This window comes from Neopsephotus bourkii, unplaced genomic scaffold (assembly GCF_033783945.1).
Source record: "Neopsephotus bourkii isolate Nb327-2 ecotype Australia unplaced genomic scaffold, CSIRO-AGI_Nbou_v1 NB_359, whole genome shotgun sequence".
In the NCBI taxonomy this organism is placed as follows: Eukaryota; Metazoa; Chordata; class Aves; order Psittaciformes; family Psittacidae; genus Neopsephotus; species Neopsephotus bourkii.
In genome coordinates, this window is record NW_026900865.1 from 1,417,442 (window position 1) to 1,646,143 (window position 228,702).

General features: G+C 43.2%; 1 protein-coding gene and 1 long non-coding RNA gene across 2 annotated transcripts; both read left to right on the plus strand.

Moving 5' to 3' along the window:
- Positions 1-476: 476 nt before the first annotated feature.
- On the plus strand, positions 477-46,924 carry LOC133209758 (uncharacterized). The gene is made up of 2 exons (XR_009724753.1): positions 477-581; positions 46,854-46,924. It is a non-coding gene; the product is annotated as an uncharacterized LOC133209758 (long non-coding RNA).
- A 7,513-nt stretch (positions 46,925-54,437) lies between these two features.
- On the plus strand, positions 54,438-191,089 carry PPM1H (protein phosphatase, Mg2+/Mn2+ dependent 1H). The gene is made up of 10 exons (XM_061348531.1): positions 54,438-54,740; positions 118,709-118,874; positions 129,009-129,353; positions 136,243-136,355; positions 152,161-152,245; positions 160,131-160,249; positions 173,342-173,405; positions 175,103-175,210; positions 182,521-182,672; positions 188,842-191,089. The coding sequence occupies exons 1-10, from the start codon at positions 54,505-54,507 to the stop codon at positions 188,987-188,989; spliced, it is 1,536 nt and encodes a 511-aa protein (XP_061204515.1). The 5' UTR covers positions 54,438-54,504; the 3' UTR covers positions 188,990-191,089.
- The last annotated feature ends 37,613 nt before the right edge of the window (positions 191,090-228,702 follow it).

Sequence of the window (228,702 nt, forward strand, 5' to 3'; positions counted from 1 at the left end):
ATTTGTGTTGAAATATGTGGTCCTTGGACAAAGTGGGGGGAAAAAAGATGTCTTCTCTAGACTCCAAAAGCAGATAGGCACAGAGCAAGGTTTCTGCTGAGCCTGCACTCAGAAAAGAAGGGAAAAACATTGAGGGTATGTTCCAGTGAGGCACTGGAATAGGCTGCCCAGGAAGGTTGTGAATGCTCCATCCCTGGCAGTGTTCAAGGTCAGGTTGGACGAGGCCTTGGGTGATATAGTTTAGTGTGAGGTGTCCCTGCCCCTGGCAGAGGGGTTGGAACTTGATGATCTTAAGGTCCTTTCCAACCCTAACTATTCTATGATCCTATGATCATGGGTTCAGAAGCTTCTTCATTTATTCTGAAGAAATAAAACAAACGCAGTAAAGTAAAAGGAACTGAATCCTGTGGTTAGGGATTTGAACTTGGGCTGGTGAGTCAGCCCTCTGACATCCAGAAATAGTCTTCTGCTTCAAAACAAGATGTCCTTCTGAGGAGAGGCTGAGCCACCGTAATGCACTGATGACTACAGCGTTGGTGGGACAAGGGAAGACTCTGCCATCACCCTCTTGGAAGCCAAAGGTAAGGTAGGGGCTTCCATAGCCCTGCAATGGGAGGTTGTGCAAAAGCTAGAGATTGGGGCTGTTGATCTTACAGGATCACTGCAGAGCCCCTGTCCCGCTAACAGATTTTCTGCTTCAAAAGTAGAAGCTGAACTTCATGTTCTTGGGTCCACGTTCATGAACAGTCTGATTTATGCAAGTCTTGAGCATTCAGTAACTTACTTTAATTTCAGTGGGTTGTTTTGTGGGTTTTTTTGTAAACAGTGCATCATTCTGTTTAAATAGAGAAGAAAGCTGCAAGACTGTCAAAATAACAAACAGCTTGGTGTACGTGATATTTTAATAATTCTCCTCCTTAAGCATCACGGCCCTTATCATCATCCTAGCTCAATGACAAATGATTTGATCTTTCATTTTCTCTAATCAAGAGCTCTGGAACTAAATCATTTTACTTAATGGGAACAGCAAAGTCACTTGAATAATGCAGATTCAGAGCTCTACTCAGATGTGACTTCTGAGCAATGTGCTATCTGGGTCAAACTGTGGATAAAAAAAAGGAAGAGGAGAGACTAGGATGAAAAAGACAGAAAAGTAACCAGAGACAGAAGCAAAAAAATTCATCTGTTTTGGTAGAGGAAGATAGCACATCACATTAACAGGCTAGAAGATAAATCTATCATCAGCTCTGTTTTCATCATGTAGAGTGGATATTTTAAGAAACTTCATCAACTAAGTAGGAAGTTGCTATGTGGCTAATAAGGAAGATTGGGTGAGATAACAACACAAACAGCCTCGGGGAAAAACCCATGATAGAAACTGATGGCAACAGCTAAAAGCTGCTATTTAAACAACTTTTTAAATTATTATTGATGTAAGAGCTATCATGTGTTCTTCATGCTGCAGTATCCACCATGAAGGTCACATTTGAAACAATGCACATTGATCTGAGCCTATGTAAGAGAGACATTGTAGATGCAGAATAATGATTTGGTCCCTGCATCATGCTCTCACACACTTTCTGTATGGGCACAATGCAACCCACTTCTGACATTTATTTCTCTGCAGACTGCCCAGCCCTTCTCCCAGTGAGGCAGGCTGGAGGCCCTGCAGGAAGAAACTTTTGCTGAAGCTGTACAGTAGCGATTCCCCAGGCATTGCTTGTGTCCAGCTCCCACTGTTCTGGGGCATCATAAGTCCCACAATACAGTGTGAAGCGATGTGAGCATACCTTAGCAACAAGAGCTGAAAGCTACTATTCATACCAGCCTCCCTATTGATTTAAAAGCAATTATTCGCCTGAGTATCACAGTATCACAGTATCACAGTAGGTTAGAGATTGGAAGGGACCTCAAAAGATCATCTAGTCCAATCCCCCTGCCGGAGCAGGAACACCTAGATAAGGTTACACAGGAACGTGTCCAGGCGGGTCTTGAATGTCTCCAAAGAAGGAGATTCCACAACCTCCCTGGGCAGCCTGTTCCAGTGTTCCGTCACCCTCACTGAGAAGAAGTTTCTTCTCAGGTTTAAGTGGAACCTCTTGTGCTCCAATTTGTATCCATTACCCCTTGTCCTTTCATTGTTTGCCACTGAGAAGAGCCTGGCTCCATCCTCGTGACACTCCCCCTTTATATATTTATATACACTAATAAGGTCACCCCTCAATCTCCTCTTCTCCAAACTGTAGAGACCCAGCTCCCTCAGTCTTTCCTCATAAGGGAGATGCTCCACTCCCTTAATCATCTTAGTTGCCCTGCGCTGGACTCTCTCCAGCAGGTCCCGTCTTTCACCATCCGCCCCAGCGAGTAAGCCCCGCTCACGTGAGAAAGGGTTTACAAAATCATGGCCAAAGGCTTCTGAGCACTCCTGTCATTCCCAGATATGTGTGTTGCGAGACACAGTTTACTTTCATGAGGTGTTTACATTCATGAGTCTTTAACCAAGTTTTCTATGCCTTCCTGTTTTGGAGTTATTCTACACAGTCATAACATTCCTTGGTGTCTTTTAGAAAGATTTGGTATATGACTAAGTTTGGCAAGGCTTCTAGGTGATCCTGAAGTACTTAACTCTGCCAAGGATCTTTGCTACTAGCTAAACCTTGACATGGTCTCCCAAATCCAGCTTGGACTTGTGAAGGGCTGAGGAGAGGACAGCCCTGTGTCCAGATTGGCTGCAGTTCTTCAAAGATAGACCAACCCTTTCCCAGAGTGTTAGAGAGACAATCCTCCATTTCTGGACTCTCTGGCCTGCACCATGTATCATGCCTGAAGACAGAGGTGGAGGAGAAAGCAACAGCCTGGATACGCTAAGGGAGGGATGGCTAAAGAGGCAGCCCAAGAACTGGCTGTACTTACAGCAGCCTTCACAATCAGACGTGTCCAAGTTGCATCCAGCTTAGCCCTGGGCACATTTCAACCTATCTGCACTACCTCTGAACTGCAACGAGCCATCAATTTGTCCATCTCTTACTGCCTACAGAATGGAAAGGGCAACACTAAACGTTTTGCTTCAAGAGAGAAAGTCTTGAGGAGTAATTTCCAGCATATGATTCCTAAAACTCTGCAAATGTGGAGACGCTGAGTGACTCAGTGGACTAAGGTTGGCCAGGCAATAAAAATTAATTCTATTTGGCTTCTGGTGTAGTACACAGCTTTTGGTCAGCTATTTAATCTTTCACACTCTCCCTTATTCTGAAGAGTTAGGACCCAGCTCAGGGCATGCTCTGATATTCTCTGGAGCTGCAAAAGTAGAACTGCCAAGCACCACTTGTATCATGTTGGTTATACACCTTAGAGGCTTAAATGGTAGTGCTGACAGACCCTTAGTAATAGTGTTATAGGCATTAGCACATCTATAATAAGTACAGGTAAATAATGGAGCTACAGAACTGATGGACAGGGGTAGAGCAATTGATGTCATCTACCTGGACTTGTGCAAAACGTTTGACACTGTGCCACACAACATCCTTGTCTCTAAATTGGAGAGACATCAATTTGATGGATGGACCACTCGGTGGATAAAGAACTGGCTGGTGGGCCACACACAAAGAGCTGTGGTCAATGGCTCAATGTCCGGCTGGAGACCAGTAATGAGTGGTGTTCCTCAGGGATCAGTGTTGGGACCGGTCTTGTTTAACATCTTTGTCGCTGACATGGACAGTGGGATTGAGTGCACCCTCAGCAAGTTTGCTGATGACACCAAGCTGTGTGGTTTGGTTGATACGCTGGAGGGAAGGAATGCCACCCAGAGGGACCTTAACATGCTTGTGAGGTGGGCTGATGCCAACCTCATGAAGTTTAACCATGCCAAGTGCAAGGTCCTACACCTGGGTTGGAGCAATCCCAGGCACAGCTACAGGTTGGGCAGAGAAGAGATTCAGAGCAGCCCTGCGGAGGACTTGAAGGTGTTGGTTGGTGAGAAATGAACATAAGCCAGCTTCAGTGTGAACTTGCAGCCCAGAAAGCCAACCGTATCCTGGGCTGCACCAAAAGGAGCATGACCAGCAGGTCAAAGGAGGTGATCCTGCCCCTCTACTCTGCTCTTGTGAGACCTCACTTGGAGTATTGTGTGCAGTTCTGGTGTCCTCAACATAAAAAGGATGTGGAACTGTTGGAACAAGTCCAGAGGAGGGCCACGAGGATGATCAGGGGACTGGAGCACCTCCCATATGAAGATAGGCTGAGAAAGCTGGGGCTGTTCAGCCTGAAGAAGAGAAGGCTGCATGGAGACCTCATAGCAGCCTTCCAGTATCTGAAGGGGGCCTATAGGGATGTTGGGGAGGGACTCTTCATTAGGGAATGTAGTGATAGAACAAGAGGTAATGGGTTAAAACTTAAATGGGAAGTTTAGTTTAGATATAAGGAGGAAATTCTTTCCTGTTGGGTGGTGAGGCACTGGAATGGGTTGCCCAGTGAGGTTGTGAATGCTCCATCCCTGGCAGTGTTCAAGGCCAGGTTGGACGAAGCCTTGGGTAATATGGTTTAGAGCGAGGTGTCCCTGCCCATGGCAGAGGGGTTGGAACTTGATGATCTTAAGGTCCTTTCCAACCCTAACTATTCTATGATTCTATGGTTCTAAATGTCATCTTTGTGTTTATTTTGTGCTCAAGTGGATCGCCAAAATCAGTCTATTGCTTCACACATATTAAGTAACCTGTCTTTTCATTCTGTGAAATGTCCTGAATCGTAAGGATTTGTGGCTTTCTGTACCACAAATCCTCTGCCAGAGCTTGCACATGGCATGAGTTAAATAAGATCTGATTTGCTTTCTTTCCATTTCTTTTCAGGTTTACAAGTTTGTATGCTTATATCATGAAGCCACATTCTTATATTGCCTAGCTTTTCTTTCATAATCTTGGTGTGTTGAGTGACATTAGCAATTAAAGTACTGTGAGTATGTTCCATCAGTAATGAAAGTCTTCACAGCTTTCTCAGCTACTGTTCATAGTACATATTTCATAGTACTGAAATATGAAGAATGCATGCTGCTTGAGCTTGCCATTTGTCTTTAAGAAACAGTGGTTCTTGAACAGCCTGATGCAGTATCCATGTCTTGGTGATACACAGAAACACAACAGTCTTGTGCTCCACCAGCATCATTTTTCCAGCTGTTGAAACTGAGATTTTTATCTCTGTAACACATGAAAGAAGACAGAAGAAGTGGCCTGGATGCTAGCAGAATAGCAGAGAAATAATGACAATATCACACTATCACAATATCTGCACTCTGGATGCATTTAAGAAACCCAAAATGAAAACTTTTCATTTGAATGCTTAGGGTTTTGTTAAGCATAAATTGAATGGAAATAAGGAGTTTGTGGCTGATGCAAAGAAAACACTAGCTATTCTCACAGATTAATTGCAGTCCTACTACTGCAGTTCATAAAAAAGCAATCTGTAACCATACTCTATTTGAAATGTCGGGGAGAAAATGCAGTTCTTGATATAAAGTGAAAATGAAGCGTGCAATATAATCAGGTACTCCTTCAATAGCTCAGAAACTCTTCTGCCTATGCAGATCTTGGAGGGGTAGCAGGTAAATATGTCCCTCCGGACAGTCCCCATGAGCACTGCTAATCCAACAGTTACCTGAAAAAACCGCTTGTTTGTAAGTTCTGTCAACGCAGTGCAATTTTTCCTGTCGTGGCAGAGATTTTGTAGTCACTGTCATATGCCACTGGCCCCCCAAGTCCCCTGAGAGGCAAACGATAGACCAACCTCACTATACCTTTGTGGAAGTGGCAGTCTCTGCCCAGGCTTTGTGAGGAGGAGCTGCTGCAATGGATCTGATCCTCACAGGCAGAGAGGAGCCAACACATGTGGGACTGCAGAGAGCCTCGCTCACAGACTATGCTTTTGCTTTCTGAAGGAACAGTTGTCAATAGCCATTTTCTTACATTTTTTGGTTGTAGAATGTTGAAAAACCCACCCAGGAGGCCTAAACCAGACCATCTAATGCAGAACACTGGTGTGGCTGACTGAGAAAGGCAAAGTTTCTGAGCTCTGATGTCCATCATACTTATTTATGAAGTGTCCCACATAACGACCTTGTATGTAGTATCCGGCCCACATATTGCATGTTCTCATCGTTCATTAACCCTTTGTTTTTTTTCCTAGACATCAAGGCATAAAATATTTCCTCCTCCCTTGTTCTTTCCTTAAGCTTCATACTGGGATGGAAAAAGTGATGCAATTTCTCCTTAAGTGTAAGCGTTTCAGCAGACTCACAAGTGTTTCTGCTTCTCCAGGTCTGCAGCTGCCCTGTCCCATTCTGCCTTGGAAATACTGCAAGGCTTAGGAATAACTTTTCTTCATATATTTAAGCAACATAACATGCTAATTTAAAATACTCACCATTGTGTCTTGTCCCCCCCTTCCCTTTTTCAGTCCTGCAATTTTTGTGCTATGGAACACTTGCAAACACAAATCTCCCAGGCAGCTCCCAAAATAATCAGCCTTCATCAAGGCTGTTAATTCTGTTAATACACCTTTTCTCCTCCCGTTCTGTTTTTCCTTTCCTCCCTTCTCTAGTCCAATTCTGTGTGAAGGAAGAGGAATACATTTTCTTCCCCTGCCCCCCTTTCAAGACTTTACAGACAGCCCTGGACGCACTACACTGAAAAACATCTTTACAGGGAAAGGCCAGAGATGGCTTTGCTCAGGGCTCTCTGCACTTCCCTTCTATTCCCCATTAATCCCTTTGTCCAAGGCCTTCACAGTCCTTTCAGTCGCCTTTACAGTGTTTTACCTCTGCTCTCTTGCTCCGTTGATATGCCTCTGCTTTGATCTGCCTCAGACCCCACACACCTCTCCCCTCCCTGCTCTCTCCATTAACACTTTCTTTCCCCCACAAGCACCCAGACAAATTCTGCAGCTGCTGGCATTTCTAATCCCTTCGGCTGCCCCTGCATTGGTGAATTTACTGAAGGCCCAGGAAGACAGTGACTGCAGTTACATCCCTGATGAAGCGCCTGCAAAAAGAACCAGTGTCCCAGGTCTGCTCAGTGGGGACCCTGCCTGCTTGTGTTTATTATCCTTGGCCTTCATCCAGGCCAGCCCGGGCAGTGGGCTCACTGGCAGTGCTTGTTCTGGTTGTTCTGGCTGGATGAAGGACCCCCCTGAGAAACTCCTGGGGACTGGAGGAGCAGTGTGCCTGCATGTCTGTGTGCACACTCTTGTCCACCGCCACCCAGCAGCAGTCCTGGATCTTTATGCAGGCTCCCGCATCCTTTTTATTGCTAGATTTCCATTTTCCTGCTACCCCAAAGGGGCCCCTGGCTCCTGCATATCCAGCCAGAGCTCACTGGAGTCTCCTCCAGCATTCCTCCATGTTTCCTCACCAGCTCAGGGGGAAGAATAGCAGTTACTGAATGGCCCATTCACCCCTGGTAGACTTATAAACCACACAGAAAACACGGAGGGCTCCTTTGTAGAGCAGCTCAGGCAGGAGCACCTGAGTCAGCAAGAGAGGCACCGTTGCTCGGTACTGAGCATGAGGTTGGCACAGCAGACTGTGCTGTGGCTGTCCTGTGCCATGATGAGGCCGTTGTCCCCATTGCTCACTGCAGACTTGCAGCAAATTCACAGGCTGCAATGGCCTCCGGAAGAAGGCTTGTGCTCCTCCTTCAGCTCCAAGTGAGGAGCTGGATCATCTCCAAACGCAGTTGTGTGTACTCACCTGGAGGTCGTGTAAATAAATCAGTTCAAGGAATTAACTGGGCTTTTGGAGTAGCTGTGGCTTCTTCCTGCTGAACCCTCCGCAAGGCAACAATCAACTGCCCTTACTGAGGCACTGACTGCTGCACTCGCTGGTCCTGGGAAAGCTCTGGTCCAGGCAGAGCTCTCTGCTGCCCAGAAAAAACCATCTGCAGGACCAGGGGTTTCAATCATTCCTAGATATAAACTGGGGAGCACCTGTACCTTCTTTCATATGGGATCTTATTGTGAATGTTTGCATGTAAGGAGTTAGAAGCTTTAAAAAAGGTTGGGAGTAATTTTCAGTTTCTCTAGGCTGGAGTTTATATGAAAGGCCTTTAATTTAGTTCTCTGTTGGCACTGCTCTTTGATTTTTTACCATATTACTGGTCTCCAGGATCAATATTACATTACATTTTAAAGCGTGCTTTGGGATGTCCCCAACATGGGAAAACAGTTGAACATAGCAGGCGTGCCAGTATACTGGGGTCAGTATCCCCGGCTGTACAAACAGCTGCCTTGTGTGCCTATTTTGACAATGGAAAACATTGAGGGAACATAATCCTGAGTCAGTTTGCTTGGTGCAGTATTCACCCTGGAGTTCTACACATTATACTTTCGCATCACACACTTTTCCTTCATTTAGCTGAACTTCAAGGTCTGGTGAAGGAAAATAGTAGTTTAGATATGATCCATCACAAGAGTGGAATGAGGAATCTTGCTCTGCAAACCTGGCTGGACTTCTGCAAACTTTACTAAAAATCCCTTTTCACATTTTCATTTTTAATACTGAAACAAACTTTTTTGGATGCCCACATCAGAAGGGACTAGGAGGTGCCTCAAAGAGCTTTTGAGACTGAAAATACCTTCCTACTCTTCAGTCCTCTTGCCCTCTTACTTATCGCTTGGAGGTTCAGACCATCAGAGATACTGAGGTGACTCATTATTGATAGGGATTAAGTTGGATGGGAGCAACCCAGGGGATCAGAGGGTGCTAGGTTCATAATACTCCCAAGGCTATCAGCAGTAACATATTCTCGACTGTAACTGTTGCCTGTGTATGCAGTTCAGTAAGGGTGTGGGTACATCCAATACACAGATTCACAGGCTGTGTGTATGACTAGCTGCATAGATCTGAAAGTAAAAGGGGTTTGAGAACTGCAGACCAGGTTTGGGACTTAATCTCTTCTGAGAAAATCCCAATTTAACAGAAGTAAAATGATCCTAGTGTCAGGTTATGAGGGTTGGTGTTTTGAGCATGTGGAAGAAGTCGTAATTAATTTTCAGTTTGGAGGGATGTTTCCATGGTTAGGTAATTCTCTCATACGTGTGAAGCAATTTTGCATTTGATTAGGCAGCTGTAAAATAATGACAGTTTTTATCAGAAAATTGAAATCATCTGAACACAAGACTTCCAGGACAGCACAGTAATTTTGAAGCATGAAAGGAAGAACATGGTTGTTTGCAGAAAACACAGTGACAGGGAGGGGAGGCAGTGTGCTTTTTCAGGAGTCACATTCGAAGGTTAAGATTAGAAGTGCATTATCTTGATGTGGGATTACAGAAAGCCCCCTTGCACAGCTGGTGCAACTGGCACCTACAGAAAGACAATCTGCCTGCTCTTCAGCTTCTAAGCAGTGATAATATCACAGTGTTTTCACCATACTGTAGGATAACAGTGGGGAAGGGTCCCATTGAATTTTAGAGTCGTTGCTATATCTCTACATAGAATCATAGAATCATAGAACAGTTAGGGTTGGAAAGGACCTTAAGAACATCAAGTTCCAACCCCCCTGCCGTGGGCAGGGACACCTCACACTAAACCATCTCACCCAAGGCTTTGTCCAACCTGGCCTTGAACACTGGCAGGGATGGAGCATTCACAACCTGCCTGGGCAGCCCATTCCAGTGCCTCACCACCCTAACAGGAAAGAATTTCCTCCTTATATCCAATCTAAACTTCCCCTGTTTAAGTTTTAACCCGTTACTCCTTGTCCTATCACTACAGTCCCTAATGAAGAGTCCCTGCCCAGCATCCCTATAGGCCCCCTTCAGATATGTGTAGCTAACCATTGTGTTTTGCCATTTCCAGTTCCTTAAGTATCACACAGAGCTGATTAATTCAGTTCAACTTCTCTAAAGTTTCCTTCAGCTCTCATTTTTGAATGTCCTTCTTTCACTGTGCTTTCCGGGAAGGGAAGGAAGAGGGAGCAGAATAAACATCCACAGCTAGGTCTTGTTTTCAGAGCAGCTCAGTACATTCCTGCAGGCTGTGTATAAGAGGAAGGGTGTTTGCTGCGTTTTCTCAAAGTTGCAGGCAGTCCAGACATTTCACAAGTTATTCATCTGGGGGAGGGCAGCACATTTTGCATATCCACAGTGTAATGAGTGGGCCCAGAAACAGACAAAGGTGCAGACAGACGCGGTCAGTACACCTTTCAGATGGATCAGGGTGATCTGTGAACTGAGCCATTAGAGAGCACAGTTTTGTGGGAGCACCTTGTGCTCCCTACAAGGTAGAGACGGAGAGACACCTTACCAAGTTATTCCTGCAGATAGCCTGAAACTTGTAATCAGTTTATAATCTATGTCTCTACAGTTATTGTGTTTGCAGGTACCTGAGCTGCTCAAATAGAAGTTGCGTCTGCGATTCACCATTTGAAGGCTCTGAGCTTCAAAGGCCAAAGGGTAACTGAGCTAAATCCTTACCATGGTGAAGATTTACTGTCCCTAAACATACACATAAACCACAAAATTCAGGAGCCTGGTTTTGTTGAAATGCACGAAGTGTTGAAGCCTTTCTCTTTTGAAAGGGTGGATTTGGAGTATTGGAGATTTTCTAGAGCGCTGCTGTGCCTTTGTACCAGAGCAGCTCCTCTATGATGTTGCAGTATCATCATCAAGCCCAAGCTTGCTGCTGAGGGAGAAAGACTCTTGGCCTGGTGTGGAAGGTAACTAATAAACCGGCACTGGCAAAATAAGAGCTGACCACACAGTTCAGATGGACAACTATTCCTACTTTTGTCATGTAAAACGTTTTCCCTTTTGTAGCCCCTCAGTATGTGTATTACATTGATGAGGTGAGTGTTGCTCTCTTTGCCCAAGCAGCAAGTGATCAGATGAGAGGAAGATGCCTGAAGCTGCACCAAAGGAGGTGTAGATTGGATATTAGGAAAAAATTCTTTGCTGAAAGAGGTGTCAAGCATTGGACCAGGCTGCCCAGGGAAGTTTTGGAGCCACCATCCCTGGAGGCGTTTAAACGATGTGTAAATGCAGTGCTGAGGGGCATGGTTTAGTGCTGGAATTGGCAGTGCTAGATTTATGGTTGGGCTTGATGATGTTAAAAGTCTTTTCAAACCTAAATGATTCTATGATTCTATAATTATTTTTATTATGTGCAACCAAATAATAACCTGAAAATGCCATTAGCAATGAGAGCATGTTCATGCTGGCAGCCTGTCACTGCTCAACTTCTTAACTGTCAGTTTGGGTTGCCCACAGACAGGCTCACAGCATGCTTATAACCAATAAAGGGAGTCTGAAGAGATCAGAAGGCATATGCATAATCTCTTATTACTTGGTGCCAACTGGGAGCATAATAAAAAGAGAAGGAGGCCACTGATTTCTTATTGCATTCAAGTGAGTTACTGGGAAATCAAACCAAAAGTCATACTCCAATACCAGCTAATGTCTCTGCTGAGCTCCAAGATTCTTCCATGCTCACAATTTTGCTGAAGCTGACTGGCTCAAACAATTATCTAATGAGTCAGGCCTCCAAGGAGTGGCATTTGAGATCCTGGAGGGGAAAATATAGCTTTAATTGCCAACATTTCATAGTCCGAAATTTCAGATGCTAACTGATCACTTTGAAGCTGCTGATCTATCTTGGTAAGATACATGTTTTCCTTATCAGTGGTATTTCTTGTGATCTTTAGGTTTTCCCCGATGCACCTGTGGCTGCAGTTACCAGGGTTTATCACCCGCTTGCTCTATTTTCCTGATTTACCTTTTACCGTCTCCTTTTCTCTTGAAAATGCAACTCGTGTTTGTTTAATTGTTGGCCCATGATAAGCTTCCTCATTATCCATCAAGCATGATCATCAGGCAATGCAGAAAAGAAAATAACCCAACAAAGGGAATATATTGTTAGTGACATCGGATGTGTCTGAGTTTAGTTATAAATAAAGATATAAGAGGGAAATGTTTTCTGTAAAGAACCTGCAAATTACAGTGTTGCAAGATCCTATTATATATATCTGTCACAAATCCCTTTGCTAACTCCAGGGCCTTGTCATGATGGAGAGGGAGTGAATTTGCTTTTCTGTACTTTGCCTTTTTTTCCCCCTAAACTGGATATTTTTGGTTGCTTTTTCTTCCCTGAGTATTACCGGCTGGCCCAAACCTTCTGGATTTTTTTCCACTCAACTTGACATGCAGGATCATTAGCATTTCTCCTTCGGCTGTTAAGCAAAATGCATCACTTACCGCAAGCAGTTTTTGCTAGTTTGGGCAGAAGAAATGCCCTATTCCTTTCACCTCAGTTTTTAGAGGACTACCATAGAAAACATTGCTCACTTCAGTGTATAGTATGAAAGATGAAGTTTGACCTTTTCAGCACATCCAAGGCAGAGTGAGGACCCAGTTGCACTGTCCAGGAACAGGCCAGGTCAGGGAACAAAACTCACTGTAATATTCAGGGCAGCTTTGAAAGCAAGGTTATGTGCATCAGAGCCTATGTGAGACTGTTGCAGTATCCAAGTGCTAGAGCTGAGGGCTGAAGTCAAAACCTCATGTCCGTGCTCCAGAAGAGCTGGGTTCAGATTGTCTGCTGGATGTGGAAGTGTCTGTTCCCAGCTTCAACAGCACCAGAAGGACTGGGGTCTGTGCAGAGGTACCAAGCCCTCATCTGTTCTCCCCAGCTCAGCTGCGGCATGCTCTTGAGCACACAAATGATGGGAGTGACAAGTGGGTCAAGCTCATCCCTTGGACTGCCCTTGCCATAGGGCATTAGGGGCTCTGTAGCCAGCCCATAATTGGTGCTCTCACTAATCTTGAACCATGTAGAGGCATTATGGCCAACGAGATCTATTTGAAAGGTATCTAGTGAAAGAATCGCTGGTTCCAGGGAGAAAACTGGCTGTCACACAGCTCACAGCAACAGTAAGCAGGGCCGCACACACTCTACCTCCAAAAGTGCATGAGTCCACAGCCTGAAGAAAGGGATGTTTCCTCCCTGCATGGTACCACTCACCTGTGACACCTGTCAGCAGGTGCCCCTGACAAAATGACTCCCTTAAATACTAGGGTAATCAATTGGGAGCTACTAAATGGCTAGAAAAGTCATTTTGTCCTAAATGTAAATTGAAGGCATCCTTACACTGGAGCAGGAGCTTTGATTTAACATGCCATCAGAATGCAGGGCACCATTCGAGGGGTGATTGAGCACTGACTATTTCTTGTTTTCACAATCAGAAGGAAGAACTGTATTAGTCTGCTTTCTTAAATGAATAAGATGGCACAAGTATTATTTCAACAAAATAAGTTGCATAAGAACATAAACTCTTCCAGTTTAATCTATCCATCAGGATACAAGAGAGCAAATGGAAGCTGCTCATAAATGATTCTTCTTTCAGTGGCACCCGAGTGCTGCTGGTGACAACAGCTGCTCATGGAAAAGGCAAGTTTGGCCTCCTAGCTCACTACATGGGCTCATCATGGGCAGCCTGAGGAGTGGTTAACCTCCATAGGCATTTTACTCACTGCAATTACTTTTCAAGTGGTTTATCCAGGCTGCTAATTAAATGTTTGCCAGACCTGCCTTGCTTGAAACAGATTTTCATTCTCTGTGGGTACATCACAAACTTGAACCTGATGTGATACTTGTGAGCTCTAGTCACTCACTCCTTGCCTTGTGAAAAAGCTGACATGGGATGGCTTGACAGAAGCAGCATCTATAGCTGAAATCACATTTTGGCAATAATTACTTGAGCAGCTAAAAATTACCTCCCAGTAAGTGTGAATGGTGAGGATGTGGCCCAGAGTATAGTGCTGTAAAAAAGGCATCTAGAAATGCAGCAGAATACAGTTTAATTCCTTAACCGTTCGTCACCATCTGTTACGAGCTACATCTCAATAAGAAAAAAAGGCCCCACAGTATAAATCCTTTTTGTTTAGAAGCACTATATTTAGCATCCAGAAAGGATTTGTGTTTTCCACACAGATTTTTGTGCCTCTTTGTGTCTGGATGCAGCAGCTTTCCCTCTCTGCCCCTGCAGGTGTTGCTGGGGGAAATAAGGCGAGGAGGTCAGTAGTGCTGGATTACAGCATCCATGTCATGCTCATCTGCATCAGCTGTGCCTGCAGGTCCCTCCCATGGTCACTCCAATATCCCTGCTGTCACCGTGAGGATGGAAAAAGGTGTTCCTCTTTTAGCTTTAACTTCAACTGGACCAAAGAAGCCACTTAATTCTTGTAGCCTTAGGAATTTAAGTTCAACTGCAGCATGTTGAGGCAACAGCAATCCCATAGTAAGGATCCCATTTTCTCATTAAAATACAGAAGCAGCGTCTTATCCTGTGAAAGAAAATCTCTCCAGCTGATTTTCTGTACTTTGTGAAACTAATTTAGAAGATCAGATACCGAACCCAAACCCAGCAGGAATTTGCTAAGCCCTGCATTAAATGACCCAGTGTTTCTGAATGTTGTATGCTAACAGTCTTTTGAAACAAGAACCCAAATCTGAGTTGATTTTACCTATTTCTCAGTGTTGTTCAGCTGTTTATAGAGGTTCGAGCTCAGTCTGCCAGGTGGTAACAGTTTTGACTTCCAGCATTTTGTCTGTATCTTTGCAGAAATGAAGCTAGCACAGTTCTCTCCTACATGTATATATTTGGCAACCTGAACATCAGTTTGTGGTACTCACACTGATCCCAGCTGCTCAGCATGGATACAAGTGGCTGTCAGCTCAGCGCCTTAAACACACCTTCAATATGCCTGGCCCATATAAATAATTATAGCAGAAAGCATGACAGATGAGGAAGAGGCAGTCTAAAAGGCAAATCTCATTTTTTTCATGAATACTCTGAGTTGTCGTGGCCTGTTCTTTGGTCCCAGTTTGCTTTGGCCCAAACAAGAGCCACCCAGTAGCAAGAGGCAGTTTTGTAACCTTCATACTCACACCAGTGGTGGTGAGATTTGGCTGCTGCCAAAGTAGGTGCTGTATCCAAAGCTGGATGTTAGCATCAAAAGCTGTAGGAAACAACCCTGCTGTCAGTGGGGTTTGACCAGTGTAAAGCCAGTGAAAAGTAAGAATTAGAACCCTTGCTCATATGAAGAATCCCAGGCCATGAGAAGTTTGGGCTATTACTCCAAATACTATTTTTACAATACAGAGCAGTTGCTCTTGGAAGAGCTGGTTATCACACTGAGCTGGTGCTTCTCCTCGCATTGAACAGTAAAAGCAACAGTTTCATTGAGGGTACTTTCTATTACTATTAACCCATGTAAAAAACTGCTGCAGCTGCTGCAGAGATTTATGTGATTTTATATGATAGCCATGCCCAGCTCTGAGCTGCAGAGCCGTGTGCTGGGACACCTGAGGGAGCTGTTGACTCCATCCACTTGGAAGAAGCCATTTCTCCCAGGGCTGCACTTTGTGATCTGCTCTGCTCTGTTCATTTTGAGGGACCAGGCTGCTCCTCGTTCTATGTGGTCTTCTTCTAGCCAAGCAGGGTGGAGATGGAAAAGACTCACCAGTTCCTCTTTCTTTGTTGAGCTGTTTTCACTGGGAACAAGAGGCAACCCATGAAAACATGAACAAGTAGAGCTCCCGTCTCTATTCACAGCCCTCCTCTGCAATTACGTAGTAGTAGTGTTGATGTTGCAGGCACCCAGGCCTTAGAGCTCCAGATCTAGTTCATGGGTTGCCCATTTGCCTGTAAGGTTCATGTCTATTATCATTGAAATAAAGGGAAGCCCCTCCTGGGTTCCTCTTCTCAGAAATGAAACCTAACTTAAAGTACTGTACACCTCCACATTGCCCAAAAGCTTTATTCAAGCAGAGGGAAAAGCATATTAACATCTCCAGTAGTTATTATAGTGAAGCAAAGAACAAAACAAAATAAGAGTAATTTTAAGAGTAATCATCATTAAACAGTAATCCTCATTTTTAAATACTGGAGTAATATTTTGGTGTAATAGCCCTTTGGAGATTTCTAAGATTTGGGGAAATTCAGGAATATAATAGGGCCATTTTCCTTCATTTCAATATAATGAATTTCCCCTGAGCATGGCCTTTGGTTTGATTAAAGTATGAGAAGACTGATACTGGCTCATAAAATAACAGTGGCCAAGGCAGCAATAAAGATGCCTCTTTTTCATTGGGCTAACAATCTAGATAACTTAATACAGTAGCTTAATATTTTCCAAGTGAGGTTGAGGATGAAGATGGATAATGATGAGAAATGCTTTTCTGCAATATATACAGTTTAATGGTGGCCCCGATTCAGCACCATGACTAATCTGAATTATTTCTGCTCATAACATTACATTAAACTCCTGCTGAGGGATTCTGCTTTCACAGCCAGCTATCCAGTAAGTGGCCACCAAGACAAATTTGGCTTCACAGCGCTGATATTTGGCTAGGCTTTTCATTGCTTGGTTTTTGTATTTCTCTATTTGTCTCAAGCAGGCAGGCAAGAATATATGACAGAATGGACCACTTCAGCTAACAGGCTTAAACCTGAAAACATTTGCCTCACTGAATTGTCACTGTGGCAAGTCCCCAGACTTCAGAATCATCAGTCACAGAATTCACTGTCAAATAATAGTATTTTAAAAAATGAAACGAAACCAAATCACAGCTCTTTCAATTTGCAGCTTTGGTGCTCAACTATGAGGCTGCATGTTTCCAAGTTTCTCTCTGCAATCACAAGGAATTACTCAGTTTATAATAAAATTTTGAACTCTCACATTATCTGAGATTTTTCAGAAACAGGATAAAGAGAAAAACTTTCCAACGCTTTGCAATTTGAAATGTAATTCAGACTTGGGAATAAGGTCAGTTTTGTTCTCTCCCATGACTTTCAGGGTATTTAGTAGCACAGATTATTATTTCATACAAGTAGTTCTGCACATTGCCATTTGTCTATACTCAGAGGAACAGCAGGTGTAATTTCATCATTTAAGTATTAAGCTTTTTCTTTGGTAGCTCAGTTGGGATGATTTGTGTTTAGACTTAGACATCCTGCCAAATGAGGGACATAGAAGTGTCTCCTGCTATGAAAGCACTGAAGTGACAGGACCATTGGAAAAAAAACACTTTTGTGATGAAAAGCTGGGTGGGTACAGTGTGGTTATGGTGTTATTGTGTTGTATTTTAAGTGAGAATGTTATCAGGCACAGACTGAGCAAACTGGTAAAGAGGTGGATAATGCACGTCCTGAAAGCAGAGAACTAAACCCCCGCAGGAATGAAAAGAGACAAGAAAGAAAATAGTGGAAAATAGTAGACCTTGGAGGTCTGTATGCAATCATGAGCAACATGAATAACAAACTGGAAGATTTTCATTCACCATCAGAATTCTAACTGCTTTGATAGGACATGATACATGTATGATCTATTTTGGACAGAGAGAGATGAAGAGGCATGTTTCCAAGATGTGCAATGTGGTTGCATCTGCCTCTTGTGAAGGCCAGCAGTTGGAGGCAACAGAGCTGCTGAAAGTCTTTGAACATGAAAGAGGAGGGGAAGGAGCCCTCCTGCAACAAAGATTATTATTTGGTTCTTGGAGAGGGAAAGGCTCCTTTGGATCTAATTCCTGCCAGCCAAAGGGGAGCTGTTACAGAGGGTGAAGGGAGAAAGCAAACTCTGTGACAGGGATCATAAAGAATGGTATTTCTGACATCTAGCACGGGAAGGAAGAAAGAAAGCAGTAAAAGAAAATTAAGGATCTGAAGAAAAGAAGCATCATGCAAGCTGAAGAATTGAGAGAGAAGCAAGGCAGGGGGAAAAAGGGAGTTTAAAGAAAGTTCTCAGAAAGGCAGCCTTGAAAAGACAAGCACAGATTATTTCACATGAAGGAGATACAGGAAGTGTAGTAAGAAAGCACTTTTGCTAACTCAGGTGCTTTTCAGTGACCTGAAAATTATTCAGTGTGGAAAGTAGGTCAAGTTGCTAAGAAGATATATGTAAGATGAGCACAAACCTACAAGGACAGAATCAGAAAGGCCAAGGCATGGAATATAATAGTATTAACAGAGGAGGTAGCTTGAAAAAAGAACAGAAACAATATCTTGAAAGAATATTTGCTAGAACGTGAAGGCAAGGAAAAAAGTGGTTCATGGCTAAGGGCAAAAAAGGTATCATATATAGATAGGAAATGAGGGAGAAAGCAGCAGGTTTCTGCATATTGGCTGTATCACTGCTTTCGACTTTGTTTCCTAAAGGAGTCTCATAAGCGAGTTAAGGAAAGAGTTTTATTCAAACCACTGTGAAATTGTTGTACTGGAAAGCCATACTTTTATAGAAAAGGACAAGTAAATCTCTGCTAGGATTTCTCCTGGGTCTGGTATTATTCAGTAGTTAATGGTTTGGACACTAGACAACATAGCACTCTTGTACAGGTTACAAGCTGGAGAACGTGAGTGGAATTCAGAATTATTTTGAAAAACTGAAGTGTTCTGAAATAAATAGGTAGCAAAATTCACTGTATGAATACAGGATGGGCCATGTGGATTAAACAATGCTTTTTAGTACAGGCTCTGCGGGGCGAAAGAGCATGTAGCTGCATATGGCCTGAATCAGCGATGCTGCACTGCTACGGAAATACAACTTCACAACAAGGAAGGAGCTGTCTGGAAGATATGTTCTGCCTTGTTTGCCATGGGTAACATCTCAGCTGTACATCAAGAGACAGGGTCAGTTTGAGAGAAACCAGGGCAGGAGCAGCAAGAGTTAAGGCACAGTCGACGATCTCAGAGGCGAGACTGCACTGAGGCTGCTTTAGATAAGGGAAAGTTGAGAAGAAATATGACAACTGCTTTGACATTTGTAAAATTGTTCTGTAGACCATGGATCACAGGATGGAATGAAAGGATTGAGGTTAAACAGCACAGGCTTTGAATAACTTAGCACCAGTGCTGGCTGTCTACCAAGGGAGCTGTGGGCATAGGCCAGGAGGATCCCAGGGGCAGGTTAGATCAACCTCTGCCAGGGATGACCTGACAGAGCTGAACCTGCCTTGGGACAGGGACTGACAGGACTACTTGACCACTCAAATACCCTTCCAGGGCTGGTTTCCATACTTCTGTGGCAACTTAAACATTCTCTGCAACGAGAATGGTTGTCACAGAGAGCTTTCACAAAACTGACATTTTCCCTGTGAAATTCATATCTGCATCTGTAAGAGGAGTGACCAGAATACCTAATGACTCATCCAGTTAAAAATATCTTAAGGAGCAGAATGATGAGAGTACTTAACATCATCTAATGCAGCCTTGAGGGGGCATAGAAGCAGATTTATTTTCCTAATGTGACATGTGTAAAAATGGCCTATTTCAGACACAAACAATACATCTGCTACACCAATATTTCAAAGACGAGGAAACATTCATCAGAACACCATTTAAAATGATATTTTTTTATTGGCTCATCAGAGTTCATTCTAGTTAAATATAGGCAATAATTAGAAAATACAATAATCAAAGCATCTGTTTGACAAAGCTTTTTACTTCCATAATGATCTGAAACTGGGGATCTTGATTATGCTGCTTCAAACCCACCTCAAAACAGTGTGGCCCCTGAACACTGAGCCAGGCCTGTCTCCCATTTAGGACCAGGCAGGATGGTGGTGGAATGACTTAGTTGATTTTGTGCTTGGATTTTGACCAACATTGTATATGACACTCACATTGAAAATTGACTGGAGCAAGAAATTATTTCTGATGTCCTGTGTACTTTCTGTGTGAAAAAAATTAATAGTCTCCTCTGCCTCTTTGCAGTCATGCAGTACATATGCACATACTAGCACTTGAATGCTAGCACAAAATATTTTGATAACTCTGTAATAAAGATCCATGCAAATACAGGGAAGGCAAGCGACTGATCAAAATCAGCAGACGAAAGCTAAAAACGTGTCTTGGACTTCAGTCGTGTGAGCAGCTCCTATCTGAAAGGAAGGATTTTGTTAAAAAAAAAACACAACAAAAAACAGCAAAAACCAGCCCAAGCTGAGAAAGACAGATGGAAGTCATGTTCCTGCTTTACTACAGCATTTTGCTACAGGCAAGTATTATCATGATTATCTACACCAAAGCAAAATGCAATAGCTTATGTAGTTTCAAAAGTTCAGACAGAATTCCTCGTTAGGAAATTATCTGGAGAGTTGGTTTAGGAGATGAAAGCCATCATAGTCACAATTTTTTCTCCTCTCTTTTCCTCTTGTCAGCTGTGTAGATGGATAACTTCAAAGACAACCTCTTGATCTATATCTGCCACAAGTTCAGATCTGATAAAAGCACGGTGCACTTGTAAGTTCAGGCACAGCAAGAATTCCCATTGATTTAAGTGAACTATCTGGTATATAAGGATAAGTGTAACACAACTCCTGGTACAATTACAGCCTTATAATGGTCCTCATGTTTCCTGTAAAGGAGAACAAGGCCTTTTCTTCTCGAAAGTTTTATCACTGGTCATAAACAAGCTAGTCTTTTATTGCCTTGTACCTTCCCTGGCAAAAGATGATCAAAGAAGAGCAAAGGAAGCCCTAGCTATAGCTATGCACGTTATCGTAACACACAAGCTGGTGACCTAACAAGAGTCCCTGACTAAAAGGAGACTCACTGGAGGTTTCTTTTTCTGTAGCTCTGGTTGAGATACTATTCAACCAAATAGCTTTTAAACTCAAAAAAACCAAAAACCAAAAACCCAACCAAGGCAAATTTCCTTATAAAACACAAACTTGCACCTTGGTGCCTGACTAGGGGCAACCTCACAGAATGATCCACATTTCTTACATGTGGAGGAGATGTTGGTGGCCTCTTGGGAAGGCAGCAGAGATGAGAGGACACAGGCCCAGAAGTGTAACATAGGGCCAGCTGCTCAGGGGCTGAGACCCTCCATCCCAGGAGGCCCTTCGCAGAGCCACTGCTGACCTGATCACCTTGCTGTAGGAGTCCCACCTCAAGTGTGGGGATTGTGGAATGACACCCGTGGCACTTTCAGCCTACATTTCTGTCATACCCTGATGAATACTGGAGCAAGAAAGGTAGTTTGAACCAGAGCCAAGAAGGACATTACCTTTGTGTAGTAAGAAAGCACTTGTAAAGTGTCGTGCATTTGTGCTCTTAAGAAAGGTTGTCCGCATCCCAGGATGGCTCTGCTCGTAAATGCACTTTGAATAAGTGCAATGGGACTATTACTCTGTGCCCTTAAATATGAGGAAACATTCCCTGATTGTCATGCAGATTCTAAGGGCTTCAGATAGCAGGACATATTTTGATGACTGCTTCTGGATCACTGTGATGCTGCCAGCATCACTCACTGCTTGGTTGGGTAGGCTGTATTGCCAGGTAGTCAGTAGGAGAGAATAAAGATTCGCCAACGTTATCTTGCCCTCTTGCACTGTTTGCAAGGAAAAGAAGTAATACTAAGCCAAGAAAATTTGAATATCTATTAAGGCTTATAATATCCCAATGAAACACATGTATTAATTATTAATACAAATTGCATCAGATAGCAAAAATTCATGCATATAAAATTGACTTATATTTACATCTGAAACATTTTAGTTTTCTCCAGCATGAAAGTTTGTCTTTAATGGCCTATTAGTATCTACTTAATGCTACATTAGCTGATTTTTAATGTACTGAACTAGCAACAAAGAAGTCACAATCCAGACATTACCTCAAGAAGAAAACACAGAAGGAATCATGCATGGGAAAGAGGTGCTTAATTTTTTTCTTTTGTCTCTCATCAGACCAAATTCATTAGAAATACAGTCTATAAAATAACGCTTAGCATATTACAGAAGATTGTACCAAGGGTAATTTTGTAGTGTGGTAACAAGGGAATTAAAACCAGCCATTCACATTAATAATAACAAATATTCAATATCTAATCACCTATGTACCATCTCAAAAGCTTCCTCTGCATGAGCTTGTCAAAATTCTACCCCATTTTTGTAATGAGTTTACCCACTCAGGAGAGAAAACGCATTTTAATGAAATGCTAATGCAGTACTTGTAGCTTTATCTGCAATTTTACAGAAATTAAAAAAATAATAATTATTTGAAAGCTACACGTAGGTGAGCAAACATTTGTTTAATCTGTGGGTAGCTGATAGCCTCTAGATTGCATTGTACTAATATAGGTCTCTATAGAGATGGTTACATTAAGGTTACATGGTATAACAACCTATACTGATAGAAGTCACAGGGACTTGAGTAAAGAAAACTACAAGTGACAAATAATGTCAGAAACAATAGGTATGAAGAGACTTTCTGCTACAAAGCCTGGCTAGAAGTAGCCTGATCACGAATTAACAATCCAGGTAAACTGGTAATGGTGTGAAGGCTGATGCAATGGCAGAGCTGATGTAAGAACCTGGCTGAGACATTCCCCATTGAGATGCGAATGTGGGAGCAGGGAGAGCTGCTGCATGGCAGGAACACCATGGCCTCCTCCTCCACAATGATGCTCTGGATGGGTGGATTCCAGCCAGTGACTGACCAACTAAGAAAGAAGAATCCGTTGGAAGTAAGATGTTTTTCTATCATACTAAAAAAGTGTGAAAATGAAAAGCATACATATATGTACTTTTATGCCTTATTTGCATGCTTTGCTCCTTATTTACTTAATGAGCTGTATGCTCAAGATTTTCGTTAATAGACTTTTAAGTACATCACTACTTAATACTTGTTTGTCAGGTGAAAGATCCTTGATTTCTCCTCACTTATATTTTATATTTATTTTTTCCTGTTTGTCTATGATATGTCTTAAATTATTTCTACTAAAGCACAATCTTTGTTCATAGAAGGTAGGAATTCTGTCACTTTATTTTAGCCTCATAGAGTTTAGCAGCTTGTCTGTGCTTGTTGCCTGGGCTCCCTCTGTTATCAGTGGAGAGACAGAGGCCTCTCCAGAAGGTAACTCATTTGATTTGTCTTGGATGTCTTGATTTGTCTTTAGACCGAGATGAATCACTCAATCGTGGGAGGGCTTATATCTCTCTGCTCTCATTTTAGAGAATGCCTGTCTAACTCCTTTATACCCAGTGCCTAGCTTTTAGATGACCAAAGTCAGGAGACCTGGATTGCATCTCTTCCTGCTATAATGATGTTCCTCTATGGCTCCTTTAGAGGGTCATCCCATGCAATTGCTGAAATAAACCATGGTACATATTTGCTCAGAAGAAGCCATTCAGCTAATTTGGTCTCCTTGATTTTCCCTGGCTGGCTTGTGTTGATGAAATCTGTGTAGTAGCCAAAACCCTAGAGTGGCAGAGCTTCAGATCCTATTTAAAGGACTTCACAGCCCTGAGTGCTCTCACAAAAGGGTCTGTGATGGGCTGGGTGGGATCTCCCTCAATCCAGAACCCTTCCAAATGTGCTTCAGTTTCACTGTCGTGCCACATGCACAGGAAGACACTTCACAGCCTTTTCTGGAGGCAGAGATGTTATAACCTAAAACACATAATGAATGGGCTTCTCTGGACACTTAACTAGCATAAGTGAGTTGCAATTATATGATGATCCTTCTTACAGTGATTTCTGCCTGGCAATAGAAAAGTATGTCATGGACTTCAGGGCAAAACTCATTCTGTGCAAGGGTGTAATGTAAGGTCTACGTGCTGTTTAATTTTCACTCATGCTTTCTAAATAATTTTTTACTGGCAAGGAGCAATTCAGACACTCTGGCCTGGCCTTTTGACTTTCACTGACTAATTTAGGGTCATGCTATTAAATGGGAGTTTTTAAAGTCATTGCAAAGTACAGGGAAGATCTGAGAATAGAAGCCAGCTCTTGTCAGTTCCTAAGCCCCAAGACCTTAGGTACTCTTATACAGACTCACTTCCTGTGTCAAAATACCTTCTAAAAAGTTTTTCAGACCTCTTTTCTTCAAAAACACTTCTACAGATTTCAGGAGGTTCTTAATACCTTGTTAGCATCTTTGCAAATCAATCTCTGACGACTTTCCCCCTGGTTATATATTTGACAGCTGCTGCCTAGGGAAGGCAAACAGCAGGAATCTGCTCATCTTTGTGCTCCCTTTACTCTTGCAAGGTGCACTTCATTCATACTGAGAATGTAATTAACAGCCCTCTGGTTCCTCCATGCAAGCACACCTTCTAACTGGTCCTCACCAGAAACAACAGGGCGCTCTCCCTAACAAAAAATTCACTTGCATTTAATTGTGCTGTATTAGGTGTTATTGAAGGTGACACTGGAAAGGGTAAAATAGTTCTGTATTGGTTCAGGCAGATCGTGGCAGTTCAGTTGGGTTTAATGGAGTAGATTGTACTACCTGGGTGTTTCCAAATGCGTAGGGTGCCCTCGTAAGAGGAAAGTTGGCTGGTTTTCAGGTTCAGTGTAACCAGGATGTTCTAAGCTTTCACATTTGCAGGGACTTGCTCCATTTACCTTACTCTAATTCCAGGTGGGTAATTTTTCCAGCCTGTCTCTTTTCCTAAGCAAACATTACTGTGTAACTCTATTGGAAATGGTCTTCATGTTAACTTACAGCTGATCTTCAGTAGCAATGTAAGCTACAAGGTAAGGTTTTCTTTAAAGCAGTTTCCCTCTTACCTTCCCTTAATGATCAGTGATCCTCTTTTGGAGCCTTATCCCAAGGCTGCTAAATCAATGAGTCTTCCTGTTGATGTCAGTGGTCTTTTTCCCCCTTGGCTAATGACTCAAGCCTTTTAGTGTTTAAAACCCTATGAAATCAATGTGTTTGTATCTGCCATTTATCCCTATTATCTGCTTATTTCAGCATCAAAGACCTAGAGAGCCCAAGTCATCCAGAAGCAGCATCCATTGGGCTTCTGGAGTCTGTCTGCCCCATGACAGATGAGCAGTCCCTCGCCACCATTCCCTCTCCAGAGACTCATCAGAAGCTGAGCTTCTATATAGCCACAGGTTCAGTTATTGACCTTTGATGCCATTCACACACCGTACGGTGCGTGTGTGGAACAAGGAGAAGCAGGACTGCACCCAAGGGTGTGTGAGCACTGAATGCAGCCATAGACATAGGGCAAATTTGCAGGACCTACTATTTTCTGCTATTTCTCAAACAGTACTTGTTATGTATTATTCCCCCTTCCCAACAATAAATAAAATAGCAAAAAAACTCAGTAGTTCCACTGAGTATTGTTGTTGCAAGAATAATTTAAAACATTTATCAGAAGGGTTGGGATACAAAAAAAAGTCCGTATTTTTAATAATGTGAATATGAATGAGAGCTTGGGAACAGAGCAGACTTGTATTAGGTGTATTCATGCAGGAAAGCTCAGTATAATAAGTGAAACAGAAAATATTTTCCAGTGTGAAACAAAAAAGAATTCTTTAACTTTTTCTTTTTACTGAAGCCCACGATCAAGTGTACGACTAAGTATTACTCTGTACATGAGCTTTTAAGTCTCTTTGTACCACTTGCAGGGTAACCAGGAGTGCATCAGTCAGAAATGTGTTACCCTTTTGCTTCTTTATGAGCTGTGGTGGCTCAACAAAGGAGTCAGGATCAAATTCTACAGCTTCTTTCACACAATGTAAGGAGAAGCTTTCTTCCAGCTAGTTCTGGCCTGACATTTACTTCAAGAAAGTGCTTATCTCTGGGAGCACGCCAGGAAGGAAACTGTAGAAATATGTTTGAGGATCTTGTCAAGTTAAAAGTCAGTGACAAAGAATAAGCTTTTGCTGATCCTTCAATGCATTCCAGAAACTCACCCTGTTGCCCAGATGTGTCTTGCCTATGCCAGAAAGAGAGAGAGGATATTCCTGACTTTTATCTTTGAATTTATGGGTCAATTTTCCCTGCAACTTTCCTGCCCCAGCTTTCCTGCCCCCTTACTTTCTGTAAGGTTCAGAGGGACAACTTGGACATGTATTTCAAGAGAAGAAAAGAAAATCCATCTAGTTCTTTCTTAAGAAATACCTATTGACCTCCAGTTGTCCCAGACATATGTGCACAGAAGCAGGGCTTTATAGTGTAGGACGTCAAATCAATAGAGAGCCTGTTTCAGAATTAGCAAACAAAGATTTAACTCATAGAAACTTCAGTTCTTGAGGAATTTATAGAAAGTAAATGGAAATGATTAGCTTTAATGACAACAGAAACTACTGTTTTCCTTACAGCCTTTGCATGCCATAGTCCCCTGTACATGCTTACATCTGTATACTTCACATTCTTGTTCACTTACCTTATTCTTTGTGTGGAAGGATAACGACACACGTAATAACAGTGTGTCGAGGTAGCAATGTGTGAAAGATTAAAATCTGCAGTCTACTAACCACTCTGTGGCATGTACCTAGAAAACTGTGAGTCAGACAGCAGTGAGTCTGAATACAGCAGACCCGGGGGAGCCGGGAGATGTGAACTGTACGTGATGGACTGACTCCTTACCCTCTGGTAATCACCTTACCTCGAAGAGCAGCCCAGATCTAACACCAGAGGGAGAGGTTCTGGACAGCTTGTAAAGAGGCTGATGGTGAGATGAGAAAAAAATTACCCAAGCTATTTATGTGTCCACTTTAGGGTGACTGAATTGCTCTCTAGGCCTTCTCTGCTCTGCACTGACTTCAGTGAGAATTTACATACCTACTGGTTGAGTCAGCTACTTAAACATAGCATCAAACACAATTCATGCAAGATGCTCTAGGTCATCCCACCCAGCTTCCCCCTGGCACTCCAGAGGGACATAGGCCTCCCATGGGTCATAGTTGCCCAGCCTGGATGGGTGGGTGGCTCAGAAAACACACAGCTCAGCAGATGAGCAGCTCTGGTTGCTCTAGAAGCGTGTAATCAAGCCACTGCCCCAAGCTTTTGCTCATATGCAGAAGTTGTAAATTTGGTTGTCCTAAGTTTGAAAAGATTTAGATGAATTCTCTTCATGCGCCATCCCTGACAGTGCTCAAGGCCAAGGTGGACGGGGCTTTGAGCAACCTGGTTTAGTGGAAGGTGTCCCTGACCATGGCAGGGGGCTTGGAACTGGATGATCTTTAAGGTCCCTTCCAACCCGAACCATTCTGTGGTTCTGTGATTCTATGAATTCCGTATTTTGTTGCAATAAACCATATCCAGCTCAGCCTGCTTTTGTAGTTTTATAGCTAGGGAAGTGCCAGAGCACTGTTAACTAATGATGAGTTTTCATTTCAGTGCCTACTGTGTACTACTCTACCCTACTAGATTGGGTTTATGAGGTTTCAATACAAAACCAAATTCAGGTGCCACACAGATTTCTGCTGTGACTGCTGAGCTTTGTTGGTAATGGGTTTTACTCATTTTATAGAGTAGAATGGATGTGACATGGTATTTTACAGAGACTTAGAGACAAATCCCTGCCCCAAGAAGCTTAAATGACGTAAGGAGTTTAAAATGGATTAATTTCTATTGCTTGTGGGAATCTTAAGCTATATAGCTTTTGCTCCTCTATTCATTTTCTACCCAACTAACCCTTATCTTTCTGGGAGAGCTGACACATAATGCACGACAAGTTCCTGGAGAGCAGAAGCTAGTTGCAGCCTGCATTGCTGAAATCTGGTAAGCTGTCTTATAAACACAAGCCAGGTGGTAGAAGGTTGTGGGAAAAGAAGTAAAGCAAAAACTGAGCCTTTAGTGGAAAACAATCCTGAAAGTGACTGGAAAAGAATGGCGGATGAGATCCCTCACATGCTCGTGCAGGCTACAGTGCAATCTTCTGCAGTGTCTGCAACCTCCATTTCTTACAACTTAACCTGTGCAGAGCCATAGGAGGAAAGTGCTCTTTATTGACCTGAACAGCTAGAGAAGGCTTCAGCATGCAACATGTTACTCTGGTACTTCTGGGCAGCAGTCAGCTATACTCCACAAATGGACCTGCTCATCAAAGCCATGAGAAGGTGCGTTGTGGAAGTATCGATCCTGCAGGGTATCGATCAAGCCAGGTACAAGGGGCAAAGCTTTGGCCAGCAGCAGCCAGTCATTCAACCATTGCTCAGATTTGCCAAAGTGGCAAAACATAATTAAAATGTGAATTTTCAACTTTGTCATAGCCATCACTCAGATCTATATTTAAATAAGTGACACAAGCAATATGTACCTGTACCTTAGAGCAACTGCCTTTCCTCTCTCCTCTCCCTCTTAAAGCAAAAGTAGCCAAGAGCAGATCAAAGGAAGCATTACAAAATGTTTCCTAATCAAGTATTCAACTGTCTTTAAAAGCTAACTTTATTAATACCTATTTTAAGCACTTGCTGTTCAGGACCTCAGGATTTAATCCCACAGAATTCTTATTTAAGGTGAATTGAAACTTTTCCTGCTTCAGTAGAAATAGAAGGCAAGTGTTGGAAGACCAGCAAACCTCACAAGCATCTGGAAGCACTCTCCAGGGCTGGAAACTTCCCAGAGTCATCCTCACCTTCACAATAACCTTGAGAGGAGTTTGCAAGCTGATGATAACTGTACTTTCAGAATAGCTTGTATGGAGAAACATACATGTCACCAAAGCCCCAGACAACCATGACCTAAGCTGTCGGACACCCGCACTGGGACTACAAGCACACAACCAATTACCTTGTGTGTAAGTTATCATAAGAAAATAATACAAAAATAAAAGCAATCTCATAATAAGCTTCTTTATTTCAGAAATTATTCTGAAAAAAATCTTTCATCTAGCCCGGATTTTAGGGAAAATGTCTTTTTTTTTGTCTCTCCCTAAACTCTCACCATCTAAACAAAATTGTCATGACATTTTTCAGCATCTTCAGTCAACAACATAGAGAAAACATGATGCACCTTCATCTACCTACACAACAAAGTAATGGCCCTAGAAGTGGAGTGCTGCATACCAAATACCCACATAAAATTGCTCATAATCAATCCCCTGAAGTCATTAACATTTTGAATAATTAATAAATTCAAGAAAATTACAACCTGTTCAAAGATAATCCATGAAAAAAGCCTAAGCCTGCCAGACAAGTTATTCATTGTAAATTATTGCTCTGCTGATGTAGTTACGTCACATAAAATGAGGCACTCAACCCTTCAAGAACCAAATGTTTCTCTAGCCTTTCTAATGGGTGGCAAACAGAAGAAACAAAGCACACAGAGGGAAATAACAGAGAAGAAAACTTGCAGTGACAGGAGTTTATCCTCAACATCTCTGGCATTTCATACATGGGGAGTGCTGAGATTCCTTCTCAGTAGAATAATGAAAAAATGATAAGGTAACATGAGAGCAAGGGGGATGCTGAGGCCAGAATGAGTGTCAGTATGAAATTTCATTAGGCACAGCTGGAAGGTCTGAGAATGTGTTGTGTAACTAAGTCTATTAAAATTAAACAGTGTGATAACTGCTGACAGAGCAATGGAGCTGCTTGTGCCAAAAGCAGCTGGTGTACAACAGCGTACATCCCCACATGGACCAGTGAACATCAGTTGATGCAGAGGTAATCAGAAGTATTTCTTTAAAGGATCTTCAGAGACTGAAAAACTGGGCAATGTTGAGAATTACCACTAGGTTTATAAACTGCAGCCAAATCCTTTGTGGTATACGAATGATAGACTTTAATGAAATGTGGCATTTTCTTCTGCAATATACTATCAAAAATATCTGGTACAATAAAGGTAATAGCAGAGAAGCTTTCATCCTCCCAGTCTTCTGTTAATAAAACACAGACACTAATCAGATGTTGCCTTTTAAGTGCAAATCAGAGCTGAGATTCACATTCTTAAGGGTATTTTTACAGCATTTTGTCCCACTGTCAGATATGAAATGTGTGCAGGATGTAAATGAGTAACTCAAGATACTTCTCCCTGGGATAATTTCAGTGTGTTTTTATTATTCAGACCAGAATCCAGACATCCCTAGCTGTCCTCCCTGTGCTGGCTTTATGTATCAGAAATGTAGGTATTTGCAGAGGGGATTAATGTGTTAAGGGTGGCCAAAGAGTTTTGTCCTCTCTTCACTGCCAGGTGAAGCTACAGCTCTGGAAAGGTCATCTGGCTTCTACTGCTGAGACAGGGGTGGATGGGGTTGAGAGGTGTTGGGTTTTAGCTGCTGTCCCTACTGCTTCCGTCTCTTCAGTGGCAGCAAACCCATCTCTCAAAGGCTTTTCCACCTATTCCAGCTCACCTCCCATGTGAGGTTTATCCCTAGGCTTATCCATCCTTCTCCTGGCCCATGCTCAGATCACCATTCCTGCTTTGTGTCTGAGCTGCTGAGGAGCCTTCAGTGCCCTGTGCTGTTTGACTGGCCCGCAAAGCAGAGTTGGAAGAGGTCCTTGGGCCTCCACTTCTGCTTCCAAATCTTTGAAAACTATACATTAACATCTACTTTTTATTCTCAAAGCATAAGACATCATTTTTGCAGGGGACTTTACCCTGGCTAATAAGATTTTACCTGGAGTAATTTCTCCAGAAGAGCATCAAATGCACTAAAACCAAGAAAGATCGATCCCTGGCTTCTTTCCCATCGAATATCAGTAGTAAATCCTGTTATAAAAATGTGCATGATTGTAAGACAAAGGGTTGATTCTTCCAAAGGAAAAAGCTCTGTGAGGGCTATGCCTCCAAGCGAAGGGAAACTGAAGTCACAACTCAGCGATCTTCATTCCCAATAGCCCTGTCTGCACAGAGTGGACCAGAGGATTTCCTGCCACCCATCATGGCTCCCTCCTTGCTTGTGTAACCAGATTTCGTTCCAAAAGTAACTGTTGGGCACAGAGGGGATGGTGCACAGGATGCCACCATACAGGACACAGGTTGCCCCTGCCTGCACCTCAGCACCTCACTGCAGAAGGAATACAGCCAGTGTACCAGTCCTATATTTGTAAGCACCAGCCATATAAGACAGTGCACAGAGATAAAGTTGTACTTCAGAAGTTACCAAATAAGAGGCTTTAAAGAGCTCTGGTGACCCACATATGCAGTGAGAAGCAGGCAGCATCCAAATATACCACAAACCCAGTGGCACTTTAATGGGGGTACTGGTTAGTAAGTTAATTATCTTGCTATCTACAAGCAGGAAACCTCTTTACCTCACAGTATTCTTTATGTGAGCAGCTTCCCTCAAGCTCCTGTCACCATCAGGTAGTAGCTGCCTCCATGATCCAGACACAGCCCATTGCTGTTGCTAGAGGAAAACAAACCTAAGCCCTTCCTGTCTGTACTCACAGAAAGGGATTTTCCACTCTCCACTCACCCAACCATTTAACACTGATATGATAAACTGATATACAAGTAACCTCGAGGTGTCATATGTTCAAGTGTTTTCTCACATAGACATTTCTGAGGATGCTAAATTATGAGGAAGCCATTTACCAGGCTGTGATAAGGGAGGCACTGGTCTGCTGAAATGAAGCAAACAATCAGGGTAAGAAACGTTTTGTTCTGCTGTACTTCTCTTTCCATACATTGCCAGGAGACTGTAATGAGCAATGAGTCATAATTAGAGTTCCACTGGAATGAAAAGGGGCAGAAATAGACCAAAAAGTACACTCTATGCTTTCAAGATCCCCATGTGCAGTGAATATACAGATCTTCATTAATTAGAGCTTGAAGGTAAATTATTGTGATTATTGCAAATTAATGCTGGGAACCAATCCAACAGAGCTGTCCAATAGATGTCACTGAAAAGCCGAGGCACCGTATGCTTTCCCCAACAATGCCGCAGGGAGTCTCATCTCCTTCCATGCCTCCCCAGTGTGTACATGCTCCTGGTGAGGCATTTAACATAACGCCTCCAACAGCTTTAGGGCATTAAGACATAGAAAGAATGAGGTGAAGCAATTCTTAGGTTTACTCCAAATGTGTCAGAACTTCAGAGCCTTAGAAATAGTCATTTGATGCACGGATACAGAGGACTCAGGAAAAATGCTAGGAAAAGAGTTGTCTAATAATTATGGAAAGAATAACAGACAGAAGGGTTTCTGCTGCAGTAAAATGTCCTCTCTTTGGAGATACACCCATGTGGTTCCTGAATGGACAAAATCCTGTCTCCAGGGGATAACAACAACTACAAAGGCCCACCAGAGGCTTTTCTAATTTCCTTTTATCATTAACACTGATACAATCCAGATGGGAATGCTGTAGCTGCCTGAGTAACACTAAATGGCGTATTACTCGCTACTTCTCATAGTGCTTGGAGGTAAGCCTCAAGCTTGGTATCGAGAACTCCAGGTTAACTGAAAGCATGAGCACCTGGTGCTTTTATTTGTGTTATTATAGCACCGAAAGGCCAGTGAACCAGAATGCCAGAGACTGTAGGAATAAACAGACTGTCCCTTCTCCATATCTTTTCTTTCTGCAAGAAATAAAAGGTCCTGGGGTCATTGCATGAAGGCCATGTCCTGTCCACAAGGCCAGGATTACAGAGGATGGGAAGCCCTGCTGGACAGCTGCTGGCTTCTCAAGACTAGGATGTTAGAGCAGATCATCCTGGTTTGGAAAGAGGCATCCTTACTTCCACAGTTCATGTGAAAGTGTCACAGTGATGCCTGAGAGCTGGTCACATCTATGAGTTCTTTGGACCAGTGTGAGAGGAGACAGAAGGCTGATTCTTTTTTCTTCCCCTCTGATCCACATTCTTTATGTGAGCTCTTTTAGTAGCAAGTTTCAATCTGCTCATGACAATTTCCCTGTTGCAGAGAAATTTGGCCTCTGGTTATCACCTGATCTAAAAGAGATGTACAAGACTTTCAGCCTACCTTATGATGCCATATGCATGTATTTTTGTTCAGATACATCACTGACAGGACAGTTAAGTAGCTTGAGTTTTCTGCAACATGTCTTTCAAATATGCTTATCACCCTGCAAGTCATCCTTCTGTTCCAAGTGCCTGCAAAAGCTTCCCAGACCAAATTTGTCAATGTCAGATTCCCTGGCTGCTTATATGGCAATCTATTTTGTTACAACAGGACCCAGGCCCACTTACCTATCTTCACCCACTCTTACCCATCTTTTGTACCCCAAGTGCCCTCATCTTAACTCTGTATTCTTTCATATCTCCCCCTTTACCTATGTTTCTATCAATCAGGACCCTGCCCCTTCTCATCCATGCTAGGCAAGCTGCAAGTCCTCAGTCCATCCTCCCTTCCTCATCCTGCCTGGCATCCTGAACCAGCAGTACAAACATAGGCATTCAATGAGTGTGTGTGAAGCAGCAGCAGCCACAATGGCAGCTCAGAGCTCTGGCTGCACCCTTCTACCAGCAGATGGAGGTGCCTGTTTCACCTTATCCCAAAAAGCCCCTCCACAGAAAGCTGGAAGAGGTTGTGGCTGCCACTTCCCATTCAAACATCTCATACAACAGTTGAGCAAGGTCTGGTCAAGTGTGACAGCTGGAAGAGCCACCAGCATGTGGTCTGTATTTCCTTGCCTGCAAGGAACATCTGGATGTGATCTGAGAAGAACCTCTGATTTAACCTTGTGCAGTGATTGCTCCCACCTATGAAGGGGCAGACAGAGAAATCCCATTCCACAGCTGATCTGCTGATCACCAGCACAAGCAACCTATGTCTTCGTAACAGATGGACACTGCGAAAACACAGCATATTTCATGGAGCTTTGCAGATCTCCAGGGAATTAACAAAACGACGTCGAAAGCCATGCCAGCTCTGACCCATGTGCTGGGTTTGGCAGGCTGCTGGCTGTGAGCAACTGGTGGGATCACTTCCACATCTGGGGGTCGGTCCTCTGAGCAGGATGAAGCCTGACATCAGTCCCATGTGACTGGTACAGCAGCAGAGCTGTGTAACCTGCAGCTCACATCTCATTGGGCTGCTGACACCCTCGCTGTGAGAGCAGAGCTTTATCCAGATGCCACACTATGTCTAGGAATGCTCTTCAGACATCCTAAATAGGGATCTTTGGCATCTGAATTCCCAGCTGAGACACTGTTTGGAGACACAACTGAGTAAAACTGGTAACAGGTAGCAGAGAAAAGCCAATTCTCACAAAGTCAGACAAGAAATAACACTTTTGTCTGTTCTCCTCTGTACCATTGCCTGAGATCTGGCCCTCACCTCCCCATGCCAGTTGGTTGGCCCAAGAGGCCTTCTCTTCCTCATAGGTTTCTCAGCAGCACATCCTGACTGCAGGTATGAGGAATCTGCAGGATGAAAAGCTTCAAAACCTCTCTTGAAGACAAAGAGGGAGGAGATCAAGTGCTTGTTTCTCTCCCTAGTCCTGCATTGTAAGCTCAGATAGGTCACTTACAGAAGCTGACAGTGTATTTCTTCAGTGTTCCCACTTTTTCAAATGCTGTACCTTTTCTTTTTAATCTGTCTTTGCTTTCTGGTCTGAATTTTATCTTCTTTTTGGTCTTTTCATACACCTCACCTATCAGACTGATGATTTTGGAGAAGGTTCAATCACAAACTTTCACAGAACTATTTAGAAACTGATTAAAACCTGGAAAGAGCTGTTTAACAAGCTGGTTAAACAGCACACTCCAAAAGTCAGCCATTCAATGTTACATAGGAAATGAAGGTTCTTTCAAACTGTTCTTGCTTCATCATTTCAAGCTGTTTGATCCTACGTTTATCATTATTTTAGTGTCATTAGGGAAAGAAAATTATGACTATAACACGTTGTGCTGTCAGCGTGATCCAGACACCCACTTGTAGCTCAGTTGTACTAATTCTTGGTGTTTCTAATAGTTTGGTTACAGTTGTGGATTATGATAGCATGTACACACTGCATAGCAATCAGAATTATAACAAATTTGAGTTAAGTCTTCAACCGCACTATTCCAAGTGTTCATTAATCAATATTACCACCAAGTTATTTATTTAATGTGCTCTTATTCTTCTGGCAGCAAGTGCAGCTTACTTTTATATGGAGGGAAAGATATATCACTTTCATCTAATAGAAAAGCAGGCAAATTACCTCCATCACCGTAACAGCCAAATAGCCATTTGGCTTGCATCCTTGCGTAGGACCGTGATGGAGGAATACTTACTATAGCTATTAAGTACATACCTCAACACATCATGCAGAACAGGGAGCGATGGGAATATCACACGGCGTCATTCTGGGGCCTCCAACACAAGAGGGATGTGGACCTGCTTGAGCAAGTCCAGAGGAGGCCATGAAGATGATCAGGGAGCTGAGGCATCTCTCATATGAAGGCAGGCTGAAAGAGTTGGAGTTGTTCAGCCTGGAGGAGAGAAAGCTTCGGGGAGACCTTAGAGCAGCTTCCCATGCATAAAGGGGGGGCTACAAAAACCCTGGTAAGAGACTTTTTATAAGGCCATGTAGTGACAGACAAGGGGGAAAGGCTTTAAACTGACAGAGGAGAGGTTTAGATTAGACATCAGGAAGAAATTATTTACTATGAGGGTGGTGAGGCACTGGCACAGGTTGTTCAGAGTTGTGGCTGCCCCATCCCTGGCAGTGTTCAGCGCCAGGTTGGCACTTTCTTGCTTGCTGATGTCTGCAAGCAGATCCAGGCACTCAGCGTAAATGGAAAGTAAGTTTAAGGCTGCTGTAGTTTTCATCTGCATTGAAAAAGTGCAGGAGAATCTGTAAAGCTTAAGATTTCCTGGGATTTAATGCAAACAGGTTTTCCCAGAAGAAATAACAGAAGATTATTGAATCTAGGACTTAATCTCTTGCCAACTCTCATATTCTTTTTCTGAACTGGAGGGATGCTATAAGTACTTTATAGTGGAAAATATATTAGGTATTAAGAAATCTGCCTCCTGTTCCCAGCATTCCATTCATTTACATCTGAACTTTCGGAAATCACATCTGACATTAAAATTCAGTGTGAAGTAGAGATCAGACAGAAAGTACAACTGAATCTGTTTAAACTTCTCAGAGAAAATCAAGCGAAAAAGGAGGTAATATAAAAGACTTAGACAGCCCTAATAAAGGCATCTGAAAAGCACAGTTTAAATAAACAAATAAACACAGGAAGTTTTCAGTATACAATTCGGTCCCACTCATCCCATTATAAACAGCTGTCAATTTAATGCATCAAAATGCTTGTAACAGCCCCAACATTGCCTTTAATTCCCATGTACAGAAGATAAATTACACTCTTTTCAGGCAGCTGCTGTTTTACTTCATATTTTGCTTCCGAAGAAATTGTTAATATCTTTCATATAGGCATACACCCAGTACTGTTATAATGTTATTATTTGAAACAGATTACAGGAGCAGGTTCATCAGATACAAAATCTTGGCCTCCTAATATCTTTATTGGTCTAGGAGAAAATGGTCTGGTTTATCAATGGCAGCTGTTTATCCAGAGTTTTTCTGCAGAAAAGAAATAAGGCAGCTATATTGCTACCTCTGTGGCAATAAACAGTATTATTTTCATGGAGATATTAAAGAAAAAGTGCTGTTCTTTTCTTTATCATTTACTGTATCTCCATTATCAAGTCAAGCCCCAGCTATATTAAGGACCTTGGTGTACTGTATCACAACCATGTAATACTATCTGTCTCTCATGTATTAAATCCACCTGTCCTGTATTTTTCCCTTTTAGAATAAGTATTGGAAGAACAGAAAATGAGGATGCATTCAGTATCTCTGCTCAAAAGGGGGATGTATAAAAAAGCAGCTGTCCCATTCAGCACATTTTGTTTTGAAGGGATAAAGAGGAGTTTGAATCAAAGGTATTTCTAGATTTATCATAGAAATACAGAATCATAGAATAGTTAGGGTTGGAAAGGACCTTAAGATTATCAAGTTCCAGCCCCCCTGCCATGGGCAGGGACACCTCACACTAAACCATGTCACCCAAGGCCTTGTCCAGCCTGGCCTTGAGCACTGCCAGAGAAGGTGCATTCACAACCTCCCATTCCAGTGCCTCACCACCCTAGCAGGAAAGAATTTCCTCCTTATATCTAATCTAAACTTCCCCTGTTTAAGTTTTAACCCGTTACCCCTTGTCCTATCACTACAGTCCCTAATGAAGAGTCCCTCCCCAGCATCCCTATAGGCTCCCTTCAGATACTGGAAGGCTGCTATGAGGTCTCCACGCAGCCTTCTCTTCTCCAGGCTGAACAGCCCCAACTTTCTCAGCCTATCTTTGTTACCACTCTATTTAGGCAGAGGCAATAGCTTCTAGTAGTTTTCAGTTAACATTGCAAAAGCTTCTGGTTTGTAGTGATAGGACAGGATGGACGAGGCCTTGGGTGATATGGTTTAGTGTGAGGTGTCTCTGCCCATGGCAGGGGGCTTGGAACTTGATGATCTTAAGGTCCTTTCCAACCCTAACTATTCTATGAGTCTATGAATTATTCACTTGACAGTAGAGTTTACTCCCATACACTGATGACCAAAAGGAATACATTTCAAGCACTTCAAGAAAATGTATTTTATTTCCTAATAATCACTGAAAGGTGATGGCCAGCTTTTAGCAGGCTGCATTTATTTCGAAGTCAAGTCTGTAGGGAAAAGACTACTTCAGGCCACTTTTATAGTCCTTTTGTATGAATATAGCAGTCCCCAACAGAAATTACAACAGATTTAGGAAAAATAATGAAAAACATTGTATATAGATACTGATGTTCCCTTCAGTCTGCTAAATCATGCTTGTCCTGCCGCAGGTTAAGTGCACACTCGCCCAGGCAATAAACAGTAATTGTGATGGCAATGTCAGCTACTCTCAGCAGAGTGTGAGGAGTTGATGTTTCATCCTGAAAACTCTTCTCATTCACTCTATGAGATCAGGTAATTTGCAGAATAAAACAATTCAAGAGATTTCACCAAGCAAATCAGAGGAAATAATGATATGCTCATAAACATTTGGGGCAAAAAAAAAGAAAGGCTAAATTATTATATATATATATGCAATATATAGCTGATATTCTTTCTATTGCCTGGGATATAAAGTAGTTTGAATTACAAAATATTGAGGATATCATTAAACTTCCTTCCACAACAGATGTTGCTCTACCTCAGCTCATTCATCTGTTGTTGTATTATCATTTAGGAATTCCAATGCAAATATTTACCCATAAGGAAACGCTGGAAGCAAAATATGAATTGTGCACAAAATGCTTCAATTTAAAATAGAAACAGTCCTAGTATGCTTCCATTAAAAATAGAAACGGAAATAAAAACAAGGTTAAATGCAACTTTTAACGCTCTAAGGATGCCAGCAGATAAAACAAAGAAATACAAAGCAGGGAGACAAAAATACATATGGAGCTAACAGTGCTCTGTAAAACCTCAGCAGAGTGCTGAGACACACGTTTTTAAAACAGTTAAGCCTGAGTATGGATATCAGTGTCAGCGTCATGTGAAATTTGGGCTGAAGTTCTCACACATGGGAGGACCTTCAGCGAGCCCTGCAGGGGATGGATGGGGACACAGCTCAGGTGTGTGGGATGGGAAACAGCAGCTCCTTCACATTGTCTTTGCCATGGGCTAGTCCCAGGCAGACTATGGGCATCAGGATTCATCCTCGGGGCTGGTGGCATGGGTGCTCCTGGGTCCAGCCAGCTATGTGAGTGATGGTTGCAGAGCCTTGTGCAACTGTAATTACAGCTGAGTTGTCTGCTTTCCACACTGGGGGATGCTATCATACCTGTAACTTTGAATTGGAAGAGAAGAAGAAGCACAGGGGCTACAGGGAGCTGGGAGTGGACTCAATGTTTTCTGCAGTGCAACAGCTCTGGCTCTCATCAGAGCCCACACTTGTGGTAACGTGCCCTGAATATTGTACTGCTTTGCTGGCAATGACACCAGGGAAAATCAAAACATCATGCACCACCTATCAGTCCACTTGCACTGCTGAATGTAAACCACATCCAATTGGAGGTGAATCGGGCTGCTTATTCAAGAGCAAGCTCTCCCCAAGACACCAGAGCAGCAGCTGAACTGGTCCAGTTACTTACCCACTGAACGGGCACCTCCATGCTGCCTGGCAAGAGGCAGCACTGGGGTGCAGCCCTGTCCCCCTGCACCATAGCAAGGGGCCACAGGAAGCCTGGGAAGCAGCTGGTTCAGTGCAGGGTCAGGATGTGTGTGTGCAGACATCACTCATTCTGACTGGGACAGATTCAGTCGTATTGCCCAGACTGGAAACCTCCTGACACTTGAATCTATGCATGCTACAGTGTCACACACCACCTATAAAAGCTTAAGGTGTTTTAAATGAACTATGCATGCACACACATGAATGCATGTGCATAATACAGCTAGTTTAACTTTCCTGCAGAGAGAATTCTTCCTTTGTACTGGATAAGAAGGAGCTGCCAGCCTTGGGTAGCTTAAAAAAAGCTTCCTTATACCACATTAAAACATTGCTATGCAGATCGAATTTTAGTGTGAATCATATGATTACATTGATGCTTCAGAATTCCTTTTGGCATTAATGGCATTTATGAAAGCAACCAGAAGAATATGTTCATATTTAAAATGCAGTAATACTTTACCTTCTGGCTATCTTTAATTTTTTGTTTTATTTCTGCTAAAGGAAAAGAGTCTGAAGAGATTTACATGAAAAAGTATCACAGATCCACCACCCTGAAGGAGATTCACATAAAGGATCTCTCTGTCACAAATGCACAGTTTTGCATATAAGTTTTGTTGTTGTTGTTATGGAATTAATCTCTATTTTACTAAGAGCATTCTGAGCTCATACACAGCTACTCCGTTAGTGGCTGGCTAGAAGCAATATACAGAGACACTAAGCACTTGTTTGGAAGAGGCTGGACAGGAAGAACACACATGATTCACACAAAAATGCATGGGGCATTGCGTTTCTACAAAAGGTAACTGTCTACAAGCCTGAGGAGGGCAAGCTGCAGGGATCTCATGTTCTCTGTCACAGAGAGCCTGTGCCAGCTCAGCATCTGTGGCATGACTTCATTGCAGTTGCCCTACCCAAGAGCGCTTCAGTTTAACTGGGAAGATGCAACAGCCTGGGCTTCAGCACAGGTAGTGCGGAGATCCTCAAGGATAATGCTGGATATTTCCTCTGGCACCTCTGTCGTGGCAGGAAAAGGTGAGTGTTGGAGGCAGCAATAGCAACCCCTGGTTTTGGTGAATTACAATCACCAGGACCTTTCATAGAAACAGCTGTTTAGTCAGACCAAAGCAAAGTGCTTAACTCCAGATCCTTAGCTCAGCTGTGGACAATGCAGGGTTTCTCAGAGCTGCTCAGCACACACAGATTCTGCTGAAGCTAGAAAGTGGCTGTGACAGGAGCCAAATGGAAGAACCCGCTTTCAAAAAACCAGGTTTGCTTTCCTTGGCAGCTTCAGGAGCAGCTGGAAACGAGTTCTAAACCCTTAGCTGCTCTGAAGCTCTCATGGCTGTGTTGCGCAGAACAACATCAAGCTTAACAACGACAACAACATAGCTTAAATGGGTATGAATTCCCTGCAGCAAAGCATCCATAACAATGCTTAATATATGGCTATAAAATTACAGACCACGTGTTTTACATCAATAGCATTTACTACCAAATTACTCTTTATTCATTAAATCAATAGTTTTCAAACTTCATTTTCACCAAGGACCAGAGTCTTTGCTGAAGTGTTATTATGGAACTAATAATGGTATTATTATGATAATAGTCCAAAAATATCATAATCTGTATTACATTATTAATATCTTTGTGATTACTGGATGCCTTTTCCCACCTCACCCAGACACCCCTTTTATTCCTGTGTTCCTTCAACCGTCTGCTGCCCCATCTTAAAACTTTAGAAACTCTTCCCTCTGGGGTAGCTGGTACCACCTACAAAACATTTCTTATCATGTCCTGAGCATCTCACTCCTTTCCCAGGAAGGGTTTGGACTTGTGACCCCATAGGGACACTGTTGCCTCTTTCCAACCTTAGAAGGATTTCTTGGTACCACATGAAATTCCTAGGGCATGGTCACTGATGTCTTTGGCTGAGCCCCTGCGTGCTCTCAGTAAAGGGCAGCAAGCTCAGCCAAAGACCAGTTTCGATCCCTTGTTAAAAGAAGCCTGGATGTGGACTCTCACCAAATGGCTTTAGGGCATCTAGAATAAACCAGTAATTGTACACGTGAGCCACGCCACAACCCCTCCCATGAGGAGCACATGAAAACAACCCAGGGAACAGAGCAGCACAGTGCTTGCACTGTTTTCCTTAAGCATGTTTGCTTAAACTTCAGGGAGCGGCTGGTTGTGACTGGAAGCATTGACAGATCAAACCTTCCCGAGGAACTTCTCTCTCAAACAACTTCATCCTGGAAACCCCACTACACCCATGTAGCTGCCAACAGGGGCAGAGACATACTTGCTTATCAGCATTTTTAAATGCCTCCAATGCAGTTTACACAGGCCTTTCCTATCAGCTTCGAGCTTCAGGCTTCATCAGATTTAAGGGAGCGCCGCAGCCGTCTTTGTGCTGTCAATGCTTTTCCATGGGCTGCTCTTGAGCAGCACGCTCTCTCCTTGCTATCATGCCAGGAAACTTTCTGACCCTGGCTTGCAGTCCTGCATCTCTCACTAATTTCTTGCTGAAATGAGGGTCTTCCCAGAGTGGGGCTGCTTCGAGCAAACCGTCAAGGGGGGTGTCTTACAGTGCCCCCCACCCACATAAATCCTTTATTGTTAATGCATAGATACAGACAGTACGTTTCCAGGTTTTCCTTAAACACAGGTCTTTGTATGGATCTACAGATTCCTATAGCTTCGTAGGTCCCATTATAAAAGTGCAAATGGAGATACACTGAAATCCATGGAGGAAACCACTTTTCGGTTTGGGATAGCAAAGCACAAGCACAAAGGACAAAGAACAAGCAAATGTAGCTGTCACCACAGCTCCTGTTTTCTGGCACAGGAAGGTGGCTCTCTGAGGGCTGGAGCTGCTGACACTGGGCTGAGCAGTCCCCAGAACTGCCCTACCACCTTCACTGTCAGCCCATGCTGTGCTTAGTGGGGAGAAGGCACCAGGCAGCAGTAGAGTTGCTTTACTCTTGTCTTCAGGGAGACCAAGTCTGTTTTACAAGTGACAAGTTCTGCAGGTGACAAGTTTTGGACCAGCAATGGGGTGTTCCAACTGCACTGCAGGCTCAAAGGCCATGAGGTTTGAAAAGGGCTGTTGTGTTGGCCATGGACAGCAAGCCCTTGGCTTCAGGTAGGGCTCCAGGCAAGGGTGCAATACAGGGAAAAGCAGGCTGAAAACATAAAGCAAAGAGAATTCCCTTGCACCACGGTGAGAACTGTTTTCAGTGGCTAAGCTGAGAAATTATTAGCAATAACCAGCATTGAGTTGTGGCACTCTATTTACTCTCATTACTGAAATGTGTGTGAGGTGCAAGTATCATTCTCAAAAGGAGCTGCACCTCCATAGGAAGCATTAATTTATATTAAAAAAATATAATTGTAAACACAGATGTTCAATCACAAATAATTATATTTCCAGAAAGCCAGCATATTTATTACCTGTCAGTTACTTGGTGGAAAATTATGATGCTTGCTTTGTCTCTTTAAATCCGTTAAAAAGTCTCTTTTCCATCCAGTTTCTCAGGTTGTTGCACACAATAGTTGAAAGGCCATGACCCAGAAAAGTCAAAGGTTAATCTGATTTTCAGATCCATCAGCTGGAGCAAGCAGAAGCTCGTGCAGATTGCCTATTGTTGTGGCAATTTCCCGCAGCTGCCTCTGCCACGGAAGCAGAGATGTTCAGGCAGTCCTGATTGCACTTTTCCCCACCAGCCTGCTCCAGAGCTGAACCAACTGCTCCCTGGTGCACCCTGCTCAGGCTCATTTCGGGGCTCCAGCTTATTCTTTTTTAGGACTTCTGAAGAATCCACAGTTTCTGCTATCTCAGAAGACCTTTACATCAGCCCAATGGGTGTGCTGCAACACAACTGAAACAGGCTCCATCCCCAACCACTGAAGCTCCCCAGTGTCACCATACATAGGATAGCTGTAACTAGCATAATGCTAAAGCTCTCTTATGTGTCTGCCCCTTGGCTGGCAGCACTGTAGTACTGAATGAAGTCCTGGATTTAAGTGCTAATTCAGTACAAATTGGGAGAAATGAAGCAGATGTAACTGTCACATTTCTGTGCTTTGGACTATCTATTTTAGAAAGAAGCATGAAAAAAATCATTTTAGTACATTAGTAGTAGTAGTAGTAATGATAGTATCATTATTATCATTATAAGGAAGAAGTTCTTTCCTGTTAGGGTGGTGAGGCACTGGAATGGGTTGCCCAGGGAAGTTGTGAATGCTCCATCCCTGGCAGTGTTCAAGACCAGGTTGGACAGAGCCTTGGGTGAGATGGTTTAGTGTGAGGTGTCCCTGCCCATGGTAGGGGGGTTGGAACTGGATGATCTTAAGGTCCTTTCCAGCCCTAACTATTCTATGATTCTAAGGTTATCATTGTTATCATCATTATTATTCTTACATTCAGCCTGAAGAAGACTGTTAAGAGCTACAGCTACTAGTCCATAAAATAGAAACTAAAAACCAAAGACAAATCAAGCCAAAACCCCTTCATTAACTAAAGGTGAGGAAGAATCCATTTAAATAAAGCTGTCATGAGCATTTATAAAAGAGAAAGATCAAGTTATAAAACAAGTGGCTGGGGGGGTGAACTATGTGCTTATCTAAGCCAAAAATTGTTTAGGTCCCACAATCCTGACAGGTCTTTGCAGAAAATGCAGCAGAACTGTAACAAGAGACCTTTGAAGGGTTCTGTAGAAGAAAGGACAAAAATCACAGGATCTTATTACACAACTAAACCAGGGGATCTCTTTCTTTGACTCTAACACGACTTAGCAAATATTTACATACACACTTTTACCTCTTCTGAAGACTTTTGGAAGTGCCAACAAATTCTAAATACTTGCTTTTGTCTTACTTGTTTTTCTTTCTTTGGCTATTGACAAGAGTCTGCCTACTAGTTGTAGCAATCTGAATGACAGCATATTAATACCAGAATGTCATGTGTTTGGGAAAGCAAACAGCCAGGCTAACTACGAAGGGCGCAGGCACCACATGAGCAATGATGAAAAGAAAAAGAATGAAGGGGGAAACAGTTTTCCTGCTTACAGAAGATGCTGGGATTATGATTTCTGAGAGTATAAATATATACTATATATAATATATATACTATAATATATGGTATTATATATATATATTTTTATATATATATATATATATGATTTCTGAGGTAAACTCAGCCTGAACTCTAGGAGTGCTGGTGTTTTGACAACTTGCTCAAAAACCCCACTTCCTTCCTCAGAACGGCTGACTGAGAACGAGTGCTATGTAGGATGGCTGGGATTTTGTACGCACATTCTAAACTTGAAGTTCTGCCAGAACTGCTCATTTAATTAATAGTTAAATAAGTAAATAAATAAACAAAGCATTAAAAATAAATGAAAAAATCAGAATAAAGGCAGCACTGCCTCAGTTTGAGCAGGTTTGATGGTTCAGGCTCACCCGTGATGCAGGAAAGACCCTGGCCAATACACAGCTGAAAGCCAGTTCCTGGCTCGCCTGAGCTGCAGGACAGCTTGTGCAGCAGAAGCCACAGCCCAGATGTAGGGGAAGGATCCTCCTTCATGTCTGCCATGTGCTCCTGAGCTGCTGTCAGCAGATGAAGCCCTTTGCCCACCCATCCTGCTTACCCTTGAAACAGCCCCATTTAAGGAGTGCCTGCAGAGAAAGCAGCTAGCAGGTTACTCAGACATTCCCCACTGCTTGGCGTATACAAATCACTTCCCTGCGTGTTTAACCCATGCTTAACTCAGGCACAAGACAAGCCCATCTTACATTCTGAAATATGAATTCCAAAATGCTGAGGCAGTTAAAACATATGTGCCTGTGCTCAGTGAAGCTGTTATTGCTGTCCCATAACTCCAAGCACCTACAAATACCCACACATCCTTTTACCTGCTCATTTTCCCAAGGTCTCTGCATTGCAACCTATTTGATTACTTTCAGGGGGTTTTGCTGAGACTGCCAGAAAAACTGTCGCCATCACTGAGGTTTTGAAGCATCTCACATTGTCATCAGGGCAAGATGTTCTTTCACAGGAGCCAGGGCAAAGGAACCCCAGAGAGGATATAATCATTCTGCTCCACCTCCCCTATGAAAAGCTGCCAATGGGAGCACATAAACAAGCTAATCCCTATTCCATCCCATTATTAGCAGATTTAGCTACAGGCATTAAAAAGGAACAGATAACAGAAAGTAAGTAGAGGCTGCAGAAGCAGAATTGTGATGATGATGATGATGATGCTTATAGTGAAATTAGAAGTTTATTTTCAGGGTACTTTCAGATAGGTTCTTGTAGAGAAAGTAATTCTGTATATTTTATCAAGCATGAAATTCCTACAGGCTTATGGGCATCTTATATTCAAGTATCTATTTATTTGTATTTATATAGATTGCAAGCAGTTACAAGATTATGTGACATCTTTTATTGTGATTGCCAGTCAATTAAGATCCCTCCTTAGGGCCTTTCTCCTGCCTAGGTACCTAATTCAAGGCTGCTGTCACGCAGCTCAGGATGTTGCAGTTACTAGTCCTCCACTGTGAGCAGGAATATGAACCCACTTTTCTGCCATGAATGCTTTCCCCACTCAGCTATGCAGCATGTTTTTGAGTAAGGACAGGGCTGTGGCAGTGCTCCATTTTGTGTTGCCTCCTAAGTAGTTACGGGAAAGGGCAGAAAGGGTGAGTCTGCACAAGCAGGAGGAAGAGACTCTGCTGGAGAATGGGACACCTGGGTTCCAGCCCCTGCTTTGTTAAAGCCCATCCTGCTTCAGTACAATAGTTGTGTATTAAAATACCTTCCAAATTAAGTCCTGCTGGTGAGAGGAATCTGTAGCTTTCAGATCCATAAAAGCATAGGGTTTTAGCCACTCAGCATGACCAAGAACGAAGGTAGTTTTGAATGTGCACTGAATTTGGGAGAGGTAGACAACTTCTGGCTGCAATTCCTACCTGCCACCCCAGACCCATGTCCATGTGTCGTATCAGCATGAAACCCATGCATGCAACAGTTTTATCCCTAGTTTCACCATAGTCTAAAAGAAACCTTGGATGTCTGCTTGCTCCTCCCATGCCCTCAGCCCCACAGGTCTCTGACATAGGCAATGCTCAGAGGAGGCCCTGCAGATGAAAGGCACTGTGCCAGGAAAGGTGAATCCAGCTGTAAGCCCCTACAGCCTGTCAAAGCAAAAATACTTTCAGGTTTTTGTCACCTTGTGGTTAGGACAGCAACAGAAAAAGAACAATTTGCCCTAAATTTTGTCCTTGATAATGAAATATATGGAAATTTGTCACTGATACCATTTTGTGGATTTGGCTTTTGGGGCCTGCAGCCTTCAGTGAAACTACCTGGCTCCACGGGGGACTGGATTGGACCATCACACTAACCATGTCCTACTGGAGATACTCTCTCTGACCTTCAGTCCCAGAAATGTCCCAAAAGGAAATCCATGTGTGAAATTAACATTGACTAGAGGATGGGGCAGTAGAAATCAGGTACAGTAGAAACAAATCCCTCCAAGTATTGCTGGTATTTATTTATTTTTAAATGTACTTGGTGCTCCTGCTTGCAAACTGGTGCAAAGAGCACCCATGGCTCTGCTTTTGTCAGCTCTGATAAGCCTAGAAATGCTGGGGGCTGCTGCAGGAGCAGATGGGAGATGCAGGAAGTAGGCTTGATGTTTTCATAAGTGGCATTTTGTCCTCCACATCACTATGATGCCTTAGGCACTGTGCTTCTGAAGGGCCTTCCTCCAGAGATAAAGAGCTTCTTCATGCTTATTAAACATTGCACAGTACTTCTGAAAAGATAAGACTATCTCCATTGATCACCACATGACACAGTGATCTTCCTAAGCAGAATCATGTGAAAAAAGTAAGACTCCAACTGGTTTTTGTTTGGGGGATTACCAAGGAAAATCAACCAATTCTTCCTTCAAAACCGTTCTTTCCCCTGCAGACACAGCCTCATCCCCATAATGTCAGACACCTATTCCGACACGCTTCCCAAACTCATTTGGTAGCTGAATTCACACCTGTGGATATTCAGCACATCTGCGATAATACAACAGAGAAGTTCAGGCCTGCAGAAATAGTGCATTCATCTCACATTAGACCTACTTCTTCTCTCACAAAAGTTTTTTGGGAATTCTCCCATTGCTTTTATTTAGAGCATGGGAAGAACAGGAAACAAACCTTCAAGCAAGCAAGCAAGGTAAGGTATATACAAGCTACAAGCAAGTAAGAGTCCTGCTGTAGAAATAAATTCCATATCCCTATGAGGCAGAGCTCCAAGTATTTCCATGTTCTGCAAAAGAAGCAAAAAAAAGGGCATGCAACAGAAATAATTTTTATGGTCAGAAAATGTGTACACATATTGAGCAATGTACTCTCACAGGATACGGTTCCAGCTGCTCTGTACAATATCCTTCTGCTCAAGTACTCCAGAGCCAGAACCAGTCTTCACAGCAGACTTTTTCTTTATTTCAAAGGGAATTTTGTTACAGTTCTGTAAAAAGTGGCTATAAAGGCAAAAACAGGACACGAGGAAGTGGAACGAATCTGCATCAGGGAAAGTTCAGGTTGGACATTAGGGAAAGTTCTTCACAGAGAGGATGGTCAGTCACTGAAGAGGATCCCCATGGAAGTGGTCATGACACCAAGCCTGTCAAAGTTCAAGGATCATCTGGACAATGTTCTTAGTCATATGTTTTAGCTTTAGGTACTCCTGCCAGGAGCAGAGAGTTGGACTTCCTGGTCTTTATGGGTCCCTTCCAACTTCAGATATTATATAATTACATATATATACAGAACCTACAGAGAGGTTATGATAGGCATAAGCTTTTGGTGACTTTAAAGATTTGTTTCTTTTTGCCCAGGTTGTTGGGTGTAAGTTGACGGCTGGATGGCAGGGCTGCCACTTGGGGGGATCTCAGCAAGCTGGAGAAATGGGCTTACAGGAACCTCCTGATGTTCGCCAAGAACATATACTGAGTCCTGCAATTGGAATGGAGTAAACCCACACTGAAGGCTTGCCAGTGAGACAGAGACTTTGCAGGAAAGGGCCTGAGGGTCCTGAGAGACAACAAAGTGAATATGCACCACCACTGTGCCTCTGCAGCAATGAAGGGTAACTACATATCAGGATGTATTAGCAATAGTCAAGGAAGGTGACCATACCTCTCTAAATGGCACTTGTGATTGATAGTACTGTGTTCAGTCTGGGGCTTCCCAGCTAACCTACTGGAGTGAGTCCGGCACTAGGCCACAGGGTTGTCATAGAATCATAGAATGGTTAGGGTTGGAAAGGACCTTAAGATCATCAAGTTCCAATCCCCCTGCCATGGGCAGGGACACCTCACTCTAAACCATGTCACAAGAACATTCTAAAAGAAATGAATTTGTTCAGCTCTTAGAACGCAAGGTAAAGGGGGAGAAACTCTATTGCTGCTTTCAGCTACCTATGAAGAGGGTATAGAGAGGAAAGAGTAATTCTTCTTGGAGGTAAATGGTGATGAGAGGCAACAGACACAAACTGCAACAACAGAAATCCCAAATAGATAACCATGAAAAAACCCACAACTCACGGGTGGGTGTTTGAAGACTGGAATTGGTGCTCAGGGAGGCTGCAGTATCTTCATCCTTGGAAATATTGAAAACTTGACTGAACAAGATTCAATGCAATATAACTTCAGTTTGCCCCTGCTTTGACAAAGAAGATGGAGCATATGCTTCAGAAGTCATCTCCAATCAGAATTATTTTATCATTGTATAAAAGTTTAGAGTATTCTCCATGTAAATCTGTTTTAAACGTGAATAAAATGCTCTTGAATTTACTGAATGCTCAATATGATGCATAGCAAGGTGGCATAACATAATTCAGATGCTTCCAAGAGCTCATGTGAATGTGTTTCAGGCCCACACACAGCTTCCTTAGCTCCACAGCATGGTTAGCAATTCAGAGAGGAAAGTATATTTATCTCATATAAGTTTACATTTTACAGAAATCCAACCTGTCATCTTTCCTTTGCGTTAGTCATGAGGTTGCAGAAGTCAACAGAGACAATTTTCAAACACGCACGGAGAATTCAGCCTCAACATTTTATTTGAAGGCAACATCTAAACATTCAGAGGTCTGCCCTCCACTGAGGAAAAGTCTGGCCTAGACCAGATGGATTGCAGGCTAGGAGATATGAGGAACTTGCCTGACCGTTACTTCCTTTGGGAAGTGAGTCTTCACCTTTGACTCAAAAGTGAATAACACGATCCTCTTTCCCAGAGAGAACTGAAATCAAAGCATATATACTATTCACAGAACCCCAGAATGGTGTGAACTGGAAGGGACTTTACAGATCATTTCATTCCAAACCCCCTGCCATAGGCAGGGACACCTTCCACTAGACCAGGTTGCTCCAAGCTCCATCCAGCCTGGACTTGAACACTGCCAGAGATGGGGCAGCCACAGCTTCTCTGGGCAACTTGTGCCAGGGCCTCACCACACTCACAGTAAAGAATTGCTTCCTCATACCTAATCTAAGAATAACCTATCCTCTGTCAGTTTAAAGCCACTACCCCTTGTCCTGTCACTACATGGTCCTCTCCAGATTTCTTCTAGACCCCCTTCAGGCACTGAAAGGCTGCTATAAGGTCTCCCCAGCCTTCTCCAGGCTGAACAAGCCCAACTCTCTCAGCCTGTCTGCATAGGAGAGGTGCTCCAGCCCCCTGATCATCTTTGTGGCCCTTATCTGGACCTACTCAAGCAGATCCATGTCTCTCTTGAACACACAACTGCAGGTGGGCTCTCAGGAGAGCAGAATAGAGGGGCAGGATCACCTCCTTCGACCTGCTGGTCATGCTCCTTTTGATGCAGCCCAGGATATGGTTGGCTTTCTGGGCTGCGAGTGGACACTGCTGGCTCATGTTGAACTTCTCGTTAACCAGCACCCCCAAGTCCTTCTCCTTAGGGCTGCTCTCAACCAGTTCTCTGCCCAACCTGTAGCTGTGTCTGGGATTGCCCCGAGCCAGGTGTAGGACCTTACACTTGGCCTTGTTGAACTTCATTAGGTATGCAAGGGCCCACCTCTCAAGCCTGTCAAGGTCCCTCTGGGTGGCATCCCTTTCCTGCTGTGTGTCAACTGCACCACACAGCTTGGTGTCATCGGCAAACTCAGTCCTGCTGTCCATGTCACTGACAAAGATATTACACAGCACTGGTCCCAACAGTGACCCCTGAGAAACACCACTTGTCACCGGTCTACACTTTGGACATCAACCCATTGACCTCAACTCTTTGAGTGTGACCATCCAGCCAATTCTTTACCCAATGAGTGGTCCATACATCAAATTCAAGTCTCTCCAGTTTAGAGACTAGGATGTTGTGTGATGCTGCCAAATGCCTTGCACAAGTCCATGTAGATGATCTCAGTCGCTCTTCTTTTATCCACCAATGCTGTAACCCTGTCACAGAAGGCCTCCAAGTCTGCCAGGCATGATCTGCCCTTAGTGATGCCATGCTGGCTGTCACCAATCACTTCCTCATTTTCTAAGAGCATATGCTAAGGCATAGTTTCCAGGAGGATCTGCTCCACGATATTGCCAGGCACAGTGGTGAAATCGACTGGCACCTACTTCTCTGGGTCTTCCCTTTTTCCAGTAGGTGGGAACATCACAGTCTGCCATGACTTGTGAAATATGATATATAATGGCTTGGTAACTTCATCCACCTCAGGACCCGCAGATGCATCTCATCAGGTCCCATGGACTTGTGCAACATCAGGCTCCTTAATATGGTTTTGAAGCTGATCTTCTCCTACAGTGGGCAGTTCTTTATTCTCCCAGTCCCTGCCTTTGCCTTCTGAAACTCCGGCAATGTGGCTGGAGCTCTTGCTGGTGACAGCCAGGGCAAAAAAGTCATTGAGTACCTCAGCTTTCTCCATATCACAGGTAATCAGGACTCCAGTTTCCTTCCAGAGAAGGACTACATTTTCCCTAGTCTTCCTTTTACCATAAGCATAACTATAGAAGCTTTTCTTGTTGTCCTTGATGTCACTGGCCAGGTTTAATTCTATTAGGGCTTTAGCTTTCCTAACCTTATCCCTGGCTGCTTGGACAATTCCTCTCTGTTCTTCTCAGGCTACCTTGTCCTTGTTTCCACCCTCTGCAGCCTTCCTTTTTGTGTTGGAGTTTGTCCAAGAGCTCCTTGTTCATCCATGCAGGCCTCCTGGTGTTTTTGTCTGACTTCCTCTTTGTCAGGAAGCATCACTCCTGAGCTTAGAGGAGGTGATCCTTGAATAATATCCAGCTTTCTCGGACCCCTCTTCCTGACAGGGCTTTATCCCCTACAAAGCAGATCCCTGAAGATGCCAAAGTCTGCTCCTCTGAAGCCCAGGGCAGTGTGCCTGCTGTGCACTCTCCCCACTGCCCTGATGATCTTGAATGCCATCATTTCATTGTCACTGCAGCCAAGGACGCTCTTGAGTTTTGCATTTTCCACCAGCCCCTCTCTGTTGGTGAGAACAAGGTCCAGGATAGCACCTATCCTCAGCTAATCTATCACTTGGAGAAGGAAGTCATCATCAACACATTCCAGGAAACTTCTGGATTGCTTATGCCCTGCTGTGCTGTTCCTCCAACAGACACTGGAATGGCCGAAGTCCTGTATGAGGACCAGGGCTTGTGAACATGAGACTGCTCCTATCCATCTATAGAGGGCCTCATCTGCATGGTCTTCCTGGTCAGGTGGCCTGTAGCAGACCCCTATTATAAGATCCCCTGTCCCTGCCCTCCCTTTAATCCTGTATGAGTGGTGCCCACATGCAACAACAGCAGTGGATAATAGCCAGTGGACTGTTTGAAGCTTGGTAGTTTCTGGGTGATATCCCTGACAAAACTCTCCAGAGAAGGTGTCAGGTTGGCAAGTGGGTACCTCTGTGCCTCTCAGAAGAGTTGCCTACTAAGAAAGACACTTTTCCTTGTGAAGAGGCCGCATCATACCTGTTGTATTCTTACTGCATCCTTGTACCAGAGGCAGCCACCCACAGAATTTCAAACAGCACACCGTTTTGAGTGGTGAGCTGTTAAGCTGTCTCCCCATATGTCTGATCTGAGCTTCTCCTTATCACCTCACACAGATAATCATTTCAATTCTAACAAGCCTACATATATTCCCTTACATTTCTCCCTCACATTTTGTGCAAAATAGTGACCGCAGGTGGACTGGGAGGACAAACACTGCACCCTCTCTGTTTGAGTTTGTCATTGGCATTTTTCAAAGTCTTTGGGTCAAAAACTCTGCAAAGTTTAGTCTGCTGCCTTAGCATCTCCAGTACATCTGATAACCTGTGATGGGCTCTACTCTTACACAGGAAAAAAAACGAGCCTTTCCAGGATACATGGCAAGTTCTGCTCATGTCCCCCTTCTCCAGCATTTTCCAGATGGCAAGTCCATTAAAGCATTAGGGAGGCAAATAGGCACTGGAGTGCCAGTCTGATGAAAACCACTGGCCACCTAGCAGATAAAAGAAAGTATGAAGAGAGTGTCCTCAGGTGGAATGGGCTGGGAATAAACTGGAACCAGACAAATCAAATATGATTCAGACCACCACATCAAGTAGCCATGGGGCATTGGGAATCCCACAACCGCAGGCTTGCCTTCCCCTGTAAGTCTGAAATACGGGTGAATGGCTGCTTGTTATGGCATCCAGGTGAAACTCTGAATTTTAATAAGTCTTTTGTTTCTTTTTATTTAGTGGGTTGTGTTTTTTTTTTTCCTTGAAAGTAATGGCCTCTGTAACATAATCAGGAAGCAAAGCAAAGCAAATCAAATGCATGAAAGGAAGAACTACAAGGTTTCCATTACACTGTAACCAAATGGTGAGTTATTAATGTCAAGTATTTCTTTGACCTAGGAGAGGTTTACTGCTCCTCAAAATATCTATAACATCAGCCCTGGCAACATCTAAACATGAGATAAGAAAAATAAGCCCTTCCTCCCAAGAGAGCTTTATCTGTAATATTTAATTTGGGGTGGATATTGTCCCAACTCTACTTCAGGTACCACTTAACACACTCTCAGCATCCCTCTTCATTAATCTACTTTTGGCTCTGAAGACTTTATTAATAGACCGCTTATCACAAAAGCTGGTGTCACGACAACTTTACATTTCTCATGTCTGTACACAAAGAACCTGGAGCAAACACAGGCACTATTGGAACTCAGCTCTCAGGATGTTGTTTAATAATCTGAACTTGAGCGAGCTCACAGGGCTTAGTCTTCAACACCGTGCAGTGTGCATTCACTGGAACACCAGCTGGTTTTCAGTATGAGCCAACTCGATGACAGCCGATCATCCCCACTTGCCATGTAGGATGAGTAACCAGCTTTTCCCTGCTACTCTCCTGGCGTGCCATACCTACCTGCTCTGTTTTCCAGGTCACTCTGACTTTCAGCTAGACTTGCAGCTCTCACGAGCACTGTAACATCACAGGGCACTGCCAGAGCCCTGCAACAGAGAATAGCTTCCTACATATGCCTGTTATGCTCCCTCCACCCCTGTTTTCCTGAAACTTGGCAGACCCAAACCTGCAATCTTGCCACACATTTGGGTGATCACCACTTGTAGCAGACCTCTCTTGTTTGTGGGGTGTTTTTTTTTGGTAAACGAGTGTGACATGGTCAATATGATACAGCCTGAGGAAGGGATAAAACATCTATGCACACAGATTTGAAGATACTCTCCTTTCGCTTTTGCTCCACGGCAGCATCCCGAAGCCCTGGCTTGGTGCAGATCACCCTGGCGCTGCTTGCCCCACCTCGGCCAGGCATGGGCAGGCAGGGGGAACCCACGGCCGGCTATGGGGCTCGTTTCAGGCTACTGCCGCTGGCCCGCCCTCTCGGCGAGGGGGACTTGTAATTCTGCTGTCTAGCACATGATTTTGCAGAGAAAACATCCCCGACGCGTCTCAGGAGGGGAAGGACGGCAAACCCTTCACGCGGAGCCCTGCCCCACAGCCCGTACCTCACAGGGCTCTACCGGGGGGGTGGCTCAGCCGCGGGGCAGCAGGGACGGGCGCGCTGCGGGCGGCCGCCTCCCTCCAGCCAGCAGCGAAGCCCCAGCGCTCCCGGGACGCTCACGGAACGGCGGCCGTGGGAAGGGGCAGCGCCGCTCCCGGCCCCGCCGCAGGCAGCCAGGGGCGGCCCGGCCCGGCCCTGCCAGGCCCCGCCCGCCGCGCACCTGCCGCCGGCCGCCCCCCTTCCCGGCGTGGGAGCTGCCCGTGCCCGGCGTGTGCCCGGAGCCCGCTGGTGCCGCAGGAGGAGCAGGAAGCGCCCCGGCAAATCCAGCCGCGCTATCACATGACTCAGCAGCCGCCGCCGCCGGGCTGAGTTCACCCAGCGCCGCGCCGGGAGGGGGAAACCTGCTGCTGCCGCCGCCGCTGCTGCAATGAGGCCGCGGACCCGCGGCTGCCCCTGAGCCCGCCGTTCCCCCGCCCGGCTCCAAGCGGCGCCCCCATTGCGGAAGCGCGGCGGGGGCTGCCGGAGCCGCCGCAGCAGCGCTGCCCGCCGGCGCGCCCCTCTTCCCGCCCTGCGCGGCGGCTCCGCCGGCGGGGGTACTATGCTCACGCGGGTGAAGTCCGCCGTGGCCAATTTCATGGGCGGCATCATGGCTGGCAGCGCGGGCGCCGACCACGGCAGCGGCGCGGACTTGCCGCTGCGCTTCCCCTACGGGAGACCCGAGTTCCTGGGACTGTCGCCGGACGAGGTGGAGTGCTCCGCCGATCATATCGCCCGCCCCATCCTCATCCTTAGCAAGGAGACCCGGCGCCTGCCCTGGACCACGGGCTACGCGGAGTGAGTACGGTCCCCGGCTGCGGCGGGCAGGTGGAGCGCGGCCGGGCCCGTCGGGATGAGCCCGCTCCCGGGTGCACCGGCAGCGGGAGGCTGCGGTAGCGGGTGACCCCCCTGCAGCGGGTGCCGGAGGCGGCGGGAGCACCGGACCGGGCCTGCGCGGCGCCGCGGGCAGCGGGAGCCGGGAAGGGGAGGGTGGGACGGGGCAAACGGCATCCGCGGATCCGTGTGCCCAGCCCCGGCCATAGCTCTACACCTGGGTATCTCGTTTCTGGAAGGCCCGAGGATGCGAACGGTCAGCTGCCCCTGCGAGTCTCCGCGGGTACTGGACCGGTACGCGACCGGCAAAGGATAACAAATGGGCAGCACCGGGGCTCCTCCACCCGCAGGGACGGCGCTGGGGCCAAGGGTGGTGTGAACCCGGCCGGTGAACAACTGCCTCTGTTCTTGACTCGGGAATGAAAAAGGCCATTGATAGGAAACCCGGCTTGGTTTGTGCGTGTGTAACGGCTTCCTGCTGCCCAGAAGCGGTGGAACGTGTGGGGTTTGGGGCACTTTCCTTGTGACCCGCTGGCAGCCGTCGTCGTGCTCGCTCATGGTGGCTGGGTGCTTGTGCCTCAAGTGCGCTCCAGTCTGGGGAAAAACTTGAGAACTGCGAGCCCCAGACTGAAAGAACAGTCCTTAGGCTAACCCCAAACCTGGGCTTTCCCAGCAGTTTGTTGCCCTGACTCACTCATGTCATAGGATTTACTTTAGAGGGTGTCTGGTCAGAACCTAGTGCAGTTAAACTAAACGATTGCGTGCAGTGCCTTAAATACCTGCCAGGCAAAGGGCAGTGTTTGTTTGGATGCAGATCCTCTTCCTGCTGACAGTGGGAGTAGCTGTGGAGGCAAGGCATGTCCTTGTACTTGGTTCCTGTATTGGTAGACACTTTGTTTTCTTTGATACTGGGAGCAGGAATCAGTATTTGGTTTCTCTCTGCCAGTGTCTCTAAGCCTTGTGCAGATCTGGCCATCCATATTGCTTTACCAACTCATAGGTTACAAGTTGCACTAAGCTAGCTCTTCCAAAGGTACAGACTGTTTTGCTGTGGAATGCTATGTCTTCAGGCATACATGAATTCTCAACAAAACTACTGCAAAAACTACAGTGAAGGCTTTGCATTGTTAATGAGCAATCACTGACTTTATTTAAGAGGTTGTTGCATCATTTGGGATGCTGGAATGGGAAGAGATTTGGATTGTTCTCATCAGATTATTAAAGAACAGACTACTGAGCATATTCCCTAGGAGCTATAAGTATAAATGTTTAAAAGTAAGCTCTAATTGTTCTGCTACTATAATGGTCCCTTAAAAAGCAATTCTTTACCAAAGCAAGTAAGTGCTGCTATTTTTATCTTGCGTGAGGTGCTGTGGCTTTCAGCAAGTAACTGTAATTGCAAGTTGGTGACAAAGTGGAAGGGAGGTTCTTTGGCTCCCAGGTATGCGCATCCTGCCTGCAAGCCTTGCCTGAGACTGTCGGGGAACAGAAACGAGTGTGCCAGAAAGGAAACTCCCGGGTCTGCCCCATGGATGAAACCTTCTGTGAGGGAGTGTTTGGAGATGAATGGCCCTGGTGATCATGAAGGGACAACACGCCAGGGTTGTTTCCATATACCTGTTACTCTTCCAAGCTTTGGGAGGTTCGGTTAATTGGGAGGCATGAAAAAGTCACTGGCTTTCTCAGTTCCTGTTGTTATCTATGCGAGAAAAGGTTGGCTTTTTGTTTTATCTCTGGGTTTGGTTTTGAAGGGGTTGGTTTTGTTTTCATTTGTTTCATCCCCTCCCAGTGCAGTTACACTGGTTCTAGCGCTGATGAAGCAGAGCTTGGTACTCCTGAGAGAGAACTAGTGAACATGTTACCAGTCTCTTCCCAGAAGCATCTGTGTGGTTTTCCAAAATGGGGTCTGGTTGTAACCGGAAGATACCAAAATGCTTGCTGTGCAGAAGCAAAGAGGAAAGTAGTGCTGCCAAAATTGCACTGTCCTCCAAAGGCAAAGCAGCGTGACAGCCATTAATAAATAAAGAAGGACAAACCCAGGGTTTGCCAAATATTACTTATTTTACCTTTTTTTTTTCTTTTTTTTTCTTACTCCTACTGAGCTATTACCAGGCTTTCTGAAAATAATTGTGAGACTTGCTTGGAGGTGTATGTTCAAAGTATCTATTTTGCTTTTGGAACACATTTGATTATAGAGAGGAAAGAAATGGAAAAATACCAGGAAGGTCAAATTACTGTTGCATATATTCTGAAGTTTGTTTTCTTTGGGGGGGGAGCAGGGACTGAAGTATTTTTATGCTATTATTAATTAGCATTGTGTTAGCTATAGTTAGTCTAGAAAGGAAACTGTCAGAGCAATGTTGGCCTTTTGTTACAGTACAAGTGAGCACTTGCAAGAATGTTAGGAGGAAGTTTGGTGTCCTCACAAGGAGCATGTGACCTAATACAAAAGTCAGCCATTTAGCACACATTTTACAAGTCTGCTTTGGCATGAAGGAATCAGAAAATCCATGCTATACCCGCAGCGCTGTGAGGTCCAGCTTCTCTGAGCTATTGCCTCTCCTGTGGCTTCATGTTTGAGCAAATCAACAAAAGTGTTTTGTTGGCAGGGATGCCTTTGGGCACTGAGGTTTTTACTCCTTAAAGGTAAGGAGGGTTGTTTATTGCAGGCTTAGAAGGCAGGGATTTTGCTCAGGAGGTGTAAGGAGAGAGTACATACCACCTTTATTGAGTCTGTCCTGATGTCACGGGCCATTCACACAGAGGGGTTTGAGTTGGTGCATTTGCCCTCTATACCTAGCACCAGCATCTGTCTTACTGTGTCTAAGGAGAAATTTTGGCTCTGAGAACAGATCACCCGGAGGCTTTGGCCCAGGAAAGTGTTTGCAATGTTCATTTTCTTTAGTTGTAAAACATACCAGTTTATGGATGATACCCGAGCTCCTTGATAGCTGGAGAAGGCAGCATGGGGTTAGACCTGGTTCCCATGCAGGACTAAAGCAGTCTTGAGTCCACAAAATGTGTAGGTTTTTCTCAGGACATCCTCTCGTTCCTTTGATTCCTGAGAATAGGAATTTCTTACTAATTTAGAGGGTGATAAAGAAGCCCATCCCGCTGTTACTTCTCCTTAGCATCTGTGGCATGGGCCTGTTCGTCTGACTTGTTGCCCTGGAACAAGTACTTCTCCCCTTTTTCTTGCTTCTTTTGTACTGAACTTCTTTGTAATGGATATTTTTGCAATATTACTCATCTGTGTTATATATTTTAACTTATTTTTAAAGTTACCTGCTTATCTCTGTGGTATTATGCAGTGAAATGTAAATTAGCCTTTATTTTTTACTATTAGCTTCCCCTCTTTTAATAGCATGATCATTATGAGAAGCATGTAGGCAGGCAAATGAAATCTTCAGAAACATACTTGGTGCTAGGATAAAACATCATTGCTTCCTGAAATTTCAGTGGGAATCCCATAGGCACTCAGCTTTTCTTAGTTTGTGAGCAGCCTGAAAGCTGTCTTCTGAAACGTCCTGCCGTCTTCTCCTTTGCATGGTAAACCTGAGACCTTGAATTTCAGTTCACCTCATGCTACAGGATGGCAAAAGGCCAGTAGGTGTTTCAGAGAGATACTCTTACACCACAGACACTTGTCTCATGGTCATCAAACCTTCCGGGGCAGCAAAATGAGAATTGTATCCCACATCCAGCAAGCTTTTTAATTGTCTTTAAAGGTATCATTTCATTTAGAAATAAACTTCTGCTCTTTAATCAAGGGCATCATCAAAAGTAGTTTTACTGCATGTGGTTAGCTGATGTGCATCAGGAATGACCCAGGGTGAGGGCAGTCTGTTAACAAACATCCCTGTAAGTCTGCTTTTAATGCGGAGGGGTAAGGAGATTTGCTGCTCTCTGAAAAGTTAAATGATGTATTTGATTAAGGGAGCTGGGAGGAGGCTCCTGCCTGACACTTTATTTACTCCCCTCCACAGGCAGCTGTGCTCCCAAGGCCTCATGGCTCTTCCAGACCTTTCCCTGTCTGAGCCGCGAGCTGTCTTCTGAACTTCTGCTTGGTTGCCCTCTCTCTTACTGGGAGGGGAATTTCTTCTCCGTGCTGTTTTCAGTGTGTAATGATGTCTTCCCTGCAGAGCTTCTGCTAAGCTGCCCTCAGCCCCTGCATTAAACTCTGAAAGTAATCAGCAACTAGAGGCGATAGCATATGTGGAGTATATAACATGGAATGACTCAGATGATATTCACCTGCATCTGGAGTCTACCCAGAACACTGTTTTTCACCTTTAGCTCTTTTGCTTTGTTTCGTTACTCCTCTGTGAAGGCAGAGGGTGAGCAGGGTGGAGCAGAGCCTTCGTGTCCTGGTTGAATTCCCTACATATGGCATGAAAAAATAGATGCTAAATTTGCAAATGACAAGGACTAGCCTGCTGCTTGTGCTGGTGGAATTGCAGGGAAACTGCAACCAAATAGCATCTTGTGGTGGAAAAACAAGACTAGTGATTTTCCATCTATTTTGGATGTGTATACCTGGTAGTCCAGGATCCAGTACTATAACTGCTTTTCTAAACTGTATGAATCCAGGGGATGGGACTGTACCTGCCTGCTTCTGTATCATAGGCTTTCCTCTCTTTACTCTAACCTTTCTGCCATCTCTTTGGACAATATCAAAAGGTACTATTAAATACACTTAAGGGAAATGGGGATAGTCTCAGTTGTACATTATCTGTGACCTTATGCAAAGGACAATTTTGCCTGCCTTTTTTAATTGATTTTTGAAAGATTTCTAAATGATGCTTCACTTATGTTTGCTGTTGCAAGTTATGGTAGGTAGCCAGAAACTCAACTTTTGTGTTGTGTACGTTTCTTGGCTTACGAAGTCAATTTATTATCCCAGCGGTGCTTTTCATTTGATGAGAGGCAAAGTCCGGGCTCTTTTTCCATAATGTTACATTTCAGAGATACTGTGGTTTATCTGCTCGGCAGGCCTGCAGTAGCAATTACATTTTCTCTGTGGTGTGGTGACTACTGACCCGTAATGAATGCGGAGTTGTAGGTGAAGTGTGATAACTATGTCCTTCTGCAGCATCATTACAGTAGCGTGTTGTTATAGCAATAACTTAAGTTCCAAATGAAAATGGGGAAGAAGCTTATGGAGGTTTTTTTCTGCTCTAAGTACTGGCTGTTTTGTAAGGCTGATGATGTTGCATCATATTTTCTCCTGCTGTGTTACTTAGCTTGTAGGGAATGCATATATGTGAGAATACACTGGAGGTTTTATTAAAATAATTTCCAGCTTTTCTCAGTGATCATAAATCTTACGTTGGCACAATCAACATAGAATCTGTTGATTTTGGGAGTTAAGATAACACACAGGTATTTTTCTACCTGCAATACCTTTCATGTTCTGTCTAGACCAGACTGTTTATACAAATATTAAGTATTGTAATAACAACCTGAAGCACGTGAAAGCTTACAGTGAGATGAGGCAAACCAAGTGCAGAAACTGCTTGTATTGGATTGGGCAATATGTTGATGTCAGAGGATACTGTAGGGTTTGCAACTACTCGTGGCTTGTTCTAGTCCCCGTTGCCTTCCATTAACAGGAGGCAGCAGCGCAGTCATGCTCCTGTGAATTGAAAGTTACATTCTCATTTCTGGGAGCCAGTCTTTCTAGCTGTCAGCTGGGAGAATGACTCATAACCCATCGGTAAACACATTTCTTGCATGCATTGTGTTTGGGACAGGTTTCAGGAGGAAGGTATGCCTGGGCAAAGGAATGCTATTTTAGTTTGTTTTAACCTGGTTCTGTTCGGCTGTTTTGTCAGATTAAGTACACAGAAATAATTCATGACTTTCCTTTTAAAGCTTAAAAAAAGCCCTCTGTTTACACTTCTCTTTGTCTGGATAGAATTATGCTTCTTTATTCTTCCTGTAGTTCAGAACATGGACTAGAGTAGGACTTGATGAATGAGCTAAATCCCATACGTGTACCCAAAGACAACTAAACGTTCTTCCTGTGTGTGAATTATTCTTTGATGCATAACGTTAACTTTAATACGCATTGCCAGACTCTTGTTTAAGCCTGGGCTCGTATAAAACTGCCTGTAGAAACCTCATGATAATTTTAAGAGCTTCAGAAATCCCTTTCCTTGTGTAAGAGCTTATACTATAGCATGTAATATGTATATAATACCTCTAATCTGCCAGCTGTCTTGCAAATAATACTCTTGGAATAACCTTGGAGAAAAGTGTACATGTGTAAATGTTCTGGTTCTTCAGGTGAAGAAGCCGGGGCAGTGAGGATAAGCTTTGGCAAGAGGTTTGAAACAAATACAGGGACCGAATCCTAAGTTTTAAGGTTCTGTGCTTGGACAACACAGTTGTTTTTCCTGCTATTGTGTGCTTGGCTTTTCCTGTGTGGTCTCTGATTTCTTAGAACTAATGGGGGTAAGAGGAGAAAAGGGGGACGGAGGGCAGGTAAATCATGTATTCTGGTATTTTTATTGTACTCGGAGTTGCACACACGATCCCTACCGAGGCAAGTATGAAATTCATCCCTCTAAGCTGCCATGTGTTGCTAGTTCCTCAGAGGCTTGAGGCTAGTGCTGTCTCATGTGTTTCTGGAAATCTTGCTTGAGCGTGATCCTGGCTTCTGAAACCGGAGGGTGACTGTGTCCTCCCAGGCAGCCTTCCTTTGCCCCTTCTGCCTTGGCGCTGGTGGCAGTTGGCAGATGTTATCCTCAAGCTCTCCAGCTTTGTTCATTTGTCTTAGGTGCAGCTGCATCACTGGGAAAGGGCGTAAATGGGAATGGCTTAGCAGTTATCATGTAATCTGACAGGGCTGTGCCCCTCAGGGTAAACTGGTTTGAGCCTGTGAATGTGATCAAATGAAACGCTCAGCTCGACCTTGAAAGGAAGCAGCGCTGCAAAGCACAGGTCATTCCTGCGATGGGGTCCATGTGTCATGTAAGGAAGAAATACGGGTTGTGCGTTTTAGGGTGTGTTAAGTCATCTCTGTGTTGAGCTGCATCCTCGGTAAGACTTGAAGTAGGAGAGCACTGTTAGTGAATGGAGAGAGACATCTTTGGGTGGATTTGGGCAGAGGAGACACAGTAAATTGACTGTGGCATGGGGCTGGAGTAGAAATAGGTGCTGTGTGTGCTGGCACAGTGTTTGTGCAGGGAGACTGAGGCTCCTGGATCACATCTACCTGGATTTATCCTGTCCCTTTTGTATTTCTGTTCTGATTGAACTTTTTGCTCTAAAATGCCAGAGGTCCTACTGGGCCTTAGCAGCTGGGTATTAACCATGCCTTTTGTTGTTTAACTGTCTGAAGACTTTTTTCTTCCTCCTTCTCAAACAGAAGGGTGACTTGTAAGACTTGGTTCCCATTTGGCCAGTTACATTTACCTGGTAGGTATATGTTCAGGGTGGTCAGGTACAATACACAGTGGTATAGAGTGGTTAGGTAGAGTAGAAGAGGTCATAGTTTCAAGTGTTCGGAGTGCAAAATACTGAGCACAGTTGATGAGAGAATTAACAGCTTGTGCCAAGCCCCTGTATCCCCCAGATCCAACAGACATGGGCTGGGAGCTTAATTATGTGGTAATTACAGAGGTTCAAGCACATAGGAGGTGGCCAGCAGGTCCATTGCAGCCATTTGGCCAGCTTCACTGCTAGAACCTCCTGCCCAGCTCACCTATCCAGCAGCACACTTACTGTTTAGTAGATGCTGCCAATGGTACTTGTGGTTGTAAGTGGTAGAGTGCTAAATGATTGATGCTGTATGAGCTCTTCAGCAGATGAGTGTGGTTTCGCCTCCCAGTATTGTAGGTAAGGCAGGTGTTTGTCCACAGAGATTAGTGTTCTCTAAGTAAATGCTACACCCAGTACTTCTTCAGGGGCAGGCTGTGCTGGGGAAAAACCAGTCTAAGGGACATCTTTGGTTCATGCTCACAGCATGTCTTAAATGCTGGCATCTGAGAGGGGGAAGGAGAAAAATAACTCCAAGTTGAGGGAGCCAACGTTGGCAAGTGCAGTGATTGGAGCAGGAGGGGGTGTGGGCAATACATAGTTGGGCATCGCCAAAATACGGACCCTTTATGTGACTTGGCACTCATGCTGCTTAAAAAACCCTGAAACTTCAATAAAAAGAGATTGTCGGTGTACTGTGGCAGGTAGACCTTTATGGCATGAAGCAGGGTGGCAAACCTGGAGCTTCGCTCATCGTTTGGGATCTGTATTCAACACAATGAGGCTTAAAGGGAAGAGAGTCTTCAGGGGGAGTCCAGGGCGGCTGAGGTAGAGGGGTATAGGTATTGCTGTGTCCTCGGAGACCTTCTGACTTGACAGAACTGAAAATGTGTATATTTTTAAAAGAGAGAAAAATTATAATGGTAACCTGTCAGTGCTGTTCACTTCAGTGATAATCATCTGTGTTTAGCTCAAATTCCTTTCCTTCTCTTTCTTTTCTTTAGTACAAAAGGTTGCGTGATCAGGCCCTGGTCTTGATGGCCATGGCAATGCTTCTCAATGGTCCCCATCCCCAAGAGGAGCAGGAGGAGAACGGTCTGGTCCCTAAGAGGAAAAAGAGGAACGTTATTCTGGCCCCTCTCCCTCTTGGTATGGGGAGGTCTGTCTGTGCATCAGTTTCACTTGTCATAATGCCAGGTTGTTTTTAACTCTGCTGAGCATCTCCTCTGCTGGAGGAGGACCGATGTCACATCCTGTAGGCTCTGCACCTTCCTTTCTCATGAAACAGGTCCTGAGTCCTGGTGTTGGCTGTGTCTCAAAGGTGAATAACAATTTCCAATCTCTTATTTTTCCTCCTCTCTTCTTGAAGTGCTACCACAATGTGTAGTCAACCTCGAATGATTGTTTTGATGCTGTTCAGGCTCCTTTGCAGGCAGTGATGATGACACTGATACCATGATTTGGAGTGGTCAGCTTTATCTGACTTCAGGGAGGGAGGGGTAGGGAAAAGGCTGGAAAACCGTACACCATTGCTTGTATGCTTTCCATGGTGTTTTTTGCTACAATAAGGAAAAAAACCAGATTGAGCTTTGATTGTACCTTTCTCTACTTTTATTTTGCACCATAAGCAGTTGAGACTTCTTTTGGTGGTAAGGGGGAATGACACAACAACATATGTTTTGAGTTGGAGTAGAAAAGGAGTATGTGCTGTATGGATGTTAGCTTGAGGTGGTTTTGAGGATCATGCTGTGATGTCCTGTGTACAACTGCTTCAGAAATCCTGCAGCAAAGTGTCCTTGGACTGGTAATAAAGGTCTGTGAGATTGTCTAGGGATCCTTTCATAGGCATAGCTCTCTTTCCAAAATCTTCCTAGTTAAATTCCTCTTTTATTGAATCCCCTGGTCCCATAGCTAAGCACCCTTTGAGCTGTGCTGTCTGCATATCTGCTCCGTTGCTTAAAGGCACTGACAGAGGTGAGATTTTTTTCCTCCGCTCTGCCCCCTCCTTCTGAATTTCCCTGATTTGTTCCTGTGTCCTTTATGGCCTGTTATGATAATTTCTACTCTCCCTGCAGAGAGGCAAAATTGATCCAGCTCCAGCAGATCTTTCCATTTTTTGTTTTGTTTTGGTGTTTTTTTTTGGCTAAAACAGATTCATTCAGACCAAGTATGATTTGTTTGTCTTTAGGTATGTGTTAGAGACCTCCTCAGAAACAGAGGATGCATGGTGCATGTTTGTAATGCCGTAAAATAGCTGTCAGTCAGAGCTAAGAGTTGGGGCCTTGATGGAATCTCATGTTGGAGGTGAGAATGAGGATGGGTCTCCAGCTCTTGCAGTTTGAACTGTGATCCTTTTTGCAGAGAAGTCTTGCAAAGAAAGCAAACAAACAAAAAAGTCACCTGCTGTTCTTTACTGATCTCTTTAGTTTTCAGATGTAGCAGGTCACTGTGTGGATGGATGTGCTGCCAGCTCTCATCCTGCAGTTTCTTCTGAAACAGCAGTTTCAGCCTTTTACCGGGCTATGAAACACTTGATACATTCCCTGGGGTAAAATAGGATCCTTTCCATGGCAAACTACCTGAGCAAGGGTTTTGACCTTTTGTTCAGGCATGATGCTTAAAGGCAGAGCTCTTTGAAGGCTAAGAAAATATCATAGGTATTGCTGCTTTGATTTCAGATAGGTTTTGTTAGGTTTTGAAACAGTTTGGATTAAATGGAGTTTAGTGCTGGAAAAAGAAGTTGCCCAAAGTTGGCACTGGTGATGATGATTATTATCATATGATAATAATCTCTGCTGAATGCTCTGCTCATACCCAGGAATGCAAAGTGTTGTACCTCTGTTGGTTTCAGTGGCCCTCTGGGGAGCTCAGTGCCTCTTCCTGTATCCCTTTCCCCTGCCATTAATTCCATGGCTCCACATCCGTGCAAGTGCCTTGGCACTTGGCTGAGCACAGGTCTTGGGTTTATTCTGTGTTCAGCAGTATGTGATGTGCAGGAAAGCTGGGTTCCTTAAGTTGCTGGGTTTTGAAAGCATTTGAGAAAGTGCTTTTTCTTCCAGATCTGTCTTTGTTTCTTGAGTAGAAATTAGATTTGTTTGAAGTACTTCTTGGTTCTCTTTGCTGAACTTATTTTTAGGTGTCTTGGCTGAAAAAGGAAATTAAAAGTTGCTTGTTTTTTTTTCCCCCATTGCTTTCCAAGGACTTGATCTAAGTTCAAGCTTGCAATGTTTATCCTTAAGAAATTTTTAGAGTCATACAGTGATTTGTATTGTACGTGTGGTGCTGCTGGGGATGGAGCATGCCTTTTGATTCAGGTACTTGGTCAGGCATTTAGAAATGGAAAATACTGATCATAAAGCTAACCTTATGTCATTGATCTGAAATGAGTGATTTCCATTCTGCAGAATGTAAACAGAATTTTTTCCTTCCTGTCTTCCTCCCGTTCTCTGCACAAAAAGCAGTTGTGTTCCAGCCATTTCCATGTGTCATTTGAAGGTGAGAACTTAAATCAGTCACATATGTTCTCAACCAGAATGGAGGAATTGGTAAGACATTAAAACTTACTGATCTCTTTAATTTTAAAGAAAGCTATGTCATCATCAGCGTTGGAGGGTGATTCCCTCTCCCTTACCTTGTCACCTCTCTTGTTAATCACATCTACACTCCTGTGCTTTCAGTTCATTTCTTTATTCTTCTCAATAAACTAAATGAAGATCAGTGTCTCCATAGCCCTTGCAAAACACAGATGACAACTTCTTCAGCCTGGGACTCCCTCTGGTGTACTTCTCAATGTCATTTTAAGGTCGCTCCGTCCCTCTCCCGTAGTGCAAAGCTGGGAATTACAGCCCAGTGAGTTCCTTAAGCAACCTCTCCAGAGTAATCCCTGAAAATCCTAGGTCTGTGGATGATAATTCTATTAGCCATTCAGCAAGCCTAGTCTGGAAGAATGCAGCTGGTGTGTGGGAATGTGGGAAGTTCCCCATCTCTGCCTTTAATCCTGCTTTTAGAGGGGGGACAAAAAGTTATAGGCTAATGTGATTAGCTGTAATCCCATTCTTGCTTGGTTTTAGACGTGTCTGATTCTTAAATCACAAGCTAGTTTTGCGTAGTGCTTTCATGGTGGGGATGGGGAATTATTTTGGTACTCAGCTCATTTGTATGAAAAAGACATTGGAAACCAGAGAACAGGAAACCCTCATAGCTGGCAGTGGGTTTCTAGTTTTTGTTGCACAGTGTAATTCAGACATCTGAAACCAAGAGGAGCATGGAAATGGAAACGCAAAATGCCCATAATTCTTTCAGGTATCTATGTATACGTATGAACAAAGACAAGGAACAACTTATGCGTACTCTGCAAGTTGCTCTTTAGGTCTTTCTGGCCCAAAAGTTTGCTTTGGCATCTTATTATTTGCTGATATGTTGCTGCTACTCTTGAAACTGGTGGTGTGGTTGGTTTAATGTGGACTGGGGACAGAGCTGTCTCTAAATCCACAGCTTCTACCTGAAGTGAATGATCTGGGGACTTCTTTCCCCATTGAGGCACTTGTTTTTCCTTTTAGTTCTAAGGGGACAAAAACACTTAACTTGTGTGGAAGTGCTGATGTGAAGTGTTAGAAATGCTGCTGGAGTGGGGCCAAGGCAGGACCCTCTGTGACAGGAATGAAACACACTGTGGCGTGCTCCTGTGTATGAACAGCACAGCACACCACTTTGGGGGCAGAGGGTGTCAACTTCTATGAAAGGTAGAGTGCAGCCTGAGATCGAGGTCCCTCCATCACTTGCCCATAGATGATTAGTTTTGTTCCAAGGTTTGGTGCACCCTGTGGCCCTTGTCTGGGGGGGAGGAAACATTGGCCTCAAAGGCTCAGCTTGTTTTCTGTTCCCAGGAGAAAGGGGGAAGAAGGCAGGAAATACCTTGTTTGTATCTTGTTTGTTTTCTGGAGAAACTGCAAATAAACGTGCATGGACTTGGAGTCAAATGCTGCCTGAGCCCTGTGGAGTGAATGGCTCGAGGTCTGAGGGCTGAACTTGTTGCTTCTTTGTTTGAGCAGTGAACGTGAGATACTGCAATTTAGAGAAACCGTGTGAATGGAGGTTTCCCCTTCTCTTCCCATCAGGTTCCCTTCCTCTAGTGGCCTTTCTTGCCAGTGTGGCAGTGGTGCCATCAGCACCCGGCAGAGAGGTCCCTATGGAAGTTGCCTGAGTTCTGGGGAAGGGAACACACAGCCGCTGCTGGAAGGGATGCACGGCCTAGGCTGTAACACAGATGTTGGGTTCAGCATCCCCCAGGGGTGCAAGGTGGGGGAAAATTCACCATTATTCCCTTTTGTCTCTGGTGTTGAGATGGCCTCACGTTATCTGTCCTGTCATGCTAGTCCAGATGCTTGGGAGGGGCGGGAGAAGCGATGCTGTAATGATAAAAGGCTGTGATACCAGTCCTGTAAATGTGCAGGCTTAGTCAAGCTGCTGTTTGAGAGGTTGTGTGGGACTGCCGTGTGTACAAATAAAAACTATCACTTAGTTTAATTACAGGGTAAGGTGCACTGCCTCTTTTGCACTTGTTTACAATCCTGAGGTTTTGGTATGGGGTGTAACTGCTGTGGGCCCTCACAACTTTATCAAAGACCAGAAGCCTTCTTCAGGCTATCGAGCAAATGACCTAGTGTCTTTAAAACAACAACAGAAACCACCCTCAAACCTTCCCCCAATATCAGATAATGAAAGGGGAAATTGTTGTTGTTGTTCTTTCCCCTTTGAAGTGCATCATACTCCCTGGAGAGCTCTAAATAAGTAGCTAGATGCATTTATTCTTGGAGAAATGTAGTGGTGTTTGGCAAGGATAATTTGAACTCGTGTTACACAGGTAGGTGGTCTGAACTTACTGGAACCCCTCTCGTATCCTTTTGGAGAGCACACCAAACCAGTTGCTTGGTGTGTAGTCAAACAGACAAAGTGGTAGCATGAAAGGGAAGTGGGATGCAATAGTGGAAAACGGATCACCTCTGTGTAAGTCTATATTTATAACACTGTTGAGAAGACTGTGTTCACCTTTAATTATGGGCAAAGCTGAAGAGGAGGAGTAATGACCATGGGGGTTGGAGGGGAAGGGCAAGCAGGAAGCAGGAGCTGGAAGAGAGGGTACAACAACGAAGCCTACAAACCCAGGAAAGCGCACTATGGAGGCAGGTTAAACATTTCAGTATTGGGGGGGGGGGGGAGGTTTAGCAGTAATAGAAACCCCTGTGAGAGAAAATGAAAGGCTATGAGCAGTGACAAAAGCAAATGCTTCCCAATGTAAGCATGAGGACATGCCAAAGAAGCCTTTCACAACTGTAGGTCAGGGTCTGTGTTTCAGGACACCCCAAGGCCTTGGATCTATAGATAGAGATAGATACCTTGAAAACCCAGAATCTTCCGGGTTTTTTTCTTCTTTGAAATATAGAAGAGAGAACCTCTCATGCTTTGCTGTATGACAGAGGTCTCTACCGGGCATTAAGGGGACTGCTGTGCTGTATTGGGTTCATTCCTGAGTTAAGCTGGCATTTCTCACACTTTCACCTGGAATACCTGGACTCACCTGTGCAGCAGAAAGCAGTGCAGTTAGTGTAATGGGGCACAAGCTGTGCCGCTGAGAAAATTCTTCCAAAGGTGTGTTTGATGGGGTTGTGTGGTGGTGGGGTTGTTTTCGGATAACAATCAATCCAGAGTGTTGTGGTTTAACCCCAGTGGGCAATGAAGCACCACCCAGATGCTTGCTCACTTCCCCCCTGTTCCCAGCCCTGGTGGGATAGGGGAGAGAATCAGAAGGGTAAAAGTGAGAAATCTCATGGGATGAGGTAAAGAGATAAAGTTTAACAGGTAAAGGAGAAGCTGTGCATGTAGGCAGACAAGGAATTCATTCACCACTTTCTGCTGGCAGGCAAGTTGTTCAGCCACTTTCAGGGCCCCATCACATGTAATGGCTACTTGGGAAGATGAACACCCTAAATCCAAACATCCCTCCTTCCTCCTTTTTCCCTCAGCTCTTATTGCTGACATAATGTCATACGGCATGGAATGTCCCTGTGATCAGTTGGGCTCAGCTGTCCCGGCTATGTCCACTCCCAACTTCTTATGCACCCCAGCCTGCTCGCTGGTGGGGTGACCAGCAGAAAAGGCCTTGACTCTGTGAGCACTGCTCAGCAGTAACTGGTAACACATCCCTGTGTTACCAACAGTGTTTCCAGCACAAATCCAAAACGTAGCCCCATGCTAGCTACTGTGAAGAAATATAACTCTATCCAAGCCAGAATCAGTGTGCGGAGGAAATACCAAAATGTGGGAGAAGATCCTTCCATGAAGACTGCAATAGAAATTGAAAGTAGCAGCACAAACTATGTCAAGAAGTGGTGTCTTCATAGGGAGAAGACTCCTTTTAAAACAAAAGGGTTTTTTAAGTGTGGGGAATCCTTTCAGTTTAGGAGTCCATATTTAAGTAGTGCAGAAAGTAACTTTCATTGTTTAAGGGTGGATGTCCTTATTTTATGGTATTCCAAAGCATGAGCTTTTCCACAGGTAAGAAATGAGAAGAGAAAAATATTATGGGTGGCTGTTGGCATCATGTAACAACTTATTCTTCATCTTTCAGTTCTTGTGTAATATTTTAGTCCACATTCCTGAAACTCAAAGGCAGAAAAAAGACGTGCAGATACCTGTCTTTTTTGTCTTCTCATTCTGGATCTCCTGTTGAGAGTCCCAGCACTCCAGAAGCATTATGGAGCTGTGAGGCTCTATACTGCCTTCCCCAAGGCTGCAGGAGTACTACTGGGAGAAGACTTGACAAAAATCAGGTGGACATTCTGCTGCAGTAAACAGTCAAGCATTGTTATGGGCAGGTTATAAGGCAGAAAAGATCTGTGCGTAGCGAATGAATTAGTCATAAAGAATCATGGGGCAAATAGCTCAGTGTGGAGGACCAGCAAGGTGGTCTTGACTTTGAAAATAGGACTGGAGTTTGGAAATTGTTTCCCATGTGAGGGTTTAACAAGACCTGAAGGGAACTAAAATATCTGCAGTGAAAGTTGTGCTCGCAAGCAGTGTGAAACAGGCAGGATTTGTTCTCAACGCTCAGAAAGGCACATGCAGTACAAAAGCACCTGGTGCTTGCAATGGTATATCACGCAGTGTATTGAGGGGCATAAATATATACAGAGCTAATATAGCACTTTGCAGGATAACTGATCTTAACCAAAATTAAAGGGATGAGTGTGAATGTGTAGAGATGGGGGTTTTCATATAGGAGGTACAAAGTAAGCTTGTTTGGGAACGCTGCTGCTAGAACATCTTCATGAGGTATTACTCTGCGTCTGAAACAGGCATTATGCAGATAAGAGCTTATGCAATATTCTTCAGCAAACTTGGATGTAAGTCAAATAGAAAGTAAAGCCTGATAAACTGTGTGAGTTTAGCTATGGTAAATCTGTGGGGGTATGAGAGGAAGCATAACTGAAGACTCAAGTGACAGTGAAGGAGTTCCATCTTGTTTAGGAAACAGTGCAAAATCTGAACAAATACCTGAGGTGTAGGAAATAACACACTTCCCATGTATCTGTGTAAGCTGTGTGTACCCTTTGCATAGGACTTGATTGGCTTTGTGTGGGTTGAAAGAAATAGGGCAGACTTTTCCTGTGGCTGTTCACCTGGTCTCTGCTGCCCTATACAGCATGGGATGCCGAGCTACAATGCCTTTCATTTTGCAGCAGCAGTTTTAACTTTTGTGGACAAGGGAGCCAGTGGTAGCATGGCCATGGAGTGCAGGAGTAGACCTGTCTGTGGTAGTCAGCAGTTGATGGGAAGAAGGGTTCGCTATGGAAAGCATTGACTTCTCACAGTCCTTCCATGCTGTCCGATGGATGTCTTCTGATCTCCTTCCAATGTGATGGGACTAAAAGCTGACTTCTGCATCTTGTCCTCCGTGTTTCATGGGTGCAGTTCCTATTACAGAAGAGTGAAATGTGGCAGAGTAGTCTGACAAGGTACAATTCCACTGAGTCAGCTTTGAATGGGAATTTGATCTAGAAATCTGAAAATAGGAATTTGACAATGTATTGAAATCCTGGACCATTGCTAGTGTTGACCTGTTAAAACAGAGGCTTTATGTATGAGCAGCTGCCTTACTTGGTGTTAACAGCTGGGGAACATGTACCACAGCTGAGAATATAGGTTTCATCTGTATGTGCTGGCCAGGAAAGCCATTTAGGACAGTTTATTAAAGAAAATAAACCTATGACTTCTGCCTGAGACAAAGCCTTTCCTTATTCACAGTGTTGTGACAAACTGGGAGGCAGTTGTGTTCTTCAAAGTGCTTTGTTTTCTTTTGCCTATTACTTTCCTTTGGCCCTTCCCATCATATTGCTCACTTGAAATCCCCTGCTGTTTGCAACAGTTGAATGAAATGGAAAACTTCTAATTATATCCTTATCTAAGAGTGCTGCCACTCTTAAGTACTGCTTGAGACTGAAAAGCCACCTTGCTCTACTTTTCAGCTGGACTAATCTTGCAGCATGACAGTTACCTTTTGTGAAATATGTTTGTGAATGTTGATCCTTTTAATTAATTGTGAGGCAAATCAGCATGGAGCATAAGAGTTCTGTTATAAAGAGAACTGATATGGCTGTTTTTCTCTGCCAGCTTGCAGCCTGTGACATCCAGCCTGGCTGTGTTGTTCATTTGACCTGTGGGGTGTTAGGGGACAAGAAAGTTGTCAGCACACTTTGATTCCCCAGACCTTGCTGAACTTCTGAGGTCAGCCTGCACACCAGAAAACCTTCATCCCCCAAACCAGCGGGCATCTGAAGCACACCAGCTCAAGTGCCAATGTAGCGCTCCAGGGAGAGCCCTGTTTCATCTGAAGCAGGCTGTGTTGTTTCTCTGGACAAGCTGTGCCCATGTTTCCTAAAAGACTTGGAGCAAAAATTCTCATTGATTTTTCATCCCTTTATTTACCATCCTCTTTGTGACCATGGTAGATCACTGTGTATTTTACAGACAGAACTGGAACACAAAACCTCAAAAGATTTTTTTTTTCCCCATTATCCTCAACCCACGTTCCTTTTCTGCCATCATTTCTTGAGCCTTCAGAAGAGTTGTCAGCCTTACCACAGTCTTCACAAAGACCAAACTTCCAAGGCACTGAAAGAAACCTAAACCAAATGAAGCCAAGCCGTGTCAGAATAGCATGTGTTTATAACTAATACTTTGGAGGACAGAGCTGTAGGAATTTCTGAACTCCATGCTCTAATTGCAGAAGACTCCATCCAGGGCAGTAGTGCCTTCATGTGAATTGTGTGGGTGATTCTACACACTGATGCTTTCCTGCAGACAGTTGGTGAAGGGCTGGAACACTCTGTTTTCAGCAGGAATCATCTTTCCTATCATTTTCCTGGTCGAGACCCTTCTGAGTTAAACCAAAAAAATGCAGAAAAAAGCAATGAAAAGCTTTACAAAGATGTACCTGAGAGGTCAAGCCTGTTGCAACTCTTCTGGATATGCATAATGGATAATGGTAGAGATACACATGCATAACAGAAGAGCTATCCCTAGATATGCTGAATGGCTTTATGACCTATCCTGCAATTATACCCTGCTTTCCTGCTTCACCCTTCTCATTCCTAAGATGCCCTTTCTCCCATCATCTCACTAGCTAGTGCCCTTCTTTTCTTATGATGTGCCCGATGTTCTACCAGCAACTTGTTTCTTTATGATTTATCTCTGTTTAGTTTGAAGTTTTCTGCATTTCTTAATTTCTGAAGATGTTTGTGCATACCTGGGTGAAAACACTGAGCAAAGTTTCAGCTTTGTCAGCTAGTCCAGTGAAAGATGCTATTGCTCTCTGGAGACCTGATCCCCCTCACGTTGTTTAGATAATGGGCTATTTTACACCACAATCAAAAACAAAGTAGCCCCCTCATTTGATTGTTAAAAGAAAGGCATACCACAGACTTACTGTAAGTCTCTTGGAAACAAGCCAGTAGGATTAAGTGCTGTCTGTGCACTCCCAGATGGTGAAGTTAGCAAAAGATTGCACTTTGGGTCTCTGTGAAACTCTCCTAGTCACCCAGAAATAGTTAGAATATCTGGGATGCTTGAGTAATATTAAACAATTATTTGCATAATACTCTAAATTCTGTTGTCAAATGTAATGGTTGCATCTCCAAATTTTAATGATCCTTATTTATGCTGCATCTTTAAAATCCTGTTAAAACCATCAGAACTTCCTAATTTCAGAATATGGTGGTATTTCTGGGGTGTGTTTGCTGCAGGTTCTGCTGCTGCTACAAAAAGAAAATGGGCATTTTCCTCTTATATTCCGACTTCAGAGTCTGTTTCCAACCATTGCTACTGTGCCTTCTGTTTTTCTTGGGACCTGGCAGAGAGATGGGAAGTGTAGGAGGACAGGCAATTGATGTTTAATCCTTCATATGTTTTCTTATGTATACTGGGCCTGATTATACATGCATCTAGAGCAAATAGGCTTCCATGCATATTCTAAATAGGGATACATTATGATTTTCCTGCGGCAGCAAACACCATATCTTCTTCCATGGCCTCCATCCATGGTTTGGGCCTGGTAAAACTCCCTATTATGTATTTTCACTTCTTGTAGGTAAGAAGCCTTTGAAGAATCAGTGCTTGAGAAGCCTTGTTTCTTAGATTTTGTCAAACTGTCACTTCTTAGATCAAATTTGGGCCTTTCTTATACCAAATAGTTAAAAATGCTATGTAAACTACAGAATCCCCGTAAATGCTTGTGATAATTGAGTGGCTGAGTGATCATTTTCTATGAAGTTTGTAATGTACCAAATGCTCTGTTTACAAAAATAAAAATAAAACCCTGTGGTGTTGTGAGAGCATCATTGTTGCTTATACATGAGCATTGCTGCTGCTTTGTTATGGGGCTGAGTTTGGGCCTTTTATCTCTTTGGTCCCTACAGGCAAGGTATCTGCTTTGCAGAATTCCCCTTTATTCCAGGAATGAATGCCTGGACAAGCCTGATAGCTGTTCCCAAAGGGTGCTTTGGAGGTTCCCTCTCTCCCTGGTGGTATGTGCCAGCAGTGGGGAGTACTGTGCAGAGAATTTCACGCAGTGCTTTCATTTGGGGTGATAGTTCCTTGTTTTCTGTTAAGGAAAAGGTGAAAGAAACATCTGTCTTCACGTGAAAAAGACATATCTGTAATGACAGTGAATTATTGACAGTGAATTATTTCTGTGCTATTGAGCGTTTCCTGCTTTGGTAATTACTGTTGTGTAGCAATGCTGTCGCTGGGGTTGCTGCCAAATTGGTTTATAAATCTGCAGAGACTGCAGCTAGGAAGGGAAGTCTGTTAAAATGGCACAGACTTGGTGTACAGGGTTTCTTTCACATTTTGAAATTTCCAGCTTACAGAGTACAGTGTGTACTACTTAATACTGGATTTTGCAGTCACAGACCACTCCTTATCACCTTGACAGAATTCAAGGTGGCCATCATGCTTCCTGAGATGAAAAGGGAAAACTACAGGGGCATACTGAATAGGAGTTGGGTGCAGGACAGAGCAGATCACTTCCAGTGGATTCTTTTTGGCTGTCCAAAAGCATGAGGTTATTACGCTGGTGTGCTCTGCGTTGTCTCCTCTTTTGTTCTCTTCTCTTTCAGATAGAGAGGGACCTTTTACAAGGGCATGTAGTGACAGGACAAGGGGGGATGGCTTTAAACTGACAGAGGGGAGGTACAGATTAGAGGTTAGGAAGAAGTTCTTTACTATGAGGGTGGTGAGGCACTGGCACAGTGTACCCAGAGAAGTTGTGGCTGCCCCATCCCTGGCAATGTTCAAGGCCAGGTTGGACAGGGCTTGGAGCAACCTGCTCTAGTGGAAGGTGTCCCTGCCCGTTGCAGGGGGGTTGGAACTGGATGAGCTTTAAGGTCCCTTCTGACCAAAACCATTCTGTGATTCTATGAATCACTGCTCGGTGTAAGTGGGCAGAGCTGAAGGCTTTGGGGTTTTGGTAGATTGGGCCCTGCTTTTACATTGAGGCGTCTATGAAAAGACACCCTGTGCTTCCCAAACAGCCTGGCTGTATCGCTTTGTTGCATCCATAGCGTGCCCCAGAACTGTAGGTGGATAAAGTTTTGTGTTTGCGTATCACATTGTGGGGGCACTAGGCGCTGTTCTGGTGGCAGCACTCCTTAAAGGATGTTGGAAGAGCTGCAGGGTGAAGAAGAGGGCTGTGGAAGGTCTTCCAAAGATGAAGAAAGTGCCTTGCAGCAGAAGGCTTGGATGTAATCTATCTTGTTGACCAAAAAAGAAAAAAGGGTTGAGAAATGAACTGATTAGAGTCATGAAAATATTTATGGGGAAAACGTGTTATGAAGTAACAGTGAAGAAAGGCAGAAAAAGGCCTGGAAGCTAAAACTGTTAATTCAGATGAGAAATGACATACAAATATTCCGAGGTGCTGGTAATTCAAGGCTCTGTAAGGGAAATGGGTGAAACTCCTATCTTGCGGTCCTAACTTGACAAGTGAATACTCTAGGGACACCAGATGTTTCTACAAACACAAATGGCTGATGTTGGTCCTGAGATATTTCAACCACATGAAAGGATGGGTGGTAGATTAGAGGTCTGTCTAGATAATTCGCTTGTCTTCTGGCTTCAGAACTTCTTGTAAATGTACTTTTTAGAATACCCATATTAATAAATCTATTTGCATAGCGGTTGGCTGTATTGGTTATAGCACTTGGCTGGAGTCTTCCATGTATAACTACTTGGCGTTGCTTACACTGCTCTGATTAGAGATTGTGACAGCCTTATTAGTAGCTATGGAGATGCTCTGCACTTTCACCCATTTAGAAAAGATTATCTCAGATGGGGTTGTAATTAAGCAGGCAGCCAATTAGCTAAGCAGTGGCTGATCCCCCCAAAAGCCATGCACTTGCATACAGAATAGGTGTGCTAGGTAGTCCTTGTGGACGGTGACAGAGTTATAAAGCCTGAGCTATAGAATAGCCCTGAAGAAGCAGCTGGGGAGCAGTTTGGTGGCAGTGACACTTGGAGCATGGCCACTTGCAAAGGGGCAGCCTTCCCACTTCAGAGGAGCAGCAGCTTGCAGTTTCAGACTAGCAAGGCTGAGATTTAAGTGTGGTTCCTGAAGATGGTTTCTCACAACCGGTCTGCAAAATACCAGAAAGGATTCTGCAAAATATCAGAAAGGATTCTGCAAAAACACATCTCTGTCAGTGTACACTCTTGAAAAAAAGCCAACATTTTAATCAGGGGGTGCCGGCAAATGAAGCATTTATATTTTTGCTGAGATATTCACTATATCTTTGCATTTACCCTGGTGCTCCTTTGACTGCTAGAAGAACACTGTTTTGTATTTTGATTAATTCTAATTAATTAAAGGCGAGTGTTTGCGTCACTACATTTCCTTCTCCCTTTGATTTAATGTTATTCAGCCCCCAAGGAGTGGGCATAACACACACTGGCTCTTCCCCTGCAAGGAAGGATGTGCAGAAGGAGCTGGAAATAATCTTGGAAGATTAAGTGCTGTTTCATAAGGGAAGAGGGGAACACAGGGCCGTGGTGGTAGCTGGGACAGACTGGTGTGGCATCACTGTGATTCAAGAGGCATAAGAATGTGAGAAACCAAGTTTCACTAGCTCTGCTGCTGTCATTCCAGTGTTCTGAATTGCAGAGGAGACAATGAAGCCTTTTATTGACCTTCACAGGAGCATCAATGCTGTGGTTCCTCATTATCGATGTGTTAAAGCAAGGAAGTTGATATCACAGAGCAGAAATAAAACATATCGGAAATAAGTTTTGGGTTTTTTTTTAGAGTTATGTTGAGTGTTGTCTATTCTTAATGGAGTTCTTTTTATAACTTGCTAGGCTCTGCATTTAAAAATATTGATTATAGGACTTTAGTGGTTCTGAGTGAAAAGATGCTTTGTTTGCTACAAGGAGGAAAGAGTACCCATTTTGTGTTCCAGCTTGTTTTATGGTGTTAAGAAAATGCAGAGATTGTTGTCTCTCTTCCTAATAAAAAACTTAGAAGTGAAGTTATAAAAGGGGGGGGGGGGAAGAAATTAAAAAACCACCAAACCTCCCCCCTCCAAACAAAGCCACCAAAACCCCCCAGAAGCAAAAAGTTAATGATAACTGATGATAATTACTTCTGTTCAAATACTTGATGTTCCAAAATGCTGTTTGGAGCATTCATTTCTGCACTCAGACATCAGGTAACCAGAAGCCTAAACAGTTTTGGTGTTTTCTCTTTTAATTTTTCTCATGGAGCGTGTAGGTGATTTTGAACACTGATGTTTCGGTTGGTTTCAAAAGCAAATGTCCCATGCAGCACCCATCACCTTTAGGTGTTAAAAACAAGCTAACAGAATATGCAATAGAATCCTTACTGTTGGTGCTATTCTTTTAATCAGAATTTACAAAAGGTGATGACATCTGTCATCTAATACAATATAGTAGTAAGGATCTGAAAGTCTGATGCTGCCAGTCTTCCTTAGAAGTCTGGACGTTGGGAATGTTAGGAAATCCGATCCCCTCCAGTGGGATTTGACATTCATGGCATCTCTAAATTTCAGAGAAGCTGCAAGTCTAATGTTGCTTCTTAAAAATTCACTTACCCAAGTGGAATTGAGTTGGTGTACAAAACAAAGATGTTGCTGTGCTTTTCTACATTGTCTTACTATTCTTTGCATCCACACAAAAGAGCTGCGATATGACTTTCTGGGGGTTGAGGAACTAGCCTTTTTCTCTAATCAACAACTGAGGTATCTCAGCTTGCAATTCAGGTGAAATATTAATTGTTTATGAGTTGTTACCTTAGATTTTAATAATACTTATGTTGAAGTCAGTTAAGTGGCCTCCCTTTGGATTAAGCTGTTTGAGAAAGTGAGTCTTTAGGAATATATAAGAATTGGAGGGGGAGGTTCTGAAGTAATACATCTCTCTTATGTGTGTATCATTAGTGTGGGGTTTGACTTTCAAATAGGATAAAATAATTCTCTAGCTATGTATTTATCACTTTGATCCATGCAAGTAAAAAATTTATTACAACTGGGAAATGGGATTAAATATTTTATACCTGCATTACCTGAAAAATCAGCACAGGAAGAAGTGATTTGCACATGGCAGTATCTGTTCTAGTCACTGTACACTAATCCTACATGTTTCTTTTGGTTAATGTTTTTTTTTTCCTAATGGATTACTATTATAAAGTGAATATTTAATTGTGAGTTTGGAAAAGAATGTATATGGCCTAATATTAAAGTCTCAAAGCTCTACAGGAGCATAATGTGAATTGTTGCGTAAGTGATGCTCTGTCTGGTGTCACCCTGTGACGTGTGAAGCTGCCCCTCTTTATAGGGACCTTCGCTGTTGTCAGGGAGGTATATCTTTCAGTGTGGGCTTGAAACCAGTCTGCTGTGCAGGCTAAATGACAGCCTGGTAGCTCAGCATGCCATTTGGTGTGTGAACATCAGCATGTTACGTTGCTGGAGGGGTGATTGCAGTCGTCTTTAGAAAATCAGATGCCTGCTTTTTTCTGAGAAGTCCTTGGACTTCTTTCGTTTTAGTAGAAGTGGTGGAAAAAGCGTCTTGAGTTGTGACCAGAAGAGCCACAAGTGACTTGGAAAGGATGGTGTAAGGAAAGTGGTGTGGGAGGTGTTTGGAGCAGGATTTAGGTATGAAGGTAGGCTGAGAAAGTTGGGTCTGTTCAGCCTGGAGAAGAGAAGGCTGCGTGGAGACCTCATAGCAGCCTTCCAGTATTTGAAGGGGGCCTATAGGAATGCTGGGGAGGGACTCTTCATTAGGGACTGTAGTGATAGGACAAGGGGTAATGGGTTAAAACTTAAACAGGGGAAGTTTAGATTGGATATAAGGAAGAAATTCTTTACTGTAAGGGTGGTGAGGCACTGGAATGGGTTGCCCAGGGAAGTTGTGAATGCTCCGTCCTGGGCAGTGTGCAAGGCCAGGTTGGATGAAGCCTTGGGTGACATGATTTAGTGTGAGGTGTCACTGTCCATGGCAGGGGGGTTGGAACTAGATGATCTTATGGTCATTTCCAACCCTCACTATTCTATGATTCTGTGATTCTATGACACCCTCCTAGCTAATGTGACTGAAGAGTGACTTGTGGCCATCAGGGCCTGAAAACCTTTCAGGCAAGGTAATGCTGTTGTGTATGAGTGTTTTTCCCTCTCAGTGCTTTGTCCTTACTGCTGAAGTAGAGGCTACCCTGATGTGAAAGTGTGGGTTCTCCTGGTGGTTGGAGAAGGTGGAATGCCCTGGCCAGCCCAGGTGGTGTGCCCTAGCTGTTCTCCGTCAGAGAGCAGGAGATAGGAGAAGCTTCACATTGGAGACAAAACAATAAAACATGCCTGAAATCATAATAGTTGGTGCCAGAGACTAGGAAAGGTTCACATGTTAGACTAGTGCTGTGGTTGGGGTAGGGAACCTAGCAGGCCTGATGGGAGCAAGAGAAGATGATGAAAAGTGTGGCCTGAAGGGCCAGGTCCCACCTTGGGGCTCTCTGGGTTGTGTAGCTGCGATGGCTGGGTGCCTGTGTGGTCCCACGTGTGCATGGAGGCTGCAGTAGTCCTTGGGATCCGGCACCAAATAGACTGTAAAACCAAAGTCACGCTGGGAAGTGTTCTCCTTTCCTTCAGCTAACCTGGTATTTTGTGTTGGAGCAGAGACACATTTTGAAATGATGCTTCATAATCCAGAGGTGAGCCGTAGCCAGCCCAAGACGTGGTTCATGCCACTTGCTCAGCTGGAGTAAGGGCTCTGATCAGGGCTGTGAGATGCTATACAGAACTGAATGGGGCTGGGGAGAAGGTTTCCTAGAAGAAATGGGCCATGTTTCTCTTAATATAGAATTAAGACAAATAGTTAATAATAACTAGTAATATATGTAGATGTAAGTAATAAAAAGAAAACTGGTCGGCTGCAGATGGAGGAGGTAAATGGAGTGGTGCATGGAAGCCTTGTTTTGATCGGTAGTGTCTGAGGCTTGGGTGGTAGCCTTGGGAAGGAGTGTGATGGCCATGAGCGGTGGTGGTGGCTGACAGAGAGGTGCTGTCAAGTGTAGCAGTAGCTGTAACATGGTGTGTCCTGATTTCAGCTGGGATGGAATTAATTTTCTTCCTAGTAGTTGGTGCAGTGCTGTATTTTGGCTTTAGTCTGAGAACAATGCTGATAACACACCGGTGTTTTAGTTGTTGCTAAGTAATGCTTATCCTAAATGAAGGACTTTGCAGTTTCCCATGCTCTGCCAGTGAGGAGGGGCACAAGAAGCTGGGAGGGAGCAGACAGGCCACCTGATTCAAATTAGCAAAGGGGTATTCCATACCACAGCACGTTATGCCCAGTATTTTATATATACTGGGGGAAGTTGGTTGGAAGGGATCGATCACTGCTCAAGGGTGGGCTGGGCATCAGTCAGCAGAGGGTGAGCAACTGTGTTTTTCATCACTTGGGGGCTTTTGAGGGGAGGCAGGGTTTTATCCTCTTCTGCCCCTTATTATGATTCTTCATCAGGGGCTGTAGTGATAGGACAAGAGGTACTGGCTTAAAACTTACACAGGGGAAGTTCTTTACTGTGAGGGTGGTGAGGCACTGGAACAGGTTGCCCAAAGAAGTGGTCAATGTTCTATCCCTAGCAGTGCTCAGAGCCAGGTTGGACAGAGCCTTGGGCAGCATGGTTTAGTGTGAGGTGCCCCTGCCCATGGCAGGGAGGTTGGAACTTGATGATCTTAGTCCCTTTCAACCAAAACCATTGTATGAGTCTATATTTTATTTCAGTTATTAAACTGTGCTTACCTCAACCCATGCATTCTTTTCCTTTTTCTGATTTTCCTCCTTGTCCAACTGCGAAGGGTGAGTGAACAAGTGGCTGTATGGTACTTAGCTGCTGGCTGGGCTTAAACCACAACAGGGGGTGATCTACAAGCTCAGCTGATTTGCTAATCACTGTTTTTGTTCAGTTTGTACTGGAAAAATATGTTTCAGAGCTGTTGCAAGCTGTTACTCTTAATGGCAAAAGAACTGGTTTATCCTTTAAGGCTTCCTCTGTAGTACCTTGCAGGAGGTGTTGCTGCAAAGAAGTTGCATCTCTTTATCCCACCTTGCATTTAAGGGTGAAGGGATTGTCCTTCAAACTGTAGTGCACAAGTTAAGCAGTTTGCCTGGCAACAGACATGTGACGAAATAGCAGAGGCAGTCAGACAGAGGAGCAGTGCGATGCAGAGCTATAGGAACAAAATTAGAAGTGATCTGACTGAGGTGAGGTGCTAAAAAATGAAGTCTGTTAATGCTATTGCAAGCCTGCAAGGCAGGCTGATAGAGGAGGAGGAGACTGGATTTGCTGTCAGTAAGGAGCTGGGAAGAGAAGGGAAGAGGAGAAGAGGAGGGAAGTTAGCGGATGCAGATTGGGGAAAGAATGAGAAGCCATGTGGTATGCATTAAAATAACTTGAAGGTGATGCACACAAATGGAGAGGCCGCCTGGTGACTGGCACAACCCAGTCAGCAGTGATGCCTTGCAGCACAAGGCTGTTGCTGTGGGTGATTTGTGCTGCTGAGCAGGGTGGTGCCATGGCATGGCCTCCAAGCCGAATGCCATGGTTTTTTGGCCTGAGTGAGGCAGTGGCTGTCCTTCTGGTGGCCTCAGGCAATGCCTTGGTGCAGTTCTCAGTCGGTTGTGAGGAAATGCCTGCACACCACTGCAAGAGCTGCTGAGCCTGCCATGCTCTGAGATTTGACCTTTTGTGGATTTAGTTTAGAAAGGCCGTATCTTCCTCATGCCTTGCTCTTATCTTGAGATCTTGATAATCTCTGAGAGCTTTGGGATCAGAACAACTGCTGTGATACCATGCCTAGGTGACCAGGGTAGTGGTGGCAAATTAGTTGACAAATGGAGTGAAGGTGCTCAAAAGTCTGTGCTGGTCTCTCATGAAGAGAATAGGGGAAGACGTATCTTTCATACCCAAATTCCAGAACCCAGAAGGACTTACACCTTTGATATTGCAGAGACCTGGGACAGGAATTTCAGATATATGTTGTACTTACAGTTACTTGATGTCAGTCTGGTTTTGGAAAGTGGTTAAGAGCTTTACTCATGCAAGGTATTGAGAATAACCTCTTCAAACTCTTGTTACAAGCATACAGGCCAAAAGAAACATTCATCAAGCTCTGAATGAATTGTTTCTTGTGTAAGTCTAATAAATGCTTCAGTGAAGTCACCTGAGTGCTTTGTGGATGTAACTAGAACTGAGTTCAGTTAGTCCTTGAAAGCAGGAATAGACTTACAGTATGCCACAGGAAGTAAATCCTTGAATAGGGACTGTTTACTGTGGGGAGGTTCCTATTAGATGACTTGATTTCCAAATATCATAGAATCATAGAATAGCTAGGGTTGGAAAGGACCTTGAGATCATCTAGGTCCAACCCCCCTGTCATGGGCAGGGACACCTCGCACTAAACCATATCACCCAAGGCCTCGTCCAACCTGGCCTTGAACACCCTCCCTGGGCAACCCATTCCAGTGCCTCACCACCCTAACAGGAAAGAATTTCCTCCTTATATCCAATCTAAACTTCCCCTGTTTCAGTTTTAACCCATTACCCCTTGTCCTATCACTACAGTCCCTAATGAAGAGTCCCTCCCCAGCATCCCTGTAGGCCCCCTTCAGATACTGGAAAGCTGCTATGAGGTCTCCACGCAGCCTTCTCTTCTCCAGGCTGATCAGCTCCAACTTTCTCAGCCGATCTTCATATGGGATGTGCTCCAGTCCCCTGATCATCCTTGTGGCCCTCCTCTGGACTTGTTCCAACAGATCCATGTCCTTTTTATGTTGAGGACACCAGAACTGCACACAATACTCCAAGTGAGGTCTCAAGAGAGAAATATCTGGAATAACTAGTTAAAAGAAAAAAAAAATAATGTTTAAACTTGAACAGTCTCATAATTGACACTAAATCTGTATCTGAGAGTTAAGTACCTCCAAAAGAGTCACTTCTGTTTTCTCCAACTGAAGAATTTGAAAGGCATCATTATGTTCTTTACTATGAGGGTGGTGAGGCACTGGAATAGGTTGCCCAAGGAAGTTGTGAATGCTCCGTCCCTGGCGGTGTTCAAGGCCGGGTTGGACAGAGCCTTCGGAGGCATGGTCTAGTGTGAGGCATCCCTGCCAATGGCAGGGGGGTTGGAACTGGATGATCTTAAGGTCCTTTCCAACCGTAGCCATCCTGTGTCTCTATGTCTTTGAATGCTGCTAATTTCACATAGCAGGAAGTCTGAGACAAAGAATTAAAACAACCTTTTATTCTCATGAACCAAACTGATTATGAAAATGGATAGTAAGCACTAAGAAGGACATCAAAACCTTAGGTGAACCCTGTACTTGGGTCTATCTGCTGACTTGCAAGGCTCATAACTCCTCTTTGCATTAACCTCACACATTTCTCAGCAGTAGTCAGCCACTTGTCCCAGAGTCATTGCTTGCCATTCACCAGCAGTTTTCACTGAATTTGCTTCTATTTAAATGTATTTAACTAGTATTGTTAGATTGTTTTTCTTTAACTAAAATATCTGTGTTTTCTTCTATAAGGATTGCTTTTCTTTGTTGAGTAAAAGGAAGCTTTGCCTTTTGTTTTAATGGAAAGAGGATACAGCCAAGAGTAGCTGTGCGTGTCCAGAATGTCAGTCTGCACATGCAGTAGTTGCATCTGAAGGTCAATTTATTGTAGTCAGCTAAAAATGTAACCTAATTATATGGTTCAGTGAGAAATTGTGTAGTACAGCTGTAGCTAGTGAAATCCTGTGTGAGAGGAACATGCAATTTGAAAACAAGCATCATCTGTACACGCAAAGGGAAAAAGAGGTAAGTGAGGATTTTGTTTTCCCTGAAAACCGCAAATACGATGCTACAGCACTTTGAACATGCAGTCTGCGTGCATGTCATACATGTTGTGGTTTGGTTTGTTGGTTTGCGTGTTTGTTGGGGTTGTTTGGGTTTGTTTTTTTTTTGCTAGAGAGCAGTAGCTAGCTTATGGGTACTGTAATTTGCTGGAAAATCTTTGGTGCAGTATTTCCATTTCCAAGTGTAGCATTGCTTGGAGTCACAATCCAGGACACTGTGCTTTGGGGAGAGCCTGGGTATGAGGCCTTATATGAACACTTTTTTCCACATGTTTAGGCAGTATTGCAGAGGAGAGAAATGAATGTTCTCTCTTTCTGATGAGTTCTGGGTGTCATCTTTGCCTGTGCGTGAGTCCTGGGAAAAATCTTTGTAGGATCGGTGTTTCTATGCAGAAACTGTGGGTAAATTGATATGCCTCTAGAAAAGAGGCAGTTTCTTAGATACACTTTCATCTCAGTATGCAATGTCTTTTGGTATCTCTTGAGCAAATGACGTTTTGTAAAGCTTCCTCTACTAAACCGGTGCTCTCCAAAGTGGGGTGTGCAAGATGATCCCTTGGAGTGCAGGAAGGAAAATAGCACTGTGTTAGTAATGCATGCACATAATTTACAAACAAATACACATATATTGTAGGTGCATGGTCAAAATTCTTTTTTACTGATGGGATGTATGGTCAGGGTGGAGACCACTGTTCTGGGCAATAACGTATTGCCTCAAATAATACACAGAAATGAAAAACAATGAAGACCTATCAAAGACTGTTTCCTCCTTGTAGAGTTTGCATATTGTCCATCAGGTGGTAGTCAGCTGACAAAGTAGGTGCTGTAGTTACAGTAGTAGCTCCTGTCTTGTTCTTCCTATGATAAACAAGCTCTGAATTAGAGCTTTATCATTAGCAACAAAAACTGAAATTAGGGGAAGACTTTAGTAGACGTTGGTCGGGTTTGTTTTCAGTTTGATTTCCCTTACTCGGGGCTGATCACATAGAATGCTTGGGCTCAGCATCAATTCTAGCATGTAGAGAAAGTTACCTTGGTCAAAAGCAATTCAGTGTTGGTTGTGATAATTGGAAGGCCCTGGTGGGGAGGGGAATGGGTGCACTGCTGGGGGAGTGTGTGCTGCTGAGCACTGGGGAATGAGGGAAACACCTTTCCCTAAATTACGTAGACCTTTATAAATAAAACCCCAAAGAAACCCAGAGGCCATGTAAAGGTCAGTAGAGATGATTTTTAAAAATATTTTTACTTTTAATTATTATTTAATGTTAAAATCTTTATTTATTTACTGGATCTGACAGGGCCTCTTCTCTGAGGGTACAGCCATAATTCTCAGTCTTCCTTGTGCGTATGGTGTCTTGACTGCTTCAGATGGCTGTCACCTGTACATGTATTTATGTTCCAGCTCAAGAACTTAGCAAAGCCTTATGTTTTGGCATGTCATTGCATTAACAAAAGGTGCTGCTTTCTCTGTCAAGGATGAATCATCCTGACTCCCTTTCTTTTGTGTCAGCTAAGGCTGTCATCGCATCAGGGCTACTCTTCCTGTGTGTTTGCTCCAGCCCAGACCTTTCTGTGGTCAAGAATGGCAGCATGGAGAGGAGCCCGGGATTAATTGCATTGTTCCACTTGCTTGTCGTCTTTTGGAAAAGCAGGTGAATGAGTCAAGCCCTTTCTCTTTTAAAGCTCCTGTTGTGATTTAAGGCACTGTTGAGTGTCCTGATCACAGGTGGCAATCCCACTATAACTGGAACTTTCCTTGTTTTCCAGAGTGCTTGTATTTAATGGCAAGTCCTAGTTCCTGCTTTTTATTTCGTTAGGGTTATTTCCTTTACAAACTTGGCACCTTCAGAGTAAAGAGTTTCTGATCCAGCTCTTGTGCAGAGAATTTGATTGCAGCACAGAAAGAGACATTACTTATAATCAGGTATGTCTTTGTACTTCTGAACGGGTTTTATTTTAAAGGTGTGGAAAACATCCATTTTCATAGCCCTTTCTGTGGATAGGCACTTACTTTATCTAAAGCACAGTACTCCTTTTATGCTGCTCCATCCCTCCTACCCTGCAGCCACAGGCACTCAGTGGTTGCAGCCAGCCTCCATCCTCATGTGCTTCAGGCTGATGCAGGAGGTCAGAGCCAGTGAGCTGGCCTGCACTATCCCGGGCTGTGTTTGTGATATGCAAGACACTCAGATTGTAGCCTTCTTGGTAGTGTGATGGTTTTGATCTCTTTTGCCTAGGACTTGGTAATAAAGGCCAATTAGCCTGCTTCTTCAGATCTCTGCACTATGTATTACTTTTTCCCTTATGCTACAGAGCAAGTTTAATAGTGGTATTTGAGACTGTTGACCTCTCTCTTCAATTAGTGTTTTATGCTGATTATAGAAATCTTCATCTGGGGTTTCTGAAATGAGTAGAAAGATAGTTCTTTTTTTTAAATCTGGAATTGTTGTGCTAGCAAACATTAGTATTGCCAGTAAGACTGTGACTCTAGATACTTCCATGCTTTTAAGGGAATGCTGCACCATATATGGTTATTTCAGGAATCACATTTCCCAGGGAGAAACCCGTTACCTTAACTGAGATCATTTGGTTTATTTAAGAAATGAAAAAGGAAGCGGTACAAGCTAATGTATGCCAGTACTTTTTACACACCTATTTTAAAGGTCATTTCTTAGATAAAGAGAAGATGAAAGGGAGTTTTGTGTATTTATCTGATGAACTTCATTTCATAGCTGCCTGACTGAGCACAACTTTTGTATTGTATGTGTGACCTGATTGTTGAATATTTTGTTTTCTGTAATTCTACACAGTTACATCCCTACCAGCTGATTGTTGGCTTCACTGACAACATTGCCCTGCTCTCATTTGTTGTGAAGTCTGGATAACTAATCTCTGGGGAAAAAATGGGTATAAATTCCAGTTGTGACTGTCACTGACCACCTCACCAGAGTTATTCTGTAGGATTTACCCTGAACATGGGTGTCTTGTACTACTGCAGCTCACTGGTGTTAACAGGCAGGTACCAGCCCCCAAAAATGTGGCAAAGGTAGAGATTTATTTTAACCTGCATAACTACCAATGGTAGCATGTTTATGGGTTGGCACTGGACTTCAGTATTGTTTTTAATACAGACTTCTTCCCTTGTATCTTTAACTGGCTTGAACCTGTTTAACTGTATGGTGAAGATCACATCAGAGGAACTGGAATTGCTTGTTCACAGTCTTTGGCTGATGGAACATGCTGAGCCAGGACAGTTGGGCTGAAACATGGGCCCCTTGTACCTGGGTTCGCTGGCTTGCATTTCTGCAGGAATCCGAATGTTGCTGCTGCTAGTTTGATTGTTAGTGCTTTACTTAGTGAAGTGGCATGTAGTAGTCTCCACTGTTAGAATCATAGAATAGTTAGGGTTGGAAAGGATCTTAAGATCAAGTTCCAACTCCCCTGCCATGAGCAGGGACAATATCAACCAAAAGTCTTGGGCCCCCCTGCCCTCTAGGACTATATCCCATGGAACTATACTAAGCAGGTTCCTGAAGAGGCCAAAGTCTGCTCTCTTGAAGTCCAGGGCAGTGAGCTTGCTGCACGCTCTTCTCACTGTCCTGAGGATCTCAAATTAGACCATCTCGTGATCCCTGCATCCAAGGCTGCCCTGCAGTGCCACATTTCCAACAGGCCCTTCCTTGTTTGTGAATGTGAGGTCAAGCATGGCACCTCTCCTTGTCAGTTCCTCTATTACTTGCAGAAGGAAGTTGTCTTCCAGACAATCGAGGAACCTCCTGGATTGCTTGTGCCGGGCCGTACCATCCCTCCAACAGATTTCAGGGTGGTTGAAGTCCCCCATGAGAACAAGGGCCTGCAAGTGTGAGGCTGTTCCTATCTGTTTTTCCACTGTTGTTGTCTGCTTTATGTTGATCACTAGCTATGATACTTACTTAACTTTGAAGCAGAGCACTTCTTTTTCCAGTCTAACGCCACTGGTTTTGGAACAGAGACAGAATGTAAAAAAGAGAGAAAACAAAAACATTATTTCCCCACTATTCATTTTCAATGGGAAATTCATGCATGTCCTCCAGGATAGCACTTCCCCAGCGTAGAAGCCATCCTATGCAAAGCATGAGGGTTGCCTCCTCTGTTAGGCATGATCCTCCTGCGGATTGCCAGCTTCAGGCTTCCTGAGCTAGAGTGAAATTCAAAGGGAATTAGGAGGCTTAATGGCAGATCCAGATCATGTCAGTCCTTGAGATGTGTCTTCCAAAGTCTGTATTTAAGAGCCCAGTTGGTAGAAATAACATCTTGTGACTGGGCATATCCAGGCAGTGACTAAAAGAAGAGGGCAGACGGATAAACTCTGTGTGGCCCAAGCTTGGAAAGGTAAGTTCCATGTATCCATTTTTATATGGCTGATGCTGTCAGCTGTCTCACTGGTCATGCTCGCCTGCAGCTGAGAATATGTAGGATTTGGTTTTTTCACACTAGGATTCAGTTCTTGTTGTGTGCCTCTTTGCAGGAATGCTGACAGTGACAGGTGATGTACTTGAGCATCAGTTGCTGGCTGCTCCAGCATTCTCCTGTGTCCCAAGCAAGAATTGTCATATTAGGTTGGTATATTTGCAAAGGGCATTTTTCAACCGGTTTTATAGGTTCAGCGTGGGAATGTGTTCCAGCAGGAAGAAGGAATCAAGTGAAGGAAGTTTCTGTCAGTTCTGTACTTGCATTGTGCCCAGGAATGGAGGGGCAGTGCCATGATGGTGGCATATACTCCCAGTCACAGCTTGTGGACTGGCCCTGGGAGCTCACAGCTACATTCTTCATCTTCCCCAGCAGACATAGAAGGGGTCCTAAAACCCAGCACTGACATTCATAGCATGGAAGGAAAGAAGGAATGCTGCTATAAATGAATTTGGTTTATCTATTTATTGCTTTATTTTTCCCTCTGTTTTTCCCTGCTGTCCTTGCAGGTGGAAACAGTCCTGAAGTTATTTTGCTTTGCTATATGTAGCTACTGTGTGGGTGATGCTGTGAGGGACAGAAACATGGAAGGGGAGAAATGATTGACAAATGTTGTTTTGATTAAGATAGTTGTGTGTATTGTCTGTCTGGTTTGGAGAACAGATATGGGGGAGCATGTACATTGACTTTTGAGTTTTCTTCTTCCACTCCTGCTCGTACAATATCTCTACACTGTTCTGCTTTTAGCCTGTGTATGCATCTCTTACGTATTTATGTTTATCATACATAATTTGTTTCTTGAAACATCTTGCCTAACTTCATTATGTAACAAGATAAAATTCCCTGTTGAAGTGTTTATTCGTCACTTATCACTGAAGCATTTACGTGTAAGCATGCAGAGTGTATATGTGTTGGTGGTTAGGGGGAAAAAAATCTCTTCAATAAGAAAGATAGATCTGCGAGCAGGTACAGAGACCTGCGTGCTTCTCTGAGTCCAGACAGTCAGGGATGAAAGCATTACTTCTGTATCATGTGGAAGGAAGCGGGTGTTCGTACAATTACTAGGATACACTGGAAAGGAGAGCTGTGTGGGCAGCTTCCATCAGTTCTGCTCAAACTGCTAAAATCCTCCACAGAGGACCTGTTGATATGAGTGTAAAGTAAGGGCTAAAAGGCCTCTGTTCATTAATTTTTAACAGCCTAAATGCCTTCCAGGCTTTTGATTTTTAAGGCAAATCATAAAGCAATAATTCACATGGGAAAAATTTGTCAGGTTTAAGCAGCAGAATCTTGTGGCAGTTTGCAGAGGAACATTTCCTGATGTTTGATGACTTTTAGAAATTGGTGTCAGGAGGTTTGGTTTTCACCCTCACACTGCTTAAGCCTGGGATATCTTCATTATCAGGTGTGTATATACAGACTGGAAAATGCTATGTCATATTAGGTGCAATGCACAGTGGTGAAATGAGGAGATTGCATTTTAAAACTTTGTAAAGCTATGATTTTTCAGGAAAAAATGCTTTTAGGTTTTGACTGTGTTGTTTAGCCTGATGGCTTTGTGAGATAGCTGTTCTACTAGGCGAGGCCTTGGTCGTATAACCTCGTGTTGGTTTCTAGTCCTCTGGTGTCTGTCCAGAAACAACCCCTGGGTTATGAAACCCAAATTCCCCATAGTACAGGACAGCGAGACGGAGGAGAGCCAGTTGCAAGGATAATGATGCCCTATGTCTTGGGTATGAACACTGGAGATGAACTGGCAGGATATGTCATTCTCCATTGAATGTTTTATATTCAGTGATATCCTTAAGCTATTAATCAAGCACTAACATTTGCTGCATAATCCAATATTCAGTCCTACTGTAATTATGTTCCTTCCTAATTTCTTACATGGTTACTTAGTACCACAAGGAATGGTTTGAATTTTGTGCTTGTCTGTAGCTCTAGCTGAAGCCTCTCACCTTCTCTGTGAAATTTCTGTAATTGTTAGGATTTTTCTCATTCTGATTTTAACAAATCTAGATTTAAAGTCATAAGGCTTTGTCTTTTATTTTCTTCACTCCTTGAAAGTAAAGAGAGGAGAAGAATTCAAATTATGACAGTATATAGTTGAGTGACAAAAAGCAGCATAGATCGATAGCCTCTTAAAAGCTTGCTTCAATAACTTTGAATCTATTAAATGAAGCTTATGTGGTGGAATCATAGAATAGTTAGGGTTGGAAAGGACCTTAAGATCATCAAGTTCCAGCCCCCCTGCCATGGGCAGGGACACCTCACACTAAACCATATCACCCAAGGCTCTGTCCAGCCTAGCCTTGAACACCGCCAAGGATGGAGCATTCACAACCTCCCTGGGCAACCCATTCCAGTGCCTCAGCACCCTTACAGTAAAGAACTTATTCCTTATATCCAACCTGAACTTCCCCTGTTTAAGTTTTAACCTGTTACCCCTTGTCCTATCACTACAATCCCTACTGAAGAGTCCCTCCTCAGCATCCCTACAGGCCCCCTTCAGATACTGGAAGGCTGCTTTGAGGTTTTCACGCAGCCTTCTCTTCCCCAGGCTGAACAGCCCCAACTTTCTCAGCCTGTCTTCGTACGGGAGGTGCTCCAGTCCCCTGATCATCCTCGTGCCCCTCCTCTGGACTTGTTCCAACAGTTCCAACCAGACAACTCTCTTCAGTTAAGATACTGTATTCCTAAGTATGCTTATAATTCATAACTTTTCAAAAGCCACCAGAGGTGACTGAAAATCTGAAGTTTAGATGACTCTTTCTTTCTTAGGACTGTAATCCTACAGGGTTCTAAGGTCCGCTTTAATTTTCTTCATGTGCAGTCTGAATGGGCTTATGTCTTTTTCTTCCCTGGCCTTATGAATCATAGAATCATTTAGATTGGAAAAGATCTTTAAGATCATGGAGTTGATCTGTTAACCTGCCAGGTCCACTGCTAAACTGTGTCCCTAAGTGCTACATCTATACATCCTTTAATTACCTCCAGGGATGCTGACTCCACTGCTTCCCTGGGCAGCCTGGTCCAATGCTTGACAGCCCTTTCGGTGAAGAAACTTTTCCTAATAACTAATTTAAACCTCTGTTGGTGCCACTTGAGGCTGTTTCCTCTTAGTCTGTTGCTTGTTACTTGGGAGACCGATGTGGGCCTCGCTACAACCTTCTTTTTGGGGACCTTGAATATTGATAAAATTTGCTTACTGTTTTTAAGTGGAAGTATGCTACTTACAACAGTGTGGACTGATAGTAACACATCTTTAAATTCACAATTGTTTGGCTTATTCTGTTTTACCCATCTTGCACATTTTGGAGCTACACTGTACATTTTGAAATGCCAAAGCTATGTTGTGACTCAGGTGTGTCTCATTCATGCCCTCTGTAAACAGCTGTTTTCTCACCCAGGAAGTGGAGATGGCTTTTCTGGGTCCCTTCAGGAAGGGGGTCATCTCACTATGAACAGGATTATCCCTCTACTGACCTGACTCTGCCTCACAACACTGAAGTTTCTTAAGTTTAATATGTTTATTTTAAAACTGTCTCTAGTGGAGAACAGAGCCAAAAGGTGATGCGATCAAAAATCCTAGAATTGCAACTTAAAAAATTAGGAATTCCGGAGACCATATTCATCCATGCTGTTTTTCATGGTCCTGCACATGCTTCTGGTGCTGGTCCCATCAGGCCAGGTCTGAGGTGCAACATGGTGAAAGATGGATGCAGTTAAGCTATGCTGTCAGTCAGGTGGTTTTGTGCTAGTTGGTGGCTCTGTTTCACTCCAGCCCCTGCTGTGTTCACTTTATTTGATTTGACTATTTGGTTTGACATCTTTACAATGAGGGTGGTAAAACACTGGCACAGGTTGCCCTGGGAGGTGGTGGATGCACCATCCCTGGAGACATTCAAGACCAGGCTGGATGTGGTTCTGAGCAACCTGATCTAGTTGAAGATGTCCCTGCTCATTGCAGGGGGGTTGAACTGGATGATCTTTAAAGGTCCCTTCCAACCCAAACTATTCTATGATTCTAACAAGGGGGTGGCGAAGGAGGAAGGTGGAGGAACAGCTGAAAAATAAACTAGTACCCTTCTGGATCTGAGCATAGTTTCCATGAGCTCCCAGGAGCTCATCGTAGGAATGGGTTGCGTTTAAAGTAAGCCTTTCCCATGTTCAGATCACGATGAGGGTTTTGGCTCTTGTTTTCCTCACTGTAGATGAGGCAAAAACATAGAATCATAGAATAGTTAGGGTTGGAAAGGACCTTAAGATCATCTAGTTCCAAACCCCTGCCATGGGCAGGGACATCTCACACTAAACCATCCAGGATAACTGCATGCTTCAGCACTGTCAGTTCGATGCTGTGAATTCTTGCCTGGGAGGATGCTGTTCTGAATGTTTGGCAGGTGGATGATTATGTAGTGCCTTCAGAAGTCCTGGGGTTTTTAGCTTCTCATTGAATGAATCCTTTATGACTTGATCTAACTGTGCTAATAGTTTCCGTTATCTGTCTGGCAGGCGGTTGTTTTAATGTGATCTCACCAGGATTAGTAGATGAGTTGGAATGCTGAAAGTCTTTTTTTCCCTTTTATTCCAGTACCAAATATATTTATATTTTTAAGATGGAGAGTATGTATCAGAATTACAACACAGTATAAATAGCAAACATTTCTTAGCTGGTGAGTGATAATAATTCTGGTTTATATTCTGCAATATGCAGTCTCTTAATGATGTGAAGCATCCTACTTTTTATAGGCCAGATTTCAGACATAGGTGGCTGAACCATTATGGCAAGTTCTGTTACTGTCTGAATAAACCTTTGGTATAAAAGAAACGTCTACTGCTTTATGATTGCTCCCCAGTTTTAAATGCTACTCCTGCCAAGAGATGCTATACATAATTTCTGTATTAGTAATTCTGTTGAATGCAGCAATGATGTCAAAAATAGGGAAGACTGAAAGCAAGATTGTACGCTTAACTTGGATGAAAGGTTTTCTTTAATCAGAACTTAAGATAATCACCAGTGTAGAGGTATTAGAATGGGTTTTATCTGGTTTTCTTCCTTGGGTTTCTTGTGCCTTTTCTGCTGATTATTTTCCTTCTTTGTGTCTAATTAATGGGACACAAACAGCTCTTTCTCAGGTTCCTTGGTATTGCTCATGGAGCTTTGTAGAACAGGCCTCTGATAAAAATTAAATCACATCTTTATGATGGTGTTTCCATGGGAATTTGTGACACTTGGGAACTTTGATTGTCTTGATTTATTTTTTTCGGCTCTGAAGATTCACCTGGGTTTTTCCCACATCACTGCATACTGCATGAATCCTGAAAAACTGCTTTTATCTTCATCCTGAGGCTTGCTTTATTGGTGACCCTATTGCTTTTTTTTGTTGGTTTTGTTGTGGTTTGGGTTTTTTTTTAAGGAATGGCAAATGGCCAAGTCTCACCCTCCTATTTTGATGACCAATGGATTCCTCCTTTTTTGATCTTTGCCCTTTATCCCGCATGTATTGCTCTAACTCCAGGTTTTGTAATTCCAGATGAAGGTAGCTTTCATTTCATATTTCATATTGGGAGAAGCCTTCCACCACATGAAGGTACAAACATCAAAGGAGGGTTTTGGCTAGCAGTGAGGGAGTCTTCCTGGGCAGAAGAGGTATCTCCTCACCAGCTGAGATGTGAATCTGCTGTCACTAATGAACCACTGCTCATCTGCAGTGTGTTAAGCAAGTGTTAATGTGCTTTTTGCCAGGCATGTGGTATGGACCCCAAGAACATAAGAATTTGGGTATTTCCCTTTTCTGGCAGATACACAGTTCAACCAGTCTGCACGAAGTATTTGAACATTTGATGCCAGCACTTGTTAAGTTCCTCTAGGAAACGTTTTAGCTGACATGGGGAGGAAACGTGTACATACTTGTTCTCTGTAACCCAGAAAGGGACTCGGTGCTGAACACAAACATTGATCCAAATCATCAGTAAAGAAACTTCATGGAGGGTGGGTGGGAAATCCTCCCTCAAGTTTCCCTGCTGTGATTTCTGTGCCATTGCCCTCAGCAAACAGTTTTAAACAAGATTAAATTTGACTAAAAAGAGGCACATCTGCATGTGTCTCATCAGTGTATGTGATGTCTCTGAGAAGGCCCTGCGATGGTGGCTTTTTTTTTTTGCTACAATCCAAATGTTATCTCAAACCAAAAAATTTCCCTTTTCCCTTTTAATTTTTCTAAACAAACCGTCATTTCTGCACTGTGCCAGCAACTCATTGAAAACATAAAGCTATTAATGGTGAAACTGGTGTAGATCTTGGTCAAAAATACAGCATAACTTGCTACAGTCACCAAAGTGAAATGGCATCTGTCAGTTCAAATCAGGCTGTAGCTGAATTTAAAAGCTTGCTCCTGCCCTGTGCTTTGATGACTCATATGCCAGTTTCATGTTCATTGCAGAATTCCTTGAGGTATCTTGAGGTTTTGACATGCTCAGAGTAAACTGCTGAATACTGAGGAGGTGACCTGCCCAAGGCTTGTCACACAGACCCTTCTCCACCCAGATCCCTTCCATGACCCATGCAATCCCTGCATGACCCAGATGGTTTACTAAAGGAGCATGCTTGTTATCCTCTGAGAACACTTGAACTCAGCTGGGATTTGAGCATCATAAGAATCGTTCATGTCCTTGGCAGTGCAGTGCCTTGTCGTGTACCGATGTTTCTGAGGTCAGACTGGTTCTTAAGTAAAGGTTTAGGGTTAAAAGTATGTTTATCTGATCCACTACAGGAAAAATTAGTTTTCAAAGTTGTAAAAAGGTGACACATCAAAATGTATTTTCAGAGTTATGGTTAGACAGAAGGGGTAGTGGCTTTGTTTTTGGTTTTGTTTGTTTTTTACTGTAAGATTCTTTTTTAGCTACTTCAGCATCACAAGATGCTGGATAGTGAGCCCTGCAGCTGGGCTGGTGTGTCCCAGAGAGTTGCTTAAGTTACATGTTCCTTCTGTATCCTTCTTCCAGGCATTGCTGGAACCGATCAGAATGGCTGCTCTGGGTTATTTTCCTCTCCCTTCCTGAGGAGTATCTTGACTTTCTCATCCTTGTTTTTTTTCCACTAGGCACTGGCCTGTTAGCCTCATGTTGGGAGGTGAAGTCATTTCTCTCTGTGTACTTAGGCTCTTTTGAATAAAGTTTCTATTGAGTATCTCACATAGCGCATCCTCCTATTCTGGATCTTGCATGCCTAGTAGGTATAGAGAAAGACTGAATATATTAAATTCAGCTTAATATGTCTGTAGCTGTTTTCTTTGAGAGCATCATATAAAAACTAAAAGTGTTACCGCAGAGCTGAAATTCAGTGTTTATGTTAAGTAACCCTGTCCTACTGCCATGTACAGTGTTAGTTCTGAACAGAGGAGGATCTTCTAGGATACCATTAAGAGTATCTTCTTTTAAGGTGACAGTGTGAAAAAGTACAGCTCTCAGGCGGCTCTTTTTTAATAAGTTATACAAATTCATGTTTGGTTGGGCAATATTTCTACTTTATTTCACTGAGGTACAACAGAGAGTCTGTAGGAGTATGTCTTCAACAAGGACATGTGCAAATGAGTACCAGGAATTTAGACAGATTGCATCGTGCTGAATCTGTTGCAGTACTGGTTGTTTCTAGATGTGTGTGGACATCAGATTTCTGATTAAAATCTCCTTAAGCTTCAAAGGAAGCTGAAAGCAAAGCAATGAAACTTTGGTGTTTTGGCCATTATCTCTGTTATGCTGCACTGGAGTTACAGTGCAGCTTTATATGCTTAATTCTGTAGTTATCTACTGGGTAAAACCACATTGTTTCACCTAGCTCTTAAAAACAAACAAACCAACCCCAAACGCCACCACAAAGAAACCACCTTGCCATTCCTGTTGAACTCTGTAGTCCGGTCTGCACTAACTACTCTCTTATTTAATTGTTGTCATTGTTCTGATCAGTTATTTACTGAGTTTTCTATGGAAACAAGGTCTTTGTGAATGCTGTGTGTACATCTTGCTACTTGGTTGAAAATGGCCATTGGGTTTCTAACTCAGTTGGACAGTTGCTACATGTTTTGTAAAACTATTGGCAGCGTCGGGAGTTGTTATTGGTGTAACAGTTGATGGCATCGGATGCTGGAGATGTCACGTCTTTCAACTCTGAGCTTTCCGTGGCACTTGCATTTGTTTTTTTCTGTAAGCATCAGTACAGCCTTTTGGGGATAGGCTATAGCTTGGGCTCTGCTGATAAAAGACTCTAGAAAACAGATGCAGTTTTACTGGGGAATTGCTTGAATTCCTTAGCTTGCAAAATGGCAAAGCCACTCACCACGTCGCCTCTCCTCACAACTGGAGAGTACCCTCTGAAAGAAGCTGCTGCTTACAGGGAGGGCCAGGAAGCTAAAAAGGAGTTCTAACCACTTCAGTATCTTATCTCTCAAACTTGTGTTCTCCTATAGGTATTGAAGGGTTTTCTCTTGAAGTATCTCGAGAGTGGATTATATCAAAGTTGCACACAAGAAATCTTGTATGGTACAAGACAGCTCTTACAGCTATGTCTGGGGTCTGCCCTGTGGCTGCTGCAGAGTTCAGACCTTCAACCTGTGTTCTGCTGAGTGGAGAAACCACATCAAGGTGCATGGAGATGACATGCAGAGTGTGGCTGGCAGAAAACTAACCAGCTGAATGCTCTGTGGTCAGGCAGCCTGCAGCTTAGTGCAAGCTGTAAGACCTGCCTGCAAAGCTGGGACAAGGCTGTTGGCTTGAACAGACCTCCAAAGCACTGCTGGCAAACTGGAAAGAGCTCCTGGGCCTTCACCCATTTGATTTACACTTAAACATCTTAGTATAAATTTACCATCGTGATCCATCTGCACTGAACTGGATGAGAACCAGAGCAGCTCAGGTGCTAGCAGATGCTGCACTTTCTGTGCACTGTAGAATGGGAGATGGGATAGCGTTTGGGACAAGGGTGCAACAAACCTGAGCCTTAAGTGTCTCTGCTCTTGGAGTCTTTGATCAGACACTGAATTAACATTATTAATAGTCTCATTCACCTTCTCATGTCCCGAGGTCTCACCAGAACAACTCAGTAGGTTTCTGCTACTGGGTGCAAGCGTAGAGAAATTACTTTTGAGACAAAACATGGGAGCTGTAGTTTCACCTCCTGAAACCATGTTATGGCAGAACTTCAAGGAGAAACAACAGTTTTAAACCCCTTAATTCCTTAATCCCCATTTCCTGTTGTACCTACAAACTGCCAAAAAGGCAACGTCAACAAAATGGCAAGCTGATGTTATCCTAGTGTGAATTTCTAGGCAATGGAAAGGAGACTTCTGTATTTGGTCTGCTGACACTTTTCCTTAAGGGTCTTAAAAGTCCTCACTGGGAGTCAGACTCTTCTCATGGCTGGCTTATGTAGGGCCTACTGATACAGTTTTGCCCATTTTTGCTATGATTATAACTTGGAAATTTGTCCTGAATGGAAGCAACTTTCTCAGAACCTTATGGCCAATGTATAAGGGAGTTGGGGATGGGAGATGGTTTTTGAACCTGACCTAGCATTGTGCTGCTTCCTGCCTTGGTGAGGGAAAAGCTTTCAAGCATCTCCCCCAGACAAACTGGCATATATAGCTAGCATAGCTTTAAGATAGCCTGTTTGGAACTGCCCGATAGTCCTGTCTACCTGATCAGCTCTTCTGTAGCAGTCACCAGGATAGTGCAGTTCTTGTGGCTCAGCCATTTGGCATTGGTCACTGGAGGAGGCTGTTTTGGCTGCAAAGGAGGAGGCAGAGCTGCAGGCAGGTTGGGGAGAGTCAGCAGGAGCACTAAACCCTGCAGAGAAGATGGCAGAGAAGATGACACCCATAGGGCAGTCAAGGCTCAGCTGCCTGTTTGCTCAGCTCATGAGACTGGCTCTGTGAGGGTTTATTGCTTGAGCTGAACCCTGCGCCTTGGTTCAACATAGTTATTTCTTGATTTGATGGGAGGATAATAGCCTGAGATACGGTCTTTTATTGACCAAAAATTGCATTTATCTGATACAATACCTGGGTTATCTCTCTGCTGAGGCAAAAAGGGCAGTTGCCTAAGGCAGCCAATATGTTCAGTGTGATTGCAGGTTGTGATTGGCAAACCTCTGTGGGCTTGACTGATACGACATAAAAAGTTGTGTTGCCTTTTTCAGTTCCCTGGTGGTTGCAAATGCGAATGTGTTTTGCTGATACTATCCTGCTTCCCCAGTGTATGTTAAGAACATCTGTGATCTCCTAACAAATGAGACGCTGAGTTGGGATCCAGCTTTTCCTTTTGCAAAAATAGTGCTAACATTGGTTTCTGCTGCATTGGAATTTGTCCTGGATATGCAGATAGAGCTGGATATTGTAAGAGCTGTAATCCTTTCTTCCTTTAACTACTCCAGCTGAAGGTCAGAGGTGATGAGAGTGAGAAGCGCTGTGCAAACCAATTGTGTGTCCTTCCTGGGGAGCAGAACTCCCCATTCGGAGGGATAGGGGGAAGCAGTTAATTCATGTCTCAGGGATGTGGAATTGCATCCAGGCAAAGCACTCGGTTTTCCAGGTTTACTCTAAGTTGATCTTCCAGTTTCTTGTAAAAATAAGGCCAGCTTGGGTACTAGGGGCACTTTGGATGTTGGGATTTATTCCATCAGTTCTTTGCCTGGAGGTGGTCATGCCTGAGGTGATGAACTGTGCCTGTAAAATGGGGTGATCTGAACCTGCCATATATATTTAATGCTGTACTTGTAATTACTTTTAGTGATAGTTGGGGAAAAGGGAACTTTCTGTAAATACCTAAGCAGCTGATACAAAGAGACACACAAGATGGTTCTTGGGTACTATGTAGGAAAAAGGCCTGAATTTCAAATACAAGTATCCTGTGTCTCCCTTCTGTTTTTCATTGCTGGTTGAGGCTGAAGGTTTACCCACAGCCCGTAGAAGCCTCATGGCAACCTGTGGAACTGGTTTCCCCAGTCTTGAAAGCAGTAAACGCAGTGTTTGGTATTTGGGAAATGGGCCTGGGCTGAGCATCAGCAACCTGTCGCTGGCCCCGTGTGTCCTCACTCAGTCTGGAGGCACTGGAGCCTAAGCCGTCGGGGAGCAAGGTCTCAAGCTGTTTTCCCAATTTGGCTTAGCCAAAAAGCCCCAGTGAATAGGGGCAGACAGTGGTGATCTGCAGCCTCTGAAGTTATGTTCCTGAAAGAGTGCATTTGGTTAAGCTGCCTGCCTAGAAGTCTTACTGCAGACAAGGGAAACTTAAGTACTGCAAAGCAGCCTTGCTAGCTTTGTATGGGGTGAGAGGGGAGAGGAGGTGGGTGGTGGGATCTAGAATAGGGACATATTTTTCGGTCTCTTCTCTTAGGCTGGGTGACCTTGGTGTAGGTGAAGGCTCTTTATCAGTCTGAAAGACTTTTAGAGTTGTACCTCATCCGAGAGATCTGAGGAAAGGCATTATTTTCTGAATAGTACTGTGTATTCCAAAAGTAACAGATACATGTCGTTAAATGCAAAATTGCAGATTCAGAGATGTACTCTGAATCAAAAGCTGTGATTAAGCACTGGAAGTACTGTACTTGGTTGCTGGGGATGCTGATAGAGGAAACCAGTATATAAAACTTACTTTGCACTTCAAGAGACCTACAAAATGGGGGGAAGAGGAGTGGGTCTTCCTAACTTTCACTTAATGCATTATCAGATGCACTCATCTGTCACTTTCCCTAAGCTAGTGTTCCTCATGCTGTTTGTCCTTCCTCCTATACTAGCTTTATGTCAGAAAGCTCTATTTACAGGCTGATTTTAGTGTAGCAAAATGGACTTGTGTTATGTTCTGCTGCATTTTACCTGACTGGGAAGGTTTTGTTACGATGCATGTTACCACTGAACCGTTGCTTCTCAGTGGAAACCCCTCCAGAAGTGTGTCCTATCACTAAAGCTCATCTATGGTGCACAAGCAAAGCTGATGAGGAACTGGCCCTGAACCATGATGGGAGCTCCCACAGGGGCCTCACACTATAGCAGTCATGTTGGCTGTGCTTTCGAGCTGTATCCTTTGGTGTTCACCACCTTCTCTTAGCAGTAAATATAAATGGAGCTGTGCTCTGACTTTATATGGGGAAGGTAGTTGGAATATAGTCTGAAACTGGGAATAAACTGGCATATTCTAATGAGTCACTGTAACCTGCGCTGGTCTCAGCAGAGTGAATGTAGGCTATAGACTTGCATCCCTGGGAGTTAGATACAAAAATGATGCGATAAGAGAAGGAAAACATTTTACTTCTGGTTTATTAGTATTTTGTACATCTGTTCAGTTATATAACTGCCCATGCCAATGCCAGTTTGCAGGGTTTTATTATTTTTATTTAGCTCTCAAAGGCTTGGAAACTTCATTACTGTTAATCTGTCAGGACTAGAAGGAAAAACATTTTGTGCCATTAGGCTGTTTCAGCTTCTGTGCAGATTTTAACTTGCTTTTAAAGATACGAAGATCTGTGAGTATCGAACTGCCTGAAAGGTGAGAAATAAGCACAACGCAGAGATGACTCAAGCTCTGTACATATCTTGGAGCTGTTGCTTGTTTCCATTAACTTCTGACTGAAGTGATAGTGCTTGAAAGCATCCCCACCCCTTCACTTGACAAGACGGATGGTCTCTTTCCTCACTTGATGACAGAAATATTCCTTTCTTTGACTAAACAGGCATCATAAAATATACTGAAAGCAAAGGTGGTCTCCTTATTTTTCAAGGACCGATTTTCAGGTAAATAAGCTTAGTAGGGTGTCAGATGGTTTTTGGAGACCCAAAATAGATTGAATTGAGGAGTGTTAAGCTTGTGGCATGTACCTAAATGTTTTGGAAAATAGCCTCACAAACTGAGTGTTAATTTGACTGTACTATAATCCAGTGCGTCTTATAAATGCCTACAGAGAGAGGGTGATGCAGGGAATATTCTTAAAGCAAATGAGCTGAGTGTGATCCTCATCTCTGTGCTCTCTCATGCTGTTAATCAAGTGATGCTGTCCTTGTTACAGAAGATAATCCTGTTCGTGTTTGAAGACAGTTTGTAAAGGACAAAGCCTGAGATGCTTGAACAATTTGGAGCATTGTGTCTATGGCCAAACAATGGATTTCGGTGTTAATACAGAGCAAAAATCACCAGTCTTACCTTAATCAAGGATATTTTTGAAAGTCTGTGTACTACTGAGAATTAACTGTGATAGTGTTCTTGTTTAATTTTTTTATTGTGATATTTAAAGCCAGTTGAAGGCCACTGTGGAGTCATAGACAGATAAAGATGCTCAAAGCGCAGAAGTTTAACGGATACAATTATCATTGTAGTGTTCTTTGCAGTAGTTATTGAGGCTATTCAAAATGTTAATTGGACACTAAGTTTCAGCTGTAGAGAAATGTCTACTGAATGTTTGGGTCATGTTCAAAATATGCCAGATCCTAAGAGGATATTGGTTGCTACGCTGCACAGCACATGGTAGCGAAGATCTGTTATCTGGTGAAGGAAATGCAAAAAATCATGATACACAGTGATGCCAACTACCAACTGGAATGCTTGATTGTTTTAATTAGGCATTTAGAATAACATTTCTTTTTCCTTTCGTGTAGTTCAGTTTGTGCTGGTAGGCAGCAGATGAATCAGGGATTGGGGAAGTAGAGCTGTTGTCATAGAGGTAAGAAACAGAGTGCAGAGAAGTTTTTGTATGTGTATGTAAATGGGAAAGATGGGATATTTGTTGCTTAACCCTCTTGCCTCCCATTGAGTCTTTGGGCAGAAATTAGATTTATATTCAATACATAGTTACGGTCTAAAAAATACAGTAAATCCAGAAGACTGTTCAAAGTTTCCTGCATGTGGAAATAAGAGGATTAAACAAATTCAGTACTATATTTTTTTGCTGTAATTGAAAAAGCATACCTTCTTAAGCAGAAATACTGCTTGAAAAAACAAAAAAAAAGCAATTTTCTGTCAGCATCCAACCTCCTGGAAAAGCATTTTGCTTCATAAAAGACAAGAAGTGCTAGGCAAAATAATGAGAAGGGAAGGAGTCACATATGTGGGAGCTGTATTTGTCTAAGCTCAAGTGATAAAATCTGATTAACTTAGACTGGAGCAACTGTCATGTACTGTAGAAGACCAGTGAGTAGGAAGCAAGGAATTCTTTTGGCATTTACTTGGAGGTCTCTGATCCCAGGACTATGAGAGATATGTTCATTTGTAAGATGTACTACTATTAGTAAAGTGTGTAATTGCTCTCCCTGCTCTCTTGTATATTTCAAACCACTGTCTCAGAGTCCTGAGGCATCGTGGACAGTAGAGCTGTGCTGAGGGGATTCTGAAGACGCTCTAGAAAGTGACTTGTTTGTTCGTTTGTTTCATTTTATATATGGAAGCAGATTATAAGAACCATGGTGCTGTCAGATTGAAGGTCAGCATCATAGAATCATAGAATAACATAGAAAAATCATGGCAGTCAGGTGAAGTTCCTGACGACTGGAAAAAGGGAAATATAACCCCCATTTTCAAGAAGGGGAAAATGGATGACCCAGGGAATTACAGACCAGTCAGTCTCACCTCTGTGCCTGGCAAAATCTTGGAGCAGATTCTCCTGGAAGGCATGCTAAGGCACATGAAAAGCAGCAAGGTGCTTGTTGACAGCCAGCATGGCTTCACCAAGGGGAAATCCTGCCTGACCAATTTGGTGGCCTTCTATGATGGGGCTAAAGAACTAATGGACAGCGGTAGAGCAGTTGATGTCATCTAGCTGGATTTGTGTAAAGCGTTCGACACTGTCCCACACGACATTCTCGTCTCTAAATTGGAGAGACATCAGTTTGATGGATGGACCACTTGGTGGATAAAGAACTGGCTGGATGGTCGCACACAAAGAGTTGTGGTCAATGGCTCAATGTCCAGCTGGAGACCAGTAACGAGTGGTGTCCCTCAGGGATCAGTGTTGGGACCGGTCTTGTTTAACATCTTCGTCGCTGACATGGACAGTGGGATTGAGTGCACCCTCAGCAAGTTCACCAATGACACCAAGCTGAGTGGTTCGGTTGATACGCTGGAGGGAAGGAATGCCATCCAGAGGGACCTTGACACGCTTGTGAGGTGGGCTGATGCCAACCTCATGAAGTTTAACCATGCCAAGTGCAAGGTCCTACACCTGGGTCGGAGCAATCCCAGGCACAGCTACAGGCTGGGCAGAGAAGAGATTCAGAGCAGCCCTAAGGAGAAGGACTTGGGGGTGCTTGTCGATGAGAACATGAACATGAGCCGGCTTCAGTGTGCACTTGCAGCCCAGAAAGCCAACTGTATCCTGGGCTGCATCAAAAGGAGTGTGACCAGCAGGTCGAAGGAGGTGATCCTGCCCCTTTATTCTGCTCTCGTGAGACCTCACTTGGAGTATTGTGTACAGTTCTGGTGTCCTCAATATAAAAAGGACATGGAACTGTTGGAACAAGTCCAGAGGAGGCCACGAGGATGATCAGGGGACTGGAGCACCTCCCATATGAAGATCGGCTGAGAAAGCTGGGGCAGTTCAGCCTGGAGAAGAGAAGGCTGCATGGAGACCTCATAGCAGCCTTCCAGTACCTGAAGGGGACCTATAGGGATGCTGGGGAGGGACTCTTCATTAGGGACTGTAGTGATAGGACAAGGGGTAATGGGTTAAAACTCAAACAGGGGAAGCTTAGATTGGATATAAGGAGGAAATTCTTTCCTGTTATGGTGGTGAGGCACTGGAATAGGTTGCGCAGGGAGGTTGTGAATGCTCCATCCCTGGCAGTGTTCAAGGCCAGGTTGGACGAGGCCTTGGGTGTTACGGTTTAGAGCGAGGTGTCCCTCCCCATGGCAGGGGGTTGGAACTTCACGATCTTAAGGTCCTTTCCAACTCTAACTATTCTATGATTCTATGGTTCTATGATAATAGTTAGAGTTGGAAAGGAACTTAAGATCATGAAGTTCTAATGGCCCTGCCATGGGCAGGGACACCTCACCCTAGACCATGTTGCCCAAGGCTCTGTCCAACCTGGCCTTGAGCACCACCAGGGATGGAACAGTTACTCCTTGGCACCACCATTCCCCAGTGGGTAGGGAAGCAGAAAGGTATAGTAACTGCTGTGGTCTGCTGCCGGCTTGTTTATGTATAGACCCAAATGGGCAGCCTGCTCACCCCTGAGTACATAATGCTGCTCTGGGGGAAGTCAGTTAATGCACCTCTTCTCAGGTGAGCTTCTTCCTCTTGGTTGAGGCCACACAATTTTTGATATGTGTATTAAAGCAGGGAGGTTTGTAACAGCAGGTAATGCAGCAGGAGATGCCCTTGCCCCTGCTGCAGCCATCATCAGCCATGGAGGGACCTATTTCTCCTTTTCAGAAATACATTACTGAAAATCTTTATTTGTAAAATTGAATTTTGTACTTACTGATATAATCAGTATTTCAGAGGAATAGGAACTTTCTTGCTTGTTGGGTTTTTTTTTTTCCCTTTCCTATAGAGGAGGACTCCTCTGTGGTTTAAATCTTCCTTTCCTAGTTGCTGTGCTGATTACTGTTGTATTCTGTGGGCCATTTTATTTCAACAGTCTGAGAACTGCAGAGATTGGATTTGTTAATCTTTGCATGGTAAATAAAATATGTCCTAACCAGATAAGTTTATCTCTGTTTAAAGTACACATGTGGGGTATGTGTGTATATATATATATGTCTCCAAAGAAGACAAAGATGAAGGAAGTATGGTGATTAAACTGATTCCAGAAACGCTATTTAAACTTGTACAGTAGGTGGTATGATCATATTTTGTGGCTGTTTGAGTCTGTGGAGTAAGGGATCTCCTTTTTCTCAAATGAAATACTACCCCTACTGCCAACACTCACACTCTAATGGGAAAAGGTGGGTATTATAGGGTGATTGATGGGTAAAGGGAAGGAAAATTGTATTAGTGTCATGATCTTGTCAGTTAGAAGAAACCCAATGTAAAGACAGAAGGTTCTAGGCACTTCACTAGTTATTTATTTGTGGGTGTTTGTATATAAGGTACAATAAAACCTATTGGTTATACATAGATGTAGTATTATATAAAGTTACTGTTTTTTAGTTAAGCTGTTGTGTCTTGTACTTGAAATACTATTTTCTTTCTTTCTGTTCTCGCACTCTGTTGTGCTTCCAAGTTTTCTTTGCCATGTGCGTGAAAGCAATTGGGTGTTATCATTCTACTGTACTGTACAACGCATTAAGAAATTTGAAAGTGAGAACACATTTTAAGGGGCTGTATTATATTTTAGGAGACAGTCTTGCGGAGCTGGAGGGTAATTTTGAGACTCAGTTGAAGGATAATGTGTCTATTTGTTATGAAGTTTCTGTTCACTGCTCATTATTAAGATAGATGACTGGGAGGATGTTTTTCTTTCAGTGGTAGTATCTTTGGGCAGTGTTGGCTGAAGGTGGGAAATACCTCCTTCAGCATACCTTCAGGTGTAGGAATAGAAAGTTCCTAGTAATCAGGAAAGAAAAGCAAGATTTTTGGTCGTGGGACAAGAACCAGCTAGAGGAGGGCTGAAGAATTGGATCGGAGCCCTGAGGAATTTGCCAGGGGACTGGAGAATGCGAGGTAGGGTTAGGCTTTATCAGGTTTTGTTTAGCTAATAGGTTTGGGGAATCCTGCAGGCTAAAACGCTTATTATGTGGACACCTTAGTGCTGCATGTACCTGAGGAGGGAGCTTGGGTGCACCCCTGGGAGCATGCTCCTGCAGAGCCAAACAGCAGCCAGGGGAACGCCTGCTGGCTCTGGGGTGGCAACAGTCAGGGCTTGGAGCAGCCCAGGACCTAAAGGTACTTCAGGTATCTCTGCCAGTGTCTTTGAGAACCAAGAGGGTGGTGCTCAGAATGGAAAGGGCCTCACCCTGCCATCTCCTTGACACTGCAATGCTGATGCTGTGCGGTTGTGTCTGCACAGAGCTGGGAATTGCCAGCTCGCTGTCCTTGTGAAGTCACTGGCACTCATTAATAACGCCCCGGTTAGCTAGCTCAAAAACTGCATGGGCTTTACTGCACCACAAAATAGTCTTTGTGTATTAGTAAATACCCTCGCTGTGGATGAATGGTTAATTTTATTTCTCCCTGAGTACAGGAGAAGCCTCTTTAACGAATAATGCAACATGTTTGAAGGTTGGGAGAAAGATCTTTTGAATATGAATGACATTTAATTATGGTGTTTGTCGTGCATAACAGCAGCTATCTGTGCTCATCTTTTGTTGCAGAATTATATTTCAGGTGGATCACATGGTGAAATAAGAGTGGGGTTTGGTTTTCTTATCAAGAGGAAGTGTGTAGAAAAATGAATTCAGTTTTGTTTCTGTGAGATTCCCGAGAACCCCTCCACTAGAAAGGCGCAGTTGAATATCCTATCTGACAGTGTCCAGCAGTGGAGACCTTACAGGAGTGGGCAGGAACTCCCAAGTCTGTAGACTGGAATAAACTGCCCTTTATTGCAGGTCTTGTACTGGCTGCCAGATCACCATTTGCTCTAGAAATACTATTGAAGCAAATGTTGGCAATGGTGCTTGTCCTGCACTCGTGCATGTTGTTTCTTAGCATGTCCTGATGCTGCTGTGGAGGTATTTTATCCTTGGCAAATGATTTGCAAATCCTTTGCTGCCACTTGTTGATCATTTTGAATTGAGTGCAGATTAATGATTGTTTCTCTAGTGGCAGCATTGGCCTCTTAATAACCGCTACCCAGCTTTCGTATGCCTGTCTAAATATCATGTGCTCATATGACTCCAAAGGAACAATCTGGGTAGTGTGCAAAAGTCTAAATATAGCAATAATAATCCCTAGCTTTCTTCATTTCAGTCAGCAGAAGAAATTGCTGAATACACTTCCGTTTGTTCAGAGCACACACTGAGATAAGTCGATGTTGACATCTGTTTCAGTGTTGATTTCTGATGTCTCTCTGGTACTTCTGGAAGGGGAGAAATTCTTTTTCTGCAAAAAGCTCTGAACTTGTCTTTGGTCTCTGGTTGTGGGTTGGGTTTCTTCCCATTATGCTAGACAATTACACAGTTTTCAGCCCATTTCCAAACTGCCAACTTTCTGCTCCATTGAGGTTACTTCTGGCTCCAATCCCAGTATTTGGGGGGAACAATAGATTCTATTTTAGCCTATACAGATTTAATTGCTGTGAATAAGGTTGACAATTATCTTGCTTTGTGTCTGAGAATGCCACCAGCTGTTTTGGATGCATTTAAATTGCCACACCATGCTAAACTCACTTGCCACATCAGGAGCTATAATGCCAAGTATCAGGCACCTGGTAATCTGTCCTTGGCATTTATTTCAAAATATAATTTTTGCTGCATTTGATTGTTTCTTCTACTACCCCTTCAGCCTTGGTTCTCTGCACTGGGTGGTATTATGAGTCATACCAAGGGACTTCTATACCAAAGATGCTATTTGAAATGCGTTTTCCTCAAAACGCAAGAAAAGCTATTGAAAGAGAAGCTGGTGGGCTTTTTTGTGTGTTGTTTTTTGGTTGGTTGGTTGGGGTTTTTTCTCCCTCCACCAGCGTAAGCTCAGGTCACCTAAGGTGGAAATCATCTGACCATTTGCTGACAACCTGCTGTGTAAGTGTCTAGGCTCGGCTTTATTGTCCACAAAGAGGAACAGACATCTCATGCTAATGTAAACAACCAAAACAGGTCAGATGAATCATGCCCCCAAATGTCCTCTTTCTCTTTGCTTTTATAAAGTCTGGGTGATTAGCTCAGACTTAGCTGTCTACACCATAGACGTCTGACTAGGTCTCACCTCTAGGACCATACTCATAGCAGCAATCACATGTGACTATAGATGCACGTGGACACCCCAGAAGATTAAACGTACTTGGTTTTTTGATGCACAGCCACTGCGGGTGGCAAGGTGGAGGTGCTCTGGGCTTGGCTTCTTGAAGCGAAAGGCAGACCCAAGTGGATTTCCCCAAGGAAGAGACAGATCAGTGTTAGATGTCCACAGTCATGTAGAACTAAACTGTGGCGTACCATCTTTTTCATTATTAGCTTCTTAACCTGTAAGAGAAAACTTTAGAAGTTCTTTTTTCTTTTCTCTAGAAATGTTAATTTAAGCAGGGCCTCTCCTCCCTATCCTCTTTCTCCATATTGTCTCTTCAGTCTTGCCGTGGCAGTATGTTGATATGAATTTAAAATAGTGATAGTTTTTGCTGCACAGGTGCCCCTGTAGCGGAGCACACTGGCATGTAAAGGTGGAGGTTGCTTACTCCAGTACAGCCAAGAGAGGGGGTACTTGTGAAAGTTGACTTTTCATTCTTCGCTTGAGAAGCTTGCTCTCGTCAATTTTCGAAATTGTTAACCTCTTGAATTCTGCCCGTTTTTCTCTCCAGTCCATGTACAGCTTTGCTTAATGTTTATTTACAGTCCTACCAAGGGGTTCATGAATGCAAACTCCAGTTTCAGTCACTGCCTTAGTGCGTATTTCACATTTGTGCAACTGTCAGTATAGGTCCTGAAAACAAGTTCTTAGTGTAGCAGGACACAGGGACACACTAATACTTCATTACTTCCTGATACATATTTTTACAGATCATGACACAATTTAAGTCTTCCAGTGGTCTGTGAGGAATGCGATGGCTTATGTACAAGTTAGAGCAATCAGTTGGTTCTTGTATTGACTTTGATCTTGTTGAGAGCTGTCGGGCATTGCAAGTGCCTTTGATCATGCCATGCAGGATCCATTCCATCAATGCTACTTAGGTGTGTTTGTGCTGGGCTACCCTATCTTCTGTGGACCTCTGCGGGCACAACTGACTCTCCTTGGAACTCTTCTTACACTACTTGACGTTGGAAAGGCCAGTCTGTAGGTATTGTAATATGCCTGGATGTGTTTGCGAGTGAGGACCTGAACACCTGGGCAAAGATAATTAAGTACTTTGACCTATGCTACATGAAAAATAGATATTTTCAATGGCATAATATTTAACTGAACTTTGAATAGTTTGCTTGAGAAATACCATAGGTTTTTTAACAGTTGTGTGCATGTATGTGCATATAGAGTATATGTAAACGTACTGTGATATCTTCTTAATCTTGTTTTGCATTAAATACTATGACTTCTTTTTATACCTTAAATTTGGGAAAGCTAATTTTGGCGTTGGCTGTTTCTCTCAAGCAGGATTAATGAACACCATACAAATGTTTTGATGGATAAATTTAAGGTAGCTGCCATTTTTCTGCAGCCTTTTCTTTTCCAGGCTCAAGATTGCTGAAACTTCATTGGCTTGCATTTAGCTTATATTTTAACATCTTCAAAGATAAGGTCTAGGAAAGTAATTTTGATAATAGAAGTAAAAGGTTGGGTTTGGAGGCATGTTTCTATAGCAAAGAGTCATTATAGTATTTCTTGCATGTAGGCCCTTCCTGCAGATCTGCCATTTAATGTTCTCCCAGAGGAAAAGTAATGGATATAAAACTCCAGCAGCAGGGTGTAATTTTTCTTTAAGCTATTCTTCAAAATTACCAATATATGAGTGACTTTGAATTAATTTTCTAGTTGTGGATTCGTGGTAATAAAGCTGTATATAATGTTTTTCCCCTTGCCTTGCATATGTGTGTTTTCATACATCTACAGTTTGCTATAATGACTTTTTAAGAATAAATTTGCAGGTTGACTTCTCTCAGGTTATAGGGGCTTCACAATACCTGCTGCAGCAGAGGAGTATTGTGAAGGAGGCATTAGCTCTTATCTGTGGAAGTGTGTACACTCTCTGTCACACTTGCAAAGATTAGCATGGGGCTAATTTAAGTTGACAGCTGTACAAAAGGGATTAGTACTGTCACTGATGAACTCTTGCTGTTAACTTTCACACATGCTAAATATGAGAGATAATTTCTTTTTAAGCTTGGACCAGTTTTGCATAAGCCATTTATCTTGATTTCTCTTAACCCTGAGAGAGCCGAGGCTGCAGTCTACAGCATCACAGGCTAATGGCATGGGTTTCATTGAAGTATTTTAAACATAGAACTTGCTTCATTGTAAGCATAAAGACAGCTTTTATTTGGGTATAATTGGCATTGTTCTAAGGAAGAAAGAGTTTATTTGGATGTGTTTTCAAAAGTAGAACTTTAGGAAGGAAATTGGAGAGGGGGAAAGTGGCATTTTGTTTTTGTCGTGCATCCTTGCTGCGTGTGAACATTCAGTTATGCATTCTACAATAAAACTAAAACATTTTAATTCAAATTAAGGATTTGGTAGAGTGGTTTTGAGTGTTGAGTAGTAGTTGATGTAGTAATAATAGCAATATTGAGCCTGTAGGCAAAGTGAGTATTTCAGAGACCTGGATGCCCCTTGCTGTAGAGATTAGGGGCAGGTTGCTGTCCCTAACCTTTCCTCATTTTAACTAGTGTGACTTGTGTATTTCTGTCACACAGCTGTGTGGGGACAACTGGACCTCATATACAACCATTCTTTCTTCTGTCAGACCTGTGTATCTTCTGTGTCCTATTTATGAGGGATGCTTGTGATCACGACTGTCTTCAGCCTCACATGCGCAAGGAATTGTGCAGCTCATGGGAACAGGCATGAAGTGGCTAATTTCCCTTGTACTAGAGGGAAAGGAATAGCAGAACTTGGGTTCTTGTCTTGAATATCAGTCCTACTGTGTAAATGAAGTCAAAGAAATATTCACAGTCTAATAAACCATACTGAAGTATATTCCTGTAGAACGGTTCTTTTTCACACCTATTTTGTTTTTTGATACTTTCCACTTCAACTTGAAGCTCTAACCTTCTCATACCACCTAAAGCTGATAAGATTTCTTCGTCTTATCAACAAAATCTAGAAAAATCTAGTGGTGCATGAAAATATTAATGTTTTTGTGCAGATATACTCATCTGAAGGCTGACGTCACCAGACTGAATATGATCCATTCATGTAAGAAGCATAATTTGAAGAACTTCCAAGGCCACTTTTCCTGTATACCATGGAAATAAGTTCAGACCCAGAGTAGCAGGATTTGAAAATGTAGCTATTAAGGAGGAGAAGAAAAAGGTGTAAGACTCTGATTGTGGTAGTTGGATTAGAAGGAACCGGTCAACAGAGTGATCTGTCTGCATTATCATCTTCCCTAGTTTATTCAGCAAGTTTTGAACAGCCAGCCAGCCAAAGTTGCTTTAAATGGGATGACGAGCGGTCTGACCTGGCTGTCTGTAATTTCACTGTGTTTTGTGGGAAATAAGTGGTGGTTCTCTTACAGTGTCAAGTCCATCTTTACAAACTCTTCTTACCCCCTCCTGATAGCTAGTACAGAAGGAGTGAGGAAGGAGAATTTGGCAACTAGTATTGTCAGCTGTGGCTGAGATTGCTCAGCCTTAAGTAAGATTATGCTTAACCACGTTTGTGTCCCACCAGTCTGGTTTAGCATCTGCTCTGGTTCATTGTCCATTGTTTCTCTGCTGTAATATCTGCGTGCTAATTATCTAAAAGCTGCTCATCCCCGTGTAGTGATCACAGAGCTTGCTCCATTACTGTGACCCACAGCTGTCTTGTTCCCTGTAGTCGCTTAGCACTTCATCTCTTTTGGGAAGTGTAGCTGGGTGCTATGCCACATAATAGCATTTTAGGAAGTCCATAGAAATAACATCAGAGTGGACTTCCCTTCCAAGATGTCATAGATTTCAGTCCAAAGACAAGCTGTGTTAGCAGTTTATGTTCATTTATAGTGAACTTGTGGCAGACTTTTTTAGAACTTGTGTTGGTTTTGAGTTCTTTAACATATTTTAGATTTTGAGCATAAATGATATTTTACTCTGGGCCTTGCCTATTTTAATCCCAAAATTAGTCCTTATCAACTAGGCAGGCATAAGTAGCTTCTGTCTTGGCCCTGTATACCAGTGTGATTGCTGGTAGGAGAAACCGTATTTGCACGCTCAGTCCTCGCAAGACTATCTTTATGGCTAAACATTCATTTCCTCCTTGGTTAATAAAGTGAGGGTTTTATTCAGCCCCAGGGATTTAGACAACTGATTCAGGGATGGCTTCGGTTTCTGCCCTCAGTGGACGATAGTAGTGGGTGGTTTTGTTTTGATGTGAGCAGTATGACAGAGTAATAAATGAATGAAACTGTTTAGACTGCTTGAAAAGCTGCCTTTCATCTGCGGGAGGAGATGAACAGCTAGGAGGAAATCTCTTTCAAGTCGATTCCCAGGGCAGAAATAAATCTTGTGTGAGTGAAGGGGAGAAAAAGCCACCTACCTGGAAATCTAAGGCTAAATCTAAATGAGATGTCACAGAAAAAGTCAGTGGCATCCACTCACATGCTAATCCATTAAGGGGGGGAAGGTAGATGGGAGGAGAAAGAAAAGCCAGCAATATATAATTTTAAGAGTGCTGAAATTATGTTCCTACAGTTTTGCATTATATTGTCTATAGTCCATAGGTATGGTATTCATTTGTCTGGGTTTCTTCTGTGTTATTAGTTGGGTTGGATGCAAGCTGGTGTCATACTCATGGTTGCAGGCTAGCACATGTGTACCACAGCTGGAATGAGGAGAGGGGCCGGTGGTACTTTTGAGGCTGGAGCCTGCCAGGCCTGATGAATTGATTTATTTAGTGTCAAGACAATTGCAGGTACCCACTGCTACTCTGAACCCCCAGCCTTATACCAGTACCTCTTGTGCATACTGCTGTTGTGTGAAATACACCATTTCTGTCTGGCTGTCTCTTCAAACATGCTGGAAAAACTAAGCAAGAAAATAATGCAGACAAACCATTCTCTGTTGAACAGTGTCCTTCTAGTCCGGCCTCCATTATCACAGTCTTACACCTTCTTCTCCTCCTCCTTAATAATTAAATTTTCAAATCCTGCTTGTAAGATTTGCAATAAACAACAAACTGCCCATGGATATATCAGGGTTTTTTCTACCTTCTTTTTCCTAACCCTTAGAAACCTAACCTTTTAGCAACATTTGCAGTTACTACCATGTTCCAGTGTCACACCTGGTGGGCTGCACAGATAACACACACAGCCTCAGCCTTAATCTACATGGTTCAAAAGCAGGCTTCGGAGACATTTGCTCTGGAAGTGTTTGCATCAGGATGTCTTGACCCTCATAACAGGTCTTAGAGAGGAAGTGGAACTGGGAATGCTTTCTACTACTGTGGAGAATAACTTTGCCTTGGTAGGGGAGAAGCAGATAGATTTTGGGATGTCCTGTGGTTGCAGGTGTTTGTCAATTACCCTACAGCTCAACTAAACTGAGGGGGGTAGGTCAGGCTCTCTGCTTTTACAGGTTTTATTTCTTAGCTTGGGTAGGTCTAGAGTGTGTGCGGCCGGCTCCTGATGTAACGCAGCTCCTCAAGCTCTTGTAGCTCTCCTAGCCCTTACATTTCAGAAAGTACTTCTTGTGCACACTGAGGTTGTGCATGCTTTCTGCTGGGCACTTTGCCTTTGCCTGTTATTTTAGGTATGTTAGGTAAAAAATATTGTAGACTTGTGAGTTGTTTTAAAGAACACAAGTACTTGGATGGCTACTTCAAATTTGTTCAGAGTTGGAGACCTAGACCTAGCACAGCTTTGAAGTTTTGCTGAAGCAAACACAGCTTCATCTAGTCACAAAGAGTACCATATAGGGAGGAGTAGAACAGCCAACAAGTGTATGTCCTGATACCTACTGATACCTATGTGAAAAAAAGAGGGCTGAATATAAATGCTTCAAAAGACTTGAGCTGACTTTGGAGGCTTTTTGGTTTGTTTGTTTTTGGGTTTTTTTGTCAGGAAACTGTTATCAGAACCTGGTTTGGATTTGTTCAACTGGCCTGTTCTGGTTCTTGTAAGATAAACTTGATATTTTGTAATCAGTGACCTTGGCAGAGGAGTTTCAGAGCTCTGCGTGATGAATGAAGAACAGAAGCACAGTGTGACCTACATTTCTGTTCAGTCTAATGGGATGTGGGGTCTCATGAGATACCAGCAGAATGCTAACTGTGAGCCAAACAAACTAGCTGGCTTCCATCTGGAAGATTTGCTTTAAGCTGAGGACATGTTTGAGATTAGTCTCATAAAGTATTGAAGTGTCCATCAAGGCTGATGCAAGTAACTCTTGAGGTGTGACCAAGCCCCCCCACTTCACTGTGCAGGCTTCAGGAAGCTCCTGTTTGTGAAGTAGGGTTTATATTTTTTTTCTAGCGTTACTATACCATGAACTAAACCTTAGGATTATATATTTATTACTGAGCAATGTGTTTGACACAGTAGAGACAGCTAATTCTGTAAAAAGAAGAGCTTCTGATCCAAATTGGATACGTTGTTTGGGTTGAACTTTGTGAAAGATTGGGTATGACATGAATGGATAGTGGGAGAAAGGGGAGAAGGGATGGAAAGGAGTTGATCATGAATAGGTCTAATCAAACAGTTCCTTGAGGAATCACGGGGAGAGAAAACAAAAGCAAATATTCCCTTGAAAACATGTCTCTGAATAAAAGCTAGGAAATTATATAGGCCTCAATCTTTTTTTAATTCCTTTTCCCCTGCATATTATTATATTTATATGATGTAATGATCTATTTCAATTATTATTATTACTACTATTATTAGCATCCATGGTCAACTGGAAGTGAGGACAACTGTATGATTAGAAGGGTTTTTGGTGGGGGAGACACTGTTTTTAACTGTGTGTGAGAAGGTGCTGCTTTGTCTCCTGTTGGTTACTGTGCTGGAGGATAACATTTTGAGGCAGACGGAAAAGGAGATCTGAAGGGAAACTGTAAATCTTAGGAAACTGGGGCACTTCCTCTGCGAAGGAGCAGGGTGGTAGATTTTCCATCAAAATGTTCATAGGTCTAATTAAGAGTAACCTTTTGGAGATATGAATATCTCGTTAGTTCTGCTTTGTTATTTGTATAAGCAGCTTAGATGTGGCTTTTGTCCTGGTAAGTTAAAGTCTGGGAGAGCAAGGAGGAAAGACAACAGTGAAATCAGCATTGGAAAGCTGTTTGAAAGAATTGCCTCGAGGAGGTACTTAAAAAGCTGCAGAGAGAAAAGGATTTCAAAAGGCACCAAAGACAGATTTTAAAGCTGAGTAGAAGGTGTTAGCAGCTTCTGTGCTTGGCATCAAGCACCAACACATAGCTCCAACTTTGAGATTAAAAATCACAGGGCTTCACTGCAGCCCTTTTCCAAAGTTTGGCTATGAGATGAGATGTGAGAGTAGAAGAGTGGAGGGTCTAGATGACAACGGCTGTCTGATGTAGGCACTCTTCTACTCACTTCCCATCTCACAGCACTCGTAAGCACTGTTTTGACATTGATTAATTCAGGTCTTAACAAGGATTTCCAAAATAAACTTAATTCTCTGATGGAGAGAGAAAAACTGGAACCTTGGGAGATGATTCTGGGAGGGAACATGAACACAGCCCCAGTACTGCCACCTCAATACACTGACATTCCAACTCCCACAGCTTCTCAGTATTCAGTCTTGCCAGGCTCCTCTCGATCATATTCTTTTCTATCAAGGTGCTCGGTATGCAGGTTCAACTTCGGGTCTTTCATTGTAGCTGACTGCCAACCTGGTCTGCTAGGTCACCTTGTTCTCATAGCTTTTCTAATGTATTCAGTGCCTTGACAAATTTTCATGGCAAGTGCTTTGTAAAATGATACCATATCATGCATAACTTAACACGCTGTTAAACATCAGAACATCTCCTGCCATACAAGTCCTGAAGTCCATTACTAAGCTCAGAAACCAGAGCAGCTCCAACAGTTGAGTGATTTTCATTAGGAACAATAAGTAGTAGGAAGGCAGCAATTTTTGTAAGGAATCACTTTTGTCTCTATGTGTCTTCCACATTTTTTTAAATAGGATTGAAAACAGCAGCATCAGTGAGGAGTCTGATCAGCTAAACTGAGTATTGATTAGATCCTGATGTGATAAAACTACACTTTCTGTGCTGCTGCTGCAGTGTTTAAATGCTTTGGTATTTGTGATTTTCTCCTCCCTTCCCCCCTACCTCCTTTCTGAATACATGCTTCTATTTTTCCTAATGTCAGGAAAATGTTGAGTTTTCAGACTGGAAGCTTATAGCATCTCAGTGTTTGATCTCTCCAGTTGCTCAAAGGTTAGGCACAACAGGGGGTGAAGTGGATAAACTGCTCCCAAGTGCCTTGCAACTGGATGCTCCTTCATCCCTGCTCTCTGTGTTTCACAAAATAATTTATTCACAGTTGGTGTTTATTTACAAGAAATACTTATAAACAAGTGGTGGTATTGTGCATGCAGGTACAGGCTGCAGTGAGTGATATCGGGCATTGTATTTGAAAACAGTTAATTACAGTGGATGCATATTTTCTCAGAAGACTGATTTTTCTAATCAGAGGTAGGAATAGTCATTTGTCACAGTATCATATTGCTTCTTGGGAATCAAAAGAATCTATTGCCTTTAAGCAAGGCTGACAAAGAATTGACATTTCATCAAGAGCAGGCAAGCTGGGGCAGAGCGCCCTGCAAGCCTTCCTTTGGTTTTTGTTTTCCTTTCAACAGTCTTCAGCAAGTGTTTTCTTGTTACGTAAAATCTTACTGTAATGAAAGCGTTAGAGATCAAGAAGTCAGGTATGTCTTGGACTTTCTACCAGGATTATGATGTCCCTTCAAGCTGGTTTACTATCTGGAGAGGCAGCATTTGTTTTTAAAGACACTGTGTGCCTGATGTGAAACTTGGTGTCTGTCCAGCAGTGGATGGAAATGCTGTCTCTGACTAGCAGTCAACTTGTTGGCTCAAAACTGATAGTAAAGAGGATTGGTTAGATGGTATTTGTGAAAGAAGACATGCTTGCATCAAAGTGGCAACGTTTTTACTTATTTAGAATAAGTTACGGTCCCGGTTTACACAGATTTTCCCTGTGTGAGGCCAGGACTATCAAAGCACGTGTCTTACTCAACATGGTGTTAATCAATGCAAAATTAGTCAGTTTGTGATGAGGTTCTCTTGTAGAAAGAGTGTTTGAACTTGGCTGGTCTGAGGTAGATGATAATAACCACAGTATCTTCAATAATGCAAACTTCTGATTATGTTTTTAAAGCGGTGGTGGTGGAGTAGCTGTTATTTTAGCTTCGTCACTGATGGAACAGAGATGAGCACTTGTGGTGCAAGTCTCTGGATACCTTTGGCTGTCCAGAGCTAGTATTGAGCTCTTAGCGCTCAGAGTTTCATGCCTGCAACTCTTGGTGCAGATCTGCTGCTCTCTATGCTGCAGGTGGGACAGAGGCGTAAGGGTTTGAGTTTTGTTATTTTGGGGTTTGTTTTGGGGATTGAAGGAGGGTGGGTTATGTTGTTCTGCAGTACCAGAGGGGTGCATTTAGTATGCATCTCTCTGTTACTGTGGTACAAGCGTGCTCGATTTGCATGTTGGTATACAAGGCAAAGACTTGCCTTTCTATTTCTGTCACAGTGTTTCTAATACCTGCTTCTTAAACATAATAATAGCAGTGAATATTTTTCTGTGCCTTAAGCAGTAACAACTTTTTAGATTTATAGCAGGTCTTTTGTTTGTGCAAGACTTGGAACTTGACAGAATGCACACCCTTAGCCAACAGATTCATTATTTACTTTAGCAGAGAGGCTGACAGGTAGAAAAGCAAGTGGGGCTCTCATGTTACAGCTGGGAGGCACAAGTTTATCAGCTTTGACCATCAAGTAGTTCCTTTAAAGAAAAGTGTGGTATGCCTTCAGGTAAAATATGTTCATGCTGCCATTGTTTCTTGTTGACATAGTTCCACGAAAAATTATTGTTATGCCATGTATAGGTGTATAGAAACAAAGCATGCATGTGTGTATGTATGTGTATGTACGTGTGTAAGAAAGTTGGAGTTTTTAATTCAGTTTGTATTTGTAATACTTCTGTGCTATAGTTCCATACATCTGGAGTCACGTGAGATACAGATGGATGCTTCTGTGCTTTGCTAACTTGGACATGTCCTCTGTTGGTTTTTGTTGCTCTCTCTTAGGGTAATAAATGCAGGGAAGAGCACGCACAATGAAGATCAAGCCAGTTGTGAAGTCCTCTTTGTCAAGAAGAAAGCTGGAGGAGCTAATTCTACACCAAACAAGAACTCTTCAAAACGGAGGTCATCGCTGCCCAATGGAGAAGGTCTCCAGCTGAAAGACAGTTCGGTAAGCAGACTTCTGCATCTGGTCAATGCAGAAGTACAAAATAAATATAAGAGGATGTGGCACTGTCACACTAAAAGATGCTCACTGAATGGTTTATATATTTTCAGTTACCTCTTCTGAGTTATCTCTGCTAAATAAAGAGCACTTAACTGTGTTTTTCTTAGTTCTGCTCTTTGACTTTTGATTTCTTGCATCTAAGACATTTTAGTTTAAAGATGGTGAGGGGAATGTTCTTTAGAGTTTCCTTTTTGTTTCATTTCTGAAAATACAATCCTGAGAAATTTACTGCTGCAGGGTACTGTGAGTTTAGTGTTGCAGTTGACTTGTCCAGTGACAGTCATTGCAAGCAAAACAGTATCACTGTTTGTACAGACATGCAATTTAATTAAAGGTCAGACAGTCATTTGGGTTCTTTTCACTGAAGCAGTGTTGCGTATAGCAAGTTTGGTTTATGCAGATAGGGTAAGGTCATCCAGCACACTGAATTCAGTGAATTTAGTGGACTATGGCTCCTCTTTGTTGTGGAGAGTGATGTACGTCATGCACTTGTCTACTGGCAGTCATCTGCTATTCTTCATGTGTCTTGTTTCCTGACTGGGTAATTACTTCATCTGCTCTTTAAGCATGAGCTCAGGCTTCAGAGATTGGCAGTGCGTGTTCAATTCTGACATTTAGCCATGTAACACTAAATGCCCTATGTGAATGTTGGAGTTGGACACTGTGGATATACAGTCTTTCTGCTGCTGGGAGAGCACAAGTTCTCCCTAAGTGATAATTAGCCTTTCAGTGAATGGCAATACCCTTTCTTTTGTTTGGTTTTTTTTTTTCTTTGTTTTGTGCTGTGTTTTTTGTTTTAAACCAGGTTGTGATTAGCATTCTGCTTCAGTGTCTCCCTGAACCCGATGGCCTGGTAAACCTGATGGCTACATTGGGTCGCTGGGGTCCTGAGCAACAAGTGTTGCACTGTGTCTCTCCCCACCTTTCACTCTCCCTTTTCTGTTCCGTATTTCATTACTGCGTCAGCATTTTCAGACTCTTGATAGATTTTCCAGGTTGGCAAGTAGCCCTGGTTTTTATTTCTTTCAGTCTTTCCTTAAATCACCTGTATCCATTTCCATGTGTTGATGGAGGGAAGGAATGCCATCCAGAGGGACCTTGACATGCTTGTGAGGTGGGCTGATGCCAACCTCATGAAGTTTAACCATGCCAAGTGCAAGGTCCTGCACCTGGGTCGGAGCAATCCCAGGCACAGCTACAGGTTGGGCAGAGAAGAGATTCAGAGCAGCCCTGAGGAGAAGGACTTGGGGGTGCTGGCCAATGAGAAAATGAACATGAGCTGGCTGCAGTGTGCGCTTGCAGCCCAGAAAGCCAACCGTATCCTGGGCTGCATCAAAAGGAGTGTGACCAGCAGGTCGAAGGAGGTGATCCTGCCCCTTTACTCTGCTCTTGTGAGACCTCACTTGGAGTATTGTGTGCAGTTCTGGTGTCCTCAACATAAAAAGGACATGGAACTGTTGGAACAAGTCCAGAGGAGGGCCACGAGATTGATCAGGGGACTGGAGCACCTCCTGTATGAAGAGAGGCTGAGAAAGTTGGGGCTGTTCACCCTGGAGAAGAGAAGGCTGCGTGGAGACCTCATAGCAGCCTTCCAGTATCTGAAGGGGGCCTATAGGGATGCTGGGGAGGGGCTATTCATGAGGGTCTGTAGTGATAGGACAAGTGGTAATGGGTTAAAACTTAAACAGGGGAAGTTTAGATTGGATATAAGGAGGAAATTCTTTCCTGTTAGGGTGATGAGGCACTGGAATAGGTTGCCCAGGGAGGTTGTGAATGCTCCATCCCTGGCAGTGTTCAAGATCAGGTTGGACGAGGCCTTGGATGATATGGTTTAGTGTGAGGTGTCCCTGCCCATGGCAGGGGGGTTGGAACTTGATGGTCTTAAGGTCCTTCCCAACCCTCACTATTCTATGATTCTGTATTCCTCACTGTATTCAGTTATGGGTTGTTTTTTTTTCAAGTACATATTTGCACACTCCTGAATAAAGAATTGTGCCCCTGTACTTGCTGGGACTATGAGTTCTGTGTACAGTCATGCAAGGCAAAACAGGATTTCTTTTAATAGGCTGTGTTTTAAGAAGTCTTTCCTAAAAAGTCCATTAATTTTTGTATGCATCAGTTATGTTTAATGAAGCAAACATTTGGCCGCAGTACTTGTTTCTGTGTGTGAAACACACTGAGATAAACAACAACGTGCTTGGTCCAAGCCATGGGTTTGTTTGACACAAAGGGCATTGCTGTGTCATTCACACAGCACACTGCAAAGACCCCTGTGCAGACACCAGGCTGGGTAGACACATCTTGTTGCTGTGCAGAGGTACTAGCTTTGGTGTAACACCAAATTTGCCTATGCTGAATTTGCCTATGTTTTTGTATTGTGGGGGTATGCATGAAACATAAAAAGCCTTGTAGTACTTTTTCACGAAGTCCACTCCAAAACTGCCATCTTTGAGTAGTATCAAATGCTTCTCAAGAGCAAGAGGCATGCTATGTTGTATTCTGCATGGTTAATCTGCTTTCTCAGAAGGAACTGTTTTCAAACATTACATTGCTAATATTCTTAGATTGCTTTAAAAATACAGGGATATAAAACCATTTCATTATTGGAAATCTGTCTTCACTAGCCTTGATGGTTTCCATCATTATGGTCATCATACTATTATGGTATCACAATGGTAGAGTCTATAAAGTGCATATTTTTGAAAGCTGTTCTTTTTGTGTTTAAAACTTCATGATTGTCAGCCTTTTTAAATGTCCAGTTGCCCTGTGTTATGAGAAGTATCTCACAGAGTTTTCTGATTTCTTCTCCTCCTCTCACTGGTGTATTCCCGACTTTGATTCTGTATCTTTCATCTTGATTTTTGAATAAACAGCCACTCCCTTTCAGCTTCTTGAAAGAAACATTTTTATTTCAAATCTTCTGGTTTTTTTCTTCTATTTCTGACTGTAGTAGTTTAATCCCAGACAGCAACTAAGTAGCTCGCAGCCACTTGCTAACCCTCCTGCCCCCCGGTGGGATGGGGAGGAGAATTAGGGCAAGAAAAAATGTAAAACCTGGGTGTTGAGATAAGAATAGTTTAATAATGGAAATAAAATATTGTAATAATTGTAATGAAAAGGGAGACAGAAAGAGTAAGAAATAAAACCCAGGACTGACAAGTGATACAGATGCTCACCACCCGCTGACAGATACTGAGACTGTTTCCAGGCAGTGATCAGCCACCTTCCCCCAGTTTATATGCTGAACTTGCTGTTCTATGGTATGGAATATCCCTTTTCCTAGTTTAGGTTAGCTGTCTTGGTTGTGCTTGCTCCCACCCTCCTGTGTACCTCCTCGCTGGCAGAGCATGGGAATCATAGAATCACAGAATGGTTTGGGTTGGAAGGGACCTTTACAGATCGTCTAGTTCTGACCCCCCCTGCCACGGACAGGAACACCTTCCACTAGACCAAGTTGCTCAAAGCCCCCTCCAACTGGCCTTGAACACTGCCAGGGATGGGGCAGCCACAACTTCTCTGGGCACCCTGTTCCAGCGCCTCACCACCCTCACAGTAAGGAATTTCTTCCTAATATCTAGGTCCCACACTTTCGAATACACCATCACCTTTCCTTTTGTCTTTTCCTATGTACACGCAGATACAACTCCCTTAAGCTATGGACCTTCCCTGTAAAATACCTGTTGAGATTTAGTCCATGACTTCAGGCTTCACCTGTCACTACAGTCTTATCAGGGCAGGAAAGATGGTGTGTGGTATTTTGACCTGAAATGAATGTAATGCTGAAGTGAGGGGTCATCTGATCTGTTTAACATAGTATACTGTTTTCATGCTACTTGTTACTGTGTTCTTTGTACATTCTCTTCTTATCTACAGGTTTGTTTTCTACATGACACTTGAATGAGTGCTATAGCACTCATTGTTTAGCTGTGTAAAACCTGTTTTGCCGTGTTATTAGACCACAGTTCATGAATTTAAATTTGTAATATATTTTCCCAAAACAAGCAGCATAGTTTTCTACTAGAGGGCACTCTTACACTAGCAATTAGTAGGATTTTTTTACTTGGTACATTTTTCGCTAGTTGAATATACCTATATATATTTTTATATATATATTTTTATATATATATATATGCACATGTTTTCTATAATGTGTCATATTTTTATGTTTTCATCTTTTTATACTGTTAAGTGTAATATTGTGGTTTCCCCTCACATAGGATTGTTAGCAAATATTTTTTAAGGAGTGTATGAGTTTGGTATTAAATGTGCAACTTACTCTGTATCAATAGGATGTAGAAATACAGACTTGAGACATTCCAGTGAACGGTATGATATCGTCCCAGCAAGTATTTAATAAGAAAGCCAGAGGCTGAATAGTGTAAATGCCTCATAGGAAATCCCACTGTAACACACAATCTGAAATAGTTTCCGAGTGGTGAAGCACTTTGTTAGAAATACTGAAGGAAAAAGGGGTGAAGGAAGCAGTTTACTGAGTATTTGTCCTATAAAAAGGAAGTTTTCTTCTGTTCTTATTTAGCTTTTGAAGTGTGGTGCACAAGGGAAAAAAGGATTGGAACTTAAACTGTCTCTTGATTTAACAACCTATTTCATCATCCTTGGATTTCTCATTTCTTCAGCATAATCTTTTAGAAGACCACATACCATCTTTGTTTTTCCCAGGTTTCTGGGAATTGTGCAAAACTTAAATATCAGCTGCATCCGGGGTTGTGTGTTTAGAGGTAACCCCATCAGTGCAGCCTTGCGCTTTGGGAAGTCAGCAAAAAGGAGTCAGAGATCAACAGCTTGGGTGCTGTTGTCATGGCGTTGACTCTGCAGGTGGGCTCTGCAGAGCTTCTGGGAATGGGAGGAAGGAAGCGGTGGGCCAGAAATGAGATGGAGAAGTGAACATTTATTTAGCCCCGACACACACACATATCAAAGGAAACCTGTTAAATAGTATAAATATGGTTTTCTTCTTGTAAGGGCAGGTGATAAACTGAGCAGAGCAGCGAATGAAAAGATTCTGCAAACTCAGTCCTAAATTAATTCTTCCCCTTTCCCCCCACCCCATTCCACTACTGCTTGATTAGTCACATTTGCCCTCTGTCCCCATTCAGGAGCATTCACTTTAAATTGCGCAGCATTTTCTCTGCTGCTATTTTTAGGTATCTTTAACTACAGGGTACCTTGATGATGAACGCTGAAGACCATCAGTGAGTGAAATGGGAATCTGCCAGGATATTGTCATAGTGAGTCAGATTGCAGGGCTTCGTGTGATGCATTATTAATTGTCACTGTAATGTGAGGATACATATTGATTAATTCTGCAGTACTCTTTGCCACAAAGATGGGGCAGAATATTTGTTTTATGTGACACAAGGCTGGTTGACTACCATGGGTAGCGGAGCGTATCATTGGTAACATAAGAAAGCTTTTCTCTGGGGGGGGTGGCAATTGCCCACCCAGTTCAGACTTTGTGAGAACCAAAGATGTGCTCTAATGCATTTTGTGAGTCTGGGTCCTATTTGGAACAATAATAGTCAGGATGGGTTGTAGTTTTCAGAATAAACCTTTAGTGGCAACATGATTTATTTCCCTGTTTGGATTTAGCTTCATTAAAATATTCTGAAGCCTATTGTTTTTCCCCTATAACTGAGCAGACTAGGTAATTGCTTGGTGGCTGTGGAGATCATCTCAGTGGTGGGAGGAAAAGCGAGCACCTTTTTGTGCTTTTTGTCTCATCTGTGTTCCCTGATTGCTGCCCCTTGCTCGTTCTCTGAGTCACTGCACCATATGTTTAATTCTCATTGAATTGCTATGGTTTTGGAGAATTCATCGCTCTTCAAACAGAGAAACCATTTTTATCCTCAGGATGGGAGAAAGGCATTTGTTGCTTCTTCTGGTTTTTTAGATGGCTGAAAATTTATTTGTGGTTATACTCTCTTCGCTAGCTCAAAAGTAAATGAAGCTTCATAGGGATACACAGTAGTTTCTGGATACTAATATTTAGGTTACAGTAATGCCTGCAGTTTCCAGATGCCAGCAGGTTGAAGGAGGTGATCCTGCCCCTTTATTCTGCTCTCGTGAGACCTCACCTGGAGTACTGTGTGCAGTTCTGGTGTCCTCAGCATAAAAAGGACATGGAACTGTTGGAACAAGTCCAGAGGAGGCCACGAGAATGATCAGGGGACTGGAGCACCTCCTGTATGAAGATAGGCTGAGAAAGTTGGGGCTGTTCAGCCCCAAGGCTGTTCAGCCTTGCAGTTAAGGCCCTAGAGCATCTCCCACAAAAAGTGTGCATGAGAGTGGCACTGTGGTAGTCATCTTCCCTGACTGTATACACTTATTGTACAGCCCTCTTGGTTAATCTAGGGTACTTCTGCAGTTGATAGGGAGAAATAAATCTACTTTAGAGTGAGATGGGCATAATCTGAGAGTGGAGGGTTTTCTCTCTGAATATGAGAGCAATTTAGAAGCATATGTTGGAGGTGTGCAAAGTAGATGTCTGAAGTTAGCTGAGCTGGTAGCAACAGTTTAAGAATTTCTAGTCCAAGTTAGAAAGGGCAAGAACAGTGAACTTCAGAGGACCCACCGTAGTTGACGTGGCCATACTGTGTTCATATCAGCAATAACCCAAGAATACAGCTCAGGCCCATATGAGCTTCTCTGTCATAATTTGTGCTGCCCATTAGCTTAGAAGGAAGTATACAGGAACATTTCCGTTTCACTGTTCATCATGGGCCATTGTCCTGATCTGTTTTAAAGCTTCCCTGTCTCTGATGGCACCTTATTTGACTACCAAGTTCACAGGAGGCTTGTTCAGTGTAGGGCATATCCACTGTTGTGCTCATAATAATGAGAGTGAATTGTGTTCATAACTGTTCTCCTTTATCTTCTGAAAAGCTCTAATACAGACTTTGGTGAGGGCTGGCTTTGGAAAATTTAAGGAAATTGGGGGGGGGAGGGGTAATCTTAATTGTAAGTTTCTGTTATAGTTTGGGGGCAGAGGGAGGGTGGTGACAAAATACCTTCTTCCTCCATGTGGAAGGTAAATATTTCCATTTCAATCAGAGTTGTAATGCTTTCATGCTTTTTCCCCCAAGGGCAGCACATCTCCAAAGGGAGTAGCACCTTTCAAAGGACATAAGCTGTGGAATAATTTATCTGTGGTGCATCATAAAGTGGATTTTGGCCAGGAAGCCGAACTCCAAGAGAAGAATGGGAGCAGAAGTAGTTTGATGTAGAACTCTAGGAATAACACTGTTGCCATTTGGAATAAATGGTTTCAGTTTTCAGTTTAAATACTTTCACTTTGGGATACTTCTTTTTTGGCAAAACACTTTAACTTTTGCACAAATCTCTTTTTGCGAGCAGGATTTTTAGTCAGTAATCCCATTATCCATTAAAAATGGCTTAAGCAGAATTTTATAGAGCAAGCTAGCACAACTGCCAGGCGTGCCTTCAGGGGTGACATTTCACAACAGGTTTTTGGTGAGTTTACCAGGCTGGGTAAGTGGGTGGGTCTGGCTAAAGGAGATCCTTTTGGAAATGCGTGCATTTGTTGGGGTTTTCACCATTATATGATCCTTACTGGGGTAAGTAATCCAGCACTGAATTATAATGCTCCCTTTTCTCAGCATGTCAGTAATGAAGTAAAGAGTGCACAATAGACTCTGATTTCGTTCTCATGAAGGAACTCTCACAGTGTAGATAACTGTTGTTAATGCACTGGTTAAGAATGTCTTTGAACTTTACTACTGCAGTAGTGCTATAAGCTAAACACAGAGTAGATTTATATAATTTTTATAATCAAGGCTTTTAAATGTGCTTTTCAACAAACATAGTTAAAAGCAATAAAGCTCATTCAGCAATGAATTTGCCCTTTGAACAGCATGAACTTGCAGTGATGGTCTATATACTTGTTGCTAAAAGAGACATTTTGCATTGTTTTGGATGTTGTAGCTTGGGGTGACAATGAATGATGTCTTTTGGATCAGCAAATGACAATTCATGGTGTTCTTACTCCAACCTGTTTGCCATGTCCTACAGCTAGTGGTTGGCACCTTCACGGCGCACCTGGAACAGCAGAAAGTTCACAGCCCTGTCCATAAATCTGAAATAAGCAGTGCTTTGGGCATGAGGTGCTGGGATGCAGGTGATGTGTAGACTACATGCTGCTCTGTTGTATAAGGGAGCAGTGTTCGGGTGAATGAAACAAATCATGTCTGTCATCCTAAATTAGACCACAGTCAGTGTGACGTGCAGACAGAATGTTGAAGTTCCTTTGACTGCAGTGAGATAGGTTATGCTTTCTTAGCATGAGGTGTTTTGGAGCAGTGTTGCCTGATTCCTGTCCCTTTCAAAATGATTTATTTCTAAATCAGTATTAGTCCAGCCACATCTGACATGCAGGGCAGCCCCACAAAGTTATTTCAGCATAGATGAGGGAAAGGAGAGGCTGGACAGACTCTTCCTGCATGCTGCTGCCTAATGTGCTATCATGCAAAGACAGGTTATTGTTATGACTTAAAAACTTCGTTGAGGTGACTTTCTCAGAAGAAGTTGAGGTTATCTAGGGTATGGCTCCTTGATGTCTTTCAGACAGACCAGAGCTTCTGCTGTCCAGAGCTTAATCTGCCTTCAGCCTTAGGTTAAATGGATCTTCTCTGGGTGATAAGGCACCCCACCACAAAAGCAAGGTTTCTGCTCTTACCAGAGCAATAGCAGAGCTGATCTGTTCCTTTCAGATGAAACTGTGTAGAGAGAAAGGGAGAAATATTTGAGAATCACAGTATTAATCAGTAACTGCTGAACAAATATATAGCATTACCATATATACCTGAATGTTAATAATGAGGTCTACAAAATTTGCTTTTTCCAGGTACTCTGCCTGTATGAGAGCAGTTGTGCTGACTGGCATGCTAGGGCTTGAGATAAAATATAAGATCTAAGAGCACAATGTTATGCAAAGAGCTATACCAAACCACTTGTATAGCTTTTTGGGTCCAGAGAAGGGCAACAAAGCTGGTGAAGGACCTGGAGCACATATCTTATGAGCAACGGCTGAGGGAACTGTTTAGATTAGATATTAGGAAGAATTTTTTCACCAAAAGGGTGATCACATATTGGAAGAGGCTGCCCAGGAAAGTGGTGGAATCATCGTCCCTGGAAGTGCTTGAAGAACGTGTAGCTGTGATCCTTAGTGGCATGGTTTAGTGGTGGACTTGGCAGTCTTGGAGTAAAGGTTGGACTTGCTGATCTTAAAGGTCTTTTGAAACCTAAATGATTCTCTGATTCTGATCAGAGAATATGTAAGTTCAGTACTGTACAGGAAACTTTTCAGAGGACTGTGAAGGATGATGCTGTGAACATCTAGGCTAGCATGTGGAGTGCTGATGATCCCACTTGTGTCTACCATCCTCCAGGATCTGTGTGCTGTGCTGGTTCCCGGGCTGGCACAGGCAGGGAAAGCCTCAGCTGTCCCATGTGCCTGCATGGATGGACCATATCTACCAGTCACGGAAGTGGGGATCGTGTCTTTTTACTAATTGTCAAACTGAGGCCCTTTGTCTCATGCCTACTGAAAAAAAAGGTCTGTCACACAAATATCAGGAGCTTTCTTGTGTAGAATTTTGGTCTCCATGGTGGAAAATCCATCATTTATCAATGATGTGATTTTCAGATGCTTTTCTTCTGATGTACGCAGTCATTAGGAAGTTAACTTAGTCTCGCAGTCATAGCTGTTCTTGGTCAGTGCAAGATGTGATGGCTGTAAGGTAAGAAAGATTACAAGTTCAGAGGGGGATTTTTTGGTTGTTTTGTTGGGGTCTTTTAGGACATTAAGGAAAAGAGAAAAAAAAAGTGGTGGGTGGGTGTGTGTGGCAAAAATAAGCATCTCTCCTTCCTGCCAGAACTGTACTGACACAGTGGGCATTTCTCCGTTTCAGAAAGGTTACCTCTGAGAAGGTTACCCATGTGCCACCTGCTGCGCATGTGCCACCAGGCACCTCACTCATGTAACTCTGTAATGCTGACCATCTCCTTTTCCTTCCCTTTCTTCCCTTCCTGCTTCTCCAGGACACGGATGGGATCAACCTGTACTACTGGTCCCTGTTTGATGGACACGCTGGATCAGGGGCAGCTGTGGTGGCTTCCAAACTGCTGCAGCACCACATCCTGGAGCAGCTGCAGGAGATTGTGGACATCCTGAGGAACACGGCTGTCCTTCCACCCACCTGCCTGGGAGAGGAGCCTGACAATCCAGCCACCAACAGCAGGACGCTGACACGAGCAGCCTCCCTGCGTGGTGGTGTGGGGGCCCCTGGCTCACCCAGCACCCCTCCAACACGCTTCTTCACTGAGAAGAAGATCCCACATGAGTGCCTGGTTATTGGGGCCATAGAAAGTGCATTCAAGGAGATGGTATGTACATCTCAGGGCTCTGAAGACCTTGTTGACTGTGTTAATGAGTCGCATGGCCTGGGGAAAATGAACATTTAGGGGTTTTGTTTGCACTTCCCCTCCCCCCCCTTAAACACCATCTGGGTGCAGACAGGATTGTTTAAGAGCACCAGCAGTTTACCTGGTACACCCCTGTGAGGCATAAACTGCATCTGAAGTCCTAGGCAGCACCACAGCCATATTTGTGGATTACTTGATTCTTAAAGGTTTGGTGCTCTCTTTCTTCACACACACACCACACACACTCTTCCCCCCTCCCCATTTTTTTCCCATATTTTTTAAGATAAAAACTAGTATTGCCTGAGATCTGATCTTGTTCTTTTTCTTCTTTTTTTTTTTTTTAATTTTTGTTGTTTTTAGAAAATGCTCTTATTTGACCAGAAGGTTTTTGAACTAAAGAGTGTCTCCCAAAGGTTTTATTTCTTGTATGACATGAAGTATTCAGTTGTTGGTTTTGTTAATATATATGAATCATTTTCTGTACATGCATCTAATTAGAACCTACAGTTCTTACAATGAGGCGGTGCTTCACTTTGTATTCTGAATAGCAGTTATCTCGCTGCTTGTCCTTTCTCCCCAAGGAAGTGCAGGCAAACAGACCCACCAGCTGGGTTTGGACTTTTAGGTGGGTAGGTCCAGAAGCAGGATCCACGGTGTGGAGCACATGAGCAGGTTTACGCACTGAGGCTGATGGGCAGTTTCTCCCAGCTGAAAACAAAGAGGAGGATGCAGTCAGTTTAGCATGCCATTTTCAGAAAGGGAGGACAAGCTTGCTCCCATCTTTGTTGATGGACACTGCCCATCTCAGAGCATACTTAAGAAGGGGACACGAATTTCATGCTTCAGTTGGGGTGGTTTTCAGGCCAGAAGAGCGCCAGGCTCTGGATATGTGATGTGACTCTCTCTCCCCTGTTGAAACTGGCTTCCAGCTGCAGGAGAGATGAGAAATGGGACTGGAAAACAACTGTAAAGGAGCTAAAGAAGGGCCTTTTCAAGTGCTATGCCTTTCTTAAGAGCAGTTGTGTGCATTGCCTATCTCTAACTTCCTGAGCAGGGCTTGTTATTGCCCTGCTTTATTTTGACTTCACACTGCTAGGTGTTTGCACAGATCATCTCAGCTCATGTCCAGGCACCTGACTGCTTGAGTGGGCTTTTATAGGTAGAGTATGACAAATGCAGAAGCCCTGGGTAACTCACTACAGTTACAGTGTCTGGGTCTCCCATCTACAGGTCATAGTAATCTGTTCTACTTTTTTCTGAACTAAAGGCCAGAGAATATTTTATTTTTCTCCCTGTGTCTTTGTCATATGCTACAGACCATATACCTTAATTCCCACTGATGGTCTTCATCAGAGGGCTGAAGGTCAGTCTGTGTTTGCTGTATCTTAAGGTCCTTTCCAACCCTAACTATTCTGTGATTCTATATAAATGTCTCTGTGCCTGCCACAATGCAATATAATTTCAGCATTAAGTTTTACATTAAAAGGAAGCCTTATTAAAAAATGATCAGATTAAGAAAAGCAATACATAATTATACTACTTTAAGCTCTTGGGGGTGTCTTGGTTTAGCCAAAAGAGTATTTTCTTTGGTTTTTTAAGGGAGCAGTTCATAAGATCAGCATTCCTGAGTCTCATCTATGTTTGCAATGATTGATCTTCCTCCTGCCTCTAACTTCCCTCTACTCGTTTGGGTGTAGTCTTCAGGTGAAGATTTTGGTAAATGGATGTTGTTGCGTTAGGTCCATGCATTTGAGCTGTGCATAACTTACGAAGGGTTTGTGCCAGCAGAGTGTATCATTTGACCTGGCACTTGGTGAAAGCTCTTGTTTCCTGGACACATACACAGACTTCTTGCTGGTTTCCTGAAACACCCATCACTGCAAAGGAGCCCTTTGAACCTGGTGAAAATGCTAAGTCAATACAGATTTGCTTTTCTTTCTAAGCAGTCCAACCTGACAGGTTTATCTAAGGACGGTTTTGTCCCCTTTCCCTGGGAGCATTTAGCATTGCCATTACTTTTTTCCTCAACTGCCTTTTGAGTTCTGGTTAAGTTCTCCCTGGTTCTGCTTCAAATCTCAAATACAATGCAATTCATCCCTTTCAAAAGGCATTTTAAAATGAATTTTCCTTCATTGGGTGTGGTTTCCTTTAGACACTGCTTGTCTGACAGCTCTACATGCAGTAAAACGCTGTGGAAACACTGCTGACACAGACCAAGTCACTGCCGAACTTAGAAATTTAACACTGAAGCTGTCCCCTTTTTGAAGTTCTTTAGGTGTTCCCTGATTGTGTTGGAACTGGGATTAGGAAGTCTGTGTTGTGTTCTCAGATAACTTCTGTCCTGTTTGAAAAGTAAAAAATGCTCCGTGTCAGTAATCATCAGTGGTCACAGTTGTTCCAGTTCAAAGGAAATAAATAAGCTCAAGTTCTGAAGGTATCACAAGCCAAATCCTTTCATTTTACTCTCTTGAGTTTTAAGATGTACATTTATACATTCAGTTCTAGGGAGCTGGGGGGGATGTTTTCACGTGCTGTTCTATACTGGATAGAAGCAGTAAACTATAAGAAGCCCTTCCGTGTATTTAGCCTTGCATGCATGTGTGTGATGTAGTATGTATTTTAAAGAAAGATTAAGGGGAGATAGCACTTATTCCACGCAGAACCCAGGTGAACTTTGGATGGGTAAAAATGGCACAGAACTAATCTGTATGATTTATTGGAAGGTGTACGCCCATATATGTTGCATCATGATTTTCTTTATTGAGTTTGAGTCAGATGAAATGTATCCAGGCACAACTTTAACTTGGACAATCTTGGGAAAGCAACATATGTTTTATGGTTTTCCTTTTGTAAAGCTTCCTCTGATTAAATAACCAGTAGAAGTGAGGAGGGTTGAAAGGGTGTTACAGGAAGTTTGGTGCCTTTTAGGCAGAGGTAAAGCAGATTAAGGAGTTAATTTTATGGTCATGCCTTCTGAAACATGATTTACAAATATACGTACTTTTTTAAGCAGATACCTGATGCTGTGTGTGTGTAGGGAGTAAAGCTGCTTTCTGTCATAGCAAGATTGAGATCCTGGAGGAAAGGGTCGTACTCTGGAGATGCATACGGATGAAAAAGAGTTATTTTAGTTGTCCTTGCAGTGTGCTAACTTGCTGAATGATGATACTGCAATTTGAATGTACGCAGTTTGCTTTTCAAGGTTCTAAATTCCTCAAATCTAGCACCATCTGTACCTGGCATTCACTTTCAGTGCCACCACGCTTGCTTTTGGGCTGCCTCCCCTCGCCCCTGCAGCACCTGCATCAGCTGTGCTCCGGCTACCAGCGCGCAGGAGCCCGCCCTGATGAGGCTGCCAGTGGCGAGTATCCCGGTGTCCTTCAAGTGTCCAACGCCCGTGGGTCGAGACAGGGGAAGGAGAAGTTGGGGTTCCTCGGGAGCCTGAGGGCTGCTGGCCCACACCGCAGCTCGGAGCCCCTCCGCCGGCCCTCCACGAGGTGGCACGAGCAGGCCGCCATCGAGGGTCTGGCAACCTCCAACAGAGCAGATGGTAATGGCTTCCTGGCGTAACCTTCGTCTCTGTCAGAGGAGGTGGTGTGATTACCCCGTGCTTTCACTCTAAGCCTTAGCGAGGCAGGCACCGGGGAGACCGAAGCGGTCCAGACAGCAGGGATGGTTTGTGCCGTCCCTGGGACCGCCTCCTCAGGCTGCTTCCGTAACCCATGGAGAAAGCAATCCCAGCTCTGGAAACGTACCACATGGCACTTCATGGTGTCCTCTGCAGGCTTTGCCCCATCCTTCCTAAGCTCCCTCACCCAGGGAAGGGAGAACAGGGGGACCATAATGAGCCCCCTGCTCCTACCTGCCGCTATAAGAGGCATACTCAAAAGGGGGGCAGAGCACAGGCTATATTATCTGCTTCCTTGGTGTGAAATGATAGCCTTTTTTTTCCTTCCCCTTTTTTCTTTCCTGTCTGAGTGGTACATCCTGCCCTTTGGGTGAAAGGTGCATTGATTCTGACCAGCATTGCTCAGCTCTTCCCCTGCGCACTGACTGCTGTGTCAGGATGAGCTGCACGCTGCAAAAAAAAAAGAGGAGGAAAAAAGGAAAAGAGGGGGAAAAAAAAACAAAAAAAAAGCTCACTCCAGATTCTTTCTCCAGGTGAAAAATGAGGAAAGCTTTAAATGCATTCTGCCTTTGTCTAAAATGAGCCCCTTTACACTCGTAAAGACTTCAGAGGTGTTCTGGGGTTTCTGCCCCTCTTTGTGCTGCACTGCTTTCCTAGCAGCACTGTTATAAAGTGTTTCCTTAAAAGCCAATGTCTCTACATCAGGATGAGTTAGTGGTGTTGGGGGGCTTTCTGTTAGCTTGGTTTATTTTTCTCCTGAAATCTTGTTGAGCTGTCAGAAAGCCTTCCCTTCTTCCCCTCCTCCCAAGAAAGGGAATGTCCAAGTCTGTAATAATCAAATTAGAAGTGGCAGTGAATATACCCTGGCAAGCCATGGCAGTAAATTCAAGTTCTGAGCAGCAACGGGATGAAAGATCCCATGAACAGCAATGATTCAAGAAAAATCCTGTACACAGTTCTAGTTTAAGTCAAAGAAACTGAGAATGAGGCCCTATGGGTTATCCATCTCCTCTCCTATAATTGATGCTTCTGAATTCTGCTTTTTGAAAGAAATAAATTTTGATTTAGGCATTCCAGCACTTGCAGAGTTGTACACGTGACAGGTCTGAAACCAGGTGAGGAACTGTACGTTGTTGGAAGGTCTCAGAGGATGCTCTGACCTGCGGAGAGGAAGGTTGGTTAAAATTCCTGGCAGTGCCTGGAAAATCCACTGTAGCATTTGTAAGTTTAACTTATTTTGATGGTTAGAAATGTCTGCTTCCTTTGAACTGCTCTTTTCAGCTTAAATTAAAAATACATAGAAACCATGGGGAGGAAAATCAGCTTCTCTATGGTGAGATTAGATAAAGAGGCATTTATAACAGGCCCATGTCTGTGACCAAAGGTTCTGCGAGGTTTGGTTTTTAGCTTGGAGGAGTTCTCCTCCTGGTCCTCACTGTCCCCGCCGCTCCCTCAAAAAGAAGAAGGGAAAAAAAAGGCAAAACTGGAAGTGAATGAGAGCATGGGTTAAGAGCCTTCAGTAAACCCCCAAGTCTCTGCAGCAGAGTGCAGTTCTCCTGTGCAGCAGAGGATGGCCTTGTTGGGCCAGCGCTGAGCATTTCTTGCTGTCCCTGCCACATCGTCCTCCTCAGTCCTGTGTTCATGGCACAGATGGGATCAGTCCCAGCCACCGAGGAGTTACGTTATTGTGAGAGTCCCCTCTGTCCAGCCTGCTCAGGGCAGCGACCCAACGATACCCACTGCTGTCCCAGCTCACCTCCCTCCCCTGATATCTGTAGGAAACAAAGCGTGGTCCCTGCCCTCCTCCGACTCTGCAGATTTTCAATCAAATTGCAGCTGCCATGGTTTGCATTTGTTGTGGTGCTTTTCCTCAGATAAATTTAGCTCTGAAATAAAGCTCTAAATCCCATACCCCAAGGCATGGACAATTTGAGCTGTTTGTTGCTCAGTGTGAATATGAACACGGCTGAAGTATAGCTCGCACACTTACTGCATACACACACAGAGGCAAACAAATACATTCATAATAAAAACCACATACAAATAAACAGGGTTTAGCTGGAAGAGATCTGCCAGTACTTTGCAATAGTAATATTAAACGATGCTCCCTGTTTGTATCTGGTATTACAAATATTACAAATTTCAGTCTGGTTTGAAATTGGATTTGATTCTGGACACAGGAGAGGAGGGTAATTTGTACCATGTTGTGTTATTACCCCAAACTAAACTAAGAGACAGCATAATTAGTTCACTGGAATACTCTTCAGTTTTTGTTTAAAATGTATGCAGTACTGGAAGGCAGCTCATTTACATGTCCTTTGTGTTCTCCAAGCTTTCCTAGCATTTTATATATATATTTGTATACATGTATTAATGTATTTTTTTTCACTCCTGGGCTTGATTGTTGATGACAGATGTGACTTGTGTTTTCCACTTTATTAAGCAGGAGGACTTTTTTGTGTGTAATATTTCTTATACTCAGTTGGAAACTAAACACAGGAAGAGCTATCTGAGTAGGTATATATCTCCTTAAATTTGGGCCTGTGACATGCATAAAGAAGTCTTTTCAGGACCTCACAAAAGCAATGAGATGAGGCATACAGTTAAATACTGTGGTTCATCCTGGAAAGGTTGTGAATGCCTAGTATTTTTCGGTAAATACTGCTCTACTGACGTTCTCCCACTCCCTTAACAAGTTTAGCATCCACCAATTCCCTTTGTTTCTGAAGGGTACCCTTGTGGCACGAGTCTTGCTGTTGTTTGTAAAGGTATATGCTCTGCAGTCTTAGCATGCCTTTTGGAGAGTAGGTAGTTATTCATGTCATAGCCAGGTCTCATTAATTATTTGCTGTTTATGCAAATCACTCTCCAATTATACCACCAGGTACCTGTTGTTAAGGTACATTTATCTTTGCCTTCATTGTGCTTTTTCTGTAGCAAATTCCCTTGCATCCCTCAGAGTTGCCATTTGTTCCTTGGTGCCTGATGTTTTACAATCTCCTGTCCTAATTTTCTCAAACATCTTTATATCACAAGTAATAGGTACTCCTTGGCTTTCTGTTCTTCTCCCTGACCATTTGGCCAAATCTGCAAGAGTAAAGAAAACCAGTGGGATGTGTAGTTTAAAACAGACTCTTTTTTTCTTTTTTTTAGGGGGCTCTTCATTTCCTAAAACATGAATTGCAATGCTGTCTTTATAAATACTATTCTCTTTTCCCATAGGATTTGCAAATAGAGCGAGAGAGGACCGTGTATAATATTTCTGGCGGCTGCACAGCCCTTGTGGTGGTGTATTTATTGGGGAAGCTTTATGTGGCAAACGCTGGTGATAGCAGGTAAGTGTGGTGTCTCCCAAACTATTCCATCACCTTAAATTCCCCAGATCTGGTGTTACCAAGTCCCTTAGTTGCAAACAGTATCACAAGAGGATTCTGTTTCTTGTCTGGACACTTAATGGTTCTCACAGAGGTTAATGCAGTGATAAAATTCTAGTATCTTGTTGAATGGTGGTTGCAGTCAGGGAGTTTGACAGCACTTGTGGCCTTGTTGCAGTTTTTGAATGGCTTGATTGTTGCAGGGAAGTGGAAAGAAAAGGACATGGAACTGTTGGAACAAGTCCAGAGAAGAGCCACAAGAATGATCAGGGGACTGGAGCACCTCCCATATGAAGATAGGCTGAGAAAGTTGAGGCTGTTCAGCCTGGAGAAGAGAAGGCTGCGTGGAGACCTCATAGCAGCCTTCCAGTATCGGAAGGGGGCCTATAGGGATGCTGGGGAGGGACTCGTCATTAGGGACTGTAGTGATAAGACAAGGGGGAATGGGTTAAAACTTAAACAGGGGAAGTTTAGATTGGATATAAGGAGGAAATTTTTTTCCTGTTAGGATGATGAGGCACTGGAATGGGTTGCCCAGGGAGGTTGTGAATACTCCATCCCTGGCAGTGTTCAAGACCAGCTTGGGCAAGGCCTTGGGTGATATGGTTTAGAGTGTGGTGCCCCTGCCCATGGCATGGGGGTTGGAACTTGATGGATCTTAAGGTCCTTTCCAACCCTAACTATTCTATGATTCTAAGACTAAAGAGGTGTTGAAACAGAAGAGATGTTGGGTGTGTAGTAGAATTGTCTGTTGAACACCAACAAGGTGACCGCGCCTGGAACAGCTGGTAGGGCTGCACTGGTTCATTCGGAAGACGGAAGACGTGGTTCCTGTCAGTGGCCTGGTCTCAATAGGCCACATTGTTCTTAGGTTTTTTATAGTTGAAGGTAGTTATCTGTAAGCAAATGGCTGCTACTCTTTCAGTGGGTGAGGAGAGGAGGGAGACAGATTATCACAGGTTAGGATTTTTACTTTGGCCTGTGCTGGTTTGTGTACTTGTCAGTTTGCCAGAACTGAATGCTGTTGTTCAGTTATTGCTTTGTCATATTTTGAAGCTGGAAACCTGAGGACTTGTGATGAGAGCTTTTTCTGCGTCTTCAGAGTTATCTAAAGCTAGGAGCATACTGGAAATCTCCCATTTGCATTCTTTCCCCCTTCTCTCACTCTCTATCAATACCATCATCAGAGAGGAATAATGACGCTATTCTTGCAAGACTTCAGACCTTCATGTGTCTCTTGGCAGTGTTCTGCATAGACAGGCTAGGGAGGGTAGTTCCCCATATGATAAGGACTGCTGTTGTATTCTGTTGGTTAACAGCCGAGTAATTACAGTCTGCAAAGGTATCGAACCAGATTGTGTTCAGGTGAAAACTGCTATGATTATGCATTTGAGTTTAAGGTTTGTGCATATACAGTTCATGTTTGTAGTATGTATACTTACAGAGGCTGCACTTGAGCAAAGAGTGTTGTAGTTTAAACCTTTTGCTGCTTTAAACTGTGTAGGAAGTCAGATATATCGTTTGTGCATAAAGTTCCTGTTCTTTTCATGTTGGTGAATAGCTGTTCTTAAGGTGCTGAATTTGCTTTATGTATCGTATGTTTTTCACTGAATTCTTCTTGACAAGTGACATATTTGAGCCTCCTTTTCACATAAAATGTCAAGTGAGTCCTCACAGAGGGTAGCTGCAAACATGTTCGAGCAGACCACCTATCCAGTCATCAGAACTACTAGCTGCACTGCATTCTATCTTTCTTGCCGTTAAATTAGAAATAGTCGTGGTTTTGGGGATATCACACTTGAAGTACGGTTGAGTCTCTTGCATTGTGTTGGCTAAATTGCTTTCTGTGTCTTAAAAGTGTTCTGTGTGAAACTGGCCATGCAGGACCTACTTCAGAGTACTTCAATCTTTGCTCTGAAAAGTCTGGGACAGGCTGCTTTCAGCTCCCCAAGAGCAGCCTCTGCTCCATGCAGTCTCCGATACTCAGCGGGAAGACACTCTTGCTGGTAGTGATCCTGAATTGGTGCCAGTGCCCACTGTAGTCAAAGACATTTAAGTCTTCAAGAGGCCTTCAGTGTTCATTAAGCCCATCCCAAACAGCTCTTCAGAAAATGAGAAAGAGCAGAAATTATAATGGGAGCGATTTGCAAGGCTGGGTCTTGTTTGAACCAGGACTCAAATTTTTCTACTCACTTTTCGCATATTGTAGGAATGAGTCGAATCTTGTGGGAGTGTCTGGATCTGGAGTTCCTCCAGATCCAAATTGTTTGGTTTTGCACTTCCCAAATGGACCTCACAGAAACCTTCTTCACGCTGAGGAAAGTCCTCTGGATTCCCAAAATCTTTCAAATAAGCCCACTTCTAGATTTTCCTAGCTCAAGAAAATAAAAGCTTTAAAGCATAGATGGTCAGTTGATCTGGGTCTCTTCCATGAAATCCCCACTTCCCTTGTTCAGGGGGAGAAAATAAAACATCTACTGCAAAACATCTAAGTTGCTTCTCATCACTGAAAGGACATTTTAGGACTAGAAAAGCAGCTCTGAAGTTGTCTGCCTAATGCCACGGTGCACAGTGCATTCCTGTATTTTTAAGAGCCCAGTCATGTAGCCAAGAAGTTTTATTCGTGTTAGTTGGAAAAATATGTTCCTTTTTGCTGTGTCATGCCTCATGCAGTCAACTTCATAGTTTGTATAGATACAGATGAGGGCGGTGAGAAATACAATAAGGAAACTACTTTAAAAACAGTCTGCTCTTGAGAAGAAGAGTGGGTTTGTTTTTTCATCCAACCAGGGGGCTTCTGCTTGTTGCTGTTAGATGCCAAAATCCTGAGTTCCTCAGTCAAGCTTTAGTTTCTTTGAGTTCAGCTACTCGTTTGTGCTTCTTTTCTGTCCTCATTCCTCTTCTCCCCTCTCTACTCCCTCACTGGAAAAAAGCCTCCAAATAAATCAAGTTACATTTCCCACAGACGGGAGTCTGTGAGAGAATGTTTTACGATGCAGGGATGGGAAATAAACATTCTGGGTTCATGCAGACTTCATGTGTACTGCTTCTTCCCGGAAGAAGGTTAGGTCTTTTAATTCCAGGCCACTTCAAAACAGCTTTTAAAGGTGGGGTTTGAACAGCTTCTGCTGTCATAGGACCAAGGTATGTGTAACAAACTGTTACTATCATAATGCGACTAAGGAAACACCAAGTATGAGACTTGAATAATAATGTGCTATGCGGTGCCAGATATACCTCAGACTGATGCCTGTGGTATTCAGTTTAACCACCAAAGCTTCTCAAATCTAATCATTTCATGCCACGTACCCTGACAGTGTTGTATAGCAGCTGTCCTTTTGTAGTTGATGTGTAATTACATCATGAAAAGACTTTAATTACCATATTACTAAATTACCAGCCAGCGATCCTTTCAGGTTCAGCCCTAGCTCACTTCTGTATGGACTATTAGGTTTCTCCAAGCTGAACACTTTTGGTTGGTGTAAAAGGGAGGAAAAATTGTGCTAATTGTAGGTTTTGTTATGAACTATTATTGAGCTTGATGTTATGGCATCACTAATGTCAATGATATAATTAAACTTCTGCTAATGATGCAATCACAGTCCTGTAATAATTACACGATAACTGCACATGATACCAGAACCCTTCTAAAAATGAGGTGATGTATTCAAAGTCTGATAAAAACAATGCAGAGGGAGCCACTTTCATCCTCTAATGGCTTGTCTGATCATTCTTGAGCTCTGCCATAAATATACCTACTTGTACCGTCAAAATTCATGTCTGAATATTGGACAGAACATCTTCTGGTGTTTCTCTCTCTCTTCTTCCTTCCTTTGGGTGGCTAGCATTGTCCATGCAGGGTTGTCTAATTAGGGGCCAACAGTGCTATAGTCAATCCAGGATATAGTGTTTTTCTGGTAAGCATTGTGGCGCTGTGGTTTGCTTACCAGTTTGACACACACACTATGGTAACTAGGGCAGGCTCTTGGAATAGCTGCTTTTTTTTCTTTAATAAGGAAGAGTAAATCTTCTCTGCTCATTCTTTTAAACAATATTGTTCTGCTTTACATTGTTAAAATGACTTTTACTTCTAAACTGCCATAACACGCCTTGTTAATCTCAGTTCTTTTTAGTTTTATGCTCTTTATTAAGATGTCATTTTATAGCTAGTGATGAAGCAGTAGTAAAATAGGGACTTAATGTTTTCACTGATTACTGTCCAATTATTGTAAAGCCTCATGCAACATAACATTTGCCCAATATCACTACAGTGACGGTAATACAATATGATCATATTAATTATCTTTGGCACAAGTGTTCTTCTGGCTTTTGTGTTGTCTGGGTAAGGAGCTGCTCAGAGACTGCAGGCACTGCTATTTTGTTCTGTGCTGAGAGCCGTGTAAGGTAGCAGTGCTTTTATCATTATACAAGAGCAGAACATCACAAGTTGATTTGACTTTTCCATAGGCCCTGAAACACTCGCTAAATCTGGAATGGGTTCTTGGGCTTTTTGATTTATTGGCAGAACATGGGATCAAAGCAAAGAGCCTGATATTTCGGAGGCTTCACAGACTTGCAAGGTTACTGGATTTTTTGCATTGCTTCATCGGCTTTTTCATCATCTTTCTGCCTCCTTGCTTTTACTCCCCTGTGCTTAAGTTTTCAGGGCATATTCATTGTCTGCTTGAACAACGTGTTCAGAAGCAAGCATAGAATGAATGCTAGGGCATTTGGGATTGTTAAATGATACGAGCTCATTGAGTGATTGGTTTCTGTGGCACTTTTGCATGGGTGCAGGTTACGCAGCTTCACTGGTGCTTCAGGTACCCAGATGTGGGAGAGTGTGTTTATAGCACCAACTTCTCCCAGTGTAATAAAATAGTGAACTGAACATTGGGTTCTACTTTGTTTACTGTTTCAGTTCTTTCTGGATTTGCTGCTTGTGTTGAATCTCACTACATTCATACTTCCTTCTTGTCTTTGTCGTGGTGGTTGTCAGCTGCTTCCCTCATGCACAGTTCTCATTGTAGGAAGTCAAATTTGGAGTATTAATCTGCTTTTATGAAGTAAATGGGAGGGGCATGGAAAGAGCCTTGTACCTGCTGACTGGAACTGTAGCTTGAGTAGAATTTCTGAGACGTCAGAATTGATGATTCTGACCCATTTTTGTGGTTCATGGTATCTTCATCAAGGCCATCCGGGTGATTTTTGCCAGAAGCACTAATACCATGTGAGGATGGAAACCATAAAGTGTTCTAGTATATTACTATTGTAGGGCTAATTTGCTTTATCCTTTGGTTTTTAGTGTATTTTTAAGGAAGCTTAATTTTCTGACTTTAGGAACTGCTATCTTCTAATCTGAATTTCCCCTGTTTTCCTTAAGTGGTCTGCCCTCTCCGTCTCCTTACATCTGTGTCTGCATAAACAACAGTAACTGTGCTTTATACTAGAGACTTAGAGGTCTCTAGAGGAAAGACTAACTCAGTTACTAAGCTTCTCCAAGTCTGCAGTATTTGGAAAAGCATTCTTTTTCCTCTCTCCTCCTAAAGATGGGACAGAAATTGCTGCAAATCCCTGAACCACACACAGAGCCTTTCCACCATGGGACCATGCAATCTGTGGCAATTCCTGTTTATCCTCTGAAGTTCTTATTCCTCCAAATACTCAAAAGATGCCTCTGAAGTGGCGAGAGCAACACTTATGGATTGTATTTTGGCCAGTGAATGTGCACATCCCTTTTTTTAATTATTATTAATTCTTTATCAGAATCACTTGAAAATAATAAATGTCTGATCATTTCAGGGCACATGATAACCTAAGGCTGGTCTGCTCAGGAGCCTGTGGAGTGAGGAGAGACTGAATTCAAGAGGAAGCAAGTCTCTCACACACACATTAACTCTCCTTCACTGACTGTAGTTTGGTAGGTAGAGAAGTCTGATCCTGCCTAACCAAAACAGTTGGAAAAGAACACAGCATCTTAGTCACACTAAGATGGGCCAAGTCCTGTATCTCTGTTTCCTCAGCTTCTTTTCCTTGAAAGCCTGACTTGCAGGCCTGCAGAAAGCACTTCTGCTCCTTTTCTCATGCTTGGGCTCCTTCCAGGGAGAAGCAAGAGCAAAGGATTCATAGGAATAGCAGCAACCTCAAATATTGCTGCTTTGTGCTGGGTAAAGCTTTTGGAGACACTTCAGGAAACAGTTCAAGTGAGGTGTGGAGGAAAGGTGTTGGATCAGAAATAAGTTGTTGCGCTCAAAGTGCAGTGATGAGGAAGGGTGTTTCATAGCAATCCAGTGAACGACAAGTTCCAGGGTGCTGGCACATCCTACGCAGCACTGACTTGGCAGAAATTATTAATTTGGCAGGAAATGTTCATAGGCTTTTGAAAACAAAGCAAATGTCCTGCCTCATCTTCAAACTCTTTTGTTTTCCTTGGGAGAGGGTATGTCTTAGCAATGTCTATGGCAATCTAACAGGTGTTGAAGCCATTGTAAACATTCTCAGTGAGTGGCAGGTTCAGTTAAGTCTTTGGTCCTAACCACATAGACATCATCTACCCAGGAAGTCCTTATGCTCCAGATTATGAGGAAGGAGAGGAATTTTGGCTGCTGAAGTAATACCAGTAAACTGGAAAGCTGCAGTTCTTTTGTATTAGTTTCCAGGAGTGATGAATTCTGTTAACTTTAGTTCTCATGAGTTGTCAGCCTTTAGAGAAAGGAAGAAAAAACTGAAACCAGCAAAACTGAGACAAAAAAAAAAGCTGGTTGCTGCCACTGTAAGTAAAAATTCCCCTGCTGCCTTTTTTTATTGGTGAATTTAAGCACTAATCAAGGCAAAACTCCCACTGTAATAGCATCTTTGTGTATAGCCTGTAGAGTTTATAGTGTCTGAAGCAAGAAGGGCAAAGGGTGCAAAGGTGTAATTTAATCACTTTTTTACCAGCACTTTACTTATACATAAAAAGCCTGTGACCTGTAATAGAGGCAGCTCATGGTATAAGCAAATATACCAGAATCCAGATCTTCCAGTGCAGTGCTTAAAGCTCAAAACATCTTTTTCTTCATCTGTGCCTTTGTAGCTGACCCCAGAGACACCTGCAGGTTCTTTATTCCAGTGTTATACTGCCAGGGCCCAGGCATGCTAAGCAGGCTTGGGTGCCTGGTCCACTAGCTTGCCATGCATACTGTGAGAGGACTGGGGTAGCACCCCAGGCTTGCTTGGTGAGTGTTTCAAATCTGCTGCTGTCCTTACTGTGTTGGAAAGCTTTTCTCATCCCCTGAATACTGTGAGCTTACCAGGCAGCCCAGGCCATTCAGTCTTAGCAGCGGCTATGCAGTGTAGTCTGAGCCCTCCTGGGGGGCTTTTAGGAAGGGCTTCAAGCCTTGTCACTTGTGTGGGTGAATGAAACAGGACTTAGGTAAAAAAATCGCTCCTGAAGAGTGAGCAGAGAGTGCTGCTTTCAGCCTGCTTTTACTTCTCAGTCCAGCTTGTTCCAATATCCTGCAGCTGCCACTGAATTAGGCAGAAAAGCTGAGATTGAAGTAGATGTGATACGTTAGACGCTGAAAGTCATTCTGGCTTCATCAATGGTAAGACAGTGGAGACAGAGAAGGGAGGGAAATGCGTGCTTCTCCCATCTTACGTGGTCAGCCATATCCCAGCCATATTACTGGCAAAATAAACACTGACTTGCACAGCAATGCCTTCATCCACTAAGCCCAGGTTTAGTTGCCATAGTAACTCGTCCTGGAGATGAATGTGATATCCTGGACAGCAGGGAAAAGACTTTTGATTCCACAGATACCAGTCCTGAGGCTCAAAGCTGGCCGCAGAGACGTGACTGCACTTCTTTGTTCATTTCCCTGGCACGGCCTGAGTAATTGGCAGCATGTTGTTCAGCCCTGATACAGAAATGTGGTGGTGCATCATCATCGCAACCCTGGACCTAGCAGTGTTCAAATGAAGAATACAGTGAAATCATCATGGGCAAAATGAATCCTGTGAGGGCAGGAAATCTTCAACCTACGGATGCTGAGCAGTTTTTGTGTGATAGCACTATCACTGTAAACTCACTGTAATCTGGCTTGTAATAGCTTCCTAGCTACCAGCTGAACTCCTCTCTGGAAGATCAGTGGGTTCAAATGTAAACCAACAGAAAAATACAAATTAATTACAAAGCATTTTAGTTTAGTTCATTTGCTTTGGTTTAGTGCTACTTGGACCAGTGTAGATAATGTTAGAATTGTATAGGTAAAAATAGAAAGTCAGCACTGATTCAGTAGGAAAAGTTACTTTCCTGATCAAAGAAGCAAACAACAGAGATCATATGCAATACAGATAGCCAGTGCCATCTGTGGCAGTATGAAAAAATGTGTAATTAGCCCTAAAATGAAACACTTAATAAAGCCAACTGCTAATAATAAGCCAACTGCTAATAATAACTCCATACTTAGATTGCATCAGACCAGCAATACACTTGAGGAACTAAACTAGAGCAGGGAATTCACAGGAGAGTCCCATTGGAATGAAGCCGCAGCTTGCCAAAGAAGCACTGAGAACTGGAAGCGTGAAGCTCACGGGGTCAGAAATGACCAGGCACTGTGTCTTTAGCAGGCTGTCTTGCCCAGGCTATCTCCTCTGTAGATAACCTGCAAGCTCAGTGTTATACTTAGTTTAAAACCGTACAGTGAGTAGTGATGAAGAAACAACTGAAGTAATTTGGTTAGTGTTGGTCGTGTTCAAGTGCTTCTCACTGTTGGATGCAATACACAGGGCAGAGGGGGCTCCCAGGTGTAGCAAATCCCTTTAACTTCTGCTTGCTAAGTTGTTAGTTGAATACATAGGGTAGAATATGAGATCAGTTCCAAAAATTCAGGTTTTCATTGGTGGCAGTAAGGAAGAAGCTGACTGGCTCAGGTGCTAGTGTAGATGAGAAGTAAGCCATTCCATAGAAATCTATGAATATTATTTTGCTTTGAGAATCAGCTTTTATTTGCCCATTTGTGATCCTTTATTAAAAATAATACAATTCATTTAGAAAAAACAGAGCACTGCAATAGTGGCTTTAGAGTGTATCAGCAGCCTCATTTTGCCCAGAGGCTTTCTCCACAAGAATTACTAAATAAGCATTAGAAATATAAATATGAGTGAATTGGGTAACTGGAAACAGTGTAAAGCTCTACACATGTGTGCACAGGACCAGCTCACATGCTTGTAGGTGCCTCTGAAAGATGATTTTTAGGGTTTCTCGTAGGGACTGGATTTCATCATTTCTTTCCCTGGTTCTTTTCAAAGGCAGGAACAGGTTCTCATGTTGCCCCAGGAGAGGTGTAGTGTGCTTGGATCCGTGCTGGTGCAAGGACATGAAAAAAGGCCCTTGAATGAAATACCTGGGAACACCTGGCAGGTGTCTTGTTGAAGCAGGGATGTACTTGGCAGTTGTGCTGCAGAGTTTTTAGCCCTCAGAGCAGCCAGGGTGGCAGGCAGTCTGCAAAAGGCCTTAGCAGCAAGTTTAGGAGGGTTCTTCATTGATCCTGCAGGAAACGCTGAAGCATGCTCCTGTAGGAAGTTACTTTTGCAGGACTTCACCAAGGCAAGTTCTTGCACCTTTTATTGGCTTCAGGGAGTTGAAGATGCCCCAGGTGATGAATGAATGGATCCAAGGAGCCTGCTCTAAGCAGGGTGTACACAAGTAGACTACATTGTGACAGGAGGAGCTACAAGCAGGAAGAGTGTGTTCCCTCTTAAGGCTGGCTTGCTTTGGCTGGGAAAAAAACAATGATCCAGTGTTTTTATTCTGTCCCAATATTTCTGTGGTCAGCCTGATGTGTGTGCTGAAAAAACTTGAAGAAACCAGGGTGGCAGCACTGTTGAGTGGCAGTAGATGGAAAACGAGGACTGAGGCAATTTTCATTCCCTCTCCCCCCCTCCCTCGGTTGTTGCTTGTTTTATTCTTGGTAGCTGTGCCGAGTAGGAGTTGAGCCATTTGTGAAACATCTCTTGGGTATTGCAGGTGGGAGGTGGCCGGGGTGTTTTTCCATTGGTGTTGCTGAGGGTTGCTACTTTCACCTCTTGAGTTTTATGGGGATGGATATGTCATCACTGGGACCTGTTTTAATGCCAGCTAAACATTATATAATGGTTTGTTTCACTATCCCCAGCCTGCCTTAATTCATAAAATTAAGGAAATCATTTAAAGGCTTTGCACTGTAGTTCCATGATTACTGCCAGTGCAGCGAGGTGTTTGTTCACCTGGTTTCTAAAGAAACATTGAGAAATGAGTCTGCATGGGACTAAGGGAGAGTGATTCAGTCCAGAATAAGTGAAACCAAGGTGCCAGGGCTGAATGTATTAAAAGTCATCAGTAATCACGATGGCTGTAAGTTCCAGTACTTCATTTAAAGAGGACAGAAACACTTTTTGGTTTTTTTAATCTTTGTATAATAATCTTCTGTAATTTCTTAGCAGTTAGGAAAATGTAAACATAAACCTGTTTTGTAGCTCAGCAGACATTAGCATTACTCTTCCTTGGCTTCTTTAAATACATGCATTTAGTTACCATAGTAAATAAGTACCCATGTAGACCGATTTTATAGTTCTAGGATTTTTTTTTCCTCTATTTTGTGACACACCTAATTAAAATCTACTGCTTGGTTCCCCTTTCAATGTAATAAAACCCTGCCTTATTCTTTCTGTCAGTTTAATCCCTCTTTCTTTTACATTGACACATTTCTAATACCCCTTCAGACAGGCCAGACAGTTCTGCTTCATCTGTACTGAATCCACAATGCTTAACACCTTTTGACAAAATAGATACATCCTCCCTGTGGCTTGGAATTGATATACACTGTCAAGAAGGGTTTTCCAAACGGTCTCTCTTTGTCACCTTTACCAGACTTTTGTCCTCTGTTGTAGAAATGTGCAGTTTAATGTTGTGTTTCGCATAATTTTTGGCTGAAAAAGCATGTAATGGAATCAGGGTGTCCCCTGAATGCTCCTAACAGTAGGAGATGCCTCTTTGTTCTGAGCACCAGAATCCCCATAGACCTGTGACAGCAGTGAAATTACACTTTTGACCTTGTTCACTAAAGTGTTTCTTTCTCTGTATGATTAAATGAGAGTAACTAACAATAGCTTCCTCTAAAATGTATGAGTTTCCCTCTGTTTGTTTCTTGTAAGAAACTCAGAGAGGATGCTGTGTAATTCTGAACTGATTGTGTTCTTCACAAAAGAAGAAAAAAGAAAACAAACCCAAACCCTGCTTCATTCAAGGAGAAGTGGCTGTTTTATTCATATTAAAAATGCAAAGCAATTGATATGTTAGTATTTAAGCCAGTGTTGTTGATACATCCTGAGGGTGACAGCAGCAGTAAAACACAGCATTGCCCTTTTGTTGCTTCCTTCATCACATTTTTAAAAGGGGATATATCCTAAAGCACCAAATGCATCTTTAAAGTATTGAATCTGAATATAGAAAATAACCATGTGCTTAAGGTTCTCTGTGAATTTGGACTGTGATGATGGACTGTGCAGTATATGTCAATTCAGAAGATTAATGTATTTTCTGGAGTTTTACATGCAGCCTTTTAAGTTCCTGGTGTTTCTTTGCATTTGCTTGTGACCAAGCAAACATAAGGCCACTGCAGGATGTGCTGTGACTGCCAGTCCCACCTTATGCACTGAATGCTGGCACATCTCTTGCTCCACGCTTAGTTACTCAAGGCACGGCTTCTCTGGATCAGAAAAACTCAGTGAAGTAGCTTGAGGAGAGATACAAAATCAGATTCTTACTACTTCCATTTTAGGTTGCTTCAGCTGTGTTTTGGGGACTTATTTTTCCCCGATATATTCCTGTTTTCTGTTAATATTTATCAGGTTTGGATTAGTGAACATACTTTTTTAGACATGCAGAGCATGTATCTGTGAAATGCAGGGGCAAGCACAACCCTGTAGTTCATGTGAGTGGAGAATTAGATAGGTTGGTTCAAGGGGAAGGGAAACCTGTAGTTTTTTTAGAAGGGATCAAAATAAGTGACTTAATGGCCTCCATGGCCTCAAGACTAAGAGCAGTTTCTCCTGTTTGCTCACTGTGGATGATGCTGTGCAGGGAGAGTACCAGAGCCACAGAGTTTGGAAGGCGATACACTGAAGGAGCTGCAGATCTGCGACTCCCAGTTTCCTATGCTGCCACAAAAAACTTTTGTTTTTCAATTACTGCTTCATTGGTGATATAAATTAATGACTGGTATGGGTCTGAAGCAACCTTGTCAGCAGAGAATATTTGGTTAGTGTTGACATACTTGTTCCCTGCAAACATGAATCATCTGTCTGCCTTTGGCAGGCTCACCCTGTGGCTCTGCTATAATGTGTTTCACCAGTGTGGCTGAAATTAAAATGTCACTATTAAACATGGCAGAATCGGATGCTCCCTGGGCATTGCATCTCTTCGAGTTCGTCTTGCTTCCTATGTAGCTATTTCTGACAGTTTAATAGGACAGCTGTACTCTGGTATAAAATAATACATTCATATTTCCACAATGCACGGGGAGCTAAATGCTTTCAGAGCACTATTTCATGGTGTATGTGCATCTTTCATGCACGGCAGAAGCAGTAATGTTCACATAGCACCATGTTGCTGCTTAGTCCATTAGGAAGCATAAAGTCAAAATTAATTGTCCTGCACGACCGTGTAGAGTGGGTCTCTAAAAGCAGTTGCTGGGCTGTTTGTGGCTGCTGCGTCAGCCAGGCTCCCTCCCTGTGAGCAGTTATTGACTTTGGGCTATTGAATTCAGGGCTCTGGAGGTTGCTTGGTGGGAAAAGCCTTCAGTCAGTGCTTGGCAGCTCTGTCACTGCGAGGTCATGGAAAGGGCAGTTCAGTCTCCAAACCCAATTAGGGCCTGATTCGGCATCTCTTCAATCACAGGGGAAAAGCCCACTGAGTAGGGTGGCTCCTGGACCAGGCTTTCACACCCAGCCTCTCCAGTGAGACAGCTGATGAACGTCTCTGTTTTTGTCAGTTGAGCTGTCAGAAATAAGCTTTGCTGTCATGAGATGGCTGACCAGCTAGTGCAGAAAGGTAAAGAGCCTGGTAAGAAGGTAATGAGCCCACCACAGCTGAATTCAGACCAGTAACCTGTACATGCATGTCTGCATCCCTCCCGTTACTCATATCTAGAGCTGTCTAATTCCTCGGATCAAATCATCTGACTCTTACGAGCAGCTGTAACTTTCAACTTGAATAAAGTCCAAGTGCTGAAAACATTAATGAAAAACATAAAACCAAGGCTGTGTTTTATCAGGTATCAACAGCATTGCTTTAATTCCCCCCCTCCAAAGATTATTTTTTCTTGTGCTGGGTTGTGCTTTTCATCCCAGGTGGCTGCAATTTCTAGTGAAAATAAGTTGAGCCATGAAAGGTTGACCCACTCGCCTCTGAATTGCTTTTTATATGATGTGAGTCCCTCAGGGCCCAATTCTACCCATAGAAGTGAGAAGGATAGCTATCAACGTATATAGGAAGTATGTCAGTGTGCACAAAGAAAAAGGTGAACCCAGACTGGTCTGACTGGTCTTTAAAATATGGATTTCCTGTGGAAATAGTGATTAAAAGGGAAGCAAAGGATAATCAGAAAATCAGCCTGACACACTAGCAGTTATATCAATGTGTGGTTTTATATTGGCTCTTTCAGACAAGCACGCAATCAGCAGATCCCTTGTGACTCTCTTAAACTAGAGTGTAAAATTTGGTTAGTGTCTGATCAGCTCCTTTGATCACCCTGCTCTAGACTGTTGCCAGAGTACTTAGGCTGTACTAAACTCACAGTCCCCTTAAATGGAGGCTTACTCAAGTGAGTCAGATTACATATGGAAAGGCTATAAAAACTGTTCACTGTCTTTGAGTAAATGAGCCTGGTTCAAAGCTGAATACCTTAGGTATTGCAAAACTAAAAGCAAAGGTGTTGTTGCAGAAAAGAGGTTTAAGTGGTTTAATTTTTAAATGACTGTCTCAGAAATCCAAAGAAACTTTTAAGCAAACCATTATTATTTTTTATTGGACCAGCATTTCTGTAAGCCCATAATGTACTCGGAAGGGAAAATTCTCACAAATTTCTCTTCAGAAATTAATGAGTTACCACCACCGCGTCTGTGTCATTTCCAGCACACAATATTGTTTTTAATTGTAGCAGCGGAGGGCCAGTGGGAGCTGTCAGTATGCAGGTTGCACTCCTGCCACCTGTAATTTCTACACAAGATTATTTGCAAGGGAATGCTGGAAGTCCTGGAGCAGTAAATTTGTTATCTGTCAAAGCAGAGCTGTTTTTCCCTCATCAGTAGAGCCTTTTCCCACCTCTCCCATTGTATCTCCATCCTGTACCTGTCTGTTCTTTGCCACGTGAATCTCAGACATGTGAACAGTTCCTTTCCTCTCTGATAATGCTCTTTCCTTTTGCATACCCGCTATGCAGAAGATCATTTGGAGACAGTGTTAGTTCAGTATCATATCTGGGAGGTTTGGAAAGATATCCTGTACCACTAATTTTACAAAGCTGGTCTGTACCTAGGCTGGTTTTCTCAAGATGCCTGTGTTTTGAATTTAGAGATTAGGTTTTCAGTTGTTGCGTGTCTGCCATATTTGTTGGATGCACTGCAGTGCCATCAGAATACCTGGCATAGAAACAATGTCATTGAATTGATCAAATCATCAAGAGAAGTAAGTGAGCATGTAAATATCACATCAAGGGGATGAAAAGATCACAGAAAGGAGGGCATTTAAAATATATAGAAACTGGAATGCAAGTTACAGTTGCTCTTTTTATCTACACCAAAGCCTGGTACACTACTGCTATCCAAACACTGAATTAATCTACTGATGGTTGAGAAACAGCTCCAAAACAGGCAGTAAAATCTTTGGGATGATGCATAGTTCATCCAGCTCTTCAGAAGCACCAAGCATTACTATACTTACAGAGCTGTGTATATAATGGAAAGATAAAAAAAAACCACTTCTGTGAGTGAATAAATGACTGCAGAATGTGGTAGGAATACTAGGTAAATTCTTCTTGTGACTGTGTTTCAGCCAGTGGCGTTACACCAGGGAAGAATTTGACTGTATTTTTCATGCATGATAGCATATTGTTAAGAGGCAACAGGCAGGTGTTTGAGAGCACTTCCTCTGCCGTTTGCAGTAGTGTATGTAAAATTTGGTTGATCCATAGTCATTCCATTAGCTATCATCTTGCGGCACGTAACTAGTTAAATTTGTGTTAAACAGGATTTGCTTTGCCTTTTCCATTTGCTGCTGGAGTAGAAATGTTCTGACATGACATATGACCAATCAATAATTGGAAAGTGCTTGCATGAGTCATTTGAAGCCAGTAGTTTAGACAGTGTCAGCCACAACTGGGAGTAAAACCTGCAAAGAGTTGTTCTACAATCAGTGATTCTGCAGCATCTCCTCTGGGTGTCCGCATTTCACTTAATAAGGATACCCTGTAGACATCAACTGAAATAACTCTTGCCTTTGTTGCTTGGATGTTTTTGTAAGCTCTGAAATGAACTTGGCATATACAAATATACTTTATTATCCACCCTAAAGGATGCAGAGCAAGAATTACTATCCTGTTCCGCTGGCAGCTTCAGTAGAAAAGAAATGGATTTATTTTGCTATGACTGAAGAGAATAAGAGTGTGACCATATCCTGCGGTTTTCTGGGTAGTTTTTTATTTTATTTTATTTTTTCTGTATTGACAATGTTTTATTACTGTTACAGGGCTATAATAATCCGAAACGGTGAAGTTATTCCAATGTCTTCAGAATTCACTCCAGAGACTGAACGCCAGCGACTCCAGTATCTGGTAAGAGACATGAGGACCATATCAGGTGCTGCTGATGACAAGCATTGCCCAGTAATATCTGTGGTTCATACAATTGCTGCTGAGTTACTATGGCTTACTGAGGGAACATATACCCACTGACCACCAGTGACCCACCATGTATGTCTTCTAGCCATCAGTAAATGTGGAGAAAAGCCTGGTGGTGCAAATCCTGATGAAAGGAGCCTTACCTCTTCTATGAAGGCCATCAATTAGTATGGCTGTGCTTGTGTACCTTTTTTAGCTGCAGACCTTCAGCAGGTCATTGATGTTGGATAATGACAGCTCAAACGTAGAGCTAATAAGCCACAGAGGTATTTCAGTCCATCCCAGTGTTTAGCGTGTGACAGTATAAAATATCACAGACTGCTTTTTGTTTGTGGATGATATTGCAGGGTTTTATTCATTTGCTCTTTATAGTATGCCAATAGTATCTCAATCAGGGAAAATATATCCAACTTTGAGATGATGTCAGTGAGCATTAGTAGCTGCAAGATAAAATGGGTGAAGAAAGACTAGTTGTATTTAGTGTAGCAGCACCCATAAAGGGACAAGATGACTAGTTGAGGACATGTGGGATGCCTTATACACCAAGTTGGCTGATAAGCTGCCCAAGAAAGAGAAGTCAGAATGTATGGTGGTGTTTATCATGCAATAATCTTTTTTCTCTTTGAGCTTTTCATTGATGGTTGAATAAGTCAGTTGAAGCTGGGTGTTTGTCAAGGCATCATTCCTGATGTGATTAAGAGATTTCTTTTGTGCTTCATCTGGGTCTCTGCTTTTTCCTTTTAGAAAGCTTTAGAAAGTTTAAGCCAAGGCAGGCTCACTGTCACCTTTGCCTGACAAGAGGTGGACAGGCAAGTGCAGTGGCGTTGCCTGGTCTTAGAGTGTCTTTTATCTTAAGACTGGCCCAAGCACTGTGATTTGAGAGTAGGCAAAATGCCAGTGGTGGAAGACAGAGGTGGAAGGTTTTAAAGAAAAATTTCAGATGTTTCCATAATTGTCATGTTTGATTTTTAGTCAGGTTCACTGGCTTAAAGCTGAAAATTTCAGAGGAAATAGTGCTTTGGGAGTATTTGTATTCAGCGAACCAAATGGAAGAGAGGCCTAATAAATATTTACAATTCAGTTACATTTAAAATAATTTGTTTGCCTTTAAAATAAAAGGTATCTTTAATATCTGGGGAGTCTGCTACTTCTGTAGGAAATACAGATAAAGCATTGCCTACAAGGGATTTTTTTTCTCTTTTGATGTCCTTTCTGGCTTATGTTTGAAAACAGCAGCTGATATGAAAAGCCTTTCTGCTGTTTTATTTGGAAATTTCCTTTACCTTTGTTTGGTTATTTTAATTCTGTATGTAACAAGTCTGCCAGATCTATGGGTATCATATTCAAAGAAAATAGGTGCAGGACAGCAAGAGTGTGAAACAAAATTAGAGGGAATTTCAAATGTAACGTTTCTTAAGTAACATTTTTTACTCTAGTAAAAAAAAAAAAGAGACACCAAATTTCTTACAAAGTTGGCATAAACATTACACCCCAAGGTGGCATCTGTCTTACTGATTAGATCCCAAATAATTCTCCTTGCTCACCTTGGCTGTGCACAGGTTCTGCTATCAGTTTGTTGCACCACCAACGTCTCTCTTCTGCTGTTCCTGTCTGAAAGTTAGTTACTTTGGATTTATTTTCTTATTTGCAGTTAAAGCTCTTTTTTTTTTTTTGGTTTGTTTCAGATGTGTTGCACTGCTCTTCCTGCACAATAGGAAGAAAATCACTTAATCATTTCAGCGTTAATGTTTCACTTGGCAAATGCAGAGATACTGTTCACTGTGGGGAAGTTACTGCACAGGCAAAGGGAGGGTATGGATTTACAGTCTACAGGCTTCTGAACGTTGGTTCCCTGTGCAGTAGACACTGTTAGCACAGTCAGGGCAAATAAGCTTTCCTCTGCCTTTAGTGCCTATTATTTGCTTTGGCCACAGAGGATGTTAGCTTAGGTCCTCTTTCCTGGGCTTTTATTTCCATGTGCAAAGAAGTCTGCAGGATAACAGGTTGTTCAGATCATGTGAGCATCTCTATATGAAGTTCTCCAGCCTAGTCTTAGACAAAACTGTGCTTCAGCTAGTACTGGTTGAGTAACTGGGGGGATGGGAGATGGACACACAAATGTTTTCCCTGTCCAGCTCCCTTTTAAATGCAATTTTATTAGCATGAATCTGAGACTGGCCTTGGGCATAGGCATCTGGCATGGTGAACTCAAAAGAACAAGTTGTCTACCCAATCATTATGACTTTTGAACAGCCTTGGGCATGGTCATCCCTTTATCTCCACCTGCACCCCTTCTTTTTTGCAGTGAGGATAGCATTCAGCTGCAGATTTCAGGTAGGCCATATGGCAGAGGCAGTCTTCTGTGTCAGGGGACTTGCAAGAATATTGCTGAAGGCAATTGATCCTTTAGTCGGAGAGCAGTTAAGATGTAAGGTGTGAAAGTGTTGCACCAGTATTCCCTCGGTCCTTTGGCTTCTGCACCATACTGCTTCTGTTCCATGGGCGGGCATTCATGAACCCCTTTTCTTTCGAATTTTTGTGTCTGGCTTTTCTTTTTAGCACTGTGTCAGCAGAGCTCCACACAACGCCTACTCCAGGACAGCCCTGGCTTCCGTATCAGTGTATCTTGAGCAAAACCAAAATCCAGCGTTGACTGGGAACTGCTGTGTTACATTCAGCAGTTGTGCAGGCAGTGACTGCCAGAAGCAATTTTCCTTTCATCTTCTGAGGAGAGTATTAATTTCAGTCATGATAGTCTAAATTGGAACAGTAAATGGCATAGATTTTGTTACTTCTTTCTTTGGAAAACATGTTCAAAATGAGTGATGTATGAATGTATTGCAGATGGGTGTATTTTTACTAGTTATCAAAGTTGCACTTTCTAGATGTCATGTGAGGTCAGCATGGTGTTACTGCATACCGTGTCCATGTGTGTAGCCAGGCAGTGCCCCAAAAAGTTCATAGCTCAGACCAAAGTTGGTGCATTAGTGGTACCAGGCCAGGCTTTATCACTAGTAGAGACTGAGTGGCCATTAGTGGCTGTGGGTTGTAGATGCTCTTTGTGTTTGGCACTATTCAGACAAAGGTTCATGAGCCCGGACAAGCGTGGGTTCAAAGAAGACCTCTTCTTAGTTCATCGTTCAGGCAAGGGTTAAGTGATGCTAACTTACCTGCTGAAGGATGTCTGGGGAGCCCAGCCTGAAGAGGAAATGAACCTAGATCTCCCAAATGTCGGTTCAGTGCTTCAATTACAAGTCAGATGCATGTTAATTCTTTGGGGCTCCCTGCATCACCCAGCACAGGATTGCTTTGGCCATCTGACACACTGCATGATGCTGTGGCAAAAGAGATGTGTGGATTTATGGAAAGGGTCCTGCCATGTCATAAGAGGAGAGACCAGTCCAGGGACTGATTTGGTTCTCACTTTCCTGTTTTTATTCTACCACCACCTCTTTTAGTTTTAACTTCTGTTTGTCTTAAACATCCATATGATAATGGCTGAGTAATTCACTAAACTTCTGGGTGCATTGTGCTGTGCATGCTGTTGTGAGCATCAGACCCATATAGTAGAATATCCTGTTGGAGAAAATGGCACAATATGATAAGAGGGTAAAGTTGTAAAATATAGTGGGCACAGGGGAAAACAGCATTTCTGAAAATAGCACAAAATACAGTGAAACTGCTGGTGCTGGTGATTTCCCAGAGCGGTGCATACTGGAGGAGCTGGAAAAGGCATCAGCAGACCTTATCGAGATACGATAAGATACATGCAGTGTTCCCTGCCACCTAATTAACTGACACACTACTGTGTTAGTCTGGGTTTATCTTAATTTCATGTTTGCTTTGCTGATCACCAGGAAACAGCAGGAAGTAAATGGCCTTTTCAAAGAAATGTGACTAATATTTCCTTGAGCAGGCTCCATTTTAAACAGCTAATACTGAACATAATACATCCAGGCACAACACACCATAAAATGGCAGAGTACCACAAACACATGGTGCAGACTATGCCAGATTTATGCCAAAAAACTGTGATAACTTCTGAAAGAAAAATGATGGCAAATACTCCAGTTCCATGACACAGATTAACAATATTATCTGAACATAGAATCATAGAATCATAGAATAGTTAGGGTTGGAAAGGACCCTAAGATCATCAAGTTCCAACCCCCCTGCCATGGGCAGGGATACCTCACACTAAACCATATCACCCAAGGCCTCGTCCAACCCGGCCTTGAACACGGCCAGGGATGGAGCATTCACAACCTCCCTGGGCAACCCATTCCAGTGCCTCACCACCCTAACAGGAAAGAATTTCCTCCTTATATCCAACCTGAACTTCCCCTGTTTAAGTTTTAATGCATCACCCCTTGTCCTATCACTACAGTCCCTAATGAAGAGTCCCTCCCCAGCATCCCTATAGGCCCCCTTCAGATACTCTAAGGCTGCTATGAGGTCTCCATGCAGCCTTCTCTTCTCCAGGCTGAACAGCCCCAACTTTCTCAGCCTGTCTTCATATAGGAGGTTCTCCAGTCCCCTGATCATCCTCATGGCCCTCCTCTGGACTTGTTCCAACAGTTCCATGTCCTTTTTATGCTGAGGAGATCAGAACTGCACACAATACTCCAGGTGAGGTCTCGCAAGAGCAGAGTAGAGGGGCAGGATCACCTCCTTCGACCTGATGGTCACACTCCTTTTGATGCAGCCCAGGATACAGTTGGCTTTTTGGGCTGCGAGCGCACACTGAAGCCAGCTCATGTTCATTTTCTCATCGACCAGCACCCCCAAGTCCTTCTCCACAGGGCTGCTCTGAATCTCTTCTCTGCCCAGCCTGTACCTGTGCCTGGGATATACAAAGCGTTTGACAGTCACTGTTCTTTAAATTTTAAATTCTCTGAATGGTGTTTCTGATCTGATTTTCTTGCAAATCGAGGTTAAACAAAAGATAAAATATATCCTGCCTCATCAGTGATGAAATTCTGGTAGTCAGTTCACTTACTATTTTGTTTCTCCTTTGATCACTTGAGGGGATTTCGTGGTGTCTGCTTCTATATCTGCTTGAAAGATCTGTGGATCTTTAAAGCCTTGCTTTTTATTCGTTCTCTGGTTCTGCTGCCACTCCAATCAATAGGTTGATTGGAGTGAAGAAGAGTTCTGCCTTATAGTAACTGGAGAACAGTTCTCAACAAGCCTGACTGGAAGTTGCAGCTGAGTTTTATAGCAGAACCTTGTTCTCTCTGCAGAATCACCAGTGAAGTATCAAAAATAACTGTTAAAAGGGTAAAAAATACAGAAAATTAGGGGGGAGTGGGGAGAAGCTCAACACAAATCCCTGTTTCTCCGCATAAGAATTCAGCTCACAGGCACCAGAAGCTTCCAAATTGCTCTTTTCCCTCTGTTCCACTGACGCCAAAAAATATTAGAATCAAGTTAAGATCCCTGGATTGTAAATCAAGCATTGAGGCTTGGCTGCAGAAGAGAAATCGTACTTGAACATTAGCAGTCCAGTGGCAACTCTGCCAGCTTTATTAATCTTATTTCACTTGTGACCTCAGACTTTCCATTTGAGTAAATCTTTATGAAATGCAGTCTCTCCCAATTGCTTTACCTTTTCAATAAAGAAAATTCTTGTTTTCAAGGGGAAAAATTATGAAAGCCTGTAACTTTTTCTCTTCTGGACCTGTGATCCAGCCTAATAAGTAATCTCGTAATTCAAAGGTTAAATAGCTTAATTTTGATGTCAGGTATGACTCTTTTTTGCTTTAAAGAAGGCATCCTATTTTGTAATCTGGTGGGTGACAGTAGTCTTTAGCTAGAAGTGGTTTGTAATGATTTAATCAAGATAGGCTGTGCATTTTTAATAGTGAACTGAATTGCACTTTCAAAGCAGACTGACTTTGTTGTTTACAATGCCCTAGACTAGAAAGAATTGAAAAAATACCCCCCCAAAAGCCCAGCTTTCTGCAGTCAGTGTGTAGCAATACATCAAATAAATCATTAGGGTTGGGCCATCTTTTTTGCAACTGGAATGAAAATAAATAAGAATTAGAAGTTTGTGTGTACTTTTAAATCAAGAATTCAGAGTTCTGGAAGTAAACCTCATCTGGACTAATACCGCTAGACCTCTCAGAAATCACTAGTGCTTTTCAGCCATTTCTGTAATGAGGAACAGTGATCCAATTTGGAGGGTCCTTGAAAACAATATTTGCTTTGGGGAGGGGACCTTGGCTGACTGTAGAGTGCAGGAAGAAAATTTAATTCCCTTAACTGTACGTGGAGAGAGAATTTGATGGAGTTCCAGTTCCAGGAAGGGATCACAGAGTCAAGATCACACTCGTGTGCTTGAGAGCCACCTCTTGAAAGCAATCTTTTTGGCTACACACAGCAATCTCACTCACCCTGTTTCAGCTGAGCTCAAGGTGTTTTCTGGAAGGATGTCTGGCGATGAGAACAGGAACAAGCTGATGGAAGGTTAGTGCTGTGATGTGCTGAGCCTGATCCAACTCCTATTAAATTGAGTGGGAGCAGGCTCGCCCCTTAAATGCAGGAAATATTTTATTGTGAACTATCTGCATGATAGCTGCCAGGTAGATCAATAAGGGCTTCCGCTGCTTCCTGTCGCTCACCTTTGATGAGCGCTTGATTTATGACAAACCCACAAAGTAAACCCAGCTCATTTGGTCTGCCCTGACAGCAGCTGCTGCTGGAGATAAGACAGACTTTATTGCCTTAACCGGTTGGATAAGGAAAAAGAGTTAGCTGCAGAAAGATTAAGAAACACAACTTTCTTCAGTTCCCTCGCCAGTTTGACTGTGGCTTCAGAAGAGCTTGCTCACGATGTGGCACTGCGGAGGGAGGAAGAAAGGCTTATTTATGCAAATACTAAAGAAAAATATGTGAAGTTTATTTTGGAAATAAGTAATATGGTATGTTTAGGATTACACTATCGTATCAGGTGATCTGGGTATAAATCCAAACCAGAAATTTGTGCAGTGGACAAAGAGCCTTGCACTGCTCTCAAGTACAGTGAGCTCTGCAGAACATGAGCCTTGGGCACGGCTCTGGCAAAGAGGCCTCCCAACATCTGCAAAGCAGCACTCCAGAAAGGACAGCAGCAGCATTTGAACACTAACACCATCAAAAAACATTAGTTGCAGTTGTGACACACAAAACTGCTGCTGTTTTTCTTAAAGTCAATTCTGCATGAAGGAAGTGGTTTTTAGAAAATAAGAAAAGACATTGCTCTGCAACTCGTGTTTATTTGCAGTGTCTCATGCGATGGGATGCAGCACAGTGAGCAGGTAAAAGGGAGCATATTTCTCAAGGCAGTGACCATTAAAATGTGGTAGTAATATTAGGTTTTGTGTGTTGTTGGTGTAGCTGAACTGGGAGTCAAAAAGCTTGAGCTTCACTCCACATGCACCCCTCCAAATCTCTGCTTGCTCTGTGGATATGTCCTTTGATCATTCCCTTCTCTCATGTAGCTTGACTTAGAAAAGGAGATGTGTTCTGTTTTATGAAGCCCTGCAGTCTCCTTCAGGGTCAGTGAATGGCATGTAGTGTAGAGATCCCAAATGTTAAGGAGCAGGGAGAAGTGAAGGATTTTGAGGGCAAGAGGACTGCCCCCTGTAAGGCTGCTGCTGGACACCCACAGTATCAGAACTGGTGTATGTGCACATTGTTGGCTGAAGCAGAGCTTACAATCTTTCTTGTTTAGGAAGGATGGGGGGAAATGTGAATGGGAAGGGAGCGGGAAGGGGTGGTAAACATAGACAAGGCCTTTTTGTTGTGATATCTGTAGCTTGGTTTCTGCCCACAGGCTTACATGCAGCCCCACTTGCTGGGAAATGAGTTCACACATTTAGAGTTTCCACGGAGGGTGCAGCGCAAGGAAGTTGGGAAGAGGATGCTCTACCGTGACTTCAACATGACTGGCTGGTAAGAATGTGTCCTTCTCAGCATGGGGTCTGCCTTCTTCCCAACCAATGCCTGCTTTGTACCTGTCCTTGATTAGTGTAAACTCCATCAAACATGGAGGTGTACCCCTGCGTACTGAAGGGAAAGGATACGTCTTTCAGATGTATTTTTCTTTTGGAAATTTACATTTTAAATAACTTGACCTGCCTTCAGAGTTAGGACCTTGTTTCATTTTAACGTGGGAGCACTCAAAGCAGAGCAAACACATAAAAGGGAGGACATGCCAAGGGATCTTCCTGAAAGCTAAACAACTTTTCTTTCTTGGAAGTAGCTTTTTATAATATCTGGATCCTTTGCATGCCAAGGAATGCCTGGAGAAGAGCTGCCTCCCATACTCCAGTGCAGCTGACCCCTGATTTGGGTAACCCTTGAGGAATTCTCTTAAAGATGGGCCTGTCTGAATAAAAGTCATAGCCATCTTCAAAAGAAAAGACTTGAATGAACAGCATTGACTTAATGAAGCGAAGACAGGAAGAATGATGATTTTTTTTGTCTCTTGCTAATTGTCTTCATTGTTCTGTGTCTGTTCAAGAGACTCCTTCTCAAGTGACTCCCACTCACTTAGAGAAGCCCTAATCCTTGCTGTTGTGGGCTCTGTGTGTAAGCTATAAAGGCAAAAGCCCTATAAATGCATAGTCTTCACTTCCATGCTGTTTGTGTTTTACCATCCTTAGCAAATGTCTTTTCAAGAAGGAAAAGAATGGAGAGGGTTAAAAAGCCTCCAAACTTTTTTTGGTTTGGAGACCATACCCCACATGCTTCTGATTTGTCCCATACTTTATAGACCATAAATAATAATGATGTGTTAATGGCAGAATGATGATCTAAGTTTAATGTTACCTGGAGTGTTTGTGCAGAACATCTTAGTCTGGAAATAACCATCGTTGTCCATCATCTTGAACAGCTGCTGCTAGAATGCGCAGTCTCACCCTGAGAATGATGAATTCACATTTTAGAAAGGCTACAGGCATGAGCAAAAGAATAGGAAACAGAATAAGAACATTGGATCAACTGAGGTCTTCAACAACAAAACATTTGGAACATCATGAGACATTCTCCCAATTTCTGCAAAGGGAGTTTTCTTATTAAACTCCCGGATGTCTCTGAAGGCATCAGTAAAGCATGTCTTCATGTAGACTTCCAAATGTTCTTTCTCAAGATTTGAGATGCTATTGAAGGGGAAAGGGGGTGGGGGGGTGGGAAGGGAAGCCTTCTAATTTAGGGGAGAGCTACAGGAGTATCATGGCCCAAGATCTTCCTTAGGGGAGGGTAAGAGCAGATTACTTTCATTATGGTTGGAAGGCAGAGAGGGTTTCTCTAGCTCTGTGGGAGTTTTGCATTTCCCTGGTTGGTTAGTGGTCTGGAAAGAAAATGAGGTTAAAATGGTTGATGTTGCAACATTGGCAGGTGCCACCACAGCTCTTTTCCTAATAATCAAGAAAGGCCGTGAGGAACTGTAAAGCATTAAGTTATTTACATGAATGGGCATCAGAATGATCAAATTTGGTGTTGATAAATACCAAGTAAAGCACGAAGATGGAAAAATAACTGTTAGTGCACACTGGAGGTTGCAGTTGAACTTGAGAGCCCGGTCAAAAAGCTCAGTGGAAGTTCTGCTTACTGTGATTTATTTTTTTCCCCCAGTCAAAATCACTAGTGGAATGTTGGGATGCGTACAGGGCTGGAATAGTTAAAAATTAAACTAATAGGTAATTCTGTGTGTCAATTTGTACCTCATTTATGGTCCTGTGCATAGCACTTCACCTTACTCAGAATGGTTATTGCATAGCTAATAGTGTTTGGCATTAGAGGAAAGATAAATAAGAAGGAATGCAAATTTTAAATGTAGAATAATTAGTAAGAGCTTGGGTAAGCCAAACTGGATTGCAGATTGGGTTCAGTGTTATTGTTTTTCCGTACTGGTGCATGAACTCTTAGCTCTAGCATACGGCAGGGGGGAGAAGAGAGTTGATTTTCCTGTTGATTTGTCTGCATTTTCTGAAGTGTAGGATACGTGTTGATCCAGTTCCTGATTCTGATATAGTCAGTGCAGCAATTGCACCAGTATAATACAAATATGCCTCGCTCTAAGCAGTTATTGCAGAATAAATACTTAAACTGTGACTTGAAAATTCAAGTCTGAATTCACCTCAGTGTTGTCCCAGAAAGAGGTGGCCTGTGCCAAGCAAAAGCATGTGGAGACTGTGATGAGGCTACCTCTCCCTGCTGTTCCATTTGACTTCTGTTTGGAAGTAGAAAATGGGAGCTACGTTTTAGTTCTTAATAAAAGAATTGAAATCTTTTAGCTGTTCCATATCCCACAGCTAGCGCATCAGTTACCTCTTTGTTTGCTTGCCTCAGGACAATGAAATGGTGAGGGAATTTTGCTCTATCACCATGAATTTATCTAAATCAGAGGCCTTCTAAATAAGGATCCATTTCTTTTTGCAGGGTGTTTGCCCAAGGGTGTCTTGTTTTCCATCAAATTGTGTGCAGTGATCTCCTAAGCAGAGGAGAGGCAATCTGCTTCAATTTATCCAAAAGTCTAGGTCAATTTTTATGTTTGAGACTGTGGACAAGACGTTTGATTTCCAGTTTGGTGGGCCTTCAGAGGTGATGGTTTGAGGTGACTGGTGTTTCACGGTGGTTGTTTTACACTTCAAGGGTTTTGCTTCTGCTTTCTTCCCTTTCTAATTCCTAGATTTAAGTGATGCATGAGGACACAGCGGCCAAGGACATGTCTGTTCTGCATTTGTTGTTAAGGACAATATCTATCATGGAGAATAAATTAGCATATATATTCCTTGTCTAGAAAACATCAGATGGAGCTTTGGCCAGCCAGAGCTTGGTACGCCAAAACACGGCCAAACTTTTATCACTTACAATTCAGAAGACCAATTGTCTGAACCTTTTTTTGGCCAGTGACTTCACCATGTGTTGACATTTGCATGTACATGTAGAGAGGTGCGGGCGATGTTAGGAAGAAACGGCCACTCTGACACTTAATTACTGAATCCTTTAGTGAGAGGGTGTAAACTCTCTGCTGTGATGTTTCGTCAGGAAAATGAACTGGTTTCGTTTAAAATTCAGGACACTTTCTGTGTTTTCTGTTAGAAGCTGTGTGGCTAATTTTTTTTCCTTCATTTTTCCCTTCTCCTGTGCTCTGGAGCTTTTCAGAGACTCAACAATGGCTTGGCTTGCCCAGATTGTTTGGATTACAAAAGGTTATTGTCTTTGGGTTTGTCATAATGCATTTGGCCTTTTTTTTTTTTTCCCTTCTTTTTTTTTTTTTCCCCTTTTCTTTCTTCCTTTTTTTTTTTTTTTCCCCCTCATGTGAAGTTTCCACACTGGCTTTGTCTCAACAGCCCACAGTGGTAGCAGGGCTGCCAAGTTTCCCCACAGCATTAGGACAACCACTGATCCAGCAATGTGTACCACATCACTGGTCCAGGCTGCCTGTAACTGCTCTGAGAGCAGCCGTTCCCTTCTCCCTCTGGCTCTCCTACCCTTTCAGGTTTCTCTGCAGTGGCAGTTGGGATGAGAAATCCACTGTATTAAACATATCTAAAATAAACCCCATTTAGGTGGGAGCTCACTGCGAGCTGCCCCTCACGTCCCCTCGCCCCACATGCATTGTGGTTGAGCAACCATTGCAGAATGCACACTGTAGCTGGCAAGGCATCTTAAGAGCTGTGTCTCCTGCTGAACAAGCCTCCGAGCTGTCTCGAGCCGTAATTTGCTGGCAGACATCCGTGTTACTGACAGCCTTTCACAGCTGGGTCTCTGGTCTGGGGTTTTCAGGCCCATGGCTTGCAGAGGTTAAACTTGTACCAGGAAGAGGGTATTTCTGGTGGCTTTGACAGGTCCTGGCAACAGAAGCATCAGGGAAGACTCAGTGGCCATGTAAACAAAGTGCTGCCAGTGCTAAAAAGGGGTGAAGGTCACCTGCAAGTAGAAATATATGGAGGAGAAATGCAGGCCTGATGGTTACTGCTCCTTTAAAGTACTGCACAGAATTAGTACTCTTTGTCTCTGCCTTTTATTTGAAAGTTAAGGCATGGTTGGTCAGGTTTTCTTTACTCAGGGGTATATCCAGCATGAACAATTGTGGAGTTCTTTGCTCTGACTGTATCATAGACATCTTCCCAAAACCCAGTTTGCTGTGGCTCTCACTGGCACAAAGGCTCCTTCCCAGGTTTCTCCTGTCAGCCTCCCGTGGGGCTGCAGGAGCCACACGGTGCTGCACTTAACCAAAGTCATCCAGAAGAGACTGCCAACTGGTATCAGCTTTGATGGTTTCAGAGTTAATTTCTTTGCTCCTCTTTGGAATGTGAACAGCGGCCTTCCTGCTGCTTGTGTTGAAGTAGAGTTCTTTGAAGGCTTGTTTCCAGATCACAGCTTTAGCTTTTTTACTTAGTTTTAGGGTAGCAAAAGAGTCCTAGATAACAAGCCCATTTTTTTACCTGATTGCTAGTGCCTTCCTTTGCTTTCCAGGAGTACACAGAGTTGAGCTGCATCCTGTAAAGACATACCTGAGCTGGTGTAATACCCACTGCATATCATGGGTTAGCCAGTGGGGGCATTCGGTGCTGCCTCTGATCACACTGCATGCACAGCAGCAGTGGAGCCCTCACCAGCCCTATGTCCATGGGGCAAGGGGGTACTGTGGCACACGGTCAGCACCCGAGGGTCAGCCAGTGCCAGGGAATCGCCTGCCTGCATGATTTATTCCAAAGCAGGGAGGCTGGTGTCCTGGGGCGAGCGCTAAGCAAAACCCATTTTATTCTAGAGTCAATATTGTCCACTGCCTGGAAAGCTGCCAGCCTGCTCTATGCTCACCCTTTTCTTTCCAAGAGGGAATGTCTTTCAGCCCCTAAGCATCTGATTAAAAAAGCAACTTCACTTTTCAAGCCGTTTTATTTTGTTTGGGATGGATGCCTTTTGCTTTCATTGTGCAGCCCGCCTTGCCGTCTGCGGTTCAGACTCCAGCTCACAAAACCCAGGCTCTCATTAATCACTTACTGGGGATCCAGAATGCCCCGGTGAGAGCCAACGTACATGTTTTGCTTGGTAATGCACGAGCTGATTTGAGCAAATATTGCTAACGCAGCCACTATCTTATTCTTTATTGCTGGGCTCGATGTCCTTTGACAGCGTGTTCAGGTAGCCTGCCCGAGGAGTGCCTGAGCAGATTGAGAAATGCCACAGAAATGCTTTATGGACCAGGCGCCCGCACTGTGCCCCCCTTTAATATAAATTGATTTATTGAATCAAGCACAGGAGCCCTGCTACAGAAACCTCGGGCTATATTCTCTGGAGAACCACCTAATAAAACAGCCCCAACTGACACTCCTCATTAGCTTTTCCACTGATCCCAAGGCAGTATTTAAAGTGACAGTGTCCCTCTTTTCGGCCTGAATTTATCTGCTGGCAAATGCCTGTGGGTCTAATTAGCTTAGCATTATTAGTCTTATTCAGATAAGCTGCATTTCCTAACAGCTTGATTCCAACTTGTAAAAAGTAATTGGAAGTCTGCAAACCCTGTGCCGTAACCTGCTTGATTGCGCCTTTTAGCCAAATTCATGTAATTTACAAAAAGTCATCCTTTCTCCCCCCTCCCCTTTTAATTGAGCGTTTTTGTCTAGTGCAACCTTCTGTGCTTCCTCTGTTGAAATCCTGGCTGTATTGTTGTGTTCGAGACCTCAGCCGTACCCTTTGTACGATCGCCAGGGAGAGATCAAATTTTAATTTCATAATTACTTCACAAGAAAGCAGCCTTTTCCCCAGTCATGCCTGATATTAATTTCCTCCCAGCAACTTACATTTTCATAATTTAATGATTATGGGCCACCTTTGCAGCACTGGGCCTTTCTGGAGAAGAGAGAGATAGGGTATCGTTTTTGCAGCAGAAACTGTAATCTATGGCCTCTTGCTTTGTGTCTTTGCTCCTGTCTCTCATCGCAAGGGAGCCAGGAGCAGGACGGGACGTGCCTCTTCAGTGCAAGCAAGCAAGCAGAGCAGCTTGCTGGGTTGTGCCTGGGTGTCTGGGGCACAGCTCAGCAATGATGAATGGCTGTTTGCAATGTGCATGTTATGCATCTTCTCAAGATTTGCAGCCCTCGCTGCAGGAGCAGCAGGAGGTGAGAGCTGACCTGCTGTGTACAGCACGTCTCCTGACAGTGACAAATGGCTCTTTTCCCCAAGTGCACACATGCTGCAAGAGCTGAGCCAGTGTCTTCAGGGCAGGAGAAAGCAGAAACAAGAAAAGTAATAGTGCTGCAACAGAAGAGAGAGCTGGTCTAGGATAAAGCTCTTCAGGGCCAAGCAAGCGTGACAAGAATGAGGTTGGTCTGAGTCACATCCTACAGCAGCATCTCCTTCTGGTGGCAGTGCATCTAAGGCGTGTCCCTGCACAGCTGTGCATTTCTGCTTGGTCTTTGCCTTGCCACTAGATCAGGTGCTGCATATCAGGGACAAACAAAAGGCTCCCAGTCTGTTTTATTAGAAAGAAACTGAACTGAAATGAAGTTATCTTCAATCTGAAAACCCAAGTAAAACCACCTCTTCCTCCTGGTAAGGTCAAGTCTCTTCCCCTGCTCCTGTTTTCTCAGGCTTCCCCAGCTGCACAAATTTGACATAACCTCATCTGGGTCACTAGGAAATCATCTTTCTTTCATCTTTCTTTCTGTTGCCACCCAGAACTGACCTACACCTCTGCTCCTTGCTGAGAGGAGTCCCCTTGCTTCGCAGAGGAGCTTTCAGCACTGCTGTGGTATAGCAAGGTCTCTGCTTGCTCTGTCTCACTGCCTGCCCCATCCTGTGCTACAGTGATCTTTCCCAGAAGAATTTGCTTCCTGATTCCTTCTTAACAGCAATCTCCTTTCCTTTCGGAAGGTCCCAGCTAGCAAGTGTGGAGGAGGCTCTACGAGGTTAACACTCTCCCATCTGCCTCACCACATCCTTCCAACAAGCAGCACATCAAAATGTGAATTTACAAACGGTTTTTCTGTCCATTGCAGTGCATTAAGCCCATAGGGTTATAACAGCCTACTTCCCTTATCCCTCTGTCTCCAGAGAAAACACTGACAAACTTTCCTGTTTGTCTTTTAGAAGACATGAAGTAAATTTTAAGAAGCACTCAGGACAACAAATTCACTGACCCACTTGATGTGTAGCTGCAGTATCTGTACATGCTTTCTGTCACTCAGTAGTGGAAGCTCAAGTGGTCACCAGCAGTGAATGAAAGTGCTCACGGTACACTTGCTCTGTCCCTCCAACCTTCCTGAGCAAAAAAACCAGCAGGAGAGAGTGCTTGTAAATAGCCCCAGTTATGTTTTTTGTCCTTTTTGGGGGCAAGGACCTATCTAGATCCTTAGCCACCCCCTCCACCGACTTTTCCTCCCCCACTTTCTTTTAATGCTCTATCGGAGGTGAATGAAATAAAAGATCAGCCACCGTCCAGAAAGTGCCTGAGAAAAGATGCTGGTGCTTGAATCTCTTAAGTGGGCTGGCCAAGATGAATAGAGTTTGTTTTGCTTAGGAATTACTTCCACAGGAGTACTTGGTGGTGGTGGGGGGATACAGCCTCTCCAAAGTCCAGACTCCATGTTAGGGCTATATATGACAGTGGAGGCTCCCTGGAGATCCAGAGCTCACGTAACAGTCTGATTTGACCAAGCCAGAGATGGTATGTGTGTACAGGTCATGCTGAGATACTTTATTTTTTGTCATCCATAGACAAGTAGGCAGAACTGGGATTTGCAGAGTGACACATTGTACAGTTTCAGGTTCACAAGAAGGAGTTTCTGAATTTTCTGTGAAAAACATGTATTTTAAAACTTGTATGTTTTCTTCTTTACCTGGACCTGTGACAGTATTTTGGTTTAGAGTAGATCTTTCCCTAAAAACTGGTTTGTGCATATGTGCACATCTATAAGTGATTTGCATTTGCCACCATGTTTTCTCTTAACAAACATTGCTATATCTTATGTACTTTTATTATCTTTGTTTATCATAGTTTTCCTCATTAAACTGTATGTCAGATGAGAAGCAAGGGAAAGCTACTGAGGCACTGGAACATTAAAGCTAACCTGCCTAGAGGGTGCTTGGTATCAGGTAGCACTGCCTGGATTTAGAGATCCTGATTCTGCAGAAGCACATATGTGTAAGGACATTTTTAAAAGGTTATGGCTTATCGAGAGGTAAATCGCACCATTTTCAGTGGCTCTGTGCCTAACTTGCACTACCCATCTCTTCTTGGTACTAAGCACACATGTATACTGGTTTGCTGCCTGTAGTTCAATAGACAGTACACATAAACAATTCCTTTTGGATTGGTGATTTAAGCTCTGTTTTCCAAAGGGTGAGCTCCAATCCACTGATTCCTCGTGTGGGAGGGGAAAAAGGAACCCCAAACCGTTTCAAGTTTTGTGTTGCTCAAAGATTAAAATCTGATTTCCTATTGGAATGGCCGAGGAAAGTTGAGGCTGGGGGAAGGGAGGTTGGTTGGCTAGCTGGGTAAGTTTTGTTGTGAGGTTTTAGTGGAGGGGGAGAGAGGAGGGACAGATGGGGGGATGGTTCTGACTGAGTTTGGGTTTTTTTACAGATTACCAAAGCAGTGCTAGAAATAAGACAAATCCACAACCCTTTCTCAAAGGAGAGCCTTCATCCTTATCCTCAGTACAAACTAGTGCATTTCTGAAGCTTTTGCTTGCTTGCTTGCTTGCCACAAGTGGGTTTATTGTATGCTTAAAGTTAAAGCCCTTTGACCATTTTTTTTTTTCCTTCCTTAGGTTTAATTCTCAGGTGTCTCTAGCAGAGATGTGAAATATGGACAAACTTTCTAAAGCCAAGTGCTATGGAAAAGCAGAGCACAGAGGCTGGATTCCCCTGTCATGCACAGAACTGAGCCTTCCAGGTCAGGGTAGATTGTGGTTTTGCCACCATCTGTTGTGCCTGGGGATGCCAACACAGTACTTGTCAGGGCCAGTAACCTTACACAGTTTGCTGTAAAAGAAAACACTATGTGGATTTTGGTTTTGGTCACGAGCAACTTCTACTCTTACGTGAATTTGTACGTGCTTTCATAAGGCCAATTTTAAGAACAAATTATATGGCAGGAGAATGCATAACACATGTAAGAAATTATCTAGGCTTTTGGCTCTGAAATCTGTATTTGGGAGCTGACCAGTTTTTCAAGTTCTGACCCAGCAATATGCAGGTAACTTTGATAGTCTTTTCTTTCAAGAGTGCCTAAAGCACTCCTAATAACCTCAGCGCTGTAGGAAACTTATTCCATAGATTGTCTTGTGTGTTTAGCAGCTGCTGGTGATTTTATTCACCGTGTATTTAGAGCAGATTCCAGTTAGCATATGAGTAACATCATGTCAGTCCTAGTTCTTTCATTCTGACATCTCTTTTGGCTCCCGGTGCGATTTGGCCCTGTTTTCCAAAATGTTGATCCTGAGTCCAAATGTAACGTTGTGGGTGGTACATATGTCAAGCCCTAGTTCAGTGTTTTTGGACAGCAGTAGCATTTCATAATTCTTTTGAAATGAAAAGAAGAAATGAAGTTAACTGAAAAAAAAAGAAAATGCGGCTAGATCTAGCTGGGCACAAGCTTGCCTTTACTACTCCTCCCTCAGCCCCCCTTGATTTTCCATTTGGAAAAATAGAAGTTTACGTGGCAGAAGCACTTGACAGCATTTAGGCTCATTCAGACGAGCAAGCAATAGCATAGCCTTTTCTTTATAACCTGTCTTGTCACGGCATGGTGGCCACTGAGACCTCCTGAGATGAAGATGGGGAGGGTGGAGGGTTGCAACCCTGTGTTTGTGTGTTTTATAACAGCGAGCTAGGCTGAATTATGTAGATGGCTGACTAAGGCCATGCTGGCACTAGAAAAGCCAAACAACCCCCTCAGGTTTTCTGTATGTCTGCGTTTGATATACCTACTGCTGTACTATATCTTTATATACAGCGCACTCTAAACAGCACACGAAGATATAAATGTGATTTTATTACAGAAAATCAAGTGAAACAGTCCAGAAGGTTGTAGCCTGTGTGAAATAAACACACGTATGAAGTACAGGAGGTTTCACAGGGCGTAAATCAAAACGAACTTCATAGCTTCCTTCCTTCCTTCTCCCCAGTGCAGTTGCAGAGCTGCTAGCTGAAAAGCTGTCCTTCATCCTTCTCTTGCAGCAAACCACATGCTCATATATTATTAATTCTGTTTTGCTAGTACTGCAGGACATAGGTACCTTTCTAGAGAGTCTCAGGTTGCTTTTCAGAGTGCTTGTGCCAGCTCCACTGCTGTGGTTGCAGTTCAGTGCATTGTTTTTGAAGTGCTGGTAGTTTTTCAGGCAATAGCAACATCAACAAGAATAAGCGTGCTTGAGATGAGTCTTGACACCCAGGTTCTGAGCCCAAGAGATGATTTGCTGTGAGTAAACATAAACAAATCACAGTAGCCCTCTGGGCCTCCCTCACTCAGTTGGATAGCTTCAGGAGGTCATGGGCTAGCCAGCTGCCCTTCCTAATCTGCTGATGAAACAAGTTAGCTTCAGCCCTTGCAACACAGCCTCTTCCAGCATCCTTACACCATTGTGTCACAGTTCAAGGCCCTAGAGACACTGGTCCTTATGGATAAAGATGCTGGACTTGGCAATGGGGACCATTCTTTTGAAGGACACCAGCCTAATTGATGCCTTTTTCACCCTTTTTTTTTCTACCTTTTTTATCTTCTTCCTAGAGCACAGTGTGAGGTGCTATGCAGAATATAAGGAAGGAGGGGAGAGGGGGAAGAGCCCATTTTTGACTCTTACCAGGGCAGTGTAAAGTGAGGGATTTGGTCTTGGGTATTTGTAGTTAGCTTGCAGGTAACATAGTTTGTGGTTTTCCTTTAAAAAGGAGGTTGCAAATAAGTCCCATCAATTTAGTCTTGTCTGGTGTTTGCAACAAATGTTATAACTTGAAAATCCAGTAGGAATGGTTGGGTAGTCAGGCTTATGGTTTGAATAGTCATTCGACTGATGCCCCACCTAGACGGAGCTGATACTCTTTTTCTCGGTGCCAGAGCACAACTGGCTTTATACAAGGAATAGGAGAGTTTGGGCTCACCCTCGAGGACATTTTGCCTCGGATCCCAGCACTGTAGCTCCAGCTGGAAGCTCTGGGACATGTCCATGAGCAGTCAATTGAGAATGGTAAAATTCTTCCTCCACATTCAAACCAGGATATCAAAGTTGGTGATTGAGGCAGCGATGTTAACTATTCCCTGTTGGAAATAAAGGAAGGAACAAGAGCTAAGTCCATGACTGACTCATCCTTCTCAACAAAATGCTATTTCAGGATTTAAACATCAGGGAAGTATTATCATGCTGGCTACTTGTAGTGATTTATGCCTTTTTGTTTTGTTTAAGAGCTAATCCATTTGTCCTCCGCAGTACAAAATGCCATTCAGATGCTTTCACTGTATTGTCTCTTACAGAGATGCCCAAGCCCCAAGATACTCTTGCCCACGTGGTCTCCCATGAGTCACCCACTGTGTTTAGCAAAGCTCACCTCGTTCCGTTTTGGGATTTCACATGTAGTAATGTTTTGCAGTACAGGAGCAGAGTCCTCCACTACTGTTTTTTACTATGTATTTTCGTTGCTTTTCCTTTTTATTTTCTCTTCCCCTCCCCTCCAATCCTAATATCAGCACTACCAGTGATTACTGGGAAATGTAAATGTGAAGCTTAAATGTCTATTCCACTCTCTTGGAAGTCTGAGGCTTGCCTGGGCGATGCAGCATGTATAGCTGTGTAATACAGCACCATTTATTGATCCCAGGCCTGTGCCATATTTTGGTGAAGCAGTGGGCAGTTCAATTACAATATAGGATTTCACCCTTAATTTTTAATTTCCTGCTGGTTTGTGTCACAGCCTTAATATTGCTTAAACCTGATCAAATGTGACTCCCCAGAGCTCAGACAGCCAGCCCAGCTGGAGCATTGCACTGCAGCAAGGGTTGGCGGTGGCTGGCAGGCAACCTGCAACAGAGCCTTGCCTCCTCCTGCTCATCCTTCCACTTCAGAGGGATGCACTGATTCATGCACTCAGGGGACGATCTTGGTATCACATCAAGGGCTTTGGGCAGGGGTGGGCCAGACTGCATGCAGGGAAAGACTGGGAGGGACAATTTTGTGGTATGAAGAGGAAGCATGTCCCTCCTGTGTGACGCAGTTTAACCAAAGAGGCTCCCCAGCACCTTGGCTCAAGCATATGTTGTATAAACCACAGGACCCTACAGCCATCTGTTTTATTTATTTATTTCCTCTCACTGGCAAAAATGCTCACCTTCTCACCTCATCAGTGTCAACAGCTGGATGTGTAATAGATAGAATACACAGGCATGCAGTAAACAGAAGCAGAGTATGAGCATTTATTTCTCTTGTCTCTTGGCCATGGAAAATCTGCTGCGAAACCTGAAATCTCTGACAACCTTGACTGTTGCAGTCAAGGTCAGATGAGCGCTAAATGTCCTAAGACTCTCTGGCACATGAGGCTTGTCTTGGTTTAAGCAATCCTGAAAGGTGAGAAAAGGATTGGAGAGCTGTTTCACACTTTGACTGGGTCCACGCTGCCTCATTGCTCACTGTTCCACGTTAACAGTGTGAATCTGGTCATTGTGTTTGGGGTTTTTCTGGGTGGTTGGTTGGTTGGTTTGGGGCTTTTTTCCTGACACTGTATTACAGTAGAGCTGCTGCCATAGCCAACGGTATCTTACCCGATTGAGATGTTTTTCAAGTCCACCTCTTTTTCCTTGCAAGCAAGATTGACATGTTAGATATTTCCTCGTGTTCGTTTTTTCTTTTAGTGAAATGGATAATTCTTTAGGGAAAATCTTTCCACAGAAAAATAAATTTCCATTCTGGTTTAAAGACAGCAGAGTCCCTAGGAAAAATAATGATTTTTATTTTTCTGTTAAATCACAGCCGCTTGTTTCAGGGCACTGGGTGACTAATTGAGTGCAAGCGTTATAAATTTTGTTTGTCCTCCCCCCCACAGGGCATACAAAACCATTGAGGAAGATGACTTGAAGTTTCCCCTTATATATGGAGAAGGCAAGAAGGTGGGCACATTTGCTTTCCTCACACCAAAGGAAGAAGGAATTCTGTGCTGTTTACCACTCCGTTTAGCCTGTGGCAGTACAGTGTTTTCCACTCAGTATCTCTTTATTTTATCGTTTTGACAGCTTGAAAGAATATCTTGGTTCTGTCATAAATCAGTCTTGTGTTTGGGGGGGTGGCAAGGAGAGCTCAACATACTAAAAAGCATTTTTATAGCAAACATAGTCATTTGCTGTTCAGTTTGCTTTTGTTTTTCTTTCATTGTAAGTAGGCTGCAATGAGACAGTCTTAAATAATTTACTTAAAATGCTCCTGGTTTCATTGTAAAATATAACTAGTAAGGATGAAGATAGCAAAATACCTCACATTACTGAAAACAAAGCAGAAGGGTATGTAGTAGTGCTCTGAGATGCAAAACTAATTTAGGAAGGGAAGGGATGAGGGCAGGATTTGGAAAGTATAACACCCCTTAACCATATCTTCTTCAGCTGGTGTACATGAACTCAGTGTTGAATGTTTCTCATGTGTGAATGCTGATAGCTTTTCTTGAAAGGGAGAAACGAACCATTCTGTTTGGGTGTACTTTGTTACAGCTCTGTGATTAAGAACAGTGAGATCATTAGTGCTGATCCCAGCAAGCTTAGCTGGATGCAGCAATAGGATCAATACAAGGACGCAGCGGTGTCAGCTTGCCGATATTGGTATGCTCGCTGTGTTTCTAAATAGTGCTCCCCTGCTGCATTGGGTTCTTATCTCAATGCAAAAATACACACTCTTCAAAATTAGTCCAAGTTTTGAAGGTTCAGACCTGCAGCTTATCTCTGGATTTGCTTAGGTTTATAATTATTTGCAAAATGTTTCATGCACATCTTTTTAATTTACTTTCTTATTGCTTTATGGAGCCAGGGGTTAGCGAGGCAAAATAATTTTGAGTCAGTTGCTTGCTGTTATTGATGCTTTGAGCTCTCTTGTTCAGAAGCTGCTGCAGCTAAACTAGAATTTGCGGGAAGCGATACACACAGAGCATAGAGTGAGGTTCCCCATGAGGCTGCCTGCCTGCTCAGTCTTTGGAGAAGTGTTAATGAAGAAGAGCCCAGCATCTCTTGGGAGACAGCTTATGTCGTAGAGGAAGGTGCGTGGGGAAGGAAGTGGTAGACCTAAGGTAAAAGCAGACCTACCCTAGACTGGCTCTCCACAGAGTAGAGCACTGTGATCAGTGCCATTGTCACCTGTTTGTTTAGGAATTTAAGGTGGCCTTTGGCACTTTTCCTTGGTGGAGGGAATATGCAGCAGTATGACAGTAGGAAGAGGCCACATGTTTCTTAAGTGAGTAATTAGGCTCCTCATCCTTTTTATAAAACCTGTTTACTAACATTATAATTTGCTGAAGGAATGTTCTCGTAGACTGGAGTGGGATAGTGAGGCGTCTGGGATAGGTTTCCATAGTCCCAGTCTAAGATGGGTGTACACAGACTGGGATGTGGATGAATACAGAACTTTGAATAATAAGGGAGGTGGAGGTGACATGAGCATGAACATGAGCATGAACATTAGCTGTGTTAAATCTAGAGTTTCTGGAAGAGGAAAGGGAATTCACTGTAGCAGTTACGGAGTAGGAATGTTATTTCTTTCCTTAGTGGTAGACTAGATATTGATGCATGTAACAAGATTTAATCCCATTGCTTTTCTTTATTTCCAGGCTCGGGTTATGGCAACAATTGGAGTGACACGAGGACTGGGAGACCATGACCTCAAAGTCCATGACTCCAATATATATATCAAACCTTTCTTGTCCTCATCTCCTGAGGTAAAACAGCCAAGGTTCAACTATCTGATTTGTGAGAGAGAAACAAATATACTTAATACGCTTATTTCTTCTTCCCAAATTGACCATTCTAATTGTGGTCCAATCCAGGTAACATGCTGCCCTTCCCCAAGGTGGAACATGTTAGTAACATCCACACAGTAAGAACATTGTAAGCTCCACAGCTGTGTGTCCTGGCTCTTGTTGCTCCACATCCCTGGCAGAGCACTGATGCCTTCTCACTGCCTGGTCTAGGGTTATCCCATAGCCTTGCAACTCAGCGTGACAGACACCCATTTCTCCCCACCTTCATGTGCTCCAGCTCCCCTTGAGGCCTGGATCATGCTGTTTTTGCACAAGCTTATGTAAATCTGTGTTCTCCATCAAGGAACACTGGATGTCTTCCACAGTAGTGTAGTATCCTGCATTACACATAGGATACCAGAACAACTCTTGAGCAGGAAAATGCCAAGAGTAATTGAAAGAGGGCTTACTGCTTCCATTTGTCTGCCCCTTCACCTTCAGTTTTTAGTTCTTTATGGTGGTTTTATGCAAACACCAAATAATGACAGAAATAGCAGTGCGCATTCCCAAATGACGGCATAATGAGGGGATTATGCAGTATTTGTGTTAGGTGTAGTTTTAAATGCCTCCATCATTTTTACTTGCCTTGCCACAAACAATTCCAGTGTTTGACCACCGGAGACCTTGCAGTGAAGGATATCAAGCCTTCCAAAGGGATTTGAATGTATTTGTTAACAAGAAACTTGCAAACCTCGCTTTTTTTTTCCCCTCTCTAACTGCATTCCTGTCCCTACGTCAAGGAATAGATGACACATATTTTTCATAAAATATTAAGCAAGGGCAAACCATCTGATGACAGCACAAAAAGGAGGAGGCTTTGCTTCCATGTCGCAAATGCTGAGAGCTATCCGCTGTCAACTGGCTTGCTGGAGTTTTATCCATACCCGGTATTTGACCTGGAATTTATTGCTTGCTATAGAAGTGCGAGAGAATGAAAATACACAAATGATAACATACTGCTAGGAAGATTCTGGCCCTGAAGAAAAGTGGGAGATCTACTGACAGCTCCTTCGTCATGTTTCTCTGCTGTCAATGCATTACCTTCCCTCTTCCCCTTTGAATGTGTGGTATCCCTCATTTGAGACCTGCTTCTGTTCTCTGCAGCCAGGCAAGCAGCAGCTCTGCCCTCATCAGTGTTGATGGATTTGTTTAGTGCCAGCAAAATGATGCAATTCTACCTATTTATTTTTCTTTCTGGCATGCTGAGACCCAGTGTTTCTGGGTATGTAATGGCTGCAGCACAGTATCTCAGCAGTATCATCTCTGCCAATTGCTGCTGCAGTATTTGTCTGTGTGTATAAACCAAAACTTCTCATGGGCTTTTCTGATTTGTATGGAATGTGTTTGTACGTGTTCAAATTCTGGAATATGACATCCAGTTCATATGCTATCCACGTTTCAGGATCTCTTAACTGCTTTGCAAAAGGGAAGCAAAATTGGCTTTGTTTCCACGTTCCCTTCACAGCTAAATTCAGCAGAAACATACAAGGGCAGGAGGAGGAAAGGCAGAGCACCAGCCACCTCAATTTAGAGATACTGGCAAAAAAAAGCCCTGCATTTTATTAGGAAGCAACGTATGCTCCAACTTGCTTTCCATTGCACCTCCTTCTCCTAACCACCTATTCCTTCTCCTCCCAAAGAGAACCCCAATGCTTCATCTCCTTATGCTTTTCCCTGACTTGTTCTGTCCCTAGACAGTGCACCTTGCACAGAAACCGACATAAAGAAAGTCTTTGTGCTGCCATCTGGGAAGCTTGGCACTTGGAAGTAAAGGCAGTGGCATCAAGCAGCAGTCATATTTGGCCCTTGTGCAGCACTGGATTTCAAATTGTTTATATAGAGGTAGGGAAGCACAATGTGTGGTTTCCAGACCTGGAAAAGGGGAAGCACAGGAAATTAAGGCGCACAGTGAGTCGTGACAGAGGGAGGATCCAAGTCCTCTGGCTTCTTTTTCTGTGCTGTCCTCTCCCAAGTTCAGGGCAACTGGGAGAGTTTTCAGAACATTTACTTCCAGCGTGACAAAGCTCTGGTATGCCATGTCCACCAAAATTTAGCAGAAGGAAGGGTAAGCAACCCTGAGACTACATCCAGAAACAGGCATTATAAAAGTGATTTGAGAGGGGTGTGAAATGATGCTTTGATAGAATGCCAGACTACGGGAGGAGAAGTCATGTAGCCAAGACTGACAAATGTAATCAGGATTCAGTGGCTCAGCTGTTAGGAGACCAGATTTGAAGGACTTCTGCAGGTTGGTGAGCTCTAGAGAATTGAGCCGTTTGTAATGAACTGGAGTAGCACAAAGCAGGCAAGCCATGGCTGAGGCTCTCTGGCATGGAATTAAATATTTATTTTTCATAATGGAACAGTTCATTTGAAAGCTTTCAGCAGGAAATTCTGCTTTTTCGAGCTCAGCAAGAGCCACCTTTTTGCAGCTGAAAAGCAGAATTTCATCCTGAAATTTATCGAAGGGTAGCTCAGCCATTTGATGGGGTGACTTGTGGCTCTGACAGCAGCATTTGGCCCTTGCCAGTGAGGAACCCTAAGCCAGCCACCATAACAAATGATAAGAAGGTAACGAAGGAGAATCTTTCTCCTTCCGTTATGTTAGTAAAACCTTTCTGACAACTCCACAAACACGTCAAAGGAGACGGTTTCAGATTCACATCTGCCTTCTGGAGAAATCTTTAGGAATTACACCATCGAAAGGAGCAGGCAAGGCAAATAGCTAAGAACTACAGCATGATCAAAGGGAGTCAAGGTGGTTTCAAGAAGTAAACATCACACTTTAGTGGCTTGAAGTCCTTCAGGGTTAGGTCTAACAGAGAATTAAAAAAAAAAAAATCATAATAAATGCAGTAGATGGTCTTGCATGAGCACTTTGATTTCTCAGAAAACATTTGAGAAACTGTTCTGCATCACAGGTTATTAATATAAAAGATATGAAGCTGCCGACTAAGTGGAAAGTTGGCACAGTCTCCTGGAAATTGGCTAAAGGGCAGGAAACAAAGGGTGGCAGTAAAAAAGCTAAAAGGAGATTAATTGGTGAGTGCTGCAGGGAGCAGTGTTGGGACCCGCTTTTTATTATTTACATATAAATTACTTGGAGGGTGGTATTGAAAGATCTCATCGTTTGCCAGCGAAGCCGCGCTGGATAACACTGCGCATAAAAAGGGACGATACAATTAAGAAAGGGCTTAATTTATTGAAGTAGCCGAGCTGATCAATAGTGCAGGCGAGTGAATGCAGGCTGTTGTTTGGCTCGAATTCCCCCGGGGCCGGCTGCTGAGGAGCGCACCTCAGGTGGCTGCAGGCTCGTGTGTCACTCTGTTGTGAACGGTTTTCCAGCCTCAGGGACTGGCGTTGGCTGCCTCTTCAAAACAAACCTGGCAAACAAGCTCCAGCGCCTTCGCAGAGCTTCTGTGGTCCCTTTAGCATCCAAACACAGGGCTTGGCCAGTGGGTAGATCTGTTTGAAATGTAAATATAAAAGCAGCCCACCTGTTTGTTTGTTGCTTGCCCAGAGCGTTTTTCTCAGTGCTCTTGACTGCGTGGAAGTGAGCAATATGAGAAACAAATATCTGGATTGAAGAGAGGCATTATGTGACAAACTGCATAACGTGTGTTCAGAAGGATGTGTGTGACTATGAGCTCTAGCGGTGTGTATCTGCTCATAGCTATCAGCAGAGATCTGTAAGTACCGGTCATGATGAAATACAGTGTAACCCAGTGCTTATTGTTATGGATGTCTGTGCTACTGAGGTTCTGGTGCTTCTTCCTTACAGTTTCTTTACATTTTCTGGTTACTAAAGTCAAGTTTAGCTTACTTAACAGGTCTGCTGCTTTATACCAATGAAGACATCAGTGGATGGTAAAAGCATGGTGACCAAACTGGGTTCCTTTAAGGCCTGCACCAGTGATCCAGAGAGGTGTTGAAGAGTGAGAAAGTTGGCCAGGGCAGTACAGAAGGGGCTGGTAGGCTGGGGGGAGTTGCAGACCAGGCTTTGGAGACAGTATGAGAGGCAGAGGAGAGAGCACAAGTAGCCCAAAGCATTTCGGGCAGAGGTGACAAGTTCTGTGGGGCGCTGCCAGGACTGACAGAAGGAACTGTCTGGCTGCAGAAGGAGCAAGTTATAAGGGGAAGGATGTAGATTCAGGGTGGAATTGCTAGGAAATCCGTCTAGCATGCAGCACCAGTTAAGGAAACCTCTGTACTGCCAGCCAGTGTCTGGTCAACCATCATCTGCACTAGCAGGGCTATGCAATACTGTTTTGCAGTGTGTACAGCTTTGTGCAAACTTACGTGACTAACAGAATGTCATTTAAACCTCCCTGTTGTTTAGTGTCCTGAAATACAGGCATAGAAGGAGGCCTTTTCTGTACAGCATCTGTGGAGAATGCTGTGGGGTATTGCACAAGGTGGGGATGCATGGAGTGGATGCTCAGTGAGCCTTGCTTGTCTCAGCATCTGTTACACATGCCTTGGTGGTGCTGCCCAGCCTGTGTGCCTCTGCTGTCACACTGCTCCGTGTCCAGCTGAAGGCACATGTTGCTGACTGCAAGAGACCCTCATTGACCCAACTAAGAGCTAGAGCAAAGCTGCTAGCAGAAAAAGTGAAGGGTTAGGAGCTGGCTTGTGTCTGTGCCTGGGCAAGGTGCTCTGTGTGCATAACCTGAACAATAGACTGGGCAGCTCTAAACTAACTCATCAGCCACATACTGAGGGCACCTATGACTGCATTCTAGACATCTGAGTAAAGATAGAAAGAAAAAAGCTGTTATTATGTGGATGTGGCTGTCCTAATGTGTTGCTGCTGTGGTAACTGGAAGGCAGAAAAAGCTGCATTTCAGTGAACGTTCTGTTGTATACCCAACTGGTCCTTGTATACAAGAATCTTACCTGAAGGTATCCCTGACTTGCCTCCTGCAACCTTGGCCCTTTCTTTTCCTTAGTCTGGGAGCCAGCTTAGCATTGCTTACTGGTCACCCCACTGCCCTTCTCTGCACCTCTTCTGATGTTTTGTTCCTTCAAATGGCACCCCTTTCTGGAGATGCTCACAAAGCTTTTGCTCTTAGGACATAATTACCTTGTTCCCAGATTATCCATAAAATCAGTGGTTGCATTTTCTTTTTCCTTTTCCCCAAAAACTAAACATGATCTTGGTAAAATGATCTGTCCTTGGTCTTGCTGTAGCATTTTGACGTGTGGGTTGGCTGCAGGTAGTTTTGACAAGTTTCTTACCTGCCCAAGTAGCATTTCCCAGTCAGACAAGATTGTTCATTTCAGGAGGATTCAAAACAGTGATGCGTGGTCTTGGTTTCCTGCCTTCTCCCCCACCAATGCTGCAAAAAAGGCTCTTATGTAAAGTGTACTTTGCCTGGGTGGGAAAGCTGTGGTAGATGTGTTTTTCCTAGCACTGACATTCCAAGCTTGGTCATCCCTACTAGGGGTTTGCTGCTGAGTGCATCCCTGAGCATTAACCCCAATGCTCTCTCAAATATTTACCTGTACCCAAGAGATCTGACCACAACATGTCCTGCTTATTGATGGCTGTGTTGGGCAGCTTACCCCTACAGTGAGTTCCAAGTTGAAAGCCTGGGCTGTTAGAAGCTGAACTAAATTCTGGGAGATGGGGACTCTGACAGCTACTGGTTTCTGTGCAGTGGGCTTGAGATGGGGGCTCTGCTGCAGATAGGCATGTTTTCTGTAGCAGTATTCCCACTCAGTCTGAATAAGGAGATACGCTTTAATGAAGAGAGTATCTTGCCTTGACTTTAATCCTCTCCCAAGTCCTTATTCATCTGCTACCTTAGATAATGAAGTGAAGGTTACATTTTACAAATGACCTTCTTGTGCTTTTGAGTAAAAGGCGAACAAGTAAGGATTAGCAGTCAGGTCTAGGTGATTCCTTTTTTTTTCCTCTGGTACTGGTTGCAGTCCCATAAAATCATAATTACATTAAAAGGTCCAAGCATTTTATGTGCATTGCCTGCTCCATGGCTCCTAAGGGAAAATGCACCATGAGGGAGAATAAAACAGCTCATATTTTCTATTTATGCCAAGTGCTTGTCCTGACGAATTTCCCAACTGCCGCTGCTGTTAGTGGGGCCCGAGGCTGGAGCAGGGTGCGTGACGAGGTGCACCGTTTCCAAACTTCAGTACAGATGATCGTTTCCTCCTGTCTGCCTTGCCAAGGTTGTCACACTTCTTCTTTCAGACTGCGGTCGTTGCTGTGGTAATTGAAGTGCTCGGTGAGTGCTTTGTAACAGCTCCCCATCGCAAGCTGGGAATTGCAGGCGGTTTGTCAGCTGGAGTACAGCGTGTGCTGCGAGGAGAACTTACACTGAACTAAAGGCTCAGTGCTCATTTAGAACTCTTGCCATGGCCTTTGCTCTTATTCTGTCTCAGCTGACGGCCTCCCAGCATCCCCGTGTCTGCCCCCTCCACTCCTGGCTTTCCCCAGCCTCATCAGGAAGAGGACAGTGGAAGCTGTGCCAAAGTGAGGGAGTTACAGAGATGCCAGCAGCACCTTACTGGCTGCAGACCAATAAGGTGAAGCCAGCGGGGACTTTAACAGTGTGAATAAGCCCAGGGGGTCGCTTGTGTGCAGATCTTGAATCAGCCCTCTGATTCAGACTCCTTACAGATACACATAACTGAGCAATTTCTCTCCATTTCATGGAACTGCTCACTTGCTCGGGCGTAAAGCTTGAGTGCAGCAGCTGCCTCAGGTCTAGAAAAGTAAATGCGATGCTGTCTGCCACACAGGCATTTCCAAACATGCAATTTATCTGACAGAGGTAAATGGGTCTGGACAAATAGTGAAAACAATTATTTGTGAATATTTTATTAGAAAATATCAAAAATTCATCAGATAAATTATTCAGCTTCCATATGACTAGCCCTGCCAATGATAGGGAAAAGCCTCACATGCTGAAACCAGGCTGCTGAGTGGGGGAGGCTTCAAGTGCCACTGGCAACAGGCAGCATGGTGCTTTGCAGCCTAGCTTAGGAACACTTGCATCCATCCCAGATGGGTCAGCACTGGAGCCAAGGCAGGAGGGGTTGCTGTCTCAAGGTCTAAACTGGGGACAGCCCCCAGCAGTGCTGTGGGAGAGGTATTTCAGTGCCCAGACTGAACCTGGTAACTCACAACCAAACTCAGCCATGTTTTACAAACAGGTCTGACAGACTCCTTCTTCACGGTTGTCTCTTGGTTTTTTTCGTTTTAGGTGAGAGTCTATGACCTCATGCAGTATGAACATGGGCCAGATGATGTTCTGATCCTAGCTACTGATGGACTCTGGGATGTGCTGTTAAATGAAGAAGTGGCAGAAGCTGTCACTAACTTTCTACCAAACTGTGACCCTGACGATCCCCACAGGTTCGTGCTCATCTCTGATTTTCTGTCTATGCTGCAAGAAGAGTGCTTTCTGGTAACGTATTTTTGTATAAAGTATGATATGAATAGCAGTCAGTAAACATGCAACACTTACAAAAAGACATTTGCTGGACGGAGCCCCTACAGCAAATGTGGAGGTTTGGGGGGGTGAGTGGTCTGAGTTATAACTCAGAATTGACGGCTTTCAAAGGAGTACTTGTGGGATCACAGTATCTTGGCTTGGGATCCATTTTCTTTGCTATACGAGGTTCTGTGGAAACTGTCAAGGCTGCAGTCTTACAAGAACTGTGCAGCACATCTCTGTCTCCAGCAGTTACAGGTTTCTGCTCAACTCTTCCCTGGATAGTCCCTTAACACTAAAGATTATAGGTCATAGGCATCTCTCTCTCTCACACTGTATACATATGTGTGTATGTATAAATACTACATGGACCACTTATTCCTGGTCATGCTGCAGCCTTTAAATCCCCCTTCAGTAGGATTTAAATCCACTTCAGTGCAACCAGCTGAGGACAGGTGTGGTGACAAGATAGATGGGAAGTCCAACTCTGTTTCATTTAGTTGGATTCATTTCACAATTTTGACCTACCTCGTCCTCTTTATTTCCCTGTCTTTACCTCCTCTTACTTGATCAGTTCCTGTCTTTAAAGCATACCATCAAGCAAACAAACAGGTTTCCAAACAACTGGCTACAGCACTGTCTGCCTTGAGTGAGTCTATCTGCTGCTGAGTTTAGTGTCGCCATGAATTAAAGCATTATGCTAGAGATCAGAAGTCTCTCACTTGTAAAAGAGAAGACTGTGAAAGTGGAAAGAGCTTTATTCTTCCCTAGGGACTGTTCAGGAAGAGAAGTGTGTGTCGCTGCTGAATTCAAGCCTGGCCATCGTTGTCTTCTGCTCTCGCTCTGGGTTAAGAGTAGGGAAAAGAGCTCTAATGCATCCCCAGTTGGCCTGCATGAAATGGAGTTTCAGAAAGAAGCTCTGTGATATCTCAGCAGCCCAGTGAAAACACACAGCATGGTGTGAGAGCTCAAGCTACAGTTGTTTAGATGTAGCAACTCATGAGAACTTGGGAAAACCCATCTCAAAATGCTTTGTGTTTCTCATATTTCTAAGTCGTCATCTTCACAGACTCAGCCCTGTTCTCCATCAGCAAACAAGGAAGATAACTGGGTATGGACATCCTGACAACCACTTGGGTTTTAAAGTGAGAACAGTAACTCACAAGCAGTATTTTCTTGCCCTGACACTTTGAAATGCAAAAGAGGTTTTGCTGCAAGCTCTCAATTGTCAAGAGAATGAATTAGTATGAAGCTGAAACTCTAGCTTCCCTACATCCCTGCACTGTAGAATCATAGAATAGTTAGGGTTGGAAAGGACCTCAAGATCATCTAGTTCTAACCCCCCTGACATGGGCAAAGAGAAGAGGTGGTATGAATGACAGCCAGGGCTGTGTCTACTTCAGGAAGACATGGAAGTGTCTCTACCCTCTCTCTGGGAGGGGATCAGGCAGGATTAGTGGGCCTCACTTCCAAGGGATCTAGCACTGTGATATGCAGATGTACCATTAATTTAAGGTAGGAGTAGATGTACTGGGCTATGCTCTAGCACTGTTCAGAGGGTGGCAGGGGGCTTTTGCTCTCATCTCTGCACCCCTGAGTCTCCTCTTGCAAAGGCACCTGAGAGGATGTAATACCTCTGCCCTGCTCTGCCTCCATTCTTACCTAGTAATTGGGAAAGGCTGGTTCTTCCTACCGTCCTCGCTGCTCCTGGCTGTGTATATTGTCTGGGTATCTAGTGTCCGTCTTGTTGCTTTCGGTCTTCCCAAAGCTGGTAATAGCCGCCACACCTGCTGCAGTAGGAATGGGAATTCTTTGATCTTTTTGACTTGTTAGGTGAGTAATTTTCCATCCATTATAAAACACTCATATAAATCAGAGACGCTAAAGGAAAAAGAGATTTTCGTTGTTCCATTTAGATTTGTTTGTTCTGATTTAGCCCATGTAATTGTGGGGGATTAGTCCCTGTTTGTGCCAGCGTGAGTATAACACACTCCAGAACTGGGTGGGCCTGCTGTAATATGAGTTAGAACAAACACATTTATTGGTGTTTGACCTACTGGTCTATGAATGGACATCTGAATTAAAACTTAATTTGTTCTTTTAAGTAACTTTGTGCCAGGTCATTTAGAGGCTTACGAATAGTGGTGCCAAGATATTTCTCATGCCAGCTTGCAGAAGGTAATTAGAGCAGTCCCTCATATAGTTTGCAATGATATTTATGGAAATTACCTTTGTGGAATTGCTCTTGCTGCTTGGTTGTAAAGAATATTTAAAGGGTTTAAAGTACTGTGTGAGAGGTTTTATGTAATTACTTCACAGTGGTCCAAATGAGGTATAACTAATGAATTTACAATAGCATAGCAGCTCAGACTGTGGAGCTGCATTCATTCCTCTCACTAGTCAGTGCCAGGAAAATCTTGTTTGCTGTATTATCAGTGTTATGTTTAAAGGAAATGTTATCCCAGAAACTGTCAGGTTCTGTGACGGGTGTAGTGACATAGTCTGTGGTGAGGTGATCGGCTGAAAATGTGAAATCTCTAGGGATGTAGAAAGCTTGTCAGAATGTAAGAGACTTGCCCCCTGGGTTTGGTAACGCTGTGGTGTTCAGGAGAACCTACCTGTGAAGCAGACTCTGGATCTGCCTGACCCAGTAGCCTACTTACTCCCTGACAGCAGCATATTTAGAAAGAAGCCAAAGCTGGAGAGGAAGATTTTAGAGCTGCAGAGTACTTACCTCTTATGTAATTAGCTCTTTGTGGGAACAATAGCTCTCCCATTTGAATTAGAAGTCATTTTATAACCTGATGGGTAAGAGCTTACAGCCTTGGCCATGCTCTTGGGATTCTCTCCTGTTGCTATTTACTGTCATAACTGTGTTTTTTTACACACAGAAAAATGTCTTTGACTCTTGTCAAACATAGCATTTGCCTGGACATTTCAAAGTACAGGGAGAGGAAAGTCCTGGAGTGTCTTCATCCAGCCACACAGACAGAGCCTCAGGGGATTTGGGCAGCGGGTGATGGGCACAGACTTGATTAGACAACAGTTCTGCAATAGCTGTGATGGAGGGAAGAAACAGGGCTGGAGCTGGATTTCTCAGGCAGCTCATCTCTATGAGTTTTCTGGCAGACAAGAGAATGAAGGGGACCTTGCGTGAAGAGCAGGTGTAGCAACACGCCGCTGCTCGCCATACATCATCCTTCTGAAGAGGTGGGAAGAATGAGAAGCATGACTTTTGCCCACTTCCTTCAGCTGCAGTTCCGTAGGTTTGCAGACTGACATTGGGAACCTCTTTCTTATCCTCCCTCCTGTCCTTTCTCATCCCCTCTCACACTCTCTCACACAAGCCAGAGAGATTTATGAGGATGCTGGGGAGTTGCTCCACCTCTGCTGGATGTGAGAAGATAAGAAGCTGCTCAGACAGCACATTTCCCCCACTGTCACCATTTCTCCTGCAGTACTTTCACTGATCAATACTGAAAGCTTCAGCAGAAGAACACACAAAAAAAAAATGCATATATATTTATTCTTAAAACACAAAAGCTGTAACCCAGAGAGGCTGTTCATTAGGAGGAAGTTAATACTTTACTTCAGCAGTTCTCTAATGCTGTGTCAACAGCTGAATCCCAAGTTCACAGACAGCACTGGAGAATAAAACATTCAGTAATGGACTGCTGCTGCTATTCATCTCCAGGTGCAAGAGACCCTCTCTCCTCTAGTGCCAAGGTGAACAGCATCACTTCAGTTCAGCTTTACACAAGGAGATAAGTTACCTTGCTCCTGTCTTTACCTGTTCCTTTTCCTTGCTTGGATGTGCTGGGTTTCCTGCGTATTTCACAGACTGTCTGTGAGAGAATTTCTGGTGTATTTAAATTCCCTTGTTTTTATCTTGTCCTCTCCAAACATTAAGCAGCAAAAGCTTTACACAATCAAGAGCAATATTCATTCCTTTGTACTCTTTAGATGCGAGGAGCCCTTGTTAATTAGAAAAAGGAGGAAGGCAAAGTTTTCTCACAGAATGATGGGTGTTTTCTTCTCTTAAATTCTGACAATAGCTGAGAAATCCTTGGAAAAGATGCTCTAGCCAAAATTCACACAACATCAGACATGCTGTGAATAAATATCCCAGTTTCTTGCTTTCCACGTGGAGTCCTTTTGTTCCTTAGCCCTGCATCTCATTTGGGGATTTGGGAACTGGGGAGTGCAAGTATGTATGTTTGGGTTTTATTCCCCTTAGAAAATATGATTTCATGTTGCATTAAGACAGTGCATGCAGAGCCGCTTGTCACATCCTGCTGTTAGAGCTCAAGGTCCTCGGTACAGACTTCTCTTGGAGCGTGCAGACAGTGTGCATGTGGGTATGGAGGCTTGTGTGTTACAGTTCATGCCTTGGGCCCTTCTCTTATTGCTAAAAGTAAATCTTCTGTCAAAACTAGTGAGGGCTGGAAATTTTATTACTCAGTACCATAAGGAGCAGGGGGTGCATTGCTTCTGTACAACATTACTTGGATTTAACATCAGACCTTTCAAGTATGTTGGTCCATTTGCATTGAAGAAATCTCTCTAGCGGCGCAAATAATTCTATTTCTGGTTCAAAGGACTCATTTTAAGGCACTAAATGATAGCAGCAGAACATAATTGGGTTTTTTTTTCCTTTTGTTATGCCCAGAGAGTGATTGAAGTATCTACTAATAAAAACTACCATTTGATAATGCAATTTTGGGGTTGGAACAATCCTTGATCCTCAATAAACTCTTCCTTCCAGCTTCTGAGCAATGGAGAAACTGTCCTTCCTTGTTCCTCAGATGGGATCTGGGCAGATCATCTTTAGTCAAGGATCCTTTTCTAGAAAACGAGGTCTTGAAACGTGAACCTTTCTTGTCCTTCCTGATTTCTGGGAACTTCGGAGGTGTGTTTTGCCTCTGGAGGCCTACATCGTCAGGTTGTTACATATATAATGCTTTAAATAAAGCACAGGCAGGCACAGCAGTGAACTGTTTGAGTTTTTCTTGTCCGTTTTCTAACTGTTCAGTCAGTTTTTAATTATCAAATCGTAGAAAATCTCGTCTCCATCCAGCCACATTCCAAACGTCCCAGCCAGGTGCTGGGCTGACAAAGAAAACCGTGTGACAGTAGCTGTTCACCCATAACCAGATCTCTTTCAGAGGAAGCTTCTTAGTACACAGATGTCTTGATCTAGGGGCAGCAGGTAAAATGATAAGGGAGAACTTGTCAGAGCACATGACAAAGCACCGTCTGTGCACCACCTTTTGGACTCTGACACGCTTCTGCCGCCAAGCAGAATCTGTTCTTTTTTTCAGGATAGAGGATAACTCCCATAGAACCAGCAGCGCTCAGCCCAGCACAGACTGGGAGTTCTGAAGCAACGTGGAACTTTGTGTTTCACTAAATTCAGCACGTGACAATTCACTTTCACACGATTTTCATTGAGCTCATAAATGTGAAAGAGCTGTGGGTCTCTGTTAAATCCGGCTGTATTAACTGTAAGTTTACTTTTCCAGTTTCAGAATAGGAGAGATTTAAAAATCATTCCCATGGTCAAGGAAAATAGACAAGTTAGCCTGCTTGGTTTAAAGTGTCATTTGGGTTTTATTTTTAGTGCTCTATTACCTGCTTTCAAATGGCTTTGTTAGAGCTTGTCTCTAAAATAGGTGAGCTGTGTTTACCTTCAGGTGTGTCAGTTAACAAGGGTGTAGTTCCTAACAGCAGATAGTGTTATTTGCTGTTAGTGGGGTCCTCAGTTTTTCAGACTACTCCTAGAAAGCCAATTTATTAATGCAAATGTGCTTAATATTTTTGCTGAAAACTGCTGAAGCCAGGTACCCAAATGACCCCTGAGTTTTGATTGAGTGGTGCCTGTCAGATACCTTTAGATTCTGATGCAGGAGCTGTTGCTGAACGGGAAGGGGTTGCCTTGTGGGCATGCTGTGGTTTGCATTTCTCCTGCCTGTTTCTAAAACCCAGGGAAACTTGTCCTGGTAGGTCACAACAGTGAATGTGACAGGCTGTACAAACCCACTTTCCTCACGAAGAGGAGCACTCCCTGGCTGTATTCTGCCTTCTCCACAGGTACACGCTGGCGGCGCAGGACCTGGTGATGCGAGCCAGGGGAGTGCTGAAGGACCGAGGCTGGAGAATATCCAACGACAGGCTGGGCTCTGGAGATGACATCTCTGTCTACGTCATCCCCTTAATACACGGGAACAAGCAGTCATGAAAGTAGCATCAAGAGCGGTTATAGGATGAGGATCTTTCTGGAAAGGGCCTGTAAGAGACAATATGATTTTGGTGATCTGACCGGGACACTTCCAATTGATGTAATCTATTCAGAACTAATGCTGGAGGGGTATTTTTCTGCCCAAAACGTAGGGCTCTGCACATATACTGTATATGATAAAGATAACCCTTAAGATTACAATTTCCCTATAGAAATGGTTTTGGTGCTTAACAGGAATGGGATTTAAATGCTGCTAGCATATTACGGATTCTGTTATCCCTCCAGGTGGGGAATTTACTTTTTTTCTGTTTACCATGTAGCTTGGAAGAGCCATTTCAGTTGTGAAAGTAGAAGTGGGCATCAGAAGCCAAGGAGGCTCCTGAAATCCATCCCCAAATATTCAGAGGGTGACTTGGGTCACATCTCATTTAAAATACCTATATATACGTGTATGAGACTCAAGAGTTTTCTTCTTTCAAAAAGTTGCATTCATGACTTAGCTATGGACAACTTCAAACTTGTGTAATCCTTCGAACCTCCATTTTCCTCTCCCGTCTCTTCTTCAGTAGACTATACTCTATTTTAGTAGGAAAACTGAAGTTGTTTTCAGTGTGACTATGCCTGTTTACTGCAGCTAAAACAACAGCCACCTGCAAAATTGTCCAGGAGAAATAGGTCACAGGCCTGTATGGCAAGATTTATTCTGGTGTGAAGAGTTATTTGTCAGGATTCCCTGTCGTGTGTATACCATGATTATACAGAGCACGCAAACTCAGCTTTATGTGATGTTTACCTGGAGGCCGTGGTTTCTTTGGGATCAGAGGCTTGCATTCATTGAATGGTTCTGCCTGCTTTATCCTGTTGGAAGAATCCCTGACCATACAGCTTTTGCCATCGGTTGGGATTCATAAATTTATTTGGGCTCCTGAGTGTGTTTTTTAGTTGGATTCCTACTTCAAGTGGTGGTATTGTTGTCGTTACCAGTTTGGATTCCCAGATAGCGATCTGTTTAAAAGTCATTTCATGTCTTCCTGCGTCACTTATTGCTCACTATACATTTGCCTGCTTGACTTAGTGGTCAGAAAGCTTGTAACTTTCTGTCATCTTGGTACTGAGGACTGTAGTCAAGGATCAAAAGATCCTTGTGATAGATACAAGCCCTTGGTTAGCTTCAGCAGCTTTTTTCCTAGCAGTGATGAATCAATTTAAACAAAACCTGAGTAAAATATTATCAGAGTGAAAGCAGCAGTCCAAGAGAGAAAAAAGAGCATAAATCTGCAGCTTAACCTGGCTGCTGGTTCGTCAAGCCGGTGCTTCATTGGCAAGAGTTGAAGAGAAAACAAAATCAGAATGTTCTATCATAGGCAGTTACATCAGCTGAGGAGCCAAGGTCAACCATGTGCCCCCAGCTTTTGGAGCTGCTTATTTAGTTTGCTTCTTCAATAGCCAAAAGACAGGAAACTGGCATAATTGTAGGGCACTGACTAGGCAGCTCACAGGTGATGCCTCCTTTCCAAAGGAGGAGGAGGAGGAGGATGCTGTGCCCTTTGCAGACTTTCTCCTTAACAGGTGTGACCTGGAGCTCACCAGTTTTGTCACTTAGGATGTGCCGTGTAAGCACCCCATAGCGCATAGCTGCCCAGATGCTTTATTTGTTTGCATCCGGAAGTACATGTGCAACAGTCTCGGTGCATTTAAACTACCCTTACTCTAAATCTCTACACCCAGTAGGAGTTTCAGGCTGAAAGCAGGCAATGCAGAGGGTGTAATGGCTCAAATGTGCAGCAAACTGCACCATTTTAGCCTGAGAACTCTTCCATGCATTCCCCAGTGCCTGCATGTGATAAAGCTATGCAGAACATGGATGTTTTGTATTCTAGAGCTTCAGCATAAGTCAGTGGCATATCTGATTATGTGTTGTCACGCTTTATCTATTCTTTCCTTATTTTATTTTCCCCTTATTTTTCTGTGTGCAGCTGGGTGAAAAGAGAGGTTTGGAGTCTAGAATATTTTCACATGGCCCCTTATGTTTTAAGGTTTAAGCAAGAGATCTTCTCTTGTGCTTTTTTTGGCCTAATAAACTTGTAAACATGCTTTTCATGCTCTGTGTAACTCCTGTTGTCTCTTCACAAATGCAGTTGTGTAGTCCTCTAGCAATTCAGTTGCTCTTCCACAGAGAAACTAATGCCGGCAATTCCAGCAGAGTCATCTGAACAGCAAGGAAGCTGGTGCTTGCTGGCACCAGCTAGAAGCCCGAGTCAAATATTTCAGTGCTCACACATGGTTAGTCTTCATCATTTGGTAACATGGTTGTCAACACACACGCCAGTCATTATAAAAGCACTGAGTACAATGTGGTGGCAATATATTTCCAGTGTAGGGTTTGCCAGAATTTAAAAGTGAAACTTAAAGGCAACGGAAAAAGCACCTTCTTGTTCAGGGGTGTTTTTAAACGTACCTCTGGGCAGACGGGTTAGCAGAGTGCATGACTTTGGTGGGAGCAAACTGGCTGGTGACTTCTCAAAGCAAAACCTCATGGGCGCTGCTCTGGTTTTGTGAACCAGCCTCCACTAAGTTTGCTGTTCATTTGAGGTATTGCCATCAGTCAGCCTGCTCCTCTGCAACTGGACCCAGGTTGAGTTATGTTAGCTTTCAGGCCTCTCCTGGAAAGGGCAGAAGTACAGTATCAGCACTTGACATCAATTAGCATCAATTAATAAATTCTGCGAACTTGATAATAAAAGTTTCCTACTCAGATGTATGTGACTGAAACTATGCTGTGATGCTTTTTGTTTTGCTTTTTTATAAGGTATCTGTTACATGTTTACATGCTTTCCTCATTAGAGCATCTCTGGTATGCTGTGGTAGCACTTGGGCTTTCACTTCTATCTGCTTTCAGTAGGAGCTTCTTACGTGCCTGCACTGTGTCTGTGCTCTGCTTCAAGGTGTGACATAAATACATATACACACCAAAGCCTCGTGTAAATAGGAGGTAGGAGCCATTTATTGAGGAGGTATTGTGAGAAGCAAGAATAATTAAAAGCATTTCCAGTTCTCTTCACAGGTTGAATTAGGTGGGGAGTCACAGCATTAGAAGCCACTGGTGGCAGGGAGCATCCGCACCGCACAGTGCTGTGTTCAGACCTGCAGCTGCTCTAAGGGCTCAGTAGAGCTCCTGAGCTTGGAGCAGACAACCTGCTGCCTCAAATGGGAGCAAGTTAGTCACCAAGTCCAAATTTTAGATCCTGGGCACATCATCTTAGTTACTGCCTGCTGCTGGCAGCAGTATGGGGTTTTGCCAGGTTCATGTCTGAAACTGTTGAAGCCTTAGCAGCAAGGAACCGCAGTACTGAGTGACATCAGTATTCATACTGCTATTGCACAGTGCTGTGTCCTTGCCTGTGCACAAGCACCGCTTAGAAAGTCAGGCAAGGTCTCTGACGATGGCAAGGGAAGGAGGTGTAATGCTGTTTAGTTCAGGTGAGCCGACAGTGCAATGTAACTCTGCCTTCTGGTGCCTAGGCCACTCCAATTCCTAGAAACTCAAACCCAAGAAGCTTCTAGCATTCTCCTGTTGCAGAAGGTAATAGACCCATTTTGGACGTGCGGTACAGCCTAAAATGTTCTTGGTTTAATTTGATGAAGAAGGTAGGTAGAAATCTTGTTTACACCTGAAGTGTAAAGGGCACACAACCCCCTGTTGGTACAGCAAGGCAATGCTGCTTCCTTCAGCAATACAATAGCCACTTGTCCGAGAGGGCTGAAGCTCAGTGGCCTTGTGCTGGAGAGAGAGGGAACCCAGCAGGGCAACAAGCTGAAGGAAGAGTGGTCAGAGTCTGCTGTTTGCAGTGAAGTTCCATGTTAAAGTTACTTCCATGTTCAACCCGGACAAGATGTCTGTGAGGGGTACCACTGACTCTGCCCCCAGGCTATTTTTGAAGAGCTGCACTTGTTTGGGCAGATTTGGGCATTGAACTTTTGCTGGGTTTGTAACAAACACTACATCCTCCTACCAGATCCACTGCTGTTTCTTCCTGCCTTGGTGTTTGGCGTTTATTTTACATTTTATGTACAAATACCTTCAACATATTTTGTATCAAACATGAACTACAAGCTGTGTGGAATTGTTCCTCGCTGACATTTTTGGTGTGTGAATAGTTTTCCTCCATGTGTCTTAGATGAAGATACAGTGATGTGGCTGCCATAGAGAGAGTGGCCAAATGATTCTGTAACTGCGCTGCTGTATTTCTACCTGTGATGTACTTGAAGGAGGATGCCCTTGTCCACCTCCACCCTCATTCTTTTTTCTTTCTCTCTTTCTTTCCCTTTTTATTCTTTGACCATTGCTGCTGGTGTCCTTTCATAGTGTCTTCTTTGGGGTTTTTTGTTAATAGCTGCCACCTTTTTCCTTCTTCCATTGGACAAGTTGTCTTGCTTTGAGATCTGTACAACTGTGTAGGTTTTACATGTGCTGAAGAACGGAGGAGCTGCTGGAGGAAGATGTTTTGGACCAATGTACTTCTGCTTTGTGACTGTGAAATGTTAATCTTTTTGTAACCTAAGAACAAACCAATGTTTGGTAAAGGGATATATTTTGTGTTTTTTGAAACTTTTCAGTGCAATGAACAAAAGAGGAGGAGGAGGAGGAAGTGTATGCGCAAAGTTTTAAAATAAAATTTTAAATTATATATTATATATACTCATCTATACCTGTGATCATTCTGCCTTTGTCCTGAGGAGTACCCATGTCTCTTTTTGTGTGTTGCTAATTGTGTGATATGGACAAGTAGCCCACTCTGCTTTAGCGGGGAATGGACGATTCACTGACAAAAGGTCCCACTCTAATGAAGTAAATCCCTATGAGGTGCATTAGCATACGGGCTGCTCTGGAAGATTTTGGCTGTAGGATGACTGAGGGAGCTGTGTACTGCCATCAGATTGTGATCCATTGCTCAGGCAATGTTGCTCAGCTGCCATGTTGTGACTCAGTGGAGAGCTATGCAACGTGATCGGCTATCAGCTCTCCTGACGTGAGGCACTGGGTGCAGTTTCTGAAATAACACACACCATAGTTGAAATAAGTTTTCCCTCATCCCCAGTTCCTTGGGAATCACTGTCTCAAATTCTGCTCTAGTTTATGGTAGAGCAAAGACCAAGGGTGAATTAATGGATTCCACTGAAGCAAGCTGCCATGCTTATATAGTAATCAGAGATGACGGCACCAAAGATGAAGTGACTAACACCAGCCTCCTTGCATCGTGCTGGCACAGAGCCACAGATGATGCTCATCCAGGTTACCAGCAAGAAGATGAGAACAGGGCATGTATCTACTGATTATATCTTTGAAATACTGCATTGTAGCACAGGCAGTTCTCCTGATTCCTATTCCAACTCACGCTTAGTAGAAGAGCAGTGAAAACATTTCTCTAGTGTTACCCCAGTGCTTAAAGAAGAGCTGCCTATGCCCATTGCATTCACTGAGCGTAACTGAAGGCGCAGAGAAGCGATGTGTTGCTTTCACCCTGGTTCTTCTCACTCTCCCATTAAGTCCAACAGTTTATTGCTGCAATCCGGCCACTGGGTGAGGTTTAAAATCACTGTGCAAATAAAACTTCAGCACAGCTTTGCCTGCCTGGCTGGTGTCAGCTGAAGAAGTGAATGTTGACTGTGTGCAGTGACAGGGAACTGTTGCACGGCAAGTGAACCTAAAAGAGCTTGCTTCACATCCTTCTGTTGCTTCCACATCTCTTTACGCCCTGAATTCTGTAAGCTTGTAGGTCAAGTAAGGCTTGTTATTTTCATTTTTTAGGGAGTGGATACAACTCTTCAAATCTGGATGTTGGTTTCTGTAATTCCTGTGGGCAATAAATCAGTGCTTGGCCAAATAATGCATTCATGGTATTCTGCTGAATGTACTCCGTTAACTAAAGCGACATCAGGGAACAATCCCAGTAATTTGTTGTATTTTACACAGTTTCTGTAAAACAGAGGCCTGAAGTTCCATCTTTTTAATGTATCCTGGTAGAGCAATGTACCCTCGCAAAAACGTCACTTCTTTATGCTACTGCAGTGCAGCTTTTGTGGATTCCAGAGTTTCTCTCACGCTTTCCAGGAAGGCTTATATAAACCAAAGTTATTGCACATCCTGTTCTTGTTAGAAGGAAGGATGAAAGCTTCTTTTAAAATCCTCTGCTTTGCAAAACAAAGGATGCCATAACTTTATAGGGAGAAAAACATTATTTCAGGAGAAATTGTGCTTTGAGGACAAGGTGAGCAAAGAGGAATATGCTCGAGGTAGACAAAATGGGTCCACAGGTAGATAAAGGATATGGGATTTGGAGATGCTTAATAATTTAAAAACAATCATAAATCTGAAGCTGCAGAAATCATCTCCAGCACTGCCACGGAATACTAAAGGGAGAGGGAGGAAGCTGCAGTAGCAAAACTAATTAGCTCTTTACTGCAGCTAATTTAAGGCTGATTATTCCGATGCATGGACAGATGAGATCTCTGAACCTTCATGAATTTGAGGCCACCTAAGATTAGAATTACATTCTTTTTCTTCGGTGTATTAGTGCCTAATTTCTTAGGCTCTGGAGTCAAAATGTCCCTGATCTTTACCTCTGAGCATTTATTCTCAAGCAATAGTAGGCAATCCCTTACGGTGTTCTGTGAAGACAGCACTACAGCCAGCTGTGGTGGTTTGGCAGTGTCCCTGAACTTCGTGGCTCTCCCTGGATTTGCCAGTCTGCTCTGTGGTGAGTCTTTCCCAACAGGCTGTCCTCCAACAGTGCATCTTTCGGGTTCATTTATGGGTGGTATTTTTCCTTCCTTCTTCTTACTGTGCTTCTCTTTGATTTAAAGCATGTGAAGTAAAGTGCTTATTGAGATGTGCCACTGAGTCCTTGGCCACCCACCTCCTCACACTTGCTTCCACTGGGTGCTGCTATAGGCAGCACCACCAGTGATGCAGGAATCGCTGGGAGCCAAAGGGAAGCCCTCTGCAAAGGGGAATGATTTCTTCATTAACCCTACATCCATTGGGTCATTACCTCAAAGCAAAAACTTACATGCGTGTAAACTGTTAATTGTTCTATTTGAAAGGGGAAAGTTTAATGGGTTTGAATTGATTGCGGAGGGTTCAACTTTTTGAGCCCTTGTTATCCCAGTTCTTTGGCCCAGTTATTCCCTGGGGAAACTACTTTATCCTGACAAATTAAGAGCTGGCTGAAAGCTCCAAAGGTTTTCACACAAGCTCCAGTGCAGCATTTAGCTTCTGATGCTTATTTCTGTAATTATTGCTACAACTTTTGGGGGACTAAGCAAAGAAACCTGAGAATTTGCTATTTTTCCGTTAGGAAGGTAAGGCTGCAGACTACGGAAATTCTGCAAGATGCCCCTAAATAAAACTACAAGGAGAGGTGGCGTTTTCCCATGAGAGTGACTGTTGAAGACAAGTGACTAGGCACTCACCTCACTGAGTAGCACAGATTGTGCCTAAATGGAGACGGTTCCTCTGCCCAGTATACTATTCAGTATAGCTTAGGGTGTAAAAGCAACTGATACACCTGCAGTCACCTAAGCCTCGGGAATTTTCAACTGGCTTTGCCCATCCAGACCCCTTAAATGTGTATTACTTTCATTTCTAATCCCCTGTGGGCTGAGGCAGCTGTTTCCCAGCACAGTGCACTATCCCAGCATGTGCTGCCATGGGGAAGGGGGGACAAGAAGCAGCCAAACCCAGTTGCAGTTCTTCAGGATGTAGAAGCAAACAAGTCAATTATTCAAATAGGGAATTGCCAAAGAATGTACAAAGAGCTGGGAACTGCTACATCCACAAGCAGTTTAGACCTTGATTCTGGAAGATCCTCTCGTCCCCACGTTGTGCCTGTTCACTTTCGTTCCTGGGTTAGTACCACAGCTAATTGCATGAAATGTCTTGTTTCTTACCCTATCCTCCAGAGCTTTATCAGTGCCAAGTGTCAGCTGCATCTCATCTAGCTGAGATCAAGGTACTCCATGAGCAGGCACCTCATTCAATCTTCTTAAGCTGTGTTTTCTGGGGTTGGCATTCATTTTGCTCCCAATTAAAAAACCAAATTTACTTTGCTGGTCTTTGCACCCCCTCTTAATTCTTGTCTGTTGCCAGAACTCATGCGATTGGTTTTTACATCCGGGACTGTAGGATATGTTAGAAGAGCTGCAACATCATCCTTTCTTGCCCATCCTCTGACTAAGCACCAGAACAGGGGCAGTTTAAATGAGCCAGACAAGAATCAAAACACACCCTCCAAACTGAGCCACATGTCCAGATATTACAAGCATTTTATGAATGGGAAAAGTATTAAACACAATGCTCAGGCACTAGATCTTGCTGTGGTTACATTCTGCTAGGAATGGTGTTTGGGGAAGGGCTGTTGAGAGCCAGAAAAAGGAAGGAGAGGAACAGAACGAAATAAAGATTTACAGTTATATAAAGTTTCCCCATTGTGCTTCTCTACTACCGCTCCTGCAAGATTTCCCTGGTGCTGGCTTCACTAGGAAAGCAGGTACTTGGTCAATGAGGACATGGGAAACATGAACACCCAGCTTGGAGTCCTGAAGTTAGCCATGGGGCTCAGGCTGATTTGGAATAAGTAAACTAGTGTAGAATATTAACATTGAATGTATAACTATGTATGCATATGTATGCATGGTTCGGTTGAAGATAGGCTGAGAAGGTTGGGGCTGTTCAGCCTGGAGAAGAGAAGGCTGCGTGGAGACCTCATAGCAGCCTTCCAGTATGTGAAGGGGGACTATAGGGATGCTGGGGAGGGACTCTTCTCCTGTAGTGATAGGACAAGGGGTAATGGGTTCAAGCTTAAACAGGGGAAGTTTAGGTTGGATATAAGGAGGAAATTCTTTCCTGTTAGGGTGGTGAGGCACTGGAATGGGTTTCCCAGGGAGGTTGTGAATGCTCCATCCCTGGCAGTGTTCAAGGCCAGGTTGGACAGAGCCTTGGGTGAGATGGTTTAGTGTGAGGTGTCCCTGCCCATGGCAGGGGGGTTGGAACTAGATGATCTTATGGTCCTTTCCAACCCTAACTATTCTATGATTCTATGCATGTAGGAAAAAAATAGCAAGAAACTTTGAGCAGCAGCTGACTGCTTGGAAGATGTGACCTGTCTGTGCCTGTTCCAGGAGCTGACAGCAAGCAGGGCTCTCTAAATACACCTATTTCAGCTGTCAGTTACCCAGAGTACAGCTAAGCAGGTATTTGTGCTTTTGTTAACAAACCCTCCACCTTTAAGGAGGATTAGTGGGGAAGAAACAGCACGACACCCCTTTTCTCCAGTGCTTCATCCTCAGTGGAAACTAAATGGGGTTTTAAAAACTGAGCTGGGAATAGCTCTGTTTTATTCATTCTTTGGAGGGATCAGCAGCTACCCCTGGACTGAAAAGCTTCCCATATCCACAAGTCCTGGGAATGTGCCAGCCTGTGGCCATTGGATGACTTGGGCCAGCAAAGCCGCCTGCCCTTGGCCAGCAACCGCCGGCAACTGAGCCTACTGGTGATGACTGAGGAGGACAGTTCTTGGGGATCTGCAAGGCTAAGCAGTGGCTAAAAATGGTGGGACACAAATGGCTGAGTAGAGGATGAAATCCTTCAGGATATAGTTGGTTTTATTTGGATAAAAGCTGGTACCTGCACACGGCCCAAAAGAAGAACAAGAGGAGCAAGAACACCAACTCTTGCAAGCCTCTCAGTAGAGTCACTGCTCTTCCACTAAGGAAAATGCAAAATTAAGAGATCTTTCCTTCTGCCCTAGACGCAGACAAAGAGAAAGGAAAGCATGGCTTTGCTCACAGTCAAGAACCTGCTTAAGGTTAGAGTCTGCTTCAGAAATGGAGCTTGGTAGGGTTTTGTGGTCTCCTCCTGGTTGTGCTGGGCTATAGCTGGCACTCAGCAATGGTGGCGGCTGTCTCAGCACACCTGGATTGTGTTGCTTTTCACCAAATCTGTGCTGCTGCTAACACCAAATGCACCGAGGTGTCTGTTACTACTTTTGTTTTCCAAATGCATCTAGGGCCACAAGGCAATGACTGCATCACAGCCTCCCCCAGCAACTCCCCATGGTCTCCCTTGTCCTCCCCCTGTACCAGAACACGCGGCGTGCAACGAGCCACTTGCTCCCAGGAAGGTGATTCATTTCTGAGGCATATTTGTAGGGGAAAAACAACCCAAATGCTCTGAGGGTGTTGCTGTGCCTCTAGAGGTGTGACCTGCATCGGGGATGAAGCAGAAACCTCAACAGTGCAGACGCATCCCAGGGTTGCTTTCACAAGGCGCAGGGAAGCAGTGGGGGAAGGACGCGAGCAGAGCATGAGCAGCTCTGCTGCTTCATGTGAAAATAAACTCTAATAGCAATTAAGGGAAGGGAGTAGGGAATTAATAAGGCAGTAAAGATTTTTCCAAATTGGTCACAAACCATTGGTTTATCTCTTGAAAAAGCTCAGCTGACGAGGATTCTCTCATCCCTTTGTCCCCCTATGTCTTTCAATAACCATCCTTCTTCATGCAAATAGAGATGGAAAGGGGGGAACAGTGAAAGGTTAAAATGGAAGCAGGCTATCTTTCATCGACATGGTAATTCTGCTGCTTGGCTCGGTGCCAAGCGCTCACTGCAGCCACTAGCTGCCATTCCAACATGAGTGAAAGGATCTTTAATAAGAGTGTAAATAAAAGCCAGGCTGAGAAATGAGTTTTCCATCCCAGCAATCGCTGGCCTAACCTCTGCTGTAAATAGTCTCTCAGAGCAGCACAGATGGAGTACCAGCACCTGGGGATCAAGGCAATCTCTGCACAGTGCAATTTAAACAGCTGGGTACAATTGAAACACGAATTAGCAGGGATAGGAGGGATCCCATTTTGTGCACGAGGTAAAAACAAATAATTCACTCCTTTTTCCCCCTTTAAAGAAAAGGAAAAGGGGGGGGGGGAGAGAACTTTTGACATGATCTTGTGGGAGGTGCTCCTCGCTGCAGCTGTTAGATTAATTTAACCATGAGAATTTCCCACAAGGCGCTGTAAAAACAGAGCCCTAATTTATGATCATTGATTTAACAGCTTGAAAGTGATTTATCTGACCTCAGTCAAGATAGCGAGGACAGCAGAAGAATGATCGGTCATTCTGGGCTTTGTGCGGCTGTGATTGGCCTTATTAATTGAGAGCAGAAGGTCCGTTTCAATGTCTTACTGAGGCAGTCAAAGGCAGTTGGCAACTGAACCATTTTAAGTACTCTCTCTTTTTCTGAAGCATTACTAATGCTGCTAAGTACTAGGAATTTATTCCACATGGAAAGGATCCTCATTAGCTAAGAAACAGGGAGGCTTCGTTTAGAACTGCGCAAACAGACGCCTGGTCTCGGATGTGCAAGTTGGGTTTTTTTCCTTAAGTGATATTTTTCCTGTTGTTGGCAACCTAAAGCACCCTGTGAAATGGAATTGTTCAGCATTACAGTAAATGAGAAATGGCTTTGGGAGAGATAAAAGAGGTTGGCACAAGGGATTGCTGGCTCTTGCTCTTTTTAAGGGTAGATTTCAGAAACACCTAAACACTTTGCATATTTTACTGGTTTGATCATTCAGTCCTCTTTACAGAAGTTACAGAGTGTATCTGTTGACAAGTAAATATACCAAGGCCTTATTTCAGACGAATATGCTTTTGGTTAAAATGACTGTCACATCCGCTACTGAAATGTCACAACTGAGTGATGCAATTTTGTCGCACGGATAACAGGGGAAAGGATGAAAGGCAAAGGGAAAGGTGAGTGCTCCCTCTCCAGAAAGAACCACCGCGTTCAACAGCATGAAAAGAAATACAGATGCTATAAACACCAGAAATTCTCAGTACAGAATCGAGCGTGTTTGCACAAGTGTGTGCCCTTGTACAGACACCACAGAGGAGGTGCCAAAACTGCTTCTTGCATTGAGAGTGCTAACCAGAAAATTGGGCTGGAAACAGTTGAGTACCACTTTATGCTGCCACCTGGACTGACGTGTAGTTGGGTTGAATGTCACTGATTTGGACGGCTCTGCATTTCACTCACTGCTGGATTATGCCCAGCTTTAAAGCCCATCACCAAGGCTTGCAGTGATTATCTCACTACTTTCCAGGGTGGGAGACAGACATGCTGCAGGCTAGGATTTGATCTGTGGGGATGAACGCTTGCAACCATTTCACTATCCTGATGAAATGCTAGCTGACCTGAAATTAAGGTAGCCCACTTAATCTCCATGCAACAGGGTAACAAAGCAGCCAACAATATCTCAGCCCTCCAAACTATGAAAGAATAGCAGTTACTTTCAAAAGTGAAAAGATGAAGGTAACAAATAGTATAAGTTATGAAATACATGTAAAAGGCCCCCTAAAAGCCTCATACACTTCCTCAAGAGACTGAAGAATAAATTTATAAACAGCTATCTATTCCACTAACAGGTTTGGGGGACCAATGGTAACTATAAAAACAACCCCAAAACCCCATACAAATAAAACACAGGTGAAGCCTACATTATGGGCCTGAATAATACAGAAAGCTGTACGTATGTCAGCCTGTGCATCTACTTGCCATCATCTTGTGTTGCCATCTATCTTGTGCTGTTCCCTATAGCATAATGTAGAGGCATTAAGGGAATACAATAAATTATATGTGCAGTATTACTTTGCTTAAGTTCAAATCTACGGGGAAAAAAGATTAATAAGGTGAGTAGCACATTAAGATGTTTCCACACACTGTTCTTACCCGTGACAAGAGCCTCCTAAATGAACAGAAGAAACCTTCTTCCGAGGACTGACCTGTATGCCAACAACTCTTTGTTCCACCCAAAATAACACTGGATATTTCTTCCCACTTAAAGCCCATCCTGGACTGGTTCCGATCTAATTCTGGAATGTTACAAATCAGCATCCTTCAGCAGCACAGACGTCACAAACACTCTGAAAGGAATGACTGCTTTGTAGCATATGGATCACCTTTTGTTATTTACCACTGACTTCATTCTAGCACTTGACGCTATGGCACGCGTAGATGTACATGAGGCTTACAGGTTAGTCTGAAAGTACAACTGGGTTTCATTTATCATCACAGAAACATCAACCTAAAAGACGTTCTCTTTCAGGGATTGTGTTCCATGCCATCCTAGAATACTGTTCATCTTAGAGTCCTCCTGTGTAATATTCCTAAGGATGGTTTAATGGGCATCTCAGGGTCTAAACCATGATGTGACTTGTTTACTGCTGAAGCACCAGCCGTTCAGTACTAGAATATACAGAATGACTTTTGGCTTCTATTTAAATAAATAAATAGCATCACTGGTTACCATGCTCACAAAAACATTCCTGCTTCAGCAAGCTCCAGAGAGACTGTCTGAGATGACCCAAACATTGGAAAGAAAAGAATTCCAGGAACTGGTGAGGCCGATGAGATGATCTTTGACACATCATCCCATGGCAGGGGGGTTGGAACTTGATGATCTTAAGGTCCTTTCCAACCCTAACTATTCTATGATTCTATGAAATATTCTGTGAAAAGTGACAATGTGTTTACCATTAAAACAGGAAAACAGACAGCCCCTTCCTCTGATGCTGCTTGACCCTGCTAGCTCTGGATCAACCCACAAGCCTCCCACTCCTGCTTATAGTGTGCCTGCTCCCAGCAACAAAGACCAGAAGCAGACTTCCCTTGAAATACATTTGAAGGAAATCATCAACTGCCCAAAGCTGCAATTAAAGACATGTATAGTTGTATACAAAGAACAATAAAAAGTGGTGTTGCAAGTCTCTTAAATATACCCATAGCTTAAGAGCTTGGGAATTTGCTGGACTCAAACTATGTGGTGTGACCAGGAAAAGCCCAGTTCTGCTGGAGGAGTGAACAGCATAAATAGAATTGGCTTTGTGAGGGCCTCTCCACGATCCTGTAGTCAAAATGCTACACATCTTACAGCAAAGTCCAGGAGACCAACCACTTCCATAGTGAACAGAGCACTGGCAGGAGAGGAACCCCACAAGTTCCAGACAGATCTGCCCCTACAGCAGGCTGGAGATGCACCGCCCTGCATACAAAGCTCTAGAGCTCACCCTGGCAGCTGAAATGAAAGCTGTGCTTGTGTTCATATGTGCTTCAATGCTAGGAAAAATTGCTAGAATGAAGATCATGAAACTGAATTAAGGGATGTTCTGTTTGCTTGTTTTACCTTTGTAGAAGGTTTAACATTACTCAAGATCGCCTGGAGAAAGGATCAGTTCCAGTAACCTACCCAGCCTGAGCTGGTCTTCATAGAAGAGGCTGTAAATTATTTGTCAGCTGCACAGCATATTACTTACAAATGCAGAGGTAAGAGAAAAAGTGAAGTCTTGAAGCTGCAGGAGCACAATAAGGGAAGTCATTTGCAAACCTCAGTTTTGCTTCCATGCGATGCATCCGAAAGCCACTGGTAATTTTGTTGAACGTTGAGTGATGCCGTCAACAGATCTATGAGAGGAGGGGTCACTGGGAGCTTTGCTGGAAAAAGTGTTTATAAGTCATCAGTTGCTAGCATGCAAACACACGATGTTGCAACAGATGGAAAGCAGTACACAATTGGCTGGGGATTAGCTAACCAAGTGAGGGTTTGTGAGATCAAAGACGCACATATGATCAACCTTCAGGATGAAGGCATTGACTCCACCTCATATGCAAAGAACTATCTGCTGGATTATAGCTATTACCTACAGGTATAAAGGGGTTGCAGAATATATGTGTTATGCTTAAGAGCACTTTAAGATGGGAAGATGCAGAGAGTTTACATGGATTGCATTTGTGTAATAGAAAATGCTGAATATTATATTTCCTGCTTCCAGTCTCCTTCCCATGGAAACGAACTAATTTCTCATTATCATCAGTAGTAAATATAGTCAGAGCTATATAACTTAAATTTCAGTCTTTAATGCAAACATGCTTCATCTGTAATGTCATTATTCCTATCATCATTGCATTCACTGTCATTTCTTGTGGCTGGCATTAGGCCACCTTCTACCATCAGCACTGACAGCAAAGGTTTTCAAGAAGAACACAGTTCCCAAAGACATGGGGTCTTTAAGAACCCTACATTCTTAAACACTGCACTTCATGAAAGAACTGCCCTGAAATACTCTTGTTCTCACCATGTCCTCTTCTCTACTACCAGCAGAATCTGTACTTTTGAACAGACTGCTTGGATGTATGATGTTGATCATTCGCTATGGCTGAGTAACGAACCCTGTGCTAGTTTTTAGCATGCTTTCTGTAGATACTTTCTTAGGTGAGGGTGAGCAGTAGTCCTTTAAAACTGGGAGCAAGAATTATGCATGCATGTACCCCATTAGTTTAGCAAAGCTCTCGAGTTTCATGTTTTTCTTACATTGCTTTTGTGTCTTCATCGTGTTTTCTCCCCCATCAGACTAATTAAATATGGAAACTACAGAACAGTGAAACCAGGATTTTCCAGGAAAGAACATTGAAAGAAAGGAGTATTCTGATAGAGGCAACATTTCTGACAGCAGGAGATGAAAACCACCCGAATCTGGGGGACAACAGGGATAGAAACTGTAGAACAGCCGAAGAAGGTAACAGACACCCAAAAGCACAATCACAAGGACTTCATTTATGCTAGGCATTGTCATTAAATATCCCGACACTAGCATTACAGTAAGAACTAGATCAGGCATCTGGCTGTCAGCTGGGGTTTCTCAAGCATGTCTTGAGGACACTGGTTCTCCTAGGCTAAAGTCCTATGGCTACCACCACCCAGAGCCACTGTACACACGCCGTTTTAGGGATCTGAGGAGCTGAACCAGTCAAATCCACGTTTCCTCGGGATTTGTGCCCAGAGGATGAGTTCTCATGCGGATTTTAAGGGAAGTGGTAAGAGTGAGCTCTTGCAGCCTTTCCACTAGCAGGCTTTCTTCAGTTGTCCAGATAAAGGCATATTTCTCTCAGAAAACTTACTATTTCTGATTTTTCTTTCTGTTGGTCAAACCTGGATGAAAATAGGCCTGTGGGTCCAAGGTCCAAAAGGAGAGATTAGCAGATGCACAATCAGATAAACTCTGTTTTCTTGCAAAGCCAGGTTAAAAGTGTTCAGCCATAGCAATGTAATTGGTAAAAAAAGCAAGTGAAATTACCTCATAAAGCAGAACAAGCTTTTGAGAAAGAAAGAACAAAAGACCATGTGACTATGATTTGCTTTATCTTCCTGTTTAAGAGACATGGGGAAGGCTGAAAGGCTTAAAAACTACTTGGCTGCAATGTTAAGTGTGTAGAACAGAGGCATGACACTACAAAACGATGGTTAACAAAAGGCAGTTATCATAAGAGAGGATCAAGAGAGACGGAGAGACCATCTAGATAAACACTTCAGAGCATTCAATAGGAAGGGGCTCTTGGAAACCCAGTTTTTGTTCCTGGCTGGTTTTACAACTGACTCACATAAGCCCTCTCATGAGTTTACAAAATGCTTCCTTAAAACTGGTCTTTTTTTCTCTCCCCTTCTATCTCCCCCTTCCCAAAATTCTGTTTAGGATGTTCTAACAGCACTTTGTCTGTCTTCCCCCATGCCACGGTCTGTGATGAGCCTGCATATTTCTCCCTCTTTCTGTTCATGTAGGCATAGATTGCATGTAAATAAAGCTCTATTTCCACTTACTTGCCCCCGCATGGGTCTAAATTGAATCTCAGAAAGTATCCATACTACTAGCATATCCATTAAGAAATACTCTCTGTACTGTTCTCAGTAATCCATCAATGTTAGCACCAACTTTTGAGTCATCTGTTGATCATTACACCTTTGCCCTTCCTTCTTCAGGAAATGGGAAAATTCCACTGAAGTTTCCAAGAAATCTGTCCATTAACGTTCATTGGATCATTACAGTTTTCAGATCCAAATCCATAATTTTTATCTTAGAAACATATTTCTGGATCCATTCTCACGACAGGTACCCATTTTAATTCACAAGGGAGTACAGGTTACGTACTGATGCTAACTGAATCTTCCTTAGATTCCCCATCTTTTCCTTTTTAACGCCTGCAGACCACTGTGTCATCTGTTCTCTTTCACAGTCCATGCATCATGTTCCCTGTTTCTTGTGCACCAGATACTATCATCACAATTTTTTCCTCTTTTCTGCTGATCCTGCCTTCTCTCCTCTACTCATCTGCTACTCTTGATCTTTCCTTCCTTCCTTCCTCCAAGCTGTAGCTAGAATTTGTCTTACAATAGATCTGTGCTATAAAGAAGGAAAGAGCAATATTTAACTGGAATTGTCCACCATTATACGTGTTAGTATAAACTGGAAGGAGATTAAAAAATGTATCCTACTAGAATCCATTCCTGCAACATATTCTCTGTGTATTCATTAACAGTTATGGGCTGGTTCAGGGAAGATAAGGTTCTTACCAGCATTATTAGAAACGGAAAAGACCAGAAGTCTAGTCACTATAAATTCAATATCATGATGATAACTAAAGAAGGCACCTTAAATAAACAAAAGTATCATGAGGGATGTGAAGTAGTCCTGATAGGAAGATAGGAAGAAGTAATGAAATTCAGAAGAGGAGGAAGGGGTTAAGTTATAGGAACACTGAATCAGGAGATATATTTTATGTTCATTACATAGTAAGGTAATACTGTTCCAACAAAAATAAAACCCATGTATTTTATGCAAGACAAATGAGGTCATTAGTTTATGTTTGAAACTGCTCTGATTTCTGTCACAGACCTAGGATTCTCTCCAGTACCATGCATTTTTGGAAAAAGCTAATGAAAACGGCCACATGGGAATGGTCAAAACAATAATAATAATAATAATAATAATAATAATAATAATAATAATAATAAAGGAAAATAAGACCCATCAGGCAAAGGTGTGAGAAAGTGCCTGAATAGATGCATTCATTTTAAGAAAATTATTCTCCATGTGTACGTAAAGATCTGTCCTTCTTTTCAAACTGCAAAATCACTTGAAGGAGAATGGAAGTTACTTTGTAAATGCAAGAAGAAAAAAACCAGCCAAAATGGAAATTCAGTAATGAAGTGAAATTATTGCTGGATTATCACATTTCCATCTATCATTGGTGCAACTACTAAAGCCTTGCTTATTTTTAACATGAAATGGTATGTTCTTACATGGAGCAGTATTCATTTGTTATCAAGTCAAGCAGTTTAAGAACTCCAATTTCTTTCCATTGATTGCAAGTATCAACATAAACACAATGGTTTACAACCTTTCCTGCAGACTCCCAAACCCAGGTTTTACTGGATGAAAAAAAGGGAGGTGAAAGGGGGACAAAATATAACCACGTGGGTTGCTTTTCAAGCAGTTCATTCTTTTGTTTTTGTAGTTACCAAGCACAGGCATTTCAGATAACCTCAGGCACGGCAGTGAGATGGAGAGTTTGCTTGCTCCTTTTATCTTCTTCCTGTAGGTTTTAAGACAAGAAGAGCTTTACAGGCACCTACTAGAAATACAAAGACAGCTAAAGAACTTGTGTTATACAGCAATGACCCTGAACTACAAACAGGAAACCATGTTCTGGGTCAGGTTCAACGTAAGGATTGTTTCAGAGTACCCCATCTAACAATACAACCATGGCACCATTCTGTGATTAAGTGACAGTACTGTGGGACAAGGGTGCAGACAGCTCAAATGAGGTTCAACAGAAAAGGTTAGTAATTCTTGGTATAGCTTCAGACTAGTTCTTCCAAACCACCAGACTCATCTGTGTAGCTCTGCATTTAAGTCCTAGTTCTCTTACTGGTTCCCCAAGTTCACTTGGAGCAGCTGAAAACCCCCAGTCTGTGTTTCCTGAGAAAGTTCTGTAAATGGGTCCTTACAAGTGCTGAACAAGGCAGAGATTACATTTAGCTGGTTATGCTGCAGTAGACCACAGAGGAGTATCCTTGGGGAGAAAGGAAAATGTCTCAGCACTAGCTTAAGAGAAAAAAATCTGATGGCACAAACACAGATGCTTAAAAATAAATATAACATCCATGCAAAAGAGAATGAGGAATCTAAGAAAATTAGCCTTTGTCACAGTCTTTCTGACTGATACATTTTTTGGTGTGAGCAGACCATAATGGAGACTGATCTGATGGCCCACGTTAAGTGATAGCTTCTTCCTGTAGCAGCAGCTCAGACGCTTCTGTAAATGGAGCGTAGGATCTGCATTACTTCAAAGGAATACTGACCATACCAGCACTGGATTTAGCAAATCCCCAGTGCCTTCTATAGCCGAAGACAACTTGCATGGAATACACACTGTTGAATGAAGACTGTTTCTAATGCTGTCAGTAATTTGGAACACAAAACCAGCTGGAATTAAGATGAGAACAACAGAAAGAAAGTGTTTGAGAAGGATAACTCTCCTGGGGCAGAGACCTTGTTCTGGGGGCTTTGGTGGTGGGGGGTGTTTTAAAATCAAAGTTTGAAATTTAAACCCCTTTGCACTAGCAGTACTTGAATACACATCCAGAGAGAAGCAATGTGCTATCACAACCAAAGCCAATGATGATAGCAAATGAAGCTCAGCTTCAGTAAAAGCAAAGGAAGCCTTCTGCTGCAGCCATGCCATAACACTAAAATTACTGTAACCCACTTGCCATCGCAGTCCCATTGTCAGGCAAGTTTTCCCTATAGCACAGACACAGCAACACTCCATTTATAACTGGTTTTAAATTATAACACCAGCAAGTATTCACACTAGGTATTTTCCACTGACTGCTTAAGAGAAAACAACAACCCCCCCCAAAACCCCAAACAACACCACCACCAACACTACCACCAAAAACCCCCACTCCACCTACAGCCCAATGAGTGCTGCAAAGACTGTGACTTGCAGAGCTCTTCTGAGTAGCCCTTTTCCTTTAAGGCGATAGCGTAGCAATCTCCTGAGTCTGTTCACACTCCAACATACAAAACCAGGCAAAAAGAGCTGTAGAGCTGTGTAAAAATGCACAGGAGGGGTGGGTGCCTTTCAGCATCAGCTGCTGCTCCTCACCCTTCCCAAGCCACCACAGCAGTAGCTGCCTAACCTTTTGGGTAAATTTGCAGCACCTGGACAAGCATGGCGGGTAGCAAGTTTCAGTTACTACCACTCTATTAGTACGGGCGAAGCCTGGCTTTTGGTGACAAAGGAAAATGAGTTTAGTAGCTGCTAAAGGGAGGAAGAAAATACCTGTCTCCATACAGGTTAGGATGGAGAGACATTGCTACACCTAGAAGGAAAAGAGACCAAAGGACCCTGAGCTTCCGCAGACAAAACCATGGCTGGCTGCTTTGGCCGGTGGGAGGGCAGACAACTGCCCAGGTGCAGGAAAGGAAGACAAGACCCATGAGTGGATGTGGTGGTTGGACAGTTCTGGGCCCATTCCATGACCAATGTACCTGTCGTATATGTTTAGATGGCCATCAGAAGAGCTACACCCAGCAGAAATGCTGACACTAAAGATAACGCACTGTCATGACAAAGTGATTGTCAGTCCCAAAGAAGGGACTCATTTCAAAGGCCAAAAGAATGTCCCTAAGCTAGAGGTAGATGTGTGCCTTGTGAACCAGAATCAGGAACGTTAAGTTTAGTATGGTTTCTAGGAATGAGGAAGGCAGCAGGATAAGGAGCCAAGGAAACACTAGTGACAGGCACACAATAACTCTATTTCATAGAGAAGAGTGGCCAGTAGCATACAATACCGCAGTGGTGCATTGATGATGATTTTGTTTTCTTGACCATAGGAGGAGAAGAGGAAGAAAATTGCTGACTGAATTTTCAATTAATAGCCATAGACATTCTGCAGAGTGTTGCACTACAGAAAGAGAAGGACCATTACCATGGTGATTGTCCCTTTTGGACTCAATGGACCTGAGGTATTTAAGTACAGTAAGGATGGCAGGATTACTGACTCCTAACAGCGATCCGTGGCCCACAGCACCAAGTAGAAAGGACTGTTTTGATGACCAGTCTTTGAAACCTGCATTGACACCACTGCAAAAACGTAGCCATTCTGTAGTCATAGAGCTTGATGGAGAAGTCAGTCATTATCAGGTACCATTTTGACCTAGCAGTATCAATATCATCACATGCTTTATAAAATAGCCATAAAATGTTTTCAAACATCAAACACAGATCAGTGTGTGCAGTTTAAAGAGATAGTTGCAAGACCAATACCATATTTCAGTTCTACCACTTTTCCCAGTCAATTGTTCGAATGTTTAATCACTCCTGGCTCTCAAACTGTGGAAATTAATGGCATAAGATACAACTGCCTCTTTTGTGCCTCTATATATTACTAAAAGCTCCCCACAATCAATTTACTTTGCCATATGTAAGTGCTATATTACCCTCCATCTTTCTCTTTGATCTGCTGAATACATACACGGCTTGTGTCTTGAGACTTTTTCCCCAAACGCTTCATTCTTTGAATTCTCTCCAACAGTCCCATTTTCTTTCCATCAATATACAATAATCAAGTCCAATATGATGGGAAGATCACTTTGTTCAGCTTAATAGCTAGCTTTCTGCATACTGAAGCTCTGTAGCAGAAGCCCACTTCAAGGGGACTGCAATGATACCATCCCCTTTTGAAATCTTTGCTTAATGAGATGTAGTCCCTTTGCTGACTACCTTGGTCCATGTATACTGCCAAAATCAGTACAAAGTGGTTAACATGACGTTGTCTTGTACCATATGAAATGCCGGTGTTATGAGCCCAGCAATCTCATCCATACAAGAAACGTGCAAGCCTTTATAAAGAATGTGGGAGGTAGTAGCAAATCCTACCCAGCTAAATTGTTTGAAGGGTAACCTAAATCTTCAGTTGTACCCCTTTCCCATTACTTTAGATACACAAAACAGAGAATAGAAAAACCACTCCTGTTTTGACAGTCTTGACAAACCAAAATGTTGATAATAGCCTTAACAGTGTTTTTAGGGATGGGAAAACAAATTGAAATAGCCTAAAGGTTCACGTCCTGAAGCTGAAAGAGAGGTACAAGCATAACAAGAGAGAAAGGGAGGAGAAAAAAATCTAAATGCTAAACAAATAAGAAAATGCCATTTGGTCTTACTAGGTTTTTCCATAGCATCCACTATTAGCGAAAAGATGTCATCCTTCAGTCACTTCAAGCTCTGCCACAACCATCATCACATCAAAGACACTGCTTTTAACCTGCTCGCAAGGTTGCAGAAGACAAGCTTTTCACTAACTAAACAAGACTCGATTTGCATAAATGCAAAATTCAGAAGGACTAGAAAAGAAAGAGGGAGAAACTGAAGTACAAAGGGGAAATCAGAAGTAGCCAAGTCTCAGTATTTTGGGTAACGGTTGGAACGAGAGCACGGTGAGTGAAGGCAGTGAGATCACCTCAGTTCTTGCTCCCTTGGCTCAGTCTGAGCACTTGGACATTTTAATGCATCACGAGTGAACCCAGAAGTTTGCAAGTGTGGTGATCCCCACTAGTGTTGACTTCACAGGTAAAATCAGTGCATCTTTTCACTCAAATGATGAATTCCAAAAGAGATGAAGAGAGGGAAAGCCCTCCTTTTCTACCATTTAGGCTTAGTTTTCCAAACACCGAGCACACTGCAATTGTTTTCCTGTCAAATACTCCTATTATCCATCAGATATAATCTCAGTACATTCTTCAAACCAGCAGGAATTTCTGACTGAATTAATTCTATTTTTATTTTTTTCCTGACGTTTACAAATAATTTTATATAACAGACAAGAGTTGCCATCTGTTACCTCAAACTACTTTTAGGTCTCTATACAACACATCCTGAGGATGTAGCCTACTTTTTTGCTAGTAGATATGACGCTTCATGACTGACAGTATCAAATATGTTGGCCTGTGACTAACAAAGCATTTTGGATTGCTTTGTAACAATAAATGCTCCACGTGTACTGTCTTACCAAACACTGTCATCTGCAGCTATTGTTATTTTGCCCTCTTGAGCATTGATAACAGAACAATACTGGCATTCATATAGAGAACCATAAATGTTGGACTTGGGATGCACATGCTAGAGTAGATGTGCCTTGAGAAGCAGCCCCATACCCAGCTCAGGTTCACTCTCTGCCTCTGCTCATCCTTATGGAGGTGGGCCAGAGCTGCCTGCCACCCCTCCTGCCACACAAGTCAACAGCAGGCCAGGGAGGGTACCACAAGGACCTCAGAATTACCATAAAGGATGTTCTGGGCAAATGCCAAGTCCAACCTTGGCATGAGCTGACCACAGCCATCTGGCCAGGCTTACACATGATCATCGTGACCAGCTGAGCCACCTGCATTAAGGCCTCCTGAAGCAGGCGATCCTAATGGAATGGCACCTGAGCCTTTTGCGTGCTACCTCCAGGTCCAGCTCCAGCTAGTTGCAGCTCATGTGGTGGCTGCTGGGGGTTGCCAGGAGCCATATGATATCCTGAGCACCCTGCCATCATTTTGTTACAACAGCAGGGCCATAGGTAGCACAAGGCTGGGGAAGGGAGGGGAGAACATACTGCATAAATATTTAAGGACCTCTGATCCCACTAGACCTTGACTGATCATTTTATTTGGGTTTTGATTAGCATCACTGCTATTTAGCTACTTTCTTTAAGCCTAGCGCTTTGTTGCCTTCTTAGTTCATTTCTACTTTTCAACCAGTAAGAATGGATTGGTAAACTGAAGCACTTGCTTCCTCTGCCATCCTTCCCTGTCTTCTTTTCTACTGTAGCCTAAAGCAGCAGACAGCAGCTGGGTACAGGATGTGTGACAGACCATGTATGACATCAGGGACTAACATAACTAGAAATCTTTCAGGTGCTGGAAAGAAGAAAGATGTTCATGAGGCTGCAGAGTAGTGGAAAAGCTAGGTCACAAGAGAGGGAAGAAACCTGAGGGACCCAGAAAATAACAGCATCGTGGCTGGCAGACTGGCACACTTATAAACATTTAATGTGTATAGCAGTGCTAGCTCTCTCATTGTACATTTGTGCGTACCATTTCAGACCCACCTTACATTTTGGGCATTGTAGCCAAATCTGCATAAAATCATACAGAAATAACCCACTCTATCTTTGCTGACAGAAGCATTTTTGGGGTCCATATTCAGATTTTGCAGACTGAAAGGCCACTGTTATACTGATGGCATCAGCAATGAGGCTAGCTCAAAGAATTACTATTATACTGCCGCACTAGATCTCTAGGCTGCCAAATCAGCATCTGACTGAAATCACTGTGTAGATCAGATAGTGTTACATGACACAGCACAGCATGAGATACATATGGACTGTGACAATGCATGTGCACATCCTGCTAACACTTATGATTATTGCCATGGGCAAGATGACATCAGGAAGCTCAGATATTGCGTATTCAGTACAACCCGCTGTATATGTAGCTATTGGCCCCTAATGAGGTAAGGCACATAGGTGAGTGGAGATACTATTTTCTGATTAGCCTCAGAACTCTAGAGGACACATCAAATAGGTTTTGCACCATAGTGACAGACCACTCAATAACATGGATTCAGACATCAGGTTTACCCATTCTAAAGTAACGGTCCACCAGGAGACTGGAACTGGATGCAGTGTGGCTCAGAGGGCAGTTGGCCTCTTAACAAAAGATGCACTGACACAACAGGGAAAGTGACAGCTCTTCACTCACAGTCCTGAAAACATTCCTACTCATGCAGCTGTCCTCGATCTTCTGGCAATTTCTCCCTTGTTCACCTAAGCCAGAACCTCTCCTCAATGAGGGGTTAATTGTAGCTTGACGTAGACCTGTGAGGAGGTGCAAACAGCTTTCCAGACAGACAAACTTTTGAAAGCTAGGATGACAGAAAATCTAAGACCCAAACTCCAACCAGATCATCGTAGGCATCCTTGTTCCATGCTGTATAACACAGATGGCCTTGAAGCAGTCCTGGTTAAATGCAAGCAGCAAGAACTGGGTGCAACACAACAGTGAATTAACTTTGCAAGACATGGTGAAGGGTTGTAGTTTATATAAGACCCTTATATAAATTATGCATGCTGGTGCAGATTTTAGGTATGCAAGAGATGAAGAGTCTCCTCACTCCAGCGGCCTGCATTGCCAAGAAATTTAGGAATAGGCTTCATATGCTAAAGCACAGTTGCTGACTTGTAGTACAAAGGCGAGCTGTTAATCCGGAAGCGTACTGGTTTTGGGTAGCACAGAGTTAATTTTCTTCATAGTAGCTTGTACATAGCTACATTTTAGACTTGTGCTGGAAACAGTGTTACTAACACAAGGATGCCCTATTGGTTACTGCCAATTGGAGCTAATAGGGTCAAGGCCTTTTCTGCTTCTCACCCCACCAAGCCAACAGGCTGGGTGTGAACAAGGAGCTGGGAGGGGACACAGCCGGGACAGCAGACCAAGGGATATTCCACACCATATGATGTAATGCTCAGTATATATAAAGCTGGGGGAAGAAGGAGGAAGGGGGGGAGGATGTTCAGAGCAATGGGATTTGTCTTCCCAAGTAACCGTTATGTATGATAGAGCCCTGCTGTCTGGAGATGGCTAAACCCCTGCCTGCCCTTGTCTGCCTGCATGAACAGCGTTTGCTTTACCTGTTAAACTGTCCTTATCTCAACCCAGGAGTTTTCTCACTTTTACCTTTCTGATTCTCTCTACCACCCCACTGAGGTGGAAGTCAGCAAGTGGCTGTTGGTGCTTACTTGCTGGCTGGGGTTAAACCACAACAGGAAGAAGCCCAGTGCTCCACAGAGTCAGACTGCACCGTTTAGCCTTTGCATTTATAGCACAGTCACAACCCTTCACAGAGGACTGTACTTGGCGCTACATCTCCCTCAGCTTCTAATACATGTGTTCAGCTTAGGCACAGGCAGAACAAAAGGAGCACCTGCCATTAAACATCTACACCCTTGGCCTCATCTCCCCCCCGGCATAATTCAGGGTTCAGCTACAACACACCTAAAAATCATTCAAGAAAGACACACAACAGTGGAATCTGTCCTGCCTAGATAGGGGAAATGGAAAGATGGATCCAGACGGTGACAGAAGTCATAAACAATACATTTTTCAGAAGATTCTGAAGATCCCAAGTCAGGAAGGAACAGAACAGAGGCTCTCAAAGAAAGGTCTCAGGTTTTGAGTTCACTTCTGGGCCCTCTGTGTTATTTCTGTTAGGCATATCACCACACTTGACACTGCACTAGAGATGAACATGTCTGTAACAGCTGCACACATCACTACCTGCTGAATGTCATGGTTCTCTGTAGAAACACAATTCATCTCAAGTATCATTTTATTGGACAAGTGATACAGCTTTCACTTACATCTACCTGAGAAAAAAGGCACCACTTCATACTTCAAATACAGAAATGTAATAAACTATCATAACCAACGCTTTTCATGATACTTCAAATGTACTATTTTTTATGTTTATTTTCATCTTCCAGAAGCTTCCTTCTGAATGCTCCTCAACTTGCCCCCTTGAGAGCATGGTGCAGAAACTCCGGGAATGAACAAGGTCTATTTTAGACTGAAACTAAGCTGCAACCTGAAACACAAGGCTTCAGCAAAACCACACCAGTTTTTACCAGATAAATTGAAAAACAGATAAAAAGTAGGTTTGGAAGCAGCTGGAAGTCTGACACCATACTTTTTTCTTTGCTTCCACACCTACTACTTTTCTTTGCAGGTGGCATACAAAGGATGCTCTCTCTTGCCTTTCTGCTCATAAGCCTTCCAGGAACATGTGCCAAAGGTAATACTAGGTCACTGGGCTATCACCTGAACATTCCCTCCTAATGTGGTGCTTCAAAAGAATCAACAGCAAAGCATCCCGTCTTCCCTTCCAACACACACAAGCCTCCACATGGAAGGTGGGGTAAGTATGACCTTGCCTCATTCAATGCCAATGTTTTCATACTAATTCCTTTGTCTTACTTTTGTGGGACAAAGCTTAAGACTCATGCAAGGCAAAATCCTCACTTCTTGCAAACGATGAAATGGAGGGCACAAAAAGCACCCTTCAGAATGGGAGGAGGCATGCTCCGAGTTCTCTTCAGGTGAGAAGGGCAATTGGGAAATACCACACTACTTCAGTAATGAGATGTTTAAACCTATTTTCACTTAAGTCACAAGAATATAATTTCCTTTTAAAATTTCAGCCTTCTTTCAAGTGGCCAGGCTTCAGAAGTTACTGTGGAGAGCGCAGAAAGAAGAAATAAGGTCTTCAGAGACCAGGAAGGGATCTGATAACCAGACATCATCGCCACTATTTTCATAGGTGGCCTAGAACAAGAGACTTTCAGCATTTATGAGAGAAGGTGCAAGACTGGATTTCTTTTTCCGTTCATGTTCCATCACTTAGTCCTGGATGTAGTTAATCTGATGTACCAAGACAATTCTTTGTCACAGCCATTGCAAACTTCACCCGATGCCTAAACCAGACAGGCAAACTTCAAACAGTATGAACTGCAAAGATGCAGGCAGTTTTGCCTGTGTTGCAGAGACAAGCAGGGTAAAGCCAACAGGGCAAGAGTGGGAGCTTTAGGTAGAGAAAAAAGGGAAAGACAGCAGGAAAAACAAAAACCAGAAAAAAATTGGTAAGAGTAACTGGAAGTCAAGGTAAGAGAGCCCTTTCTGTAGGTAAAGTCTTGGCTAGGGAGAAGAAACAAGTTCACTTCCAGTCTTCAGTTGCTTCCCAGATCACGAGACCAAACACAGCAGCTTTCACTTCCCATGGCTGAAGGCACACTCCAACCTCTTCCCATTAAATTCAACCTTATGCAATTCCACTAAATCCCCACTAAAGGCTAACTTTTTTCTGTTATGTTTCTCCAGCCTTTCCCCCTGTTAACACCTTCAGTGGCAGGACACGTGTTCTTTTATGACAGAAGTTCACAAAGCCTGCACATTAATGCAGCTGAGAAGCTAAAAGACTCCCAGCTAAAAACTCATCTTGCTCAGGTAAGACTGAGTACTTTCTTAAATGTGTATGTTTGTATAAATTATGACCTAAGCAAATATTAGAAGATTAATATTCAAGAAAATGTAGATTAATTAGAATCTGGGTATTTAAGACACCTTCCCAAACATTCACACTTTTGTTTTGAATGACATTTCCATTTCTGCTACAGAAAGAATCTCTCTAAAGGCATATACCATGAGAATATACATATAAAACTTTCTCTGGAAGCAATGTCCTAGAACCAATTTCTATCATTTCACTGAGTAACTCTTAAGCACAGGACAGTAGAAGACACAAGTAAATTATTTAAATATCAAGAACGTGGTTCGCTTTCATTTATAATTACCAGTGTAAGCATTTCCTTCTGTTAATTTAGTACTCCTTCCAACAGAGCAAGGAAAGCATCCAACGAAAAGCTGCACATATAACTTGTTAAAGGCACTGATGTATTTTAAGTAAGCGCTTATGTATTTATAGACGTAATTCTCTAGAAACTGGCATTTCCTCTTACTGTCTTAAGCTGCTTCCCAGCGTCAGTGGAAGGTCTCACTGACTATGTGCATGGCCCAGGATATATTAAAGTAGAATCAAGTGAGCCCCCAGTGAAGGCAAGCTCTCAAATATCAATTTTGCTAGCATGGGAACACAGCACTCTCCTTGGTGACAGAGAGGGCAACTGCACCCTGCAGGGAAGCAACTATCTTGAATCTAAGATTTTAGGTTGATGCATGCCAGTATCTTTAGAAGCAGCATTGACAGACAGTAGCTGGAGGGGTGAGCAGCTGGTGTCTGTTCTTCAGAAAATAGGTAAGACAATAGCACAAAAAGACATCAAACCAGGGAATAAGAGCATCCAAAGCTTAATCGACTATGCTGTGAATCTCAATGCATTTTTATTATTCCATGAGTCAAAAGAAGTGCTCAGAAAAGCTACAGAGGAACATTTCTTGCCGTACTTTCTCACCCAGCATAGCAAACAATACACAATAGGGATACTATAAACTAAATAACTTTGCACAGAAATTCCATCAACTCAGCCATGTGCCTATTTTAATGTTTCTATAACCAATTCACACGAGAAGTTTCACTGAGTGAAACCTCTGAAGAATAAAGGGGGGGAATTTTCTTCAAGAGACAATGCCATGGACAATAATGTGCCAGCAGTACAGCTTTTTAATTGGCATGATGCAATTTTTCTTTCCAAACTAATTCATCAAATCACAATAAAGGGCCATGGAACTTGCAAGATATGAGCTACTCTTTCCATTTTTGGTTTTCAGTGTTTCAGAAATACCAGTTTCAACTTTTACAACATCACTAAGATAAGGCTCTCCATTCCACTGCAGAATTACTGTTTGCCTCAAAGCATGATGCTGCAGCCTTTCTCATGTATGTAAACTATGTAAAAGTAAAGCTGGACAGTTAAGCAGTAAGGACTGAGACTAAGACAATGCTAATGATGGAACTTCTCTGGACTAACTTCTGTACTTTGACTGCAAGACTGAGAGGTGGTCTGAACTGAGAAATGTATGGATATCCCTAAAGAAAAGCTGATCATCTTTAACGCAGCTCCTCAAGGAAGTAATTCACATGTGCTCACCTGAAACCGACCAAGCAACACCTAACTGGCACTTATGTGAATATGAAGACAAACAACCTCATGCATTATACATCTCTCCAGTAGTCACTTACCTGCACTATTTCAGTACCACTATCTTATTTTCGTACACACTCTTTATGTTCTCCTGAACTCTGAAGTCACCATCCAGATCACAAAGAATTGATTGCTCTGGTGGCAATTTTTGAGGTGAAGTTTAAGGGAGATATTTTACACAGGAGATAAATGACTAAGTACTTACTGGTAGTATACTCAAACACATTTTCTCCCATTGACTGTCTCCCTCAAACCCCCAAAAACTACAGAGGCAGCCAAGTTCTAGTTCCATCCAAGTTGCCTGAGCATAAGAAGGGAAAGCAACAGGGAGGACAATTTCACACCACCCACCTACAAGCACTTAGCTTAGCTGAAGCTCCTTCACCTCCCTTACAATCAACATACAGAGAAAAGCTCCTTGAAAGGGTAATTCAGATCAAATAATGCTAAAGCACTTGAAAGTGTGATTTACATCAGGGATCCGCCTCTGCCTTCTCCACTGAAGAGAAGGACTAGTGGATTAGCCAGTTACAGTAGATACCTAAAGGTAGATGGGAAAATATCACTCCAACTTCCAAATCAAACCTTAAGAGGGTCTGTTTGAGACATGCTGTTAGGATGTAAAAAGCAGGCAGCTATAGCATCCTTGTTGCCCCTTCCAATTAAGGGGGGGCGGGAGGGGAAAGCCAGGGTATGTTTTAAATTTGTGGGCAGTCAACAACTATGTTCACTGTTTTACTTCAAAGAAAAGAAAGCCTACTAGTAACAACACTTAACATGTTAGTTTGTTAGTGAGAGTGAGAATACCTAGCTTTATAAAGTTTAGATTATGACAGAGCATCAATTACCAGAGTAACACATTGCACAGGGCAGAAATGAAGTATCATCAGATTAAACCTGTCAGCAAGTATGATGCTCCCTACGTTCTGCAAAGCACTTTGTATTCAGCGGAGGTGCAAGAGCAACCTTTGCATGTTTTCTAAACACACAATGCATTCAAACAATTCAAAAAAAGGCAAAGTTAAACACCTCTAAGTTTGCCCAACTTGCCCCAATATCACACACAATTAGAACTGTGAATAAGCAGCAGTACTAAAGCACCAACTTATTCTTAGGTGTTTAGCAAAATCTTTAACTTTCACTAAGAAGTCAAAAGATTAACCACAACCTATCCAGTGAGGTCTCATAAAGACTGAAAAACCTCTCATTTTTAAAAACATAGGAGACAGTTATGCATATTTTTGTAAATGCTTTAATAGAGTCCAAGTTCAAGCCATTGTAATAAATGATCAACACACCAGAATTCACATCAAAGATACCCTCAGCCCAATGCACCAGCAATTTTAATTAATTCACAGTGGGTTTGCTTTTCACAGCAATTCAAAATATACAGGAAAAATCTCAGAAGTTCACCTAAAAATTGTTAGCATCAAGCAGCACAATACTACACTGTAAAAAGACTATCTTATCAATGTAAGGAAGTGGCAGTTACATATTTTTGCCTTTCTTAGATAAATATTCAGGATTTTTTACCATTCAAACAGAAGCCCTTAGTATTACACATACAACTTTTGCATATTCAGAACACGGAACATACAAGTCCATCACTGATCTGTCTTCACGAAACAGAAAATCCACCTCTTTCAAGGGTGCCTTGCGAATAATAACCTTTAAGCTTGAGAAGAAATGCAGACACTTGTTCTTCAGCCCAAATTCAGGTGCCCTCCAAACACTGTGAACGAGTGGTTTTCAATCCAGCTGTGCAAAAGCAGCAGCATCCTACTGATGGGGTCAAACCCCACTGCTCGTCTCAGTGGCCAAGGCTAGACTTCTTCTGCAGAAGTAGGAGGAGAAGGAATTGTTGCCACCTCAGCAGCATGCAATCCCGGGAAAACAAAGGGGATTCCCATTGTCATTGTCTTCATCGGCAGCTGATCATCACCAGCACTAGCAAGGCAGTAGCTTGCGCAGTTATCTCCACAGCGGGCAATGTCACAACCCGACCAACAGCACAAACTACTACCTCAGCCAGGGCCCTGGTGCACCCTACCCCTTCTGAAAGGGGGAAACAAGCAGGCAGACAACACAGCAACAATAAACGAAATTAGAGGGAAAACCAGCAGAAAGATAAAAGGGCTCTGGGGTCTTTTGATGATCCTCTTGTCTCCTTTATCTGCTGCAGACATCAACCAGACTCCTCTCGCCTGACTGTGAAAAGCAAAGGGAAACCCCGCCCAGCTCCCTCCCCAGCTTTGCCCTTTTCCTTGCATGACCTGAAACCGACGGGAAGAGCTTCATTTATCAGATACATTACAGACCCCAGCTGGTACAGTAAAGATCACGTTTAATTTCAAACAGCCACAGTTCCGCAAGCCTGTAACAGATGGGGCGGGGAGGAGGAGAGAGGGAGGGAAGAAAGGAGAGAAACGGCGGGTGCGTGTAGGGGGGAGAAGCAGAGCAGACAGGCACCCCCACACGTACACACACACACACCCCGACCCCCCAGCCCGCCTCAGCCGCCCTCCCTGCCCACCCTCCGCAGGAACCTCAGCAGCACAGGACCTGCCTGCGCCGAGCCGCGCCGCCCCTCCCTGCAGCACGGCGTCCGCGCCAGCCCCGGCCCCGGCTGACGGCGGGCAGCCCGTGGAGGACGGGGGCTCGGGGCAGTGAAGCTGCAGCCGCCGCCAGCCCGCCCGCCCGCAGCTGACCTCCCGCCGTCCGCGGGCCCCGGCAGGCCGGTCCGCCCGCTCCCCGGGGAGGCGATGGGCCGGGGGGGCTCCGCACCCAGCTCCGCTCGCCCGAGAACGGGCCATGCCGCCGCCCAGAGCGAAGGGGCCGAGAAAGGATCCCCCGCCCCGGCCGCCCCTGCAGGCAGTCCCTGCCGCCGCTCTCCCGGCGGGGAGGAGCGAGCCGAGCCCTCAGGCGAGGGCGCCGGGGCGCAGCCCAGGGGGGTTAGGGAGGGGGAAGCGCTCGCCTTAGCCGGGCCCGTAGACAAAGGAGGCGCCGGGCGGGCGGTGCGGCCCCGCTGCCGCCGGGGCTCCGTCCCTCGCCGCCGCTGCCGCCGCCTGTGTGTCCGGCTGAACCATAGAGATCATTTAAGGCGGGGGGAGAGAGGGGCTCATCCGCTGCCCACGTGACTGGACATGTCACTCACCCGGCCGGCGCCATCTTGGAGAGGGAGGGGGAACGCTGCCCCCAGCAAGTAGTCAAGATGGCGCGGGGTGGCGGGAGGCCGCTATTCACAGAGGGACTCTGCGCCGCTCCGCTGCGGCTCTCCCTTCGGTTGCTGCCGAACTGCGCAGGGGGCGTTGCGCTCCGCAGGGGGGATGGCGGGAGGGGCAGCATCTCCCGCTCTCGATCCGGGACTCCCTGGCAGCCGCGGGAAAGGCCGCGGCCGGTGCGGGGCCCGCGGGGGGTGTAGGCGGGGTTGGGGGGAACGCGACACAAGCGCCATGAAGTGAGGGTTTGTCGCTGGGAGCGGGGCCCCAGAGCAGCGCAGCCCAGCGCCGCGGCTGGCTTCGCGCCCCGGTAGGGCTGCAGAGGGTTCCCGGTGCGGCGAGAGCCGGGCCGGGGCAGGCTCTGAGCGCTGCAGGGTGGCACGGAGGTGTCAGTGTGCTTTCCGGTTACATGGGTGGCGGCGCGGCGCTAACGGCACCTCCGCGCTGTGAGAACGGCGAAGAGGGCACGGGCTTGGAAAGCAGAGCAAACCTTAAACGTTGGCGGTGGTTTTAACTTGGAAAAAGGAATTCGTTTCGCACTACGAAGTTTATATGTACACACACATACAAGTAGAAAACGTGGAAACTCAATTTCTAAATGGAGTAGATCCCAGGACGATTAATCCATACTAGAAACTGCCCGCAAAGAAAGACTGTGAGGTTCATTAGGAAGCCACAAAACTAACGCTAACTTTTTCATCGTTGGTTTTGGCCTTCACCACCAACATACCTTACCAACCAGTGCACTGGAAAAAGCCAGCCACCACTACACAGGAGGAATTGGGCTGCAAGAGTTAAAAACAACTGGTTTACAATGACTGTGTACCACTGGTGATGCAGAATATGGAAATAACCCAGCTTGGAGCCAGACCCCAAATGAAACAATAGTGTTGGAGTTCCCAGAGTAAAACTATCTACCAATATGGGGAAAGAACAAAATACAATGCCTGCAGGGACAACTTGCAATAAATTGGTAGTTGACAAGTCACACTAGGAAGCAGCCAAAACATTGCCACCTTAGAGAAGAGGCAAAACACTTCCTGATTGCGTGGTTCTCGGTTTTTACAGTTGTTACCTGTATTAGGCATCAGGCATGTCCTTTAAAGCCACACCAAGGCACAATCAGATCACTAATTGCTCGTTTAAAAGACATTTCAAACCAGCGATGTTCTATTGGAGAAAAAGTGCTAAGAGTTACGCTTATAAAATACATGTGGTTTTGATACTGACAAGTTAAAGCACAATCTACAGCTGAGGAAATGGAAACATCCAGTAACTCAGAGACCTCTGCTTCTGGTTCTGGAAGGGGCTGCCTGATCTCCTTCAGACCACTGTGCCTCAATTCTTAAGCTGTATCTTTTTACCATTTTTCCTGTCAAATTTCAAATAGACTATTTAAGATTATATTACAAAAGGTAGTAATGGTGTAATAAGAATACTTAGAATATTGAACTTCTATTTATAATATAAAGCAGCTTTTACACAAGACTATACATATTTCATGTCTTCCTGAAATAAGGTCTCTTTTATATTCATTAATTAACAGACTGAAACCCATCTTAACATTGTGAGTACGTACTTGGACAAGGAGTCTGCAATTTCTGTATGAGGAAAATTGGCACTTCTGGGTGGAAGTAAAACGTAAATTTAAACAACAGCATTGGGATGATGAATATAATTATCTGTAAGAAGGGCCAGATAAACAACAGTAGAATACAGACATTGCTTAGAAGTTTGGTAAATTTATTAAATGGAATTTTGGTAGTCTACCATGTATAGGTAGAAATTGTATTTTTAAATTGTTACCAAATATGACTAAAAGGTAACAGTGGATATTTGGCATACATCACAATTTATTATGTGGCAAATCAGAACACCAGTGCTTTCTTTTGAGGTCTGCATTTTTCTGAAGACTACAAGTCAAAGAACTTACTAAAGTAGATCCTGGAAAGCAGTGAAAAAGGAACTAAACTATTAGGAAATATGCAAGGCTGCAAATGGATGCAGGTACCAACCAGCATCTGTCCGGACCCTCATGTTTGTTGGAGCCACCCACCTTCCTGATTCCCTCATGCTGTCCTACACCCTGTAATACAAAGCTCAGAAAAGACTTTGAGGACTGGTAGTAATAGATTGAGCAGTAGTTAAACATTATATAAAAAACAAACAGAAAAGTTCTCTGATAGGGAGTGTATGAAAGTGTAGCAGGGCTGTAAAACTTTAGTTCAGTTTACTGAGTTCGTGAATATAGTCATGCCATGTACTTAACCAAATGGCAGAGCCTATGGAAAACCAGGACAGATCAGTAGCAAGGAGAATTTAAAGTTCAAAAAGAGCTCTATTTTCTACACTGACAGTAACTATTGAGCTTTTAAGTGTTCATCTAAGTTTTTAGACTAATGCAATGACTATAAGGAAGTCATAGCATGTTGTCCCCCGCAGGGACAGGATACAACAAATAAATACTTGAATACCATCTTGACAAGGGAAAAAAACCCAGCCACAGCTGTGTAGAAAACCAAAAAGCAAGCAAGCAAACAAACAAAACACAAAGAAAATGCTCTCAGGGGAGCTCAAAAAAGCTATCACACCATTGACACACTGCAATAGCAAAGTTAGTTGCATTTACTGTGGCTGCCTGCCTGAACCACTGACAGAGATTCATCTGCCCCATTTTGATATGTCTAAAGAAAACTGAAGAAAACCCACGGAACACCAGAGGCTTAAGCCTAATGCAGCTGTCCTGTGCTCCTGTAGCAAGAACTGGTGCTTCCACATAGCAACTTACGTGACCTCTTTTAGGATGGAATGGGTCTCCTGGCAGGGCTGCCTGTTTGTCATCCCTGACTGCAAATGAAAGCCAGACTAGTTAATCCTGGGGTAGATCTCACCATTTTAGTTACCTAAGTCTCAGAAGAGGAATCCAACTTGTGCCTCTCTCAGCCTCTCAGTCCACACTGCTTCTCACAAGTTTGATTACAGGAGGAGTAACTTCTGTCAAAAATTACTTGGTTTTAATGATCTAAATAAGCAGGGAGCTATGTTTTAAACCCTATTTTCATCTGTATTTCTCATAAAAGATTATTTATAACTTCATTAGCAATTGTTTAAACGTTTGTTTGCAGTTAAATACAGTCATTGCGCTAAGACTGGCACCTTTTATGACTAGGGAATACACTTCACAAAATTAACAATTCTATACCTTATTAGATGCTAAATGGTTACACTTTATTTCATCTCAAAATAGTTATTTTTTTATTAACACTTCATTAGCTTGCATAGAACTCTATTTGTAAGCAAAGCAGAATATGAAAAATGGCATTCAAAATAATTCTTAGACTGATCTGGTTTAAATGTATTGGATACATTAATGAAATACATGTTAAAACAGAGGACAGAACTGATAGTTTCTCACTTGCACTGCCTTCAGCTTTTCAGTAGAGTTGATTTTACCTTCACATCCTACGTATGGAAGAAGAAAAAAATCCCAAGCTTCTTCGGTTCCTGATCCGTTTCCAAGTTTGAGCTAGTTGCTTGAATTGAGCTTAGTTGTTTGAATTGAGCTAGTTAAAGTAAAATTGAACTGCAAGCTACTGCTATCAGACTGGGGGGGGGGGTTAGCACTGAAAAAACACTTGCTTCCTCATTCTTGCTTTATGGAGGGGAAGCTGTTTTGTGCTACTCCATTCATTATTTCAGTGCATTCTCTTTAAGACTTTGGCAACACGTAACTGCTTAAAATTTTAAGAGATTATAGTGCATACAGCTATAACAGAGGTTATTGATTTCATATTTTCAGAGAAAATATTTAATTTAATCAGTCTCTTCTAAAATAAATGTTTATTTTTCCTCATTTGTTCTAGAGCAGTACTTCGTGCAGACGCTGGGGCTCATTTTAGTGGTAAGGTAGTACCACATTATGCTACAATGCCAAGCCCTGAGGCACAAACAGATTTTCAGTAAGCAGATCTGCAAGTAATAGTTGTGATGTACTCCAGAAACCAGTTCCTTGTACATGTACATGCCAGCAGTACTATGCACATAATATTCATGTCCCCTTCCAAGTTTTCTCATGAGAGAGGTTGATAAAAACCAGACTGCTGTCTCTGCTTTTTAAAGATCCTCTGTTGGTGGCAATCTGGGTTTGGGTGCCATCTTTCTATGGAGACTCCCAGTCCCTCCTCTCGTGGCCAGGTATAAGTCTATGTGATGTGATGGGGGAAAGAAGTGTGAGTGTGCTGGCCAGGAAGGAAGCCAGAAACATCAGCAATTTCTTGGCAGCTTCAGTATTTCCAAGTAAGAAATAGTTAACATTAAAAACAAAAGACCAGGCAGTGTCAAGTTTCAAGTTACCAACAGTCTCTCATCCTCACAAGCCTTCACAGTCCTGAAGCTGTCAACTTAAGAAACACTGCTGGTCATGGAGACTCATGCCCAGTTTAAGGCAGATATTCTGTACGGAGCAGCAGTTACCAAGTTTGAAGACTGGAGTCTTCAATAACAAAACTGCAGAGGGATTTTCTTTCTTATTTATCTATTGGCAATCCCTTCTGAAAACAAAAGACCAAAACCCCCTAAACAACATTAAACTGATGGGCAGTATAGGCTGAGGCCTCTGCATATGTTTCAACAGTGCTGTATTTCTGATTAGAGAAAAAGATGGTAGCTGTACTTAACTTTCAGTAAGGTACATGTTTTGGGTGAAAACAGGATTACACTGCTGACAAAGAAGATTCCTTAAGAAGTTCTGGACAACCAGTGAGAATAAACACGTTAACACAGAGAGAAAAGCATATCATACTGATTTGTAAAATAAGCTTATCTGCCAATTCCTCTAAGCACAAATAATAAATAAGAGCAATAAATACTCTCATGGCTTGCTAATGTAATACTGAAGTTAGCACAGTAAATACAAAGGTATCTTAGCCTTTTAATAGAATCTGTTTCATAATCAGGACAAATGCTTAAATAAGGAGCTCAGAAACAGAAGGATCAGTTTTTAGCATGTTGCTGTCTGATAGGACACATGGACATTCTGAATCAGGAAAGTGAATGACAACTAATGCACTGTAGGTAATCTTATTTGATGTACTCCACAATGCAACGGAAACCCCCTATTCTGTTGGCGATATCACTCGGTACTATTTCTATTGCAACAATTTCATCCTGTCTTTAACATACACCTTAATTCTTTAAGATATACATTGTTACCTGAAATATTTTAAAACTGTGTGAGTAGAGATCAGGTGTTTTGATGTGTAACTGAAATACAAGGATTTATGTACTGAAATGAAGTTTTGACTGGATGGCTCAAAGACAGTTAACACAATCATTGTATGTATGTATTAGATGTTATAATATCAGATTATGGATTATGCACAAAAAATGTATCAGTTGAGAAAGTTGATATAAAATTTTTTCATTGCTTAATAGATGTTACAACTTTGTTTATATTATTATTATTAGAAACTGTTGCAAAACATGTTTTCAGATCTAGTTCTTGGTGGTGGTAAATGACAGCTGCTTGCACTGACAGCCATTTTAACACTGGAGCAAGTTACTAAAGAAAACCATCAAAACTGTTTTGAAATTCAAGTCTCCTATTCAAGAAAGCTGGCAAAACTAAATGGAAAAAGCCAACTGCTGCTTAACAGCAGCATCTCACAGTCATCTTTGTGAACTGCATCCTCATTTTTGGGAAACCATTCCACCAGTTGAGATGTTAGAGTCACAAGTATGCTAGAGAACAGAATTACAATACACCTGTCAATTTTCTACCAATATAGTAGGCACCTTCCTTTATCCTTCTATTGCATTCAGGGAAGCTACACATATAGTCCTGATCTGCACTCTGACTTGATCAACTAATACTTGCTTTTAGGGCCTTGTTTGCTTGCCTAGACTGTTTCCTGGGTTTGCTTATTAAAGTCACATGAAACAGTGTCCAAAGCCTTACTAAAACCAAGGTTTAGCAACTAGTTCTTATCCCTGTTCAAAAGATCTGTCACTTTGTCATAAAAGGAAATGAGACTTGGGTTCATGTGACTTGATCATAGCAAATACTTATCAGTGGTTACACATGTCACGGATATCTTGCTGATGCTAACAGCAGACTTTAATTTTTCCTTGTCAGGAAAAGAAAAAAAAAAAGAGAATTGATGTTAGGTCAGTTGGTGTGCAGTTTCCATCTTCTCCTCCAGTTTGTCCTTAAAAACTTTCTGCTTTCTTTCAGTCATCTGGTACTTCTCTTGATTTACGTTAGCTTTCAAAGATGATCTTAAAATGCTGAAGTTCCTCAGATTAGTTCTTAAAGTAACAGGAACAAATTCTTCATACCCAGTCTATTTGACAACTTGTAGCACTTGTCTGTCCTGTTCTCCTTTTTCTAGATGAGCTTCTTCAGTCTTTGTCACTCATACCAGTTGCATGAGCTATACACCAGCAATTGACTTTTGACTTTTTGGATCAGTCATCATTATAACCAAACAAAAAATTCAATACACAAATTGCAAATCTGAACCAAACACACAATTACTTGTGTCAATAGCCATCCTTGTTTTAAGTAGTCAGCACTTTCGTTAGTACAAATCTTTCACTGCTTATATGTTTATTCTCTGTCAGTTAGCAGTTACATCTCATCTACTTTCATTCTTATCTGTTAACCTGCTCTTAATTTCCACCTTCCATAGGCCTCCCTGCCAAGTCAATGCAATTCCTCATTTAACTGAGTTGATTCTTATTACAGCTAGCCTCCTCTTGTACTGGGATGTACTTTCAGTCATGACTTGCACATCTCTAGGGAACTGTCTTATTTCCTCAGTTTCTCTCTTACAGAAGGCAAG

Excerpts from the sequence above, each read along its gene's own strand:
- PPM1H (XM_061348531.1), top strand. The coding sequence starts at position 54,505 with ATGCTCACGCGGGTGAAGTCCGCCGTGGCCAATTTCATGGGCGGCATC. Across the intron at positions 54,741-118,708 it reads TGGACCACGGGCTACGCGGA|GGTAATAAATGCAGGGAAGA; the intron begins GTGAGTACGGTC and ends GCTCTCTCTTAG. Across the intron at positions 129,354-136,242 it reads AAAGTGCATTCAAGGAGATG|GATTTGCAAATAGAGCGAGA; the intron begins GTATGTACATCT and ends CTTTTCCCATAG.